General features: G+C 39.0%; 2 protein-coding genes and 1 pseudogene across 7 annotated transcripts; all 3 read right to left on the bottom strand.

Moving 5' to 3' along the window:
- Positions 1-100,887: 100,887 nt before the first annotated feature.
- CSNK1G3 (casein kinase 1 gamma 3) lies at positions 100,888-227,134 on the bottom strand. 6 transcript variants are annotated; one of them, XM_056124319.1, is made up of 14 exons: positions 226,643-227,134; positions 192,069-192,493; positions 181,672-181,712; positions 177,315-177,384; positions 156,657-156,805; positions 155,283-155,517; positions 139,240-139,325; positions 139,051-139,135; positions 132,314-132,462; positions 129,473-129,568; positions 125,676-125,771; positions 114,425-114,531; positions 113,848-113,871; positions 100,888-103,308 (listed from the first exon to the last, which is right to left on the bottom strand). In XM_056124319.1, the coding sequence occupies exons 2-14, from the start codon at positions 192,244-192,246 to the stop codon at positions 103,254-103,256; spliced, it is 1,371 nt and encodes a 456-aa protein (XP_055980294.1). In that variant the 5' UTR covers positions 192,247-192,493; positions 226,643-227,134; the 3' UTR covers positions 100,888-103,253. The 6 variants fall into 6 exon arrangements, with proteins under 6 accessions (XP_055980294.1, XP_055980296.1, XP_055980295.1 ...); XM_056124321.1 differs by having other exon boundaries at positions 125,682-125,771; XM_056124320.1 differs by having other exon boundaries at positions 132,314-132,459.
- On the bottom strand, positions 135,524-136,499 carry LOC130032998 (putative olfactory receptor 14L1). The gene is given in 2 exon segments (XM_056124699.1): positions 135,524-135,967; positions 135,969-136,499. Coding segments are annotated over 2 exon segments (975 nt in total).
- Positions 211,569-211,679, bottom strand: LOC130033200 (uncharacterized; annotated as a pseudogene).
- Positions 227,135-288,358: the final 61,224 nt, after the last annotated feature.

Here is a 288,358-nt window from a genome sequence, read left to right as displayed (position 1 = left end):
GAGCAGAGAGAGGACAAGTGATGGAGAAAAATTACTTCTCAGCTACTGGAGCTTGCCAGGCTTTGCCGTGCGGGCGAGATACTCTTGGTAGCTTGGCAGGCTCTCCGAGAGGGGCAAAGGAATCGAACTCGGGTCGGCCATGTTGGCTGCGTGCAAGGCAAACGCCCTACCGCTGTGCTATCGCTCCTTACCTTAAGTGAGCTAATCTCTGCCTAAGTTTCATATATGCAGTAATATAACCACCTTCAGAGTTAAATGGTTCAATGCCTTTGGAGGTTCAGGGCTGGGGGAATTGGGTCACACCCATCTGTGCTCAGGGGCTACCCCCATCTGTGCTCAAGTGTCACTCCCTGTGGTACTGGGTGGGGGGGGGGGGGGGCATGCAGTACCTGTGTTTGAACCAGGATCCACTGTATGAAAGGCAAGCACCTTACTCCTGTACTCTCTCTCCAGACCCGTCAACAGTCTAATGCTTACAGAAATCGTTGCTGAGCACATAATACTCAGAAACGGTTAATTTTGTGTCTTGACAGTTTTCTTCCCCTTTAGTGTGAAAGAACTTTCTTGCCTATAGTTATCCGGGCTAAACTGGGCTTTAAAATTTTGAGCAGCTGTTTAATTCAGTTCAATAATTTTACAGACTTGTGACTAATGAGTTCAATGAGAGTAACTGTCCTTGAACCATCTTTTCATAGCTCCTAAGTGGTTCTCTGATTTGTTAGCTGTCTTGGTAGTGTTTCAAAACCAGGATATTATTCAATATGCCTAATTTTTATGAAAATAAGACTTTTGTCTTCTTGACAATAAAGTCTTTTCTAAGCGAAGAGATAGTACATTGCATGGTTCAAATCCCCAGCAACACATATACCCCTGTGCTGTCAGGACAGGCCTCTGAGCACAAAGCTGGGAATAAATCCTGAGAGGAATAAGCCCCAGATGACTACCAAACAGGACCCTCCAAAACTCCCCCAAATAAAAAACTTACAAAATTGAAACCAATCACACATAAAAATTAGAAATCATGGGGCTGGAGCGATAGCGCAGAGGTTATGGCGTTTGCCTTGCACGCAGCCAACCTGGGTTAAATTCCCAGCATCCCATATGGTTCCCCAAGCACTGCCAAGAGTAGTTCCTGAGTGCATGAGCCAGGAATAACCCCTGTGCATCGCTGGCTGTGATCCAAAAAGGAAAAAAATATCATGACTATATTGGGTTCATCACAGAAACATAGAATTGGTTTAATAAAACTATGCAGCTCCCTGCATTAACAAATTAACTAAAACATTATGTGAAAGGGGTGACAAAATGTATTTAGGATCAAAGTTCTCAGAACATTAGTAGACAGGTTTATCTTGAGCTTCAAAAAGAACATCTATTGAAAACCTAGAGATCATATAACACGTAGTGAAACACTAAACTCTTTCCTCCTACAATGAGAGGTGTCTTCATTTTATGAGAGGTATCAACAAGTGTACTAAAAAAAAAAAGATTCAATATGTGTGGATAAGAAAGGAGTAAGATCTTTTCTGGAAAATAGCATGACTGTATGCTAAAAATTCCTAAGTATTTTATATCCAATAGCATCTATGAAAACCATAGATAATATAATTGGATAATACTTGGGCTGATTAGTAAGTACCTGGAAGATATCAGAATGAAGCTGAAGAGATTTAACAGGATGCAAACAAGGAAAGGAAAAGGCAGTGCTTGCCTAATGCAGATAAACAAGAAAGGCCTCTCTGAGAGGGTGAATTCAGAAGACAGAGAGAAAGGATGAGAAGAGGCTTTTCAATCTGGGACCTGAGGAAGATATGGGGGACAAAAGGAACTGTAGGATGATGGAGACTTGGTGCAGTACTAGTGACTGAGGAGAAACTACTCAAACATGTGTTGACTACATTTCCAGTGATCACTTCTGCAGCCTTAGTTTTCTAGGAAATCATCTGTGTGTGTGGCTGGCATCTTCTGAGGTGCCAATCAGGTGCCCCAGGCAAGAGTAGAGGTTTAGGATTTTCACTCAAAGCAAGCAACCAGCACTCCAATTTTCCTCAGGAACTGCTTTAACCAGAGTGAGGAACTGCTTTAACCAGAGTGTCCTAATCCAAGGGCACATTGGGTCCAGGGCGATGACATCAGGTGACTTAGGACACAAGGACTTGGTACTCAGACCTTCCTTCAAAAGTCAGACATTCTAGGGCATCATCACATCTTCAGAACTGTCCATAGGGGTACCTGTAGTTTCCATAGAAACAGCCTTGTTGCAATTCCTTTTTCTATTCCAAATTCCACTTCCTGCCTTTTCTCCGGAGGGATTCCAAGAAGTTACCTTCATCAGCCACATCAATTCTCATCCATGAGTGACCTTCTCAAAGAAGCAAGCACATAATGCTGAAATCTAAATGGGCATAACAACCTCCCTTGTAATAACTATTGGTACTGGATACAATTTGTGAATAATAGTTATAATAATAATAATTTATGATTATTTCATATTATCCAATCATATTATAATTGGGCTGGAGCAATAGCACAGTGGGTAGGGCATTTGCCTTGCAAGCGGCCAACATGGCTGACCCGAGTTCGATTCCTCCACCCCTCTTGGAGAGATCAGCAAGCTATCAAGACTATCTTGCCCGCATGGCAAAGCCTGACAAGCTACCCCTGATGTATTCAATATGCCAAACACAGTAACAACTGTCACAATGGAGACGTTACTGGTGCCCACTCGAGCAAATCGATGAACAACGGGAGGACAGTGACATTTATGATAAGTACAAAATCTAATCTTGTTTATAGTTTTCTTATTTTATCAAGAAACTTTTAGTCTTCTTTTTCCTTTTTTAAAAATTTTTATTAGTGAAACACCATGAGGTACAGTTGTAGACTTAAAAATTTTTGTGCTTGAGTTTCAATTATACAATGTTCGAGTACACATCCCTCCAACATTGCCCATTTTCCACCACGACTGATCCCAGTATCCCTCGCACCCCCATTCCCCCATCCCATCATGCCTCTGTGGCAGGGCATTCCCTTTTATTCTCTCTCTCCTTTTGGGTGCTGAGCTTTGCAAAAGAGGCATTGAGTGGAAATCATATTCGGTCTATAGTCTTCTTTCAGCTTGCATCTCCCATCCTTGGAGGATACTCCCAACACCCTTTACTTAGTGTTCCCTTCTCTATCTGAGCTGCCTTTTCCCTTAGCATGTGCAACTGGCCTCCAAGCCATAGAGTGAACCTCCTGGAACTTATCTCAGCTATTCTTGGGCGTTAGTCTCCTATATTGTTTCTTTATGTTCCCCAGATGAATGCAATCTTTCTATGTCTATCCCTCTCTTTCTGACTTATTTCACTTAGCATGATACTTTCCATGTAGTACCATTTGTATATAAATTTCATGACTTCATTTTTTCTAACAGCTACGTAGTACTCCATTGTGTAGATGTACCAAAGTTTCTTTAACCAGTCACCTATTCTCGAGCACTCAGGTTTTTTCCAGATTTTGGCTATCGTAAAGAGTGCTGCAATGAACAAACAAGTGAAGATGTCATTTTGACTGTACTTTTTGCCTGTGGGATATAATACTAGGAGTGGTATTGCTGGGTCAAATGGGAGTTCAATTTCGAATTTTTTGAGAATCATCCATACTGTTTTCCAAAAGAGCTGAACCAGTCAGCATTCCCACCAGCAGTGAAGGAGGGTCCCTTTCTCACCACATCTGACCAACACCAGTTGCTTTTAGTCTTTTGGATGCGGACCAGTCTCTGTGGTGTGAGATGATATCTCATTGTTGTTTCGATATGCATCTACCTGATGATTAGTGATGTAGAGCATTTTCTCATGTCCCTTTTTGCCATTTGGACTTCTTTGAGAAAGTTTCTGTTCATTTCATCACCCCATTTTTTGATGGGGTTGGATGTTTTCTTCTTATGGAGTTCAACCAGTACTTTGTATATCGTTGATATCAACCCCTTGTTTGATGGGTATTGGGTGAATATCCTTTCCCATTCTGTAGACGGTCTTTGTATTTTGGTCACTGTTTCTTTTGAGATGCAGAAGCTTCTTAGTTTAAGATAATTCCATTTCTATATCTCAGTTTTCACTTGCTGAGCCAATGGCATGACATCTTTGAAGATACCATTAGCTTCAATGTCATGGAGGGTTTTGCCAACTTTGTCTTCAATGTACCTTATGGTTTCTGGTCTGATGTTGAGGTCTTTAATCCATTTTGATCTTACTTTTGTACATGGTGTCAGGCAGAGTTCTGAGCCCATTTTTTTGCATGTGGCCGTCCAGTGATGCCAGCACAATTTGTTAAAGAGGCTTTCCTTACTCCACTTCACATTTCTTGCACCTTTATCAAAGATTAGATTATCATGTTTGGGGGGAGATGTCATTATATTCAACCCTGTTCCATTGGTCTGCAGCTCTGCATTTGTTCCAGTACCATGCTGTTTTAATTATTACTGCTTTGTAGTAGAGTTTGAGGTTGGGGAGGTTGATGCCTCCTATTTTCTTTTTCCCAAGAATTTCTTTAGATATTCGTGGGGGCTTATTGTTCCATATGAATTTCTGGAGAGTTTGCTCTATTTCTTTGAAGAATGTTATGTGTATCATAGGGATTGCATGAAATCTGTACAGTGCTTTGGGAAGTATTGCCATTTTGACAATGTTAATTCTCCTGATCCATGAGCAAGGGATATGGTTCCATTTCCTCATGTCCTCTTTTATTTCCTAAAATAGTGTTTTGTAGTTTTCTTTGTATAGGTCTTTTACTTCCTTAGTTAAGCTTATTCCTAGGTACTTGATTTTTTGGGGGCACAATTGTGAACAGGATTGTTTTTTTCATGTCACTTTCTTCTCATTACTTGCGTATAGTGAAGCTATGGACTTTTGGATATTGATTTAATAGCCTGCAACTTTACTATACAAATCTGTTGTTTCTAAGAGTTTCTTGGTAGAGATTTTAGGGTTCTCTAAGTATAGTATCATATCATCTGCGAATAGTGAGAGCTTGATTTCTTCCTTTTCTACCTGAATGCCCTTAAGATCTTTTTCTTGCCTAACCGCTATTGCAAGTACTGCCATTAGTATATTGAACAGCAGTGGAGAGAGTGGTCATCCTTATCCCTTCCCTTATCTTAGAGGAAAGGATCTCAGTTTTTCCCCATAGAGAATGATATTTGCTATAGGCTTGTAGTAGATGGCTTTAACTATATTGAGGAAAGTCCCTTCTATACCCATTGGGCAAGGGTTTTCATCATAAACCTGTGCTGGATCTTATAAAATGCTTTCTCTGCACCTATTGATATGATCATATCAGTAGGGATTGTTTTTTAAATGTCTATTTCTTCTCTTTCATTATTTGTATATAAGAAAGCCATGGACTTTTGGGTGTTGATTTTGCAGCCTGCCGCTTTACTAAACTGACCTATTGTTTCTAAGAGCTTTTCTGTAGAATCTTTAGGATTTTCTAAGTATAGTATCATATCATCTACAAATAGTGATAGCTTGATCTCTTCCTTTCCTATCTGTATTCCCTTAATATCTTTCTCTTGCCTAACTGCAATGGCCAGGACTTCCAGTACTATATTGAGTAGGAGTGGCGAAAGTGGGCAACATTTTCTTGTGCCCAATTTTTTTTGGGGGGGGCTGGAGCGATAGCACAGCGGGTAAGGTGTTTGCCTTGCATGCAGCCAACATGGCCGGCCTGAGTTCGATTCCTCCACCCCTCTCAGAGAGCCCAGCAAGCTACTGAGAGTATCTCACTTGCACAGCAAAGCCTGGCAAGCTACCTGTGATGTATCCCATATGCCAAACACAGTAACAACAAAGTCTCAAAAAATGGAGACTGAGCCGGCTCGAGAAAATCAGTGAACAACGGGAGGACAGTGACAGTGAATTTTTTTTAATTTTTATTAGTGAAACACCATGAGGTACAGTTGTAGACTTACAAATTTTTGTGCTTTTATACAATGATCAAGAACCAGCTCTTGGTTTCATTGATCTTTTGGATTGGTTTTTTTTTTTTTTGGTTTCCATCTCATTAATCTCTGCTCTGAGTTTTATTATTTCCCTCCTCCTGTTAGGGTTGGGCTCCTTTTGTTGGTCATTCTCCAAGCTCTTGAGTTGTGAAGTTAGGTTGCTTATGTGCACTCACTCCTCCTACCTGAGGAATACTTGTAGAGCTATAAAATTTCCTCTTAACATAGCTTTTGCTGTGTCCCATAAGTTTTGGTAACTCGTGTCCTCATTTTCATTCATTTCCAGGAATCTTTTGATTTCCTCTTTGATTTCCTATCTCAGCCACTCGTTGTCCAATAGTGAGTGGTTTAATTTCCAGGTGTTTGATTAAGTTTTCTGTTTGTGTGTGTGATTTACTTCTAATTTCAGTACATTATGGTCTGAGAAGATTGTTGATACAATCTCTATCCTCTTAATTTTATGGAGATATTTTTTGTGGCTCAGCACGTGGTCTATCTTGAAGAGTGTTCCATGCACACTTGAGAAGAATGTATATTCAACTTTTTGAGGATGAAGTGTCCTGTATATATCTACTAAGTCCCTTTATTCCATTTTTTCCCTCAGATGAAGATATCCTTGCTAAGCTTGAGTCTGGTTGATCTATCAAGAGGTGATAAAGTGGTGTTGAAGTCTCCCAGTATTATTGTGTTGCTATCAATGTTTTTCTCCAAGTCTATGAGTATTAAGTACTTTGTTGGTCCCTCATTAGGTGCATATACATTTAGTATTATAAGTTCTTCCTGTTGTAGAGATCCTTTGATCAATAAGAAATGGCCTTCACTGTCTCTAGTGACATTCTTTAGTCTGAAATCAATGTGGTCTGATACTAGGATGGCTAACCCAGCTTTTTATGGGAGTGTTTTGCCTGTGGGATTATTTTCCAGCCTTTGACTCTGAGCCTGTGTTTGCTTTGACTATTGTGATGTGTCTCTTGCAGGCAGCAGAATGTTGGATTCAATTTTCTAATCCATCCTGCCACTCTGTGTCTTTTAATTGGTACATTTAGCCCTTTGATGTCGAGAGATTATTGGTATAGGGTTTTGTCCCATTTTTCTGTTGAAATTTGGTATCTTTGAGAGGCCTGTCTTGTCTTAAAGTAGCCCATTTAATTGTTCTTGTAACCATGTTTTTGAGACTATGAAGTTCCTGAGCTGTTGTTTGTCTGTGAAACTGTGTTACAAATGAGAGTCTTGCTGGGTAAAATATTTTTGGTGAGGCATTTATTTAATTGAGTTTTTTCACTATATCCCACCACTGTTTTTGGCCATGAGGGTTTCATCAGACAAATCAGCTGTGAATCTTAAGGATGCTCCTTTATAGGAAATTTCATCCTTTGATATTGCCGCTTTCAGAATTTTGTCTCTATCTAAGGTTTTGGTCATTTTGATCAGGATGTGTCTTGGGGTATTTTTATTCGGATTTCTTCTAGCTAGGATTTTCTTCTAGGCCCTTTGGGCCTCCTGAATGTGGTCACATGTTTTCTTCAGCTCTGGAAACGTCGTAGCAATGATGTCTTTGACAGTTTCTTCTTCATCAGGGTTTTCTTCCTGTCCCTGTGGGACTCCAATAATTCTTTTGTTACTCCTCTTGCCTTGATCATGGTCTTCTCTTGCCATCTGTTCCCGAATTGTGAGTCTCTTTTCCATTTTCTGCTCTTTTCTGGAGAGTCTCTGGACTTCATCTTCGAGCTCACTGATTCTGTCCTCAGCAGCTGTTACTCTGCTGCTGAGGCCTTCCACTCAGTTTTTCAATTTTCCTACCAGGTTTTTCAGGTCTGACATTTCCATTTCTAATTTTGTTTGCATTTTCCTATTCCTACCTTCAAATATTATTGTCTTTTATTGGCATTGCTTTCCATTGTTTCTTTTAGCTCCTTAAGAATCCTCAGTAGCTCCCTTCTAAATTCCTTGTCAGAGAGGTTGTCTAGCACTTCATTACTGTTGGTGTCTTCTGGGCTAGCCTCTTCAATAAGTAAGCTTGGTGGGCTTCTGCATTGCTTTACCATTTTGACGCATTCTGCATTGCGTGGTTTAGACCTTCACACTCACTGTTACTATTCTGCCTGAGATGCAGACTGAATTGAGATGGGCTTAATGAATTGTTGGCTAATGTGTTTCTGATGGTTAAGCTAACCTAGTGAAAGTTCCATCTAAGAGGGTAACTTATGGTTCCTATGGGATATGTAGGGAAAGAATAACTCGCAGCCACATTAGCAACCACAGCACTGGGAAGGGGCCCTGCAGCTGGTTGGATACTTGGATGAATGAGGAGAGGGTGCCTGGAATGGTTGAGCTTTGCTTTCTTGCAGTGTGCCTCAGTTCCCGTCCCCTGCAGATGGGAACAAGCCGTTCTCAGGGGATCTAGTTAGCCGTGCAGCCCCAGGAAGGGGTCCTGCTGCCGGGCGGGTACCTGGATGAATGAGGAGAGGGTGCCCGGAATGGTTCAGCTGAAAATTTTAGTCTTAATGTTTTTAAAGATTATGTTTCTTGACTGGGTCGGGGAGGGCTCTCACCCAATCAATCAATCCGGGTGAGAGCCCTCCGCACCCCAAGGGACCCAGCCCTGGCTACTCAACCACCACCACTTTTGGACTGCTCAGCCACGAAGCCAGTCATTCTTAAGACACATCTTAAGACACTTCCTACCCATTTTACATGATTACTACACCATGTTTGATGGAGTTTAGATAGTAGGCAACAAATCATAGAGAGAAATATATCCAGCAAGCTACCAAGAGTATCCCATCCGCACAGTCAGATCCTGGCATGCCTGAAACTCAATGATGAAAATCACAGTAACTTATCCTTTTTAATTTCTTGCAAGGCATACGTCTTCACAGTTGACTTCAGTTCAACTTTGAAATTGTCTTATTTCAGTAAGGCCAAGGTGAATAAAATATTCTGTACATGAATTTAAACTCCTGAATTCAGAATAATCAGGTAAGTCAGAATCATACATAAGATCTCTTGACCCTTAACTGGATTTGGAGATCACGTGCACTTAAAATTTCACCTTTCTCAGAATTGCATATGGAATTTGAATGTATTTTCTAAACCACAGATTGCAAAGTTATTTGTCTCAGAGTGTGGGAAGGAGGAAGAGTATATTAAATAAAATCAAGTGGAAGTTTTTTTAATCTAGCATATGAAAGTTATGCATTTTAAAAGCTCATTTTAAGTTCCAACCACAACAAATCATCTTTATTTAATATCCCTATTGAAAATGAGTATGATGCCACTGCAAACATATTTAGATTAACAGAGCTACCTAGGAGACAAAAATAGCCACAAGTTTCTGTTATACTCTGAAATGTAAAGGTAAAGGTAAAGGCCCTCCCGTTGATCGTCGATTTGCTTGAGCGGGCCCAGTAACGTCTCCATTGGAGACTTTGTTGTTACTGTGTTTGGCATATCGAATACTCTCGGTAGCTTGCCAGGCTCTCCGAGAGGGGCGGAGGAATCGAACTCGGGTCGGCCATGTTGGCCGCTTGTAAGGCAAACACCCTACCGCTGTACTCTGAAATGTAGATTGTTCAAATTCTTTTTGGGGGCAGGGGGCTGGCTTCCAATCAGTGTTTATGGGATCCAGGGGCCATTTCTGGCATACTTAGCCAACCAGGTCAAGTGAATCAATGCTTAGGTCCAAAGATGGAGAGATTCTTAAACTCAGGGGTGCTAGGGACTGCTAGGGCCTTCATGATGATGCTCAGAGGACAATGTGATGTTGGGATCAAACCAGAGTTCCACACGTGCTTTTCATGTGCTATATTCTTGGCCCCTACTTTTTCTTTTCTCTTCTTCTATAATTATTGAATCGCTGTGAGATACAGTTACTAAGCTGTTCATGATTGGGTTTTAAACATACATTATTCCAACACCAGTCCCTTCACCAAGGACCATTTCCTACCACCAATGTCCCCAGTTTCCCTATTACCACTCCCCGACTCTGCCTCTATGGAGGTACTTTCTCTCTCTCTCTTTCCCTCTCTCTCTCTCTCTCTCTCTCTCTCTCTCTCCATTATGGTTTTCAATATAGGTGCTGAAAGGTTACCATATATATCCCTTTACCTACTTGCAACACTCAGTTCTTGTCCAAAGTGATCATTTCCAACTATCATTGTCATAGTGGTCCCTTTTCTATTTTAACTGCCCTCCACCTCCCACCCCCGCTTCCCCCACCACAAATACTCACACACTGTGGCAAGCTTTCAACTGCAGACCATTCTGTTTTCACTGTCCCTGAACATTGTCTCATTTTATGCTTTTATATATTTTTTCCTTTTAAGGAGAAAACACTTGCTTGGTACATACCATTTATTCATTATCCATCTATCATCAATCTAATTTTTGTTCCTCAAATAACCAAAATTCTTTGTGTGCTTTAATTTTCTTAATGGACATTGCCAGGATAGTTGATAAGCCATGACAATCATAAAAGCATGAATAGAAGATCATAGAACATTAGTTGCAGCCTAGTTTTGCTTGAGACTACTTACACCCAACATCAGCTCAGAGAAATGCTATTCACTGCAGAAGATTCAGTGCCTAATCAAGCTCAAAAGATCCAAGAATCACTCCAGAAATAATCTGCAGGTTATCTCACCAACTGGAGACATTCATAACCCTATCATCAAATAAAAAATTGGAAAAGTCATGTGTTGGATAAATTCTGTTTTGTAAAATAATATTCAAATGATGTAATCTGGGATAGGATTCTGGTTTAAGACTGAAAGTTGTTTCAAATAATTTATTCCTTGGGAGTTTCTAAATAACAACAGGGGTATTAAAGCTGACACCCACTTAGAATATAATAAATTCAACAAACAGATGCATGAATAATAGAGCCCAGGAAATATTTCTAAAAATTTCTTCCTCTCTATGGTACCATCAACTTACAACTTGAGCAGGAATAACTTCCAGCATATGATCTGAAACTGATCTGAAATGCAAATGACTGCACTTCTTGAAAAGAAATTTTACCTCTCATCTTACATCTTAAGGAACTTGTTTTGGAAGCATTATAGAGAGTCAAAATACTGACCCCGTCAATAGATTGGAAAAAATAACAAATAGCACTAATCAATTCATAAATACTACAGCCCAGAAAACATTTCTTTTGCATCTCATTCACAGTGAACAATCACCTTATTTCTCAAAGACATTTGAAAAAAGTGACCAGAGTATTCAAAATGAAAGTGCAGCCAGGTAAATAAAAAGAGCTGATTTCTCTAGAAGGTGGGGGTTGGGGGTGGGAGGTGGGGGGGGGGGGGGGGTACTGTCAGCACTTACCAAAGTATTCTTCCCAAGAAGGCACTTAAAAACAAAGTTTTTGAGAAGCTCTCAGCTTTATAAATACTGGCATAAGAGGGAGAAAGCTTGTGTTGGACACTCGCATGCCTTCATGAAAAATAGTTTTGCGTGGGAAAGACAAATGGGTACCAAGAGAGCCCATGAGGCTGGAGCGATAGCACAGTGGGGAGGGTGTTTGCCTTGCAAGCAGCTAACATGACCGACCCGAGTTCGATTCCTCCGCCCCTCTCGGAGACCCCGGCAAACTACCGAGAATATCTCGCCTGCTCGGCAAAGCCTGGCAAGCTGCCCGTGACATATTCAATATGCCAAACACAGTAACAACAAGTCTCACGATGGAGACGTTAGTGGGCCTGCTCGAGCAAATATCGATGAACAACGGGAGGACCCAAACTCAGCCTGCCACAGAGTGTTGCTTCACCACGCTGCAAATCCTGCACTTCCCTTCTAGGAAATGACATGGATGGCCTTCCCTGACCTCGCACAAATCCAGTAAGGACAGGCTCTGTAGGCTGCTGTACTTGGTAATTGTTGGGAAATAAATCTCTCTGCTAGCTGCATAATTTCTCACAGGGATGCTCTATCATCTGAGGGCTTCATGTTCTAGTCACCTGGAAAATGTCATCTGTGGTGGTTTGGGGTGGAGGGGAGCAGGGAGAGCTGCCGCCCACATGACCGCGATGCCCCAGCAGACAGACTTACCTGCAGGGAAGCGCAGCACACTGATTTAAGGGCTGCTATCAGCGCTCACTTTATGTTGGGCCCCAAGGACTAATACACTCTTGTAGGAAAGCCAAGTTGGGTCTTACAGATACACAGAGTCCCTAGAACTGATTATTCAGTCAAGTCCCCAGGAACTCTTAACACATTTCCTATTTTTCAATTTGAAAGAATCGTACTACTTATCTAGAAACCTCCTTTCTCCCAGAAATACAATCCATCAAAAAAAGATCACATCAGCAAAAGGGGGGGGGGAGGAGAATTTAATGCCTCTCTATTTACTGTTTCCTTTTCCTTCCTATTTACTGCTCTATACATTGATGAATGTCCGATATTCTGCTGCCCATCTTTAAAAAATCATTACTCAGAGGTCCTATTCCTGTCTGTCACAGAGAATGACTCAGTAAAATGTTGCTGAGTCTGGATCTCCAGCTTCACAGCACAGTTCATCCCTAGATGGTTTATATTTAGAGAATTGATCTATGAGCAATGCACTACGAGAAAAAGACATAAAAATTCAAGTTGTTAACATGGGCCTTAGCTCTGGTTACAAGTTCTGGTATATTGGAAGGTTTACAATTTTTACCTTGCCATTTGAAATGATCACTGGGAAATGTGACCAATTGCTCTGATCTTCTTGGGCCAAAAACTCAGCCCAATATAGAGCTAGAAGGAATCTTAAATAAACTGGCACTCCTCAGAATTAACCTGTACACCTACTCTTCCAATTTCTACAAATATGTAGGAGATTGCTGCACAAAAAAACAAATGAAAGTTAAATGCACATAGAAAAACTGAAGTGAAAGGAAGTTCTGTGATTAATCATAGAACATGCATCTGGTCACAAGAAAGATGGTGTGGCCCAGTGAAAGAGTCAGTAGACTGAAGCAAATGCATAGCTCATTTATCTGCACCTTTTAAGGACCAGACATTAACCTTGGCCCATGGATTTTTAAAAAAATGGAAATAACACTAGCTTCTTAGTCTCAAAAATCTCTCCATTTTCTAACAGAGAGAATAAGCCTATTAATAAAGCAACACCTAAGATGTTAGGAAAGAACGAGGAAAGAAACTTGAATCTTTTTTCATAAGATCCTAGAAGGGTATGAAGATTTAAACATGTCACGAGCACAGAGAATTCACAATTTCATTAATTCAAACCAGGCAGAAAGAAAGAGATCATAATCTTAGAGCAGAAATCAACAACATGGAAACCTAAGAAACAATCCAAAAGATCAATGAAACCAAGAACTGGTTCTTGAAGAAAATAAACAAGATAGATAAGTCACTAGCAAGACTCACAAAAAGAGAGAGAGAGAGAGAGAGAGAGAGAGAGAGAGAGAGAGAAAGAGAGCCCTAATAAACCAAATCAGAAATGAGAAGGGGGATATCACAACAGAAACCAATGAAATTCAAAAGATCATCAGAGACTACTTTGAAAGTCTGTATGCCACGAAACAAAAGAACCTAGAAGTAATGGATAAATTCCTTGATTCCTACAATTTCCCAAGGCTGAATCAAGAAGTTCTAGAATACCTGAATAGTCCTATTAATGTCAAGGAAATTGAAACCGTAATCAATAGTCTTCCCAAAAACAAAAGCCCAGGTCTGTAATCAATAGTCTTCAATAGTAATCAACTTTAATCAATAGTCTTCCCAAAAACAAAAGCCCAAACTGTAATCGTCTTCCCAAAAACAAAAGCCCAAGTCCAGATGGATTCACTAGCGAATTTTTCCAAACATTTAAAGAGGATCTATTGACAGTCCTTCTCAAGCTTTTCCAAGAAATTGATGAAACAGAAACCCTCTCAAACAGTTTCTATGAAACTCATATCTCTCTAATACCAAAAGAAAAAAAGACACCACAAGAAAAGAAAACTACAGGCCAATATCCCTGATGAACACAGATGCAAAAATTCTCAACAAAATACTAGCAAATAGAATTCAACAACTTGTCAAAAAGATCATATGCCATGACAAGTGGGATTAATCCCAGGGATGCAAGGATGGTTTAACATTCAGAAATAAATCAACATAATATATCATGTCAACAGAAGAAGAGATAAAAACCATATAATCTTTAAATAGATTAGGAGAAAGATATGATAAGATCCAGTACCCGTTTATGATGAAAACCCTTGCCAAAATGGACACAGAAGGGACTTTCCTCAATATAGTTAAAGCCATCTACCACAAGCCTATGGCAAGCATCATCCTTAATGGGGGAAAAAAAGAAGAGCCTTCCCTCTAAGACTGGGAAGGGACAAGGATGCCCAATGCTGTTCTCTCCACTGCTGTTCAATATACTACTGGAAGTAGTTGGAATAGCAGTTAGGCAAGAAAAAGATCTTAAGGGCATATAGGTAGAAAAGGTAGAAATCAAACTCTCACTATTTGCAGATGATATGATACTATACTTAGAGAACCCCAAAACCTCTACCAAGAAACTCCTACAAACAATAGATTTGTTTAGTAAAGTTGCAGGCTATTAAATCAATACCCAAAAGTCCATGGCTTCCTATATGCAAATAATGAGAGAGAAGAAAGTGACATACGAAAAATACTGTTCACAATTGTGCCCCGGAAAATCAAGTGCCTGGGAATCAGCTTAACTAAGGAAGTAAAAGACCTGTACAAAGAAAACTACAAAATGCTACGTCAGGAAATAAAAGAGGACATGAGGAAATGGAAACATAACCCTTGCTCATGGATCAGGAGAATTAACATTGTCAAAGTGGCAATACTCCCCAAAGCATTGTACAAATTCCATGTTATCCCTATAATGATACCCATGACATTCTTCAAAGAAATAGAGCAAACTCCAGAAATTCATATGGAACAATAAGCCCCCACGAATAGCTAAAGCAATTCTTGGGAAAAAGAAAATGGGAGGCATCACCCTCCCCAACCTCAAACTCTACTATAAAGCGATAATAATTAAAACAGCATAGTACTGGAACAAAGGCAGAGGGGCAGACCAATGGAACAGGGTTGAATATAATGACATCTCCCCCCAAACATGATCATCTAATCTTTGATAAGGGAGCAAGAAATGTGAAGTGGAGCAAGGAAAGCCTCTTTAACAAATTGTGCTAGCAAAACTGGAGAGTTACATGCAAAAATATTGGCTCAGATCTCTACCTAACACCATGTACAAAAGTAAGATCAAAATGGATAAAAGACATCAACATCAGACCAGAATCCATAACGCACATTGAAGACAAGGTTGGCAAAACCCTCCATGACATTGATGCTAATGGTATCTTCAAAGATGACATGCCACTGGCCAAGCAAGTGAAAATAGAGATAGACAAATGGAACTATCTTAAACTAAGAAGTTTCTGCATCTCAAAAGAAACAGTGACCAAAATACAAAGACCGTCTACAGAATGGGAAAGGATATTCTCCCAATACCCATCCAACAAGGGATTGATATCAAGGATACACAAGGTACTGGTTGAACTCCACAAGAAGAAAACATCCAACCCCATCAAAAAATGGGGTGATGAAATGAGCAGAAACTTTCTCAAAGAATAAATCTGAATGGCAAAAAGGGTCATGAGAAAATGCTCTACATCACTAATCATCAGGAAGATGCAGATAAAAACAACAACGAGATATCATCTCACACCACAGAGACTGGCCCACATCCAAAAGAACAAAAGCAACCAGTGTTGGCGCAGATGTGGGGAGAAAGGGACCCTCCTTCACTGCTGGTGGTGACTGGTTCAGCCCTTTTGGAAAACATTATGGACGATTCTCAAAAAATTAGAAATTGAGCTCCCATTTGACTCAGCAATACCACTCCTGGGAATCCCGGAGTGGCTAAAAAGCATATTTGAAATGACATGTGTACTTCTATGTTCATTGCTGCACTGTTCACAATAGCCAAAATTTGGGAAAAAAAAACCCAAGTGCCCCAGAACAGATGACTGATTAAAAAAACTTTGGTACATGTACACAATGGAATACTATGCAGCTGTTAGAAAAGATGAAGTCATGAAATTTACATACAAGTGGTTCTACATGGAAAGTATCATGTTAAGTGAAATGAGCCAGAAAGAGAGGGACAGACATAAAAAGACTGCACTGATCTGGGGAATATAAAGTAACTGAATGGGAGTCAAACACTCAAGAATAGTTGAAATAAGTACCAGGAGGTCTGCTCCATGGTTTGGAAGCTGGCAGCACATGCTGGGGGAAAAGACAGTTCAGATAGAGAAGGGAACACCAAGTAAAGGATATTTGGAGGACTCGCTCGGAATGTGAGATGTGTGCTGAAAGTAGATTATAGACCGAACATGATGGCCACTCAATACCTCTATTGCAAGCTACAAGACCCTGAAGGAAAGAGTGAGCAAAAGGGAATGCCCTGCCATAGAGCTGGGGTGGGGTGAAGGAGGGGGGATGCGGTGGGAGGTCTACTAGGATCTTTGGTGTTAGAGAATGGGCACTGGTGGTCAGATGGGTACTCGATTATTGTATAACTGAAATCCAAATACGAAAGTTTGTAAGTCTACAACTGTACCTCGTGGTGTTTCACTAATAATAAATAAATAAATAAAAAGGTAAAGGTAAAGGCCCTCCCGTTGATCGTCGATTTGCTCGCGCGGGCCCAGTAACGTCTCCATTGGAGACTTTGTTGTTACTGTTTTTGGCATATCGAATACTCTCGGTAGCTTGCCGGGCTCTCCGAGAGGGGCGGAGGAATCGAACTCGGGTCGGCCATGTTGGCCGCTTGTAAGGCAAACGCCCTACCCGCTGTGCTATCGCTCCAGCCAATAAATAAATAAATAAATAAATAAATAAATAATGAAAGCGGAAAAAAACCACAATCGCCTTTATAACCCAATATATGTATTTCAAATAAAAAACAAATTTAAGGATTCCATACTTAGCTACTACAACTAAACTGTTGAGAGACAAAGACAAAAAGAAAAATTTTAAAGGATTTAAAAAAAAACCTTTATGATACGCAAAGTTAGTTAAGAACTTTTTTTTCTCAGAAACAAGGGATATCTCAAGACAGAGATATTACTGAGAGTATCCCGCCCACATGGCAGTGCCTGGCAAGCGTGGCGTATTCGATATACCAAAAACAGTAATAATAACAGGTCTCATTCCCATGACCCTGAAAGAGCCTCCAATACGGCAGCATTGGAAAAGAAGAGTAAGAGAGGCTGCTAAAATCTCAGGATAGGACTAATGGAGACGTTATTGGAGCCCGCTCAAGTAAATTGATGAACAACGGGATGACAGTGATACTGTGATCTCAAGACAGTAGGTTGACATAACCAACATGCTGAAAGAACTGTCAACCAAGTATTCTATCCCCAGAAAAAAAAAAAGAACTTTTAAAAAATAAGGTAAATAACTGTACCTCATGATGTCTCACTAATAAAAATTTTAAAAATAAATAAATAGGGGCTGGAGAGATAGCACAGCAGATAGTGTGTTTGCGTTGCACGCCGCCGACCCAGGTTTGATTCCCAGCATTGCATATGGTCCCCTGGGCACCGCCAGGAGTAATTCCTGAGTGCAGAGCCAGGAGTAACCCCTGTGCATCGCCGGGTGTGACCCAAACAACAAAAATAAATAAATAAATAAATAAATAATAAAAATTACTTTTGCAATGATAAAAAAATAAGGTAAATAGATACTTTCTCAAATAAAAAGCTGACAAATTCCTTGGTAGCAGGCATGCCCTGTAAGAAACACTAATGGAATTTCTTCAATTTAAAGAAATTAATATGGGAAAATGACTTGAATCCCAATGAAAAAGTAGATCACATTGGTAATATGATTTCATAAACAAATTGCGTAGTCATAGTAAGTCAAAACATAGTGACTGAAATAATGAAGACAGAGGTTGGCCTAATGGGTTTAAAATAAAAACATGGGACACAAAAAATTGTTCAAAAGGACGTATACACACCATTATTCATTTCAACACTTAGTACAACAGCTAAGATACAGAATCAACTTAAGTGTCCAATAACCAATAATGAGTGGCTTATGAAGGATGGTATGCATACACAATGGAATACTTTGCGGCTGCAGGAAGTGATGAAATCGTACAATTCACTGAAACTTGAATTGAACTGTAAGATATCATGCTAAGTGAAATAAGCCAGAAGACAAACACAAGATAATCTTGAATATCTGTGGTATACAGAATGACTGGTCAAGGGAATGCAAGGTTACTAAAGGGGGATGCCTAAACCACCCTTGACCCCACAGTATATGCAGGAGAATAGAGAAGAAAAGAAATCAATGGGGTAAGAAGAGGTGATGGGAAATAATGGGGCAGGGGCTGAGACCTTGGGTACATTGGTGATGTAGAGGAGTGGTACAGCTATATATATCTAAACCACAGCATCAATAACAACAAAAGCAGAATGTCCAAACCACAGCAACCATACTTAAAAATGTGTCTGCCCAAAGCTGGGATGTGGAGGTTAGGGTGGGAGGGAAACTGGGGACACTGGTGGAGGCAAGTGACACTGGTGATGGTAGGATTGAGGCTAGAATATAGTTTGCCTAAAACTCAATTATAAATAGCCTTGTAAACCTGTGACCCAATTATGTGAAACACACATTAGATTTAAAGACACTAAAGGTTGAAAGTAAAAGATAAGAAGTGATACATAAATAGGAATCTAAACAGCGGTTATATTAAAGTAAAGTAAAGGCCCTCCCGTTGATCATCGATTTGCTTGAGCAGGCCCAGTAACGTCTCCATTGGAGACTTTGTTGTTACTGTGTCTGGCATATTGAATACTCTCAGTAGCTTGCCGGGCTCTCCGAGAGGGGCGGAGGAATCGAACTCGGGTCAGCCATGTTGGCTGTGTGCAAGGCAGACGCCCTACCCGCTGTGCTATCGCTCCAGCCCTGCGGTTATATTAATATGGGTCTAAATATAATTTAAGACCAAATGTCAACAGACATGTAGATTTAATGGCAAAATTATCAAACGTGCATTAATGGTCTACTATTAGTATAACATAACAGTAAAAATAATACATAAATCTTTTAACAGAAACACAAATAGATAAAGCAAAGCTGACAGAATTGAGTGGATAGATAGTTGAAGTATAGTCACTGGAGAGCCTATACCTCTCTCCAATAATAGATGCAACAATTGGGAAAATCAACAGGAGGTCTTGCTATTTCTAATGGGCATTTCTCAAATATTCCACTCAGGAATAGCAGAATGCACATTGTTCTCAAGTGCATGTGAAAAATTTCCTAGGACAGAACATATTCTAGTTTACAAAGTAAGCTTAAATAAACTTGAAGGACTTGAAATCATACATTAACATATTATCTGATAAAAAATTAATTTAAATAGAAATCAATAATGGAGGGAAATTTGAGGGATTTTCCAATATATTAAAACATCATACTCAAATAACCAACCAGGTGAAAACATTGACACGTACCAATACTACTGGCTCACACTTGTGTATGGCTTAATTAACGCAAATTGCAGCACCTATGTTAAAGATAAAATCACAGAGAAAATTAGAAAATATTTTTAAATGCATAGCGGGTAGGGCGTTTGCTTTGCACGCAATCAACATGGCCAACCTGGGTTCGATTCCTCCACCCCTCTCGGAGAGCCTGGAAAGCTACCGAGAGTATCTCACCCTGCACAGCAAAGCCTGTCAAGCTACCCATGACGTATTCAATATGCCAAACACAGTAACAAGTCTCACAATGTTACTGGGCCCACTTGAGCAAATCGGTGAACAATGGGAGGACAGTGGCAGTGACAAAATAAAACCAAAGATACAACCTACTAAAATGAATAGGAGATAGCTGAAACAATTCAAAAATAAACTTACTACCACAAATTCTTATATGGCAAAAAAAACTACATTAATACTTATAAAATCTTGATTTGTTTTTTTCCTAATTTATACCTTCTCTTTGGTTACCTATCAACCATTCTTCAAGGTAATTAGAACACTCTTGGTTTCCTATTTCATCTTTATTAAATCATTTAATTCTCATGATAACCAAAAGTTCTGAGGATCATGATTTCTACTTTATCAGTATGGGAGTTAAAATACAAACAATAGACATCCTAGGTAAGTTTTCCAAGATCACAGAGTTTCAAACTGAAGATAAGGAATACATTTAGAAAGCTTGAAATCTAGAGAACAAATTCAGACAAAGGATTCAAGTTTTAAGCTCAAAATTTTTTATACGACTCAAGTCTACAATGGCTCTTTTTTCCCCCATTTTTTTGTTTTTGGACAACATCCAGCGGTGCTCAGGGGATACTTCTGGGTCAGAGTGTAGGGGTTGTTCCTGTAAGTGCACAAAGGAACAAATCCAGACATCCTTTACACACAGCATGTACTCCAGCCCATTAAGCTATATCTCAGACCCTGGCTCTTTCATTTCTTAATGGTTCAAAAATACAAAGAGAAATATTTCACAACACATGAAACTGTTAGAAAACCATTGCCAGTTCCTTGCATTTTCTCAGAATAGAAGCTAAATATCCTTATGTGTCATATTATACAGAGGCCACAAGGCTGAGTAGAGATGAAGACTTATTGCTACGTTTTGAACTCAAAGCCAAGACTGAAAGTTTCTGAATGAGAAGGATTACCTCAACTATGATTGTCCAACTCTAAGTGGCTTTCACATTTAATTTTGTTGAATAGAATGTTTTTAGACTTTCTTTGGGATTTCTAGCTTTGGCTCTGACAACATGTATTGTACCAACTATCGAATGAAATGCAAGTTGGATGTCATATTGGAAAACTCGAGGCTTTTCAGAGCAATTACTGTGAGCAGTATGTTGGGAACCTTGTGTTTTTAGAAGGTAAATACAAGAAATAAACTTTGAAATCTCTTTGGCTTTTTTCCTGAGGCCATTCTCCAACTTATAGGGCAATGGAATGAAGGAGCCCACTCAACAGCACTGGTCTCACAGGTCCAAATACAAACAGCCACAGAGGTTGAAATGCCAGAGTGAAGTCTCATAGAACAGGTGAACCCAGAGAAAAAAGCCCATTTTCAAATCAATGAACAGCTAGACATCTAGCTAGGATTCTAATACCAAAACAAAAACAAAACTGGTGGGTGGGAGAGAGCAGCTAGAATACAGAAAGCAAAGCACAGGTGAACAGGTTGCTAGTAGTTAGGAAAGAAGTATCAGAGTTCATACCTCTTGCCCACGAAGAAAGACTAGAATTTCTGTGAACTCAGAGAAACACAACCAAGACTATATCCTAGAATTAAAGGGACAGTGGGATTAAATTCTCACAAGTAGCCATGTATGGTATCTAAATGATCTGCTATACCCGTCTCTCTGCCCCTTACAAAATTAACTTTCTTCCTTTTCCTTGTTCTTGAGCTACACTCAGCAGTACTCAAGACTTACTTTTGGCTCCATGCTCAGGGATCATGCCTGGTAGGCTGAAGAGACAATATGGGGTGCCAGGGATTAAACCTAGGTTGACCACATGTAAGACAAGCGCTCTACCCTACCCACTGTACTATCTCTCCAGTCCTTTTTTCATTTCCTTTTTAACCCACTATTTTTACATAGTTTATTACTAGTTTGAGCAGGTATATGTCTACTTGGTTCTCCAAGGGAGGAAATACCATGCTTAACAGCACTTGGTTATTTCCATTGTGTACATATTTCTACTATGATTATTTTCAAGCTCCCACTACAAGATCCCTGAACACAGAGTTAGGGAGAGATGTACACATGCAAATATCACTAGCCTGTTTGAGCTAGCTCCAATGTATTCCTGGAACCAGGCAATTGAAACCCTCTACTGCGCATCTTCAATTCCAACATAAGGAAAAGAATGTCTATATAAACCCAGATACATGTCTTAATTTAGCACTTTTTTAGTATTTGGAAATACTGAATTACTTGAACATTCATCTCATTTTAAAAGAGATAACAGCATTCCCCTTTCTATAAGGTATGATTTATAATACTATATGTAAACATTTATTTATTTGGGGCTACAGAATGAGTCTCATTCAAAGACAAATAAAAGAAGTGACTTGGACACCAATGAATAATTTTTCCATTGATTTGCCTTAAACAGATGTTGATTAAACATAGTTCAATTCAACAAATATTTATGAAGTGTGTATTTTATTTAAGGCACTCAGAAATGTAATGAAGCATTCCCCATGTCTTCAATTATTCTTATCAAAACAAATACTCAACAGCCTGAATGAAACCCAACTTGTTGGAGGGAAATATTTATTTCTCAAGGTTGCAGGAAGGAGGAGGGGAAGTACCCAAAGCAAAGAATAGAGAATAGCATACATACAATTATTTCAATTTCAAATAATTTAAAATGCATATATTTTAATTATGAGCCCTCTTGGTTGTTTTTAATAGTGTATGCATTTGATTTGAAATAACACACACAATGATCTAGGGTGCAAAGTGAACATGTTTCCATTCTCACTTCATGAATCTACAGTCTTGATTTCTTCTTTTTGGTATTCCTCCTCTGTCAAAAAAGAGCCAGCCCAGTTCTTTGGGGATACTTGTATAAGTCTAAATCAATCGTAAGTTTTATTTCTAGGAATCTTCTGAAAATGAGAAACACATCCTTTGTGTGGTTGAAACCCTAGTTTTGTCATGAATTTACTCTACAACAACCTATTTTCTTTTCTAGAGGTGATGGCTTGACATCCCTTTACATCTTGATGATATATGTGTGTGTATGTGTGTGTATTCTCATGTCAAATGATCAACCTATCAGTATTCTATCTAGAATGCAGTATAATGGTTTTCTTTTCTGTTTTGGAAGGGGAGGCCCAAGTAGTACTCAGGAGGTACCTACCAGAAATTCTCAGCCAACTTGGTGGAAGTTCAGTACAAGGGACCTGTGGTGCTGAGGATTACTCAAGCCACTGCAGCAGTGCTGGGGGACTCCAGATCTACATCCAGTGATGCTTACAGGGACCTGTTTTCTGGAAATATAACGTGGATCAATGTATTATTTCCTGCCCCTTCCTTGACTTTTTAGATCCCACTGCACTAACTTTTGCTTGGCTTTCTTACCCTTAGTTCACCTGACACAGAAATGTAGAAAGGTGTATTAATTTCTTACTGCTGCTATAACAAGCTACCACAAATTGGAGTCACTTAAAACAAGTCATTTGTTACACTAATTACTTAAACCTTCAGTATTTGGGTCCCTTGTCTTCCAAACTAATTAATAACAAGTTATCAAACCTTTCTCTGCTCATATCACCAGTGAGTCTTCTGCCTCTCTGCTTCTTACAAGACAATTATGTCAGGCCAACCAAGATGATATAAGATACTCTCCCCACCAGAAAGTCAGTTTACTGGAAACTTGAATCCCATCAGCAACCATAAGCCTGGTTCTCACTAAGAGAGAGACCTAAGATCAACAAAGTCACACCTACAGAAGGAAAGACACCCCACCTGGGGATGAAGTCATGTGGTTAAGAGCATCTCTCTGAAGATACAAAAATCTCCTTAGGGAAATGGAAGTGCTCTACATTAAGCACCCCAAGCTTTCTACTCAGCATAGCAGGATGGCCATGAATGCTGGTCTGAGCAGGAAAAACCTGGGGGAAGTATTCAAAGAACCCCCCACCCCCAATCAAGAAATATTTCCTCACAAAGGGCCCTCACACAAACTCACTCATGAAGGAAAAGAGCACTTTTTTTGAAAATCAGCCCTATCTTCAGTGAAGGATACCCAGCAATCATGCTTGGAGCATCATCAACCTGAGAGGTTAGAAGCTTTGGGGACAGTTAACAGGGTAAAACAGTATCCCTTACCATCTTGGCAATTCCATGCACCCGTGCTCATGCAAGTACTCATGGGCTCTCTAAGAATCTTCCCGCAGTATACTAAAGCCTAAGGGCAAGTCTATGGAGAACCCCACCCACCCCCAGGAAGTAACTACCCTTTGCTGTCCTGCACCCACAATATGGTTGGTTGCTATCAGTGTCCATGAGCCATTCAAGTGTAGCGAGAATCGGCCAGTGCTCCATCCACCAGCCGCTGGAACAGCAGCAGACAGTGGTTGGAACAGGGCTGTGTATAGTTTGTAAACTCACACTGAACACTATATAGAGACCTCGGCTCTCATAAGTAAAGAAAAAGATCTAATATAAAGATGCAAAACATAACATTAAAATATTAAACATTAATCAGGGCATAAGATAAATACAGTTTGGGAGAGTGTTCAAAGTTAATGTGTTATCAACCCAAAACAAAATTTTATTCATGTAGTATATTCTAAATGCAATAAGCCATAGAAAAATAAGTACTCATTTATATATGGAATCCCACATACTGGTCCAATGAAGTTGCAAGAACATAGAATGAATTGTTGTCAAAGGTAAAGTAGATAAAAAATGGATGAAGATCATAGAAATGTCCAATTATAAGCTCAAGGAATGTAATGTGATACGTATTGACTATAATTAACAATACTATACATATTTTGAAAGTTGTTAAGTCAGGAGATTTTCTATTACAAGGGGGAAATTCATAACTGTGAGGTGGTAGACATTAACTAAACTTATTGTGGTCATCATTTCCTAATATATAAATATCAAACAATTATGTTGTATATCTTAAATACAATATTACATATTAATTATAAATAACAAAAAGAGTAAATTTTTTGTTTAATTTTTATTAAACACCATGATGTACAGTTGTGCGCTTACAAGTTTTTGTTTTTGGGTTTCTGTTATACAATGATCAAGTACCCATTCTTCCACCATCAATGATCCCAGTATCCCTCCCACCCCCCCCCCCCAATCTCCCCCATCCCATCCTGCCTCTGTGGAAGGGAATTCCCTTTTATACTCTCTCTCCTTTTGGTTGCTGATGTTTGCAAAGAAGGCATTGAGTGGCAATCATGTTCGGTCTATAGTCTACTTTCAGCATGCATCTCCCATCCTGGGAGGATCCTCCCAACACCCTTTATTTGGTGTTCCCTTCTCTATTCTAGCTGCCTTTTCCCCCAGCATGTGTGGCTGGTCTTCAAGCCATGGAGTGAACCTCCTGGTACTTATCTCGGCTATTCTTGGGTGTAAGTCTCCTATTTTGTTACTTTATATTCCCCAGATGAATGCAGTCTTTTTATGTCTGTCCCTCTCTTTCTGACTCATTTCACTTAGCATGATACTTTCCATGTAGTACCACTTGTATGTAAATTTCATGATTTCATCTTTTCTAACATCTGCACAGTATTCCATTGCATAGATGTACCAAACTTTCTTTAACCAGTCACCTGTTCTCGGGCACTCAGGTTTTTTTCAGATTCTGGATATTGTGAACAGTGCAGCAATGAACAGAGAAGTGCAGGTGTCATTTCGACTGTACTTTTTTGCCTCTTCAGGATAAATTCCCAGAAGTGGTATTGCTGGATCAAATGGGAGCTCAATTTCTAATTATTTGAGAATCATCCATACTGTTTTCCAAAACGGCGGAACCAATCAGCATTTTCACCAGCAGTGAAGGAGGGTCACTTTCTCCTCACACCTGCACCAACACTGTTTGCTTTTGTTCTTTTGGATGTGGGCCAATCTCTGTGGTGGGAGATGATATCTCATTGTTGTTTTGATCTGCATCTCCCTGACGATTAGTGATGTAGAGCATTTTCTCATAGCCCTTTTTGCCATTCGGATTTCTTCTTTGAGAAAGTTTCTGTTCATTTCATCACTCCATTTTTTGATGGGGTTGGATGTTTTCTTCTTGTGGAGTTCAATCAGTGCTTTGTATATACTGGAGATCAATCCCTTATTGGATGGGTATTGGGTGAATATCATTCTCATTCTGTAGCCTGTCTTTGTATTTTGGTCACTATTTATTTTGAGGTGCAGAAGCTTCTTAATTTAAGATTGTCCCATTTGTTTGTTTCTGTTTCCACTTGGATGGTCAGTGGAGTGTCATCTTTGAAGATACCATTAGCCTAATATCGTGGAGGGTTTTGCAGACCTTGGCTGGAGCAATAGCACAGCATGTAGGGCATTTGCCTTGCACGCGGCCAACTTGGCTAACCAGAGTTCAATTCCTCTGCCCCTCTCGGAGAGCCTAGCAATCTACCAAGAGTATCTCACCCGCATGGCAACAAGCTACTCGTGATGTATTCGATATGCCAAACACAGTAACAAGTCTCAAAACGTTACTGTCTTGCTCAAGCAAATCGATGAACAATGGGAGGACAGTGACAGTGTCTTCAATGCACCTTATGGATTTTTCCCTGATGTTGAGATCTAATGCAGTTTGATCTGACTTTTGTGCATGGTGTTAGGTTGAGGTCTAAGCCCATTTTTTTTCATATGATTGTCCAGTTATGACAGCACCATTTGTTGAAGATGCTTTCCTTGCTCCACTTCACATTTCTGGCTCCCTTATTAGATGTTTATACATTTGATGGATGAATAGATTAGATGTTCATATATTTGGGGTTGTGTGTACAGATATTCCACCCTCTTCCATTGGTCTGTGGCCCTGCCTTTGTTCCAGTACCATGCTGTTTTATTATATTATGGCTTTATAGTAGAGTTTGAGGTTGGGGAGGTTAATGCCTCCCCATGTCTTTTTCCCAAAATTGTGTTAGCTATCATGGGCATTTGTTGTTCTATATGAATTTCAGGAGTGCTTGATCTATTTCTTTGAAGAATTTCATAGGTATCCTTATAGGGATCGCATTGAATCTGTATAATGCTTTGGGAAGTATTGCCATTTTGACAATGTTAATTCTTCATGGTCTTGTAGTTGGCAAAGGACAGGCGGGCGTTACAAATACTTTTCCCGGCTTCTGCCAGCACTTCTACTCTTCTCTCTTTGAGGTCTTCCTTGATCGCATTTCTGCACTGCTTTGCGAGCTTGGACATTAGCTTGGGGTTGCCTGAGGCATGCGCCAAACCACATTGGCTAATAATCTCAAGAGTTTTCAAAGACAGGCGTTTTTTTGTGGCTATCTCTCTCTTGGCATTCCTCGCACAATCATGGAGGTGCTGAACCAATCAATCATATTCCTCGTCAATGTTGTCAACAATGACATCTTCCCATGTTGCCGCAATAGTGCCAAAGAGCTCCCAGTTGGTGGTCGTTCTGGGAGTTCTCTTTTTAAACTTTGCAGCCCTTTCTCCCCATTCTGTGAAGTAGAATTTTGCACGAAGAGATGGTGGTCTGACCCCGTTTAGAATTTTGGGACAACAGCAACATTGGTCAGGCAAAACTGTCGATTGAATATGATGTGGTCGATTGAATATGATGTGGTCTATTTCGTTGTGGAATCGTCCACCGGGAGACTCCCATGTCCAACGTTTAGATTCTGCCTTCTGAAACTGAGTTACCATGAATGGTCTTGGTCGACATGATGAACTCAGACAGTCACTCACCCTGTTCGTTCCATTCTAGGCCATGGGTCCCAATGTGAAGTTCTTCAGCTGATCTTCTCGGTCCTATGTTGGCATTAAAATCACCCACAATGATCTTGTAGAAGGTGTGGTCTTCTTTATAGAACTTCTCCAGCTCCATGTAGAACTTCTAGATTTCTCTTTCATCACAATGAGATGTTGGTGCATAGACAACGAAGATAGAAACTGCCAGCAGTGAGCCGGCACCCAAGCTGTGCAGGAGGAAGAAAGCAGCTTGGAACGCCTTCAAGAACGTCGAAGAAATAGCTAAGAGGACGAAGAACCTCCGGCTCCAGACACATCTCTTTGATTCCACTGTTCTTCTTGCATTAACATATGCCTCAGAGACCTGGGCCCTACGTAAACAGGATGAGAATGCTATTCGGGTCTCCCAAAGAGGAATTGAAAGAGCTATGCTTGGAATATCACGTTTCACTCAAATGAGAGAAAGAATCCGGAGTTCTGACATCCGTCGACGATCAAGAATCAGGGATGCTGTCTCGTTTGCCAAGGTGTCAAAAATCAGATGGGCTGGTCACGTAATGAGATTTAAAGACGACCGCTGGACTAGAGCTGTTACCAACTGGATTCCACGGGATGTCAAAAGACCGCATGGCAGCCCACCTACCATATGATCAGACTTCTTCATCAAGATCATGAATGATCGGTTTGAGGCTCTTCATGTTCCCAGAGCGAACAGATGCCATTGGGCTACACTAGCACGCAACAGGAACAAATGGAGACGTTACTGGCGCCCACTCGAGCAGATAGACGACTAACGGGAAGTTAAGTGATTAAGAATTCTTCATATCCATGAACAGGGGATATGTTTCCATTTCCTTGTGCCTTCTTTTATTTCATGGAGTAGTGTTTTGTTGTTTTCACTGTAGAAGTTCTTTACCTCTTTAGTTAGGCTGATTCCATGGTATTTGATTTTCTGGGGCACAATTTTAACGGGATTGTTTTTTTCATGTCATTTTCCTGTGTCTCATTATTTGCATAAAGGAAGGCCACGGATTTTTGGGCATTAATTTTATAGCCTGCGACTTTACTGCACAAGTCTATTGTTTCGAGGAGTTCCTTGGTATAGTATCATATCATCTGCAAATAGTGAGAGCTTGATTTCTTCCTTTCCTATCTGGATGGCTTTAATGTCTTTTTCTTGCCTAATTGCTACTGCAAGTACTTCCAGTACTATATTGAACAGAAGTGGTGATAGTGGCATTCCTTGTCTTGTCCCTGATCTTGGGCTGGAGCGATAGCACAGCGGTAGGGCATTTGCCTTGCAAGCAGCCAATATGGCCAACCGGAGTTCGATTCCTCTGCCCCTCTCAAAGAGCCCGGCAAGCTACTGAGAGTATCTCGCCCGCATGGCAGAGCCTGGCAAGCTACCCGTGACGTGTTTGATATGCCAAACACAGTAACAAGTCTCATGATGGAGACGTTACTGGGCCCACTCGAGCAAATCGATGAACAACAGGAGGACTGTGATCCATGATCCATGATCCGTCCCTGATCTTAGAGGGAAGGCCCTTAGTTTTTCCCCATTGAGGATAATGCTTGCCATGGGCTTGTCGTAGATGGTTTTGACTATCTTTAGGAAAGTTCCTTCAAAACGCATTTTGGTGAGAGTTTTCATCATAAACAGGTGCTGGATCTTGTCAAAATCTTTCTCTGCGTCTATTGATATGACCATATGGTTTTTATCTTTACTTTTGTTGATATGATGGATTATGTTGATTGATTTTCGAATGTTAAACCATCCTTGCATCTCTGGGATGAATCCCACTTGGTTGTGGTGTATGATCTTTTTGATGAGTTGTTGGATTCTATTTGCTAATATTTTATTGAGGATCTTTGCATCCGTGTTCATCAGGTTTATTGGCCTATAGTTTTCTTTGTTGGTGGTGTCTTTCTTTGCTTTTGGTATTAGGGAGTATGTGCCTCCTAGAAGCTGTTTGGGAGAGTTCCTATTTTTTTTATTTCCTGGAAAAGCTTGAGGAGAACTGGCAATAGGTCTTCTTTAAATGTTTGGAAGAATTCACTAGTGAATTCTTCTTTAAATTCACAAGTGATTCCGTATGGGATTGGTCTTTTGTTTATGGGAAGACTTTTGATTACAGTTTCAATGTCCTTTATATGAATAGGTCTATTCAGGTATTCCAAGTCTTCTTGGTTCAATCTTGGGAGATTACAGGAATCCAGGAATTTATCCATTTCTTCTAGGGTCTCTTGTTTCGTGGCATACAGACTCACAAAGTAGTCCCTGATGATCTTTTGAATTTCACTGGTTTCTTTTGTGATGTCCCGTTTTTCATTTCTGATTCGGTTTATTAGGGTTCTCTCTCTCTTTCTGAGTCTTGCGAGTGGTTTATCAATCTTGTTAATTTTCTCAAAGAACCAGCTCTTGGTTTCATTGACGTTTCAGATTGGTTTTTGGGTTTCCATGTCATTAATTTCTGCTCTAAGTTTTATTATTTCTTTCCTTCGGCCAATTTTGGGTTCCTTTTGTTGGTCTTTTTCTGAGATCTTGAGCAGTGTGGTTAGGTTAACTATATAAGTTAACCTTTCTTCCTTCCTTAGGAATGCTTGCAACACTATAAATTTTCCTCTTAACACAGCGTTATTTGTGGCCCATAGGTTCTGGTAGCTCATGTCTTCATTCTCATTTGTTTCCAGTTATCTTTTGGTTTTGTACTTGACTTCCTTCCTGACCCACTTGTTGTTCAAGATTGAGTTGTTTAATTTCCAGGTGTTTGATTTGTTTCTTGGTGTCTTTCTGTGATTCACTTAGATCTTCAGCGCAATGTGGTCTGAAAAGATTGTTGGTACTACTTCTATCTTTCTGATTCTATTGAGGTATGTTTTGTGGCCTAGCATGTGGCCTATTTTGGAAAATGTTCCATGTGCACTAGAGAAGAATGTGTATTCTTTCTTTTGGGAATGTAAAGCCCTGTATAGGTCTAGTAGCCCTCTTTCTTCTACTTCTTCCTTCAAAGCCAATGTTTCCTTGCTGAGTTTTGTTCTTGTTGATCTAACCAGAAGTGATAAGGCGATGTTGAAGTCTACAACTACTATTGAGTTGCTAGCAATGTCCTCCTTAAAATCTGTTAGCAGTTGTTTTAAGGATTTAGTTCTTTAGGTGCGTATCCATTTAAGAGTGTGATTTCTTCCTGCTGTATGTATTGTTTGATAAATAGAAATGGGCCTTGCTGTCCCTTCTAATATTTTTTTGTTTTTTAATTTATTTATTTATTTATTTATTGAATCACTGTGGGAAAAGTTACAAAGCTTTCAGGTTCAGGTCTCATTCATGCAAATATCAAACACATTTCCCTTTACCAATACTTATTTTTCACCACGAAGAACCCCAATAAACCCCCACCCCCCCAATCCTCCCAATGCCTGTGAGGCAGATGAATTCTAGTGAACACTCTATCTACTTCGACTAGATTCATTGTTTCAATAAAAGATGCACCATTATTATTTACAGTTTACACCCCCCAATCAGACATGCTGAAAAGGCATTGTGAAATGATTTGCTTTCTACAGCTGGGTTCAAGAATTAAATGATGTTGCGCGGCCGCAATAGCAGCCACGCAGTTTTGGATTTCTGCTATTTTACTTATTAACCCTGGAAGTATTTCTGCTGAGAGTCAGATAATTAAGAGATTGGTTTCTGTGCTCTGGAGCCACTCGTGGGGAGCAACTGGTGACCTTGGTAGGGCATGAAGGATGAGCCGGGAACACCCCCCTTCCCATGAGGTTTTAGTCACCCCACCACCACCAGCTCATACCTGGCTTTCCACAAAGCTCCCAAGCGGCTGCCATCTTTCTTTCCAGAGGGAAGAAGGTGGAAGGGACCAACACCCTTTCTCCTCTGGGCAAACATGGTTTTCGGATACTGGTATGGCCACCCCAGCTTTTTTGATGTCCCTGGAAATTAGACATTAAAAACAGCTGCTCCAAGTATGAGGAAAAAATAATATGTGATAGAATTATTCAATACTTTGAAAGAGGTTCAAGTATGTATTTTTCAAGGAGGTATGTGCCCATTTAATTGCATCTAAATTTTAACGAAAAGAATAAAATCCCCAAACAAAGTATGAACTCTGGTTAATAATGAAAGTTGAAGTTTTATTAAGAAAGTTTTCTGATACTGCTCTACAATTGTAGATATTGGTCTATAATTTATCTTGAAATGTGTCAGTACCAAGGCATGGATTAACAGAGGGATTGACAGATGTGTGTGAAAGCAAGTAGAGTAGAATCTTAGAGGTAGGAATGAGTTCATGGATGCTCACTCTCAAGGTTTTGTGGTTTTTTCAAACTTGTCTGTAAATTTTTAAAAATTCAAATTTCCCATTCTTAAAAACATATATTTCAGACCTAAGGTAAATAATTATTTTGAAATTTCTCTTGATAAGGAAACAGAACAGTTTTTAAGATGTGGTAGAAGGAAATAGCTGAAGAGCATATGTGCAGCAATCAGCATTCATCACATAATGAAATTTGCAATGTTAATTTCTCTTTGAACTTGACAAAATTAGTACTAACTTGCCCTAAAAGAATGAAAAAGTGGTAATAGTTAAATTTTAAAAATTAATATTATGAGGAGCTATTTATTTGGTTGCATCTAGGACAATATTCTTTCTAGTGTGTAATATATTCTTTCTAAAATTCTTTAAAATACTAAATTAAACTTTTTTTTGGTTTGAAGTCCACCCTTGGAGGTTCTCAGAGCTTACTCATTTTTCCATCCTCAGGAATCATCCCTGGTAGTGCTCAGGGAACCTTATACAATGCTGGATCAATCAAACCCCAGTTGTATATGAGATACATGTCCTAATTGCTCAACTATCTCTCCAGATTGTGGATTAAACTTCTTGTAATGTCTATTTAGGATGCAAGAGAAAAGGACTCTCTTAAGGACTAGTTGAAAGCCCCATTCAAACTTTTTCCCATCTGGCACAGTGGAACACAAGTGATCATAATAAAGCATGAGATGGCCAGAGAAATATTAGAGTCACTTGCCTTGAATGCAGCTGGCCCTGGTTTGATTCCTGGAATTTCATATGGTAACCTTACAGGAAAGATTCCTGAGCAAAGAATCAGAAATAATCCTTAATACAGCTGGGATTTAAAAATAAATAGATAAATAAATAAAGCACAAAAAAGCAGCAGTAAACAAAGAAGGAGAACATGGTCACCAAAAAGAGACATTCTAAAGATGAATTATTTCACTTTGATAAGCATTATCAGAATGTTTGAAGAACAAGGACAGTTTTATGAGCAAGTACACAGGTAATCCTACCAATATTTCACCTTCCAATTTAGTTGGAAAAGGCAATGGTTGGTCAGGGTGCCCTGTGTTTAAGTTCTCCACAGAAACAGAACCAACAGACTACACCCAGACATACAGAGACAGACCTGAAGAGATTTGTTCTGAGAAATTGGCTCACCAGGCACAGGAATTGCAAATTCCCATATTTTCAGGCTATGGCAGTCATACTAATCCAAACATTAAAACCTAAGTCTGAAACTAAAGCCTAAGAAATAGGATCACGGCTGCATTAGGACAAGACAAAAGGGATGTGCCAGCTCAAGCCACAAAAATCAAGTTACCCTTCCTTGGCCTCCTGAGGACTGCATGATGCCCACCCATGCTGGGAAGGACCATCTTCTTCATTAAGTCTAGCCATGAAAATATTAATTCCTTCTGGAAACACTCTCACCTGACATCCCCAGTAATAATGTTCAGCAACTCTCCTGATATCCCTTAGCACAGAGAAGTGGACACATACAAGTGATCATCAGTGACCACTCTATATGATTATGTATATGTTACGTATGTGCAAAGTGCTAGCACTTTATTCATCTTTTAAGCCACATCAAGAAAAGTAAACTTAAAATAATAGTGGCTAAGGGGTGAAGAGATAGTACAGTGGGTAGGGCACTTGCCTTGTATGCTGTCTACCCGGCTTCAATCTCCAGCACCTCAAGAATAAGCCCTGAGCACTGCTGGATGTGGCCCCAAAACAAACAACAAAAATGAGTGTGGGGGAGATTGTGAGCACATGTGCATGTCTTCACATCCCACAGTGGATGGTCTTGAAGACCTTCTGCCACGTTCACCCTCCTCACTTATTTTGGAACCCGCGATCTCAATGTGTCTGTGCCATAGAAAGTAAGAAGTGAAGATAAAGTCCCAGCTGTCATCTGCCTCCTGGCTGAGTGAGGCCTAGATTTCAATTCATTTCTCTCCTTTTAACCCTGAGCATAAATAGCTTCCACTTCCCTTTCTGAGAGCACATTTAGTCATAGACAGTGGTGAGAGAGCATGCAGGCAGCCGTGAACTCAGCAGGAACGGATCAATGTGGAAAGCAGAAGAGATACCCAGAAGTCACAGAAGCCTGAAGAGGATATAGACTTCTTTTAAGGACACAGAAAGAAATTCAGGAGAATTTGCAGTACGTACTTAATCAAACTGGAAGATTCTCCTGTTCTTGCTCCCTTGATATTTGTTTAGTAAACTTTTAACCATAAATGCACTTGCTTTTCCAAGCAGGTAAGGAAATATGTTAGACTTCCTTCCATCACCCCCAATTTGGGTTCTGGGTGGCAGGCTGGCTGGAGCAGTCTCCCTCCCTCCCTGGGCACCGACACTGTCTCAGAATACCCTGGCCAGAGGCAGTAGATGCAAGATCCAGGAAGAACTTTGTTCCTTGAAAACTTCTGAGTATTATGTTTATTTCACGTCAGCTAAATTAAGACTTGTTTTCATTCTAGAATTTTTCCATAATTCTAATTCTACTGAATTAATAAACTTGAAAAAAAATTTGAATGGTTTAAAATCAACCCTCTTTCTTCTGTTTCTTTAGTTTTTATCCATGCATGTTATTATTCTCTTAAAAGTGTAGATGTTTTTGTTTTAAGTACATGTCAAATTAAACTGTAATCAGGGACTAGAAGATAGTTACAATGGTTATGGTCCATGCTTAGCATACCCCTGACGCAGGTTTGATGGTCAGCACCACATAGTCCCCAACACCACCAGGTGTGGCCCTGGAGACTCCCAACAGTACTTCATCTGCAGGCCCATGTACTGAACTGCCAGCTGAGTTGGCAAAGAATTGCCAGTTGCACTCTGGAGCTCCACTTGGGAGTCACTGTCCCAAAATATAAAAGGTTAAAGTATAACTTAATATTACCTTACAGAAATTTAAATTTAAATCTTAGCTAATCAAATGAAGAAAGGAAGAGGGGTGCTTTTTTTGTTTTTTCTTTTTGATATTTGTGACTATATAGGACTTTTTTTAAATTGAATCACTGAGTAGACCCTTACAAAGCTGTTCATGATTAGGTTTCAGTCATACAATATTCCAACACCCATCCCTCCACCAGTGCATATTTCCTAGCATGTGTTCCCGGGTTCCTTTCCATCACCCCACACACTCTCCGCACACCCTATAGAAGATTTCTAACCTGCCTTTCAGGGGCTTTGTTCAATCTTATCCCATTGGCACAGGCAGATGGAAATGAGCCTGAGCACCATTTTAAAACTTCTTCCCTCTGAATCTAGTCCAGGGATCAAATATGGTCCATGCTGCAGTTTCTAATCTTTTCCTGAAAAAAGCATGGCACAAGAAGTCAAGTTTTGCAGACAATGGAGACTGCCACTCTCTGTTGCAACCAATGACTTTATTCTTAATTTATTTGTTGCACTTGGCTGATAAACTTTCCAAAATGGATTTCATGTTCTTCCTCTAAAGTTCTCAAATATAACTGGACATATTCTTGATGGACTCAACATTAGGATAATGAATAGCAGTATCTGGACTTACCCTGAATTTCCTCTCTGATCTCCTTCCAGCCTTCCCTATAAGGGCTGGAGGATCTAACACATCAAAATTGTTTTTCAGAAGCCCCTTGAAACCAATGTGCCTGATGGCAGGAGCTCTTCAATAAAACAGGAATCTGTACCTCCCAGTTAATCAACAAGTTAGAAAACAAAAACCACTATGTCACAAGTGGTAAGTCTTTCAGGAGAATCTGAAAGCTTGCTCCCATGGAAAGTGCAGGTTCTGCTATTTTATTTATCAAATTCTTCATAATAATGCCTTTTAGGTGAATAAAAATGCATGAAAGCTATAGAGGTAAAATGTCACTTAAGAACTAAGCCTCAGAGTTTCTGTATGATAACTCCAGGTTTATTTTATTTGAATGGAGAAAATAAGATTCTAAGCCAAAACGATCAAAACTTTCTTACCCAGCCCATAAAGGTACTAAAAACTGCATTCATGCATGCTGAGTATATGTTTCAACTTGGAGATGAATAGGGATTCTGAATTCTGATTTTGTATTACTCAGTCCACTATTCTAACCCACAATCTCTATCACTTCATTTCATTCTATGCCTTGGAATTTCATTCCATTTAGTGTTCCTTAGACATGAATATAATGCCAGGAAGGCAAAATGAGTACAGGCCAACCCCTAAAATGTAGATTTAAGAAAAAGAGATAAAAAGCAATGCACATGAACCAGCCAGATTTAATCATGCTTTCTTGAAACCAGGTCTTTATTTGAAAAGGTTAAGGCAATTTTACTGCTATCTGAATTACTAAGCTCATACTTCTACTTCTTCACTTATTTTTACTTTGCCAGATTTGCTCTTAAATTGCTTAGTATTGGTATCAAACACTCTAAAGAGACCTAACATGAAATTCAAGCATCAGAAAAAGCAGTACTCCAAATTAAAAACAAAAAAGGAGAAGGAAAAAAAACCCCAAAAATTATCCACTCCCTGGATTTCTAAAACACGTCCTCAGTAAGTAACTATGAAACCAGGGACTTTCTTCTCTATGGTGGATGAGGTCCTCTGGGTAATCTGTACACATCAAAACAACCCATATGGCAAATCAGCAAGCTCAAACCAGGGTGCAAAATTCTACAAAAGACAAGAGAAGGGCTAGAGATGTACCTCAGGTAGAGAGTATATGCCTGAGGTCCTACGTTTCACCCCAAAACTCCCACCAACAAAAATTAAAAGAGAAAAAGAATATTACCATCAACAATATCATTAAGAAATACAATGATAAAACCATCAAAAGAGATATAGCTGAGGTGTTTAGGTGCTTGACTTGCATGCTGTGGACCCCAATTTGATCCCTAGCACCTCATATGGTCCCCTGGGTACAGCCAGGAATAATCCCCAAGAACAGAGCCAAGAATAACATCTGAGGATATCTGGGTATGGGCTAAAAATAGATAGGGTGGCATTAGATATGGGATAGAGGGACTGACCCTTGAAGTTATATATCACCTGGGATGCAGGTATATGGTTCAATAGAAGAACACTGCCTCACAGGCATGAGCTTGGGAATTCGATCCCTAGCATGACACCCAGCGTGATCCCAGCTGCACCGCCTTTTGGATACCCAGTATGACAACAAAACATGTGATCTCTGGCATACCGTAATCAAGTGTGAAAATTCAAATCACCACAGGAAAAATGCATGTTATATCTCTAAACATTGTGTTTCTATGTTTTTTGAATCAGGATACCTGAAAATCTTTTGTTGTGTGTAGCCTTTGCTTCCCTCCATGAACAGAACTGTCAGTCTTCTCTCCTTTCCATGTTGAAAATGATGAGCAAACTCAGGGAAACAAAACCACCCAGAGCTGACAAGAGTGAGATCACATGGGTGCACACAACACGCTGGCTGCATTCAGGAGATGGGAGATAACAGTATTAGACTATGCCTTCTACTCTCCAAGAGGCCAAGGTAGTCAAGCTATTTTGTTCCACAAGTCAAATAACATCTTTCTTCTTCGAAGAGAGGTGCTTTGGGTCAGTATCCCACAGGGTGAGGGTGTTGAGAAAAGAAAGGGATACTTTTCTTCAGTGCTAGAAAAAAGATGATTCAGATTCCAAAGAACCAATCACAAGAACTGAAATGACACTTTCCTGGCAGAGGAGAGCTATAGCTCCCACAATAAAAATTCCAATTTCATGAAGTCGGTGTTAGAGAACAAAACATTTTCTTTTGCCCTTTGTGTTGAGGGCCATGGTAGGAATGATTTCAAGAGTTTTCACAACAGGATTTGTATACAGAACAGCAAGGAAAACTGAGCCACAATGCCCTGCTCTGGAGCCTAGCAGAGCCTTCCTTAATCATTCGATGTACTCGCCTCACTCAGAGGATCAGTTTTTCCTTGAAATTTGAGGAAGTAAATCACCCTTCTCCCACAAATTTCTAATCGGGATACAGAATCTGATGATTCAATATGAATAATGGAAGAAATGTATATCTCTCTCATTTCCCACCCATAATGCCTTCCACGAAAAAAATCTTCCATCAATGTTTAGGAGGTGGAAGTTGCCTTTATTGACAGCTATGTGAGATGACTAGAAGCTAGACATTCACTGGGTTCCAGGCAACATTAACCACTTGAGACTCTGAAGGAGATTGTTTCACTGTGGCTGTTCCCCAAAGAAATAACTTTCTTGGAAGGTCATAAAAGTGTCACCTTCTAGGAGGGAAAGGATTGAAAGAATGGGTGGCAAAAGGAATCAAAACTTATGTCCACCACCTCCTGAACAAATCCCATATACACTGAACTGAAACACTCCTTCCAGGGTAGAATTCAGTGGGCTCTTCTCTCACAATTTAACCCCACATTCTCAAAGTGTTTAGTTATCAAGGACTTGTGGTCAGAAAGCTACAGGTTTCCCAGGCCACAATATAGTCTGGGTGCCATCTATCATGTGCATTGCAGCAAGCAACTAACTGTGTTGGGGAAGGAGGTGGGAGGCCAAGGGTGAGCTTAGATTGTTTCTATTGCTCACAGACTCAGGCACTTATATTTCACTTTTCAAAGTTGAGGTAATAAAGATCTATAAAAGCCTAGACTCAGAGCAAGCACCTTCCTTCTCAGGGCCCAGATCTCACCTCGGGTGGGATAGTCCCCAAATAAACATCACCCAGACATTTCCCCTAGTACAGAGAGCAGCCCCTTCAGAGGAAAGTCCTTGGTACTGTAAGCCCATCAGTGTGGGTAAGCCTCTAACTATGTTCTGTTCAAGTTTGCGACACAAACACTTCCCCTCCATACGCCTTTCCCAGCTACTCTTTCTTCAACTTTCCACATTCTGTCTATTTATGGATGGAAGAGGGATGTTTTCTCTCAGAAATTCCAAGCTTCATATGTAAAAATCTATGTCTGATCAACCTTAGTATCAAGTTTATGCAGTGAATCATTAAATAGAAAGGATGGAATGTGAGGTAGAGAAATTCCTACTACACAGAACACAATCAGCTCCTCCGTAGGCTGGAGAAGGAGGAATAAGCAGAAGGAAAGAATCCAGAAGCAAGGTCCCTAACTCACTATCACATGGAAAAAACAAACCAAACAAAATCTGTGCAAGGAAGGAGAAAGATATGTACAGTTCAGGCCTAAATTTGGTGACTACTAGGACAGACGCTTTGCCTGTCCTAACCTGGGCTGACAGCTGTTATAAATTCCCCATGGGGCTGGAGTGATAGCATAGCAGGTAGGGCATTTGCCTTGCATGCGGCTGATCTGGGTTCAATTCCCAGCATCCCATATGGTCCCCCGAGCATGCCAGGAGTAATTCCTGAGTGCCTGAACCAGGAGTAACCCCTGTGCATCACTGGGTGTGACCCAAAAAGAAAAAAAAATGCCTCACACATTCAATATGACTGAGGGAAGGGACCACTAGATGATGGTATCTCTCTTTTCCAGAGTGATATAGAAAGAGCCATCAAGAACTCCTGCTCCCATCTCATGAGAGGGAAAGGATGAATAAGGGAATTGAGCAGCTGGAGAGAGCAAGAAGATGTCTAGTCAAGAGGTCAAAGGAGGGCCACAGAGATAGTACAGGGAATGAGGTGCTGGCTTTACATGTGACTAACCCTGGTTGTATCATCAGTACCATATGTGATCTCCTGTGTATATATGAGCCCCTCCAGTGGGCTTCATTAAAGAATTCATTATTCTTCATTAAAGAATAGACAACTAAAATATAAAATATCACAGAAGTCAATATAAATAAATTTTGACTGCCTACAGTAACTTGTTATGAACTGTGGCCTGATTTAATGCAATAAACATAATTTAATTTAATTTGAAATTCCTGATATAATTTAATTATCTCCATCTTACAAGAAAGCTTAATCTCACAAATATTCTTCATAAATATATATGTCAGAAATATAGAGATTAAGAAAATCCTACTGGAAGGAGTAGGCGGGGGTCACACCCACCAACTGGCCCCCTGGCGCCGTGTAATCCCATCAGTGGCCAAGACTCTGAGACTATAAAAACCAGCTCCCGGAACCACGCGGACACATTCGCGGCCGCGCGACATCTTATTATGACATCTCATTCCTACTTTGACAAACTGGCAGGCTACCGAATGTAGCCTGCCCACATGGCACAGTCTGGCAAACTCCCCATGGCGTACCCAATATGCCAAATACCAGTAACAATGATGGATCTCATTCTCCTAAAGAGCCTTGAATATAACCTCAGGGCCAGGATGAAGGAGACGTTACTGGGGCCTGCTCCAGGCAATCGATGAATAACAGGATGATCTGTGATCTGTGATCTGTGAAGAAAATCCTATTAATGGCCACATAGTTTTCACAAATTATCCCAATGAATAATAAGCTATTTCAAATTTTTACTTTCTTCCTTTTTGAAGACAGTTAGCTATTAATATTTGCTATTTGCTCTATGAGGAGAAAAGTATAATTGAATTTATCTCACCAAAGTTAGATTTCCCTCCCATAATTACCAAGATTTGCTTTGTTTTTATTTAATAATATTTTTTACTTTGTGGAAACAAATACTAAATAGGGAAAAAATCCTGGGTTCTAGACTTCAACTAGATGGTAATTGTTATAAATTACACGTCCCAAGTCTCCTTCCTAGTTAATTCTCCATGTGGCGAATGCACACAAAACTGATAGACTGTCAGATACTATTCCTCTCTTAGTCCTAAAATATAAATTACAAAATCAATGAGCACAGTATTCCTAAAGTTATAATGCAGCATAACTTTGGTGTGCCATAAAATTTAAAAGAACTTAACTGTGGCATTTCTAGTTCCTGCTCTCTCTGGAAATGAATCTGAAAGCACTGGGTTTTTCTGTGTCCATCATTATATCCCACCCATTTATAGTTCCTCACAGCTTTGAAAAACTTTTCTCCTTAATTTTTACCACACAATCCTAGAGAAAACACCCAAGCTGAACAAGCCCAGCCCAATCATTCAGAAAATCTGATCCTCTGGTTGTTCTTTGTTCCAGAGGCTGGTAATGCAGAGCTGAGGGAGAACTACCAGCTCTGAATCAGAGACCTTAAATTGGCCTAGCTGGGAGCCTGAGAACTAAGCTCCTCCATCTTAGCAGACCTAGATTCTGGCCTGGTTGTTTCCAATGAACAGTCAACTTCACTGAACATGTTCAGGATGATTTTATCCACACCTTGAGCAGCTATGCTATTGTCACACTGCTAAACCAGGAATTATTCCCAGAGGACCAATGGCATATTTCTTTCCATTTCTGTGCTTTTTTTCCTGTCACTGTCACTGTCACTGTCCTCCCGTTGTTCATCGATTTGCTCAAGCGGGCCCAGTAACATTGTGAGACTTGTTACTGTGTTTGGCATATCGAATACGTCAGGGGTAGCTTGCCAGGCTTTGCCATGCGGGCAAGATACTCTCGGTAGCTTGCCGGGCTCTCTGAGAGGGGTGGAGGAATCAAACTCAGGTTGGCTGCGTCGGCCATGTGCAAGGCAAACAAAATTTTTCTTCACTATATTTAGGATGGAGTCTGAGTTTTAACATGTTTGAAAATCTCCATGGTGGTTCTGTTGGTTCGGGCCATGTTTTGAGTAACAATGTTAAAGTTAATGATAACTGATTAGGCTTAACACCATTAAAATCTTAGTAAGCTTCTTTGGACAAGGATAGTTATCCAAAATTAATAAAATAACATGTCTTAGCACACAATTATCAAGCCTCCAAGCCCCCATAAAATCAGATTTTACAAGGAAGAGAATAAACTTGATATGTTCAATAGACAAACTTTCCTACTAACTCAAGAGGAGAGTTTACATTTTTCAAAATCATGTTTCTGGGTCTAAAACAACCTTTAGAACTTACTATCAAGCGATTTAGTGTGGTAAGCTTTGAGTCCTGATTTAAACTCGCCAAATCAAATTTTTCAGGATAAAGTGTCTTAGACCCAGGTGTAATTCTTCAACCATCACAAACATTAACACAAACTATTAAGCAATGGAAAAAAATAGTGAAAATCTGATCATTATCTAAGAAGAGCTTAAAATTTTAAATATTTATTGTTGATAAGAGAAAGGAAGAAACAAAAATATTAAAATGAAACTGATACTGAGTAAAATTATGGAGGAAGTGAATTTTGACTTTCCAGAACCCAATTTTGGCACAGAATAGAAATGCCATGGCACTCACATCAATAATTGAAACCTACGATCATGGAAGAAGATAGACATTTGATGTAAAGTGACTTTAGAAGTCATACTTATACACACTAGCTACTACCAAAAAAAAATAATTACAGGAAAATCTCTAGTTAAACTCTATTTCTCAACCAATATTTTAAATAATTGTCATGACTGACTTGAAGCGGTATGCATGACAGAATCTTATTAGGATTTAGTAAATAAACAACTTAAAATGCAGAGACTTGGGGCTGGAGTGATAGCACAGCAGGTAGGGCGTTTGCCTTGCACGCGGCCGACCTGGGTTCGATTCCCAGCATCCCATATGGTCCCCCGAGCACTGCCAGTAGTAATTCCTGAGTGAAGAGTCAGAAGTAACCCCTGTGCATCGCCAGGTGTGACCCAAAAAACAAACAAAAAAAATTTGTTTCAGGTATATTTCACACTCAGAAAAAATATGTATAATAGGGGTAAGATGGTTTTCTTGTGTGTGGCAACCCTGGTATTGATCACAGGCACCACATATAGTCCCCTGAGCATTAAAACTTATTAAAAAATAAAATGAAAAATAAATAAAATGCAGAGACTTAAGTAGGACACATGTTAAGTTCATGGTATGGCTTTCCATTCAGGGCCCTGCTCTATTTTTATCTTTTTTCACCGCCAGAAGTGAAATTGGCTGGGCCATATAGAAGCTCAATTTCTAGTTTTTTGAGGCATGTCCAAATTCAGGACATAGACTTTTAGATGACATTTTATCTCCAATAAGAGAGGGGTTTTTGCCATTTTGATTGAAGTTTCAATGTCAGGTAAGCAGAAAATAATTCCCACGATAAGTGAAGCTGAGAAGTCTGGTCCAATCTTTTGGAAAAACCATATTGACACTTCTCAAAAAAAACTATGAATTGAATTTCCCTATGATCCAGCAATTCCACTTCTTAGAATCTAGCCCCAGGGCCCCCAAGCTCTAATCAGAAAAGACATTTATACCCCATGTTCATTGCCTCTTGATTCACTGTTGCCCAAATCTGGAAAAGTCATGCTTGTTCTAGACCAACTCAGAACTCTGGTGAGCTGTATGCACTACAACTCTGCAAGGGGGCAAGAGTGCAAGAGAGAACATTTCTCAAAGATGGTCCACTAAGGAGCCCTTTTACAAAGATGAATATATGGCAGAACAAATGTTCCATGACATCTGCTTTGAGAAATGATATTTTTATTACAATTCACTTTTTCCTTTTGTGTGAGGAGTTTCACTCCCCACCCATCCCTCCAGGTTGTCTTCTCTCTCCTTCACTCACTCTCACTCTCTCTTTTGCATTCCTTATCTTCAGTCTTCGCTCCCAATCTACTACTCCATCTGCAGAAAGTTATTCTAACGTGTATGGTAATTTTCTTGGATACACAGGTATATGTGCAATATGGTACTGTTTTCTTATGTGTTCATTTTCAATTTGCCTATATAAATTATATTATTGGTTATTTTTTCTCTCAGCACTTCTTGAAATATTTCAAAACATAACTTTATGTCCAATTTGTTACTTTTGTGAATAGCTACAATATGTTATCCTTTGGTCCCCCAGAGACAGATTTCCACATTGTCTACAACACTAATAAAAGCTTCTTATCCCTGCTTCTCAAGGGATCACAACTTTAGTTCCAGGAGTGGCATGGATGGATTATAGAACAGATGAACACTTAACTGTACACACATATCCAGATTGTTCTACATGTTACCTCTTTGAGTCTATAGTTTCTCCGTTAGTCATTTTTCTACTGGTTTTCTACTTTTTAATAAGGGCTTATATTTAATAAAATTTTCTTGAATACTCCAGAATTTTAACTCAACATACACAAAAGTTCATTCAAAATGAGTTAAAGACATCACTGTTAGACCCATATCAAAAAGCAGAAAATTCCATGACATTGACTTCAGAACAGTGTCTTCAGTGATTTTCAAGGGAAAGAAAACAAAAGCAAAAACAAACAAGACATCAAAACTTTTTTCTACTATTAAAGAAATCACAACTAAAATAAAAACACACCATGTCAATGGGAGAAAATGTTACCACAACATAAAACTGGTATAGATTAGCTAGATGGATAGATAGATAGACAGATAGACGTATATATATATATATATATATATATATATATATATATATAAAGTACTCACAAAATGCAACAACAACAACAACCAAACAATTTACGCACTCAAAAATTGGGAGAAGAGTTTACCAAATACATCTTCAAAGAAGACAAAGGTCAGAGAGAGTACAATTGTTAATACAAACTAACCTAGTTTCGATCCCTGGCACCCCAGATGGTCCCCCAAGCCCTTACAGGAGAGGCTCAATAAATAAATCAGTGAACAAACATGCAGAAGCAATAAGCACACAAATAAATATTTCCTCATCAATGTTGCACAGTGGAAGAAAGCTTGATCCAAAAAATTGCTCTGTTCAAGATACACCTAAGAATCTGAACTCATTTAATCAAGGACTACAGTCAGATAATTAAAAGTTTTGTTTTTCCTTACCAGGTGAGATTAGAAAAAGAGAAAACTTCCCAGTAATGATAAACTTAGAGAACAAGGCCTCTGCAAGGCTAAACAATACTTAGGGGAAGATGCCAACCAAGCAACTTCAATGAGGACACATGCATTTGAGGACACACAAAGTTACTGCACTCTATAAAATTAGGAAAGGCTTTGTTTCACTCAAACTACTTCTATAAATGAAATGTCCCATTTGTTTCATGAATATTGGTATTAATGTTCCTCATATTAAATCAAGTATAAATGTACTTGCAAGTTATCTTTGCAATCGCACAGGTGGAGGTGCAGGAAAGAAGGCTAACAGAAAACAAGCATCAATGGCTGTTTCAGTAGAGTAATTAATTACTAACCAGAATTTCTTTTCCATAATACTTTGAGTCCAGGTATGAAAGTAAAAAAACCTGATGCAATTTAATTTAAAGCCAGAGTCTAATCATCAATGACCTTTAAACTCTGCCACCAATACCCCTACCCTACAAGGTAAATGCGAAGATAAAATTTGATTTCTTATATGCTGTCAACAACAAAACCATTTTAATTAACACTGACATATATTTGTACAAATTTCTGCATAAATTAAAAATCACTGTCACTGTATCACTATCATCCCATTGTTCATTGATTTACTCAAGCAGGCACCAGTAACATCTCTATTCCTCCCAGTCTTGAGATTTTAGCAGCCTCTCCTTACTCATCTTTCCCAACGATTGGAAGCTCTTTCAGGGTCAGGGGAATGAGACCTGTTATAGTTACTGGTTTTGGCATATCGAATATGCCACAGGGAGCTTGCCAGTCTCTGCAATAAATTAAAAATAAATTAAAAATAAATGCAAATTTCAACTCTATGGGTTAATTTTAATGGAACAGATGAAACTTCACAAGGACTGAACATTTGCAGACAGAAAAACAATAAATTAAACAAAAACCAAATTTGAGACAGCATTCCATTCATCTAAATTCATAAATGGCCTTTTGATCCCTCAACTTACCAAAGACATTGAGCAAACTTGCCATATCTTGGGGTGCTCCCAAATATAGGGAGATTCCTAAATGATATGGCAAGAAGGAGCCTCCTAAGTCCCTGAGCTCTCTCTCCACTAGGATGACATCACCCATTCTGCTTCCTTCTTTTGGCTGAAACTCTTCTGTTCTACTTGGAATGAGACAAAAGCTAAATATCATGAAGTCCTCACCAGGGTCAGATTGGGAGATGGGTTACACATCAAAAACAGAACCCGTTCCACGGAGTAGACTTTGAATAAATTATGCAAATCAGAAAATCAGCACATACATAACATGCACTGGAATGTGTTTTCATGTGAACATGCAGAGCTACACACATCACATGTGCATGCATGTGCACATATGCCCATAGGTCACTGGTGAGAGGACTGCTGTCTTCTGGTTAGTATTTTTGGGCAGTGAGTTCCAAACACCCTTTGTCACCAGCAAGAGATGAAAAGGTGCTGGCAACACTGCTTCAGAGAACCAGGCAACTGGAAACGACACTCCTGACAAAAACCAGCCCCTCCTAAGCAGGTCCACACAGGGCTTCCTTCTTAAACTGAGGGCTGGAATTTAACAGCATTTTACATATGGCAAACATTGCAGATCAGGAATGTTGTCAGTGCTATTATTTCCTTTTTCTTTTCTACACTGATCTTATCTAATACTTAACATATAACCAATTGTGCCTGTCAAATCTAGACCTAAACTTCCTTTATAATTTTGGAAGTATCCCCTATTGACATTAAACCATATGGAGTCAAGGCCTCATGAAGAATTCCCATATGTACACAATCAGACCTGATGGTTGACAGCAAAGGTATCATTTATAGGTTCCTATTTCAGGGGTACAATCCAGGTAAGATTTCTCATAATAAGAAATATGAAAAGAGGATTACGTGCTTATGTTAAAGAGAAAGAAATATAACTAAACTGTATAGCAAAAGAAATTATGTTTTATTAGGTTGTGAAAATCCATGCAAAACTAATTATAACCAAATTGTTAAATTTTTGTATTTACAACATTTAACATGCATAATATACATGTATATAGAAGATCATAATACTGAAATAGCAGCATGATAAGATATATAGTTATTATGTAATTGATATTTTATGATTATTATGTGATTATATTTTTAATAATTTAAATACTGAAAGTCTATGTTACCATTTTTGTATGGGCCCTTACCCAGCATATCTTAGAGGTTTAGGGGCCACCAGTGGTATTGATGAAAGGGTAGGGACAGTGCAGTGTTGGGAATCAAACCCAGGGGTCTAACACATGCAAGCCATGTGTTCTACCAATTGAAACAAATTCCTGTCCTAAATTATCCTAAATTAATGTAGTTTGATAATGTAAAATAATGTTTAATAATATAAACTAATCAAGAACTTTGAAGTGATAAGTACAAAATAAGTGTATAACATTTTGTTGGGCTCAGGGACACATTATAAATCAAATCTGTATGATCAACATCATGATCATCAAAAGTCAAGTGTATATCACACCAACTATATAATTGAGGTTTTAGCCTGATTTTAACTCACTTCCTCTTCCCTCCCCTTATTAAAACTATCTGTCCCTGTTTGGGAGGTGGGGGTGTAGAGACACATCCAGTAGTGCTCAGGGGCTAGTTCTGACTGTGCACTCAGGAAGAACCATGTGGCATCAGGGATCAAACAACGGTTTACCCTAATCAAGGCAAGTGTCTTAACCCCCATGTCCTATCTCTCTGGTCCCGACTACAGTCTTGTTCTTATAAGAGTTTGCTTTCATTTTATCTGTTTTGTTTACTTATCTTAAAATACAAACAGAATCAAGATAGAACCTCACTACATTTCCTCATTTCCTCTGTTAGTGATCTGTTAGATTGACCATTATCTAGCAGATATCAATCTAACATATTTGTTAGGATGAACATCCCAGAAGACTGAAACGAGTGATAGCAAGGATATGAAGATAAAGGAACCACCGACAGTGCTTGATGGAAGGCACATTGGTGCCACCTCCATAAAAATCAGTATGGAGTTTCCTCAAAGTATTAATAATAAAAATTCCGTAAAACCCAGCTAGCCCACTTCTATTTATATCAAGACTAAAAGAACACTAATGCAAAGGGATGTGTACATATCCATGTTTATTACTCACATTACTCATATGAGTCAAGAATTAGAAATGCACCAATGGGGAGCTGGAGCGATAGTACAGTAGCAACTTGCCTTACATGCAGCTGACCCAGGTTTGATTCCCCACATTCCATATAGTTCCCAAGTCTACTAGGAATGATTCCTGAGTGCAGAGCCAGGAGCACTGCCAGATATGGTCCCCAAAACAATCAACCTCCCCTCAAAAAAGAATGCATTAATGGATGAAATTTCCATCAAAAGAGGACTAAATATAGAAGATGGAGCAAAAACACACAGTGAGGGGACAAGTACAGTGGGTAGGGAACTTGCCTAGCACACATTCAACCTGGGTTAGATCTCTGGCACCCCATCTGGTCCCCTGAGCCCACCAAGAGTGATACCTGAGTGGAGCTATGTGTAGCCCCCCCCAAAAAAAAACCAAAATTAAAAGATCAAATATATAGTCATTACTATTCAACTATTTTCAGAAAATGAAACATGATAGTTGCAACATGGATGCAAGGATATTATGCTCTATGAAGTAAGTCAGACTGAGAAAGACATAGTATTACAGGCTTTTTTTCTCCACTATTCACTTACATAAATTTTCTATGGCTTCTACAGTAATCTAACATTACTTTTGCTATAAGATTAAAAAATAAAATTTAACTAGCCTGAGATGTGCAATAGTAAGCATGGTTATGGAAATAAGTCTACTTACAAAAAATCAGCATCAGAATACCCAAGTATATATAAACAGAAGAAAATGTAGAACTGTATGTAAGTAAACGTACACAGAGCTCAGGGAAATTGAGTTCGGGCAATAAAAAGGGCTGGAATACTCCCCCCACAAACGATACTTATGTATACCCACAAAGATATTTATACAAACTCCCTGTCCCAGACTTCCCATGCCACTTTTTTTTTACCATGTACTCAGCCCTGATGCTTCAGCAGCACCTCTTTTCCCACCCTATATGGAGAGTCTTTTCTGAACTCTGTGATAAAAATTCAAAACATAGTGAATTATGAAATGAAATGTTACTGGAATCAAAAACAAAAAGTTGCTAAACTTTTCTAAATTCAGGGAGGGTTGAAAAACAAAAAGAGGCTACTGGAGTGATAGCACAGCGGGTAGGGCGTATGCCTTGGACAAGGCTGGCCGGGGTTCGATTCCCAGCATCCCATATGGTCCCCTGAGCACCCCGGGAGTAATGTACAGTAACCCCTGTGCATCACGGGTATGACCCAAAAAGCAAAAAAAAAAGAGAGAGAGAGAAAAATAGTGATAGGGGTGCTAGAAAAATAGTGAGCTACTGTTCCAGTGGAAATGAGGGAGACAAGCACAATCTAGATGGATATTGTATAGCCTCTCTGATTGGTCATTGTAGAGAAGATCTAATTAGTCATTTTGTGCAACCAATCAGATTTTTTTGGTTTGTAATCACTCATTTACATTGAGAATAACCAATCAAAGGACAGAAATATCTAAGAGGCGGAGATACACAAAGTATATAAACACAGGTCATGAGTTGCTGGCAGACAGTAACTCCTGGAAACTACTATGGGATGCTTCTGCTGGACAAGAGCTGCTAGAAGAGATGCTGGGGTTTGACAACCTGGACACGGACAGAGGTTGCTGTTAAACTCTCACAAACTTTAACACAAAAGACACCCACCAGTAAGAATGCTACTCTTCTTATTTTCCCCAAGAACTCAGAAGCCAGAAGTTCTTTAATTTTTTTTCTAGCTATTTCCTCTGTAACAACAGTATAAGGGTTAAGGTGTTCACCTTACATGCAGTGGACCCTACCCAGTTCAATTCTAGGTAGGTCTCCCAAGTCACACCAGGAATTATCCCTGAGCACAGAGTCAGAAGAAGCCATGAGCACAGCCAGGTGTGACTCGCCTTCCCCCGCCCCGCAAATAATCCCCAATCCTACCTTTCCCCCTTTTCAAGTCAAAAACATTACATTGCTATAGCCTTAGACATCAATTTGTGTTCCATGTTATTTTCAAAAGGAAGTGAACCCTCCCTAGAAAAAGCTTCCCAGGATGTTTATAGAATCACTCCTGGTAGGGTTTTCTGCAGGGAAAAAAGTCACAGCTGCAGCTCCATTCTTTAGAGGGTGCAAAATTATATTTCTGAAGGCAGTAAGCCTTTCCGTGTTAAAAAAAGAAAAAGAAAAAAATCTTTAGTTCCGACCATAATTATATTCTACCAAAGAAATTGAGAGATGGGATTTTCTTTTTTGGTAGATCAATGGCTTTATCTAAGCAACAGCTCATGAATAAATCTCTTTTTAAAGATCTAAAATGTGACACAAGCTCATTATTAGAAAATATTCAAATAGCTAAGCATATAGCTTTAAGGGGGGAAAACGTGGTAAAGTATTCTGAACTGGAGCTGCATTCCCTGTGATCTATCTTTCTTTTTAATTATTGGAAAAGTACACTTTGGGTTAGATTAAACTATTCTGTGAGATCACTTTTCCTACATATTTCAACTGTAGCAAAATAATGCAACACTAATCTGTAAGACTTTTTTTCAGTAATAGATGTTTTTCCTCAGTAAATCAATGCAAAGGCTAATTGGGGTGGAAGGTGACTATCTCTCGTGGTTATAAATACATTTGCATTGCTATCAATCTTTTCCACTACTAATGTTAAACGAGGCTGAACAATCCAGAGAAGTGGGGGACAGGACTAGAAATCAAGTTCAATGTTAGCTTATAGTAAATGCTGCCATCAAGTGGGCAAATAGAGAGTTGTCACCAACAAAAAATAAAATTGTAAACTAAACTGCTAACACAATGTTTAAAACTTAACATCTATCTTACAGTTTGAAGTGCATTTCATCATAAACATATCCCTTCAAATTACAACATGTTTACCAAAGGTATTCCATAACCTGTTTTTTTGTTTAACCCTCAGGCTAAAAGTATGTTCTCAAACTTAAAACAAAATTATAATTATTCTACAAGTGAATATGCTTTAATTCTAGATAGCTTATTACTAAGTCCAATGCCCTTACCCCAAAACCTGTCCATGACAGTCTTAGATGATGGTGACATAAAACTTGAACAAATTCAAGTTAGATGTCACTTAACTCTCTTTGGATCTTATAGAATACTTTATTTAATCATCTCAGCAGTTACTATGGCCAGAATTTGTTTTTATAATTTTAACTGTTGATTACTATGATCCAGATCCCAGATCCCGGACGAGAGCAGTGCAGTCTCTGCCCCCGCGCCTCGGTGTTCCTTCCCGGAGTCCCTTGGAGGGGAGCGGGTTGAGCTTTCCTCCCCGCCCCAACCAGGGCTACGGCAGCCGGAGACCTCCAGGACCAGCCACCACCATGCTGAGACCACTCTCCGCACACCTGAAGGTACTGGCAGAGGGACAAAGCCACGCGGGTTCCGGGGCCGAGACCTCCAAGCCTACTCGAATTGGAGTCGAGCATCTTCCACCCAGATCCTCCAAATTCCAGTAGGCGGGGGTCACACCCACCACCTGGCCCCCTGGCGCCGTGTAATCCCATCAGCGGCCAAGACTCAGAGACTATAAAATCCAGATCCCGGACGAGAGCAGTGCAGTCTCTGCCCCCGCGCCTCGGTGTTCCTTCCCGGAGTCCCTTGGAGGGGAGTGGGTTGAGCTTTCCTCCCCGCCCCGGCCAGGGCTACGGCAGCCGGAGACCTCCAGGACCAGCCACCACCATGCTGAGACCACTCTCCGCACACCTGAAGGTACTGGTAGAGGGACAAAGCCACGCGGGTTCCGGGGCCGAGACCTCCAAGCCTACTCGAATTGGAGTCGAGCATCTTCCACCCAGATCCTCCAAATTCCAGTAGGCGGGGGTCACACCCACCACCTGGCCCCCTGGCGCCGTGTAATCCCATCAGCGGCCAAGACTCAGAGACTATAAAATCCAGATCCCGGACGAGAGCAGTGCAGTCTCTGCCCCCGCGCCTCGGTGTTCCTTCCCGGAGTCCCTTGGAGGGGAGCGGGTTGAGCTTTCCTCCCCGCCCCGACCAGGGCTACGGCAGCCGGAGACCTCCAGGACCAGCCACCACCATGCTGAGACCACTCTCCGCACACCTGAAGGTACTGGCAGAGGGACAAAGCCACGCGGGTTCCGGGGCCGAGACCTCCAAGCCTACTCGAATTGGAGTTGAGCATCTTCCACCCAGATCCTCCAAATTCCAGTAGGCGGGGGTCACACCCACCACCTGGCCCCCTGGCGCCGTGTAATCCCATCAGCGGCCAAGACTCAGAGACTATAAAATCCAGATCCCGGACGAGAGCAGTGCAGTCTCTGCCCCCGCGCCTCGGTGTTCCTTCCCGGAGTCCCTTGGAGGGGAGCGGGTTGAGCTTTCCTCCCCGCCCCGGCCAGGGCTACGGCAGCCGGAGACCTCCAGGACCAGCCACCACCATGCTGAGACCACTCTCCGCACACCTGAAGGTACTGGCAGAGGGACAAAGCCACGCGGGTTCCGGGGCCGAGACCTCCAAGCCTACTCGAATTGGAGTCGAGCATCTTCCACCCAGATCCTCCAAATTCCAGTAGGCGGGGGTCACACCCACCACCTGGCCCCCTGGCGCCGTGTAATCCCATCAGCGGCCAAGACTCAGAGACTATAAAATCCAGATCCCGGAACCGCGCGGCTGCATTCGCGGCCGCGACATCTTAGGACATCTTTTTTATGACATCTTATTATCTCATTCCTACTTTGGACAAACTTGCAGGCTGTCGAATGTAGCCTGCCCACAGGGCAGAGTCTGGCAAACTCCCCGTGGCCTACCAAATATGCCAAATACCAGTAACAATGATGGGTCTCATTCTCCTAAAGAGCCCTGAATATAATCTCAGGGCTAGGATGAAAGAGACGTTACTGGGGCCTGCTCGAGGCAATCGACGATTAACAGGATGATGAAATGAAATGAAAAAATGATTACTATGAATCAGTTTTGAAGAGGATGGAAAAATATATGGTTGTTGAAAACTAGGTTGTCCTAGAGCATACACTGATATTTTTACATGTTAAGCAGAGAGAAGTACCATCTTTTAACTTAATTAAAACTTACCCTAGACTAAGTAATTGTAGTAAAATAATTGAAGTGCTTGCCTAGAATGTGGATACAACTACAACTCTGGTTCAAAATCAGGCACCCTGTATGGTCTCCAAGCACCAGTGGGTGTGCCTTCCAAAATATTGACCTATGATTAGTTACAACTTATTTCCATTTTGCATGGTAAGAGAAAAAATATAACATTTAGGTGAAAATTGTTTTCTTTTAAGTCGCATGCATCTTTAAAGCAACAGTTTTTTTATATCCAATATTCCAACACCAATTCCACCACCATTACACCTTTCCACCACCATTATTTTAAAAATTTTCCCACCACCACCACCCAAGCCTGCCTCAAAAGCAGAACCTAAATAGCTTATTTTGAATTGTTTATTTATAGTCTGATGAAAATGATCTAAAAACATTTTCTCAGAGGAAAATGTGTCTATCTCACCATGAAGCCATTAAACCCTTATATAAAAGATTACTAACATGTTGTTGCACATTGAGCCTTGTGTGCCAATATATATATATATATATTTTTTTTGATCGAGATCGGTTGCCTTCTACTTTCCACCAAATCAAATATGGTGTGTTACTCTTCGTACATCAGTGACATAGAGTATGAGACTATTTTGACTGTGTGCTCCAGGAATTCTAAAATTTTAAATAGGGTGATACAGCTGGGATTAAAGATTTAACTGGATGTTAACTTTATAGTCCAGAGGCATCTCTGCAGCTTTTTTGCTCTCTTCTGAAATTTATTTGTGAATCTCTGGATCATGGCCATTAATGAGCTTATGTGGTACTGGAGGCAGTTCATGGGTGTGACTGTCAGGCTCCCAGAAAAACAGGGGGGTGAGGGGAGGTCGCCCTAGAACTCCTTGAGAGCCCAGAAATTTCAGTTACAAAACCCACATACCTGAGTTTTTTCAACATATTCATTCTCATGTGTGATGCTCATCCCAAGCCTATGGAGATCGTCCATGAGCATGATTGCTATTGGGTTCTGGAGGTTTTCAGCTGCCAGGGCTCTGTTAGGATGAGTGTTAGGCTCACCTGCCCCCCTCCGGGGTACCCAAGATGAGACTCAGTCTGGCATGGGGTCTGGAGGCATCTCTGCCAATCAACAGTTTTTAATGATGTTCATAAGAATCTAAGTTTTCTTTCATATAGCAGATGTAAAACCACTGAAGCCCAGTTCAGAAATTCATTCTCAGAGACAGTCTAAGTGATGCGGGTAATTATACAGTTTATCACTGCTTAATGACCAAACACATTTTAATATAAATTTTATCATTAGTGGAATTTTGGAAGTAGGAGCCGGTTCTTAGGTTTTCAAAGTTCTATAAAACCTATGGTTTAGTTTTTCTCAAAGTGGGGACAATAGATGACTGCAATAGAACCATAAGGCAAGATTATTTGAAACATCAAATTTAAAAATCTGGAAAACAAGAACTGAGGGGGCTACTTTAAGATAAGGCAAATCTCACAAACACACCAAACTTCTACAAAAAGATGGACAAAACTCCATGGTAATAATCTCACCCAATTTCAACCTCCTAAATGCACCAATTACAAGACACAGAGTAGTGGGACAGATTAGATAATTAAATTCAACCTTCTGCTGCCTACAAGAAACATATTTGGACAGAAAGAAATGGCAAACAGACTCAAAGTTAAAGGTATTAAGACAATATTTCAAGAAAACAACTCCCACAAAATGGCTGGGGTGGCTATACTTGTATCAGACAACCTAGGTTTTTAGGTTAAAAAAAAGTCATAAGAGACAGAGAGGGTCATTTTTTTAATGATTCGGGAATATGTACATCAGGAAAAACTCCACTCCTAAACATATCTGAACCTAATGAGGGACCAGCAAAATACTTCAACAACTGCTAAGACACTCGAAGAAAGGCACTGATAGCAACTGAGTTGTATTTGGAAACTTCAACACCACTCTGTCACCTCCAGATAGATCAACTAGACTAAAACTCATCAAGGAAATACTGACTTTGAAGAAAGAAATGAAAGAGAGGGGTTTAGTAGATACACATAGGGATTTTCATCCCGCAAAGCCAAATATAAATTCTTCTCCAATTCACATGGGACATTCTCCAAGACAGACCACATACTGGGCCACAAAACATATTTCCACAAAGCCAAGAGGTTAGAATCATATCAACTGTCTTCTTAGTCCATGATGCACTGAAAAAACAGAAGTTAATCACAAACAAAAACAGATAAATAACTCAAACACCTGGGAATTAAACAGCTCACTACTGAACAACATTGGATGACAGAGGTCAGAGAGGAAATCAAAAGATTCACAGAAACAAATGAGAATGAGAACACAAGCTTCCAGAACTCATGGGACACACCAAAGGACGTATTAAGAGGAAAGTTCATAGTTATGCAAGCAATCTTCAGGAAGGAAGAAAGGACCCACATAAATAACTTAACTGGACCACTTTTAAAAAATGAAAAATAACCAATAAAAGGAGCCCAACGCAGGAAGGAGAAAAGAAAAAATAAAACTTGGAGCAGAAATTAATGAGTTGGAATTTAAAAACCCCAAAAATTAATAAAACCAAGAACAAGTTCTTTGTAAAAGTAAACAAGATTGATCCATTATCAAGACTTGCAAAGAAAGAGAAAGAACCCTAATTAGCTGAATCAGAAATGAAATGGGGGACATCACAAAAGATACCACAAAAATTCAAAGGATAATTAAGATTACTTTAAAAATCTTTATGCCATGAAATGAAAGAACCTGGAAAAAATGGATAAGTTATTGGACTCCTATAACCTTCCAAGTTTGAACCAAGAAGATATGGAAAACCTGACAGACCTGTCACTATGGAGTAAATTGAAATGGTAATCAAAAATTTCTCCATAAACAAAAGTCTAGATACAAATGGATTCACTAGTAAGTACTTTCAACCCTTTAAAGAAGATATACTGTCAATTCTTTTCAGTCTCTTTCAGAAAACTGTAAAAACAGAAATACTCCTACTACTCCTATAAAGCAAACACTTCCCTGATACCAAAAGCAGAGACAACACCCCCCCACCAAAAAGGAGAATTGCAGGTCTACATCTCTGGTGAATATAAATTGAAAAATCCTCAACAAAAAAGTAACAAATCGAATCAAACAACTTATCAAAAAGATCATACACTCTGCAGAAAGAGAGGGATAGACATAGAAAGATTGCATTCATCTGGGGGATATAAAGTAACAAAATATGAGATTAATACCCAAGAATAGCTGAGATCAGCACCAGGAGGATTACTCCATAGCTTAGTGGCCAGTTGGGCATTCTAGAGGAAAGGGCAGCTCAGATAGAGAAGGGAACACCAAATAAAGGGTGTTTGGAAGACCCTCCCAGGAGGGAGGGGAGATGCATGTCGAAAGTGGACTATGGACTGAACATGTTTGCCACTCAATGCCTCTTTTGCAGACCACAACACCCAAAAGGAGAGAGAGAACACAGGGGATTGCCCTGCCACAGAGGCAGGGGGGAATGGGGGGATGGGGGTGGGGGGGATATTAGCCATGGTGGTGGAAAATGGGCACTGGTGGAGGGATGGGTATCTGATCATTGTATAATCAAACCCAAGCACAAAAAATTGTAAATCTACAACTGTACCTCATGGTGTTTCACTAATAAAAAAAAAAAAGATCATACACTCTGAACAAATAGATTCATTAGGGATCTGCAAAATAAAACAATGAAATATCACCTCATACCAGGCACTCATCAAAAAGAATAACAACAACCAGTGTTGGAGAGAATGTAGAAAAGGGGACCTTCATTCACTGCTGGTGAGATTGCTGATTTTTAGAAAGTCTGTTTGGTCCAGACTTTTAGGAAGACAATATAAAATTTAAAAAAAAAATGAAAAGAAATGAGCTTCCATATAACATTGCAATTCCACTGCTGGGAATTTATCTCAAGAGCCCCAAAACACAATGCAGAAAAGGCATCTGCACTCCTATTTTCTTTGCAGCACTATTCACAAAAGAAAAACCTGGAAACAACCCAAGTACCCAAGAACAGCTGACTGGATAAAGAAGCTAAGCTATGATAATATATATAATGGAATACTACTTGGCCATAATAAAAGATGTAGTAATTTAATTTGCTGATATGTGAATGGATCTCAAGACTATCACGATGAGTAAAATGAGTCAGAGGGAGGGGGACAGGCAGAGAATGCCCAAAGACAATAGAAATGAAAACCAGAAAAAGTGGTCCTTGGTAGGAATATTGCAAGTGTGCGGAAAGAAAATTAGTTTAGGAAAGTGAGCACTATGACAATGATAGAGGGAAGTGGCCACTCTGGATGCCCTATTAATAACAATATTGTACTGCCTAAAAGGAAAAAAGGAAAAGTGACTACCATAGAGGCAGGCTGGGGTACAGGAGGGAGTTCTCAAACAATTAAGACAAGAAATACCACATGATCAACTAGTCCACTTCTAAGTAGTTACCAAATAACATAAAAATACTGATATAAAGAATTAGCAAGCACACAAACAAGGGAATATTACTCGGTTATTTTTTTAAAAAAGTGAAACCTTGCCATCTATAACAACATCAATGAACCTCAGAGTTAGTATGCTTTGTGAGATGTCTCATGACAGAAAATAAATATAAGAATGATTTCCCTCACATGCAGACTATAAAGAAACAAAGTGAAAGAACAAATAAGATGAACTAAGATACAGAAAACAGATTGATAGTGCCTGAAAGGGGAAGGAGGCTAGGATGTGTGACTTAGGTAAAGGGGGCTCACTGTAAGGTGATGGATGAAGGACAGACTTTTGGTGATGGTTGTGATGTAATGTGTATTGTAGAATCACAAATCGGTACAACTCACACTTACATACTGCTACAAAGCAATGTAAACTCCATAAAAAAATTTTCCTAGGTTAGGTATCATACTTGAGTGAGGATTTACTTTGACCTTGGAATAAAGTCCTTTCTACTTTGACAATGAATCCATAAAGTGTTGAATGACTAGAGTTGACACAAGGAAAAATCACTAAGAAAAGTTGCTTTCTTCTATTTCTCTGATGAAATAATTACCTTGGATATTTTCATTAATTCCAGATATTGACCAATCCTTTATCAGTGAATTTTTTAATGTATATCTTGTGTATTATCAAGCATGAGGTTACCTGGGAATATTATTGCCCTTATCTCTGGAACAACTAGTATAAGTGGTATATTTAAAATGGGGTAGTGACAATAGAAAGAATAAAGGTAGATATGTAAAGAAGATTAGAAAGTTGACCACTGAACAAACACTTTACTTTTCCTTTATAGATTTCTGGGACTAACAATTCTCTTCTAAGTAATTGACTTTTGCAGAATCACCTTCTTTATAAATTATCTATGCCTTGTTTTGCTATCACACAAGAAGAAGGCCAGATATTCTGAGATTTCCTTTACATTTGTTTCAAGATTTTGGTATATCAAAATGAGGTTGAAGAAACTTCATTTTTTAAGCTCTATAAAGTGCCAAACGGTTATCATGAAACATGCAGTATCTACAATGCCAAGTTTTCCTATATAGTATCTCATGTGGCTCAGGAAACAGAGAGCTCAGAAACCACAAGTGGAAACAGAGGGGCCATGTAAATAGAACAAATAGCAGAGCACATTTCCAGCATGGGCAATGCCCCTTCAACACCACTTAGCCCCTAAACAATCATCCCTTTATTCTGTGGCCCCCAAATCACCATGGGTGAGGCACTGGTTATCCTCCCCTCCCCCCATCTAGCAGGACCAGCCTACACTGGATTGTACTCTGCTGGGAATAGTCCCAATATTTAAAGGAGAGAAGAATTAGAGCTTTGTTTCAAGGGGATATTCAGGAGATTGGCTACAGCTTGACTAGAAAATTGTAGGTTGGGTAGAGTGTCACTGGTTACAAAATATAAGAAGCTAGGATCTTCCTACAACAGGTGGGAGATGTGTGATAAAATTGAGAGAGAGAAAGAGAGAGACAGAGAGAGAGAGAGAGAGAGAGAGAGAAGAAAAGCACCTGCCATAGAGGCAGGCAGGAGATGGGGGATGATGGGAGGGAAACTGGAGACACTGGTACTGGGAAATGTACACTGGTGGAGGGATGAGTGTTGGAATACTGTATAATTGAAATCCAATCATGAGCAGTTTTTTCAAGGGTCTATCTCACAGTAATTCAATTAAAAAGTTTTAAAAAATTAATTTTTTTTAAATTTTAAAAAACAAATAAATGGCTGAGACATAAACAAAACTGTAACAACTATGGATGTTTCACAAAATGTTTCACCAGCTTACATGACCAGAGAAGAACCAGATACTGTGAAAAACAGGCCATTGTACTTTTAAAAATTTCAAATGGTCTTAAACCATAAGTAAAATGTGATAAACCATACTTTACAAAAGACTAGATTTTTTTCTTTTTTTTTGTCTTTCTTTTTTTTTCCCCCTTTATTGTATTTTATTTTTTTTTAAAGTTGTTGATTTACAATTTTTTGTGCTTTGGTTTCAATTATACAATGATCAGATACCCATCCCTCCACCAGTGCCCATTTTCCACCACCATGGATAATATCCCTCCCATCCCCATCCCCCCATCCCCCCTGTCTCTGTGGCAGGGCAATCCCCTGTGTTCTCTCTCTCCTTTTGGGTGTTGTGGTCTGCAAAAGAGGCATTGAGTGGCAAACATGTTCAGTCCATAGTCTACTTTCGACATGCATCTCCCCTCCTGGGAGGATCCTCCAAACATCCTTTATTTGGTGCTCCCTTCTCTATCTGAACTGCCCTTTCCTCTAGAATGCCCAACTGGCCACTAAGCTATGGAGTAATCCTCCTGGTGCTGATCTCAGCTATTCTTGGGTATTAATCTCATACTTTGTTACTTTATATCCCCCAGATGAATGACTAGATTTTTAACCCCAGAATGATGACCCCATCAAACTTCAAAGCACTTGTTCAGTTTTTGGTAATAGTAACCTTTCAGTCATATGATGCCAACCTTTATGAGCTGGGACTAAGATTTAATGTGATTTAGAAAAATTAAGTAATGTGACATCTTATTATCTTGTTCCTAATGTAATTTCAATAAGACATGATTTATTAGCTTGCATTTGAATGTTATTGAACAAATAGATATCTCTCTCTCTTTCTCTCTCTCCTCTGACTTTCTCAATCATATGCAGTCAGCACAAGCTTTTCCTCAGCAAAATGCATTGTGTTCAAATAATAGCAGTGCATGAAATTCAACTGTCACCCAGGGGTTGTAGCACACATCATTCTATGCATCCATTGCTCACAGTCTATCAGTGGAACAAATTTAAATGAAGCTGAGAATTATTGTTATCGAAGAGTCGTTAACAGATGAAATCTATGTGAGGATGGAACAGAAATGGAAATTCAAGACTAATCACTAATACTTGCCTTTGGATGGCTATACTCGAATATCAACGTGTTGGATTATAATAACTCAGTGTTATTCCCTTTCAGAGCCAGCCCTATTAGTGCACAATGACCCATTCATGTACTGGGAAAAGGTAAAACATGTCAGGGGCGGGGATGTAACTCAAGTGACAAAGCACAGGTCTTACAAGGATGAGGCTCTGCATTTGATCCCTGACATTGCAAGGCCCTCCCCTGACATTTATTAAATAAATAACTTACCAGAAATAAGCACTCTCATCTGCAAGTACAGATGCTCTCCTCTAATATCTGGTGGGAAACTGTATAATGGACCACAAAGATGTCAACTTCCTAATCCTGAGAACCCAGAATCCAGTATAATTCACTGAACCTTGCAGCCGTGACTAAGGTAAAGATCTTGCAATGAGATTATCATGCAGGTGGGTTTAATGTAATCCTAACTGCTCTAATAAAAGGGAATTAGAAACAACAATGGGGGAAAAGGTTAATTTGACAATGGAAACAGAGACTGAAGCTCCAGCAGCCATGAGCCAAGGGATGCAGACCGGCCCTAGAAACTGGAAAAGCTAAGGGATGGATTCTCTCCACAAGCCAACAACCTGATTTTAGTTCAATGAAACTAAGAGTTAACTTCCAATTTCAGAAGTGCAGGCAATGTCCAGAGAGATAGGGCAGGGAGGACTGGGGATGTGGCTCAGTAGTAGGAAACATGCCTGGCCTACGAAAGACCTGGGTTCAATCCACAGCACTACACACAAAAGTAAAACAAAAACCAATGAGATAGGAGGGCTGAAGTATTTGCCTGGCATGTATGGGTGACTTCAGTTCAATCCTGGCACCACATCTGGTCCCCATCAAGAGTGTTTCCTGAGCACCTTCAGGTGTTACCCTCTCCCCACCACCCCTGGAGGGGGTGGGAAGCAAAAATGTAAGAGAACAAATTTGGGTCACTGTAGCCACTCAGAATAAGTAATTTGTTACAGCAGAAGTATGAAATAAATCACTTGTATCACTTGTATCACTCGTCATCCCATTATTCATCAATTTGCTTGAATGGGCACCAGTCACATCTCTATTCGTCCCAGCCCTGAGATTTTAGCAGCCTCTCCTTACTTTTCCTTCCCAACTCTGTCATATTGGAGGTTCTTTCAGGGTCAGGGGAAGGAGGCCCATTATTGTTAGTGTTTTTGGCATATCAAATAAGCCACAGGTAGCTTGCCAGGCTCTGCTGTGCGGGTGGGATACCCTCAGTAGCTTGCCGGGCTCTCCAAAGGGGAGAAATACTGTGCTCCAGGAGATTCTGAATCGCTCTCTTTCGAGAGCTTTATTTTACAATCTCTGGATCTTGGCCGTTGATGAGATCACATGGCGCTGGGGTCGGATTGTGGGTGTGGTTGCCAAGCTACTGGAAACCGGGACCTGGGTGGAGGAGGCCCAATCCTGATCTGAACAGGCTTGGAGATCTCAGTCATGGGTCCAGCATACCTGGTTTTCTCTGTTGACTCCCTCATGGGTGAGGTTAGTCCGAGCGTGTGGAGAATGGCTTTGAGCATGACTATGGCTGAGTTCTGGAGGTTTTTGGCTGCTAGAACTCTTCTTGGGCCAAGGAGGGAAATTCAACTTGCCCCCCTCCGAGGTGCCTTGGTGAAGACAGCCTGGCGTGGGGGCAGGAGATTCTGCATGAAACAAATAGCCATCCCTTCTCTAAATTCTTACAGAATAATAAACTATAAGTGTATGGTGTGAGATTATTTACATTATATTTTGCATTGCTGGCCTAGGAAGTTAAAACTGAACTAGTTCTTTAACTTTCCTTCTCAGATTTGGAAATTAATGCATGTTGTGATGATAAAGAAACAGTGGCAATCCCCACATCCGAAAGAACAAAAGCAACCAGTGTTGGCATGGATGTGGCAAGAAAGCGACTTTCCTTTACTGATGGTGGTAATGCCAACTGGTTCAGCCCTTTTGGAAAATTGTATGGACGATTCTCCAAAAATTAGAAATTGAGCTCCCATTGGACCCAGCAGTTCCACTCCTGGGAATATATCCTGGAAAGGCAAAAAAGTATAGTCGAAATGATATCTGCATTTCTATGTTCATTGCTGCACTGTTCACAATAGCCAAAATCTGGGAAAAAAACTGAGTGACCGAGAACAGATGACTGGTTAAAGAAACTTTGGTACATCTACACAACAGTGCCAATCCATCCACAGTGCTCATTATGAAAACAAGGTATAGCCACACTTACTCTCCAATGTCATCCTCCGGTCACCCCTGAAAAATCTAGTTTACAGAGGAGGAACAAATCAGGAAATGATATCATTTTTGCCCGCCCCTCCAACAACACTCTCCCGGAAGCTTTTCCTGAGCACCTGTTCCTCCTCTCCAAACTAGGAAAACTGGCTGCTGCCAGCTGGTTCTCCTACAGCCTGTGTTTTCTTACTGCCATGCCTGCTTGCTTACCATGCCAATCCCCCAAAAACAGTTGCAAGGAAGTGACTTCATGTCACTGATCAGTCCAGCACAAGCTCAGTCAATGGCTGAGATTGAAAAAAGATTTGATCATGGTGGGTCAAGTGTAATAGTAGAACAGGTAGGGTGCTTCTCTCACACACGGCCAACATGGGTTCAATCCATGACATCCCATATGGTCTCCTGGAGCCCACCAGGAGTGATTACTAAGAGAAGAGCCAGAAGTAAGTCCTGAGCACAACAAGAATCGGCCCCAAAACAGAAGCAAAATATAACTCCCAAAGAAAGGATCTGATCAATGTAAGGGTTTGGTAGAAAAATCTTCAAGTTGACCCTGGTCTGGGACTGGTGTTAGATCATTGGATACATGAAATGCTATTATGAACAACTCTGTCAACCAAGGTGCCTTAATTAAAAAAAAATCAAAATAATTTTTTAAAAAAAAGAGGGGCTGGAGAGATAGCACAGCAGGTAGAGCATTTTCCTTGCACACAGCTAACCAGGTTCAATTCCCAGCATTTCATATGGTCCCTTGAGCACCGCCAGTAGTAATTCCTGAGTGCAGAGACAGGAGTAACTGCTGTGCATTGCTGGGTAAGATTCCCCCAGAAAAAAAGAAGTTTCCCAGAAGAAAGGGGCTTCTATAGTGGCTTCTCCCCAGAGCTGCTATGACATGAGGGTTCCACAGGTCCTCTTCTGAGTTCTTAGAGCCCCTGGCAGCAACAAACTGACATAATAGACTTCAATTTCAGGTCTCAGGCAGGAGATTTTTTTTTAAAAATAATTAAATATCTTCAATTCTTATCTTATCACCAATGCTTTTAGTGAAAATTGTGGCTAAGATCACAATTATATAAATTTGTCCTCCTAAATGATCCCACAACACCCTCAGTGTTTATCTAAGAGAAAATACACCATTTCTAGATAAAGTGCCCAGACTATTTTTTTGACAACCTACCTTGTTGATAATGCTGCTAGTCATTAATTTCCGATTCAGGAAGAGGGCATTCAGCCATTTTTCATAGTCCTGCTGAAGCCACACACATTTCTGCTGAATCAAGCACAAGATAATTCTGTGAGATGCACTCAGCTGAAACACATCACCCCAGCTAGCATACGTTCCTAACTATTAAAACAAAATGGGAATTGGTTTTTCAACCCAATAGTTTACCTAAAAGTCTCTCTTAGGCAGGTTTGACCTTTACATTATGAATTTCATTTTGCTGTAAGCTCTTACATTTATATTACTCCTTAGCATGCACTCTTCGCTGAGATCTGTCCTAACCATTTCTAACTGGATTTATTCATGCTAAGCATTCTGCTTAACTACTTGCCTAAAATGCAGTACAGTAACCAGAGAAATACTATTGCCTGCTATTTCAGAACTGTGAAGGTCAGATCAGTTTCTTGCAAAGGAAAATGGAATGTTTTGTGTCTTTCAGCTGTAGAGTATGATATCAATGCTTTCCTTACTGTTTATGTTCCACTTTGGACTGTTGCTCCTTTCACTGTTCTCACAATTGTTCACCCTCGCCCTCCCCATTCATGTCTTTTTAACCAAGCAAGGTTCTTTTAAATGTTTGACCACCTATACGAATTATGGAACAGGCATGGTATTGGAAAAAAAGGTTAAAAGCAGCTTTTGTTGGCAGAAAGCAAGAATTATATTCATGAAATCATGCTGCAAAGATCTTTCATCAGCTAATTAATTCCCTGGAATAAAGTAATTTTTTCATCTTCAATACATTGAGGGGTCTGATGATTATTTAGAGATTGGCTGAATAAACTTGCACACAGCGGCAACATAAGCCCAACCATGAGAGAAGCAACTTCTTTACAATGGGGGCTACACCAGGAGTCAGTCAAAGGTGATTCTTGAATCTGTACTCAGGAATGACCCTTGGAGGTGCTAATGTGTGGTACCAGGGATCGAACAAAATCCATTTAGATTTCTATTTTGGACTTAAGTTTTCACTGTGGATTAGTAAACATGTATTTCTGAACTCCAGGTAAGAATAATCTAGATATTGGAGGTCAGCCGCACATTCTAGGGGTAAAGGCAGCTCAGATATAGAAGGGAACACGAAATAAAGGGTGTTGGGAAGATCCGCCCAGGATGGGAGATGCATGCTGAAAGTAGACTATAGACTGAACATGATCGCCACTTAATGCCTCTTTTGCAAACCACAGCACCCAAAAGGAGAGAGAACAAGGGAATGCCCTGCCACAGAGGCAGGGTGGGGTGGGGGGATGAAGGGTGGGAGGAATACTGGGATTAGTGGTGGTGGAGAATGGACACTGGTGGAGGGATGGGTGCTCGATCATTGTATAACTGAAACCCAAGCACAAAATTTTTTTTCTTTTTTTTTTTTTATTAGTGAAACACCATGAGGTACAGTTGTAGATTTACAATTTTTGTGCTTGGGTTTCGATTATACAATGATCAGATACCCATCCCTCCACCAGTGCCCATTTTCCACCACCATGGATAATATCCCCCCCACCCCCATCCCCCCATCCCCCCCTGCCTCTGTGGCAGGGCAATCCCCTGTGTTCTCTCTCTCCTTTTGGGTGTTGTGGTCTGCAAAAGAGGCATTGAGAAGCACAAAAATTTTTAAATCTACAGCTGTACCTCATGGTGATTCACTAATAAAAATTTAAAAAAAAAGAGTAATCTAGATAAGCTGAGCTTCACTTCCAGCTACACTTCCAGTCCTGAGCTTTCACAGCTGGGATCCTAGTAACAGGGTTTTGGCACAAGGTATCATCGGTTTTGCAGGCTCAAGTTCAAAGATACTTGACTAATTTAAAATATCAACCCTAGGGCTAAAGAAATAGTATAGGAGGTAAGGTACTTTCCCCAAAAGCAGCAGATCTGTGTTTGGTACCAGACACTGCATATGATCCTCTAATCAGCACCAGGAATGATCTCTCAACACAAAGTCAGACATTGAAGCCTGAGCCTCTCTGGATGTGGCCACCAAAATAAATGGACCCAAAAGAAGCATTAAATCAACAAATCAGTAGTGTAAGTTCTTACACTACTGCTAGTTCTCTTAATTCCAAAAACTAAATCTTAGAGTCCCTGGCCTGGTGTATTATCTTACTGCCAGCCTGTGAAGACCCAATTTAAAATGAAAATTTTATTTTCCTGATCAATTTGTAATCTGACCTTATGGAAAATAATCTTAATTACAAGGAAGAGCTTTGTCATATTTTTGGTGATAACTCAAATTTCAGTATTGCCTAAGTGTGCCTGAAACCATTATCTTATGAAAACAGAAGGAAATTCGGTCTACAGCTCTCATAAGGATGGCATGCCCAGCCACTAAGGCCTCTTTTTTCTGGAACCATCTGATAGCAGAGAGATGCTTTTTTTTTTTAAGGCAAGTGATAAAGATATATTGAGCTTTGTAAGTCAAATAAAGAAGAGTTCAGGATACTGGTGCCACTTAGATGTAGTTTATCCATCATGAAATTTCTTGAAAACCTCTCACAAGTTACAGACCTATCATTTCCTAACAGGATCGCCAGACTCATTTACTCTTACAAGGTAGGAGAGTCATCAACTTTATAGACAAGTGTTTCTCAGGATTAGATACTAGACAAACAAAACAAAACAAAACAAAACAAGCACTGTTCTCCATTGTTCATCAATTTGCTAGAGCGGGCCCAGTAAGGTCTCCATTGTGAAACTTCTTGTTACTGTGTTTGGTATATTGAATACTTGTGGTAGCTTGCCAGGCTCTCTGAGAGGGGCAGAGGTACTAGTATGTCAAGAAAATTTTTGAGTACTATTAAATAGTACTAGTTCTTGTTACTGTGTTTGGTATATTGAATACTCGTGGTAGCTTGCCAGGCTCTCTGAGAGGGGCAGAGGTACTAGTATGTCAAGAAAATTTTTGAGTACTATTAAATAGTACTAGTTCCACCATTTGGGCTGAAGCGATAGCACAGTGGGTAGGGCACTTGCCTTGCATGCAGCCGACCCTGGCCAACCCCAGTTTGATTCCTCCACCCCTCTCAGAGAGCCCAGCAAGCTACCAAGAGTATAGCACCTGCACAACAAAGCCTGGCAAGCTAACCGTGATGTATTCGATATGCCAAAAAACAATAACGAGTCTCACAGTGGAGATGTTACTGGTGTCCCCTCAAGCAAATCGATGAACAATGGGAGGACAGTGCAGGACAGTGCAGTTCCACCATTTGTTACTCAACTGTGTCTGCAATATATATCTGTCCAGTGACCCACAGAGAAATGCAGTACATTTAAGAGGAACTGATTAGTGTGACATATTAGTGTAACAGCTATCTGATTTTGTTAGACCATCCAAACTTTTTTAATATAAAGATCGTATTTCCTATGTAAAGGACTTTATCAGCACTCTTCTTATTCCCTGCTTTTCCTGACACAATCCCATGTTTTCTGCCTCCCACACAGACTCAAAAACCTTCCTTTTCACTGGGTTCTAACAAAAAACCAAGTGAAAATTTCTTAGTAAATATTTGCAAACCCCTATGCTGGACTCTAACCATTGAAATTCTATGATATTCTACCTCCTTATGGTGCACTCTCAAAACCTCCAACAGAAGGACACAAATGGAACATGTCTCAGACTTGTTCTCAGGTTCTTACTGAATGCATTTGGGCACCCAGCAAGTTCTAGTTCACAAGAAATGCAAAAGTCTTCATTAAGGAGCATGATCATTTACATTTCCTTCCATGAAATATGATCCCATACAAATCTTTCTCTACTGAACAACAGAATGTACAACACCTACCATGTTAACATAGCTGTGGGTGATTCTCTCACCAGCTATTTACAATTCTCAAACAGAACAAAGAAGCATGCCTCCCAACTACAAACTGAAATTTCAAATTCTGCAAAATATGAAGGCTATTATGATGCTGATGAAGATGGTGCTTAACTCTATTGCAATTCTGTCCAAAACACTAAGCAATTTTGGAAAGTCTCACTCATTATTCTTTCAAAAACCTAATTAAATTCTAAGATATATCTATAAATTTTGCTTTGTCCCACAGACACTGGAGGCTTTACTTTTTAAAAATAACCCTCTCCTTTGTCCTATAGTTTATGTTCTTTTCCATTATTTATTAATTTTGTCTGTACTTTCAATTCACATACGCTGTCATCAGATGCATCCATCGAGGACCTGAGGGTACAAGCATGAAAGATCAAGTACAACATCATTGGTCTGACCGAGATGAGAAGACATCAATCATATCACACAGTTTTCGACACTGGAAAAGAACTGTTGCTCAGAACATGCGACAAAAGAGGCATCGGTGGTGTCTGTCCTTGTCAACACAAACTTGGCCATGAGCATTGATTAATTTGAATGCCTAACAACCTGAATCGAACGATTACACTTGAATAGATGTGACTCACTGGTGGCAGTTTCTATCTTCGTTATCTACACACCAACATCCAATTATGATGAAGGAGAAATTGAGAAGTTCTACATTGAGCTGGAGAAATTCTATAAAGAAGACCACACTTTCTACAAGATCATTGTGATTTTAATGCTAAGATAGGACCGAGAAGATAGCCGAAGAACTCCATATCAGTACCCATGGCCTAGAATGGAACAAAAAGGGTGAGAGACTATCTGAGTTCATCATGTCAACCAAGACCATTCATGGTAACTCACAGTTCCAGAAGGCCGAATCATGTTGGACATGGGAGTCTCCCATTGGATGGTTCCACAATGAAACTGACCACATCATATTCCATCAACAGTTCTGCCTGACCTATGTCACTGCTGTCCCAAAATTCCAAACGAGATCAGACCACTGTGTCCTTCATGCAAAATTCTACTTCATGGAGTGGGGAGAAAGGGCTGCAAAGTTTAAGAAGAGATCTCCCAGAACAACCACCAACTGGGAGCTCTTTGGCACTATTGCCGCAATGTGGGAAGATGCCATCATTGACAACATTGACGAGAAATATGATAACTGGTTCAGCACCTCCATGATTGTGCAAGGAACGCCGAAAGAAAGATAGCCACAAAAAGACACCTGTCTTCGAAAACTCTTGAGCTCATTCACCAACGTGGCTTGGCGCAAGCCTCAGGCAACTGCAAGCGAATGTCTGAGCTCATTCAGTGCAGAGAAGTGATAAAGGAATACCTCAAAGAGAGAAGAGCAACAGTGCTGGCAGATGTGGCAGAAGCTGGAAAAAGCATTCGCAACACCTGCCTGTCCTTCGCCAACTACAAGACCAAAATGACTGCTCTCCAATGTCCTGATGGATCTATCACATATTCCAGAAAGGCAATGGAGATGATTAACCATGACTTCTACTAGGATCTCTTCGATAGCCATATCCACCTGCCCACATACCAAATTCCGAGGATGGATATGTCGTTCCCAACGTTCTCCCTTCCAAAATCGAACACACCATTTCATTGGTAAAGAAGTGAACAGCACCTGACCCAGAAAAGGTCAGACCCAAGCACCTGAAGAACCTGCCATCAGTACTCATCAATACACTGGCTCTGCTCTTCACATACTACCTGTCTAAATGCAAGGTTCCATCCCAATGGAACCAATGCCAATCAGGGCATTCAAACTTAGTACATCAGGATCCTCCATGAGATGTATTATGGATTCCCTACCAGGATCTCGCCATTCTACAAGGAAGTGATCATCCATGTCAAGAGAGAGGTTCGGCAGGGTGATACCATTTCACCGAAACTCTTCAGTGCCATCCTCGAGAACATCATGCAACAACTGGAATGGGAAGGAATGGGAATGAAGATAGATGGTCGGCAACTACACCACCTCCGCTTTGCTGATAACATCGTTCTAATAACACCAAACATCAGCCAAGCGGCACAAATGCTGGCCAACTTTGACCATGAGTGTGGAAAGATTGAACTACAGCTGAATCTCATGAAGACAATGTTAACAAGAAACAGTCTCATTCATGACAGTTCATTCGCTCTCAGTGGAACGAACATCTTGGAATGCAACAGTTATGTGTACGTAGGTCGAGAAGTCAACATGACGAATGACCTGGCACCTGAGTTGCACAGAAGGAAGAGAACCACTTGGAACACCTTCAAGAGCGTCAAAGAAATAGCTAAAAGGACAAAGAACTTCCGGATACTGCCATATCTCTTCAATTCCACTGTTCTTCCTGCATTAATATACACCTCAGACACTTGGGCCTACAAAAACAGGATGAGAACAATATTTGGGTCTCCCCAAGAGGAATCGAAAGAGCTATGCTTGGAGTATCACGCTTCACTCAAGTGAAAGAATCCAGAGTTCTGACCTCCGTCTATGATCAAGAATCAGGGATGCTGTCTTGTTTGCCAAGATGTCAAAAATCAGATGGGCGGGGGTATGGTGCCGCCAGCAGGTCAATCTGTACCTGTGAGGCGAGTGCATCAGCAGCCTCATGGCGCCTTCAGACTTCCAGATACTCCGAAATTGCTGCTGTGCCTTTGGCCTGACCCCAAAAACTTGGGGCAAAGTTTACCAAGAAAGTAAACGGCCAAAAGTTAGGTATGTGGGAAACACACCCACAAACCACCTCTGGCTCAGCTATATAATTGGAGGCAAGGCCTCTTTGGTTCCTGATTGAACTGCTTAATGGACATGATCCCAGAGACTCAGAAACAAATCTCAAAACCCAGCAGCTTTAGGTAGAAATGCATCCGGTCTCTGCAGTAGGCTACCGGTGCTGGGCCAACAGCAGTGGGAATAGGTTTCGTGCCTTGGTCTGTTCCCCCTGGTGGCCCAGTAGCCGCCATCCTTCTGAGGCCACTGGATAGTCACATTTGGGCCCCCAGTGACGAGACACACAGGGCCTCACGGGATGGTGGGGGGGGGGGGAGCCAGACCTGTCCTCCTCACCCCGAGACCCCAAGTTATCACCCACGAATGGTCTCTCTGACTCCTGATAAAGCTGCTTAATGGCCATGATCCCAGAGACTCAGAAACAAATCTCAAAACCCAGTGGCTTTTGGCAGAAATGCATCTGGACCCCACAGTACGTTACTGTTGCCGGGCCACTCCAGGGAGCAAAGGGTGTTGTCCCTCCGCCTGCTTCCTCTTGGCGGCTTGGTGGCCACCATCCTCCAGAGGCCACTGACAGTCAGGCTTGGGCCCACAGTGACGAAACTTGTTGGGCCTCACGGGATGGGGCTGCGGGGGAGCCGGGCCTGTCCTCCTCACCCCAATGAGACCCCAAGCCATCGCCCATGAACGGCCTCTCTGGTTCCTCATCAAACTGCTCAACGGCCTTGATTCCAGAGACTCAAAAACAAATCTCGAAACCCAGCAGCTTTTGGCAGAAATGTGTCCGGACCCCGCAGTAGGTTACTGTCGCCAGGTCACCCCAGGGGGGAAAGGGTGCTGTCCCTCTGCCTGTTTCCTTCTGGTAGCTCGGTGGCCATCATCCTCCAGAGGCCACTGGACAGTCAGGCTTGGGCCCGCAGTGACGAAACTTGTTGGGCCTCACGGGATGGGGTGGGGGAGCCGGGCCTGTCCTCCCCACCCCAACGAGACCCCAAGTCATCGCCCATGCATGGCCTCTCTGGCTCCTCATCAAGCTGCTCAACAGCCTTGATCTCAGAGACTCAGAAACAAATCTCGAAACCCAGCAGCTTTTGGCAGAAATGTGTCCGGACCCCGCAGTAGGTTAATGCTGCCGGGCCACCCCAGGGGGGAAAGGGTGCTGTCCCTCTGCCTGTTTCCTTCTGATGGCTTGGTGGCCGTCATCCTCCAGAGGCCACTGCACAGTCAGGCTTGGGCCCGCAGTGACAAAACTTGTTGGACCTCACGGGATGGGGTGGAGCCGGGCCTGTCCTCCCCACCCCAACGAGACCCCAAGTCATCGCCCACGAACGACCTCTTTGGCTCCTCATTAAGCTGCTCAATGGCCATGATCCCAGAGACTCAGGAGCAAATCTCAAAACCCAGTGGCTTTTGGCAGAAATCCCTTCAGATTTAAGTGTTAACATTTCGGAATTTCAAAACCACATGGCCCTACTGCAGCCACGCGACATCATATGTTATTCATAACCAGCAATAGAACACAAATTGTCTATTGTTGCCTTTTCAACAGATCTGAGTGTTGGGGTAAAATCTCAAATAATGGTGGGTTTGGTGTCGAAATATTGAATGTGATCAAAGTAGAGAGTAATGTGGAAATCATCTGCCCCACAGGCAGGGGGAGGGTGTGGAATGGGGGTATACTGGGGTTTTTGGTGGTGGAGAATGGGCACTGGTGAAGGTACGGGTGTTTCATTATATGACCGAGACTTAGACCCAAAAGCTTTGTAACTGCTCTCACAGTGATTCAATAAATAAAATTATAAAAAATGAAAAAAAAAGTAAGGTGGAGTTCATGCACAATTCAATCAGCTAATCAGTGGCTAAATAAATAGCAGTACTCCTACAAAAAAAAATCAGATGGGCTGGACACGTAATGAGATTTGGATACGACCTCTGGACTGGAGCCATCACCGACTTGATTTCACGGGATGTCAAAAGATCACATGGCCGTCCACCTACAAGATGGTCAGACTTCTTTGTCAGGATCCTGAATGATCAGTTTGAGGCTCTTCGTGTTCCTAGAATGAGCAGATGCCATTGGGCTACACTAGCATGTGACGGGGATGAATGGAGACATTACTGGCGCCCGCTTGAGCAAATCGATGAGTAACGGGATATCAAGTGATTCATTTTGGTATGCGGCCACACCTGGCTACACTGAGGGCTTACTCTTAGCTCTGTGCTCAGAGATCACTCCTAGCAGTGCTGTGGAAATTATATGGAGTGTCAGGGATCAAATTAAGGTTCACATAGTGTCTTAACCCTTATTCTATCTCTCTGGCCCCATTTTTAGGGGGGCTTATTTGTTTAGTTTTTGGGCCACATCCAGTAGTGCCCAGGGGTCACTCCTGGTGTTGCTTATAGGACCATATGTGGGCCTGGGATCAAACCGGGTCCACTGCATGTAAGCCAAGTTCCTTAACCTCTATACTACCTCTCTGGTCTTTAGACTGATTTAATTTCTAATGCACTATCACCAAGTTATTTGACACACCTGTCATCTCTCAACTATTATACCTATCTGATAAATTTTGTCTTACAGATTATGTATTATTCACATCTAGAATTTCCATTTGGTTATTCTGTATAAATTCCATTACATTGAGATTTTCTGCCTTTTTATTCATTGTAATAATATTTTCTTACATTCTTGAGTACAGTTATAATTGTCACACTACAATCTTGTCTACCACATTCAAACTTGGGTCACCATAGTTTAGTTTCCAGTGGTTGGATCTTCTTTTGATAATAAATTACATTTTTCCTGATTCTATGCCAAGTAATTTTGCTACATGCCTAATATTACTTTCATTTACCAATTAATATGATGTTTTTCATCTTTATCTACTCAACATTCACAATGTTATATAGTAAGATGAAACTGGAGTTCTCTGCAAGTGAAAACCATTGATTTTTTCTTTGGCTTGTTTTAATAGTCCATAAAGGTAGATTGTATTCAAACTGCAATTTTTTCTGTGTGTTGTGGGGCTCAGCTTCCAATTTCCTTACTGTATCCTTAGCTGAGACTGGTCTTTCACCTATGTGGTTTGGTGGTCATCTGTAGATTTTGTTACAGAATTTGAGTTTCAACTTTCTAGTTGTTTCTTCTCTGGAATTTTTATCTCGTTCTACAATGCATCCCTGAACTCTTATCATAAAAAATCCAGGGAGAAATGGCAGAGGTTTCACTTACCACTTTAGTTCTTCCTGCACTCCAACTGCAGCCTTGCCTCTGGCTTCACTCCATAAAAATGGTAAATCAACCTGCTAGTCCCTTTTTCCCAAGGTCCACCTATCCTCCAGAGTCTTCTTGCCTTCCCTCACATTTCACTGCCAGAATTTATGGCTGTGATGCAAGAGCAGGGCAGATCTAGCAGGAACTAAGTCAGTCAGAGCCAAAGCAGAAAGACACTAAATGGAAAGGTTTAAATGAAATGTCAAAGTGTTAAAGTGACAACTCCCGCTAATAATTTTACAAAACAGATTTCATACTCATGCTATGCTGCAAAAACCAAGGTGAAAAACAGCATCACTTGCCATCAGATAACAGACAGGGTAGACTGGGGGGGGGGGGGAAGAAGGGCAGTAGTCAAATTGCCACAGAGGTGCAGAACATCTCTAAGAAGCCTGGCTGTTAATAGACAAAGAAATCGGGCTGTAGCCAGCAAGGGACATTGGACTAACCACTACGATTCATTTAATTCATCTCTCTGTGAACGTACTGAGCAGAGAATTTTTCTGGATGCAGGTTTGGATGGTAAAAGAGGAAGGGAGACAAAAGTCCAAGGCTTTCCTATACGCAAACAGTGAGAGAGAAGAAAGCTACATGAAAAAAATGATCCCGTTCACAATTGTTCCCCAGAAAATCAAGTACCTAGGAATCAGCTTAACTAAGGAAGTAAAGGACCTGTACAAAGAAAACTACAAAACGCTGCTTCAGGAAATAAAAGAGGACATGAGGAAATGGAAAGACATCCCCTGCTCATGGGTCAGGAGACTTAACATTGTCAAAATGGCAACACTACCGAAAGCATTGTATAAATTCAATGCAATCCCTATAAGGATACCCATGACATTCTTCAAAGAAATGGAGCAAACACTCCTGAAATTTATATGGAACAATAAGCCCCCACGAATAGCTAAAGCAATTCTTGGGAAAAAGAAAATGGGAGGAATCAACCTCCCTAACTTCAAACTCTACTACAAAGCAGTAATAATTAAAACAGCATGGTACTGGAACAAAGGCAGAGCTGTAGACCAATGGAACAGGGTTGAATACACTGACATCTCCCCTCAATCATATGATCATCTAATCTTTGATAAAGGTGCAAGTAATGTGAAGTGGAGTAAGGAAAGTCTCTTTAACAAATTGTGCAGGTATCACTGGACAGCTACATGCAAAAAAGTGGGCTCAGAACTCTGCCTAACACCATGTACAAAAGTAAGATCAAAATGGATTAAAGACCTCAACATCAGACCAGAAACCACAAGGTACATTGAAGACAAAGTTGGCAAAACCCTCCATGACATTGAAGCTAATGGTGTCTTCAAAGATGCCACGCCACTGGCCGAGCAAGTGAAAACAGAGATAGATAAATGGGACTATCTTAAACTACGAAGCTTCTGCACCTCAAAAGAAACAGTGACCAAAATACAAAGACAGTCTACAGAATGGGAAAGGATATTCGCCGAACATGCATCTGACAAGGGGTTGATATCAAGGATATACAAAATACTAGTTGAACTCCACAAGAAGAAAACATCCAATCCCATCAAAAAATGGGGCAATGAAATGAACAGAAACTTTCTCAAAGAAGAAATCCAAATGGCACAAAAGCACATGAGAAAATGCTCTACATCATTAATCATCAGGGAGATGCAGATCAAAACCACAATGAGATACCATCTCACACCTCAGAGACTGGCCCACATCCAAAAAGAACAAAAGTAACCGATGCTGGTGCGGATGTGGTGAGAAAGGGACACTCCTTCACTGTTGGTGGGAATGTCCACTGGTTCAGCCTTTCTGGAAAACAGTATGGACGATTCTCAAAAAATTAGAAATTGAGCTCCCATTTGACCCAGCAATACCACTCCTGGGAATATATCCCAGAGAGGCAAAAATGTACAGTCGAAGTGATATCTGCACTTGTTTGTTCATTGCAGCACTCTTTACAATAGCCAGAACCTGGAAGAAACCTGAATGCCCAAGAACAGATGAGTGGTTAAAGAAACTTTGGTACATCTACACAATGGAGTACTATGTAGCTGTTAGAAAAGATGAAGTCATAAAATTTATATACAAGTGGTACAACATGGAAAGTATCATGCTAAGCGAAATGAGTCAGAAAGGGAGGGATAGACATAGAAAGACTGCATTCATCTGGGGAATATAAAGAAACAAAATATGAGATTAATACCCAAAAATAGCTGAGATCAACACCAGGAGGATTACTCCATAGCTTAGAAGCCAGCCAGGGATTCTAGGGGAAAGGGCAGCTCAGATAGAGAAGGGAGCACCAAATAAAGGGTGTTTGGAGGATCCTCCCAGGAGGGGAGATGCATGTTGAAAGTAGACTATGGATTGAACATGTTTGCCACTCAAAGCCTCTTTTGCAGACCACAACACCCAAAAGGAGTGAGAGAACACAAGGGACTGCCCTGCCACAGAGGCAGGGTGGGATGGGAGGGATGGGGGTGGGAGGGATATTATCCATGGTGGTGGAGAATGGGCACTGGTGAAGGGATGGGCATTTGATCATTGTATAATTGAAACCCAAGCACAAAAAATTGTAAATCTACAACTGTACCTCATGGTGTTTCACTAAAAATAATAAAAAAAATTTAAAAAAAAGAGGAAGGGAGAGTGTGAGTTCAGAATAAGGCCGCTCTCATTCTATTCTGGCATCTGGAAAATATTGGTGCTGCTTACATTGCACAATGAAGAACAGCTCTGTTCCCATACAGGGCAAAGTGGTCAGAGAAGGGCATTGCATATTTGCAGGAGATGTACAATGAGAGCAACTCTTTTCAACTTTAGGTAATTTGGAGGTTTCAAATATTTGTTTTTTCTCTCAATAATTCTATTCCAGAAATCTAGTAGCAAAGTAGATTTCCAGAAATCTTAGTAGGAGCAAATCATTATGGGCAAACATGTTCAGGACACTATTCACTGAAGAAGCAAAAAGGAATGTAAGCAACTTTTATATGCAGCAATGAAGAATAAGAGAAACTTGAGTATATGAAAGCAATGAGATTACACTGAAATTTACCGTGTGCATAAAGAAAAATAAAGAATATTTTATATATTTATTTGGGGCAAGACAGTACAGCAGGTAGGGCTTTGTCTTGCACACAGCTGACCCGTTTGATCCCTGGTAACACATACGGTTCCCTGAGCACTGCCAGAAGTGACACCTGAGTACAGAGCCAGAAATAAGCCCTGAGCACACTGGGTGTGGCTCAAATGCCCTCTTCCTCCACACACACAAAAGGTAGATCTATTACATATATTATGTTGGGGATTTCATAATATAAAGATTGAAAAATGGTGAAAAAATGGCTAGAAGAAAATATGTCCAATTATATCAAGTAACTACATTTGGAGAGTCTAACTGAAGATTATGATTAATTTCTCATAAGAAAGCTTATGCCTTCTAGAATCCAGGATTTCATCTCCAGATCTGAAGATCCCTTGGCTCCTCTTTTTTTTTAAATTTTTTATTAGTGAATCACCATCACAGATTTACAGACTTTTGGGCTAGCATTTCAGTCATACATTGATTGAGTACCCATCCCTCCACCAGTGCCCATTTTCTACCACCAATGGTCCCAGCATCCCTCTCATCATCCCCACCCCCATTTCCTCCACTCTATACCACCTCTGTGGCAAGGCTTTCTCTTTTGCTCTTTTTGGGTGCTGCGGTTTGCAATAGAGGTCTTAAGTGGCCATCATGTTTGGTCTATAGTCTACTTTCAGCCTGCATCTCCCATCCTGAGGAGGCCCTCCTAGCACCCTTTACTTGGTGGTCCCTTCTCTATCTGAGCTGCCTTTTCCCCCAGCATGTGAGGACTCGGCACCTCTTTAAATTGCCCCAAGCAACCCACAGGAAGTGACTCCCCTCACTCTACAGCATTGTTGGGCATGGCCCCGAAACAAAAATACCCAAGTGAAACCCCAAACCCTCCCACATCAAAAAAAAAAATCTTCAATAATCATTGCTGGGCTGGAATGATAGCACAGCGGTAGGGCATTTGCCTTGCACGCAGCCAACATGGCCGACCCGAGTTCAATTCCTCTGCCCTTCTTGGAGAGCCCGGCAAGCTACCAAGAGTATCTCGCCCGCACGGCAGAGCCTGGCAAGCTACCCGTGATGTATTCGATATGCCAAACACAGTAACAACAAAGTCTCCAATGGAGACGTTACTGGGCCCGCTCGAGCAAATCGATGAACAACGGGAGGACAGTGACAATCATTGCTGGGGGTGTGACTCAGTGGCAATTCATCTGTCCTTCATATGTGAGGCCCTGGATTTGATCCCCAGAATCATCCAAATTTTTAATAGCACTGTAGCACTGTCATCTGGTTGTTCATTGATTTGCTCAAGCGGACACCAGTAATGTCTCCATTCATCCCTGTCGCATGCTAGTGTAGCCCAATGGCATCTGATCACTCCAGGAACACAAAGTGAGACTTTTTCTTACTGTTTTTGATATATCGAATACGTCACAGGTAGCTTGCTATGCTCTGACGCGTGGGCAGGATACACTCTGTAGCTTGTCAGGCTCTCAGAGAGGGATGGAGGAATGAACCCGGGTCAGCCGCATGCAAAGCAAACACCCTACATGCTGTGCTATCGCCCCAGCCCTTAATTTTAAAGAAACCTCTCACATTCAATTTGGGGGCCCTTCAACATTATTATTTTTGGTTTTGGTTTGGAGGTCATACTCAAAGGTATTCTGGATTTACCCCTGACTCTGTGTTCAGGAGTTACTCCTGGGTTACAGAGAATTGAACCAGGGTCAGTCAGTGCAAAGTAAGTGTCTTATCCTCTATAATATCTCTCAACAATATATCTAAGTATTTTTGAGTATTGGGAGAGGTGGTAAAAAAAATAAAAACAGCATTAGAAAGTTGTTCTGAGATTTCACTCAAATGGCAGAGAAAGAACTAAAGCTACCAGGAACAGGTAGAACTAGGAAAGAGGAAGAATAGATTAGAGGAAGAATAGATATAACAGAATGAGTCAACAGAATGATTCTTAACAGAATGGTTCTTAGCCATAAGCTATCAGATAGATATATGCAAAAAATATCAGGACTATTATATCCTGCAGAATTCTTAAGAGGTTTGGGTCGTGGAGACACCAGAAAAGGAGAGCTTATGGATGATAGATGAATTGTAAATGGAAGCAGGCTCATGGGCAATGAAAAGCAAAGATCACTTATGAAAGAGCTAAATACTCTCCAATGAGATAAATGATAGTTTCACACTGAATATTTAAAAATCTTTTCTTGATAAAAGAACCCCCACATGCCTATATAAAATAATTTTCTAGAAAAATGAAGCCCAGAGATGGTTACATTGCACAAAATAAAAAGGTTTCAACAACTAGATAACCACATGCAAAATAATAGTAACATTTATACCCCAGCTTCATACAATGCACAAAAATCAGTTCAAAATAAGTCAAAAGCTTAAATGTAAATAGTAGTACTATAAAACGTTAAAAAAGAAACATAGATGGAAAATCTTCTTGACCTTGGGTTATGCATGAGTTGAACAAAAGCACAACCAAGAAAAGAAAAGTAAATTGGATAGTACTCAAATCTCTGGGCATCAAAAGGAACTATAAAAGTACAAGACCCCATAGAATGAGAGAAAATATTTACAAACATATAGCTGAGAAGGGTCTAGTATCCAGAATACATAATAACTCCAATAACTTTGTTTTTATTTATTTATTTATTTATTAATAGTGAGGCACCATGAGGTACAGTTGTAGACTTACACATTTTTGTGCTTGGGTTTCGATTATACAATGATCAAACACCCATCCCTCCACCAGTGCGCATTTCCCACCACCTCGGATCCCAGCATCCCCTCCCCCCCCCAGCCCCATCCCACCCTGCCTCTGTGGCAGGGCATTTCCCTCTCTCTCCTTTTGAGTGCCATGGTCAGCAAAAGAGGCATTGAGTGGCAATCATGCTTGGTCGACAGTCTACCCTCAGCATGCTCTCCCATCATGGGCGGATCCTCCCAACACCCTTTATTTGGTGTTTCCTTCTCTTTCTGAGCTCCCCCTTCCCCTAACATGTGTGGTTGTCCTCCGGGTCATTGAGTAAAATTCCTGGTACTAATCTCTGCCATACTTGGGTGTTAGTTTCCTATTTTGTTACTTTATGTTCCCCAGATGAATGCAATCTTTCTATGTCTAACCGCTGGCCAAGCAAGTGAAAACAGAGATAGATAAATGGGACTATCTTAAACTAAGAAGCTTCTGCACCTCAAAAGAAACAGTGACCAAAATACAAAGACAGTCAACTGAATGGGAAAGGATATTCGCCAACTACACATCTGATAAGGGGTTAATTTCAAGGATATACAAAATACTGGTTCAACTCCACAAAAAGAAAACATTCAACCCCATCAAAAAATGGGGAGATGAAATGAATAGAAACTTTGACAAAGAAGAAATCCGAATGGCTAAAAGACACATGAGAAAATGTTCCACATCATTAATCATCAGGGAGATGCAGATCAAAACCACAATGAGGTATCACCTCACACCACAGAGACTGGCCCATATCCACAAGAACAAAAGCAACCGGTGTTGGCGCGGCTGTGGTGAGAAAGGGACACTCCTTCACTGTTGGTGGGAATGCCGACTGGTTCAGCCCTTCTGGAAAGCAGTATGGATGATTCTCAAAAAACTAGAAATTGAGCTCCCATTTGACCCAGCAATACCACTCCTGGGAATATATCCCAGAGAGGCAAAAAAGTATAGCCGAAGTGACATCTGCAATTGTCTGTTTATTGCAGCACTCTTTACAATAGCCAGAATCTGGAAAAAACCTGAGTGCCCGAGAACAGATGACTGGTTGAAGAAACTCTGGCACATTTACACAATGGAGTACTATGTAGCTGTTAGGAAAGACGAAGTCATGAAGTTTACATCCAATAACTTTGAACAGAAAGATGAATGAGCCAGTTGAGAAAAAAAATAGGTCAGGTCATAATAGACACTCTTGAACTAGATATAAATAGCCACTACAGACATAAAATGATAACACTATTCATCATTAGAGAAACCCAAACCCAAACTAGAATGAGCTACCATGTCACACCCACTAGGATGACTGTCACTGTCACTGTCCTCCCGTTGTTCATCGATTTGCTCAAGCGGGCCCAGTAACATTGTGAGACTTGTTACTGTGTTTGGCATATTGAATACGTCACGGGTAGCTTGCCAGGCTTTGCCTGTGCGGGTGAGATACTCTCTGTAGCTTGCCGGGCTCTCCAAGAGGGGCAGAGGAATCGAACTCGGGCCAGTCGGGTGTGCCACATGCAAGGAAAACGCCCTACCCGCTGTGCTATCACTCTAGCCACTAGGATGACTATGATTTTTAGATGATTTTCTAGTAGAAAATAACAAGTATTGGAAAGGACACAAAATAGTTGGAATCTTCATATGTTGCTGCTGGTGGGACTGTGAAATAGTGGTCACTGTGGGAAATTTTGGCAGTTCATAAAATGCTAAACAGTATTAGTATGTTACTGTCCTTTTGTTGTTCATCAATTTGCTCAAGCAGGCACAGTAACGACTCCATTGTGAGACTTGTTGTTACTGTGTTTGGCATATTGAATATGAGTATTAGTATATAGACCCATAATTTTACTCTTAAAAAAATTGAGTACATTAGTCCCCATGAGAACGTGCATTCAGAGGTCAATAGCAGCACTAGTCATAATAGCTGAAAGGTAGAAAGAATCCAAGTGTTAGTTGATAAATGAATAAGAAAATACAGTCTATTTATACAATGAAATATTATTCATTAATAGAAAGGAATGAGACACTGACCCATTTTTTCTTCATCAATGAACCTTAAAATCCTCAAGCTAAATATAAAAAGCCAGTTTTTTTTGTTTGTTTGTTTTAATATCTGTAACTGAAGACAGTCATTCTATGTTTGCCTCTCTCCCAGAGGTGTTAATAGCCAAAATACATAAGGCACTGATAGAACTTTACAAGAAAAAAATACAATCCTATCAGAAAATGAGGAGACAGATGAACAGAAACGTCCTCAAAAAAGAAATACAGGTGACCAAAAGTCACATGAAAAGTGCTCTACAACATGATCAGGGACATGCAAATCAAAACAAAGAGATATAATCTTATACCGCAGAGACTGGCACTCATCAAAAAGAACAACCAGTGCTGGAGTTTCCATATGACCCAGCAATACCACTCCTGGAAATATACCCCAGGGACCCAAAAACACAGAGCAGAAATGAAAAAGCCAGTTTTAAAAGGCCACATATTATATGTTTCCATTCATATGAAATACCGAGAATCGGCAAAGCCATAAAGATTGAAAGCAGATTAGAGATTTTCTCAGGTAGGGGTAAAGGCATAGAGAGCAACTGCTTAATGGTTATTAGATTTCCTTGGGGGAATGATGAAAATGTTCTGAGATTAGTGATGTCATTTGCAAAATATTGTAAATGTACTTAATGTCACTGGAGTTTAAGCTTAAAATAATTAAAATGGTAAGTTTTTGTTACATGAATTTGATCTCAATAAGTTTGAGAAGATAGGTTAGATAAAATTATACATCTGTGTTTACACAGAGATAACCTGTCAGACTGCCTAAAAGACTTTTTTTTAATTTGAAGAGTAAAATTTTTCTAATGATAAAATGCCTAGTAGAAAGTACACGTCAAGTTAGCAACCTGAACTGCATTCGTATTCTTTTGGCCCCTAAAGCACTATCTTTATTTAGCACCACACACAACTTGTGGTAAGAATATTGTAAAAGCACAAAACATGAAAAGATATAAGTAAATCTAATCTTTCCCCCAGAGAGGAAAATTTCCTTTGTGTATTTACATATACATCTATGTGCAAACAGAAACTCACTTATCCATGTCTAACCTCCAGAAAGATTTAAATTTTAGCTGTTCAGAACACTGTTTGTTTTGTTCTGAAATAAAATGAAATTTTTTATTTTACCCACTAAGTTTACAAAAATGAATTTGAAGTCATTTGCCTGTTATACTTAATTAATTTTTTTTTCCATTAACAAAGTTAGAAGCAACAGAAACTAATGCCCTTCCCTTTGTTTTCATTCTGATTAACATTGATTTGGGAAAACTTTATGATTTGTGTATGATACTCATAATATAAGCATATGAAAAAGACAAATTATTGTCTATGCCTAACTGAAAGCAAGATTGACTTGTAATAGCACCGAATTATCATATTTCAACTAACAATTTCCGTATCTATATCCATAAAAAGGATGATTAATATGAAGTCAAAGAGTGTCAGCTAGATTTAATGCCACCTGAATTAGCTAGGCATCTTTTAAGAGAGCAATTTGTTTGTGAACATTTCCTACATAAAAAGGTCTTTTTAAAAAGTGGCTGACACTGGCCAAGCAAGTGAAAACAGAGATAGACAAATGGGACTATCTTAAACTACGAAGCTTCTGCACCTCAAAAGAAACAGTGACCAAAATACAAAGACAGTCTACAGAATGGGAAAGGATATTCTTCCAATACCCATCCGACAAGGGGTTGATACCAAAGATGTACAAAGTACTGGTTGAACTCCACAAGAAGAAAACATCCAACCCCATCAAAAAATGGGGCAACAAAATGAACAGAAACTTTCTTCAAGAAGAAATCTGAAGGGCAAAAAGGCACATGAGAAAATGCTCTGCATCATTAATTATCAGGGAGATGCAGATCAAAACAACAATAAGATATCATCTCACACCACAGAGACTGGTCCAACAGAACAAAAGCAACCGGTATTGGTGCAGATGTGGCAAGAAAGGGACCCTCCTTCATTGCTACTGGGAATGCTGACTGGTTCAGCCCTTTTGGAAAACAGTATGGACGATTCTCAAAAAATCAGAATTTGAGCTCCCATTTGATCCAGCAATACCACTCCTGGGAATGTATCCTGGAGGGGTAAAAAAGTATAGTTGAAATGATATCTGCATTTCTATGTTCATTGCTGCACTGTTCACAATAGCCAAAATCTGGAGAAAAAAAAAAACCGAGTGCCCGAGAATGGATGACTGGTTAAAGAAACTTTAGTACATTACACCATGGAGAACTATGTAGATGTTAGAAAAGATGAAGTCATGAAAAAGTACCACTTTTACATACAAGTGGTATTACATGGAAAGTATCATGCTAAGCGAAATGAGTCAGAGAGGGACAGACATAGAAAGACTGCATTCATCTGGGGAACATAAAGTAACAAAATAGGAGACTAACACCCAAGAATAGTTGAGATAAGTAACAGGAGGTTCACTCCATGGCTTGGAGGCCAGCTGCACATGCTAGGGGAAAAGACAGCTCAGATAGAGAAGGGAGCACCAAATAAAGGGTGTTGGGAGGATCCTCCTAGGATGGGAGATGCATGCTGAAAGCAGACTATAGACCAAACAAGATCGCCTCTCAATGCCACTTTTGCAAACCACAGCACCCAAAAGAAGACAAAGAACAAAGGTGAATTCCCTGCCATAAAGACAGGGTGGGATGGGGAGGGGTACTGGGATCAGTGGCAGTGGAAAATGGAGGAATGGGTACTCTATCATTTTATAATTGAAACCCAAGCACAAAATTTTGTAAGTCTACAAGTGTACCTCAAGGTGTTTCACTAATAAAATAAATTAATTTTTAAAAAGTGGCTGATCATCCAAGCAGCAGGGAAATATTTTATTTCATATTTCAGTGCGATTTTATAATTCAATGATTTTTTTAGGTTAGCAAACCTGTCTTTGGATTTCTTTCCTCCAGCTCTGTCTCCATAACTCAATTCTCTTATCACTTCAACTATGTGATGACTCTTTCCCCAGGAAACACATTCAAGCTCCTCTGATCCTAAACCCAGGCAAAACACTCTCCTACCTGGATTCTTCTTTTTCTGTCCTTCCCTTTCAGCCAAGCTTCCTAAAGAATCTGTATCTAAAATTATGTTTTTTCTATCTTCACTCATTTCATAGCTTTTAATTTTTCATTTGCAAGATGAGAATAATATATAATAAAATAAATTGTAACATTCACTAATCTCACCACTTTTTAAGAAAATTTGCACGAATTAACCAAGAAAGTCTCCTCTCATCACCCAAGTAAATTTTTTGTCAGAAGACTCTTAGAAAACTCTGCCAATACATCTTGGCCTCTGTCTCAATGGTCAGTGTTCATTCTCTGTCATAAGGCACTTGCCTTAGTTACATATTTCAAAATCAAGGAGAAAACACAGTAATATACTCAATTCCAACTGTTTCATGTATATATCAGAGCATAAGAACTGTGTGATTCTTGAATATTTTAGTAAGGAACATTGTCCTAAATAAAAAGCTGGATGTGACTATCACTATCATTACATCATCTTTGAAGCAAAAAGAAGGGATCAACGAGCAGATTGCATGGTGGACAGTATTCTTCAGGTAAAATAACTCTAGGAAATAAGTCACAGAATCAAGCAGGGGATCAAGAAAAGAGAAGGAATAATATCTAATGTGTCATATTTAGTGAAAACAAAAGGGTCTGTGAGGATTCCTTATGACTGAATCTCACCTTTGTGTTAAGAACCTCTACTTGGGGCCAGAACAATAAATAGTACAGAAAGTAAGGTGTTTGCCTTGCATGTGACCCACCCACATTGCATCCTGGTCTGCTACAACCTTCCCCAAGTCTGGCGCAGGAGTAATCCCTGAGTACAGTAATCCCTGAGCAGTGTTGGGTTTGGTCCCCAAACAAAACAGAAAACAACAACAACAAAACACTCTCTTATTCTCATTAAAAACAAACAAAAAAAACAATTAAAATCCAGGAGAGAAGTCTGAGTCAAGAGTCCTACCAAACATCATACCACCTGACATCTATTTTTCATTTTTCTTTGCACACATATGTCTACTCCATGATTTTTCAGGAAATGCAATACAAGGAATAGTTCGCATCTGAAATGAGGTAAGCACTGTTGCTTTACTTTTACAGTCCCCGTTCTCCTAGCAGAACCAAGAGAGGCTGGGCCTGAGAGGGTCAGGCCTGGTGATGACAAGTCCTGATTGATTCAGGCCCTGGACACTACTATTGGTAGCTTTTTCAAGAAGCTTGATTGGAAGGGAAGAAAAGTAAGTGGATGAAGTTGTATCAGTGGGAGGTATTTTATTTGTGTCTTTAGGATAAGGGAGGATAGCATGACTTAGTTGACTGAAGAAACCTCTTAAAATTATCAGCTTGATATAATCTGTTTATTTCAGGACACTGAGCAGAAGTTCATCCAATTCTGAGGAGAAAGGAGCTAACCGGTGAAGACTAAATTAAGCAAAGGCAGAAAAGCAATGGTCTGCGGCCAGAAATCATGGTTTGTCCCAAACAAAAGTGAAAAGAAGTATAATGTTATCACATGGCTGGAAGAAGCAAGAGCTATAAACACTCAAATAGCACTGAGTTCTCCCCAAGGGGAGAGTCTTAAAGGGACATCCCAATAGACAAGTCTCAGAAGTTCATCTAACTTTAAGTCATCACTTTCCATAGGCAGCGATAATAATAATGACTTTTTTTTTCTTTTTTTCTTTTGGATCACACCAGGGTTACTCCTGGCTCAGGCACTCAGGGATTACTCCTGGCAGTGCTCAAGGGAACATATGGGATGCTGGGAATCAAACCCGGGTAAGCCACATGGAAGACAAATGCTTACCTGCTGTGCTAACGCTTCAGCCCCTACATTCATTTTAATTTTTTAAATTTTTTTCTTCATTTATTTTTTTTTAGAATTACAGACTTAAGCGTTTCATGATTACATTTCAATCATACAAAGATTGAATACCCATCCCTCCACCAGTGCAGTGCCCATTCTCCACTACTAATGTTCTCAGTATCCCTCCTACCACCCCCACCCGATCCCCCACACCTCTGTGGCAGGTACATTCCCTTTTACTCTCTCTCTCTCTCTCTCTCCTTTTGGGAGTTATGGTTTGTAATTCAGGTAATATGTGGCCATCATGCTCAGTCTATAGTCTACTTTCAGCACACATCTCCCATCCAGAGCAAGGCCTCCAAGAATCCTTTGCTTGGTGATCCCTCCTTTATCTCAGCTATCTTTTCCCCCAGCACGTGAGAACAGCTTCCAAGCCATGGAGGAATCCTCCTGGCCCTTATCCCTATTATCCTTGGGTGTCAGTCTCCCATTATGGTACTTCGTATTCCACAAATGAGTGCAATCCTTCTATGTCTGTCCCTCTGTTTCTGACTCATTTCACTCAACGTGATACTCTCCATGTTGATCCACTTATATGCAAATTTCGTGACTTAATCTTTTCTAACATCTGCATAGTATTCCATTATTTAGATGTACCAGAGTTCTTTAACCAGTCATCTGTTCTTGGGCACTCAGGTTTTTTCCATATTCTGGCTATTGTAAATAGTGCTGCAATAAACATTCAAGTGCAGACCTACATTCATTTTTAAAAGTCACACTGGATTAAAAAGATAGTACAGGAGTTAAAGCACATGCCTTGTACACTGACAACCCAGGATTAACCCCTAGCACTGCATTCGGTGTCTGGGGTTCTGCTAGGAGTGATCCCTGAGCATAGGGCCAGGAGTAAGCTCTGAGTACTGCCAGGTGTGTTTCAAAATAACAACCAAAAAGTCATATGAATAAATGGCTGTGACACCTTCCTGGATGTGGAAACCTGGCTTTAGCAGTCACCAAGTCTTCAAATTTTTCATTAAATCCTAAAAACTGTAAAGATGTCAAAGGCTTAAAGAATCCTCTTCATGGAATCAAAGAAATCTTCTTCGCTGATTCTTGTACAGTCAGCTCAGGTTGCAATAGTAAAATACCATAGACTGAGTAGCTCTTTAAAAGATCTTTCTTTTTCACATTTCTGTAAGCTGCTGAGTCCAAATCAAGGACCCAGCAGATTCAGCTCTTGGGAAGAGCTCCTTGACTGACCTAAGACAACTCACTGCCCCAGAAAAAGAATTCTGTGGCCTCTCTTCCGCTTCTTAAAGGACATGATCTCATCATGGGGCGCCTTGGGACTACATCCAAATTAGCACCCTCACAAGGGCCCATATCCAAACACTGTTATGCTCAGGGGAAGGGCTTCCCAATCCAAGTGGGGCAAAATATTGAGAAGGGACCAAAAGAATTTTCAGTCTGTCAAATTCCACAGAATTCAGGCACTCCTCACATGCAAAATACAGTTCTTGGTTGTTCCTAGAACTGTTCTCTCTCCCTGAAATGCAGTTAAGGGGTTTCCTAACACTGTGTACCCCAATTTCATACCATTAACTCCCAAAGTATTAACTCGTTCCAGCATACTCTAAAATCAAGCTTCATCTAAATACCATCTAAGCAGTACCACATATGGTACCCTGTGCACTGCCAGGATTTACTCTTAAGCACAAAGCCAGGAATAGCCCCCAAGCACCACTAGTGTGAGCCCCAAATCAAATAAGCAAATAAATAATCTAAATCATATATAGATGATACTTGAGATATGATTCATCTTGAAAAAAAATCCCTCTGCAGCTATGAGCCTCTGAAATTTAATTTAGCTGAAAATAATACTTCCAGCATATAGTAGTGTGTGTGTGTGTGTGTGTGTGTGTGTGTGTGCACGCGCACACATGTGTGTGTATGTGTGGGGCGGTGGGGGAAAGTGAGAGCTCAATGGGCTGTGTCCATGCTTTTGGTCCTGGAGGTCTGAGTTGGATCCCCAGCACCACATAGTACTCTCAGTACCACCAAAGCAATCCACAAACATCTAGCTGAGAGAAGGCCCCAAGAACCTGCAGATGTGGCCCCACAAACCCCAAAACACAGTGATGAGACAGGCCTAGAACAGATATTTCCGTTACAAATGTCATTACAAAATTTACACCCCAAAAAAATTCCATTACAAATTGGAAGAAAGAAAAGAGGACTGGTCCCAATCAAATCCTAACCCTTACAAGAAAAATATATTAATTAAATAATAACAATGATTCTCTTTGCTTCGATGCTGCCTTCAGGAACCTCCGGGGCTCTCACCACTTCACCCCCACATGCACACTTGGCTAAGGTCTCCACTAGGTTAATCAAGGATCAGTACTTTACCAAACTCTGGACAGCCAGTATCTGCCTGTTGAATCCAAAGTGACAGCCTTAGATTCCACTAAGCAGCCAGTGATCTCTGAATCACCTTTTGGATCCTTCTCCTCCAGAACTGAAGACTGGCACAAACGCCCAGTCCAGTAGTGCATGGTCGGTCTGATTCTCTAAAGCTAAGGAGTCAGCCTTCTTTCCTTTTGTCCCATATCTGTCCCTATGAGTTCAGAGGGAGTGCTTATGCAAGCTGGTTCCCCAGTTATAGTTAACTCCTTATCAAATGACTGAGAAGAACAAGCTTTTTACATTTTTGCAATCCAGATATGTATCTTTTGTTTTGCTCTGTATCTGTATACAGATATCTGTACCTTTTGTTTTGCTTTGGGGCCATGCCCAGAGGTACTGGTGGTAAAGATTCCCACAAGTGCTCAGAGAACCACCTGTTGCCTGGGATCAAACCCAGGCCTCCTGCATGCAAAGCCTGCACTCCAGCACTCTGAGCCAATTCTCTGACCCCTTGTTTCAAGGTATTTTAGTTCTGGTTCCTTTTATCTTAGCAGCTTCTTCCCTGTTTCATCCCTTTCCATCCATTTGACTATAAATAGGAAAAAGAAAGCTCTTCAACACCTTTCTTAGGAAGTTAAGGCCAACACTCAATTTCATCACAGTGTTGGGGATAAAACTGGGGTTGGATGAAACCAGGGTTGATTTGCACTGGATAGGCCACATGCAAGGCAAGAACCTTAACTCCTGTTCTATCTCTCCAGACCCCTATCATGGCCTGGCGAGACATTCTAAACCACTTCTACATTTTCAGGAATTTGTTATAGTATTGTTATTCTTTTACTTACTTCTTGTACCAAAACCTGCATTCGCCTGCTCAAACTGACAAGACAGTCCCCTAGAGACTGCTTGGTTTAAAATATAGCAAGAGGGTTGGGTGAGGGCATCCTGGATCCATGTGCTGGCCAGAGTTCTCTTTCTGGCTTGACAACGGACTGTCACACTTTCACTGTCCTAAGAGGGGTGTGCGTGTGTGTGTGTGTGTGTGTGTGGCGGGGGGCGGGAGGAGGGATAGAGCTAGAGCTAGGAGAGAAGAGGGGAAGAGTTGAAGAACATGAGGTAGCCCAGAGTGGGAACAAAAAAAGCAAGAGCACGAAAACAAGAACAAGAGAGGGAGGGGAGAGAGAGAAAGACAGAGAAACACACCACTAGCTCTGATTTCATCTCTTTTAAGGACACCAAGCTTGTAATGGAGGCTCAAGTTTCTTGACCTCACCTAGACTTAATGACTCCTCCCCCCCCAAAGTTCCCCACATCCTAATAGCATCATGTTGGGGATTCTGGCATTAATATATAACTTTGGAGTATGGGAAACTAATATTATTTGGAGGGAGGGGTATGACATAAACATTTAGTCCTTAACAGTCCCTGACAGAGAGAGGCTTGGAAAAACTGAGGAATTCCAGTAATCTTTTATTGATCCTGATAGAACACATTGCAATTTCCTGGTCCAGTTATCTTTCTTTGATGTAGCTATGTGACTGACGGGGAAGAGGGAAAAAAAGGGTATTCATTATGGGATCACAACAGAATCACTCATATTAGTTTATTTCCCCAATAAATTCATTTCCTCCTAGACTTCTTGTTGGCCATCTCTACTTGCTCTTATCTGAGAGATGACACCAGGGGTCTGTTTCACGTTAAATATACAGTCAGGCACCCTTTTACCCTCAGCAGCTGTTTCTCTGTCCTGCTTAAATAAGCAACTGTTTCTACTGATTTTTTAGCTCTAAACAAAAACTTCCTTCTGTAGATGTATCTTTCCACATCTTCCTCAGTGAAACACCACATAATCAATGCGGTTGCTATTTCTTTTAAAACAAGGGTCTCCCCAGGAGTGTTTATGCATATGGGACCCAACTCCACAATACTTCACCTGGTAGGATGGTCTAGTATTCAGTTTCTGTGACCAACAATGCAGGTGTGGAGGGGTGGTTCTGGGTGGTGTCTGGGATCCAACTCTGGGCCTCCAGCATGCAAGGCATACATTTTAGCCTTTTGAGTTATCTTCCGTGTCCCATAAAATGAATTTTATTAATATCCTGCTTGAAAGAGGAAACTGAAGTTGAAAGGTTAATTAAGTAACTTACCTGAAGTGATCCAGTCCACAACTGTCAGAGCTGTGATTCAAACACAGGTTTATGTGGCAGATGCTGATGCCCGAGGCTCTCCTGCCTGTCTTCACCTTCTTATGCATCCATCCCTGATGACCCCATACCTCCCAGAAGCTGGGACACTGTCTGCCCTGCACCACAACAAACAGCTCAGCTTTCTGTGAAAGCCCTGATACTCCGGGAGGCTTCTCTTCTCAAACGCAAACCAAGGACACTTCATCTACTTTGAAAAAAACAGGATCCCCCTATAAAGTAACAAAATACGAGATTAATACCCAAGAATAGCTGAGATCAGCACCAGGAGGATTACTCCATAGCTCAGAGGCCAGCCGGGCATTATAACGGAAAGGGCAGCTCAGATAGAGAAGGGAGCACCAAATAAAGTGTGTTTGGAGGATCCTCCCAGGAGGGGAGATGCATGTTGAAAGTAAACTATGGACTGAACATGTTTGCCACTCAATGCCTCTTTTGCAGACCACAGCACCCAGGGGAAGAGAGAGAACAGAAGTGAATGCCCTGCCACAGAGGCAGGGTGGGATGGGGGAGGGAGGGATATTATCCATGGTGGTGGAAAATGGGCACTGATGGAGGGATGGGTATTTGATCATTGTATAATCGAAACCCAAGCACAAAAAATTGTAAATCTACAACTGTACCTCATGGTGTTTCACTAAAAGAAAAAAAAACGATTAACCAACATTGTAATCAGCATTGTTAAACCACCATGCTTAAAGTAAAAATTTTTTTAAATAAAAAAAAATTTAAAAAAAAAACAGGATCCCCTAAGGAAAAGGACTCAGTCCAAGACTCTGGCTATGAAATCTTTGCTAATTCTGTCAACTGCTTAATGTGTTCAGATAGAAACCTTTCTAAAACTCTTTGATACAGACACAAAATTGTGTTTCATCTATGCTCTGTAATAAGCGCTAAGGAATGAAAGTCTTATTTCACAACTATTATGGCAGTGACACATTCCAAACAGTTTCAAAAAGCACAATGAAAAGGACTAACAAAACAAGTGTTTCCCTAGAACCTCAATCTAGATCAGTCAACTTCAGAGAAGGAAAGGTATGGTCCAAACAGGATATGAGTGAAGGGCATAAAGGCACTAGTCACATACAGGAGGCATCAGGGCTTAGGAGAGCATGAAGGACTCACAGACCATGGGTGGTCACTGAGCAAGGTGCCTGAGGGTTGCCAGACCTGTGAGGCTGCCGGAGGCTGCTCCCTTTCCACAGAGGTGTGTGTTCAGTCTCCTGAAGAGCCTGCAACTGGATCTTAAGTTCTCTTAAAGGGAAAGTGGGTGCTTCTTTACAATTTAGGGCTGAGGCTAAAAAAAAAAGATCTTTTCCAGGACAGAGAGATAATACGAGGCTCATTTTTGAGCACAGAGCCCTGCACACAGCTGGCTGTGACACAACACTTCACCCCTGACCAACCCTCAGAAAAGTAATCTCTTTCCTTTCTTGAATATGAAAATGAAGTATTTTTAATTCTTTGTCTCTTTTGCTCTCCCCTCAGCTCAATCCGATGCTTACTGTCACAGAAGTGGTTTATATTCAATTACTGGGTGGAGGGGCGGAAATAGCTGTCAATGTTTTTGGTTTAGGGGCCACACACTCAATGAACCACTTAGAACCCTGAAGCATTACATACGCTTAGGTCTTTGATCCTGACCGTCAACCTTCTATCATTAACTACACATAAATCTATATGCCATAAGAATTGGTGTATCATGTACTCTACACTTTGAACAAACCTGAACTCTGACAAAGTCAAAATGGGAAGTAGGACACAATATAAAAACAGCGAGTGATGGTCCCTAAGAAAAGACAAAGTCATGAAATTTGCTGCTAAGTGATGGATCTGAAGAGTATCATGTTAAGTGAAGTTAGTCAGAGGGAGAGGGCCAGACACAGAATGATCTCTCATATTAGGGATATAAAGAAATTTAGTAGAGGAAAAACAAATGCCCAAAAACAGTGAAATGAAGAGCAGGGGAACTGGTCTTTAATAAGAAACCTCTGGTGGGGCAGGATTGGGGGCTAAAGTTTGGGAATGGTTCACAAGGACAATAGTGGAGGGGGAAAGTACCTGCCATATAGGTAGGCTGGGGGGTGGGTGAGAAACTGGGGAAACTGGGGACATTAGTGGAGGGAAGTGAGTACTGGTGAAGGACTGGTGTTGGAACATCGTACGCCTGGATTTAATATTAACTTTGAAATTCATGGTGATTCAATTTTTTAAGTGATTTTACAACCAGCAAGTTTTACAACAAGGTTTTGATTTCCAAGACACAATTTAATATGCCTGCTATTATCTAATATACTCCTTCATAAAATCATGGGAAGAGCATATCTAACTTGTTAGAGAAGGACAAGTGAGTCACACATGAAAACAGGGCTAAAGGGACAGTACAACAAGTAGGCACCTGCCATGCATGAGCCCAACCCAGGTTTAATCCTCGACACTAGATATGGTCCTCTGACCCCCACCAAGAATGATCCCTGAGCTGCGTATTGCCAAGTGAGGCCTCAACACAATAAAATAATAATAATAATAATAACAATAATAAAGTATGGAAGTAGCACCTAATAGTCTTCTCCCTAATACACAAATGCTATACATAAGAAGCTGGGATAAGAACACAGAAGAGTAAATATAACACAGGAGTCCCTAGGGCTCAAAATATATGTTTGAAATACACACAAATGAGAAGAGAGATATAAATACACACCTAGACTGTAACTCAAAGTACTGGAGGGAAGGACTTGGGTAAAAGGGAAAATATGGTGTGCAATTGTGCACAACATATGACAGAATGCCAGAAAAATAAAATCAACTTTAAGCACAATAAGCCCTTTGCCCTTTATGCCCTTTGCATAAAGTGGTCAAGATACAGTTGCTGAATAAATTTTATAAGAGCATAAAGTCAGAAAACATATACTGTGATATTAAGAACTTCAAACAACACATTTCTTATCTACTACAACCTAAACATCTGGTAATCTTTGACCAAAAGAAACTAAACTTCCATAAATAGCAAAAATCAAAGCTACAACACTTTATCACAATAAAAACGAGAAAAAAAATTTTTAAAGGCACCTTAAGAGAGGTATCTCATCTAAGAGCTAAAGATGAGAACATAAGACAGCAATTACAAATCATTCCATTGGGGCTGGGAACATAGCTAACACCTAGTGTCACAAGCTTGGCTTTTGCCATATCCAAGTACAAACCCCAGTGCCACAGGGTCCCCAGAAAGACCAAGTGTGGCCCTCAAGGCCCCAGAGCACTACCAGGTATGTGGGTGATGGGGATGTTGACATGGTGGAACTGGGCCCCACAGAACCCAAGCAGCTCTGGAACCTTGGGTCCTCACTTTGAACTTGCAGCCTTAGTGGCCCAGTAGCAACAGGAAAGGACCCTGGGTCCTCTGAGCATTGCCATGGAGCAATCCCTCTTTCAAAATTATTCTGGTAAGGAGAAAAAATTGCAAAAAGACAACTAAGCTTTGAACTGTATCTTTTTTTTTTTCTGACAGGCTCAGCTTTTAAAATGACAAGGCAGGGGCTGAAGAGTTTGTAATACAAATATGAGACAGTAAAATCTTTAGCTCTTCCTAGTCACAATTAGTTGAGGATTTCTTAAACAAAAAATGCTGAAGCAAGCCCACCACACACATACACACACACACACACACACACACACACACACAAAGGTTTTATAAGCCATATTTAGAATCAGATATTAAGAGTTGATGGATGATAATGAGAACGCAGGGCTTAGTATTCTTTTACTGTCTTTTTGAAAATCAAGAATAATAGCCTGGCAACTTATTGGGCAGGGGGCGGGAACTGTCAAAAAGGAAATTAAATCCATGATACAGACAGGCAAAGATATGCAATGACAGGCTTGTGATATTAACACATATAAGATATTCTGTGACAGGTGTAATGGCTTGACAGGACACAAGACCAATCAAGTCTCCAACAGACCTGGCTAAGTTTCATAGTGGGAAACCTTACAGATGATAAGGTATAGAATTAGTGCTTTTGGGTTAGTTAGTACCATTAAGTGAAGCAAGAGACCTAAACCAAACCACTATTATTCAGCATTAGTGCAATGTGACAAAATTTGGGAGTGGAAATATTTTATCTTGTTTGGAGGTCGTTGAGGTTACACGTTTACAAGTGTTTATGGTCACACTTACAGTGTACAAAATGACTGCCTCTCTACCACATGCATACCCAAACCTCTACCACTGTACCAGAATCACTTTTAGTCCCCTTCTTTCCCTGGTCCCCACCAGCTTGGTAACCTCTCAGTTTTGTATTCACAGTCTAAGGGATTGTCATTAGATACTATTACTTTGCGGTTTTCCTTTATATTTCACTTGAAAGGTATATCTGGTACTTTTGATACTTTTCTCCCTCTCATTTCACTTAATATGATGGCTTCAATATAAAACAAAGCTTATAAACACTTGGCATTATTTCCTTCCCAGAGACAGAATTATAGTCCCTGCATGAAAAATCACGATACTTTCAGTTTTAAATTGTACATTCTAATGAGGGCAACTGTCAATGGTACTTGGCATTGAGAGCTGTTATGAAATCCATGCTGCCAAGAGGCCCTGACCTCCACACTGAGCTGAGGAAATGGGTACTAAGAATTTGCCACACTCTCCACAAGTTAAGTGAAGAAGTTGGCAATCAAACTACATTTGTCAGATCGCAAAATTTACACTCTTGACATTACACACTGCTTCAATATGTAAGTTCATTAGGGAACAACTCTTAACCTCTTTTGTTTCATTTCTAATAAGTCTACTATGTACTGTGGTACATTTTGGTTAACATTGTCATCATTCTTAATACAATTTTGAAATTAATTTTTCTTATACAAAAGGAAGAAAGGTTATCATCTTTTACTAATTACAGCATAAGTTTTTTTAAAAGTGGGGGAGGGGGTGCCAGGGAGATGAATCAATAGACTGGAACATATTCTTTGCATACAGGAGGCCCGGTTTCACTCCTGATACCTCATGGTCCTAAAAGCATTGCTGCCTTAAGCAACCCTTTAGCATTAGACTGGAATATTAGTCCCTGAGTATTACCTAGTATAAAATATGTATTTTTTATCTCAACCATTTCCACTGTAATTTAGAACAGAGATTGGCAAACAATGATCTATAAATCAAATTTAGCCCTTCATTTTTTATAATTTCCACAAACCCAGAGTGCTATTTACACTTTAAATAGTTCGGTAGGGGGGGTATCAAATGAGTACTTCACAACACATATAGTTATAAAATTCAAGCCACTGAGTTCACACAGAATACTGGACTGGAACATAGCCGGTCATTCACTTACATATTGTCTATAGCTGCTTATGTGAGACAGAGGTGGCACGAGGGTGGCGACAGAGACTACATACTCCTGCATCTTCACACTGCCACTCAACACACCAAAAAGCTCAAGGGATGTGGTTATGAGCGGGCAGCATTTCAAGTGGCACACATTTTTTGTCATACATTTTACAACTTTTTATTACTAATGTATACTAATTGTGGGGAAAAGGGGTGAACTGAGTGTGTCATGCTTTTGAGGCACAGTAGAATGTGGATTATTTTACTATACAATTATGTCACAATGCATCGCTTTTTGTGAAATGACACTTTTGTTGTGCTAAAAGTATTTAATTTATGTTCACGCTACCAAACTATGCACTCGTTTCAATCTCCCCAACTCAAAGGAAAGCAATAGTCAGGACAATTAGAAAAATGAGAGAGAGAAATGAACAGCAGATAACATCACAGTAGAATGCATTCTCACACCAAAATGAGAACAAGGGTACAACCAAAATGGCTCATTTGTTAACCTTAGCAAAGAAAGTTATTTACTAATGACAGATTAAAGGTAATTAAATGGTGTACAATTGCAGAAGTCGGAAAGCGTGTCCAAAAAAAGTGGTTTTAGATTACTGACAGAGACAAATTCTAAAGACTGAAGAACATATGAAAAGTCAACTAAGACAGCAAACAACTAAAACGACTTTGATGGATTTACAGATGTCACCCACACTGCCCAGTTGCTGTTTATTGGAGAAGTCAATGCTGAGGATCAAAGCAATAATTGAGCAAGTAGTTTGCCTCATATGCAGTTGACCCAGGCTCAATCCTGTCCTGAGATATGGTCCCCTGAGCACAGAGCCAGGAATAAGCTTTGAAAACAGCTGGATGTCATCCCTAAACAAACAAAAAGTCAGTCAATGATGAACTTGAATTGACTCAAGAATTAGTCTCTGACCAGAATGGCACACTAAGACAATGGAAAAGGGAAAAAAGTGTCTGGTCTAGAGGCAGCTGGTGGGTGAAAGGAAAACTGGGGACACTGGGTGAGGAAAATGGACACTGGTAAAGGGACTGGTTTTGGAACACTGTATTCCTGAAACTTAATAATGAATAGCTATAATTCACAGAGTAAAAAATAAGTTTTAAAAAGTCCTTATTAAAAAATATTAATCTCTGATGTTGTCCATTAAAACAACCACAAGGAGTAATTTTTCCAAAGAGCTTGAGAGCTGGGGAGAGAGTTCAAAGGCAGAGAGAACACATACTTTGCCTGAGAGGAACTGAGTTTTGCTCCCAACATCAAAGAGTCCCCAGAGAACAGCCAAAGAGCAACTCCTGAACACCAAACCAGGAGTTTCTCCTCAAGCACTGTGGCATGAGGAAGAAAACCAAATAAAAACCAAAACAAAAGGGAATCTGACAAAACACTAATTCAGTAAAAAGTCAAGTGGAAGTGCCTAGATGTGTTGCAACAAGTATACAAGTAGATGTGTGGGGCATAGAAAAGCACATAAACTTAAAAAGCTTATGAAAATGTGCTTTTGCTTAAACTCAATGGTTAGACATATCAATATATGAGCAGATATTCTGTGGAAAATATTTCCATCTGTACTGCTGGGTTTCACTCATTCAATTTTAATCAACACTTTCATTTTGTCAGAAAGAGAGACTAAATTCTTAACTTGCCTGACAGCAGTTTTCGATGGCAGTGATGAAATTTTATTATAATCATTTAGCTCAGGACCAGGAAAATTTGTTTTCTAAATAAGAATCAAATTCACCCACTACTTACAATCACTAAATGGTAATGAGTTTGTTATTGCTGCAGATTTGACAAAATTCGTAATAAATGTTCATTTAAAGTTGTGAGACAAAATACTACATAAGGCATAGATGGTATTAATATAAAGTAAAAAACATACATTATGTCAAATAACATTTAAAGACAAGAACTGTCAAGCTGGTTTACACACAACCCAAGCAGTTGAAAATTTTAAAAAGCAGCAAGATCTCTATTTTCATACAAGTTTGCAGTGAATATAATTTCAAAAATCATTTACCATTCCAATACACTTGGGTACCTCAATGCACGTGCAAAGGAAACTTCATGTTTCAAAATCCACTGAAGTGTACAATTGAGGAACCACCACCTAAACTTAATAGAAACTGACTAACCTGCAATGTAAAATATGCCAAAAAAACAAATATCAAAGGCAGAATTTAATGAAATTCTATAGATACCTACCAAACAATACGTAAAACTAAAACTATACAATTGAGAACTGATACATTGAAGAGTACTTGAAGACATTTCAAAGATGAAACACATAAAACTGCACTATGAACCAGCATACCACATGAATATTTGCAATGTACTTCAAACCTCAATTAAGTAAAATATTAACCCTCCAAAATAACTCAACAACTGGTACTCATATTTAAAAAAAAATGTTGTACGTGAATGTTATACATTTTGAACTTTAGCAATAAGAAACCTGTGAAAATGTATTCCCTTTTTCATTATACAAGAAAATAAACACAAATTTTGCCTTTTACCCACAAGTTCAAAAAAGGTTTGCTAGCTCCTACTCTAAAGGAGTATAGGGGGAGTGGGAGTGGGGGCGGGTGTCTATGAAGTAAAAATCACAATATGCTAAAAGTTGCTAGTAAATAATTATTCCTTTTGGGAGGGAGAACAATATTACAGAGGCTGAGCACGTGCCTTTCACAGCTGACCCAGGTTTAATCCCTGACACTCCATACGGTCCCCCGAGCTCTGCCAGGAGTGATCCCTGAATACATAGCCAGGAGTAAGTCCTGAGCACCACTGGGTGTGGCCCAAAAACAAACAAAAAAAATTAATTATACTTTCTTAAAAAAATATTTTTTTCATACTGTGATATTATTACTGATAATATGTAATCCTTTCTTTGGGTACGTCTATCTACAGGGCTTGTAATAGAACAACAAAATATAGGTCTGTGGAGTTAAAAAGACAAGAAACTAGTTATCCTGAACAACAGCAAAGTTTTATATTCCATTTACTAGTAAACTGTAGGAGAAAAACTTATATTTAACCCTACTAACCTAAGAACAGGCTGGAGCGATAGCACAGCAAGTAGGGCATTTGCCTTGCACACGGCCGACCCAGGTTCGATTCCTCCTCCTCCATCTCTCGGAGAGCCTGGCAAGCTACTGAGAGTATCCTGCCAGCATGGCAGAGCCTGGAAAACTCCTTGTGGCCTATTCGATATGCCAAAAACAGTAACAAGTCTCACAATGGAGAAGTTACTGGTGCCTGCTCGAGGAAACTGATGAACAAGGGGAGGACAGTGCCAAAGTGCTAAGAACACCACTAAAAACCTAAAAAATGTTTTTAGAATAACATCAACGTATTTTTACCTGAGTTTAAACACTTTTCAAGTGTATCCATTCAAGCAAATAAGTGATAAGTGATTTCTAATAATAAATTATAAGTAGTAAATTATAAATTCCATAAATTTATAAAGTCTCTAAAGAAACGGTAACTGTTTTCTAATTTAGAATTTTACTTATTGAAAGAGAAATAGCTCCATGGGCTGGAATACACACTGTGGATACAGGAGCCCTGGGTTTGATTCATAGCACCATATAGTCCCCTGCACAGGCTGGGAATGAATCTCCAGTACCAAGTTCATGGTTGTCCCAAGCACCACTGGGTGTGATCCCTCAAAACTGGATTTATCTTTGCACTCACTCTAGTCTAGTTTTTTCACATCATGATAGATATCATTAGATATCCATAAACCTTTGCCTGCACGGTATCTAGTGATGCCCCTTCTGATAACAATATACTTTGATTCCTTTTGGATAACATCCTTTCCTGCCTCATTTCTCAGTCTACCATATTCGTGGAAAATGGGCCCATGATTCAAGCATAGTTGTTGGGAGAGCAGTTTTGCACTGGACATAGTAAATGGCTCAAGTGAAGACATGTGAACCAATGGAAGAATAAAATGTCAGTCTAAGGTTTTTGCAGGAACTGCTGAAGTGACTCATTTTTGTTAAGGTTCCTAAGAGAGAAATCCGAAGCTGCTGGGTGCCAGTTTCCCTGCTAATGAAAACAAGTTAGAAGGCAAAAGGCACACAGAAAAAGTTAAAAAAAAAAAAAAGACTATACAATCATTTAGAATGGATTTAAAATTTTTCTAGATAGGGTATTTGAACTATATTTTATCTCCAAATGTTTCTATTATTTATGAATGCTGGTATTTAACACACTATTCATGGGCTTGGTGTCTTCTGCTCTGCCTTGTCTTGAATCTTTTAGTAAGCAGAGCACCATTAATATCATTTCAGAGAATCCCTTAAAGCACAATCATAAACAGATTCTATCACAGATCAATCAATGCTCTCCACTGATATAATTTTAAGTTTATTCACTTAAAATTTCATTAATGCTTCATTTTTATGGAAATAATAGCAATGCTTCATTTAAAAACTATGAAATGATATATCTCCCATGGTATATTAAAGACATTCATGAAATTGTTTAGAATTATGTAAAAAAAATTAACTTCCATTTTAAAAAGCTTAGATACCTTCCTTGTCTGTTCTCTTCACAATGGGGTTCTAAGAAAGCAAAATAATAACAAAAAAGAAATCCTCTTTACTTCCATTTCTCACATATATGAAACTAAATGAACTAAATTTTTAACAATCCTATCTGAAATTAGTGAGTGGCATCATTTACCCATGATTAGAGGAAAGGGGAAAGAGCACGTTTAAAAAAACTACCTTTATTTTTATTTCTTTTTCAGTTACATACTTTTAAACAGGGATGTGTTTCATTATTCAGACATTCAGGCAATGTTGACTTCATTAGTGTTGACAGAAAAGAAGCATAAAAATGCAAAACATTGTTGGCTTAACCTGAACATACCTGCATTACCTATTATTGACCAGTTTGTGTTGCCAATAGACTTATTCCTTGGCATTAAAATGGAGCACTTAAAAATATTGCTAAAAAGCAAATGTCTACACACTGGTCTTTGCAGCAAATAAGGGTATTTATACTTTTAAAATATTTTAAGTCCATAATTGAATTAATATACACACCTTCTTATGTATAAGGAGTTCAGATCATATAAACACTGTACAGTCCAAAAACCCTACTGAGAATAAAACTAAATCGGCTTATGATAAGAAATACAGATATCGCATGTATTTACAAATATCATAGACACACAAATTTGGTCAAATACTGTAAAGAAAGAAGTGGTTTCACATTATAATGGCCAAAACATCCATCTACCTTGCTCAAAGCAAACAAAAATAAAAACTCAGTATGTGACTCCTGTAGTTTAAGACATTATGACAGTATACAAACAGAATGGAAATTGTTGACCAAATTATACAGCAAATGTTTTCTAGGCTGAGTGTAGGTCATTAAAATCAAGAACTTAAAAAGGTAATTCATAGGATTCAGAGCAACAATGAAAAACAATGTTCTGATTAACAATATTTGAATGGGTGCCTAATTCATCAGAAACAATGAAACTTTTGGCTAACATGAAAAATAAGTTACAAAGTACAATTAAATCCCTGTAGATGAAATAATGAAGTCAAAAAAATGTAGATTTAATTATACATTTTGAATGTTACCTTGAGACAATAAAAATAAATAAGCATGCCTGGGGGCAGGCACTTAAAGACAAAGAGGCTGTGTGGAAGGAGTTAAGTAACAAGTTTATAAATGAAAGGTGACTATGAGACCATCTTTCTAGCCAGTCATTTTGTTTTAACTCTTCTGGAAGATTCTGGCTAGTCTAATGTGGCAAAAGCACACCTGTGTCTGTATGGCTTAAAACAAAGCATACTTGAAAAGTGGAATGGGTTTCTTTTTTTTTTCTTTTTTTTTCTTTTTTTACAAAACCGTTACTTGTTCATATACAGGCACTTCAAAAGACTATGGAGGCAAAGCACCTGACCCATTCTCTCCAAGATAATTTTCAATCATCAAAATTATGCTAAAAAGTAGAAAAATTCCAGAGAACCAGCAAAGTTGAATACAAGAGACTATTGTGCAGAGGGCAATAGAGTGACCCAGTTTTTATTGCTGGGGTGGGGGTGGAGGGAGTCTATTTTTTTTTATCAAAGAGCAAATCATTAATAAACAGACACCATTGCATGGCACATCCAAAGTTTTCTGCTGAGAAAAGTATGTAATCATTCTGCAGTAGGTTTCTGGGGGATCTCCTTAGACTTAACTTATACATTGCAATGAGATTCACATTTATTTCTTCTCCTTAGTGTATTGTTTTTAAAAACTCCAACATATCTCAATTTCTCAAAGTATTCATTTCTTGCTGCCTAACATACATTATTATCTGGAAGCATAAAGTTACATTATACAAATATTTTGCGTTTTTAAAAATAAGCGCTTTTGCCACTTCGGCAACACTGTACTTCACATAGTGGTGCAACAAAAGCAGAGCTCACTAGCTACCACACTACATGTGATTGGTTTTACCACCTACCATCTGCCAAACCCATAGAACTTTGTCCTAAGTACCTCTGGGCAGTGACTGTACCATGATTTCACAGAGATAATGTTAATATGACTCATGAATAGCAGTACCATCAGTAATACTGAAATCAATGCAGATGTCACACTCAAATAGAAGCTTCTCAATAAATAACCTCTTAAATGTTTGGGCAACTCTGTTTTCTCTGATGTGTTACCCACTGAGAGAAAACTGCTCTTGGATTATGCTCTTGCTGAAGTTATAGAAGAACCAGATTAGGTATAGAACTGGTTGACACAATGCTACCGTACTGCTTTCTACAACAGGAGAGCTTCTGAAAATGTTTTTTAAACTGTATTCATCAATACCACCTCATTGGTCCGTTCCATTTACTGATGGGCAAAGCACTCATGTTTTGACAAAACTTTAAAGCTTCCATGAAAGTTAAATTAAGGGGTGGGGGAATGAATGTAAGACAACCACAAAATGAAGTATGAAAGTATGATATTTTTGTTTCTGAGTGAGTCCTTGAAAATATATGTGGTCACTACAGAGATGATATTAATCACAAGACAGCAGATGAACACGTAAGAAACTCCCCATGATCTGTCTGTGTCCAGAGTCATTTGTGGCGCTGTATGGTTTTCCTTTTCCTTCGTTTGAAGAAACAGCAGCACCTGCAGATGGAGAAAAGTATTATTTTTACATAAAAGTAGAAAACTGTCACAAGTAAGGTTGAATCTATCATAGTTATTTAAATGATCATAAAAAGCAACAATCTAGAATGCAAGAAAAAGCAAACATGCCAAGGAAGCGTATATATTAGTCAAACTATAGCAGAGTGCTAACTACTGTTTTATAATGTGCCTTTTGGGAATAGAAAGGCATTCTATGCAACATTAAAGGAAAACAAAGCTACTGAACTGAAAAGGTTTCTTTAACCAAGACTCAGAAGCTACAGAGCTCTGAACCCGAATCTACCACATTTATTATGGTACAGTTAAACTCGGGCAATGACATACTTTCAAAAAACTTGATCTTATTTTAGGTGGGCAAATGGCATGGGGGTTTACACTTGGTAGTGCTCAAAGTTCACTCCTTGGGTGACTATGTGGTGCTAACCCCAGTACTATCTCTCCAGCCCTTAATTTTATTTTTCCACTGGGGCCACCTAATTGTACTCAGAGACCCAGGGGCCACCACCCAAGAAGCTCGGCCTACTGGTGCAGGGAGAGTTCAGAGCTGGCGTCAGGCTGCTGTTTGGGCCCTATGGCGCCAGCCCATCCTGGCGGTGCCTGGGGACCATGGGGACCACACAGTGACAGCAATCACATTCAACTTTGAGTTACCTCAAAGCACTAGCATATTTTTTAAAAGTTCATCTTAGTTGTTCTGTCTCTTTCTTCCTGATACTTATATGATTGTTGAAACCACTGTCAGAAAAACAGTAAGGAAAAGGTAAAGGTAAAGGCCCTCCCGTTAATCGTCGATTTGCTCGAGCGGGCCCAGTAACGTCTCCATAAACAGTAATGATTCTAAATAGAGGGGGATTTTTTTTTCATTAAGAACTAGATAAGATCCCCAAGGCAGATAAATCTAGAATTACTACTTCAATAAATGTTCCCACCTTATTTACAAACTGGAAGAGGAAAAATACCTGAACCACAACAAGAATGTCACGGTCAGCACTTTTTCATTCTTTAAGGGTTCAAGAGGTTATGCTTATCATTATTTATCTTAATTTAGGTAAAAATTATGCTTGGCATTTAAAACTGCATAATCAAATTGATCAGTTTTAGGGGGCTGGAGTGATAGCACAGCAGGTACAGCGTTTGTCTTGCACACAGCCACCCTTGGTTTGATTCCCAGCATCCCATATGGTCCCCTGAGCACATGAGCCAGGAGTAACACCTGTGCATCACCAGGTATGACCCAAAAGCCAAAAAAAAAAAAAAAAAAAGAAAGAAAGAAAGAAAGAAAGAAAAAAACAATACAAAACAAGACAAAGTGATCCAGTTTTGTAATTACAATCAGATGCAGGAAATGGCTCAAAGGGCCAGCGAAGCACATGTTGACGGGGAGCACATGTTCACATGAAGCACATGTTCAACTCCTGGCACCAAGTGTCCCTGGGAAGCCTGAGGAATGGCCCATAAGCACTATGCAGGGAGTAGCCCTGCACGGTCCTGCAAGCTATAGCCCCCAAATACACAAAATCAACAAAATTCAGATTCAGGTTAACAGTCAATAAAAAATATACACACTGTAAGCACTGTCCTATCATTGTTAATCGATTTGCTCGAGAGGGCACCAGTAACATCTCCATTGTGAGACTTGTTACTGTTTTTGGCATATCGAATATGTCATGGGCAGCTTGCCAGGGTTTGCCCTATGGGCAGGATACGCTCGGTAGCTTGCTGGGCTCTCCAAGAGGGGCGGAGGAATCGAACCTGGGTCAGGCACGTGCAAGGCAAACAATCTACCCGCTGTGCAAGCTTCAAAAAATATATACTGAGTTTTATTCCTAGGTAAAAAAAAAAAAAAAAAAAAACCACTTAGGTCCCTAAGAGACCTTGTATTTCTCAAGTATATTCTCACGAGAAAATGCCACACAGACAATATAAATAGAGCCTATATCAGTAAGAAGTAAGGCTGGTGCAAAATGTAAGTAACATAAGAATCACTGATGAATGAGATAACTCAAGATTTGGCATCCCTTCCAATGAAGGTCTGATTTTCTTCTTTCATACCAAAAGAAAGACAAGCTATTTGCATATAATGATCTCAAACACATCTAGAGAAACCTTTATTTTTGCCATTGAATTCTGATGTATGATGTACTCTGATGTCAATGTGCAAATCACCTTTTCTAATAAAAGCAATGCTTAGTACTTGATAATTCTATCAACGAGAATCTGCATACTCAGTGCTTACAATTAATATGATCTTATAAACATATTACTGAAAGTAGAGCCCATCTTCATAAAAGGATATTAATTTAATACTTTCAGCTAAGCATGAAAGAGACCATGCAGTTTCATACAGATAAGAAAAGATGTTAAAAAAAATTCTAGGTATGTTTTGTAACTTTTTGTGAAATGTACATAGGAACCCATATAAATTACACAATCTCTCCACCTATGTTATCTTTAGTCAAAGATTATTTCAGACCATCCATTGTAATTTATGCCACGACTAAAAAATTACTAAGGGGCATTCAAAACTAAATTATACATCTGCATTTTAAAGTACAATCAGCACATAATGATTAGACCATGCAATGTGAATTCAGAACTGGATCTGCTGATAAAATTCAACTAAAAATATATGCAATTATCAGTCTTTATGAATCCTATTTCACTGAGGTGACTATAAGAACAGAAATAAATAATGGGTCCTTGACACAATCAAGGACCTTGAAAAAAAGTTATACCATAGATTTCAGTTGTAACAGATTTTTCCCGGAGGTTAAAAAACAAAGCAAAACTATTCTTAACTGCTAGCTACCTAATACTTTTTAAAATCCATAAAAAACAAACAAACAAAAAAACCTCAAGCCATTACTAAGAAAAACATTATTTTAGGAATAACCTATTTAAGGTGTCTACCTCGTATGCAGCCAACCTGAATTTGATCACTAGCATCCCCTGTGGTTCCCCGAGACCCATTAGGAGTGATCCCTGAGCACAGAAAGAGGAGTATGCCCTGAGCACTGCCACATGTGACAAAAAAAAAAAAAAGGAATTGGGTTTTTCTGGCAATCAAGTAGTAAGGTTAGCCTTCTAGAGTCCATGTACTAAAAATAAAATTATAATCTAAAAAAAAAAAAAAAAAGAATAACCTATTGGTTAAAGAACTGAAAAACATGGTCCTGGGTAGAAGGATACTGACAACTTTGTTGGTGGAGCAGTATCTCTAAAACATACGACTAGTCATACAAATCAAAGTTTACCTCATAAAGATTTAAAAATTTGGGGGTCAGTGTGGTAGTATAGATTGCAGGGCTGCTATACTGACCTATAGAAAATATATATATTTTCCCTGCATGTGGCTACTTCTAAATAGAAATTTATTACCTGCTCAATATAAAGTTTTATTAATAATGTATATTAATTAATAAGTTTAATTAATATTAATTAATAAGTTTTATTAATAATGTATAGTTTTTAAAGGCAGAAGTGATAGCACAGAAGGTAGGGCGTTTGCCTTGCACGTGGCCAACCCGGGTTCAATTTCTTCTCCTCTCTCGGAGAGCCTGGCAAGTTACCGAGTATCTCACCCTCACAGCAAGGCCTGGCACACTACCCATAATAAATTCAATATGCCAAACACAGTAACAACAAGTTTCACAATGGAGACATTACTGGGCCCGCTCGAGCAAATCCAGGAACAAAAGGAGGACAGTGCGACAGTGTGACTGTTTTTAAAAACTGTCATTTATCTTTAAACTCAAAAAACATTTTTTTAAAAATTTTCTACTTTGTTTTATAATAAGCATTTTGGAACGGAAAATGTTCTCATGAAAAAGTTCAAGTCTTAGATATTTTCCCTTGTATTAGCAATTCACCTTGCCCAACTCTGGTACACCATTAGCTGCTTTCAATTCTGAAAACTGTTATCTTAATTTTTTATCTTAATTTTTCCTACAATTATGTTCTTTGACACAGAAACAGTGAAAGCATCTGATACCAAAAAAAAAGACTTTTAAATGGATTATAATCATAGAAGCCTCTTAAACTCAAAGCAATTGACAAAAGACATCTATTTTCCAAAAATAAACTCCACAAAATAAAACGTACATATGCCCTTTAGAATTGCGAAAATACAGCTGGCATACTACTAAATTATCACCAGAGGGCAGCATTGCTTTAGCCATTATGATTCATCCAGCAACATGATGCTCTCAAATACGTAAAATACTGACAAATAAAAAATATTAGTATTTAACCCTGTAGATTATTTCTGAAGAAAAAATTCATTACAAAAAAAGGTTATTTATAGCTTTAGTGGTTACTAAACTAGGTCTCACCCAAATAAATGTTTGTCCCTGAGCACTCAATCTAAAACACTACAGCTGCTATATAGCCATGCTGTCATTTTATTTTCCTGACTAGTTACTATTAAATATAAATGCATTATATTTTGTTTACTTAATCATATTACCCCACAGAGAATTAAAATTTCATAAGAATTTGGTGACAGATACAATGCCACAAAGCCTTATTACTCATTCAATATTTTCTGAATAAATGAACAGCAAACCAATCAACACTCATAGTAAAGTACTAGTAAATATTCTAAAGCATATTCTAAACCTCAAAGAATGAAGATTTTAGTGCCTATAGAGGCATTTCTGGGGAAGAATGCAGTGTGCCCATTTCTTTAAAATCTAAATCCCAAGAAGCACTACATGGTCACTGCTCCTATCGCCCTGTTATTTCTACGTATCTGAAAAGGCCTAGTCCTGTATTCTATGTGCCGAACTCTGGAGACACTGAGATGGACTCCATGCCACTAATGTATGTAAGTACAATCAAATGCATAAAAGGAAAGAATTTTGCCTATTGGTACAGTTAAACAAGAAAAATCAAGATCCCAGGAATTATTACAAGTTCTCAAACATTAGAAAGCTATTTCTATTTTTTTTAATTATATGGTCTTAGAAAATTATCTACATCCTTAAAATTTGAAATACATCTCTCCTTGCTGCTCAAGGATACATCTTTTTACATGTTAGTTCATACCTCATTTGGGTTCTCTTCAAATCTAGACTAGTGACAACTAACTCAGGGAAAATGATTAGCTTACCACACATTTACATCAAGTTCTTGTCAATGTTTCTCTATTTCTTGGCCCAGTCTTGACTCCTTATGTGGTTCCACTGAACCAATATGCTTTCACAAATCATGATCATTCAGTAGCTTCTGCTTTGAAACTCTATCTCTACTCTTCAATGCTAAATCTAGCTCCTTATTAAATCAAAGGTTTCACTTTAAATACAAGTGAGATAGGAAACAGGAACCCAAAATGAATCAAAGTCTTAAGCTGCTGAAGCATATGGTGATGGTCATTTTACACTAATGTTATGTACCATTTCCCCATCATTGTCTTTTCCTTTCTGTTTAAAATTTAGCTTGTTTTCCTGGATGAATGTCAAGTATTTCCTTATCATAAACTGTCCTCAGAAACTGAAATGTTTCTATCTGAACCTGAGATCTCTATCCTTTCTTTAACCTGTCCTTTGATTGTTAGACTTTGGTACCTACCCAATCCTATCCACAAGGACTCCAGAAACTAATCTCTTTTAACTGGGGTTGATAAGTACAAGGAAAAATTATCTCGTGATGTCTAACTTTGACAATATATGTTCCCCTTAAAATTTATACCTAAAGTGTAATTTCATATCTACATTTCTTGTGGACATAAGTAAGACATTTGCCTTACCCATGCCAACCTGGTTCTAATCCTCAGTTCTGCATATGGTTCCCCAAGGTCTACTCGGGTCATCCTGAGCACAGAGCCATAAAAAGCCCCATAACACTGCTGAGGGACAAAACCCAAATAAATAAAATCTGTAGGTAAGCAAAGAGTTTGTATCAGAGGAGAACACCCATATATTCCAATCATGAACCTGCAGACCCACCCTCATCTCCGATCTACTCATTCACTTGTAACTAGTCTTTCAAAACTAAAATGACTTTTAAATTGTCCTCCAGCATACTCAAGAACTTTTCAACTTGCCTCTATTATTGCTAGGAGTTTTTTAACTGACATACAAGTCTCGGTTTATTCTCTCTCCAATCTGCCATCCAAAACATAAACTTTGTTACTTTCTAAAACAAACAAAAAATAACAGAAAACCAAATGCCCCTTCATATAAATACTGTCTTTTATCCTTGTAAGTCTTAGTAATGGTTTTCCATTATCTAAGGTTTAAAAACCAAGCAATACTTATTTGCTTGGGCTTTAATATAATGTTTCAATCTATTTCCACTTTCCTCTTGTCCATCTTTAGAGTTCCTCTGTATCTATGCCACAGAATGAGAACAAAAATCCACATTCTACTCCAACCTCATGCAACAAGGTCTTTCAAGGTAACCAATCTTTGCCCATGTTCTTCCTAGAGCCAAAAATCTGTTTTCCCTCTCAGAAGATGGTTAAGTGGTCTTTATTACACTGACTATAATTTTTTTTTGTTTCCTCACTGAATTGTGATCTTGAAGAAACATGATGTGCTAACTGAATATGTTGTAGAAACTAAAAAGATAGCCCAATATTATCATCTTAAAATATTTTTTTAACAAGAGTTTAATAACTAGAATGTGACCCAAAATATAGTGGTATAATTTTAACCACCACCCCCTCCCCCCAGTGACTGTGATATGAGGCAGGGTTAAGAATCACTTTATACTGGGTCGAAGATATAGGACGGGGATAAGGCCTGCATGCAGCTGATCTGGGTTCAATCCCTGGCAACCCTGTATGTTCTGCCCCACTTAACCAGTGAAGAGTTAGTGAAATTTTGAGAATTACTTGACTATCGGCTAGTTTTCATTCATCCAAAGTAAATGCTGTATCAGAGGGAGAGCTCAGAGTCGGAGCACATACTTGGCACTTGGAAGGCATGGGATACAATCCCCATCATGGAATGGACCCCAAACACCAACAGGAGCAACCCCCAAGTAGTGTGCCAAGAATAGTTGCTGAACACTGTTAAATGAGGCCCTGAAAACAAAAATATTTTTTAAATAAAAGCAATCATGTATCATGAAATATAAGCTTTTGACAAGGTATCCAATTCACTAAATTTAGCATGTACAGGAGTTCTGTGGTCATCGTCACTAACTTCAAACTATCTTCATCACAAAAAAGACACATTACCTCCTACCCGTCACTCCCATCTTGTCCTTTCCTGTTCCATGCAAACACTATTTTACTTCTGCCTCCACAGATTTGCCTATTGTAGGCATCTCTTATATATGGAATCATTCAAGGTGGCCTTTTGTGTCTGGCTTCTTTCACTCAGAAGTAAAAAGTGTTTCAAATTCTTTTTTTAATGTTACCAATAATAATCTACTATATGAACAGAATTCATTATTTAGTCATTTAGTCATAAAAATTTGAGGAATATTCACAAACATCAGGAATCTAAAGATGAAAAAGCCTTGTTTTTAAGAAATTTAAGGCATTTCCCAAAAAAAAAAAAAAGTTAACTAGATTCTTAAAAAAAAAAAACACGCAATCTATCTTGCTGCATAGCTGGAATCCTGCCTCAGGAGCAAAGGGGAGAAGGCAGCTGGAATAGAGAAGGAATTGCTAAGAAAAAGATGGCTGGAGGAATTGGTCGGGATGGGAGATGTGTACAGAAAGTGGATAAAGGACCAAACATGATAACCTCTCAGTGTCTGTATTGCAAACCACAATGCTCAATGGCAGAGAGAGATTATGGGAAATCATGTCTGCCATGGAGTCAAGGGGGAGGGTGGGAAAGTGGGGTATACCAGGAATATTGGTGGTTGGGAATGTGCACTGGTGGCGGAATGGGTATTGATCATTGTGTGTCATTGTGTGATTGTAACCCAAACATGAAAGCTTGTAACTATCTCACGGTGATTCAATAGAGTTAAAAAATAAATAAATAAAAACACACAATCTATCGAAGGCAGACTAAAGGAATCAATGGCACACAGGGTGCAGAAAGGAAAATGAGGCTGGCAAAGACAGGCAGACTAGCTTTCCTAAGCTAGAAAGGGCTGTGGTGCTGGGCCAAAAAATCTGGACATGATGTTCCATGCCACAGAGAACCTTCCCTTCAGAAATAACATTCCGATCAATTCTTTTTATTTGAATTTCCAATGCCTACAGACAGAAACCCAATCCAATAAACGTACACACCCATACCCATTTTACTAAATAAGTTTACTGTCATTCTTCAGAACTACCTCTACAAAGCTTCCTCTGATCATGCTGCCAAGTAAATCTTTTACAGTACAAGCTCTAATGGGTTTTTAAAAATACCTTTTATATAGCATCTGCCATCTATTCATACAACTGCAATCTTCACTGCTGGTGTATATTCTACTTAAGGGCAAGAACATTTTAAGGTGTCTCTGAAATCCCAGCTGTTACAACTGTTCAATTCATAAATGGGAAATAGCATAGATCTAGCTGAAAGCAGATCCGTAGGAGGGCGGACATACAGAACAGACATTTTCAGTGATTAGCAAGGACAGAGTAGTAAAAATATTGGCCAATCCAGGAAGAAGCACAACCCTGGAAAGAACAAATGAAGAAGGCTGGTGGCAGATGAAGATGGAGAAATAAAAAGGGGTGATAACAGCTATGAACTACTGCCCATGTGCCAGAGAAAAGGCCAGTGCTCTCGCAAATCAGTTAGTTTTCTTAGGAAGCTCAAGAGATAGGTAATAGTTTCATTATTTAAAAAAAAAAAAAAAGCAGCTTGGAAGAAGTTATAAACAAGTGGCAGGATTAAGAGTTTACAAACTCTAACTGCAATCCATGCTTTCCAATCACCTATAGTACCATTTCAACTGCTTAGAATTGTACTTAAAATTCAAAGAAGGAATGATTGTTTTTATTTTTATATAAAAATGCACAAGTTATATACCTTACTACTAATTATTGACACCCTCTAAGCTAAGTTATACTGTACATAAGTACCTTTAGTCAAAGGTAACTAAAATGAGAGCTGGAGTGATAGTACAGTGGGTAGGTCACTTGCCTTCCACACAGCCAACCTGGGTTCCATCCCCCAAGTCCCACCAAGAATAACCCTGAGGACAGAGACAGTAATAATCTCTGAGAACAGCCGGTAAAGCTCCAGAACAAACAAACAAATTAACTAAAAAGATGCCAGAACAGTGCTCTTTAAAAAGAAATATCCAGGAACCAGAGTGATAGTACAGTGGGTTGAGCACTTGTCTTTCAAGTGGCTGACCGGTGGTAATTCCTGAGTGCAGAGCCCAGGAGCAAGTCCTGAGCATCACTGAGTGTGATCTCCAAGAAAGGGGGGGAAAAAAGAACTATCTAGTTAAGTACTAGTAGTATTGGCACTTGCCCAATTTGGGTTTATTCTTGGCATTATATGGTCTCCTGAATGTTAAAAGAAGCTGTCCCCAGGCACTGACAGGTTTGACCACGGATGCATCCAGCACTGTAACTGTGGCCCAGATCATTCCCAGCACCAGAGAAGCATCACATGCGAAGGTCCTTGCATTGAAGTGTTAGCTAGATGGCCAAGACTCCAGTGGGACCTTGAGACCTCCTGAGCACCTTTTGGGACGTCCCAACTAAAAGAATTCACACCCACAAATGTTTTCTCATATTGTAGCCAGATAATAAACTTGATTTTGAATATTAGGGAGATGTCTTTTAGAATGATCTAAACAAGGTTTTTCACTCATTCTAAGTCTGGCTCAAAATTTGTTCTGAAACTGGTAGAAGAATGTTATTTTAATTTGGGGAGTTCTTGGACCAACCCAGAAGTGCTTGGAAGCTCCCAACTCTGCTTGTGCAAGTTGGCCACATGCAAGGCAAATGTCCTAATGCCATACTATTTCTCCAGCCCCTGAGAGAAGCATTTTAAAGCATTCCAAAATAAAGGCAAATGCCAGAAAATAATTATAATTCAAACCATTTCTACTAAGCAGGTATATTCTTTTACATATCAGCAGGAACTAAATAGATGAGGATTTTTCATGACACACTCACTATAGTTTATCATGAAATTTATTCATGCATAGCATGTGCACAGTATAGTTAGTAAATGAAATATTTTAGTGATGCTATTGAGTAGGGGTGGAAAACTGCTAAGCGTATTTAACAATTATAAACAGGAAAAGAAAGATTAATTCAAAAATTTGTCTATTTTAAAATATCAAAGACTGTGTCACTAAATAAATTTATAAGCACAAGCAGGTCTGGTATCCCATCTATTCAGTTAAAAGTGCTCCCAAATCTATGTCACTTGAAGCAAAAAAAAAAGCTGCAGCAGGCAAAAGAGCTCCTCAATTAGTTCTTGCTTTTCAGAGATAAAACAAATGATATCAAATGCTTTAACAGCTTTTACCAATTTTAATTTCTATGTTTAAATGTTTTTGTTTTATTTTGGTTTGTTTTTAAACACAACGTTTTGCTAAACTTTTAAAATTATAGTAACCGGAGCTATTTCTGCCGGCCTGCACTTGAGAACTCACCACATGTTCAACACTTTCTGGCAGCTATACACACATACACGAAAAAAAAAATACAGGGGAGAAAGAGGGAGAGAGGGAGAGAGGGTAGTGGAAGAGGGAGAAGGGGGGGGGAAGAGAGATCATCAGATACAGCCCACATTGAAATTATCACATTGTTTTTCATGCTTAATTTTTTCCCAAGCCACATTATATATAATTTATGCTCAAAATATTAATTTTAAACTTATTAATGCATGCAACATAATGTAAAATTCATAATTTATTCTTATGCTTACAGGAAAAAACTGAGCATTTATAATACACTGATGATTTTCATGCATCAAGATTCCTGAAAAATGCTAAAATATTCTCATTTTAAATAAGAATATAATTCCTGATTTGCTCTTGCAATTACTAACTTACCAGAAAAGCTTTATTTGATTAAAATAAATACACTTCTCATTTTGCATGTACCTATTTTTGGATAACAATCTCCTAAAAATGACCATGACTACAAATGGCCTATCAACATTGACTATAAATCTCAAGCATGCCTAGTTTAAGTACAGAAAGTGAAGAAAGCAAAACTAACACGTACTTGGTTTCATCCATCACTTCTACTTCCGTAGGGGCCGTGATGGGAGCATTTGAACGTCCTGCAGTGGGGTCATCTGTGTTCAATTCTCCATTTGTAGAACTTACAACCTGTCCCCAAAAAATTATACATATACAAGTAACAGGTTATACAGTGATAAACATAATCAAGGTAAAAATATTTAAATTAGAAAAATGAGGAACACAAAATAATTAGTATTAAGTTCTTTATAATGAACTAAGTCTAGCATTATATTAAAGACCAATGTCATACAATATTTTCTTTTCAATTTTCTTCCATTCATCTAGAAATTTCCTGCTCCTGTCTCCCCTCTTTTTTTTTTATAATTTATTCATTGAATCACTGTGGGAAAAATTACAAAGCTTTTAGGTTTAGGTCTCGGTCATGCAAATATCAAACACATTTCCCTTTACCAATACTTATTTTTCACCACGAAGAACCCCAATAAAGCCCCACCCCCTCACCCCTCCCAGTGCCTGTGAGGCAGATGAATTCTAGTGAACACTCTATCTACTTTGACTAGATTCACTGTTTCGATAAAAGATGCATCATTATTATTTAGAGTTTACACCCCAAATCAGACCCACTGAAAAAGCATTGTGAAATGATTTGCTTTCTACAGCTGGGTTCAAGAATTAAATGATGCTGCACGGCCGCAATAGCGGCCGCGCGGTTTTGGATTTCTGCTATTTTACTTATTAAGCCTGGAAGTATTTCTGCTGAGAGTCAGATAATTAAGAGATTGGTTTCTGTGCTCTGGGGCCGTGGCTGTGCCAGAGAGCCGCTCGTGGGGGGCAATTGAAGGACACGCCGGAATGCCCCCCCTTCCCATGAGGTTTTAGTCACCCCATCACCACCGGCTCATACCTACCCTCTGATTTTTAAGGTTAATTCCTATACTTAATTTTCAATCACTTATTTCCTATGTTCTCATCTTTTTGACACATTGCTATATTATTTCCCCTACAAATATTAATATGCTTCTTCCAATGGTTTGCTCATTTCAATATGTAATATAATCAGGTCTCCCTCTGAAGTTATCCATACAAGTATCCAATTATTTAAGCCTCAAATTCAGCAATCCTAGTGATTCCTCTTTCACTTAAACATATCTGATCTATCACCTGGTCCTTAAATTTCTCCCTCCAAGTATATCTTAACTCTAACCTGTTTCTTTATAGGTCTACTATAATAGAATTTCAGTCCATGTCATTATCTCTTAGGAAAATAAAAACAAAAACCTAGTTAACTTTGTCCTTTTGATTTTACTTGTACATACCTATTCTTGTCAATGTATTGTCCAAACAACTACCAAGGTACTTTTTTTAATTAAGATCATTTAAAAGTTTCAAATCATCTCATTTAGAATTAAAAATTTAGAATTAAAATCCGTTATTATTTAGCATTAAAATCCATTTTCTTTAGACCAATTTACAAGGATCCACAAGCTATGACTCCTACATGCCTCTCAAATCTCGTACCACTTTCCCCTTCACTCACTAGCCACCATCCTGTGTGTTAAGCTTACTCCCATAGTAAAGTCAAGATGTTATCTGTTCTTATTGTCTGGAATTCTTTTCCTACTCACTGGCTATATTCTTTCAGAATCACAGAAAACCTCTTAAAACAGACCGTTTCTATCATATAATTGGAGATTTATATATATACATATATATCATGTCTACTCTATTTTTAGCTCTTTATTATAAGTTAACATATATCTATATGGTTTTCCTGCTGTTTCCCGACATCCACCTGCCTCCTGTCTCCATGACTGTGAGAACCTAATGTTGCTCCCTGCTCTGCTCTGTCTCCCAACTAGATCTAGAATAGAATAGGTACTCAATAAATACTTGTCGAAATAAAATGAATGCATGCATGCATGCATGCCTGCAAGAATAAAATCCTAAAACAATAATAAAGGTTCAGTAATTTTGTGTATCAAAACCAAAGCCACTATTGTAAACATGTCACCTAATCTACAAAAAGAAAAAAAAACAAGTATCATAAAACAAAATTAAAAAATCACCAAAATTCCCCAATTGTCCCAAATTATCTTGGTCTACAATGTCACCTTACCATCTTATTTCTTCTTTTTCCCTAAGCATTTTTAAAACAATAATCTTAACTTCAACTCCAAGTTCTCCCCAAATTGCCACATGTTTAACCAATCTAGAAACTCTCAACCCAGTTTTGGATTTTGAGGGAGGAGGGGTGTGTGTGTGTGTGTGTGTGTGTGTGTGTGTGTGTATGTGTGTGTTTAAATTTCCATGGTACCAGAAATAAAATCCAGGGCCTCACAACCACAAGGTTAGTGCTCTACTGCTGAATCTCATTCCTGACTCACTCTTCTACACAATCTGGGTTCTCACTAAAGTTTCATTACATAAGTAGACACTTTATTTTCCATTAATTTGTTACTTAATTCTTTGCAATATGTACTGAGTTCCTACATCAGAGTTCTCAAGTGCTACCAACAAATCCCAAAAGATGTATTCGACGGTCTTTTCTTAGTACTCATTTTCCTGCACATTTTTATATCTCTTGGCACCAACTGATGACTCTGGAGTAAGGTAAACCTATTTTAAAAGCCTCGTTCTACGATGTACCTCTATAAGTAGGTGACTCTTTGTGACTTTACTTTGCTAAAACCATGTTCTCAAGCACAAAATGGAAAACAGAATTATATTTAACTACGATGAAATGGAGATGAAATGAAATCAATCTCTAAAGTGGGCGTAAATAAGAGCTCAATATAGTGGGTGTGAATAAGAGCGCAATAAAAAGTGATCATTAGTATTATTCTGTTCAACCTACATAGATGCTACCTTTTGGAAAAGAGCTCTTTCCACTGACAAATGGCTCTGTCACAACTACAAAGAGGCTATCTCTATATAAATAGCTCTCAGAGTCAGAGTCAACTACACACCTATATTTTTAATCAGTTAAACCACTTTTGGTACCTAAAATTCACTATTTCCAAAACTAAACTTGTGCTCAATTTTAAATATATTTAATTTTCCCATACTTCCAATTACCTTTAAAGTCCTATCATATTTCTAGACACCAGGTCAAAGTGTAAGAATCAATCCTTCCCCTATCTAATCTTTCTATAAGGAAAAAAATAAAAGCTGAAATATCAAAGGCCCACTGCACCAGAGTTGACAGTTGCCTACTAGACTTAAGTACCATGAATAGGGGCTGGAGAGTCAGCACAGGGCTTAAAGCCTTGCACAAAGATGATCCCAGTTTGATCCCCAGCACTACATAAAGTCCTCCTGAGCACCGCCAGGAAGAACCCTTGAGCACAGAAGCAAAACCTGCGCACCAGCAGGTATGACCCAAAAGCCAACAACAAAAAAGTAAAATTAAATAAATGGTGCCATGTTTAGAGTCCCATTATTTCTAAAATTTAACAAGGTCAAAATGGTCTTAATGAGAGGTTACAATTTGTCGTGCATTGTTCCAGGAACTTGGAAGACTGGAGTAAATAGGACAGACCAACATCCCTACTCTTGAGAACCAAGTATTAATAAGCATAGAGAAATTCCCTGCCCCGCAATAAAGTAACTTAGAAATGAAGACTGCATTTGGGCCCACAGCTTTTAAAAACATTCCATCATCTATAGAGACTAACCAAGAAGACTACGCCACACAAAAAGATAAGTCTCTATGATTCTAAGATACCTATTTCCTCCTGTTAAGCTTTTGTTGGCTTTTCCTTTTATTTCTCCCACTTTCTAAACTGTTATAATTATTTGTTCTTATTACATAACTTAAGCCTTTAGTCTAAAATATTTATTTTAATGTGAGAACCTCTGATAAATCAGAATAGAAAGAAGAATCTTTTGCATTCTCCATTACTTTTAACTATCAGAGTACCTTGCCTACAGAAGAATATTGGAACAGTTCACCAATTTCCACTACGCTTCCCTTAACATATTACTCCACTGGGTTATTTTCCTTCTATTTTTTCAACAGCCCTAGGTTAGAACTATTCCAACTTGAATTACAGCATCCTCTAACATGTCTTTCTTTCCTGCAGGCACATCAAATGAAAATTTTAAATGTGGCTATTCTAAATTTCCTGCAACAGAAACTATATATGCATAATAATGTGATTTATGGGTCATACAAAGTCATAGTGACTCTAATAAACTTTATTTTGTAAAATAAAGTACCTGGTTGACAAAAAAAATCAGAAGGAAATGTCACCTCCCTTTAATTCTGAAATGCAATTTTACCTCTAGTTCCCAATTTTCTAACTCTCTAAGCAGAGGTCAATATCCTAAGGTCAGAACTGACTGAATTCAGGAACAAAATTCTCTTGCATATGTGGCCTACTAACCCCCAGCTGTATCATGACACTGAAACTAGTTTCACTTAGGAAAACTAGAGATCTGTTTTGCAAAGATATTTTATAAAAAATAAAGGTAGTAATATAAATTTCAAAAATCCTGAATCAATTGAGAATATTTATATTACTAGTGTCTAGCAGTGTGGTTTAATGAAAGTAGATTTTTAAAGTATACATTTTAAATGACTGAAGCTCTTGAGGTTAAATAATTCAGATGTTAAAAACATAATTTCACAGGAGTTTCTGCTCTTATCTTTGTATTCAGTGAATTTAAAAAGTCAATTAATATGCTTTCTGAAAACAGAATGGTTTCACAGAAATTAAGAAGATAGCAGGATAACTAATTTGTATTTTAGTCCTTGTACCAACTGCCAATTTACTAAGTAACCATACAGCTATCTATCCAATAAAAGAACTATTAGGACAACATATATTTATGCATTCAGCTTTTTCTGGAAAGCATCCATTAGAAAGTACATTAATAAATAAAATATCATTAAAAGAGCAACTTCCAAGAAGCTTATTAGGGTTCACATGTACTACATAAAATCAGTTTTCTTACTTTCTAAACACTATAACTAGAGTTATCATTGATATATCTGATATCCCAACTGATGGCCCAAAGGTATAGTGACATTCAATAACTTTCAATAAAGAAATTTAAAAAACTTTAAATCTGACAATATAAGTTACAGAAGTCTTATTGAAAGCACTATATTCTCTGGGTATTCCAGGAATTTCAGACATTTTAAATGTTACTAAAGACATTAAATTAATTTTAATGTGATATACTAAACAGATTAAAGATGTGCTTGAAATTATTTATATATATGATAACCCCTCAGTATCTGTACTGCAGACCATAATGCCCAAAAGCAGAGAGAATACGGGAGAAATTATCTGCCACGGAGGCAGGAGAAAGGTTGGAAAGTGGGGGTATACTGGGGACATTGGTGGTGGAGAATGTGCACTGGTGGAGTGATGGGTGTTTGATTACTGCATGATTGAAACTCAAACATGGAAGCTTGTAACTATCTCATAGTGATTCAATAACAAAAAATTAAAAATAAAAAAAGAATTATAATTAAGAAATGTACCCAACCACAACCTCTCTTTTGTCAATTTGCCCAGTAAACTATGAATAGTAAGATCAATCTGGACCCAAGAAAAAGTATAGTGGGTAAGACACTTGTTTTGCATGCTGCTGACCAACAATCAATCCCTGGCACCATAAAGTCCCCGAAGCCTGACAGATCACTTAGCTCAAGTGACTTAGCTCAAGTGATCCCTTAACGAAGAGCTAGGTGCAAGACCTAAGCACTACTAGGTGTGACCCAAAAAACAACAACAAAAAAAGTTAAATTTTTTTTGCTACCTCTATTTTCAAAAGACACGAGAGAGAACACTGACAAGTTATTCAAAATGTTTTAGGTCAATATTAATAATCAGTAAAATTAAGAACAAAGGGCATCTATTATTCCTCTGGCTTTTAATTTCTTTTATTTTTTTATGCTCTTTAATATAAGAACTTGCTCGAGCGGGCCCAGTAACGTCTCCATTGGAGACTTTGTTGTTACTGTGTTGTTACTGTGTCTGGACTGGAGCGATAGCACAGCGGGTAGGGCATTCGCCTTACACGCGGCCAACATGGCCGACCCGAGTTCGATTCCTCCGCCCCTCTCGGAGAGCCCGGCAAGCTACCGAGAGTATTCGATATGCCAGACACAGTAACAACAAAAGTCTCCAATGGAGACGTTACTGGGCCCGCTCGAGCAAATCGACGATCAACGGGAGGGCCTTTACCTTACCTTTACCTTTTAATTTCTATGTTTTTTCCTTATATTTATCTAATTTTATCATCACCCATACTTAATATATTTCTTAAGTTATAATGACTAAAAGGATAACTGCTTCCCACTTATTGTATGCAAAGATAAGACTCCTGCTATCTTTCATTTTAATCAAGCGCACAAGCCTGCATAACTTATTCTGCACCACTTGTGATGTGGTCCTTTATTCCTCCCCAGGCACTTAAGGCCACATTATTTCTCTGATGCAAAACAAAAGCTATATAAACAATTAGAGGAGATTTCAAAACAATTATGCCACACAAGGAGTTTTCAGCAGTGTCCTTAACTAGTCTTCCCTATTTGCAACTACCTATCAGCTTCAGACGATCCATTCTCAGCACTGAACACACTGCTATCATCTAAACTGTATTCTAATCCTTTTCCCTCAGCCTTTCTACCCAACCAGACTCTACCCGTATACAGCTTTTGAAATTCTTACATTTCTCAGCTTCACCAGCTATCATTTTCTACTAGACTCTAGATAGCTGTATCCTGGCCTTGGATTTATATCCCTTCAATGCAATCCCTAGCAAAAGCAACAATTAGAAAATACTGTTTAAGTCCATACCTTATTCAGTTCTCTCTACCCAATGGTCTCAATAAAATCCAAAGGTAAGACTTTATAAGTACTTCATGGTATGCTTCCTGTCTACCTCAGTCTTACACACACCACCAGAATGACTGAGTTATAATTTAATTCATAAACATGGCTCACTCTCTGTCCTCCACAATCTTACACGTTTCCTCTACTCCCCTTTGATCTTTTCTAAACTTCCTTAACTGCTAACATCAACTGATATTCACTGCGAAAACACCTGAAAACTCAAGACTCAAAATATTTGCGTTGTCTTTTGAACAGAAAAAGGTTGTCAAAAATATAGATGAATCAATCATTCATGGTAGTAAATTAACAAGATTTCATTAAAGAAATAAAATGAAATTGGGTGAATGAATCTACTTAACAATGCATTATTTAAGCTGTTATAAAATTTGAAAGTATCTTAATTTAAAACAACAGACGACTTGGCACTTCCTGAGCTTCAGTCTTGCTTCTGGAAGCTCTTTTCACCCAAAAAAAAAAAAAAAAACCCACCATCATGAGGTAGAAGTATTAAAGTTCTTCATTGTATTGATGAATAATGCAAGGCATCGAATCTAAACTGAAATCTGACTATGACGCTTATGCTCTTAATTATAATGAAATCAAGTTGATAACTGATGTCTCATCTGTTTATATATATGTTTCCAAAATAACAATTTGAATTTAGACCCCAATGTGCAATTTATATTAAAAACACAACTGAAATAATATTGGGTACTTCATCTGGAGTCAATATAGCATGAGGTTTCATCTTGCAGATCAACTGGTTTCAGCCTACACACTTTGAACTGCCACATTAAGAGCAATATGAGTTCCACAGGAAAGAGAGCAGTGATAAATAAAGGTCAGAGGCCTCAAACAGCTCATTTTTAGGAAAACTATGATTAACTTCTGAATATCCTACATTACATTCATTTCCAGGTAGCTATATGCTTATTGTGGAAATTTCTTTCCTGAGAGAACTATATTGCCTGAATACCTGAGAATAATTTACTAAACCATCATATTAAGTCTTTGCATGCCCTCCAAAGTCAAGTCTTAAAACTTTGTCCAATGGTGTTGGAGCAATAGTACAGTGGGTATGGCCAACTCCGGTTCAATCCCTGGCATCCCATATGGTCCTCCAAGCCTGCCAGGAGTGATTTCTTAATACAGAGCCAAGAGTAAGCCCTGAGCATTGCTGGGTGTGTCCCAAAAACAAAAAAAGAAAACTTTGTCCAAATCTCAGCTTAATGATCGTTTCACAAAGAATATCAAGGCCAGAACACAGGGGATTGCCCTGCCACAGAGACAGGGGGGATGGGGGGATGGGGGTGGGAGGGATATTATCCATGGTGGTGGAAAATGGGCACTGGTGGAGGGATGGGTATCTGATCATTGTATAACTGAAACCAAAGCACAAAAAATTGTAAATCTACAACTTTAAAAAAAATAAAATAAAATAAAGGGAAAAAAAAAAAAGAATATCAAGGCCAATTACTCTCCTGTTTTCTATTAATGAAAAGTATTTTCTCTCTCTTTTTTATTTTTTTTTTTTGGTTTTGGGGTTACATCCAGCTGTGCTTGGGGCTTACTCCTGCCTCACTCCCAGGCATCGCTCAGGCAAGAACATTACCCACTTACCCGTCCCTAAACTAGTTCCTTTCTTAAACTCTTGAGAATAATACAACATGTTGTTTCCCTTTCTTCCTTCCTTTGGATATAAATACAGTATTCAATTAAGTAACTAAAAAAATGTGTAAGATTAGCTTAGTTTTTGTTTGTTTGGGGTTTTTTTTTGTTTGTTTTTTTGGGTCACACCCAGTGATGCGCAGGGGTTACTCCTGACTCTGAACTCAGGAATTACTCTTGGCAGTGCTGGGGGACCACATGGGATGCTGGGAATCGAACCCAGGTTGTGTGCAAGACAAACGCCATACCTGCTGTGTTATTGCTCCAGCCCCAGATTAGCTTAGATTTTAAGTCCTTTTCTTTCCTATACTATACCTCAAACTATAATGTCATTATTCTAGTTATGTAGATATAGCTTAACTATAGACTTTCAAAGTTTGTAAGATATAAATTACAAATAAATTCTTTATTTTGGGATACGATTCAGGCAGGCTATAACTTTAGGCTTACTTTTAGCAAATTTTTCGTGATCATCAAACATGCTTAAAGTTTATTGTATGCAAGAAGTTACTGTGATGAAGTATGTTCAAAGAGTAATAAAAATAATGTATATCTTTATCTATGCAACACTGTAATTCTACTAATTAAAATTGATACTCATTGAGTTCAAAATTAAGACAGATGTAGGTAATTTTTTGAGACAGTCAAGTCTGAAAGATGGTAACAAATGAGGAAATTTGAAATATCCTTGAAAATCTGTGAAAATAACTGAACATAAGTACTGAATAAATGAGCCACTAAACAAACTCATCCACCCTTTGATAGAGCACAGAAATCCCATTAGTCTCCTTTGGAAATTCCACACAGTGAAAAGCAGCTAAGAAAACATATTTCTGATACTGGAACAGAAGTGATTGGAAACACTTCCAATAGTACCTTAATTATTGAAGATTTCCCTGAGCACTAAACAAAATACTTGTGAAAATATCATACAGGATTTATAAACATGTAATCATACACAGAGGTATATATAATTCAGTATTATAAAAATTAAATATAAACTGCTCAATAAACATTTCTATTAATATGAACTGGCATCATTAAAATAATTCTACAATTTAGGCACCCTTGCTTTTGAGTTTCTCATTCTAGATTTTTATAGAGGTAGTCAAACACCTGTGTTAAACATTACTAAAAACTACAAAGTTCTATAAAAATATTTGGTTATGTAATTTAAATTACAAATTTATTAGATCTGGAGCAATAGCGCAGTGGGTAGGGCGTTTGCCTTGCATGCAGCCGACCCGGCTGAGCCGGGTTCGATTCCTCTGCCCCTCTCGGAGAGCCTGGCAAGCTACCGAGAGTATCTCGTCCACACAGCAAAGCCTGGCAAGCTACCGGTGACGTATTCGATAAGCGAAACACAGTAACAAGTCTCACAATGGAGACGTTACTGGGCCTGCTCGAGCAAAATCAATGAACAACAGGAGGACAGTAATTTAAATTATCTATAAGATTAAATCGTGAGAAAAATGAGCAGTTACAAGCTCTGGTCACAAATTTATTTTTTAGAATTCAAACAAAAACAGAAAATATGGGAAAAATAGACTTAGTAGATTATGCATATACAGAGGTATTTAAGAAAAATACAAATTTGAAAAAAATAAACAGTTCAGGTAAAAATTTGAGGAAAAAAATATTATTTAAATCAAGGTTCGAGAGAAATCAAAAACAAATTAGTGCAAGTAAGGTGCTTTCCTTGCACACAGCCAATCACGTTCAATGCCCAGTACCACATACCAACCCCCAGCACTTCACTCCTGCACACACTTGGTTGTGTTCCCCTTCCCCAAAATCAAGGCTCTAAACTGAAATGGACTGAGATAACATCATCACCTCAGTTACTTTAAACAACCATCTAGATAACTTTAGGCATTATATAAAAAGTTCAAAGATTATAGAAGTTATCAGGCCTAATAACCTTGCTTGCTTCACACATAAGAGAATAAAAACCAAGGCATATGTGAGGGCAGACTATAGTAGCTATTTCTAAGTATATGCAGGGAAAGGGGAAAGGAACACATCAAATATATGAAATTGCTTTAAAATTTTACAAATATTCAGAAAACTAAAACACTTAAGAGTCTTTTTACTTAAAATTATTTTCTCCATCTGATATTTTCTATGAGTACAATCAAAATATACCATAACAAAATTTAGGGTCATGTTTACTGAACAAACTAAAGAGGGAGTACAGTCTGACTAGTAAGGGAAAAAGTTAGATATCTACTTAATTGACTTATGTTTGAAGGAGTCAAATATCAATAGGTAAAGGTAAGGTAAAGGCCCTCCCGTTAATCATCGATTTGCTCGAGCGGGCCCAGTAACGTCTCCATTGGAGACTTTGTTGTTAGTGATAGCACAGCGGTAGGGCGTTCGCCTTACAAGCGGCCAACATGGCCGACCCGAGAAATATCAATAGAAAAGATATAAAATTGTTTTATTATATCATTAAAAATTATATTGAAAAATTAAGATTAACACTTATTTCAGTTAAGTTTTTCCAATCCTCTATATGATTTTCTTAAATATTACTGCATATAAATGCAAAAATGATCAAAGGCAAACTCTAGTATCCTAGTTGGTCTTTCTAGACCATGTTAATTTTGCTTTTTAGTTAAATACAAAGGAATAGAATTATGGAGAGTTCAGCAACAAGTTTTTCATTAGGATATGAATCATGCCATGAGTTCCAAAAAAGGGTTAGTTGTATAAATTTGGGAAATAATCACTCATGCAAAAATCAGAAAATACCTGTACCGAGCCACCATGTCTGTCTGCTGCAAGGTGAGCTCTCAAATGGTGGGGATTTGCCTGCTGGGAGTCCCAAGCTGCCCTGTGGTCTGCCGACTGCCATTTATTTAATGCATGTGGCATGCATGGAAGAAGAAAGACCCAATATGTTAAACATCTCATCCTTATAATATAGAAAACAAATGTATAAAAGGAAATTTTAAATATCCTTACTATTCTGAGACTGCAGTGATCTTTGCACACTGAATATGGAGAGATTTTAGTTAAGTTGCTAAAATAGTCAAATGATAAAATATGAAAGTAGAACCATTGAATTTTTAAACTGAATGGACCTAGACTCCATCCTCTAACTTTATAAAGTTAACAACCTATCCTCTACCTTTATAAATAAAGTTAATAAAAAACTAGGGAGGCAAAAATAAAGTGCCTGAGAAAGCACTACAATAAATCATGAATGTATTAAAAAGCCATCCACTATAATTTATCACAGTAAAGGTCTCCACTGGTTTTATGAGGAGGTATTACTTTTTAGCAAGGTTGAAAATAAATAGGAGACAGTTCTTAAGTAGCTGTACTTAAGAGTCCTAGAAAACCTTTTTATTTTTGCCTATAAATATGAGGAAAAAAAGAAGTACTCTTTGAAACAAGAGAGAAATGTCACAGAATACAATGAGGACATGACAAAACAAACTTTTAAAAATGACATCCCTAAACATATTAATCCCTCCACTTAATTTATCATTTTACATCTACTACAAATTAAAGAACTCAATTCTACAACTCGATGCTTTGATGCTTTTTGATGCCTTAGCAAATCTGCAAGGCAATAACCACAAAATAATAATAAAAAAAAAAAAACCCTAGCAGAAGTAGTAGGTGCTTTAAAAGGGTCACTTTCTATTTCAGGAAAACATAGGTTAAACTAATAAAGAGACGGGAGAAGAATATATTAAGTTTCTATTCCATGTCTGGTTCAGCATTATCTGCTCTGTTTTATGACTGATAATAGAAGGTATCCATACTTTACTGATGAAGACAATAAAACATTCAGCATTTTCCTAGGCATGAAAGTAGCAGAGCTGATTCCAACTCTTAGCCTAACCTTCTTCCAACAATACTACCTTGCTCCTTACCACAATTATTTTCGTTTAAAAAATCTTTAGTATTTTTTTTTCTTTCTTTTTCAACCATTTTAAGAAAACTCTTGCCATGAAATCTGAAGTACTCTAGGTTATAAGGGGTTCTGAGAGTATCAATGGCTAGAGCAACAATTCAGGAGAAGAAATTTCAAATTCAGGCAGACACAAAGAATGAATGTTCCAGAACTAGGCTTCTCTGGTATAAAATATGTCATCAAAATTATTATCATACTTCTGTAATATTTTATCATCAAACCTTCCAAATTTATAACCAGCATTTAGTATATTTGTAACAAAATAAAACAAATCAAATCAAATATAAACATATGATAGAATGAAAGTGATACTAAAACTGGGACAAATATCTAGAGAAAAGGCAACATGTAGGAACTCATGGACCTCTAAGAATAAAGTTCTAAACCCTTGCCTCAGAAAGCATTTATATGCACTCAACACATTAATGAAATTTTAGGATCACTTTGAACCACAGATTCTGTTACAAACTGCATATCTGGAAACAAAGTTACCATCATTTGAAAAACTGGCCAGTCCCTTTAGGATTGTGAACTATGGGTTTTTCATACAATTTAAACTGTTCAATGTTTCACAGATATTTAAGATTTTTTTTTCTAGATATACAGCTGTTCCCTCATTGTGACAGTCTGAATATCCAGGTTTCATATTCAATAAATCAACTAACCAAAATGATATCATGGGGGGAAAAGGTTAACTACCCACAGTCATTGCAACAGGGTTCCTGCCACTGGTCAAACACAACTTAACTAGGTATGTCAGAAACATCCAGAAAGGCAAACTCAAAAATATTTTAAATATAATTTAATTCAACAAAAGAGTTTCTCTTATTAAATATCTAACATCTCTAACAGCTGTGTGCTTCAGCTCTGAAGATTCAGAACGTTGCATAAATTATTGACTATCTTTTCAAGTACATTTGAGAAATTAACTCTGAATTGTTTATAAAATACAAACTCCCAATCTTGACTTATGATCCAGATCTTCCTATATACAGCATCTTATATAGCACCTTAATTTATGATTCATGTCTTCCTCCATATACAGCATCTTATCAAAATACTAAAGCTATCAAGTAGTTGTAATTTATATTTAAAGTAATTTATACATAAGATACTTTTCTGTTCTAGTTTTTTTAAGGTAAAAATCTTAAACTATATTTTTTAAAAAACTGGCTGTATTTTAAAGCCTAGTTTGTTAAATATCCCCTGATACAGATTTTTCTACTGGCTCTTAATAAATGACATTCCTTCCTTTGAGTTTAACACTTAATTGAACTCTGATGGAGTAAACGATATAAAATTCTATGAGATGATAGATTATAATTATATAAGATGATATCCCTCAACAAACATGATTATATTAAAAATTCTGAATACACTAAATTCAAGGTGACTGCAAACATTTTTGTCAGAGGAAGTTCTAATAAAGATTTTCTTTTAACAAAGAAATGAAAGCATTGCTCAGAAATTTCAATCACTTTCCATTAATAACCTTATCCAGGAAATTCTCCCCACTCACTGATCTTGTATTCCTTATCTTGAATATACTGTTCCAATTGTTTCAAGCAAATTTAAATGCAAAATAATCCTACATTTTCAAATTCCTGCTTTGTACTGTTTACTGTTCAATGTCCCAACAAGTGCCCATATTCCTTCACCTGCCTTTAAAAATTCCATTCATTCTTCTGCTAATCCCCAAAGCTACCTTTCTTCATAAAATATTTATTAATCTCCACATATTCCAATGATCCTCCACAGATTGACTATATTGCATGCAACTGAGCTTATTCTGCTTTGTAATATACTTACGAATAATATCACTGCAGTAATCATAATAACAGTGTATCAGTGTTGATAACTCTATATGCTAGAGTTATAATACAAGTTATTTATAATTCACAGATGAAAAAACTTAGGCTTCAAATAGTTGACTAAACTGCCCAGAATCCAGTCACATCAAGGTATATATGATTCCAGAAACTGAGTAAGCTTTCTGTCTCTCATTACAAAATCATTTTCTACAGAACATACTACTTTCTTCTGCAGTTCAACAACATGCAGAACATGAATTTTCTTTTCTTTTTTCTGAGGTATTGGGAATTAAACACAGGGCCTCACACCTGCAAGGCAAGTGCTGTACCACTTACCTATATCCTTGGTCACAGAACAGCAGTTTTCAATTTGTAGAAACCAAGCAAGTAATACAATAAACTAAACTATAGTTAGAATGACAAACTGCCATCACAATTCATACCAACAGGGTATACAAATATTTCCATTCTAACAGCACTGCTCAAAGTTTATACTAAGCCATTAATTAAAAATTTATCATTAAATGCTTTAGTATTATTAAACTAATGAATATTTGGGGGACACAATTTTTAAAAAATATTAATTTTTAATCTTTGACAGGTGTATGCATATAGTTGTATATAGTAAATGAAAGTGTCTCTTTCAGTATCTTCAATGTGTGCATATGTCCACATGCACACCAGATCCACAGATATGCACACCTCTAAAAAGCTATTATCTGGGCATGATAAAACACCAAATAAATTAATAAGCCATCAGAAAGTAATACTGAACCATAGTAAGACTTTTCATATCTTAAAGGGCAGCAAACCTGGTTTTTGGATTGTTGCATCTTATCTCTGTGTTGGTGAGCTTCTCTGTTAGATGACAGAGCAGGATCTTGCTGAACTGCACCCACTGGAGTCGGCTACAAGACAACAACATTTAGCATCAATACATTGTGCTTCGGAAATTTAATCTAAAGTCATTTTACTTTTAAAAAGTATCAAGGCTGAGCCAGTACAATAGTAGTGTGGGTAGGGAGATTGCCTTGCATGCAGCTGACCCAGGTTCAATTCCCTGGCACCACATATGGCCCTTGAGCCCCACCAGGAGTGATTCCTGAGCAAAGAGTCAGGTGTAAGCCCTAAGCACCCTAAGTAGTGCGTTTGCCTTGCACGTGGCCAACACGGCAGACCTGAGTTTGATTCCTCTGCCCCTCTCAGAGAGTCCAGCAAGCTACCAAGAGTATCTCGCCCACACGCCAAAGCCTGGATCTCGCCCACAATGCAAAGCCTGGCAAGCTATCCGTGACGTATTCGATATGCCAAACACAGTAACAAGTCTCACAATGTTACTGGGCCTGCTCAAGCAAATAGATGAACAAAGGGAGGACAGCGACAGTGACAGATAATGTCTTATGAAAGACATCTCACAATACACTGAACTTAGAAAATGAGAATGTTTTAAACATATTTAAATATTTTATAGCACAGTGGTAGGGCATTTGCCTTGCGCGCAGCCAGCCCAGCCAAGCTGGGTTCGATTCTTCCGCCCCTCTCGGAGAGCCTGACAAGCTACCGAGAGTATTTCGTCTGCACGCCAAAGCCTGGCAAGCTACCAGTGACATATTAGATATGCCAAACACAGTAACAAGTCTCAAAATGGAGACGTAACTGGGCCCACTCGAGTAAATCGATGAACAATGGGAGTACAGTGTTTGTTTATTGCTTATAGCAACATAAAACATTTCAACATAGTAATTTATTATCAGTTTACTTTATCAAGTAACTATTACTAATGAATTTATCTCTCTTCTTCTCCAAGAATAACACATGAATAGGATAAAATGTTAAATAGAAAATTTAAATTCTAGCGCATATTTTGTCTAGCTATGATGCCTGAGCACACGTCTGCCGCCATGTCCCCTCTTGAGGTGGGTACTTTCATACTTTAAGACAGGCACGTGTACTGGGTTCTCTTTGCTTTGGAGAAGCCTGGGTTCTCTCTTGAGCACGCTACTCTTTCTCTCTCTCTCCCTCCCCTTCCTCAAAATTTCTAAATCAAACTTGCTTTTACTTTTAAAATCAGAAAAAAGAAAATTTAAATTATATTAAACATAACAAAAAAATAAGAGTAATTTTAAAATAAGCTTTTAAAAGTTCACTGCTAATACTTTACTCAAATGCTTATACATTTAAAAAAAATTTTAGTATATACCCAAAACCACTGAAAATATGAGATCTAAGCTACAACCACTAGAATTTTGTAACATGTCTGTCAAGCTGACAGGTGGGAATAGGGTGGGGGCTATAGGCGGGGATGAAGTATGGGAGCACTAGTGGAGGGAAGTTGACACTGATAGTGGTATTGGTGTTGAAACATTGTATGCCTAACACTCAACTATGTAACTTTGTAAATTACTGTTCTTTAATTCTTTTTAAAAGTAATTTAAAACTTAGTATAAATAATGAAATTGTACTCAGACTTAAATCACAAATACCACACAGTGTGACAGTGGAGTTAAAAAAAAATGCTAATTTTGATAACCTCTCAGTAACTGTATTGCAAACCATAATGCCCAAAGAGACAGAGAAAGAGAAAGAAGAAAAGTGCCTGCCATAGAGCTACGCTGAGGTGGGAGGAGGCTGGGAGGGAAACGGGGGACACTGGTGGCATAAAATGTACACTGGTAGAGGTATCAGTATTAGAACATTGTATGAATGAAACCCAACCATGAACAGTTTTGTAACTATGTATCTCACAGTGATTCAATTTAAAAAAATTAAATGCTTAACAGTCACAAATATCTGAATCTGAAAGCTTGGCAGTTTCCAAAAAAAAAAAAAATGAAATAAATCTCCTAATTGTGAAAACAAGGACAACTGGTAAAATATTCATTTGATATCATAATGTTTGAATGATTTTTAATGTTTTAAGTGATGAGCACCCAGTCCACAATTATAATCAAGATTTCTTTTTAGTTACAAAGACTTACATGCCATTTGAAAACCATAAGCATGGTCCAATTTATTTAAAAAAAAATAATAACCTAAAATGCTAGATTAAAGCATAATTTTTAAGGGCTGAAGAAATAGTACAGTGGGTAGAGTGCTTTCCTGGCACATGGTCAACCAAGGTTCAATCTCTAGCATACCATACAGTTCCCCAAGCATGCCAGGAGTAACCCCTGAGCACTGCCAGAAATGTGGTCAAAAAACCCCCCAGATAAACAAAAATAAGTAAATAAAACAATTTACTTTAAGTATTTTGAAATATAGTTGATGTAATAATAAAAGTAAAATTAACTCATAATCACTCACACATTGAACAGAACTATACATAACTAACTCAACTAACAATGAAAAGTTGAAAATAAATCATTCTAAAAAGCAAAATGTAAGCTGGGAATAGCTCAGATGCAGAGCATGTGCCTTTGCACGTGTGAAGCCATTAGATTCAATAACTGGCAACTCTAAAAAATTAAAATTGAATAAATAGGATAATATCTAAATGTAGGTGTTTTCCAAATTCGAAGAAAAGGCTTGGTATTCTTCTATCTGAAGTATTTTTTTTAAAGCATATAAAATTAACACTTAAAAAAGTACTGGCTTTCAGGCCAAATTTGTTTCTCAGCTTTAAAATCTTTTCCTTTATAGCATATAGTACTTACCAACTGTTTACCAATCCAGTCATACTCATAATCAAACATATATCCTTTCCGATCAAATAAGTCAGTAAAAAGCTTTCGTAAGTAGTCGTAGTCTGGTTTCTCAAAGAAATCTAGCCTTCTTACATAACGAAGATACGTTGCCATTTCTTCTAGAAAGGAAATAAAAATTATTCGGATCATAATTTCTCATACATTCAATACTAAATTTAATTACCTAAAATCCCGTAAGTGAAAATGAAGTAGCAATTCTATTGCAATTTAAAATTTTATAAATTACAATGAGATAAAAGAATCACAAAGAAAATTAGAAAAGGAAATAAGAACAAAAGGCAAATGATGTATAATTTAAATAAACACTGTTTTCATTTCATTTCATTCAGAAAGACTATAAGTTTTTATTTAACTTTTTGTTTCTGGGCTACCAAGCAGGGTGCAGGCATACTGGTAGGCATGCTGAGCAAGTCTCAGCCAACTGGGTCAGCAACTCTATAATAGATCTAGCCCGGAGAATCACACAGGACCACTAGGGTTTGGGTTTCCAGGGTTACACCTGGCAATCCTAAAAGGCCCACACGGTACCGGGGATCAAAGCCCTATATATCTCCAGAATCTTCACATTACTATCTTAAATAAAACTTGGAGTAGTATTAGTTTGAGTAGCACCGTAGTACTGTCCTCCCGTTGTTCATCGATTTGCTCCAGCAGGACCAGTAACGTCTTCATTTTGAGACTTGTTGTTACCATGTTTGGCATATTGACTACGTCACGGGTTGCTTGCCAGGCTTTGCTGTGCCAGCGAAATACTCTCGGTAGCTTGCCGGGCTCTCCGAGAGAGGCGGAGGAATCGAACCCAGCTCGGCCAAGCTGGCTGCACGCAAGGCAAATGCCCTACCGCTGTGCTATTGCTCCAACCCGAGTTTGAGTAAGAATTTAATAGATAATCAAACACATTCAGTTCATGAACTGTAAGAGTCATGTAAAATACTAACAGAAATTTATTTATATGAGTACGCTTGTGCTAGCTTGCTGGATTTTGTTTAAAATCAGTTACATTCCTTTCTTTTTTCTTCTCACATATGCCCAAATGGAAAGCAGGAGTAGAGGTTGTCACCCACAGCAATGCATCTGAAGAATGCCAAGGGGCCAAGGAGTCTCTGAGGTACAGTCCTACCAAGACCCAATAACAGCTTATAGAGCATTAAGCCCCAGCAGGGGACACAGGTTACAGGATTCAAGCTGAATACTTCAGACTATTAATGGTAAACTGGATGGAGAATGGCAAAGGGACAAGAATAAATCTACTTATGTGCTAACAGAAAGAGATGTTACGCCTAGTGGCTTTTCGATCAAATTCCTTTATCATAGTCAGTAAGAAGAGGATCACACAAAGTCAAAGGCAACAAAACCAGTACTGTGGACCTTATTTGTGTGTAACTCTCCTAAAATACCACATTTTATCATTGGAATCTCCACTTTTATCACAGAAATTCGGATAGGCTTCTTAAGAATATTATGTCTATCTGCCTACAAACTGCACGGGTTTAACTAAGTTTCACAGCTATGAATTCAAGTTCACAGATTCTTCTGTGTCATTTAATCTGCTGCTTAACACCTCTAGTGTATTTGTTAATTCGGTTGTTAATATTCTTCAGTCTTGGTGACTTCTATTTTACATGTTCTTGTATTTTCTCTGAAAACACAAGAGTTGAAATTCTCACTGAGCTTATCCATTCTCCTATCTTCAGTAAGCACTTTTATCACCATTATTCTGAACTCTACACCATGTAAATTACCCATCTCCATTCATTAATTTTCCCCGAGTTTTAATAATCTTGTTCTTTTGAGTCACATTCCTCCCTTTCTTTAAATGGATTTTGCTTGATTGTAATGGTTTCTCTGCATTAGATAAAACAACTTTGCAATCTTGATGTAGTAAGGTAAAAGGTAAAGGTAAAGGCCCTCCCGTTGATCGTCGATTTGCTCGAGCGGGCCCAGTAACGTCTCCATTGGAGACTTTGTTGTTACTGTGTCTGACATATCGAATACTCTCGGTAGCTTGCAGGGCTCTCCGAGAGGGGCGGAGGAATCGAACTCGGGTCGGCCATGTTGGCCGCTTGTAAGGCAAACGCCCTACCCGCTGTGCATGAGAAATTATCTTTGACAGTATTGAAAAATCATAGTCATCCTAATCAACAGAAACAATTTTTTTTAATTTAAGGGGACAGAGAGATGTACAATGGGTAGGGTATTTGTTGTGTATGCAGTCTGGGTTTGGCATTTCATATGATCTCCACAGCACTGCTAGAACTAATTCCTGAGTGTTCAGCCCGGAATAACCTCTGAGTACTGCCAGGTATGTCCCAAAACAAAAACAATAAAACAGAGGGATACAATGATATAATTCTATACAAATAGATAAGAAATACAGATAGACATTAAATTAAGTACATTAAAATTAATATGATAGTATTTTAACCAATAAATTAAAATCTTTCTAAATATTTTGAGTATATGAAATATTTGAGTTTACATAGTAAATATAATTTCCACCATTACTTTTCAGAATAAAAATCAGTACAATTATGAAAACCAAGCAGGGCATTAAATAAAATTAAAATCATTAGGTATTAATCAGCTTTATTTATTTTTGTCTAAGAGACATTAACTTAGCTTATATTTAATTGTATTTATAAGATGATATAACTGTATTTATAAGATGATATTATTTATAATTTAAACAACAAAATCTAGAATATGTTGATATGAATCATAGAGTCCCTAGAACGTGGATATATAATAGCACTTTGATGAATAGGCTGAGTGAAAAATTCAAATTAAAGAAATTTACCTACATAGTAAATCTGTGCTTTGTATTTTTATGTTTTTTTAAAAAGTTTGCTTCAAGGAAGTTCTAGTGTATATATATAAAGAATATAATAATATTCTATTGTATACAATAGAATGCATGTTAATATTCTATTATATATAAAAAAGAATATAACACACATATATTCTTTTTACATAGAATAGAATATATTCTATATATATTCTCTATATATGTTTGTGTGTACTTATGATGACTTAAATTTATTTTGAAATGATATGGAAAAATTATCTCCAAGTGTGAATAAAATCATAATTTTTTCTCTTATTTAATAGCAAGAAGCTTTTTGCTGATCTCTGAAGTTGTCTTCTATTAGTCTTAAAAGATCAAACTTTTGGTGCTATCTTTACTATTGTTATTTTGTTACTGAATATAAAAGCAGTTTTTCTCAACATTCTCCAAAAGGCAGACTTCATGTCTTTGTTCTTCAGGCTATAGATGATGGGATTCAGAGTTGGTGGAACTACAGTATAGAAGACAGATACCATCAAACTCCAAATAGAAGGGGACTTTGGCACTGGCTTTAGATAGGCAATGGACCCTGTATTGAGGAAAATAGTCACAACTAGAAGATGAGGAATGCATGTTGAGAAGGCTTTTGACCTGCCTTCGACTGATGGAATCCTCAGGACAGCGGAGAATATATGAATGTAAGAAACCAGGATGCAAATGAAACACATAATACCTAAGGATGTTGTGATAATGATGGCTGCAAACTCAGCAAGGAACTTCTCTGAGCAGGCGAGTTTGAGTAATGAGGGGATCTCATTAGAAGAACTGGTGGACAAAATTTGACCCACAGAACGATAATGAGAAGGTAGCGGTAGTATTCAGAAACCCAGAAACAATCCCACTAAGCCAGGAAGCAGCTACCATTTGCTCACAGGCCCCTTTCCTCATGATGAGCTGGTAATGGAGGGGCTGGCAAATAGCTGCATATCTGTCATAGGACATCACGGTGAGCAATGCCAACTCTGTGCAAGCAAACAAAACAACCAGGAAAACTTGTGCTATACATCCCAGGAATGATATGGAGCTATTTTGTGTCAAAGACTGAGTAATGGCCTTGGGAACTGTGACAGAAATGAAGCACACATCTAAAAATGATAGTGTCCTCAGAAAAAAACGCATAGGACTATGAAGATGCTGGTCTAAGGTGGTAAGAAGAACAATGAGAAGGTTGCCAACTAGAGCTATCAGGTAGATAAGTATGAACAATACAGCATGGAGAATTTGATGTTCCCAGATGTCTGAAAATCCCTGGAGGATGAATTCAGTTGCCAACATGGTGACATTGGTCATGATAACGCTTTCCTGAGGCTTGGCAGAAGGAAAACACTAAGGGATAAAATGTGTATCACTAATGGGTAGATCCAGATCTTGAAAATTTCGTTTATTTCTGTTATAAAACAAAATTACAGTTTATTTCTGAAGCAAAATTATTGGACAGACACAAGTTTACCAGGATCTCTCTTAGATTTCCTATTACAGTTATGTTGTCTTAAAATTGAGTAGAGAAATAATATTAATTTGAAAATAAATGGAATCTAAAAAATTTAGGAGAAACCAGGAATTAAATTTGAATTACAGACTAGAAAAATATGTCCTTCTCATTAAAGGTCTACACAACTATTTATAATTCTCTGACTAACAACGTTTATCAGCCATTTTAAAGGTAAAAAGGTAAAGGCCCTCCCGTTGATCGTCGATTTGCTCGAGCGGGCCCAGTAACGTCTCCATTGGAGACTTTGTTGTTATTGTGTCTGGCATATCGAATACTCTCGGTAGCTTGCCGGGCTCTCCGAGAGGGGCGGAGGAATCGAACTCGGGTCGGCCATGTTGGCCGCGTGTAAGGCGAACGCCCTACCCGCTGTGCTATCACTCCAGCCTGTTAGTATTCAAGTCTATTTGTGTTGGTTGTTTCTTAAATCTTTGTGATAGACCAAGAGTTCTGTTTAAATTTTAATAACTCTAGAGATTGAGGATATACAAAGACTATCAGTATTCCAAAGGAGGGGATCTCTGTGAGCACCTAGATTCGGGTTAATTGGAAACAAAACATTCAGAGAGTACCTTTTTTTCTTAATTATATTTTTTAAGAGATCCCCACCCCCACTTCATTGCGGCACCAAGGTATACAATTACTGTTAATGATACCTTCGGAGTATCTGGTTCTTGTCGTTCCACCAGGTCATATACATTTATAGATTTTAAAACCTGCAGCAGCTATATGAACGAAAGGCCTACAAGAGGCAGGTGATATGACAATATCCCTCTGTAGCACTGTAGCACTGTCCTGTAGCACTGTCCTCCGTTGTTCATGAATTTGCTCAAGCGGGCACTAGTAAAACCTCCATTGTGAGACTAGTTACTGTTTTTGGAATATCGAATACGCAACAGGGAACTTGCCAGGCTCTGCCATGTGGGTGGGATACTCTCGGTAGCTTGCCGGGCTCTTCAAGAGAGATGGAGGAATTGAACCCAGGTTGGCCGTGTGCAAAGCAAATGCCCTACCTGCTGTGCTATCGTTCCGCTCATCCCTCTGTAGCAGTCACAAAAACCCAAGTCCTGATGACTCTAACAGTTCCTTCCTGGGAGACACAGGTGACCTGCAACAAGTCTTAGAGTGCAAAGGTGGTGTGCACTCCTCTTCCCCCTTCTACCACCACCATTGTTCTCCATTCCCTGAGATCCCACTGTCAGCTTCCAGGAGTATGCCAAACCGGAAGGTCCTCCTTGGGCCAAAGCTCAACCATAAGCAAAGAGGCTTCTTTGACAAAGAGACCAGATATGGTTTCAGTGTACAGTCTATGCAGTGCCCTGGAGGTGGCAGACTGCCAAGAACTCTTTGGGATGGTTACAATCCAGAGGGACCCAGGATCACTATTTCCCCTGGCCTCCACATCCAGGTGATCAAGGGGTACACTGTGAACAACTGACAGGAAAATCAGGACAACAGATACAAAAACTAGGACATCAGATACTTTTTAAAGATTTCCTTCTGTCAGGGAGATGCTGGTGTTCTAGAGCAAAAAAGAGGAAGACAAGCAAAGAGCAGCTGCCAGAAGTCTCCCAGAAAGGTTTATAGTCAGCCCTTAGAAGTGTGCTTAATTAGAAGCCTGCCTGTTTGGCTATAGTATACCAACAGGCCTCTTCTACAGAAAGATGCAGTTTCAGGGTCTATGCCTCTTGCTATGACCTGAGGGATGTAATTATTTAAGAGCTCTTTCTCTTTTGGTTACAGTCCCCTGGGGTTGCAAGCATAAGACCTACACTCTAACAGAGCAAGCAACACAGAGGCTTCTCCATGGCATCAGGATACCAGACGAGGATATAAACGCCTTTATGGAAAATGATGATGAGCAGAGTGGAAAGCTGAAAGAATGGATCCTGCAGCCTCTATCCCCTGAAGCAACTCCATGCATACCTTGAAGTGTGCAAGGTCCTTGCCACAGCTCCTAGACAAGCAAAAATTCTTCTTCTCTGAAAGACTGCAAGTGTATTTCACAGACACAATCTATGCAGTGCCCCCAGCGTGGTAATCCATCAACGATAGTCTACAATTATAACAATTCCTGTGACCCAGGACTGCAAGTCCTTTCGCCTCCAGAGCAACATGATCAAGGGGACCATGCCTGCACATCTGCTGATATTATTATAATACCATAGGTTCTCAGAGTGAACCTGGGGTTTAGCACGTACAAGACAAAGCCCCCACTAACACCTGAGCCATCCCACAATCCCTTACAGCTATTAAATATTCTGAGCTCTTATATTTTTAAGCACGAAAAAATGCAAACTTAAAGAATGAAAATCTAAGTTCTGGTTTTCCATATAGAAGCCCATTCCTCACCTGGAAAGTTTTCACATAACACTTCTATTGGTGTGGCTCGTTTTGTATCTCCAATCTTCTGATATCTCTCTTTTAATGTGTCAGCCTAAAGAAAAAAAAAATCTTCAGAAGGTGGCAATTTTATAATACTTGAAAGATCCAAAAATCATAAAATATTAATATGACATTTAATATTAAAAAATAAATTACCTTTAAACCTTGCCAAGGAAGACTGCCTCTCAGAAAATACATGAACATATGACCTAAAGCTTCTAAGTCATCTCTTCTACTTTGTTCTGAAATATTAAAAAACATAAATTTAATTTTCCCTTTTCCAGTTAAGGAGGCAAGAATGGAGAACTGATTCTTTAATTATGTATAAACCATTCCCAGTATTTCAATACATAAACGTGAAATACAGGTCTATTTTATAAACAAATTTTTGTCAACTTCAATAATATATATTTTATGTTTAAACTTTTATGCATTTTAAACTATACTATGATTATTTTTTAAATGCTACTGAAGATTTATTTCTCTCCCTGGTTTCTATTTATCACAACACAAAGCAAGGGGAAAGGGATCCATGATTAAATAGAGAGTTATCGTGGACTTAAATTTGGAATATAACACATTAAAGGATCTGAAACACCCTAGAGTTAAAAATGTTTACCGTTACTTCATTCTGCATTTCCTAAACTTATATGAGCATAGTCTTCATCACACAACTTCTCTTAAGATAAAATGCTTAAAACTTTTTCATCACCACTAAAATTATGTTAGTAGAAAAACTTTCAAAAGTTCTACTTTTAGTAACAAATTGTTTTTCTTTGTGCCAAGGATGAAAACCAGGGTCTCACAAGCACAAAAGTGGATAGCATATAACCACAACCTCACAAAAAGTTTTGACTTTTTTTGTTTGGTTCTTGGGCTGCCCTCACAGTGCTCAGAGCTTATTCCTGGCTATGTGCTCAGGGATCACTCCTGGCAGGGAACCATATGCAATGCTAAAATCAAATCCAGGTTAGTCACATGCAAAGCAAGCACGCTACCCGATGTACTATCTCTCTAGGCTCCCCCATCCCCGTCCATACACATACATAAAAAAGCTGTTTTACAGCACTGTGAGGCAATTACAGATTGAGATGCTTATAAATATTTGCTATTTTTTTCTATTTTTTATACTTAAGCTGACTATTCTATTTTTTAAAGTAATACAACATGCTCACAAGTCCCTGGAATCCCACTGGGTATGGCCTAGTGGCCTACAGTCACACAGGACCCAAGAAGTACCTAAGAAGGACCAAGAAGCTGGACCTAACAATTGAACCATTTGGCCCAGTTGGCCAAGTACAGTCGAAACTGGCTCCCAGGCCCCAGAGCTCTGCTCGGAATGCAAAAATAAGTAAAAATGCTTACAGAGGAGAAACACTATTTTAATAAGAGAAGGTTCATATGCTAGATATTTTATTCAATTGACTAATTATCATACTATCTCAGCAGTACTAAATGCTTCTGGAAAAGCAAACTTTTCAAAGATGACCTGACCTGAAAGAAAGGGTTGGCAGTTTCAATATTTACCACATGATATCATGGTATTCCGTAAGTATCTGTAACATACTACAATTTGGAAAAATATCATTTGTCTTACTATTTGGCCAATATTTATTCTTCCACAAGAAAGCAAGTCTCAGAAGGACAGGTGTTCATTTGGCTAATTACTATCCCTAGAATATTATACAAAGGCTGTCAGAAAACAGGCATCCAATATAATCCACTAGCTGACATAAATGGTTCTACATATACATATAATATGCATTAATAATTTATTACTAATAAATTATTAATAAGTTCTAGCCTTCCTATAAGGCTAGAAAAATATCAAGGAGAAAGGACATCAAAGTAGAGGAGTATGAGATTGAATAACTAGACAGGACATTTCAACTCCTCATTTCATAGACTTAAAACAGTGTGATATAATGGGAATGTTTCTTCTTCCCATGTATTTTGTATTATAACAATCTAAGTAAGTGCTATTAAAAATAGTAAACCTTTAAAACAGATTCAGAGGGCATTTTTCCTGTAGTATTTCATTTTGTTGTTTACTGAAGTACATTGTTTAATAATATGGCATAAGTTTTCCTGATCCACCACTGTAAATCAGCATGTGTATATTCTAATAAAGCTCACCAGGACTTTCAGTGGTGAGCTTATAATTTCTTTTTAAAACCATAAATGAAATTTGAATCGTAAATAACAAAAAAAATAATGCCTTTACAACTAAATTTTACTTTATTACTTCCTGAGAGTCATGCAAAGAAAAAACATGTTCCTGCAGTCCTGCTGGGAATGAAAATCACTTAGGAAATTTAAAATATCAAATGAGTAGCACATATAGCACAGCAGATTGATTCCTTGGGCATGATGTGGGGTAAAAGAATATATACTGTCAACATTCAACAGATGATTCTGAAGTGCTGCTAGAGCTGTTAACTAATATAAAAGAAACTACTGGAAGCCAAAGATGTAGCTCAGTCATGGCATATTCGCCTTGCATTTGTGAGGCATTGGTTCAATTCCCATCCCAGGGCTGGCCCCTCCCCCAAATTATTACACAAAGAAAGAAAAACTATTTTATTTTATATGGGACTCAGCAGTGCTTAGGATTTGCTTCTCTAAACTCAGGGATCACTCTTGGCAGGCTTGGTGCCTAAGATCAAGCTACATGCAATGCAAGCACCTCACTTGCTGTATTATCTCTGTGGCCTCCAAAGAGAAACTTTTTTTAAAAATAATTTTACATATAATCAAACAATGTAAAGGTAACCAATTAATAAATTTAGAAAACACACCATAGTACTGTCACAATTAAGAAGTATTTTCAACACTCCGAAAAATTTCCTTAGACCTATTGCCTGATATTTACTTCTTTGGGTTTCAAACACCCATCCATGCCTTTTGGTTTGGGTTTGATGGCCATAGCTAGTGGTGCGCAAGGCTTACTCCTGGCTTGATGCTCTGGTATTACTCCCAGTCAGGGAACCATATGGGATGCCAGGGATCCAACCCAAGTTGGTCATGTGCAAGGGAATGTCCCTACCCACTGTTATCTTTACAGCCCCCAAACCCCCTTTTTATGTAGCTCAGTACTAAATCTGATCTCTTATAGATTCATGTAACTCATTTGTGTCGATTATTTTGTTCGGTATATTTTCAAAACTCCTTCATATTGTAGTGTGCATTAGTCACTTGTCACTTTTTACTGCCCTGAGCACCACCAGATGAGCCGTGCCCGACCAAAATAAAAAAAAGGGGAGTAGGGGAATGGAGGGAGGTAAAAACTCTCATCAGGAGCCAAGGAAACTGCACAGGAGACAGGGTGCTTGCCTTGCACGCAGCCCACTTGAGCTCCATGCCCATCACCACATACAGTCCACTGAGCACCACCAGGAGTGATTCCCTGAGCACAGAGCCAGGAGTAAGCCCTGAGCACCACCAGGTGGGACCCTAAAACCAACTAAAAAAAGCAACACTTCATCAAAGAATGACTTCACTCTGATGAAAGACAAAGGAAAACCCTACTGTTAATATAATTTTTATGTAGTGAAAGATGCCCATAATAATATCAGGAACAAAACAAAGATGTACACTGTCACATTTTCTATTGAAAATGCTCACTGCAAAATAGGAAATAACACAATTCTCAAGGTAGAAAAGGAATAAAACTACTTTTTGAAATAGCAATCTAACTGTAAAAAATCCCATATACAGGGGTCTGGAGCAATATACACTGTACGGTTTTTGTCTTGCAGACAGCCAACCCAGGTTCAATCCCCGCCATCCCATATGGTTCCCCGAGCACCGTCAGAGTTAATTCCTGAGTGCAGAGCCAGGAGTAAATACTGAGCATCATGTGACCCAAAGAGGAAGAAAGGAAAGAAGGATAGAAGAAAGGAAGAAAGGGAAGGAGGGAGGAAGGGAGGGCGGGAGGGAAGGAGGGTGGGAGGGAAGGAGGAGAAAGGAAGGAGAAAGAGCCTATGTACACAAAATATAAAAGCTATCAGAACTAGTGAGTTTTAAAACTACAATATCAAATGAAAATAACTAATTTATTTCTAAACTACCAATGAACAAATTGAATTCCAGTTAAAAATTTTAAACACCATTTAGAGCATTAAAACACAAGAAATGTATGGAATAAATTTAAGAATACACGCCAAGACCTTTATTATTAGCAGTACAATTTAAAAGACAAAATTATATACATGCTGATCCCTACAATAGAGTTTTTCGTTAAAAGAGAGACTGTCAGGAGAGAAGGCAATTTCCCTCTGAATTCAATTCAAGAGGATTCTAGTTTCTACACCACCAGCCAAGCTCTGGTAATAATCTGATCCCACCTAAATGATTTTCTGGAAATAGTATTACTCTCAAACCTACACGGAACTAAAAATTCAAGTAACTAGTAAAATTACCCTACTACTGAAACTAGGCTGAAATGTACCGTGAACTCTTAATTCCCTTTCTTGTATTCTTTTGCCAACTGACAAGTCTAGAAGTAAATTGGACAACGTAGTTAAGAACAGAAGTCATGGGAAAGGTTTTCTCTTTGAAGCACAGTAACTAAAGATTACCTCCAGACCTCCTGAATAGTTCTGGAAGGGGGGAGGGGGGAATTGCCCAAGGTAATTCAGCCCATGTTAAAGCCTGTTCACATATTTTTAAGTACTTAACTACAAAGGCCTGTTTGAAAATGACTGTTTTCCTCTAAGTCAAACATCCTTATTACAGGAACCTTTGCTTTGAGCAACTAAAAAAATTAGAAACTGAAAATGTGCTTTGTAACAGGTATTATTAAAAATCCTTTTAAGGGGGTTAGAGAGACAGTACACAGGTCCAGTGTTTGCCTCTCACACTGCTGATCTGAGTTCAATCCCCAGCACCCCAAATGGTCCCCTGAGTCCTATCAGGAGTGATCCCTGAAATCAGAGTCAAGTGTTAAGCCCTGGGCACTGCCAGGTGTGGCCTCTCAAAAAATATGTATGTATTTAAATAGATTACCACATTTTGAGATTTTTGTAAATTAAAATTTTGCTCTATAATAGAACATGTGTAATGAAACACAACTAATACATATTAAGAACATTACTGGTCTGTATTCCAAATATTACCAACTGAACTTTGATAAGGGAGCAAAATAATTCAATGGAGCAAAAATAAGCCTGTCAACAAGTGGTACTGTAACAAGTGAACATCTGCATGCTAATAAATCTAGACACAAACCCTAGATCCAAAATAGAACTTCAAGTGGATTGTAAATACCTAAGTTTCAAATATGAACTACAAAATTCCTAGGAGAAAATACAGATAAACTTGGGCTTGGTGATAACTTTTTAGATAGACAGTATCTTTGGCAATACCTTGGCAGGGGGGAAAACCCACTGCTAAGATGGTTATCATGAAGTTAAAAACTTCTGCTCTGTGAAATAAATCATCAAGAGGGAAAAAGACAAAACACACTGGGAAAAAGTATTTGCAAAAGACATATCTCATAGGGGCAGGAAGAAAACTCACAGAGGAAGAGGACATGCCTTGCACATACTAGGCCCCAAGCTATACCTCAGGCACACATGCCCTGGAGTTCCACATAAGTGTGGAACACAAGGAGCAACAATGAACTCTCAGGTCCCTCTGGCCAGACAAAATATCTGGATATTTTCCTGAGGCCATCTGAGTAATATTTGGGAGAGCCGCCTCAAAAAAAAATACATCTCATAGAGGATTATTTTCTGAAGTACATAAATAGCTCTTAAAAGCAACTGTCACTGTCCTCCCGTTGTTCATTGATTTGCTCGAGCGGGCCAGTAACGTCTCCATTGTGAGACTTCTTACTGTGTTTGGCATATTGAATACGTTACGGGTAGCTTGCCAGGTTTTGCCGTGCAGGCGCAATACTCTAGTAGCTTGATGGGCTCTCCAAGAGGGGCGGAGGAATCGAACCCCGCTCGGCTGGGCCAGCAGTGTGCAAGCCAAAATGATTTTAAAAAGGAACATAGTTCTCAATAGACACCATACCAAAGCCACACAAATGACAAGCAGATGAAAAGAGGTGGCAATTTATCAGAAAACATACATTAAAACAAGACAGCACTAGATTCCTATTAGAGTGGCCAAAGTCTGTGCCACTAACAACTCAAGATGCTGGAGAAGATATGAAGCAACCAGAACTCACATAACTTGTTGATGGTAACGTAAAACCAATTTTCACACAGACAATTTGGAAAATAGTTTGGTGCTTTCATACAAAACTGGAGATACTCTTAAATATAAGCCACCGAGTCATGCTCCTTGGTATTAACCCAAAGGAGTTAAAAACAACTCCATACAAAAACCTCCACACATATTCTGGCAGCTTTATTCATACTTTTTAAAACTTGGAGTAACCAGGTTGTCCTTCAGTAGGCAGATGGTTAAACTAGTACATTCTGAAAACTGAACATATTTAGCAACAACCAAAAAACATTTGATTTTTTAAAAGACTCTGAGGAACCTTAAACGCATATTATTAAGTTAAAGAAATTAAACTAAAAGATTATATATTGTCTGATTCTAAAATTACATTTGTAAGAGGCAAATCTGTCTATGGAGACATTAAAAAGACCTGAGGCAGCCAGGAAAGGAAGAAAAGAAAAATAAGCAATACTGTAACACTGAGGGAAGTGAAACTACTCTGTATGATATAATTAGTTATTATATGCCATTAGTGGGTAGGGCGTTTGCCTTGCACGCAGCCAACATGGCCGACCCGAGTTCGATTCCTCCACCCCTCTCGGAGAGCCCGGCAAGCTGCCGAAAGTATCTCGCCCGTGCGGCAGAGCCTGGCAAGCTCCCTATGAAGTATTCGATATGCCAAACACAGTAACAACAATGTCTCCAATGGAGACGTTACTGGGCCCGCTCGAGCAAATCAACGAACAACGGGAGGGCCTTTATTAATTTGTTCAATGCACAGAATTTATACTACTAAAAGTGAACTTAAAATGAACTATGGCCTCTAGCTGATAATGATGCATCAACAAACAGATACTATAATTCTGATAAATGTACCCTCTTGATGGGTATGTCAATAATGGGATAGACTATGCGTGTATTAGAAGGGATTAGACAGGAGAATCTACATCTTGTACTGAATTTTCTTATGGATTTATACCTATTCTAAACAATAACATCTGCTAGTATACAAATTAAACTATTTTTTAAACTATTTAGATAAAAGTAAGTATCTTTACAGTCTCCAACTTACTCTGATAGTCTATAACACCAAGAAAATACTTATGTTCATTATACTATTAAAGAAAGCAAAAAAATATTCATTTTTGAATTAAAAATTGTAATTACAAACTATAAACACATATTTTGTTTTTTGTTTTAGTTTTTGGGCCACACCTGGCTGTGCTCAGGAATTACTCCTAGCTCTATACTGAGAAATCATTCCTGGTGGCCTTGGAAGACCATAAGGGGAGCCCAGGATTGAACTCAGGTTGCCACAGCCCGTCACCTGTAAGACAAATGCCCTATTCACTACACTGTCACTTGGGTCCCTATAAACATTTTAAACAGTTAAAAAGTTATTTAAAGAGCAAATCTCAAGAGGTTGGACAATTAACCTAGAAATTTATGAATCATGTGATATCAGAGAATGACTGAAATTATTTTTGCAAAAATAAAATTCTGTAATTATTTTCTACTCAGAAATCTTACCACTTAGAGGCTTGAAATAAGCAACTGTGAGCTTATTTCCTAGTTGCTTTACTCATAATATTCAATAATTTTTAATTTTATTTTATTCTTTTTTTTTTTGCTTTTTGGGTCACACCCAGCGATGCAGAGGGGTTATTCGTGGTTCATGCACTCAGGAATTACTCCTGGCTATGCTTGGGGGACCATATGGGATGCTGGAAATAGAACCCGGGTCAGTCCGCGTGCAAGGCAAATGCCCTACCCCCTGTGCTATCATTCCAGCCCCTCAGTAATTTTTTAAAAGACAACATTTTAAGGCAACATGTCAAAAACTATAGTTGTTACTTATTTTCAAATAACCTCAACAAAAGAATGCATAAGACGAGCACTGGGATGGCGACATAGGACAGGGGTTAAGCTTCTTCACACGTGGTCAGCCCTGGTTCTACATAGTCCCACTTCAGTGATCCCTGAAGCCCTGAGCAAAGCCTGGTGTGACCAAAAATCAAAAAATAAATAAATAACAGCTACATAGTACTCCATTGTGTAGATGTACCAAAGTTTCTTTAACCAGTCATCTGTTCTTGGGCACTCAGGTTTTTTCCAGATTCTAGCTATTATAAACAGTGCTACAATGAACACACAAGTGCAGATGTCACTTCGACTATACTTTTTTGCCTCTCTGGGATATATTCCCAGGAGTGGTATTGCTGAAGTCATGAAATTTATATAAAAGTGGTACTACATGGAAAGTACCATGCTAAGCAAAATGAGTCAGAAGAGAGGGATAGACATAGAAAGATTGCATTCATCTGGGAAACATAAAGTAGCAAAATAGGAGATTAATACCCAAGAATAGCCAAGATAAGTACCAGGAGGTTTACTCCATGGCTTGGAGGCCAGACACACACGCTAAGGGAAAAGGCAGCTCAGATAGAGAAGGGAGCACCAAATAAAGGGTGTTGGGAGGATGGGAGATGCGTGCTGAAAGTAGACTATAGACCAAACATGACTGCCACTCAATGCCTCTTTTGTAAACCTCAGCACCCAAAAGGAGAGAGAGAACAAAAGGGAATGCCCAGTCACAGAGGCAGGGTGGGATGATGGGGGGGTTGGGGGGGAAACTGGGATCAGTGGTGGTGGAGAATGGGCACTGGTGGAGGGATGGGTGTTCGATCATTGTATAACTAAACCCAAGCACAAAAAGTTGTATGTCTACAACTGTACCTCATGGTGTTTCACTAATAAAATAAATAAATAGGGGGTATGGTGCTGCCAGCAGGTCAATCTGTACCTGTGAGGTGAGTGCATCAGTAGCCTCATGGCGCCTTCAGACTTCCAGATACCCCAAAATTGCTGCTGTGCCTTTGGCCTGACCCCAAAAACTTGGGGCAAAGTTTACCAAGAAAGTAAACAGCCAAAAGTTAGGTATGTGGGAAACACACCCACAAACCACCTCCGGCTCAGCTATATAATTGAAGGCAAGGCCTCTCTGGTTCCTGATTGAACTGCTTAATGGCCATGATCCCACAGACTCAGAAACGAATCTTGGAAACCAGCAGCTTTAGGTAGAAATGCATCCGGTCCCTGCAGTTACCGGCGCTGGGCCAGCCCGAGTAGGAATAGGTTTCGTGCCTTGGCTGGTTCCCCCTACCAGCCCAGTGGCCGCCATCCTTCAGAGGCCACTGGATAGTCAGGTTTGGGCCCCCAGTGACGAGACACACAGGGCCTCACGGGATGGGGGTTGGAGCCGGGCTTGTCCTCCCCACCCCAACGAGACCCCAAGTCATCGCCCACGAATGGCCTCTCTGGCTCCTGATCCAGCTGCTTAATGGCCATGATCCCAGAGACTCAGAAACAAATCTCAAAACCCAGTGGCTTTTGGCAGAAATGCGTCCGGACCCCACAATATGTTACTGTCGCCGGGCCACCCCAGGGAGAAAAGGGTGTCGTCACTCCACCTGCTCCATCTTAGCGGCTCGGTGGCTGTCATCCTTCAGAGGCCATTGGACAGTCAGGCTTGGGCCCGCGGTGACGAAACTTGCTGGGCTTCACGGGATGGGAGGGGAGCCGGGCCTGTCCTCCCCTCCCCAATGAGACCCCAAGTCATCGCCCACGAATGGCCTCTCTGGCTCCTGATTAAGCTGCTTAATGGCCTGGATACCAGAGACTCAGAAACAAATCTCAAAACCCAGTGGCTTTTGGCAGTAATCCCTCCATATTTAAGTGTTAAAATTTCGAAATTTCAAAATCACATGACTCTACTGCAGCCACGCAACATCATATGTTATTCATAACCAGCAATAGAACACAAATTGTCTATTGTTGCCTTTTCAGCAGATCTGAGTGTTGGGGTAAAATCTCAAATAATAATGGCGGGTCTGGTGTCAAAATATCGAATGTGATCAAAGTAGAGAGAGAGTAATGTGGAAATCATCTGCCCCACAGGTGGGGGGGAGGGTGTGGGATGGGGGTATACTAGGGTTTTTGGTGGTGGAGAATGGGCACTGGTTAAGGTACGGGTGTTTCATTGTATAACCGAGACTTAGACCCAAAAGCTTTGTAACTGCTCTCACAGTGATTCAATAAATAAAATTATAAAAAATGAAAAAAAAAGTAAGGTGGAGTTCATGCACAATTCAATCAGCTAGTCAGTGGCTGAATAAATAGCAGTACTCCTACAAAAAATAAATAAATAACTAGGAAGAGGTGACGTAAAGAAAAATTTTTAAATGAGGCTGACAAGGGTTTTTAAAAATAATAAAAAGATACTTGACCAGGCACAATTAATAATAATAATTCAACATGACGGTACTGAAGAAAGCTTCCACTAAAGCTGGCCAAAGAAATCTACTCATCATATAGACTTAAAATTTTATCTCGATAATATAAAGTAACAGAATGGGAGTCAAACACCCGAGAATAGTTGAGGTAAGTACCAGGAGGTCTGCTCCACGGCTTGGAAGCCGGCAGCACATGCTGGGGGAAAAGGCAGCTCAGAGAAAGAAGGGAATACCAAGTAAAAAATGTTTGGAGGACTCACTCGGGATGCGAGATGCATGCTGAAAGTAGACTATAGACCGAACTATAGCTACTCAATGCCCTGCCACAGAGGTGTGTGTGTGTGTTTTTTGGGGGGGTGGGGGGGGAGCGCGGCGGCTACCTGGGATCATTGGTGGTGGAGAGCGGGCACTGGTGGAGGGATGGGTACTAGATTATTGTATAATTGAAACCCAAGCACGAAAGTTTGTAAGTCTACAACCTCATGATGTTTCACTAATTAAAAAAAAATTATCTCGATGACTTCCACAGGTATGAGAAAGGCATATAAGTGAATTATCACATCTGTCTCCTACAAATGAATCTCCTACATAAATCCACAATACTTTAATCCACTTACTTTAATGCACGGAAATAAAGATACTAAATTCTACAGTTAGATCTTACACTATTTCTCCATACTGTTATATTAGGAATTTTCTTTTAAATTCTAACACTGCATCCATCTGCACAACGAAAACATTCTTAAAAACCTGTAGTATCCCTCAGACCAAATTCTCTATTTTGAAAAGTTCATGCAAATCTGAAGTCCTTGATTGCAGAAAAATGAACTGATAAATGACAAGGATTTAAATGTCATTAGCAAGGTCCAGGAAGAGGGAGGTTGAAATTATATAAACATAAACTAAAATCACTAAAAGGTTAAGTAGTCACTGCTTTTCTCCTTTATCTGTCTGCTCACAAACTTTTGTAATTAAAAATACTACTTAAATAGTCTATGTTAACAGTCATCTAAAACTTAAGAGTTCAACACTTTTACTCTTCAACAGTAAAACTCTCATACTTTTTTGTTCAAACAGGAATTCACTTGGCCTAGAAAAACTAATTTTCTCTCAATTAATATTACCCATCTATTCCAAAGGTTTATTTCAAAATAGAAGCAAGGCTTTCATAAAAAGTAAGAAAGTAAGAATGCTCTTGTTCTTGCAGTACTTATCATGTAATTTTTTGTTTCTATCCATGAAATCACCTGTAAAGGTGATTAGAGCCTGCCCCAAAAGCCTCCATCTCTCTCGGAGAGCCCAGCAAGCTACCAAGAGTATCCCACCCGCATGGCAGAGACTGGCAAGCTACCCGTGGCGTACTCGATAATGCCAAAAACAGTAACAATGATGGTCCTCATTCCCCTGACCCTGAAAAAGCCCCCAATATGACATCAGGCTACACTAGCACGTGAGAGGGATGAATGGAGACGATACTGGCACCCGCTCAAGTAAATTGATGAACAAGGGAGTGATAGTGATAGTGATACCATGAAAAATGTGAGCAAGATACTTCAATGGTCAAACATTATTTCACAAGCTCTGCAGGCTTTTCTTAACACAGACAAACATGAGACTCACTTTGCCATTTCTACAAATAGAATGCTATTATACTTACCATTGTTTCAATAAAAAGCATTAGGCCATAAGGAAGTAGTAACTTCAGTTCCATAATAAATTGGTATGAGCCTTTGTTAGTTATTTAAAATATTTCCTAACAATTATCCTTACATGAAATTTCTCAGATACTGGTCATAAAATTACAAAATTTATTATTAATGGAAGACATAATCCCGAAAGTTGTATTTCTACCCAATCATTTTATTTTTCATTGGTTTGGTTTTGATGTGACACTGAAGGGTGCTCAGGGCTTACTGGTGGCTCCACACTCAGGAATCACTCTTGCAGGTGTGCGGGGACCATATGGGATGCCAGAAATTGAACCCTGGTGGCCATGTATAAGGCAAACACCCTACTTGCTGTACTACTGCTCCAGCCCCAACTCAATCTCAAGGAAGTTTGTTCTTGAAATCTACTCCCTCCAAATATCTACATACAACTATCTTTTACAATTATACATTTTTGAAATTTAACTTTCTTAAAGAAAGCCAAATATGCTTCTTGTACTTAAGACATCAAAAAAAAAAAAACCCACCTGCCTAATAACAGGTTTGTCAAGGAAGATGCCAAGTATTTTTAGTTCTTATTGAGAAACAAAAGATACAGGAAGTTCACAGCAGTAAGTCTGGGGAGAACAGTTGGGGGGGAAAAAAGCTTAAGACCAGTAACTGGAGTAGGATTAGGACAAACTTTGAATTATATGTTGTAAGATACATTTAATCAGTGATAATAACTACTGGTTTATATTCTTATCTATTCTCCCTTGGAATTAGATGTCAGGATATTATCTAAAAGCAGGAAACAAAGTTCAATTTCCTCTGATATGAAACAGATTGTGCCTTAAGAATGAACTATTATAAACAACTTAGAACTAGACACACAAATTTTAACAGGAAAGAATACTGTATCACATAAAGAACCCAAATCCCTGTATTACAGATTTAAGAAATGAAAAAGATGAATCCAACATGGTAGAAGAAACCATAACAAAAATGTCTTCATCACATGAAGATAAAGATTAGAATACGAGTTGTGGTTGTTAAAATATGCTGTTACATTTTTAGGTTGTTTTTTTCCTTTTTTTTGTTTTTGCAGGGGGAGTGATTTTTTTTTTTTTGGTTTTTGTTTTGCTTTGTTTTGTTTTTTTTGGTTCACACCTGGTAGGAGTTACTCCTGACTCTGCACTCAGGAATTATTCCAGGTGGTGCTCAAGACAGGTCATAGACCAAAAAAAAAAAAAAAAAAATGATAATAATAATAATAATTCAGAGTATACATTTAACAAGAATTTATATCCAGAATATACAAAGATTGTCCATAAATGAGCAATATAATGATGCTTACTTCATAAGATGATATAATTATCTATAAGAACACAAAACAGTGATAAAATCATTACCTGGGGAAATAAAATACTACCACATATTCTCTAGAATTCCAGAATAAGGACTTACAACACAAAATATTGTCAAGAATGTGACAAAAACACAATTCTGATATGGAAATAACATGATATCAGTGCTTTAAGGAACTGACTTTCCCAAGACATTAAACAATATCTGCCAATCACACAATAATTCCAATCTAGATATTCCCCTCAAAGAACTGAAGTATATGTCCACTAAAAAAATATGTCAGAAAGCCATGATTTTCTTCCTAATAGAAAAGAATTGCTAATAATCAAAATGTTCAACACTAGAATGCCTTAAAAATTAACAAAGTACTACATTCTGGATACACATGGACAAATCCTGCAACTAGCATACTAACAATAGCAGATAAATAATATAGTGGATAGGTCATTTGCATTGCACACAACCAACCGAGGTTCGATCCTTGACATCCCATATAGTTCTCCAAGCACCACCAGGAATAATTATTGAGCAAAGAGAGTCGAGAGTCAGGAGTAAATCCTGAGCACTGAAGGGTTGACCCCCCCCACCCCAAAGAAAATAAGTCAGATAATTTGTTTATATTGACCAGAAATAGAATCAGCAAATTAATCAAATCTACAAGTATAAAAATCAGATCCTTTTGGAAAAGGCAGGAATTTCAGAAAGAGCAAGAAGGAAGTCACTAGATGATGACAGAGTTTGAAATCTTGATGAGACTGTGCCTTAACGTAACTAAATACACTGGTCAACACATTATAAACTCAAATATGTACTTTTCTTAGTATTTTGCCTCAATTTAAAAATAACCAGTAAAATAGAGTAAAATTCTAGTAAGTTTGGTTCTTACAAAATATTATAAGTTGGCAATTCTGAAACAACATTCTGAATATCCTAGGTTCGAATAGTGGGAGACAGATTTCTCACTTTTGGCAAAGTGACATATAAATACAAAAAACAGAAGGAAATTACAAATATATGATGAGGAATACTTCTTGGTGCTACACTGAATGAGAAATATTAGCATAAACTCATGGTTTTGAATGGATACAAATATATAATATATGCCAATATATGTATAGGTATATTTCCATGTGTTTATATACTCAATAGGTTTACAGATATTCTTCCTCTTTTCTCTTCCTTCACTTCCTAATTCTGTTGCAGAATGGAATAATAAAATGCTAGTAGCATATCTGCTGTCCAAAGGTTTCTACATGCCAGTAATCAATAAAAGGACCTAAACTTTCCTAGACAAGTGTTGGTTTCTAGACCAAAACAAAGAAAACATAAAGATGAGCCTGGGAAAACTTACTATACCAGTCAAATAAAGCCTCTTTAAAAATTAGGAGAGCGTCCTTGGTGGTGGAAAATGGGCACTGGTGGAGGGATGGGTATTTGATCATGGTATGACCGAAATCCAAGCACAAAAATTTGTAAGTCGACAACTGTACCTCATGGTGTTTCACTAATAAAAATTAAAAAAAAAAAAAAATTAGGAGAGCGTGTCAAAAGGAAAGAGTCAACTTGCTGACGTAATTGTCACTGTCACTGTCCTCCTGTTGTTCATCGATTTGCTCCAGCGGGCCAAGTAACGTCTCCATTGTGACACTTGTTACTGTGTTTAGCATATCGAATACATCACGGGTAGCTTGCCAGGCTTTGCCATGCGGGTGATATACTTTCGGTACCTTGCCAGGCTCTCCGAGAGGGGCGGAGGAATCGAACTCGAGTCGGCCATGCTGGCTGAGTGCAAGACAAACGCCCTGCCCGCTGTGCTATCGCTCCAGCCCGCAGACATAATTAGTGGTCAAATCTTGGACTATTTCAATACCAAAATAAAGATAATAATAATACACATAATACACCCAACAAGGTAAGAATTCCTAAGTTCACAATGACATAAAAGTCAGTAAAATGAAGGAAAGGAAAGCTTATTAATAGATAAAATATGGACTGAGCTAGAAAATCATCAACAAATGCTAAATATGGTGAATATAAGAAGAAGAGCACAATTACATGATCTCCAAGATCTATAGTTACAAAGTACTTTTTTAATTACAATGTGAGCATAAGAAAAAAATTTGAGTGGGGCCACATCTGGTGATATTCATGTGTTACGCCTGGCTCTGCACACAGGAACTACTCCTGGCGGTGCTCAGGCAAACATGTGGGATGACAGGGAATAAATGTGGGTCAGCCTCATGCAAGGCAAATACCCTACCCGCTAGTTCAAAGTAAAGAGAGCCACTTTAAATATAGCAGAGAGGTTATTTTCTTGGGTAGTCATATCACAGAGCAATTCTCAAATCTAATGTTCAAACACAATAAATTCAATTCAAAGTATTACTTCATGTTTTCTTACTCAAATGCATCACTCTAACTGTTGGTTTCTAGACCAAAACAAAGAAAACATACAGATGAGCCTTGGAAAACTTACTATACCAGTCAAATAAAGCCTCTTTAAAAATTAGGAGTGTGTGTGTACAAATACAGTGAATAAAAATATCTGTCATTCTTTTACTTAAGAACAACTTTCAAAATTACTAAGTAAAAGTAATTTCTATGTAAATATGACCCCCCAAAAAACCCCACAAACAAGTAAAGGTAACTTGAAAAGAACTAAAAATGAGGACTGTTACTGAATTCAAACTTTCATATCTGCAAAGGATAGACTTACCTTTTCCTAAATGTGTGTTTATGCTCATGTATCTTGCTGTTCCTGTAAGGCTCTTGTGTTCTCTGTATGGTATGTGTTTCTTTGTCTCTGGATCAATATATTCCTTTGCCAAACCAAAATCTATAATATGAATAACTTGCTGGGTTTTATTTCCTGGTCGTCCTATTAAAAAGTTCTCAGGTTTTACATCTCTGTATATCAAATTCTTTGAATGGACATATTCCATGCGAGAAATCTTAATTCAAAAGAAAAAAGATAAATTTTCTTTCAAGCTTCCACTTGTATAAAAAAGTCAGAAATTTCATAATTTAAAGAAAAGATGAAAAAAAGACTCAAATTGTTTCAATCCTTCAATATATGAAAAATAAAATGGACATAACATAATAGGCCTAAATCTTTTCAAAAGTTTATCCGGTTATGACTGAGCAATAACTATTAGCTTTAACTATAACTAAATGAAACAGAATAAATTCTTTACGAATCAGTAGTCTGATTCAATAAACACTATCAGATGCTTCTACCCAACAAAACTAAAAACTTTACTAGTTTAAATATTAAAACCTAAAGTATAAACAAATTCCTAATTTTCTATCTTATTAGTTATATTCTAATACTCTGTATTATATTCTAACATAATTATATCATTAGAATATTATAACTTTTAACTAATGTTAAGAACATTTTTCATATCACAGAGCAGTCCCAAAATTCAGTTTTAAAATGGATACATATTATTTAATAGCTAATAGTTGGTGCAACTAGCCCTGCATTTCCACACACTTGAACTGTTTAACACATTATAAAATATCTCCGCACAAGAAGTTTCAAGTGCATTGGTGTATTTCGATAAGAAAGGTTTTCAGAAGCATAATGACTTCACAAATCAATGGATAGAAACAATCTTGAGACTTCTGCAGCACACTGCTATTGGTACACTTTGACCCTTCCTTAAAGCCATTCTCTTGGTTTCCCCATTAGTTCTCTGACATTTAAGTAATTTATGACTTTCATTGTTTTCTTTTCTAAGTTATTAGAATTTATTACTAAGACTAAAAACCTACTTCTGATCATTTTCACTTTCTCTATATTCATTTTGTACATGAAAAACAGTGCTGGAAACAATTCTCAAACTGGACATTGTTAGTGCGGTGAGATGTTAAATATTCCTTGCAAATAAAATACAGTAATTTTGAAGTGATATGCATATTAAGTTATATGCAACTTATAAAGACAACAACATGAAAACAAGCTATATCACTACTAGGCTGAACGCTCTTGAAGACTTCTCACCAAACTGTAAACATTTAATATAAATTTGATATGAACAAACCATTCAACTATTCAAACAACTTCAAAAAATCTTGTTTTACTTACCAATTGAATAGCTATCATGAGAACAGTTTTAAGAGAAAATGTTCTGTCACATAAGTCAAACAAGTCTTCCAAACTAGGTCCCAGCAGTTCCAGCACCATAGCATTGTATTTACCACAAGGGCCAAAATAGTAAACTTGAGGTATACCATCTGTGGGGAAAGAAAAGGGTTTTTTTATTTGTTTGCTTTTCTGGGGGCGGGGTGGGGGGGTCAGGTAATAAGATATCTAACTTTTCTTCATAGAAAAATCAGTAAACTTTTTAAATGATAGTATTACTTAATGGCCTGGAGCAACAGCATAGCGGGTAGGGTATTTGCCTTGCACGCAGTCGACCTGGGTTCGATTCCTCCAACCCTCCTGGAGAGCCGGGCAAGCTACCGAGAGTATTCCACCTGAATGGCAAAGCCTGGCAAGCTACCCATGACATATTCGATATGCCCAAAACCATAACAACAAGTCTCACAATAAAGATGTTACTGGTCTCACAATAAAGATGTTACTGGTGCCCGCTTGAGCAAATCGATGAACAACGGGAGGACAGTGCTACAGTGCAGTGCTACAGTATTACTTAATACAGTGCTATATGATATTGGTAGACAAATTTACTATATCTTACCACCATCAAAATTTACACGGTTCTCTACCACTACATCTCTTTATTATTTCTAGTCCAGTTTTCATCTCCCCACCCTATTCCCTCACTCGACCCCTCACTGCTTAGTAACTGGTTCTGTAATCCAAGGCCAGTGGTTTGTCATTGTTCAGTGTTGTCTATTCACTTGTGGAAGTCATTATCTTCCACAAGTGAGTGAGATCATCTGGTTTTTGTCCCTCACCTCTAACTTATTTCACCTAATTCAATACCCTCCAGTTCCATCCACATTGCAGCAAAGTGCATGATTTCATCTTTCTTACAGCTGCACAGTATTCCACTGTGTAAATAGATCACAATTTCTTACCAGTTCAATTGTTAGGTATTTGGGTTGTCTCCATATCCGAGGGCTATTATACTAAGCATTGCATCAAACAGGGGTGCGCAATCTTTTCAAATTAGTAGAGGGGTTGTTTGTTTGGGGGTTAAATCTCAAGAATAGCACCCATATTTTTACTTTTTCCATGGAAGAGTAACATTAAAGATCAGAACAATAGTGCAGCTGGTAGGTGCACGCAGGCAGCCCTAGTTCAATCCCCAGAACCACATCTGATCACTTAAGCACTTCCAGGAGTGAACCCTGAGTGCAGAGGTAGGAGTAAGCCCTGAGGACAGCAGGGGATACCTCCATCACCCCAAAAAGTTAGACAGTAAAATTCTCATGACCTAGAGCCCTTCCTCACTGTACCTTCTCTTAGATATTCAATGTACCCTAGTTATCCTACTTAGACAAATACTGAAACTACCATTCTAAACAGTGGCTCTTGTTGAGCTCTACTCCCTCCATCACAGACAGGACTAGACATTGTAGTCTTTTTCTCATGGCCTAGAGAAAAGCTTGGCATAGGGAAAAATAATTATCAAGCAAAGGACTCACTGCTACCCTCAATAATCCTACAGGTGGTATACCTCAAACCACTCTAGTGTAGATTAAAGAGTCCCATCCTCCAGTATATACACTCCCTACTATCCCTAAGTGTGCGTAAAATTCTCAGATATCAATCTTGTAATAAAGCTGTTAGAGGCTGAAAGTGATATTCATGTGGTCCTAATGGTAGTAGAAATTAACCAAACCATACCCTGGGAAGAGTGCTAGAAGTAACACAGCCAGCCTTGCAGGCAGCAGGCTGCAGGATACAACTTCCCACACCATCCACCTATTACAGTGGCATCTACATAATCCCAAGGGTCAGAGCAAAGTGCCACCACAGTAAGCATCACAATCCTGGTCCACAAATTACAACAATATTTTTATTTCAGTCTGGCAAGACCCTCAACAGAGGACCCAGCTAAGCCATGTTCAGATTCTGACTCATGGAAATTGGAATAAGTTTCTTATTCTATTAATTCTAAATTGTTTCTTTTGGTTGGAATGTTTTTAGTTTTCCTTTTTAAAAATTTTAATTTTTAAAAGTTCTTTCCAAAACATTAAAACTTTCCCATTATTTTGAAGATTGTCTGGGTAATAGAATTTTGTATTTACCTTACTATTTTGAATATTACTACAGGAACAAAATACAGAAAACACTGAACTAGAAGTCAAGAAAACTAGTTTTTTTTGTTGTTGTATTTTGTTTTTGGGGCATACCCAGTGGTGCTCAAGAAACTATGTATGCCAGGGATCAAAGCCAGGGATCCTTCAGGCAAAACATGGACACCAAAGCTTCTAATCATTTCCCTGCTCCAAATCAGCTTTCTTAATTAACTACTCAACACTGCATCAAATAGGCTTCAGTTTGCATATCTACCATATTAGCAGTCAAGTTAAGATCAGTTTCCTTAAATGTGAATCTAAGACACATTCTACACACCTCCTTCTACACACCTCCCGCCCTACACTCACAACATCCCCTTGTCACTGAAAATCACACTCTTAAGTGAGCCACACTACCAGAGCAACTCTATAAATGTGTCATATTTACTTCTCTCCCTGAGCAAAAGCAGGGGGAAAAGGTTCGAAACAGTGTCAAAAAGCAAGCCTGCTAAAATTTATTTCAACTCTGAAATACTACTAGTGAAGAGAGTACAAATTAAAAGCATGGATCAGCACAATGTCTTTAAAATTACTAATAACATGCATATCCCCCATCTCTAAACCACTGAAAGTTGTTCATACTTATGGTCTCAATTTAGCAATCTCTAACTCCTTATACTGTAGGTCACAAGGAAACCAGATCATCAAGTTTGTAAGACTATATATAGAATGTAAAAATAAACAAGTTCTGCAGTCTTCAATAATAGAACTGTCAAAAGGCCTTTCTACTTCCTTCTTAGCCATCATCTTTACTACAAATAGGTGAAGTCGTGAAATAATTTGTGATAAGGTAGAAATAAACTCTAGTTTATTGAACAGCTGATTTTTTTCCAAATGTTTTCAAAGATTTCCAAAACTGGAAAATCATTTAAGGAATGTCCTAATTATTTTGATAAGTGCTTATTGAAAGTCCATGGTCTCCTTATGGAACTGAGTTAGAAATGGATCTTGGTGTGAACAAAACATGAACAAGATGATTTATTCCAGAAATGCAAGTTTGGGTTAACATTATAAAACACGCACAGACACAACACACACACAAACACACACACACACACACACACACACACACATTCAAGTAAAACTGGAACTTTCAAAATTTATATATGCTAAGAGCTTCCTAATATTTAACCAAAAACATTTTTTTTGGTGAAATTGTGGTACTGTATTTTAGTGTTAACATATGAAATATCTGTATAACAGTAAATTAATATTTCCCAAGTTACTAATTCATATATGTATAATTTCATAACAGGTAACTAATCTTTACAAAGTGCAATGTTTTAATGAGAAAATCATGAAAGTTTCATGTGGCTAACTACTTTGTATGGGAACCTATAAAATTTAGTTATGGGGGTCACTCCAGTGAGCTACGCAATGACAGGAATCAAAACCAAGACCTCAAAAATGGAAGGCTTTATGCTGTACTGCATTAGCCACATTTCCAACCCTCAAAAGATACTGTCATTTTTGGTTTTTGTTTTTTTTTGGTTTGGGGAGAGTTTTGTTTTTTGAGCCACACCCAGAGGTGATCGGGGGTTATTCCTGGCTGTACAGTCAAGAATTATTCCTAATGGTGCTTGGGAGACAATACTGGATGCCCTTCACGCTTTACTATCTATCTGGCCCCCAAAATACTGTCTTTTTAACCTTCTTTTGTATGTCTTTTCTTTTTTACCTAATTTTAACTAAGGATATTCATTCTTATTTTAAAAATTAACTACTCAAGGTTGACTTCGATTTAATTGTGGATTAAAACTTGATTGGTGAGAGCAAGAACTGGTGCATTTTTGAGGGAAATTTATTCTATCCTTTTCAAAGTAAAAGTATTCATGCAATGATGTTGCAATCTTTGTAATAATAAAAAATGTGTTAAGAATAAAAAACTGGGAAGTAAAAACAAATTCTATATTAAGATAGACATTTGATAGGTATCTAACTAACTATCACACCTAATTAGCCAAATGAAGTCATAATGGTCAGATGCAGTAAGATATAACCTTTAGCCACTTTTGTGGATGAACTGTGATGATTATTTACATCAATTTCTTATATCTCTTATAATTCTGATACAGCTGACATGATTTATAACTATGATGCATAACTCTTAAAAATGCTTTCAACGAGTTATTAAAAAACAAAAACAGAACACTAGAGGAAAAACAAGAATGCTAACAGAGGGGCTGAAGCAATAGTGCATTGGGTAGGGCAATGCCTTGCATGCAGCAGACTCAGGTTAGATTCCCAGCATCCCATATGGTCCCCTGAGCACCACCAGGAGTAATTCCTGAGTGCAAAGCCAGGAGTAACCCCCCTGCATTGCCAGGTGTGACCCAAAAAGAAAAGGAAAAAAAATGCTAACAGAGATTGCTAGGACTAGTGATTGCCACTTACACTTTTTAATCTTTTAGTAGGGGATGCTCAGAAGGTACTAGGCCCCTTTGTGGATTCTCAGCCAACTGGTCATTGGTTCTGTGCAAAATCCCTAAGGAGGTGAGAGGTGATGCTGCTGGAGCCTGGGATAGCTCAGCCACCCAATGCACCCAGAGACACTACACAGGAATTTCAGGGCACCTCTAGTTTTGCACATGCCAGGTATGTGCCCTAACCAATGTGGTGTATCTCCTGGTACCCTTATTTTTTTATCTATTAAACTTATCCAAAGTATCATGAAGAACACAATTTTTGTAATCAGGAATAAAATACACTTTTCAAAAAGTCTTCTTGAACTCAAAGAAAAAGATTGGAAAATATCTAGACCACATTTATTTAATCCATGTATTAACTGTTAATCGAACGAGTATTTCTCCAACAGTCTCTAAAATGATCTGAAGTCATAAGCCTTACTTCAAATGGCATTAGCTATTACCAAAATGGAGATCCAAGAAATAAGGAATACTCTCTAGACTTTGTTTGCCCTACTTATATTTGATTTCTTTTCCCACCACAGCTCTATTTTAAGGAACAAATACATAATAAAAAACCCTATTTATTCTACTTTATTGTGAGCTTTTCTAATGGTTATCATTCAAAAATGTCTACCCATGTCCTGCCATCCAATGCCAACCTTTGTTTTGAACCAATCTTCAAGTCTTTTCAAACTATCCTTATTAATAAGCAAGACCCACAATGTATTATTATTTGCACATAGTGCAGAAAAGATACACAAAAGTAAATCTGCTCTGTATTTCTTACAAATCAACTAATCATAGGAGGGGAATTAAGGTGTTCCTAACATATATAGTAAATCAATCTTGATATAGTTAAAAAAAATCAGTAAAGAAACAGAAGAGACCCAATTTTTCCAAGTTTTTCTTAATGACTGCTAAATGTCTCAAATTGATGCATTCCTACATCATACAAGATGGTTAAATTCCATAAACAGCACTATGCTGCACTGAATAAATTATAGACATTTGCTTTTCAATATGAATGAAAATACTTCAACTTTATAATTCAACATAATTTTCTCCTACGATATGACTCAGCATAATCTTTGTGGGAAAAAACGGTAATTCTAAATTCTTTGAGATAGTGTTTTATGCAGCAATCAAATGCAGAAACTTCATGGATTACTATTAATGTATTTCAACACAAATTTTGTCAATAACGTACAGAATCAGGAATTACTTATTTTTATATTGCTTTGTTTTTTGGGTTACATTCAGCTGTGATCAGGGTTTACTCTTTGTTCTGTGCCCAGGAATCACCCCTAGCAGTGCTTAGGGGACCATATATGGTACCAAGGATTGAACCAGGGCCAGCCACATGCAAAGCAAGTGCCTTACCTCCTATACTATCTCCCCAAGCCTAAGACATAACCATTTTTTAAAACTGAAGAATGTAAATACAGTAAAGGTAAAACTAAAATTTCATTTTCCAGGACAAGCCTGAACAGTTTTATAACAATGAGCAAACAAATTAAATATTATTTGAGTTAGAAAAAATTACAACTGACAGAAGCTGTGGCCATACCTAAGTAAACAAACAAAAAACAAACACTGTCCTCCCGTTGTTCATCAATTTGCTCGAGCGGGCCCAGTAGCATCTCCATCGTGAGACTTGTTGTTACTGTTTTTGGCATATTGAATATATATCGAATATCGTCAAGGGTAGTTTGCCAGGCGTTGCCGTGCGGGCGAGATACTCTCAGTAGCTAGCCGGGCTCTCTGAGAGGGGCAGAGGAATCGAACCCGGATTGGCCAGGCTGGCTGCGCGCAAGGAAAACGCCCTACCCTCTGTGCTATCGCTCCGCCCTACCTAAGTAAAACTGAAACAAAATAATGACATAGATAGATTCTGGAAATGGGAAACATAGAGGAAAAAGAATAACGAAAGTATTAAGTACTAGGGTGTGTGTGTGTGTGTGTGTGTGTGTGTGTGTGTGTGTGTGTGTGTGTGTTCGTTCTCACTCAACAGCCACTTTATTGAAAGGGGGACAAGCCGACGCCCTCCTTCCTTACCTCCATGGGCCTGGCAGCATGGTCTCAGGCTAGGGCACTCATTGCATCCTACAGTTCCCAACCTTTCTCTCCCTCTTCTCTTTCCTCTCCTCTCCTTTCCTCTCTCCCTCCCTTCCCCCACCTTGGGTCACTCCCAGCTATGCTCAGGGGTTACTCCAGGCTCTGCTCTCTGGAATTACTCCTGACAGAGCACAGGAGACCACATGGGATGCCAGGGATTGAACCTGGGTCGGCCGTGTGCAAGGCTCTATCCGCTGTACTATTGCTCCAGCCCCTCTCACTGTGTCTCTTGATCAAATCATCTGGTTAATAAATTATAAGAGTGCAAATCTAACTTAGAAGCAAAAAGCAAGCTTTCAGATTTATTCTCACACACAGTGAATATTCAACTATAAACCAATGCTCCACCCAACTCCAACTGTTCTAAAATTATTTTTAAGACTACTATAAAAAGGGCTGGAGCGATAGCACAGCGAGTAAGGCATTTGTCGGCCCAGGTTCGATTCCTCCACCCCTCTCGGAAAGCCCGGCAAGCTACAGAGAGTATCTCGCCCCCACGGCAAAGCCTGGCAAGCTGCCCATGACATATTCGATATGCCAAACCCAGTAAGAAGTGTCACAATGGAGATGTTACTGGGCCCACTCAAGCAAATCGATGGACAACAGGAGGACAGGGCTACGGTGCTATAAAAAGTCATCTATTGTGATTTTGTAAAAGCTAGTTCTGATAATTTCCAACATCATTAATTTTCAGGGATGTATGCCCCCCTAGTTTTCAAGAGAATTTTTTTTCCCTCAACCAAAGGTCCAGAATGAATGGAGTAGGAGTTAGAAGAAAGAGCATGCCAGTTGAAAATATGACCTCGTTTCTTACTTTCCCAAAATTAATTTTACTAAACACTTTGTATCATATTTCAGCCTTACCTTTAAGTGATAAAACAATTTATAAAACCATTTAAGTCACAGAACAACAACTGAAGATCTAACATTCAAAGACTGCTCAGTACTATAAAGGAGTGAAGTGCTTCAATTATTTTATAGATGGAAAACATAAGTAACATACATATGTTACAATAATAACTTAAAGGTGGACAATATAAGTAAAGTATATGATTTAAAATGTATCAAGTTTCACTTGACTGTTCATATAATAAACAGAAATGATTATACACATTAACATACTTATTAGAAAACTTAAGTCTCTTAAAACTTTAAGACCAGCTAAAATCTGGGGGCCAGAGAGACAGTACACTGCCTTGCACATGGTTGACCCAGGTTCAATTTCGCCCACCAAATGTACCACAAGTGATCCCTGAGTATAGAGCTAGGAGTAAGTAAGGAGTAAATGCTGTATTCCTAGCTCAGCAGTTCTCACTGTGTGTTCTAAAGGTATGTGGAGGAAGAACTGAGTGGCCTATGTTAGAGATGTGAAAAATGTTTACAAAAATATTAATATGTCATTTACTTTTTTTACTCTCATTCTCTCACAATATTTGAACTTTTCAGAGGCTAATTAATATGTGATACCCTAATGGGCTGAATTCAGAAATATGAGAATCTAGCTGTATTCTACCAAGTCACATATTAAAGAGATCAGCAAATAATGTAAAACAAGCCACTTTATTTACAGTTTTCTTAATTTGGAATAGTTACTTTAAAATATAATATTCGATTTTTAAACCCTTACAAAATATCTTTATATTTTCAGGAGCAATAGCACAGTGGGTAGGGAGTTCGCCTTGCACAAGGCCAACTAGAGTTCGACTCCTCCACCCCTCTCAGAGAGCCCAGCAAGCTACCGAGTATCCCGCCCGCACAGTGAAGCCTAGCAAGCTCCTGGTGACATATTCGATATGCCAAAAACAGTAATAACAAGTCTCACAATGGAGCCATTACTGGTGCCTGCTCGAGCAAACGATGAACAACGGGAGGATAGTGCTACAGTGCTCGTATGGCAGCTGTCAAGAGCCAACTACAAAACCTATTATTAGACATCCTAAAGAAATTGAGAATCTTTGATATGAATAAACAGGTGTAATAGTTTTGGACTTGGTAACAGTCCTTTCATTAAAATACTACAGTACAAATCATCAATATAGTTCTAAAGGTACAATATATGCTTAACATGTACAAGGCCGGGACATCTTATTATCTCATTCCTACTTTGGAAAAATGGCAGACTACCGAATGTAACCTGCCCACACGGCAGAGTCTGGCGAACTCCCCGTGGCGTACCCAATATGCCAAATACCAGTAACAATGATGGGTCTCATTCTCCTAACTCTGAAAGAGCCTTGAATATGGCACTTTTTTTAAAAATCTCAGGGCTAGGACGAAGGAGACGTTACTGGGGCCTGCTCGAGGCAATTGACGAATAACAGGATGGTCGTGATCGTGATGTACAAGGCCCTAGGTTCTATGCCAGCACCAAAAAGGGTCCCTCAAACACTGCTGAATTTTAAAAAATTAGTGTCAGAGAGACAGCACAGGTGCTAAAGCACCCGATGATCATGTTGCTGACCCCAGTCATGTGGCACCATTTACAGTTTCCAGAGCACCATAAAGTATGAGGAGCAAGCTCTGAGCACAGCCAGCATGGCCCAAAAACCAAAAATATTAATTTTTAAATTATAATGAAAAAATATCACAACACCTACATTTAGTAGTAAGTTTCTACCAATTAACTCCAGAAAACAGAAGCAAATCCATCACACATAAAAAAAAGCAATGTTTTTCCAAGATACTTCTGTTTATACACTAAAAGTTTAAGGAAATTTCAAAGAATATTAAAAAATATTAACTACAAACAAAAAGTTATTCTTGATTTTCTCATACTGAATAGTATACAAATATCATATGATGTTTAATAAGAATATGTTACATATTCCAATATTCAGGATGTTACCCTCTTTGGGCTGTAATAAATAAAAGTGAATTCTCTTCTGTATTATTTCTACCCCAGATTGAAAGCTTACAAATTTTTTTACAATATTCTACCTTTTATCCTTTAAAAAATAAGTTCTTATCCTTTTTTTTAACCAATGGCATGCTTTCCCATTACTTAATTATATTTATATTAAAAGTAGGAAAACTGTTATATCATCACATTAATTTTTATGACCTGAAACTTACTTTGTACCAAAATGAGATACCATATTTTAGAACACTTAACCCCTCATCACCTTAGTTATCCCCTCCTCAAAGGTATGCTTTGTTTTGTTAAAACTTTCTTTGGGAAACAGTGACCAAAATACAAAGACAGTCTACAGAATGGGAAAGGATATTCACTGAATACACATCTGACAAGGGGTTGATATCCAGGATATACAAAATACTGGTTAAACTCCACAAGAAGAAAACATCCAACCCCATCCAAAAATGGGGCAATGAAATGAACAGAAACTTTCTCAAAGAAGAAATCCGAATGGCAAAAAAGCACATGAGAAAATGCTCTACATCATTAATCATCAGGGAGATGCAGATCAAAACCACAATGAGATACCATCTCACACCTCAGAGACTGGCCCACATTCAAAAGAACAAAAGCAACGGATGCTGGCGTGGATGTGGCGAGAAAGGGACACTCCTTCACTGTTGGTGGGAATGTCCACTGGTTCAGCCCTTCTGGAAAACAGTATGGACGATTCTCAAAAAATTAGAAATTGAGCTCCCATTTGACCCAGCAATACCACTCCTGGGAATATATCCCAGAGAGGCAAAAATGTATAGTCGAAGTGACATCTGCACTTGTTTGTTCATTGCAGCACTCTTTACAATAGCCAGAAACTGGAAGAAACCTGAATGCCCAAGAACAGATGACTGGTTAAAGAAACTTTGGTACATCTACACAATGGAGTACTATGTAGCTCTTAGAAAAGATGAAGTCATGAAATTTACATACAAGTGGTACAATATGGAAAGTATCATGCTAAGCGAAATGAGTCAGAAAGAGAGGGATAGACATAGAAAGATTGCATTCATCTGGGGGATATAAAGTAACAAAGTATGAGATTAATACCCAAGAATAGCTGAGATCAGCACCAGGAGGATTACTCCATAACTTAGAGGCCAGCCGGGTATCCTAGAGGAAAGGGCTGTCCAGATAGAGAAGGGAGCACCAAATAAAGGATGTTTGGAGGATCCTCCCAGGAGGGGAGATGCATGTCGAAAGTAGACTATGGACTGAACATGTTTGCCACTCAATGCCTCTTTTGCAGACCACAACACCCAAAAGGAGAGAGAGAACACAGGGGATTGCCCTGCCACAGAGACAGGGGGGATGGGGGGATGGGGGTGGGAGGGATATTATCCATGGTGGTGGAAAATGGGCACTGGTGGAGGGATGGGTATCTGATCATTGTATAATTGAAACCAAAGCACAAAAAATTGTAAATCTACAACTTTAAAAAAAATAAAATAAAATAAAGGGGAAAAAAAATGAAAAAAAAAAAAAACTTTCTTTGGATCGTGTGTTTCAATCTTTTCGTGGCCCTTTTCTGGTCTTGTTTCCTTCTTGTGGTACCCCTGTCCTACAGTTCAACCACCGAGGTTCATGTTACTTCTCCCATTGATATGACTTTCAACCATGGCCCCCTTGGAAAATACTGGGTGTCAATATGATGCCAGTGAGAAAAGCTATACTGGGTAATATTCTAAATAGTTTATTTCATTTTCATGATTTCCACAATACTCTCTTTCAGCTCACTCAAACAGACACATACCAAAAAAGTAGAATTTCTCAGAAGTCTTAAAACATGGCTTGAGAAACTATTTCTAGCAACAGTGAATAAATTATATATTCTATTTAATGCATATATCCACATTCACAGTTTGTACTATATTACCCATGTGGAAAGTAACATAGATTTTCCATACATTAAGAAATGATTAACACTAGCATCAGAGCTAACGAACCTTGAAAAAAATTGTGAAAATGTCAGACATAAGTAATTGTCCTTTCTGCACATTGCTATTTGGGAACAAGTATATTTTAAATTTTATATTAGCTATTATAATGATCTTTTCTCATCTTGTTCTAATCATGCTTTTATATTAAGGTTATTGAACATAATTAAATGACCTGAGTACTAGTGTCTCTTTTTTTCTACTCTGACTACTTTGTGTGAGATAGTGATAGCAATTTCCTTGGACGTTTGGTAAACTGAAAATATATATGCTTGTATTTTTTAAGTTAATAATCTATTTTAAATTACAGATTAATTCTGTTTTCTTTTATGTCAGTGTTCAAAAGACATCTTAACAAAAATATTTCCCAATTCGTTCCAAATTTCAAAATTATTGGAATAAAATTGCTTATAATGTCTTCTTTGTCTGCATCATCCATAACTCTGTCTGATATCATCTGTTTTTATTTATTTTTTCATTTTCTTTTGGTTCAAATAAAAGTCTTTCAGCAAAGTCTTACCTATTTTATTAACCTTTCCAGTGAACAAAATTTTGGCTCTACAGAGGCAGGGTGGGATGGGGGATGGGGTGGAAGGGATACTGGGATCCATGGTGACAGAAAATGGGCACTGGTGGAGGGATGAGTATTTGATAATTGTATAATAGAAACCCAAGCACAAAAATTTGTAAGTCTACAACTGTACCTCATGGTGTTTCACTAATAAAAATTTTAAAAAAACAAAAAAAAAATTGTGAAAATGTAGGCATCTACAAAAACAAGAGCAAAACATGTAGGAAAATAAAATGCAGACTTCCTGATACTACTATTATCTATTACTATCAAATTATTCTTCAGAGAAAATAAAAAATTCACTCCTTTGAGAAATAAGACATAATACAATCATCTCAAATATTATATTTAATACCATTTCTGTAGAGTATTAAAAGGTAAAGGTAAAGGCCCTCCCGTTGATCGTCGATTTGCTCGAGCGGGCCCAGTAACGTCTCCATTGGAGACTTTGTTGTTACTGTGTCTGGCATATCGAATACTCTCGGTAGCTTGCCGGGCTCTCCGAGAGGGGCGGAGGAATCGAACTCGGGTCGGCCATGTTGGCCGCGTGTAAGGCGAACGCCCTACCCGCTGTGCTATCACTCCAGCCCTTTTATTACAAAGAATTTCCATTGATAAGTGATTTGTAATAGGTGAAAACAGCTATTTTAGTTTCTGTGATAAAGGTATCATTTGATAAGAAATTTCAAGAAATAAATTATTGAAATTTTTCTTAAAACAGGTTAAGTTATTTGATACCAATGAATAAATCTAATCTTTATAAAGAAGCACTATTCAAAAATCACAAAATCTTCAAAGAAAATTTCCCCATAAAGTTCATAATGTTCTAAACATTTTTAAGAACATCACAACTACACGTTTTTCAAAGTAATTATAAAGCATATTTAAAATGAAAAGCTATGTTTCTCTAAAAAGTGATCATTTTTACATTACTGAATTATAGAGTTCAATTAAGGTAAAGGTAAAAAGGTAAAGGACCTCCCGTTGATCATCGATTTGCTCGAGCAGGCCCAGTAACGTCTCCATTGGAGACTTTGTTGTTACTGTGTCTGGCATATCCGGTAGCTTGCTGGGCTCTCCGAGAGGGGCTGAGGAATCGGACTCGGGTCGGCCATGTTGGCCGCTTGTAAGGCGAACGCCCTATCCACTGTGCTATCGCTATTTGAAAATTACCCATCTTTGTTGGTTTATTAACTTAAGTACTTAAAAAATACTCAACACTGATCATATTTCTGTAGCACTGTAATCCCGTTGTTCATCAATTTGCTCGAGCGGGCACCAGTAATGAGACTTGTTACTGGTTTCTTTTTGTTTTTGTTTTTAATTTTATTGAATCACTGTGAGAAAGTTACAAGCTTTCATGTTTGGGTTACAATTATTAGCATATTGAATACACCACGGGAAGCTTGCCAGGCTCTGCTGTGTGGGCAGGATACTCTCAGTAGCTTGCTGGGCTCTCTGAGAGGGGTGGAGGAATCAAACCCAGGTTGGCCACGTGCAAGGCAAATGCCCTACCCATTGTGCTATCTAAATATCTAAAATGAGAAATTAAATCTACCTAACTATAAGAGAGTGAATGTGAAATTCACATTTCAATAATGCAACTATTTAAACATTAAAATGTCAAATTCTAAATATAGAATCATACAGGTTAAAAAGCTATAGGGAAGTTGGGGAATTATCCATCACTTTCCATCGAAAAGTCATTGTCACATCCAAAAAAAAAAAAAAAAAAGAAAGCAGGGGTCCCTGTCTAACCCCCAAACCAGGCTTCCCCTGGCACCCAATATGTTCCAAGAACTTCCAGGAGTGATACTGAAGCAGAGTCAGGAGGAAGCCCTGAGCACAGCCTGGTGTACAAATTTAAAAAAAAGGAGGGCAGACTACTGCTCTCATTTTGGAATTCTTACTTCAATCATTTGTCTATAATCATTCATCACCTTGCTTAACTTCAGTAATAAAAAGATGAATATATCATTTCACTATTCTCAAAAAAATTCATAATTTCTAATTGAATGGAGGGGGATAGACATAAATAATATGCTAAAAAGAACAATAATATTATTCAAAATAATTTTAAGTCGTAGAAACAGTGAAACAAAAAGATGTCAGGAAAATACACTGCCAAAGAAATGACATTTAGCTGGGAACTGAAGAGACAGATTCATTATTAAAAAAGATATTACAGACATGAAAATAAGATCTATTCAAAGTATAGTGAGTTTAGTAATCCTAAAATATAGATCAGTAGAAAATAGAAAGAAATTTAGGTTTTTTTGTCAAATGATGAGCCTCTAGGGACTGGAGTGATAGCATAGCGGGTATGGTGTTTGCCTTGCACGCGGCCGACCCAGGTTCGATTCCCAGCATCCCATATGGTCCCCCGGGCACCACCAGGAGTCATTTTTGAGTGAAGAGCGAGGAGTAACCCCTGAGCATCGCCAGGTGTTACCCAAAAAAAACCAAAAACAAAAAAAGATGAGCCTCTATAAGGAGTGAAGAAATGGAGATAAGATGAATAAAGGGAAGCTTAATTCAAGGAAAATGAGTTTGAAGAAATGAGACAATGGAGACTGAAAGAGAATGAATCAGGAGATAGAAACAAAACAGATAAAACTATTATTATCATAATAAGTTGAAATTAAAGATGATTAATTTTTTATTTCCAACAGATACACCACTAGTGGAATAAAGGAATCTGGAAGAACTAAAAAGTCTTTTTGAGAAGAAAAATATTGGGAAAGGCAGGAAGCTCAATTCTAGGCATACAGAGTTGGATGCCTAATGTATGAATACCTAAATAGGAATATGTACATTTTTAAGAATACAGGAGACAACAAAATTTATACATAATCTTTTCCTGAGTGACACCTGCTTAGCCAAGCCAAAGACTCAGCCTCTCCCAGCCTTTTGTCATTTGCATGCAGGCAAGCCGTTACTTCCACAGCATTTCCATTTAGCAATAGGGCTAAGCCACCTGTGCGAACGTTCAACTCCAGAGGGCAAGTGCAAACTGTGAGAACATTCTACTCCAGAAGTACCAGCTACCTATTAAGCACAGCTCACCTTAGAGGTTATCTAACCACACACAAACCTGTGCAAACACAGAACAGATGGGAAACTGCCAGGCTCTGGTGATACAGCATCCCCTACTGCCACCAAGGCCCTCCCTCCCAATGTAAATGCTCAGGCACCATAGGGCATTCTTCATCTGTGATCTGAAGCAGAATCCTCCACAGTGCATCTGACCATGATCTCTGGATATGACTCAGGTCAGTCAAGCATTGACTTCATATTCACTAGCAAAAAAAAAAATAGCAACTCTGGTCTGGTCAGCACTCAGGGACCAGACCTTGTGTGAGACCTTAGCATTATACTAACATATGTAACCACACTCTGCAGCAGGTATTCAGCCATCATCATTGACTCACTTTTGTGGGCAGTAAGCCCTGGTCACCACCCACAGTATTTTGTACTTGAGGGCTTACCCTAGACACAAAAATGAAGAAATTCATATTTATCATCGGATGGGGAGAAAAGCTAAAAAATTCTTCAAACAAATCAGAGCTTCCTAAAATCCCGGAGGAAGACTTGCCCCAAAAACGCTACTGATGCTGCAACGTGAAAAGAAGAAACAGTAGAAGAACATTAATGAGTTCATTATGAAGGAAATGAGTAAGTCAAAGAATACAACTGCCAACACTCAGCACCAGAAAGGGCAAAGCAAAATCTTGTATCAGTGACCTCAAGGAAAAATAGATGATATCATGAAAATAGAAGAGAAAAAGATTTATAGATCAGCATTAATCTACACACAGAGCCTGCCCCTGGCCACTGTTGCCCTTTTGGGGAAAAATTTGTCATGTTAAGTAAAATGCTACAATCCAGAAGCCCAGGAGCGCCCTCTGAGGCCCGTGACTACTGACTATTTCTTCCTGTCCCTGCCCAGGCCAGAGGGGAAGGCATGTGGGAGTGGGGTCGGGCAGCGGTGTGGATTTCCCATCCTTGCAATCTGGGGGACTCCAGATCTATACCATTTGTTCTAGAGACTTTTAAAATTTAAAAATTATATATTTTTAAATATAAAATGGACTATAAAATCCAGCTCCCAGAAGCATGTGGCTGCATTTGCAGCCGTGCGACATCTTATTATCTCATTCTTACTTTGGACAACCTGGCAGGCTACTGAATGTAACCTGCCCACAGAGTTTTTCATTTTTTTCATTTCATCATCCTGTTATTCGTCGATTGCCTCGAGCAGGCCCCAGTAACGTCTCTTTCATCCTAGCCCTGAGATTATATTCAAGGCTCTTTAGGAGAATGAGACCCATCATTGTTACTGGTATTTGGCATATTTGGTACGCCACGGGGAGTTTGCCAGACTCTGCCCTGTGGGCAGGCTACATTTGATAGCCTGCAAGTTTGTCCAAAGTAGGAATGAGATAATAAGATGTCATGAAAAAGATGTCCTGATAAGATGTCGCGCGGCCCACACAGTAGAGTCTGGCAAACTCCCAGTGGTGTACCTGATATGCCAAATACCAGTAACAATGATGGGTCTCATTCTCCTAACCCTAAAGAGCCTTGAATATGGCACTTTTTAAAATCTCATGGGTAGGACGAAGGAGACGTTACTGGGGCCTGCTCGAGGCAATCAACGAACAACAGGATGATCGTGATCATGATCGAATAAGAAAAACATCCACATCATAGAGACTCCTGAAGGAGAAGAGGGAAAACTGCTGATAGAAGAAATTGTCAGGGCTGACAAGATGGTACAGGAACAAGGTGCTTGCCTTGCATGCTGCTGACCATTGTTTCAAATCCCTAGTACTGTATATGGTCCCTTGAACACCAAGGGTCACTCCTGAGCACAGAGCCAGGCATTGCAACTGAGCACTGTTGGGTATGGTCCAGAACAAAAATTTAAAAATAGACAAAAATTTGAGAATGAACACATATTCTGACTCAGGAAACCTAAAGAGTTACAAAACCAGTAAGCCTAAGGAGAACAAAGGGAGAGAGGGGAGAGAGGAGAGAGGTGTGGGTTCAACCCCAAAGACGCTACATGGTCACCCAAGCCCTATCAGGAGTGATCTCTGAGCAAAAAACAAGAAGCCCTTACACTGCCTGGTACGACCCCCACCCCCCAAAATTAAAAAAACTTATCAAGCATCCAATTTGTGTCACTTACATTAAATACTTAAAAATATCCACACTTTGGTCAGAGAATCAAAGTCACTACATCACTACTTTTCAGAAAATACTATTCCTGCTCTATCTATGTAGATACTGTGACATGGAGCAAAAGGTAACACCTTTCATTATACAGTCTACCCTACGAAGAGCAATCCCTGGAGTTGTAGAAAGCTGTAACCCTGACACTCCAAGAGTACAGGATGCATGATTTGTATTTATTATGATCTCTGGCATAATTTTTTTTTTTTTTTTGCTTTTTTGGATCACACCCGGCAATGCTCAGGGGTTACTCCTGGATCTGCACTCAGGAATTACTCCTGGCGGTGCTCAGGGGACCATATGGGATGCTTGGAATCGAACCCGGGTTGGTTGCATGCAAGGCAAACACTCTACCCACTGTGCTATCATTCCAGATCCTCTGGCATAATTTTCAAGCTTAAAAATAAGGCCTGAATCTGGAATACAGCTCAGTGGTAGAATACATACCTGTATCTATTGGCCCTGGTTTTAAACCCCTACAGAACATGAAACACTGAAACATAAAAATACAAAACAAAAAATTTAAGTTTCTACTGGCCAAACCACTGAATGGTCAGGCCTGTACTGCCAGAGAGGTTATCTCAGGAGTTGCGCCAGGCATCACCAGAGAAAGTCGTACCCCTCCAAAAATAATAAGAATAAAGTTTAATAAGGCTCAAATTAAAATAACAAAAGTCTATCTGTGGTATTAAACTCAATTATACCCCAAACTACAAAGTGACTTATTCATTCTTCTATAACTATTCAACTCCATTTTCCAAATGATATTCTACATAAACAGACTGATCTGTTCCCTTCAACAGTCCTTTCTCTGTTAGCATTTCAATTGCCCTTTAGGCAAACACCTCTCCCCATTCTCCATCCCTACTCTTTAGGCAGCTCCAGGAAGCAGTACAAGATCTAAGCCTGGGCAATCAAATATATGATGATTTAATCAAGAAAAGTGATAGAACCCAAAATAAGTGAGTAAAATTCAGTTCTAGAACTTTTGCTATAATTTTTAAAAAGTTGTTTTTAAACACGTAAGTTCAGGTATTAATAGTTTTCCCTATCCACTATAGGAAGAGCAAAAAGGGCCAACTAAAAAACAAAGCTTACATGCATACACACAAAAAGAGCAAACCAGCAGAGAACTCAATAATCATCTCCAGGGGCTGGAGCAATAGCACAGCGGGTAGGGCATTTGCCTTGCACGCAGCCAACCTGGGTTTGATTTCCAGCATCCCATATGGTTCCCTGAGTACTGCCAGGGGTAATTCCTGAGTGCACAGCCAGGAATAACTCCTGTGCATCACCGGGTGTGACCCAAAAAGAAATGAAAAAAAAATCATCTCCAGTAATGTTTAAAGACCTTAACATACAGGAAGGTCTTATCTAGTTCCTTCTTAAATGTCCAATATGTGAATCAATAAATATTTTTCCTCCTTGATTTTTTGTTTTTGGGTCACATCCAGTAGTGCTCAGGACTGGCTCTGCACTCAGGAATCACTCCTGGAAGGCTCAAGGGATGCCAAAGATTGAACCAGGGTCAGCCTTGTGCAAGGCAAGCACCCTACCCACTGTACTATCTCTCTACCCTCACTCCTTAACTTCTAAGGTTTTGTTAGTTGCTAGTCTTAATTACTATGAATAGTTCCACAAAAAACTAACTTTATCCCATTGTAATAAAACGTTAAAAAGCATTAATTCTGTTTACTCATGGAGGATTGTCTCATCAAACTTGATATTAAATACAAAATTTCCAACGTATATTCACTATGATTACCTAGTCAAATGTGCTTAGGAAAAATGCAAAAATTGATAACCTATTAAGAATGTACATTTCTATCAATCAAATGTAAGTATGCCATAATAAAGAAGGCATGACAAATTAAATTTTATTAAATATGAGAAAACTAAGTCTCCCCACCTAAGGAATAAGACATAAAAATTATCTGCGTTAGTATATAACCCTGTCCTCCCATTGTTCATCAATTTGCTCAAGTGGGCCCAGTAATGTCTCCTTTGTGAGACTTGTTGTTACTGTGTTTGGCATACTGAATACGTTATGGGTAGCTTGCCAGGCTTTGCCATGCGGGCGAGATACTCTCGGTAGCTTGCCGGGCTCTCCAAGAGGGGCGGAGGAATCGAACCTGGCTCAACCAGGCCGGCTGCGTGCAAGGCAAACACCCTACCACTGTGCTATCGCTCCAGCCCGTGTTAGTATATAGGAATAAAAAGAAAAAGAGGTCTAAGAAGAGAATAAAAGATAAGGAAAATGCAACATACAATAGAAAAATTTCTCATTCATTTTTTACCATAAGCACAAAAATATACACTTAGATTTAGCATTTATAGAAAAATGTATTTGTATTCATTTTATAGGTTATTTTACTGCACACTGTAATTTAAAAACAAAAGTTTCTAGCTTTAGAGACTAGAAATATAAATCAGTTATTAATAGGTTAAATTTAGGCTGATTTTATATTTAGGCTGATTCAGGTGCTGCTTTCATCTAGAAAAATTAAACAAGAGTTCTAGAGGCCTCTTCCAGGTTCTGTGGTTTACAGCATGCCCTGGTTTATGGCCATCACTTCAATTTCTGCTCTATGCCCACTCTGTCTTCTTTTCTGTATGTGAAATGTTCTCGGTCTTTCTTTACAAAACATTTCTAGTTACATTTAGAGTCCACCCAGATAATCTAGAAAAACCTACCCATCCAAAGATTCATAATCAAACCAAAACTCAAAATCTTTGTCATAAGGTAATATTTACAGGTTTTAGGGATCACAAAGTAAGTATTTATATGGGACCATTTTCTAGACCACCACAATGTCCTAAGTCATTTCAATATCTGTAATATAGCCAAAAGAGCCAAGAATAAGGAAGTCGTACATATTTTATAATCTCATAATACATTTTTCACAATGCTTTCTACTCATATTTCCATCAACACAAAAGCCTTCTACAAATACATTTAAAATGAAAACTGACTCTAGTAAGAAAACGTCCAATAAGCATAGCCTGGAGAAATGATTCTTTTTATTTGTTTGTTTGCAGAGCCACACTTAACTGTGCTAAGAGTTTATTCCTGGCTCTGAACTCAAAGGTCACTCCTGGCGTTGCTCAGGGTACCATACAGGGTTCAGGGGATCAAACTCAGGTAAACTGTATACCAAACACGTGCTTTGCCTGTTTGTTGTACTATCTCTCCAACCAAGAAGTGATTTAAAATACTCAAAATACTCTTCTTTAAAGAGGCATTATTGAGATGAGTCATTTTATTCCAATTTTTTTAATTAAAGTGAGACTTTACCTCCAGATCCTAACTGCTTGTAGAATCTGTATTCCAAATGTAGTTGTGGTGCTCTGGATTTCATGGGCTCCTAATTAAAAAAAAGAAAAACAGTAACAAAAATTATTACAAGACCAGTAGTTCCCATTAAGGTTATAAATTTTGCTGTCAATTTTTGCATATGTATCTAGTCTAATTTCTGTGCCAATTTAAAAAAAAATGTCCATTCAATGTAAAATGAGTTGATGCCATAAATGTAAAGGTGAAGTTGCTACTAGTCCATGTATTTGTACTTGACTTTTTGACCCTGAAAAATATTTTCTGAATTTTCCTGATTAGGGAAATGATGCCCTTAGTCTATTTCTCCAGTTCCCAGGAATTCATCTTTGAACTGTAAATTTCTAATATAAAAACTAAAATGTAAAGAGAAGTCACAGAAAAGTAAGCATTGCACTGTAGCACTGTCCTCCCGTTGCTCATCAATTTGCTCAATCGGGCACCAGTAACATCTCCATTGTGCGACTTGTTGTTACTGTTTTTGGCATATCAAATACTCCACAGGGAGCTTGCCAGGCTCTGCCATGCGGGTGGGATACTCTCAGTATCTTGCCGGGCTCTCCAAGAGGGATGGAGGAATCGAACCCATGTAAGCCACATGCAAGGCAAATGCCCTGCCCACTGTGCTATTGCTCCAGCCCAGAAACGTAAGAAGACACAAAAATTCAGATAGTCTCAATGTAATTTTAAAAGCTTTCAGTTGAATAAAAGCACAGTTCCCAAATGTTGGCCCATACACTTTTGTTTATATAGCTCTGCAAATCCTTCAGAAGATACGTCTTCTTTGAAGGTGAAGGAGAGAGAACATACCCAGTGGTCCTGAGGGACTATTCCCAACTCTGTGCTGAGGGGACCATATGGTAGCAGGGATCAAACCCTAAATCTCCTATTTGCAACACATACACTCAATCCATTAAACACTCTTCACAGTTGCTGAAATCACTATTTTATTTCTGTCTTTTGTGTACTAGTTTTGTCACTGAATTTCATATCAATGACATTCTACAGTACAGCTCTTTTTACTCAAGATGTCAAGATTTATAAGCACACATATATAAAGACAACATAAAGTAAGAGAAAAAGTAGAGGCAATAACAAGAAATAATTGCTAAGATTTTTCAGGAAATGGTATGAGAAAAACAAATCATATATTCAACAGGAATGTGGATCCCAAACAATAACTATAAATATGTTTACATCAAAACATGTCATAATAAAACTAAAACCAAAGACAAAAAACTTCAGATAAGGTATTAAACTCTCTCAAGAGACAGTATAGTATAGTAGTTAAAAGCAAATGCGAAAACTAAATTGTATTGAGTTTAATCCTGACTCCAATTCTTATTATCTACATAATTTTGACAAGGACTTAATTTTCCTGTATCTTTCAATTCCCCCATCTATAAAGTAAAAATACAATTTACCTATGCTATTACTAAAAAGTGTCTTCCACAAAACAAGCTGCCTTATTTCCTATAATTCTTCACCTACCTATATGAAAGTGCATAAAAAAAGATGCAGAAAAAGATGTCCATTTATGCATCACAAGTAAAACTGAATACATAACTTATTCAATCACTAATTTCTCTAGGTAAAAATAGTAATCTAGTTCTAACTCCATTCAATCTGATACTAGTACTTTAATGCAGTAAAGTTTTATTGTACCACCATATAAGAAAGGCCACCTCACACTGGATGGCATTTTCATGACTCAAGAACACAGTTATATAAGCAAAAACAGTAAGGGTGGTTGACATCAAATTAAGAAATTATTTTAAAACAAACTGCAAAGTGAATTAGGGTAACATTAAACAAATATAAAAAAAATTAAAACCACATTATGATAGCAGAGCTAAAATAAGTACATGAAAGCTGCTCCCTGAAAACTATTATCAAATAATGACTTTATTTGTATCAAAACATAAAAATCAGATAGCAATGAAGACTTATAAACATATTTTCAAATGATTAGTTTTATTGCAAATTTCAAACAAAATCATGCTACTTATTATAGGCAGATACAGCAGATACAAATGAAAATAAAGATATTTTACAAATATATTTAGTAAATTAATTCCAACAGTTTATATGAAATGTTCTGTATTCTTCCAATATATCTTTTGGATGAATTTAAAGCAAACATGACTACATACCATACTTCAACCTCAAAACTACTGCAAACATGGATAGAAAAATATTTCCAGTTCCCCAAAGGAAAACTGAATAGTATTTTTGTATGGGGTGCTATTCACTGCGCACAATAAAAATAGACAAATTAGAGCAGAAGACTGTCAAAATAGGAAAGGAAGAGAAAGGGGACAGTGATATGACAAAGAAAAGCTACAATATATGTTTGTATACACAAGGCATCTAAAAGATACCTTTACTTAGGTATCAATGATATGGACAGAGTAGAAACCAACTAATGACTGAAACATATAAGATCCATCTAAAGCTATCAGCTAAATATCATTCACATGCTCCTATAAGTTCCTACAACTAGAGGTTGCTGTATTGATAACAAAAATAGAGTGTTCACACTTCTATTCTTGTGTCCTACCCTACTTTCAACAGCATACAAGTCCAGAGCGTGGGTAAAAAGAAAATTCCCAAGAAATGAACAGGAACAGGGTTCATTCAAGTATTATGTTGTCCCTGCATCCTGGGTCTCCCTGTTCTGACTGATACTAGCAAATCCCCCTTTATCCTGATATCATGCTCATGTATCTCTGAACTTGGGTTACAGAGAAAACTGGAACTCTATTATAAATTAGAAATCAACTTTACTAAATATTTACATCTTTAACAGTTTGACTATAGTATGAATAGACTGATTTCTGCAAATACACCTGATTAATATTGATAATCTCATTGAGATGAACAAGATCTTCTGTCACGAAGCTTAAGGATAAGGACCAAACTTTAAAAGCAAGAATGAACACATTTAAGTATAAAACCACTCCAACTCCATGTCAATCACTTCTGGTGACACAATCCTGCTGCACACATTTGTTACATTTGAAACTTGGTCTCTACTCAAAAAGATAGTTAGAATTATACAGTACAGTTTCCCATCACATCTTAAACTTTTTCTGTTGCTTGCCAGTTAGGGCTTCCTCTCACTGTTCCTCCTTATACACAGCCTCACTACACTAACAAAATATTACATTGGGAAGAGACAAGACTGAGAAAAGCAGGCAGACAGGGAAAACCAAACTGTGCTGAACTCAAGAGAAACCTGATCAAAACAAACTAGCAAACTAGATCAAAACATTACAGAAGAAAGCAATGTCTTATTAAATTCTCAAATTTCTACTTTTTCAAAAGATCTGCCTTAAAACAACTGGTTTCAACCTCATCTAGGACTTCAGAACAGTCTCACTTTCCCTGCAGTCCTCTACTCAATCAAGTATTTCGCTTTGAGGCCAGAGAAATGGTAAACTGGATAGGAAACTTGCCCTGCACAAGGCCAACAAAATTAGATCCCAGGTACCCCATATGGCCCCCTGACAATCACCAAGAGCGATCCCTGAGTGCAGAGCCAGGAGTAAGCACTGAGACTTGCTGAGTGTGGCACAAAAACAAAGGATTTTCCCCCTTTCCTGCAATCCTCTAACCACATCAAATATTTCTAATCCCTTAGATCAAGCAATCAACAACTTATCACATATGAAATATCAACCAAAAAAAACAATGAGAGGGTTCAGAGGGGAAATGGAAGACAGTACAGCAGTGAGATGTACCCAACCAGAGTTCAATTCCCTGCACCACCTGGTACATATATGGCCCGATAGGTGGCCCAACTATTCCTGGCACTGCAGAGACTGAGCAGCATCACATAAATGGGTAAGAATAGTATTTTGATCTGGCCTCTTTCACTAAACCAATGGCCCAGTTGACCAAAATTGCCAATGGGGCCTTGACTTCCTGTGCACAACTTGAGAAGCCTGTGTCCCCTGCTCCCTCCCCCCGCCCCCAAAAAAGGAGATTTTTGAAGCTGTCATTTAAATAATAATCCAGATAACATGAACACTTTTGTACTAATCACTGAATCAGAAAGATAAAGCTTGCTTTATACCTTTTATTGAATTTTAAAATGCCAATATGCCAGCTTCTTAAATTTAAAAACAGTACAAAAACTCAAATCTTATAATATTTCCAAGAAAAAGGGGTTCTATGCTAAAAAAAAAAGACATAGACATCTCTATAGATTACCTTATTCTTGAGGAATAGGATCATCCTGGGAATGTAATATAAAATAACAGCTAAAATGCAATTTAATTATTAACAAAAAATTGTAAGAAAAGAAATATAAACTTACCAGTTTAATTGCCACATATTCATTTGTGTATAAATTTTTCCCTTAGAAAAGAAAGAAAAAAAGTCAGAATCTTTACTTTTTTTTTCTTATTTATTTATTTTTGATTAGTTATGTAGTGAACAAGTCATTATTCAGTAAACTCAGAATCTTTACTTTTAATGATAGATTATACAAAAGTGTACTCTCTAAAAGCCATTTTTAAATGATGCATAGGTTTTGGCTTCCAACTAGAGGCAAAAATATATTAATGACAACATTATATTTAAACTTATGATCAGCTCAAAAGTATTTAGTATTACAGCTGGGCTCAGTTGAAAATAATACCAGTAATACTAGACTACTGAAAAAGACAAAGATTTTTATTTTGTTTGAATATTGCATATAAAAATAGAATTTTAATTTTGTTGGAATACTGCATAATACTTAGAATGAAACCAATCATCAAACACAAGTTTATTTAAACAAAATCCACAATTCCAGTACAGAAGGAAGGGAGATACTTCAGGGGTTATAGTGCAATCCCCAGCACCACTAACCTCCAGGGTGTGGCCCCCTGCACTGCACAGCCTGAACAGCTACACATCCTTAGCACAGTTGACCTAGTATCACTAGTAGCTCCCAACCCCGAGTACTACTTGGCAGAAAGTAGTGGGGGGTGGGGGGGAGGGTGGAGAAAGAGGAGAGGGAGGGGGAGAGAGGGGGAGAGAGAAAGAGAGAGAGAGAAAGAGAGAGAGAGAGCGCACATAAAATACCACTCCCAACCACTATTTTATTATTTTTTAATTTATTATTGAGGGGGTCAGAGAGATAGTATAGCAGGTAGGGTGTTTGTCTTGTATGCAACCAACCCGGGTTCAATCCTCAGCATCCCATATGGTCCCTCAAGCACTGCAAGGAGTAATTCCTGAGTGCAGAGTCAGGGGTAGCCTCTGAGCATTACTGGATATGACCCAAAAAGAAAAAAAAATACATATATATATTATTGATATTACTTTTGTGGGTTTTGGCCATCCCCAATCGTGCTCAGGGCATACTACTGGCAGTGCATAGACCATATGCAGTTCCAGAGATCAAACCGGGGTTGGCCACATACAAGACAAATGTACATTACTTCCTATACTAGCTCTACAGTCAAACAACTTGATTTTAAAGCCTTCATTATTAAGGGACATAATCTTATTAGGGCTAATATTTAAAATAGTAAATATATCAATTTGTATAAAACCTAGACTATATTAAAAGTATTATTCCAGGGCCAGAGATAGTACAAGGGTAAGTATGTCTTCATTGGTAAAGGTCTGTCCAGCTCTCCCACTTTTTTGATGGAATTGTTGAGTTGAGTTTTTTTCTTGTATGTTAGCCTTTTGTCAGATTCATGGTATTCCAATATTTTTTCCCATTCAGAAAAAAACTGTACTTTATTTTTTTTTCCCTTTATTTTATTTTATTTTTTTTAAAGTTGTAGATTTACAATTTTTTGTGCTTTGGTTTCAATTATACAATGATCAGATACCCATCCCTCCACCAGTGCCCATTTTCCACCACCATGGATAATATCCCTCCCACCCCCATCCCCCCATCCCCCCTGTCTCTGTGGCAGGGCAATCCCCTGTGTTCTCTCTCTCCTTTTGGGTGTTGTGGTCTGCAAAAGAGGCATTGAGTGGCAAACATGTTCAGTCCATAGTCTACTTTCTACATGCATCTCCCCTCCTGGGAGGATCCTCCAAACATCCTTTATTTGGTGCTCCCTTCTCTATCTGAACAGCCCTTTCCTCTAGGATACCTGGCTGGCCTCTAAGTTATGGAGTAATCCTCCTGGTGCTGATCTCAGCTATTCTTGGGTATTAATCTCATACTTTGTTACTTTATATCCCCCAGATGAATGCAATCTTTCTATGTCTATCCCTCTCTTTCTGACTCATTTCGCTTAGCATGATACTTTCCATATTGTACCACTTGTATGTAAATTTCATGACTTCATCTTTTCTAAGAGCTGCATAGTACTCCATTGTGTAGATGTACCAAAGTTTCTTTAACCAGTCATCTGTTCTTGGGCATTCAGGTTTCTTCCAGTTTCTGGCTATTGTAAAGAGTGCTGCAATGAACAAACAAGTGCAGATGTCACTTCGACTATACATTTTTGCCTCTCTGGGATATATTCCCAGGAGTGGTATTATTGCTGGGTCAAATGGGAGCTCAATTTCTAATTTTTTGAGAATCGTCCATACTGTTTTCCAGAAGGGCTGAACCAGCGGACATTCCCACCAACAGTGAAGGAGTGTCCCTTTCTCGCCACATCCACGCCAGCATCCGTTGCTTTTGTTCTTTTGAATGTGGGCCAGTCTCTGAGGTGTGAGATGGTATCTCATTGTGGTTTTGATCTGCATCTCCCTGATGATTAATGATGTAGAGCATTTTCTCATGTGCTTTTTTGCCATTCGGATTTCTTCTTTGAGAAAGTTTCTGTTCATTTCCTCACCCCATTTTTGGATGGGGTTGGATGTTTTCTTCTTGTGGAGTTTAACCAGTATTTTGTATATCCTGGATATCAACCCCTTGTCAGATGTGTATTCGGTGAATATCCTTTCCCATTCTGTAGACTGTCTTTGTATTTTGGTCACTGTTTCTTTGGAGGTGCAGAAGCTTCTTAGTTTAAGATAGTCCCATTTATCTATCTCTGTTTTCACTTGCTCGGCCAGTGGCGTGGCATCTTTGAAGATACCATTAGCTTCAATGTCATGGAGGGTTTTGCCAACTTTATCTTCAATGTACCTTATGGTTTCTGGTCTGATGTTGAGGTCTTTAATCCATTTTGATCTTACTTTTGTACATGGTGTTAGGCAGAGTTCTGAGCCTATTTTTTTGCATGTAGCCGTCCAGTGATGCCAACACAATTTATTAAAGAGGCTTTCCTTACTCCACTTCACATTACTTGCACCTTTATCAAAGATTAGATGAGCATATGATTGAGGAGAGATGTCAGTGTATTCAACCCTGTTCCATTGGTCTGCAGTTCTGCCTTTGTTCCAGTACCATGCTGTTTTAATTATTACTGCTTTGTAGTACAGTTTGAAGTTCGGGAGGTTGATTCCTCCCATTTTCTTTTTCCCAAGAATTGCTTTAGCTATTCGTGGGGGCTTATTTTTCCATATAAATTTCAAGAGTGTTTGCTCCATTTCTTTGAAGAATGTCATGGGTATCCTTATAGGGATTGCATTGAATTTATACAATGCTTTCGGTAGTATTGCCATTTTGACAATGTTAAGTCTCCCGACCCATGAGCAGGGGATATCTTTCCAAAAACTGTACTTTATTTTAAAGATAGTTACTTTCATTTTAAAATGACAAAGTTTTATATGACTACAAGTTTGAGACTACAATTCCAATCTCCCTTTCAGCTTGGTATGGCCACTTAATCAAGTTCTGAAAATGAGTAAAGGTGAATCTCTCCCTTCAAAAACCAAAGCATATTCTCCAGGCCCTTCTTCTTGATGGCCAATAGATTTAAAAAACTGAAGTAATCAACTTAGTACTGAGACTAAATTTAGCCACAAGAGAATTCAGATGTACCCATGCTCAGGTCCATTTTGTGAAAGAAAAATTAACATAACTTTATTCTGAGATCACGAAGACAATGTTTATGAGAAACGGTCTTGTTCCTGACGTTCCATTCTCTCTCAACAGAACAACCATCTGCAAATGCAAGTTATATGTACCTAGGTCGAGAAGTCAACATGACAAATGACCTGGGACCTGAGTTGCGCAGGAGGAAGAGAGCAGCTTGGAACACCTTCAAAAGCGTCAAAGAAATAGCAAAGAGGACGAAGAACCTCTGGCTCAGCTTGGAACACCTTCAAAAGCGTCAAAGAAATAGCAAAGAGGACGAAGAACCTCTGGCTCCGGGCACATTCTTCGATTCCACTGTTCTTCCTTCACTAACATACACCTCAGAGACCTGAGCCCTACAAAAACAGGATGAGAATGCTATTCGGGTCTCCCAAAGAGGAACTGAAAGAGCTATGCTTGGAGTATCACTTTTCACTCAAATGAGAGAAAGAATCCGGAGTTTCGACCTCCATCGACGATCAAGAATCAGGGATGCTGTCTCATTTGCCAAGGCATCGAAAATCAGATGGGCTAGACACATAATGAGATTTCGAGATGACCACTGGACTAGAGCCGTTACCGACTGGATTCCACGGGACGTCAAAAGACCGCATGCGGCTGCCCACCTACAAGATGGTCAGACTTCTTCATCAAGACCCTTAATGATAGGTTTGAGGCTCTTCCTGTTCCTAGAACAAACAGACGCCATTGGGCTACACTAGCATGCAACAGGGATGAATGGAGATGTTACTGGCGCCAGCTCAAGCAAATCGATGAGTAACGGGAAGTCAAGTGATCAAGTGATTCTGAGATCACTTTGTTATAGAACGATAGTCTATTCCTACATCATTATGAATTTCAGTCAAGTTTTAAACTATGCGTCAGTTAGAATTGGTAGAAAATAACTGTACACAGCACTACATTATAGCATTGTCCTCCCATTGTTCATCGATTTGCTCGAGTAAGCCCAGTAACATCTCCACTGAGAAACTTACTGTACTTGTTCTTTAAACCCGTCTTCTCCCTTGAACATGTACCTAACTTGCTTGTCTCTAAGTCTCTTTGCCTTTTTCACTCTGGAAAAGCCCAGGTTCTTTACTGAACATGTACTCCCGGTCTTTCTCTTCCCACATATCTTTCTAAGGAAGTTTCATTCCATAAAACTATCTTGCTTCACAAAAATAAGTAAAAGATAAGCCTAATCAAGTTAGCATATCCGTGTCTGTATAATGTGTATCTATATATACACATAATACACACATTAATATACACACACAAACTAAGGGTTGTAGAATTTTCAAAGGAATTCTTCAATAGAATAATAAAATCAGGACAGTAGTGAGCTAATAAGAAAAATAAGAAAAATTGTGAAAACTTCTGTGGTATACTTGTCTGAATAGTTTGATACATCATTTCAGATATGGTAACTCATAAAGCAATATGACATACATCTGTGTACTTTATGTTAACAATCAATCAGCTATAGCCACAAAAGTGAACACGAAACAGAGTAAGAAAAACAAAGTTTAGTATATTACTTGTACTATAAAGTACAAGTAAAAACCATGGATAAAAATCACGTTTTGCAGTATGGACGATTCTCAAAAAATTAGAAATTGAGCTCCCATTTGACCCAGCAATACCACTCCTGGGAATATATCCCAGAGAGGCAAAAATGTATAGTCGAAGTGACATCTGCACTTGTTTGTTCATTGCAGTACTCTTTACAATAGCCAGAAACTGGAAGAAACCTGAATGCCCAAGAACAGATGACTGGTTAAAGAAACTTTGGTACATCTACACAATGGAGTACTATGTAGCTGTTAGAAAAGATGGTCATGAAATTTACATACAAGTGGTACAACATGGAAAGTATCATGCTAAGCGAAATGAGTCAGAGAGGGATAGACATAGAAAGATTGCATTCATCTGGGGGATATAAAGTAACAAAATATGAGATTAATACCCAAGAATAGCTGAGATCAGCACCAGGAGGATTACTCCATAGCTTAAGAGGCCAGCCGGGCATTCTAGGGGAAAGGGCAGCTCAGATAGAGAAGGGAGCACCAAATAAAGGATGTTTGGAGGATCCTCCCAGGAGGGGAGATGCATGTTGAAAGTAGACTATGGACTGAACATGTTTGCCACCCAATGCCTCTTTTGCAGACCACAACACCCAAAAGGAGAGAGAGAACAAAAGGGAATGCCCTGCCACAGAGGCAGGGTGAGATGGGGGGATGGGGGTGGGAGGGATATTATCCATGGTGGTGGAAAATGGGCACTGGTGGAGGGATGGGTATTTGATCATTGTATAATCGAAACCCAAGCACAAAAATTGTAAATCTACAACTGTACCTCATGGTGTTTCACTAATAAAATTTTTTTTTAAAAAAATCATGTTTTGGTCAGGTAATAGAAGACAAAAGCAAAAGACATGCTTAAGGTAAAGGACTTTAGAGGGAGTTTCCACAAGAAAGGCAAGGTAGGGTAAAACAAACAATTTAGGATTAACTAGCTTGAGTAATTCTGAAGGTGAGTAACTCTGGTGACCTTTGTCTAGGTGCTGAAGCCCTTGCATGATTAAGGAAGAAGAATATTGTTCCCTAGAGTATATAGACTAACCAAACAGATCTGACCAAATGCATGCTCCTGAGTACTTTGCAAAAATAGCTGACTAGCCCCAAGAGAACTCTTTCCCCAGTCCTCCCGTCTTCTCCCTTGAACATGTACCTAACTTGCTTGGCTAATTTTGTTTTGGGGTCACACCCAGCAGTGCTGCATGGGGACTAGTCTGGCTATTCTCATGGCTGAAGGAACATGCAGAAGCAGAGATTAAGCCCAGGTCTCCTGAGTGCAAAGCATGCGCTCAGTCTGCTGCCATCTCTCAATCCCAGAAAGGTTAGATTCAAAACACAATAAAAGTACAATAATATAGACAATATGCTATATTCTATATTCTACTCTTCTGGCCTTGTTTCTTGGTGTTTTGGTTGATTTGTTTAAGCTAAAAATATAGCTACTAATAACTAATACATAGAATGCAAACCCATTGTCAATATGGAGGATAAAATAAAGTCAAACTATAATTCATCTTCTTACAATAAAAGTAGCACTGTACCACTGTCCTCCCTTTGTTCATTGATTTGCTCAAGCAGGCCCAGTAACATCTCCATTATGATACTTGTTGTTACTGTGTTTGGCATACTGAATATGTCACGAGTAGCTTGCCAGGCTTTGCCGTGCAGGCAAGATACTCTCGGTAGCTTGCTGGGTTCTCTGAGAGGAGTGGAGGAATCAAACCCAGGTTGGCCAGGTCTGCCAAGTGCAAGGCAAATGCCCTACCGCTGTGATAGCACAGCAAATACATTTTAATTCTAGGCTATTATTTGAAACTATTTTTACATCTCAGGGCCAAATTTTCATAACTTTTTCTTTTTAATATTTAGGGTTATAGCTCAATGGGCTAAGCACATGCTTGGCATGCAGGTGGCCCAGGCACATGGTCCCCCAGCATCTCTTGGAGGAACTCCTGAGCGCAAGGAAAGGAGTGGCATCTAGCACTGCTCAAAACAAAACAAATAAAATTACCTGCACAAGCTTTCAAAAGTAGGTAAAACTCTCCTGGAACAGCTGGATGTGGGTGAAAGGGTGATTGTGTGGGAAAGTGTTAACTCCTATCCAGAGGCAAACAGGTCCAAATTCTAAACATCATCATTACACAGGAAAGCAGTCTACAAAAAGCAAAATCTGTAGTCTAAAATGTCAACAGCATCTTTGTTTAAAACCAAATATCCAGGGCCAGAGAGATACTACAGAGGGTAGGGTATTCACCTTACCCTCAGCCAACCCAGGTTCAATCCCGGGCACCCCATATGGCACCCTGAGCCCTGCCAGGGGTGATCCCTAAGCACAGGACTAAGAATAAGCCCTGAACATCACTAAATGTGGCCCAACACAAAAACAAGTGAATAAATCACATACCTATAGCATGAATAACTACATTCTTTCCTACCCTAACAGCAACCACAAAAATTTTAGTAACCATAATCAAACATTCAAGGTACGTGTATACTAATGAATTTTTAAACAAAATAAGAAATCCCTCTGAGCACTACCAGATGGGATGCCCCCTACCAAACCCCCCACCAAAAACAACAAAAACAATATTTAATTAAATAGAAATCTTAAGCATGCTTTCTATATAATTCAGGTACAAAAACATATATGCATATAATAACTTTTTCTAGTTGGTGAAATCTCTTAGGATCTTACAGCAAAATACTCATGAAATGTCTACTGATAAGGTACTTAATTAGCTACATAAATACATATTGTACATAATGAATACAAAAGCACAGATACATTCTAATGTAATACATCTAAACAAAAGTATACAAACAATATAGTTTAGATAAGACAGATGATAGATGGCAAAACAGATTGATATTCCTATTCATGTTTACTTTCAGACTGCAAAAGAAAGAGTACTGCATGGATTTTTCAACATAATGTATACCCAGTTTCAATATATATACATACATTTTCTCATATTTCCCTAACTAAAATATTCTACTCTAGTCATACTGGGCACAAACATGCAGACACATATACACATACAGAAATAGATTTATTTTTAAATATACTGCAAAGACCCTATTTTGAAAAAAGTTGGCTGTAGTATATGCAAAAAAGAGGTTCAGCAAGAGATACAGTACACATGCATGATATAGCATATAGTAAAAGATTAATATGAATTAAAATACACAAAGAAGCCATAATTTTAAATTTTTGTTTTTAGTTCATTCTCGGAGGAACTCAGGAACTTACTCCTAGTTCTGTGTTCAGGAATTACTTGTCAGTGCTCAGGGAACCATATATGATACCAGGGATTGAACACAGATGGGCAAAGTATCAAACCCAGCAAGGCAAGTGTCTTACCAACTGTACTGTATCTCCAACCCCTGTCTTTTCAAAATGTAAAGCACAATATTGTTCCTTTTATATTATTAACAATGTTTAATCCTCACAATAAACTGACACAAACTGGCAGGCTACCGAATGTAACCTGCCCACATGGCAGAGTCTGGCAAACTCCCTGTGGTGTACCCAATATGCCAAATACCAGTAACAATGATGGGTCTCATTCTCCTAACCCTCAAAGAGCCTTGAATATGGCACTTTTTAAAAAAAATCTCAAGGGCTAGGACAAAGGAGACGTTACTGGGGCCTGCTCGAGGCAATCGACGAACAACAGGATGATCATGATCGTGAATAAACTGAGAAATGGAAACGATTCCATTTTAAAGTTAAGAAATTTAAGGTCCCAAATGGTTAATGACTTATATATCCCATAATGGCTGGAGAATTTTCAGAGTTTTCCATTATAGTACTAGTGTCTAATCATGTCTCACACCTGAAAATATGCAATATATATTATATATATTTAATGGATAGTGAAAAGATTAATGGTGCTCAATGTTAGACAAGTAATCTGGTTTTTCTAACTCAAAAATCAGAAACAACTTAAGAATATCAAAATTATCTATTCAAGAATCTTTTGAAAGGAAAACATTCATCCTTTCAAATATTTGAGAACCTACTAAATACAGAGTCTGCCAGTAACATCATAATACAGCTATGCACAAAGTATGTTATTATCTTTTATAGGCTTGCTTTATTCAAAGATTTAATGTATATTAACTACACAAAACATTAATAAAATGAAGGGGTAACTATAAATTAGGCTGTTTTATAAGAGGAAAGAAAGAAGTTGAGAAGATATAAACATACAAATGGATTTGCTTCTAACAACGAGGTTAGATGTAAAGAAAAGTGTAGAATCAGCCTGTTATTTTTATTTCTCAAGTTTCCAATTTGGGAAATAGTACCTACTGACCTGACCCTTCAAATTACCTCCACACTGATCCCCAAATAACCAAGGAAAATACTCCTTGTTTCTCTTCAATGAATGAAGTCACATTTCCTTCTATTCTAGACATACAAAAGATGTACTTCAGTTCTGACTACATTATTGTGTGAGATGCAGCAGGTAACCTTCTCTCACCAAGTTTCAACTGCCTCGTATATAGAGTTAGGAGATTTAAATTAGACCAATGTATCCTAAACTTACCTGAGTATAAGAACAAAATAAAGCATCCCATGTTAAGAGTAGATTTCCAAGCTCTGCTATGAGGTACTTGGGAAGAAGGGTTGGATGGGGTGTTAACAAATTAAAATTTTCTTTAACCCACTTCACTCTTTATTACCTTGAGTTTAAGCTACACATAGCCTTGTAAGTAATCATTTACCACGTTTTGAAATCTGAAGATGTTAAATTTTATTCTTAGAAAATACACACATAAAACATCCTGACATTTATTTCCATCTTCTTTTTTTTCTTCAGTGTGGCAGCTCTTTATTTACTGGTTGAAAGAGTTCAACAGCAACCTCCATCTTTATCTTATCTTCTAGATGGTTAATTTAGACATTCAAAGGTAGAGAGATTGCCCAAAGAACAAGTGCCAGAGGTTCAACTCTCCCCAAACCCCACAGTACTTCAAGTAGTGCTACTAGGGTGTGACCCCAAAATAAAAACAAAATCTAAATGTTCCTATGTATATGGGTGTTCTTTGCAAATGTAAATTCAAATAGATAAGAATTTCCTAATGTCCATATCCTTTAAATTACCACAATTCAACAAACAAACTTTTTTTCATTAAAGTAGCTTTCATTTTAAAATAATGCTCTCAACATAATAATCAAAAATAATGTAGCAATCAAAATAGTCTTACCTAATCGTAATTCTCCAAAATTGCCACATCCAATTTTTTTTCCAACTCTAAAATTAGGTCCTACCATTAAAACTCCAGAGGATGAAGACCCAGTTCCACGAGTACTATGTCCAGACCGACCACTAGGCCGGGCCATTCTTTCATCTGATTTGTCCTTGTCTTTCTTTTTATTATCCATATCAAGTTTGCGGTACTCCACTTTGAATTCTTTGATCAAGACAAGCACAATGAAATAGGATATTGTGAGAATAGGTACATCACTAGGTAACTGTACCAGGTGGGTAATGTTAACATTCAAATTGCAGAAGGTAGTCAATTAACTGGCGCTTGTTCATCCCATTCGTAAAGTTTTCCTCAGTTGTCTTTTCAGCAGAACATGTCTTCAATACAATCCTCCAATGATGTAGGCTGATACTGATAGAGAGCTAGAATATTAAGAAAAGAAAATGAGTTATCTGTTTGGGAAATGAAGATAACAAAATTTAGGCAATGAATTACTGCTAGTTATAGCTACCCACTGAAAGCAAATCACAGAATACTGTATTCGTTAATGGTATTTATATAACTATTACCCATATTCATATAATAAAGGTCACAAAAATGAAAGCAAAGCAAAAACAATAAGAATCTGACTTTATTTTTAAAAAGTAATAAAAATACACTGAGTTTTTTAAGCCAATATATTTACTAATGTAAATCTTTCCATGTAAAAATATTTTAATTTTTAAAAAGAAAAACAGGGCCAAGAGAAAGTATAGCACGTAGGGAGCTTGTACTGCAATGTTGACCCAGGTTTGATCCTAGCAACACGTGGTTTTCAAGTCCCACCAGGATTAAATCCTTGAGCCCAGAGCCAGGAGTAAGGCCTGAGCATCACTGGTTGTGGCCTCCCACAAAAAAAAAAAAAAAAAAAAAAAAAAAAAAAATCTAAAATTAAATTAAATTTTAAAACTCCATTACAGACTAGAAATGTAACTCAGTAATAAAGATACTGCCTCCACACACACACATACACACACACACACACACAAAAGATGTTACTAAAAACATCTTCCACAAATTTATATCCTTAATAATCTTTAGTCTTTTAAAATCTACATTGCCACCTGATCTTCATCTCTTCTCCACTAACTACTATATGGAATATAAGGCTCAGAACTAATAATACAAAGAACATTCTTGCTACAGTTCCTTAATTCTTACAGAACTGGGCTCTGAAATTCAAATATGATTCCACAAGGATAAAAAATGTTGGCATTCATCAGCCTCATGAAGTAGGAAATGTAACCTTTAAGTTTTGCAATATACTGATAAATCTTTTTTTTTTTCTTTTTGGGTCACACCCGGCGATGCACAGAGGTTACTCCTGGCTCTGAACTCAGGAATTACCCCTGGCGCTGCTCAGGGACCATATGGGATGCTGGGAATTGAACCCAGGTTGGCCACATGCAAGGCAAACGCCCTACCCACTATGCTATTGCTCCAGCCCCCTCTACTGGTAAATATCTTAAGCTCAAAAAATTTTTTAATTTAAAATTTAAAAATGTTTCTGGAGGACTCTACCCTTTCAGCTTGTCTAGAATTTCACCCATCAAATACATCTCAAATCTGTAAAAAATCCTCAAGTTTAAATAATGCTTTGATCTAAACAGTGATGTCCTACTGGTTTTAATATAAAAGATCTATTCCTATTTCTGAAATTGTTAACAAGCAATCATAACAGCACTTTCTGATTAAATTTCAGCAAACCCCACAGCAATTAATTCTATCACAGAAAGTATTTTTTTAAAGTTTCCTATTGTCATAGTCTTAATTTTCAGATGAAACATCAAGCATGTGTTCGGTACATGTAGAACTAAGTAAGACTTGTTTTCAGCATACAATACCAGTTAACTGATACTGAACTTCCCCTTCTGCTATAAATATAAAACTGAACAAAACATATGAAGCACCTGTTTTCAGGCATTAGACAAAAGGCAGTGCAGACTGTGATCTTTGAGAAAAGGGAAGGCAAGTTCCACCTTCACCCAAGCTCTGTAGCTAGGTCAATTTTCTAAATATAGTTCAAGCACTGCACAGTGATTACAGATCAGAGTTGGGACTGCTGAAATGAGTAGAATGTGGGAGACTATACTAAAGATGACACAATAGTAGCTTTGGGTGGAAGGGAAGGATAGGTTGCATGTTTGGGGAGGAATGTTCTGAAATATCCAGGAGATAATGGATACTATAGGATTAAATAAAGTTACTAACTGATGATACTAGATTCTGGGTACTGCTGAGGGTGATGGTGAAGAAACTCTATTAATCACAAAACTCAGATCTATTCTGTATTCCCAGAAAACTCAGGTGACATAAAGATCTGGAACAAAGAGTACAGACCTACCTCAGAGTAAAGACTAGTCCAAACCGGCCTAACTACAGTCTGAATATCTCCAATTAAATTCATTACTGTTCAAAATGAACCTCACCATACTTATAAAGACCAAAACCCAGGCTAACAATGTTAAATAATGTTCAATGAAGTGTTAAAATTTACCAGACAATGCAAATTAGTAGAAAATATGACCCGGAGCTGGGTTTTCAAAAAACCAGACTCCAAGATGAATCTGAGGAATTAGAAAATGAGACTTTGAACTAGTAAGTGGCTACTAACATATTAGACTTTAAAAAAAAAAAGTACAAAAATTTTTAATAAATGAAAATTTTCTAACTTTGGTGAAAAACACCAACCTGCAAATAGATAAAAATATAAAAATTCAACAATTCCATTGAATACAATAAAAATAAATCTCATTCTATCATAGTCTAAGTGCTAGAAACTGAAATCAAGAGCACTTTCAACTTTTTATAAGAAATAATGCAGACACTCTGCAATTACCACCATACTCCCGACCGGACCCCACTGCTCAGACAAGCCTCACTCAGAAATTAATTTGTTCAAACACTCAGGTATGCATGTTTTGTGACTGAAATCTCCAGCTTTCCAGGGGTCAGGAATAGGCTACCTTCCTCCATCTCCCTGTATTTTGGAAGCTTGGCAGTAACTCATACACCCGAAAGTTGCCAGTCAGTTAAGAATTTAACTTCAGCTGTATCACCCCCTTAGAAATTCTGACACCCTGGAGTGCATGGCAGGGATTTTGGCCACACAACATCTCAAAACCTGTAACACTAATAAACCAGAAGTAGCACATCAGATTGGATGGGATGTAATGTAGAAGGCAACCAATATCGTCGATTGCCTCGAGCAGGCCCCAGTAACGTCTCCTTCATCCTAGCCCTGAGATTTTTTAAAAAAGGCTCTTTCAGGGTTAGGAGAATGAGACCCATCATTGTTACTGGTATTTGGCATACTGGGTACGCCACGGGGAGTTTGCCAGACTCTGCCGTGTGGGCAGGTTACATTCGGTAGCTTGCCAGTTTGTCCAAAGTAGAAATGAGGTAACAAGATGTCGCGCGGCCAATCTCAACCAATCTCAATTAACAGAATATAAACAGAGAAGGCTTAATCTGTAACAACATTTTAGTAATCTCTTATACAAGAGGTTAAGGGCTCCATGGTGAGACACAACAATCTTCACTACTTCCAAGGAAACATTTTTTGATCATCCTTTTAGCAAATTAGTTATAACAAGCAATGTAAAATAAATTATTGAAGGTCTGCTATGGGGGCAAGTTCAATAGCGGTTGGGAAAATTGGAAATAATGGTGGTGGGAAGGTGCGTGGTGATGAAATACTGAAAAACTAAACTGACTTAATAAAGTTATTTTTTAAAAAAAAGAAATAATTCAGGTTATTTTCCCAAAAGTGGGAGGACATTTTCAAAGCAATGAAAAAAAATGAGGGAAGGGGCGGGAAATCTTGCAATTAAATTTCTATATCCTGTAGTGTTTTCTTGAATGATTCTTTAAAACCTCAATAAATCATTACATCAGATAGAAGCATAAAACTTCAAAAATAAATGAAGTGTTGAAAATCAGAAATACACAAGTAATTTGCTATTTCAAGAACAGATTATCTCTTAGTGTCATAGCATGTGAAAGTAAAATATATGACAAAATAGTAGGGGAAGGTGACAGTAAAGGAAATATTAAGAATCTTAAATTTGTTAAGAATCATGTGGTTCAATATTAACTCTAACCAATGAGAAGAATGCATTTTGTAGCACCTAGACCAAACAACAAAAACTGAGATAGAATAGAAAAGCTATAAAGAAATAAATTGAAATGATAAACATTTGATCAAAATGAGGGGGGGGGAGACATAAAGCAAAAAAAAAAAAAGACACTAAGCACTTAAATGAAAATAGACATATTCTCCCTGTAGAAGACAAATATTTTCAGATTACATAAAAAATGTAAAACCTAACTATTTTCTAGGAAACAACTTTACAAAGACACAAATCAAGTGCAATTAAATACTATGCAAGCAGTAAAAACATAATTTAAAATGTTGAGTCTATAAAATAAAATAGCAAGAGCATTTCCAAAATCTAGTCATTTCAAAATGACAATTTTGACATTTCAAAATGACAATTTCCATAATTAATAATATACAAGACAAAAATACTACTATGTAAGCTAATATAATGTGTCTAATACTACTATTTACCCTCACAAGAAGACCAACTAGATCTACCCACAGACAAAACAAGAAAAAAATTTCCAAAACCAGAGCTGCTGATAATGCAGGACCCTGGACCACAGAGACCAAGATGAACCAAATAAAAAGGCCAAGAGGACTGGTTACTCTTTAAGCACTTCATCCCTCCCCTTAGCTGACAAAGCACCACACCTAGAAGACTGCTCTCAATATACTATTTTCCCAGTGGATAAGAATGCCTCAGGTGGGGGGCTGGAGCAAATAGCAAGCGGGTAGGGTGTTTGCCTTGCACGTGGCCGATTCGGGTTTAATTCCCACCATCCCATATGGTCCCCCAAGCACCGCCAGGAGTGATTCCTGAATGCAGAGTCAGGAGTAACCCCTGAGCATCGGCTGGGTGTGACCCAAAACACAATTAACAAAAAAAGAATGCCTCAAGTGGACATCCAACTCTGTGGTACTAAAGGGTATTTCCTGGGAGGTTCACTCACATCTCATCTCACAGGGAACAGTGGGAAGATTCAGAAGATTATAAATCTCAACAAGTAACAAGAAATTTAATCCGCAATCATGAAAATTCCGGATTTCTGGTGAAGAAACACCAGAATTCTCTTATAAGTTACTGGTGTGAGTGCATAATAGTATGATTTGGAAAAAAGAGCCTGAGAGTTTTATTATAAAGTAAAATATTCAACTATTCTATGACCTATCAATACCACTCTTAGGTAGCACTGTCCTCCCATTGTTCATTGATTTGCTCAAGCAGGCCCAGTAACGTCTCCATCATGAGACTTGTTGTTAACTGCGTTTGGCACATCAAGTATGTAACCGGTAGCTTACCAGGCTTTGCCTTGCGGGCAAGATACTCTTGGTAGCTTGCTGGGCTCTCGAGAGGGGTGGAGGAACTGAACCCGGCTCGGCCGGCCAGCTGCGCGCAAGGCAAATGTCCTACCGCTATGCTATTGCTCCAGCCCACCACTCTTAGGTATTTACACTTAATTTTACAGAGATTTATATGTGTTTATAGCAGCATTATTCACAATAGCCAAAACTTAGAAACAATCCAATGTCTAGTAGTAGAAAAGGTAAGCAAGCTAGTATATTCATTTACGGTGGAATACTATTAGGTAATTAGAAAATTTTTTGCTAATGCATACAACAGTATGGATCTCTCAGGTATCAGCCTAAATAAAATAAGTCAGACACAAACACATATTATATTACTATAGCTATATGAAGTTGTAGAATGAGAATGAGTTATTTGCTTGCAGTATTTTCTAAAGTGGGTAATGGGGAGGGTGTGCTGAATGCTAGAATAATCCTGAAGCCTCTGGGGCAACTGCAAGGGAAAGGAAAGCTTTCTGCTTTTTCACTTAAAAGTAGATTTCCAGAGGTACATTGTGTGATTTTTTTCCTGAAAAGCAGATGACAGAACAAGGAAGTTTTAAAACCTCTGAGCTACTGTTTAAGGTGGTAAGATGTCTGACTGCAAGGAGACAGGAGGAACTTTCTGGAGTAATGAAATATTTACATTGATTGAAAGAGAATAGCACAGCGGGTAGGGTGTTTGCCTTGCACGCAGCCAGGTCAGTGGACCCAAGTTCGATTCCTCCACCCCTCTTGGAGAGCCCAGCAAGCTATCAAAAGTATCTCACTCACATGGCAAAGCCTGGCAAGCTACCTGTGACGTATTTAATATGCCAAACACAGTAATAAGTGTCACAATGAAAACGTTACTGGGTCCGCTAGAGCAAATTGATGAACAACGGGAGGACAGTGACAGTGACAGTGATTGGAAGAGAATTAGTTGTACATATCTATGTAAATTCATCAAGTTACACTAAAAAAAAGTTTTGTTTGTGAACTACACCTCAAAAATGTCTTTCAAAGTAATTTATTTCCCCCAAATGAAAACTTATCAAAGCTTATTTATAACATCATAAAGCTTATTTAAAATGCTACTTTAAAAAAAGGTTATGAAAAATAAGAACAAAAAACGGTTACTATACAAATCACTATTTTTAAAAGTCCTTCTTTCTTATTTAAAAAATTGTCATTTTCCTTATGCAATTTCCTATATCACTTTCAACATAAAATTTTTTTGTGTAAAGTTAAATATCCACAATACAATCTGCATGTAAAAAATTCAAACACTGTAATATAAAAATACTTTGGGGGATCTTAGTTCTAGTTGAGGTACTTATTTCTTTCGATCTGATGTGTATGTTTCAGAATTATTCTGTAACATCTATACTCAAGGACAGCAGTATCAGTTACTCAAAAGAGGTACACATTAAGTCTATGAAAAGCAAAGCTGCCCCAAAGTATGTACATTTGAAAATGTGCCATGTAGGGTGCCTTTCTTTCCACCAACTACAGAGGAGCAAGCGTGATGGGAGGAAGTCAAGAAACTGCCTGCTAAATCCTTCCCAATAGAAGGTCAGGGGCAAACCCCCAAACTGGGAGGTAAAAAAACAGAGGCAAGAAGTGATGGAAGAACTTAATACAGAACTTAATACTGAACCACACACACAAGTAAAAAAGTATTTTTAATAACTCAAAATGAGACCAATGATCAAAATGAACTTAGGCTGAAAAAAATATGTGACAAGAAATAAAGGGGTTCTGACTAGACCACATCTAAGTGGAGAAGGAAGAACAATCAACACATGTATCCAGCAGTGGATAAAGAGAAATTATGCTGTTTCCAAAGTTATTCCATCCAGATCCGCCCTTTCAATAAACTACTGATAAACAAATACAATTTTTTTCAGTTTTCATAAACATTTCTAACATCAGATTTATCATCAAACTATTATTAAGGTAACGTTACTATTTTCCTACAACAGCATCTTACAAACAGTATTACAATTAACCACAAGTCTGTCTGTGTCAGTAGTCAATATTAACTTCAGCCTACAGACTAAATACAACCTCCTACCTATTTTAACACAGGCTACAAACTAAGAAAAGGCTTTCGTAACACATGGAAATAAAATTTTAGCGTTAGGAAAACTTCCAATTTTATTTTGTTTTGTTTACAGTGCTGTATATCAAACTCACAGTTGGGAGACATGTGCTCTACTAAGTGCTGAGTCCCCCAAAATTCAGATTTTAACGTTCGTAAGTTTTATAAGAATGAATCCAAGCTAATTCATATTCTGTGGTTTTTGACTGCTTCACACTTCAGAAGCAAAATTTCATTGTAAAAGATCATATGTAGCACAATCATTTCTTACTTTTGCTGCCCAAAAAACCACAAATTGCATGAAAGTTATAATTCAGTGTTTAGAGGGCCATACCTACCAAGATACAAGTACCTTTTTATTTACATTTTCATTACCACTGCAAACCCATCATGTCAAAACCAGAAAAGTGGGTGCTCATATCATAATTTTCATAACCTTCAGGTCTTAAAAAATATGTGGATCGTTAACAAATTAAATGGCAAAACATTATTATGTAATGATACTATGCTAACTAAAGAGATAAGTATTATATTTTCATTACTACTGCTGCATAACAAATTATCAAAACCTCTTATATCAATAAACATTTATTATTTCAATTTCCACAGACTAGATGTCTGGGCATGTTTCAGCTGAGTCATTAAGCTCAGGGTTTCACAGATTCATTTAAGTTATCAGCTTGAGCATATTCTTATCTGGAGGCTAAGTGGGCAGGGTAAAAAATCCTCTTGTAAACTTGCTTCAGATTATGAGCAAAACTTAGATCCTTGCAGTTTGTAAGTGAAAGTCCCAGTTTTCACTTGGCTTTTAGAATGAGGCTGCCCTCACAACCTAGAAAGGGTCAATATGTAGTTCCTAGAATTTGTCCAGTTTCCTGTAACATGGCTTCTCTAACACCACTTACTTCAAGTCTTCCAGAAAGAATCTGTAAATCCAATCTTCTAAGAACAATTTTACAAAAAAAAAATAATTACTACTTCACACTGAAGTCCAGCATTTATACATTGCTCAAATACAGGTTTTGGGACCCTAGCTGCTTCAGGACCTCTTTGATGTTACTATTTGTGTATTCAAGAAAGTATAAAATTAGATGAAAGTAATTTTGGAATCCCAGTTTAGTTATTAGCTAGTTGTACACTTTGGACAAGGTTTATTAATGTCTAAAATTAGTATTTCAAAAATAGGAAGATCAGACTAGGAGACTTCTCAGGTAGCAGGACATTATGTGCATTTGATGACAAACTTATAGGTAACCGTGTGATCTCTAAACCTACCACATTTCCAGGAACCTAGGACTGACAAAAGATACTCTTTCATTGTATGATTCCTTCCTAGATCCCCTTAATTATATACTCGCAATTCCTTAACATTAGGCTTTTACTTATTTGAGACATCAAACCTCACATATGTAAAGCAGTATGCCCCAAGTGTTCCCAGACAAGCACTTTCTAATGAATATGGCACATAAATTACCTTATGCAAGTGAGATTACCTTATGTAAACTAGTTTTCTAATGTCTGTGTTTCTATGGATCCATTTTAATAAAAACAATTATATAGGTTGGGGGTTGGAGGGGTGGAACCTGGAAACTTATACATCCAGAGTCACAAATTCAAATACCAAAATAGCAAAGCAGGTAACATGAGTTAATCAAACTAGTGTAGTTACTACAAGAGAGCTTATTGCTTTCTATAATCCACTAGAAAGCAAAAACCCCATTAAAAGGCATCTAAGATCTGTACTCCCGTATTTACAGCAGCATTATTCACAACAGTGAAGATATTTAAAGCACCCAAATATTGGGGCTGGAGAGATAGAACAGTGGGTAGAGCACTTGCCTAGCATGTACCCAACCCGGGTTTGATCCCTAGTACTCCCCATATGGGCCCCCTAAGCCCCACCAGGAGTGATGCTTGAGTGCAGACAGGAGTAAGCCCTTAGTATCACTAGGTATGGCCCAAACAAAATAAAACAAAAAGAATCACTTCTGCTTTCTAGTAGTCAAGCAAAAATCAGAAATGAGTAGATAAAAGATCCAAATTGTCCACTAAAATACAAGTTGCAAAAAGAGGACCCAAAAATCATTCTAGAATTATATATTAAAGCTAGAGAGGCAGTAAACAATAATCACTAAAATTTTTAGGACTTTTAATATTTAAGAATTACAAGGAGAACAATGAAAATAAACAACTTAAAAACTCAGAAATTAAGCATCCATAGAAATAAAAAAATCAAGGGAAAAAAGCTTGATAGAAATATGCCCAGGCTTTAGAAATGATCACTTTGGACAAAAACTAATACTGAAAGTAGGTAACGGGATATACATGACAACCTTTCAGTACCTGTATTGCAAACCATAATGCCAAAAGGGAGGGGGGGAGGGGGGGACGGAGAGAGGGGGAGGGGGAGGGACGGAGGGAGGGAGGAGAGGGAGGAAGAGAGAGAAAGTGCCAGTCGTGGGGGGGGGGATTTAAAAACTTGGTGGTAGGAAATATATACTGAAGGGGATGGGTGTTGGAACATATTATATAACTGAAACTGAAACCCAACCACGAACAGCCTTGTAATTGTATATCTCACCGTGATTCAATAAAAAAAATTTTAATCTAATAATATAGTTTTTTTAAAAAAAGAAATATGCCCAGCTTACAGTTTCTTTTAACACAAATAATCATTTATGTAGCTGGAGGGTATTTTAATGTTTTAAATGTAGTATACATATAAATGAAACCTAAAACCTCCTACAACTGAAATGAATGGACATGCATTCAGTTAATGCGCAGAGCTATTTCAGCTTGCGTATATGGTAATAAAATATTTAGTAATTATGTTTAGTTCTATCATCAGTCTCAGCAAACTTATTAAATATTTATATTAAAAGGATAGAATTCATCTAAAGAATGCTTTATAAAAACTATCCTTGAGAACAGCTAATAGAATTGCTTTCATCAACAGTGACAATTTTGATGTAGCAACATTCACTAAAAAAGACCAAAATGAGTTGCTAAGTACAGGAAACATTAGACATAATCTGATTACATGAATATAAATGCAGGCCGCTGGCATATTTGTAATTTGACAACCACTGACAAATCTTTAAGTATAAAATAGAAAATCAGATTCTCTAATCTGCACAGCCAAATAATTTAGGACATTACAAAAACAACTGACATCCTAAAGGCTGCAACTAGGTAAAATAAGTGTATTCTCTTACTGTTCTTCTCATAAAAACTATGCAGTTAGCTCAAGCTTTCAAGTAAACATTAAAAGTTACTATGTTCTAAAATGATTGTTAGAATTTCTATAAGTACCTCTACTAATGATTATTAGAAGTTTTTACAGGTATAATCTCACATTTAACATCATATTTAATGTTCCTTGCATATACAAAATTAGAAGGAATGTAAATATTTAAATTAAAACTTTCATGTTACTTGCTACAATACTGATTTCTCACTGCCTGTTAGCTTAAATAAAAAGTTCATATTTGGCATCTAAAATGACTCATTCAAGTGTTTTAAATGCCTTTATTCAGTTTCTATAAAAACTACATGTCTCCAGGCTTCTTCAAAATTTAAATGAGTAAGGATATTTGTGATGTGATGGCTAGCCGTTACATCACATGCTTCTATTAGCAGCAAGTGTCCCAGTTACTGGTTTCTGGCAAAAGCTCAACTGTGGTTGTCTAAGAAAAGACTAAACACTTATTTTTAAAAGCTAAATCATTAACTGTAATGTCAAAAATGGAGATCAATTTCTCTAATTACACACTACAGACATTTGTTTTGTCTCAGTAATATTTAGTAACTACCATCTACACTTTACGTTTTGAGAACCCAATTTCAGCAACATCACTTGTACATTCCTGTTAAGAATCAGGAAATTCTAGTATTTAAAAGTTACCACCAGTTCTATTAGACTAATGTCCTCCCAATTATGCATAACGACTATTAGTTAAATCACCTACTGGATCTCAAACAAAATTTTTTCTAAAGAATAATAAAAAAAAAACTTAGTGAGTATATATGTAGTAAGAATAGTTCTATTGTGAGCTGGAAAAATAGTACAGGGTGTTAGGATGCTTGCCGTGCACCAAGTTGGTTGACACGGGTTCAATCACCTGCACCCCAAATAGTCTTCTAGGCCCACCAGGAGTGATTCAGAACAGAGCCAAGATGGGGTATGGTGCCACCAGCAGGTCAATCTGTATCTGTGAGGCAAGTGCATCAGCAGCCTGATGGCACCATGAGACTTTCAGATACCCCATAATTGCTGCTGTGCCTTTGGCCAGACCTCAAAAACTTGGGGCAAATTTACCAAGAAAGTAAACAGCCAAAAATAAGGTATGTTGGAGACATACCTACAAACCACCTCCAGCTCAGCTATATAATTGGAGAAATGGCCTCTTTGGTTCCTGATCGAACTGCTTAACAGCCATGATCCCAGAGACTCAGAAACGAATCTCGGAACCCAAAGGCTTTTGGCAGAAATGCGTCCTGTTCCTGCAGTAGGTTACTGGCGCTGGGCCGCTCCAGATGGGAATAGATTTAGTGCCTTGGCCTGTTCCCCCTGGCGACCTAGTGACCGCCATCCTCCAGAGGCCACTGAAGAATCACAGTCAGGTTTGGGCCTGCAGTGACAAGACATGTGGGGCCTAACCAGATGGGGGTGGAACCGCCCTTTCCTCCCCACCCCAACAAGACCCTGAGTCGCCACCTAAAAACAACCTCTCTGACGCCTGATCAAACTTATTAATGGTCATGATCCCAGAGACTCAGAAACAAATCTCAAAGCCCAGAGGTTTTTGGCAGAAATCCATGTGGACCACATACAAAGTGGCCGCCATCTCAGAGCTTATTGGAAAGCCAGGTATGAGCCAGTGGTGACGGGGCAACTGCAGTCTCATGGGAAGGGGGATGGTACCAGCTCATCCTTCACGCCCTACCAAGGTCACGAATTGCCCCCACAAGCAGCTCCCCGGCACGGCCATGGTTCCAGAGGCAAAAGGACTTAGTCCAGAGCCCAGCAGCTAGCTGCAGAAAAGTGAATGGACCATGCCTTAAACTACGGTGCCATGCCTCCCGGGAGGGAAAAGGTATTGCTCCCTTTTGCCTCCTCCCCACCTCCCCGACCCCCCCCCCCCCATGCCACCCAGGCAGCAAGGTGGTTGCCATCTCAGAGCTTATAGGAAAGCCAGGTATGAGCCGACAGTGACGGTGTCGGGGCAACTGCAGTCTCATGGGAAGAGGGGCAGTACCAGCTCGTCCTTCACGCCCTACCGAGGTCACGAGTTGCCCCCCATAAGCGGCTCTCCGGCATAGCCATAACACCAGACGCACAGAAACCAATCTCGTAATTATCTGGCTTTTGCAGAAATCCAAAATCATTATATGATTCTCATAACCAGCTATAGAAAACAAAGTACTTCACAATGCCTTTTCAGCAATTCTGATTGTTGGGGGGAAAATTCTAAACAATAATGGTGCATCTTTTGTCGAGATAATGAATGTGATCAATGTAGAGAAGAGTTAAGTAGAAATCATCTGCCTCACAGGCATTGGAGGGTTGGGTGGGGGGTAAATTGGGGTTCTTGGTGGTGAAAAATGAGTGCTGTTGAAGGGAAATGTGTTTGATCATTGTATGACCAAGACTTAAACCGGAAAGCTTTGTAACTTTTCCCAGCGATTCAATAAATAAATAAATATAAGAAGAAAAAAAATAAACTACAAAAAAAAAAAGTAAGGTGGAGTTCATGCCCAATTCAATCAGCTAATCAGTGACTGAATAAATAGCAGCACTCCTACACAAAAATAAATAAATAAATAAACAAATAAATAACAGAGCCAGGAGTAAACCCTGAGCATTGTCAGGTGTAGTCCCAAAAACGAGAAGAAAAAAAGAATTCTATTTAAGATCAGAGAATACAGCAGACAAGAGACTTGCCCTTCATATAGCCAAGATTTCCATTCCTGGCACCCTGTATGTATAGTCTCAGATCACTGCATGTGATCTCTGGGCATAGAGGCAGGAGTATGCCATAGTGGTGTGTGGCCTCAAAAAAGGCAAATAAAAAATAAAATTGTTTCATTTATTGAAACTTTTGTTTTGGTTCTTGAAATGTATACCACTGACATGGTGGGTAACACTGATATGTAAAACATTTCTGTAGGTTGTAGTAACCTTTTCTATTTGGGGGGCAGGGTCACACCTGGCAATGCACAGGGGTTCCTCCTGGCTCTGCACTCAGGAATTACTTCTGGCAGTGCTCAGGGGACCATATGGGATGCTGGGGATCGAACATGGGTCAGTCAAAAGCTCTACCCACTGTACTATCGTTCCAGCCCAACCTTTTCTATAAGTTATGGTCAAAAATATTTATAAGTTTAAAGTATTAATGTGAACGGAACATTTAAAATAATAGCAAGTTATATAACATACACAAGCACAGGTATCAAAATGATTTAATATTACAATGTAGTAATTCAGTCCTCTAGTGGGGGTGACCTCCCAAGGAATGCTCAGGAGACCCTAAGTTGATTTTTTTTTCTCTTTTGCTTTTTTTTTGGGTCACACCTGGCAATGCACAGGGGTTCCTCCTGGCTCTGAACTCAGGAATTACTCCTGGCCGTGCTTAAGGGACCATATGGGATGCTGGGAATTGAACCCGGGTCAGCCGTGTGCAAGGCAAACTCCCTACCCGCTGTACTATCACTTCAGCCCCCTAAGCTGACTCTTCACCAATCAAGCCAGTGGTTCTATTCGAGCACCTGATAACGTAACTAGCAACCAGATAAGGTAACTATTTTAAAGGTGTTCAAAGTGTCTTCTGTGCTTCCTCTTTTCAATTTCACATGTGAATGCATATTCCCATTGGTAGTAATCATTTTATCATTAACTAATGGTTATCGACAGTCAAAGAGAAGACAATGTTAAATTTGGAAATGTCCAGTCCTGTTAGCATTTAGTGTATGCACACCCAGAAAAAAATGCAATCTTTATCTCCTGCCACTTTAAGCATGATAATCAAAAAAGGAATCAAGTAGAAGGTATATTAAATTTGTATTTCTGATATACCATAAATTCAGTGACAGACTTGATAGCGCAAACTTGATGGCAAACCCCATCACAAGAATGATACTAAATTTAAAATTCAACAAGTTTAGAGGTACTTTTATTCAACAAATATTGATTGGGGACCAGAGTGATAGTACTGAGGGTAGGGTGCTTGCCTTACACACGGTCATTGCAGGTTCAAATCCCAACACCACATATGGTCTCCTGGACCCACCAGAAGTGATCTCTCAGTGCAGAGCCAGGAGCAAAGCCTGAGCAGTGCTGGGTGTGGCCCAAAAACAATGTGTGTAAAAATAATAAACATATATTAATATATAATAAATGTAACATATAATAAAAATTTATATACATCCACATACATATTATTCACACCCTGTACTAGGCACAGTTCAAGACTGTGGTGCTACAGCAATGAATGTGCTCCCAGATAGGGTTTCACTAAACCTCATAATGCCTAACTTCTTCCATGACCTTCAACTTCCTGTACTGTATTTTTACATCATTTAAAAAGCTCAGTCTTCTGTATCTCATCAAAAACCAAGACGTTTATTCATAATAATTCATGTCGACAAAGATGCTATAAAGAGTGAACTAAGAAAAATAAAGGGCTGAGGCTCCTACAGGCTTCTGACCACATGTTTACCAACCCATCAATACATAACCTTGTTTAAAGTATATTTCTGTATGTGTGTGTATACATAAAACAATGAACTCATGCCAATGGCACTACAATTCATGCTTCACCTAAGCTCATCTGACACGTTATTTTCTCCATCACTGTCACTGTCACTATCCTCCCGTTGCCCATCGATTTGCTCTAGCGGGCACCAGTAACATCTAACAACAAATTGTGAGACTTGTTGTTACTGTTTTTTTGCATATCAAATACGTCACAGGTAGCTTGCCAGGCTTTGCTGTGTTGGCAAGATACTCTCGGTAGCTTGCTGGGCTCTCGGAGAGAGGCTGAGGAATTGAACTCAGGTCGGCCAAGGGGAAGGCAAATGCCCTACCTGCTGTGCTATCGCTCCAGCCAATTTTCTCCATAAGACATATAAAAGTATTTCGAACATTCATATAGCACTTCAACACTGCACTTGGGGGTTATTTTAAACAGCAAAGGTACTCAGAGATGAATAAATAGATCCAAAAAAGCAAAGCAAAAAGGCAGACCACTGCCTTATTTGATTTCAGCTGAGACCTGGCATATCAGGTTAAAAAAAAAATGTTGACTATTCAACAAAGGCCATAATGACTTTAAAAAAAAAGGATGATAAAGTCTTGGGAGTTACAAATAGATTTTAACAAATTTTCAAAAAGAAAATCTGTGAATACTGAAGATCAACTCTGATGAAGGACAGTTTCTCTTTAAATGTATTTAAATGAATAGAAATGACAGAATTTAAATATTACCACTGTGCAACCTTAATGAATTAATAGAAGGAGGCAAGGATTTCAAAGACTGCTAACATCACAGAAAAACAAACTTTGATCTTCCTGATGAAAGGGAAAAAAACTTAAACTGAATTTGTTCAAACCTCTACATATTACTAAGAATTTATAGGAAAAAACAAGGGCAATGTTTGCACTCTTTAAGAAAAACCATTTTTTAACTGGATATCCTCAAGGCGAGGATATTTTATTCAATTCATATTTTATTTATTCAATCTCCCCATTATCTTCTATAATACACAGCACACAGATGAGAAGGTCTGTTAAATAAATGAGCAAATTAAAATACCTCTTAAAAGTTTAGGAACCCTTGTTATAATTATCCTCTCTTTTCCAAATAAAGAAAAAGGTACCAGAAGACATTTTAGGAGACACTAAAAGAAATGAACTATAATGCCTCACTAATCAAATACTGTAATTTCAATTCCAAAACACAGCTACCAACAAGAGAAAAAAATTCACCAAGAGGTCACAAAATGTATATTCTGTTCAGAAAACTTTAAGAGCCCATAAACCCCACATTAAATTATGTAAAATTGAAATTATTTATAAAAAATAATTCACACTAGAAACAGAACTAAAATGTGAGGTCACTAGTAAAAATATGACAGAGAACAAGAAAGATAAACAGTCTTATATACCACATTCAACTCAAACATTTCCATACTCTTATAACTACACATTTGTAATTGTAGATCTAAATAAGAGCTGAGTTAGCCCCAGTTTTGACTTTTTGTTTTTGGATTTTTTTGGAGGATAGTGGGAGGTGGTGGGGCCACACTAGGCTATACTCAGGGCTTTCTGCTGGCTGGCTCTATGACCAGGTACACGTTGAGAAAACAATACTTACAAATTTAACCTTGTAAAATTCAAGACTTTAAAAAAGCCAAGAAAATCAAAAAAATAAAATAAAAATTTTAAAAATTAAAAAAACGAAAATATTTTAGTTACACTGAATAACCTAATTTAGGAATCACCTAATTTACCTAACACTTCGTTCCCTGATAATGCCAGGTAAGAGAGAATATATACTCAGAAAAGTCAGTAGCTGTTTCACAAGTGGCTGTTATAACAAAGTTTTATTCTTTCTTCTTAACCACAGTGCAACTTTGCTAATTTATTAAAATACACACTTGGAAAAGTCTGGCATTAGCAAAGGTCACAAATTTATGGGATGAGAGCAATAGTACAGCAGACAGGATGCTTGCCTTGCACACAGCCAACTCAGGTTCAATCCCCAGGAGCCCATGATTCCACAAGCACTACCAGGGATAATTTCTGAGCACAGAGCAACAAGTGACCCATGAGCATCACAGGGTGTCGCCCAACAGCCAAAACAAACAAACAAAAAAAAATTCATAAAGGTTCATTCAGGGGTACTAACATTTGAGAATTTTATTATAAAGCCAGTATTTAAATTTCAGAATTTTTTTTTCATTACAACTCTTCTATATTGTTGGTGAGAATGTAAAATGCTAGAGTTGCTTTGGAAAACAGGTAAGCAGTTTATTATAAAGTTAAATGTACACTGCCCTATAAACTCACAATTCCAATCCTAGAACTTGTCCAAAATGAATGAAAACTTAAATTCACTTAAGTAAACAAATATTTGTGATAGCCTTATTCAAATCATACACACATCAAAAACAGGAAAGGTAAAAGGTAAAGGTAAAGGCCCTCCCGTTGATCGTCGATTTGCTCAAGCGGGCCCAGTAACGTCTCCATTGGAGACTTTGTTGTTACTGTGTCTGGCATATCGAATACTCTCGGTAGCTTGCCGGGCTCTCCGAGAGGGGCGGAGGAATCGAACTCGGGTCGGCCATGTTGGCTGCGTGCAAGGCGAACGCCCTACCGCTGTGCTGCAAAAAACAGGAAAAAAAACTAGAAATCGCTTTAAATGATGAATGAATAAACACACTGAGGTATACCATAGTATATCCATATAATGGAAGATTGCGTGGCAACAAAAGAGAAACTCTGGACACATTACCGTATGGATGAATTTGCATTCTACAAAGTGAAAGAAGCTACATATATTTTTAAATCACATACCACACAATTCATGATATTCTGGAAAAAAACAAAATTACAGAAACTAGAACAATTAGTGATTTGCCAGTTGGAAGTGGAAAGGGGTTTTACTACAAGGAAACGAAGGAGGTATAGTGATGGGTTTATTTTTAATCTTGATTGTGATTATGATAGTGGAGAGAATGAGTTTCAGTGACAATTTTTAAAAATAAAATCTATGGGACCAGAGTAGTAATACAGTGAGTTGGGTGTTTGCCTTGCACATGGCAAACCTGGGTTTGATTTCCGGCACCCATATGGTCCCCCAAACTCTGCCAGAAGTGACTGATCCTGGGGCACAGAGCCAGAAACAGCCCTAAGCACCACAGGGAGTAAACCAAGAATCAAAAATTAAAGATAAAATGTAACTAAGGTAATAAAAATATTACAATAAAATCATAAATAACTGAAAAGCTAAAATAAAGGAATTATTTCCTTTAAATTTCCCAGCTAGCTCATAAGAGCATTCAATTCATCTAACATTCAAAAAAATTCCTATATTTCCCCTACTTTAAAGTCTGGGTAATAAGTCAGTTGTGTCTTATTATTTTATTTGAACTATTTTATTTGAATTAAGGTCAACAACTCTACAACTTATGTCATGCAACTGTGATCATGTAAATTAAATTGATTTGGGTGAGCCTGGAGCCTCAGGAGGCATTTAATCAAGTTTCTTCCATATGAAAATTCTGCCTAATAAAAAAGATGAAATGATTAACCCATTCAACCAAGAAAATTACCAGATATGTATTCTGAAACAGGAAGTATAAATAGAACCCAATGAAAATCCCTAATACTGCTTAAACAAGTAATTCAACTTATGATCTGTAGTACAATTAAACTAATGCTCTCAGTCACCAACTACATGATACAACGACCCATGCAATTTCTAAGTCTCCCATTAGAAACCATTATCTTAAAGTACCTGATCTTTCAGTAAGCTGGGAAATACCTTAAGTATATGCAACACAACCATGCCATTTATTTCAATATTTAAGGATGGAAAGAAAAGACCACATACACAGCATATTATCCCTATACAAGCAGTATAATAATTACTCCTCCACTGCAAAGCCTTCTCTGGGGAAACACCAGAATAGGAGATTTATTTCTGTAACCTTTACAGCAAGCAGAACATTTTTCCAACACAATACCATAATTACGAGCTCCTTTTGCTGAGAAATATTCTTTTAAAGGGTATGGGGTACATAAGAAAGCAATAAAGAAAGCAAAAGGAGAAAAAGAAAACTGAGGGGAGGAAGTCCGAATAGGTATAAAAGATTTTTTTGGAGTGAAGTCTTAAAATCAAATTAAGGAAGTTTCTTCTTTTTTTCTTGTATTCCCCCATTCAATCTGGGCTGCCACAATCAAACAGGCAGAAAGCACAAGGACACTTTTTTCTTGCATCTGTAGAAACTTTAAAGAAACTAAAAGACATTACAATCACACCCCATTTAGGTTCTGAAAAAGGAAGTCAAAATATGTAAAAAAAAAAAAAAAGAGAGAGTTGCCTGCAGGTGCTCTGGCATGAGGCACAGAGGTAAAATTACATAACCCCAAAGACTAAAAGAGTGTGTGAGGACTACTCAGCTACATCAGAGTTACCCAAAGCATTTTCCATCTCTAGCATCCTTATTACACAATGCTTCTGGGACCACAATGTGGCACACAGGACGAGGGTTAATAACTTAGTGCCAAAAATCCAGAAAATCTTTCAACAACCATTAAAGAGAAACAGACTAAAAGCACATCCCCGTATGTGTGTATAAATGTATAATATACATTAGTATAATATACACATGTATCAATATATAAATATTTTTATTATGCATAATATATTTATATAATATATGTAAAAAGAAATACTTAGCATCTTACTAAAACCCTAATTCAAGTAAGATGCTAAGCAGTTTCCAATAAAGAAGAGGTAGAAACAAATTAATGCAGATCCACAGCTCCCTTTCCAAAGATCCTGCAGTCAAACGTGTTTTGCAACTCAGAATTTTAAGGATTCTTTGATGAATGATACAATGACATAACACCACATATATTAAAACACCTCCAGGAGCACAGGGAATCCCATAACCAAATATTTACTATTTTTGTGGTGAAACTTACAAATTTATGAATAGAGTTCATATAGGCCTTAAGAAAAATTAAGTCATGCTACACAGACATGGGGGGGGAACCTACTTTAAGAGTATGTATAATTGTTGAAGTTATGGTCCACTGGAATAGTAGCTATTACTCCATTACTAATTTTACCAGCAAAATGCTACTGGTAACCTCTTAATCACGTGCTCAACTTTTCACCATATTTTTTGGTGAGTTCAAAATAATTATAAAATTCCACAATGTTAAACAAAATTTTTTAATTGATAGTTTTAAAAGTTTTCCATAGGTGTACACAGTACCATATCCTCTACATTTTATCCATCTAAAATTTTTCTATACAAATCCTATTACCAAAGGAATTCATGATAAAGAAACCTTATCCTTGAACTGTAAAATTCAATTCTGCCACTATGCAGAAAAAGTTTGCTGAGTAGTATTTAATTACTGAGTTCATAAAATGACTTCATTTTGCAGAAGGGAAACACTATATAAAAATGGAATATCAGGTCTTGACCCAGAAAGTGAGTCAACTAAGTCACAAAAAGAACCCCAATCTGTCATGAATAAATAATAATAATCATGAACCTATTATCATAGCACACCTATGTATATGCATCTATTGACTATTGTGTAAAAATATAGTATATCTGGATAAAGAAACTATGGTACATCTATACAATAGACTACTACACAGCTGTTAGGAAAAACAAAGCCATGAAATTTGCTTACAAATAGATGGACGCGGAAAGTACAATGCTGAGTGAAATGAGTCAGAAGGAGAGGGACAGATATAGAATGACTGCACTCATTTATGGGATATTAAAAAGAAAAAAAAGTATGAGACTATATCCAAGGCTTGGAAAAACAAGGGCCAGGAGAACTGGTGAATGTTTGGAAGCTTGCCCCAAATGTGTGGGATGGGTGTTGGAACATTACATAACTGAAACCCAAACATGAACAACCTTGTAACTGTGTATCTCCCTGATTCAATAAAAAAAATTTAAAAATATATAGTGTACTATAACAGCATACTGTAACAATAAATACTGTAAATACTGTAACAAACAGCATCTCATTAATAGTGGTATCAAGTTGAGAAGTACAATTATACTACATAACTATTAAGGTGCCTTTTCCTTCCTGGTTCATAAAAAATATAATTCAGTATTTTAAACATGACAAATAAAACCTAAAATAAACTTTTGATGAGCAACAATTTTTCCCTCCTTGTTATAAAGTTAGAGCAACTAAAGATGTAACTGTCTTTATCCTTCACATTTCTTAAGATTCTAGGAACATCTTTTCTTTTTCTTGGTTTTTTTTTTTATTTTATTTTTGGGCAGACAAGCTGCTTTAATCATTTACCAGAAGGGTCACAGGGCTGCCTCTGCAAAATATCCCAGAAAGTCCAACTTCACCTCTGCTCCCATCCACTCCATACTGCCCCAATTCCCCCACCCCAGGCAAGCTACTTGCAACTGAGGTTGAGGATGTTACAGTGCTCAAGCAGTGGGTCCAGGTGTCCAGATGCCAGTTCAAGTCTTTCACCCCTCTGCCTACAAGCCATGGACGCTTCCTTCAGGACTCTCTCCACTTGCTGCTTCTGCATCTTCTGCATCTCCTAGACTGCCTAGGCCTGGACACACTTGTCCAAGCAGCACGGGTCCTCACTCTCCCCCTATTAGCCCATCCCCATGCCTTCCAGGAGCTTTATCTACTCTTTCTCCCCCTCCTGCTTTATCTCGCCCAGATTCAAAAAGCCTTTCAGTTTCTGCAGCTCCTTCAGCTGCCATGGCACCTGTTGGTTTTCTGTAGCAGGCTCTCTAAGGATACCCTGAATTGATACCTTAATCTATTCTTGAAAATTTTTCCTTTAAAATATTTTCCAAGCTTCAGGGCCGGAGCGACAGCACAGCGGGTAGGGCATTTATGTCCCTTTCACGCGACCAACCGGGGTTCAATCCCCGGCATCCCATATGGTCCCCCAAGCACCACCAGGAGTAATTCCTGAGTGCAGAGCCAAGAGTGACCCCTGAACCTCGCTGGATGTGACCCAAAGGGGGAAAAAAAAATTTCAAGCTTGAAAAGTTCCAATTTTGTTGCTATACATATCAAAAGCTGCCAGTGGTCAATTACTAAAGTGGTATCACTAAGGACTGAGTACAAAACAAGTGAGAAGTCAGTTCCTAGCCCGGTTTCTCCAGCAAATATTTTTCTATACATTGCTGTCTCATCTTAACATTCCCATCCCCAATCAAAAAAAAAAAAAAAATGGGGGGGGGGGGGGACTTGTAAGAGGTCATTTAAAAAAAAAGCTTGTATTTACAAATATATATATATCATATATATATATATGGAAATTACTCATTTACAACCCTGGCGCACTTCTGAATCACCTCTAAGATCCTAAAATACAGCAATCCCCAGGGCTGGAGAGACAGCACAGCAGGTAGGACATTTGCCTTGCAGGCGGTCGACCCAGGCTCGATTCCCAGCATCCTATATCGTTCCCTGAGCACCGCCAGGAGTAATTCCTGAGCGCAGAGCCAGGAGTAACCCCTGTGAATCGCCGGGCGTGACCCAAAAAGCAAAATAAATAAATAAATAAATAATGATACAGCAATCCCCTAGCTTCACCTCAAATTCAAAAATAAACTAGTGTTGGAGGAAAACCAGTATGTCTTTTATTTGGGGGGGGGGGGGGAGGAGAGCAGGAGAGGGATGGATAGAGGGTGGTCCACACCTAGGTGTGCTCACAGATCACTCTTGGCAGTACTGGGGCATCGTATGCAATGCAGGGGTCAAAATCATGTAAGACAAGCATCTTAATCGTATACAATCTCTCCAGCCCCCCATCTGTCATTTTTAAGGGCCCCAGAAAATGTTAGTGTGGAGCTGGGTTTGAGAAACATTGGTAAAAAGCCTTTTATATCTTTTTCCAAAAACCTTTTATAGCCATCAGTATGGTAACACTCAGCCCTTCAGCAAAGATTGCAAGGGATCTTAAAATTTTTCCATTTTTCTTTACTCACTTAGTCTATCGCAGAAAAAAATTTACTGGGATCAGAGATAGTACAGTGGGTAGGGTACTTGCCTTGCACACAGCCAACCCAGGTTCGATCCCAGCACCCTATATGGTCCCCGAAGCCTTAGCAAGAGTGATCCCTGAGTGAAAAACCGGGAGTATGCCCTGAGCACCACCAGGTACAGCCCAAACAGCAAAGAAAAGAAAAAAAAAACTGCTAATTTTTCACTTGGAAGATTTTAAACAAGTGCATAGAGCAAAATTAATATTAGTAAGGGCTGGAGAGAGAGTACGGTAGGTACGGTGCTTGCCTTGCACATGGCTAATCCGGATTCAATCCTTGGCACCCCTTATGCCCCCAGAACCCTGCCAGGAGTGATCCTTGAGTACAGGGCTAGGAATAAGCCCTGAGAACAGTTGGTGTGGCCCAACCTTCCCCCCAAAAAATTTATATTAGCTATATTAGCTTGTTTCATACTCTCATTCTTGATGCGCATAAATCTTACTATTTACTAAGTCGTGAAAAGACAACTGCATTTGTAGACTAGTTAAATGAATAGCAGAGCACATAATAAGCACAATGTACAACACAATTACCAACTTTCAACAGATTATCAAAAAAAACTTAAAATTTTTATTTTAAGAGAGTTAAGGTACTTGTCCTGCATGCACTGGGCCCTGGATCAAACCCCCAGCACCACATATGGGCCCCAGCATATGGCCAGGTGTCATTACTGAGCACACAACCAGGAATAAGCCCTAAGTATCATCCGGTGAAACCAAGTCCAACCCACCCTCCAAAAAAGCATTTTGGAAGAGCTGATTATGTTGATAGTGTATCAACTACATTTACAGAACCTCAATTATATTTTTTAAATAATCTATAAATGTTAATTTTATAAAAATGCTACCAATTACTGAACCTACTAGTCTTACCTAATTAAGACTTAATTAAAATGCCCATAGTCAGTGCTGGAACATTGTATGTCTAAAATTCAACTATTTAATAACTTTGTAAATCATGGTGCTTTAATAAAACAAAATTTTAAAAAAAAATAAATGGTGCTGAATGAAAAAAATGCCTACAGTCATTTATCTATATACAGCATAAGACTGTGGAACAGAACTGACTTCCTTTCTTCCCTCCTTATTGAATTACCTATTATAATTACTTGCCATTTTAAAGTATTCACTGCTAGAATACAAAATAACTCATACAAATAGAAAATAAATGACATACTACATGTAAATAAAAAACATTTTAATTCCCAATTTATTAAAGCAAACTAAACTGTGTCTAATGTATCCTATTCTAACTACTGACAAGTGTAAAACCAATGTCAAGAGTTTTTTAAAAAATATTAATAGTTACAAATTATTCAGAAATCTACTACTTCTATAAACATGTACTTCTACCAAAAGTTATCAGATGGTCAATTTGAACTTGAAACTTTTAAAGTAATGCAACCAAAACCAATTTTAAAAATAAAGACAATCACAAAGTATCAATGCATTCAGGGCATACTTTATTCAAAGAACCATACAATGAAACAAAACATACTGAAGGCAATGTCATCTTTAACATAGCCATTTTCTTTAACATGTCTCCACTGTGAGACTTGTTACTGTGTTTTGGCATACTGAATGTCAGGGTAGCTTGCCAGGTTTTGCTGTGCAGGCGAGATACTCTCGGTAGCTTGCTGGGCTCTCCAAGAGGGGCGGACGAATCGAACCTGGGCCGACCAGGTTGGCCGCATGCAAGGCAAACACCCTACCCGCTGTGCTATCACTCTATAAACTAATTTATTTCACACAAATATTCTCTTGTGCAATTTTAGACAGACTGGTTACATACTGTGCATGCTGTTAACTGATTAAAAAATGAAGAGTTGTCTATCTACTTATTTTATTTTAAAAAATAAATAAACCTCTGGCTAAAATTTTCCAAGGCCTCAGAACATAGATACCTGTACTGACTAATCTACAGATAAGCCCACAAGCAAAACTGCAAAGTAGACAAAATGTTTTCATGGCCTCTGACCTCTTACTCAGAAAGAAAACCACACTACCAATTAGGATACGAAAGTACTAATAACCAGTTGTGTGACTTAAGCACTTACCACTTACCCCCAAACTTCCTATAACGCTTCAATTCTGAAATTCTGATTCTTTTCCCCATATTACCAACTCTTTGTTGTTCTTAAGATACATATATTTTTTTACATTATGCCTTCCCTGTATTTCACAGGAATTTCATTATTCAAACTCCCTCAGACTAACTCCTATTTCTTGTATGTATTTACCATCCTCCTCTAGTTATAATAAAGAAGCTGGGTGAAATCACAGGTGTCAGCAAATTTTAGTAAGAAGAAAAGGCAGCAACTCAAAACTTTTTTTGGAAGTATAAGTTTTATTTGGAGGTTTTGAGAAAGGGGGAGACAAAGAGGGAGAGAGAGAGAGAGAGAGAGAGAGAGAGTAATACACTCATGAGAGAATATGGGCTTCTCCAGAGTGGAGAAGGAGTCCCAGTACACACTCCAAGAGGGGAGATAAAGGTAACACATGTGCTTGGGTACCACCTGCATGCAACATCAAAACATGGGCACAGGCAGCACATGAGCTCTGGCAACAACACACGCCAACTCAAAAACTAGTTTATAGCTACAAATATGTAAAACTGAAATAATTATGAGATTAGGGAAAAACATAACTTTACATATTTTACTGTAAAGTTGATTTTACTGACTCAAAATTAGTAAGAAAAACTGTGTTTTTAGCTCCTAAAATATTTATACCTGAATGTATTTAAGATAGAAACATGGAAGCAAGTAGCTTTCTAATCTTCCATCCATTATATCTGTACAACACTTTAAAGTTCAAAGTGCATTTATATGCATTATTTATTTTCATTCTCAAAACAACTAAATGCAGTGGTCATTATTGATTGCCTAACATCCATTTCCATATATTCTTCCTTCTCACAGTTTTTTTTTTAAATATCTTACTTCTATCATAAAATTGAGGGAAAAAAATAACCCTACTGTCAACTGCAATATATTCTGGATATATTCTAATTATTAGAAACTAATCATTAGAACCTTATTCCTCTTTGTCATAAGTAGTTAAAAAGTATAGATGACCTAATTCTGCTCAATAAAATATGAAAAGTATGCTAGTAGGGTTGTACAAATTAGTTCTTGGACAATAAATATATAGATGTGATCTTGCAACCAGCCTGAGGATGAATTCAACTCACAGAGGTTAACAGAGCCAGGAAAGTCTCAGAAAGGATGACGAAAAGTTGTTGGAAAATTAACCTTTCCTCCATATTTCTGTTTCATTTCAATACCTATGTTTTGCATTTCACACACTGTTATATAGCAATATCAAGAGAAACAGTACACCCCAACTTAGACCTAGCCTTCCGACACCCTTCCACTTCAGCAGAGCTAGCAAGACAAGAGGGTACTGTTAACGTTAGACCACTGTGTTTTGCACCAAGCTCAACTTCTCCTTGATATACATCATGACTGTGGCATTTCCTCTTCCAAGGGTCAATTTCCTCTACCAATTCACCTCTACAATCCCTACTGAGTGTAAGGAGATACTGTAATTATTATCTCTAACACAGATGCTGTATAAAAGTTGAAAGGTAGTGCATATGAAATCCAATAAAAAAAAACTCTATCCAGATATAAATGAGAACCATATACTGATCACTTTGACTAAATTATCAAACCATTCATTCTAAAGTGCAAACAACTAAAGATTCAAGAATACCAGGATTAATTTTTTTCAAAGGAGATGCTTCTTGTGGAACAGAGAGAGAATACAGAGGGTAGGGTGCTTGCTTTGCACGCTACCAATAAGGTTCTATCCCCAGCACCACTTTTATAATTCCACCAGGAATGATCCCTGACTACAGAGCAGGAGGAGCAAAGTGATGATCACCATGAGGTAAGGCAAAACGAAAAAAAGATGAGGTGGTGTTGTTTTTCCAAATCTCTGTAACAAAATATAATATGGTGGTATTTTAGAAACCAGTTACCCTGTTTTAATATATTAGTCACCAACAATTCATTAGTTATGAGGTGATTTAAAATGTACACACTTCAATGTTTTATTTCAACTAAAATATAAAAATGCATAAGACAATCCTTTATCTCAAAGAGCAGATGTTTTCTTCAAATATGAGTTTACTGCAGTGATTTTATCTTGAAAATCAAAACTCGCAATACATCAACTATGATTCCAGTTTGTTTCTTAAACATGAAATGACAGCTCACACACCCTTGAAAGCAGAATCTTTTTAGGGCTTTTCCTAGCAGCTGAAGTTACTTTATTCTCACCTGTGTCAACTTTAGTTGATTTTCGATACCTGTTTTAAAAGCAGTCACTGGTTCTCATATAAACACCTTTCTACCTTCACAGTTCACTGAATAATGTTACACTAAACTATGAAATTATAACATCAAGTGCAACTGCCATTAACAGTTTGTTGAGTACAAATACAAATGACTCTTGGTAAGCATGCAATAACTGATAGGAATAAAACTCCAAAAACAAACTACAAAGTTTGTCATTCAATATAGTACGGACATTAAGTGGTAAATGAATGAGAAGAATTACTAATCTTCTGAGTGAGCTAAGCAGAGGTGCTTCAATATTTGCCTGTAATAAGCTGCTCCCAATCGCCTTTGCTGATTCTACCCACCGATTAGTCCTCACATATATCACTACTCACATATACCAGCAATTTCTCATTGGAAAACATTTACATAACACCTACTATGTGGCAGCATTTACATCTTAGCACAAAGTATTTTGTTCTATATTTCTTCCCTCTCCTACCACTACAGAGAGCAGTTCAACACTAAATGAGATAAATATATTAATTTTAAATACAGCTAAAATATGACATTATCTCACTAAAGAGAATGAGCATCATCAAAAAATTTTAACTGCATACTCTCATATGTGCAATCTAAAAATACTACACAAAATTGCTGCTATACTGAATAAATCAATACTTAAAGCACAGCGTAATGAATATAGTTAACAATACTCGACTGAATACTCGAAATATAGTTAGTTAACAATACTCTACTGAATACTGGAGATGTTGGGAGAGTGAATTTCAGGTGCTCTCATCTCACATTTACAAAAATAGTAACTGAGATATGTCAACTAGTTTGACTATGTATTTGTGCATCCAGTAACACTTTACTTTTCAGGAAAGAGAGATGGCTCTACAGGATGAGCACATGCTCTGAATGCATCCGTGAACCACATGATCTCCCAAGTACCACCAGGAGTGGCTTGAGTGTCAAACCCACCGGCTGTGGTACCAAACCCAAAATACTTTTATTTAAAAAGAAAAAAAGTGTTTAGGAAAAAAAGATTGTCAAGCTAGAGAGATGGTAGAGGGTAGGATGCTTGCCTTGTATGCAGCCAATCCAGGTTGGATTTCTGGTTGCACATATGGTCCCCGGAGCCCTGCCAGGAGTAGTTCCTGATCCCAGAGCCCGGAGAAGTAAGCCTTAAGTACCACAAGTGTGACTCAAGATTATCTAAGGGCTGGAAAGATAGTAGAGCAAGTAGGGCACTTGTGTGCATGCAGCCAACCCTTGCTCTCTTCCGTCCCCACACCCCATATAATTCCTCCAGTCATACCAGGAGAGATGGTGAGGGCAGAGTCAGGAGTAAGCCCTGAACACCACCAGGTATGGCCCAACATAACAAAAAATTTTAAAGGTTTTTAAAAGGAGGAGGAAAAAGAGGAAAGGAAAAAAAAATTTAATTATCTAACATGAGATTTTTATCCAACTCTAGTAAGAGTATTTTAAGATGCAGCCATTATTTAGCCATAGGTGGACACATTTGGCTATAAAACTGGTTATATCTATATAATACATCGTTAGTAAACGAAAATGACCAGAACAGTCTCCTCATCTTTTCAAAGCTAAGTTAATGGAGAACTGAGAGGAGAGAATATAACCAACTCTTTTAAGTGCAAATCACTCTGTACCTTCCCTATGTTCTTGAAAGGAAGAAACCCAAATAGTTCTAGTTTGTAAACCTCAACATCAAGAAAGTAGCACTGTAGCACTGTCCTCCCATTGTTCATTGATTTGATCGAGCGGGCACCAATAACATCTCACAACAAATTGTGAGACTTGTTGTTACTGGTTTTGGCATATCGAATGCGTCACAGGAAGCTTGCCAGGCTTTGCTGTGCAGGCGAGATACTCTCGGTAGTTTGCCAGGCTTTCCAAGAGGGGCGGAGAAATCAAACCTGGATCGACCGCGTGCAAGACAAAAACCCTACCCGCTGTGCTATCGCTTCAGCCCATCAAGAAAGTAATTGCGGAAAAAAAATTATGACTAGTAAAGGGGAAGATAGCTCAACAGGCCATGCTTTGCATGCTGGAGTCTCAGGTCTGATCTCCAGCACTGTATGTAGTCTACTGTGGCCCCAGAGTGAACCCTGAGCACTATGCCAGGAGCCCCCAAGCATTACCAGGTGTTGCATCACCAAAAAAAGCAAATAAAAATAATCGCTAACAACCTCTATTGTGTTTCTAAAATTTATCCCCACAATTTCCTCATTCCTTATTTTTTAAATAGTTCAGAAGCTAGCCAATGTAAATTCACATGAATGAATAATAAACACTCTTATTTCTATACATTAAAATCCTAAGTATGGTTTGTCCTATAGATCAAAATAGCGAGGTCCTGAGGTGGTTTAAGCTACCATAACTATACCAGGGACTCCTAACAGAATGCCTACAATTAAGAGAAATACAGATAGTCAGCCCAAAACTGCAATTTCCAAAGAAATTACATCTTGAACCAACACCCAGACTCATATTAACACCACCAATCAATACCTCTAAGTGCCAGCTGCTTGAGAAAAGACAAAAAAGGAAGATAATGGAAGACTGAAAAAGACGTCAGAGGTGATTTTAAGACTTCGAAGTCAGTAAAAAAATTTTTTAAAGTCACTCTGCTACTTCAAAACATCTTAAAAAAGCTTCTTTAATTCTTTAATTTATTCTGCTTCTTATCCTTAAAAGGGAAGATTATGAAGCTGGGGATATAGTTCACAGGGTTAGATTACATGCCTTGATGCACTAGGCCCTAAACTCAACCAACCCCTGGAACCACATGAACCTCCAAACAGCACGGTGGCCCTTGGTGGCACCAAGTATGGCTGGGTCAGAACAGTGAACTAGCAGGCCTATAGGGTCAGGCCCAGTAGTATCACAGGAGTAGTACCCCCTGAAAACTGCTTGGGAAACTCCCCCATAAAAATGAAGGTAACACTATTTCACAGAGTTCTCAGAAGAGTATATTTATGACTCCCTAACAAATAAGCACTTAATAAAATGCATCAGATATTGTAGGAGATTCAAGGTAACAACTTTAATTATAATAAAGTTTGGGGATTGAGGGGTCACACCCCCAGCAATTCTCTGGCTTTAGTCCTAGCTCTGTGTTCGAAGGTCACTCCTGGCAGTGCCAGAGGGACCATAAGTAGTGTCAGAAATCAAACCAGGGCTGACTGCAGGCAAGGTAAGAATACTACCTCTCCAGCCCCTACTTTTTTTTTTTTTGAACAGCAGAAGGGGAGCAGTTAGTAAAAACAATGAAACTTTCTGTAATGTGATTTTACAAAGACTTAAGCACTGATGTTGTGAAGGTGCTATTCTTTTAAAAACTCCTTTAATAATGATTAAGTTTCTGGTAAATTCTTTTAGTACCATCTGATGCATGACTAAAATTCTTGTATTTATCTAGGATCTGTTGAAGCTTCTCATTTTATCAACCCACAGTTTATTTTCTTTTTGTATTACAATTTCTTACATTTTATTTTATCCATAATTTATCCACTCTTCCCCCCACCACACACACACCCTGTGGGGGATGGGAGAATAAAACAAAATGAAAACCTTATCCTCTATTTAGTTTAATCTAGAAGTTCCTTGAATCTGAACAGCCCCATATTTCCCTCTGTAAGAAAAATCTTACAAACGAATAAACTACGTGATCTACATCAGAATAAAGGTCTATTCCCAGTGTTGTCTGTGTTTACAGGATGGATGACGGGTCACAGAGAAAGCAAATGGAGAGCTTCCCATTTCTTGCTGAGTTTTACAGCACTATAGCACTGTCCTCCTGTTGTCCATCTATTTGCTTGAGCCGGCACCAGTAACGTCTCTATTGTGAGACTTGTTACTGTCTTTGGCATATCGAATAAACCACGGGGAGCTTGCCAGGCTCTGCCGTGCAAGCGGGATACTCTCAGTAGCTTGCCGGGTTCTCCGAGAGGGACAGCGGAATCGAACCCGGATCGGCCTTGAGCAAGGTAAACGCCCTATCAGCTGTGCTATCACTCAAACCCCTGAGTTTTATAGTCTGGATTTATTTAACATAAAATCAATTACCAGATAACCTGACACACCCATTCAAAAGCAAATAAAGAAATACATCAAAGTCAATGTCTTTTTCTTTACCTTATTAGCATAAGTGATAACAAATTGACTCCTCTGTTATCATTTGTTTCTTCAAACTTAAAATCCACATATGCCTCCCTATCAGCATAGCATCTACACTTAGACCTTCACACAAGGAACTGACTCATTCAAACACAGGCATTCTGGACTCCAAGGACCTGACTCCTTCCAGTGTCCACAGCTTCCTCTCCCAGTCAGGCCTCCTCACAACAGCAGCCCCAAGTCAGGCCCCAAAGTCCCATAACACAACCACAACCTCTATACTTAGGCTTCTCCCCTGACCTAGCAAACTACCCTTCCCCTGCCCATTTTATCCATTAAAACATTTTAAATTGGGCCAGAGAGTACAGCAGGTAAGGAAGGTACACGCCTTGCTTGTCATGTATGGGGGCTGGATCCCTGGCAGCCCATAAGCTCCCAGCCCCCTTCAGCCCCACCAGGAGTGATCCCTGAGCACTGAATCAGGAGTAAGCCCTGAGTACTGCCAGGTGTGACACAAAAATATTTTTAAGTTCGAGGCAAAAGTGCTAACTAGGGGAACCAGCTCTAAGTCATTCATAATTTCCCCAGTCAAAAAAAGTTCCTTCTCTGTCCCTCTCCTCCCCACCCCCCCAACAAGCTTCCATGTACATCTAATAAAGTCCACAGGACTCCTGTGCTGCGCTGCAATTATTTCTGTATGTGTCTTCTCCTCCCTTGACAGTAGCCACTGGGTCTCAGATGTTCATCTTACTCTACCCACTCTTTCATCTCCACCACATACCAAAGGTCCATTTTGCACAGTAAAGGTCCCGAATGACTAAACCAGCATTTCTCAAACAAAGGAGGCACAGGTAAGGGCCGCAGCTAGAAAGACGTTTAGAAACACTGGTGGTCTAAACTATTCCTTGATTAAACGAACAACTTCATGTGTTGAAGACTGTGTCAATTCTTATAAATATAATGATGAAAATTTCAATTATTACCTGATGCATGAAGCTGGTCAGTGAACACAACTTACTAATACAAAAAACTATTTCCCAAAACCCCCAAAAGTCTCAGACACAGCAACACTAACCTTTCTATGCTACTAAGAACTACTTGTACCTGATGCACAATGCAAACTCCCCAAAGTGGAGTATCTATACAAAGCCATGAATTGTATCTGATAATGTCATCCAATGATTTTCATCTCTCCTGCAACTGTAATGAGTAACATATACAAAATATGAAGGTAACTTATTTTAGTTCACATAAGACCCAGAGCAAAGTTTGGGAGTAAGCATAAAATGCACTGAGTACACATTTCCTACCAGCAACAACCCCCCCCCCCCACCACCACCACCATCACCAATAAAAGATTTACTGAGAATGTGACCAAGTAGACCAGCTATATTTATACTAGAAATATGTGCTTAAACTGGTTTCAGAGCTTCTAATTCCAAAATGACTCTAATTTCTGTCAACTTTTCCTTCCACAACCCCCTCGCCTGTTTAATTTTGGGGGTGAAGTGGGGGAGGGGAGGGGAGGGAAGAGAAAATAAATTAAAAAATTACCAATCCTCCAAAACTTACATACCTGGTTGTAAAAGTTAAACAATGTCTTATTTGGAAAGGACTCCGCCTTAGATTTGCTTCAAACCCTCCGACAACCTGAGACGGAAACGTCATCCATCGGATGGCAAACAATTGCCAAAGTGAAAAAAATAATAACAATATTGACCGCTTTTCTAACCTTGTTTTTAAAAAAAAAAAACCCACACGCAACATTAAACCAAAGTTAAAATTAAAAGACGGCTTCTAATTGCCCAAGTCGATGTGTTATCACAAGGTTAAAAATAAAGTGTGTGTGTGTGGGGGGGGGGGGGGGGTCCCTTACAGACGAAGCTTCAAACTTAAGACAACACAGTTGAAACCCCTGCGCCCCGCGTCCCCCGTTTCGCCCCCCCCCCCCCCACCGCCCACGTTGTGCCTCTCCCAGCACCAACTTCTCTGCGGGGCCCCCGGGGGGAAGCCCGGCCTCCGTGCCCGCAGCCCCCCGCCGCACACTCGGCCTCATCAGCACCCCGCGGCCCAGGGCCGAGGGGCCCGCCGAGACGCGGCGCGTCCCCGCCAGGTGCGAGAAACAAACCCAGCCGCCCCGCAACCGTCACCAGGAGCGATGGGCCCCGGCCCCGCCGGATGCCGCGGTAAGTTTGGAGCCGCGGCTGAAAAGCGCTACCCGATAGGTAAATCCCGGCCCCCCCACCCCCACCCCGCCGCCCTCGAACAAACAACCCTCAAGGAAGTTCCCCCCGAGAGACCAACGCCGCCTCCCCCCGCACGGGCCCGCGTCCTCGGCCCGCAGCCCACCCAAAGCTCCCCGCGCCCCTGCAGCCCGGGAAGGGACCGAGAGCCCGGCCGGGGCGCGCGTCGCGCCGCAGCCCCGACCTCCGAGCCCCTCCAGGGCGCCTCCCCCCGCCCGCCCGGAGCCCCTCGGGCCGCCCCACTCGGGCAACTTCTGCCGCCGGGCCACCAGCGGCCCCCTCGCCGCCCCCCGAGCCCGCGGCGGCCCCCGCCCGCCCGCGCGGCGCCCGCCCCTCCCCCGCGGCCCCCCGGCGCGGCGCCGCCCCCCCACACACACACACACCGGACCCGACCCAGCCGGGACCCCCCCCAGCCCCCACCCCGCACGGCCCTCGCGGCCCCACCCGGGAAGGAGGGAGAGCGAGGCGGCCGCGGACGAGCCGGGGGGCCGGGCCGGGGCGCCCCGGGGCGGAGAAGGCTTTTACCTCAGAGGCGCGGCCGCGCGGGCAGCGGGGTCGGTCCCGGGGGCGGGCGGAGCCCCCGCAGCCCACCCCACCGCGCTCCGTCCAGTCAGCGGCGGCGGCGGGGGCAGCAGCGGCGGCGGCGGCACATCACACCCGCCGGCGGCCGGAGGAGGAAAGCGAGCCACGCAGGGAGGGAGCGAGCGAGGCGGGGGGGGGGGGGGGCGGGGGGGTGGAAAGGAACGAGCGAGAGTGAAGGGAAGGCGGCTCGGCTCCGACGCGCTCCCCGGCAGGGCTGCCGGTGCCTTCCTACCGCCGCCTCTGGCCCGGGAGTCGCCGCCCGACCCGCTGCTGTGGCCGCCGATGCCGCCGGGAATGAATGCACAGCGGCGCCTCGCTTATCCGGAGGTCAAACATCCTTCTGCCTCGGGCATCCGGAGCGGCGCCGGACCCGGAAGTGAACACATGGAAAAAAAAAATAAAAAAGGAAAGCGTCTCTCCCGCGGCGGAGGCCCCCGGCCGCCCGCATCGGCGGAAAGAGCCGAGGAGAGCCGAAGATGACACCGGCGGGCCGCGATTGGTCGGCTCGCCGACCGGAAGGGATGAGACGCGCTCATTGGCTGGGAAGTCCTAGAAAGGCCAAAGCCACGCCTACCTCCCCACCTCCGCGCCAGCGGTGCGTGAGGGAGACCGTGGAGTAATTGTGCAGACGGGTGTGTTTTCCCCGGGTGCGGCCCTGGGAGGAGACGCTTGGGGAGGTTTGTGGAGAGCACTGGAAGTAGACGCTCTCCTCCTTGAGGCGACCTGCTGCGAATCCCGCGGCTTAAAGTGAGCAAAGAGCCCGAAGGCGCCACGGTGCCAAGTCCGGGTACTAAGGCTTTCCTGAGCATGCTGAGCATAGCCCTCCAGGTGCCAAAGAATTTTAGGGCCAGGCCTAAGGGAGTGATATCACTGGATTGACATTTCCCCCCAGCCTCCCTCTTTTTTTTTCTTTTTGTAACCCCAGTGCTATATCAGGGAATCAGCTGCTTGGAAATTGTGGCTCACATTTTCCTCTCCTTTGCTGTCTATATAGAGAACTCCGCTTAAGAGCTCAGGTAACCCGCGTCACTCTTAACATGTTGGTAGCGAGTCTCTCCATGTTTCTCACGAATGTCTTGAATTTGAGAGACTACACATGGCTCAAGTCCTCCCTTGTAAAGTCTATCCAGATCCAGTGTTTTCTGCTCTTGCCTTCCAGTCCCCTCCGAAAAGAGAGAAGATTACATTCTACCTCTGGTAGCTGAGTTACTGAGATGAAGATACATAACTTTAGAAGACCCCCTATGAACATCATCAGGCCACCCCGAAGGATGTAGCTAGAGGCCTTTCAAACTAGACATTTTTCATTGTAATAATATTCGCTGTGACTAAAGTCCTTTTAGAAGTCAGACTTTAAGGTAGACACAAAGACATCCTCCTGTAGCTGTTTACTCTTCATTTAGCAAATATGTTTATACTTTTGATACACTGTATCAAGGCACTTGTGTCCTCTCATTTGTACACACAAAACAAGAAGCTCCAGTTAATCAAATGTACCTAAGTAAAATTAAGTAAAAGGAGAGGCTTTGACTCATTCTTCCACGCTACATAGACTGAAAATGCTGGATTTTTTGTTTGTTTGGAGCCACAGCTGGCTGTACGCAGGGCTTACTCCTGGCTCTGCACTCAGGAATCTATGCTATGGGCTAGAGCTCAGGGACCATGTAAAGTGTCAGGTGTCAAATCCCTATAGACTACATGCTAGGCAAGTGTGCCCCACCCGCTAGACTATATCACTTCAGCCCCCTGATGATGTTGTTGACATGTAACACTTAGAGGTATAGGTTCTTAGTATGAATAATACTGTTTTTGTTTTTGTAGTTCATTAACATATTTTTATGTGGTACATTAATGCCTTTTTTATTAAATCTCTTATCTCAGGCACTTTCCAAAAAGAAGTTAATAAGTGACAATAGGAACATTGCGTGGCAATCATTCTGTTAGAGGCTCAAAAGATTTGTGCATACTCACATTTGCCTAATCAAGTGACACATCCCAAAGTTTCCGATCTATTCCAGAATCAAACAAGAGATTAAAATTTTTATTTTAACTCCTGAGCATCACTGGGTGTGGCCCAAAAAACAACAACAACAAAAAATTGACTTCATTCTTACTCTACCGAGAATTTCTTAAGAGAAAAATATTATGAAAGCCAGTTTGAGGAGAGAAAAAGAAAGCAGTATTTCTGGGTTCCTGTAGTTTTATATCTGAGATAGCACACATGCTCCAAAGGATCCCTTTGAGTCTTTGTTTTTCTGGCTCTTCCACTCATTCCTCCGTATGCTCACCTCTTTTTCCAGCCCCACTAAGACACATACACACAGTAAAGAGAATATAGCCTTTAGTTTCAAGCAGAAAAACTCCCATTTCCTTCTTCCACGAGAACCTTTGTTGCTTACAGAAAAGGGAAACTGGCCAGCTTTATTTTTTCACAAAATAATGCTTCTTAACATAAGGACTTATAGGACATGAAAAGAAAGCATTCTTTCCAGTGTACTATTGAAAACCGTAGAGTGCTAGCATATAGATTTGTCCTGTAAAATAGCTCTCACACCACCCTTTGATCACATTATTAGAATAATATTTCCAAGCCAAATTTCTTTGGCACAAACTGACCAAAACATACCCCAAAATAAAAATAGGTCACAAAGATTATTCATCTCGTACTTTACTTGGTGCTGTATATCAACTGTGTGGTCAATCTCAGCTAAAACAGGCAGATATTTTCCAACACTGAAATAAAAGAATCATTTGTGTAAACTCTAGTTTTACTATATCATCTGATTCTGAAAACAGCTGTCTGAAATAAGATAGCATTATTGTATTTTTCCCTGTTTAAAAATATGGACAGATAGGGTTAGAGAGATAGTATAGTAGGGAGGGTACTTGCCTTGAACATAGTCAACCTGCATTCAATCCCCAGCACCCCATATTCCCGTGAACCCTGCCAGAATGATCCCTGAGTGCAGAGCCAAGAGTAAGGCCTGGGCACCAGTAGATGTGGCTCAAAAAAATAAAATTAAAAAAAAAAATTAAACAGGGACAGTTAATTCCAAAAAAGTTAAATGATTTGCCCAGGATGCTAGGAAATGACCACCTATGAACTATGTAAAGCAAAATTATGAAATTGAGATACAGAAACTGAGGAACATTTTCTTCCAAATGGTCTAATTGCAAGAATAAACCTAGCAGAGTTACTTAGTAGTTGATGTAGAGTGAGACCTCGGGCAATGCCAAGCTGCATGCTTACTTTTTCAGTGTTATTAAGGTAGACTTACCTAGAGAAAAGAAGTAATTTAGAAACAGTTAATAGTCAATAGAAATAAGGACAGAAAATGAGCAGTGGTCATAGGAACCAGGTAACCTGGGATCAGAGTTTATTTTACCAGTGAATTTTACTAAGACCTGGGAAATAACCTCTTCCCTAGTCAATACCTCAGTCAGGGGGAGGGAACGGAAGGATTCTGGGAGAAAGCCAGTCACACTCAGCAGCTAGGTCAGGTTTGGGGGAAGCTGTCACTTAGCAACCTTTCCTTCAGATTGTTACATGAGTACAGCTAGAAAGGGTCAACACAATGGTTTATGCATCCTTAAAAGGTTCCTTTTAGTTTTATGTAGATGGAAAAGTGAAAACACAGGAATCACAAAACTTTTTTGAGACTTTATTTAATCATCATCTGCAGTAATGTTTAACAAAATTACATCTTTAGGACTCCTGGTCTTAGTCAATTTGGGCAAAAATAATCAATGAAAGCAAAAATAGAAGGAAAAGAAAGAAAAGAAAAGAAAAAAATTACCACAGACTAGGTAGCTGAAAACATGAGAAATTTTGTTTTCTCACAGTTCTGGAGGTCGGGCCTCTGTGGTCAAGGCACAAGTTTGGTTCTGGTGAGAGTTTCCTTCTTAGTTTTCAGAAGACTGGCTGCCTTTTTTGTGGTTTGTAGATATGGCCTTTTGTTTGTGTCTGTGATCTCAATCTCTCAATCTCGATCTCCATCTCTCTTTTTCAAAAAGACACTAATCTCAGCCTGAGTGCCCCACTCCCAAGACTTCATCTAAATCTGATTTTCTCTAAAAGCCACATTTCAAAAGACCAACACATTAGGCATTCTGACATAAACATGAATTTAGGAGAGATACAATTCAATCCCTCCTCAAAGGAATACTTTGTGTGAAGAGTATACCAGCTATAATTAAAAGGAAAGGTGCAGGTTCTTCAGGATATTAATCAGGAAAGGCCACTTTGAAACAAATTGGACTATCCCAAAATGTGCCATTTGTGATCAACAGAAGAGATTAAAATTTGGGGGTAGGGAGGCTGGTTGTTGTTTTGGTTTTGTGAAGGATATTTTTTGGAGGGGAAGGAGTGGTAATGCTTTTATGAACAGTTTGAATCCTGGATAACACAGAGATTTAATGTTTCGGTACAGTCATAGTGATTTGCTCCTGCCTCATTTTCCTTCCCGTTGTCTTCATTTACTCCACAGAGTTGCGGTTCCTTGTATCTATTTCAGGCGCCCATCCACACTTATGAGCCAACTCTGACCAAGAGTCAAGCATCTCATCAACTCCCACTCATAACAATTGTGTTATACTCTGGCTGCAAATATGAAAAGCCGAGTAAGAGCTCTGGACTACGGTAGATTTTTTTTCCAACTGCCACTCCCTCATCTATTATCCTTTGTTAATGTTTTCCCCATTGGACATCTTTATTTTCCCTTCCTAATGGAAACTGTGGCCTTTCCCAAAGCTTCATCCAACATTGAGAAAGTATAAGCTTGATTAGGATTTGTGTGTGTATGTGTGTGCAAACATACACACAAACACACACACACGCACACGCACACACACACACGCACACACACACACACACACACATCTCAACCTGGTGGTGATCAGGGACCCAGGGCTACACCAAGCAGTACCAGGGTGGAGCAGGGGGGTGGAATGAAAGGCCAGGAATAGAACTCAGGATTATGCTTATGAGAATTATGTGCTCTACCACTTAAGCTACCTCCCCAGGCCTGATTTGGAGTTGTTTTTTTTCTTTCACCAGTTCCAATGCTAACTAGGTCCTAGGTCCCCCTTTAAGGTCCTGCTACAAGAAATGCTCACAAACTACTAATCTTTTTTTCAAGTATCACCCACTGACTAAGTTTCCTGTATTACTAGATCCTTTGCGATTGGATGACATTGGTGCCAAAGTTTGTCTAAGCATATCTGAACTCCGTATAACCATTGGACCAGGAGCAGAGAACTATCTTCTTGGTGTCTTTATCTCTGTGTTTCTGTATTTATGTTTATCTCCTTCTCTGCTGTTTTTTGGTCAGGTTGAAACTTCATCTCTCCCTCTTTATTAACCCATACTGATTTCCTGATATGTCTTCATCTTCCCACTGGTTCCTATTAAGAATACTGAGGCTTCTTCTGAACAAAGCTTTAAGTTCAACAGTAATATTAATGCAAGAGGATGGCTGTAGCTAGAGCCCTTCACTCCCGTTTGGTTCTCATTCTACTTCTATAGTAGAATTATCCTTATTTTCAGTTTCCTTTTATTTCCATTCCATACATATTTTAAGTAGCCTGAACCTTAGCTAGCTCATCTATAAAATGAGACAGTCATACCTAAATCATATCATTATCGGGAAGATTAAACATGATGATACATTGGGAATGCATGTACCAGAGTGTCTGGCATAGCAGAAGCACTAAATATATGCTTGTTGCTACCTATCTTGTGACCCCTAGGAACCTGCATTTTCTAATCCAATATGAATAGTCATCAGAAGTTAAAAACATCACACAGTTCCCTACGTTTAAAAGTCCAGGACTTCTAGAACTGAATGTGTAGTCCTGAGGCCAAACATTACTTAAAAATTTTTTCTAGGCCCTATATTTCTTTATTTTAATTGAACAAAACAAGTGGGGCAGGTGTAATGGGTAGTGGGTAGGGATAGCACATTACTTAAGCAGTATCAATTAGACTTGTTTTTATTTTATTTTGGGACCACACCTAATGGTATACAAAACTTACCCTGGGTTTTCTGTGCTCAGGGATCACTCCTGGGAGCATTCAGTGACCATATGCAGTGCTGGGAATCAAACGAGTCATGTGCAAGGCAAGCATCTTAACTGCTATACTACCTCTCCAATTCTAGATTTGAATCTTGAACAGAGAACACAGAAACAAAAAAATATTCTAAGCCCAGAGCCATGCCTCAACCATATAATTCCTATCCCAGGGGATCACAGCCATGGGAGCATTTTAAATTCTTCCCAGACCAGGTTCTCCAGCTTCCTTTCTCAATTCTGACACTCTTCCAGTTGCCTTTCAGAAACTGCATCTGTCTCCTATCACCAATTACCTTCCTACTGTTTGCAAGTGAATAATCCTATCACTGAGTCATAAATGGCTTTGGGTTCACTTCACCCCTGTCTTTCCTACCACTTTTTCTGTCACGTGAGCCCGGGCTCCGTTTCCAAAGGAGTATATATATATGGCAAGCTGGGATTCAGTTCGACTTCACCTCTTTACCCTCCTGTCATTTCTGATGTTACTGTGAGGCTGTCTGACTTCAGACAGTATCCGCCTAATTGACAGAGCTGACCACATCCTGCCAAAGCTGTGTTTCAGTCACCAGGCAGCTTTACCTCAGCCTTCTACAGAAACTCTGCCAATTGCAGACCTAACTCTTTGCACTGTGACTTAATGCTTTGTATTCGGCCAGTTTAGCTGATCTGATCTGGGAAGAAACGTCAACCAAATGCCAATAATTACTGCTTTCTAAAATGATCTCTTTGATATATATTAGTGTATATTTGTCAATTTATATTCATTGCAATAAGTCAATATAATTCTATATCCTATATCTTATTTCCTTTACACATATTACCTTTGTTCTTCTGATCTTGTTGACCCACAATGGCAAATAGAAAGCAATGTGGTCTCTTTACTATGGAGTAAATTGTGTATTTTAAAGTTACTAGAGTTATTTGAGCTCTTAGTGATGGGCTAGCTTGTGTGTGTGTGTGTGTGTTTTGGCTTTTGTGTCATAACCAGCATGATGCTCAGGGGTTATTCCTAGCTCTGCACTCAGGACTTACTCCTGGCAGTCATCAGGGAACCACGTGGGATGCTGGGTATTGAACCCAGGTCGACCATGTGCAAGGCAAGTGCCCTACCTGGTATACCACCATCCTGCCCTCTGTTCTTATTTTCGTAAATGCTATATCCAGACCTTGGGATAGTAAAGAAAATCCAACTCTCGACTGTTTGAGCTATTACACCACTTTTGTTTGTTGTCTTTGTTTTGGAGTCATACCTGGGTGTTCTCTGGGATCTGGCTCGATTATCAGGCATCACTTCTGATATTACTCAGGGCCCGTAAACAGTGGTGGGAATTCAACTGGGGGGTCAATGCAAGGAAAGTGCCTAAATCCCTGTTAGTACAGACTACTCTCTGGTACTTTCACTGGAATTCTATTGGTGGTTTGAACAGGTTGCTCCACAGAGTCAAAATAAAGGTTGCAAAAATAAAATAAAAGTTGAGTTTGTAATTTATCTTACTGATATTAAAAATCCAAATGTATACAATTATTACAAGGAATGCATGTTTTGATGATGATAATTAAATTTTATAGACTAAAACGTTGTCCAAAAACAATGAAAATTCTTATCTGGTAGCTATTGGGATGTTAGTGAGTAAACAGAGGGAAAAAACAATGATTTTTATCCTGCACAAATAATGTTTTTTGGTTTTGGTTTTGTTTTTTTGTAGGAAAGGCTACTCAAGTGCTGCTGGGAGGCCTGGGAATCCCTCCTGGTGATACACTGTGGTTTGATGTAAAGCCTCAGCATGCAGGACCAGGGATTGTCCTGCCACCCTAGTGCTACTCAGGATATTCAGGGGTGTACCCAGTGATCCTCAGGGGACCGTATTGTACCAGAGCCAAATGTCCATGACGTATGACTTTAATGTGACTATTCTCTCTCTCTCTCTCTCTCTCTCTCTCTCTCTCTCTCTCTCCAGTAAAATGGTTTTAAAAGATCGTAATTCTAAGTGACTTGGAAATATAGTCATTTGAGGGGGTTAGGGGAATAATACAGTGGGTAGGGTGCTGCCTTGCACGCAACTGGTCCAGATTTGATCCCTGGCACTCCTTATGTTCCCCTGAACACCACCAGGAGTAAGTCAGAAGTAAACCTTGAGCATTGCCACATGTGACCCAAACACAAAGAAAAAATGTAGTTATTTGTTTATATATACCTCATGGGAAATAATCTATAGCCAAAAAAATAATTGCAAGTTTCAAAATGCTTTTCAGAATAATACTATTAGTGATAGAATTGGTAATTTTTTCCCTAAGACTTACATATGTCCATGTGGGATAAAGCAAAATGAGTAATTATAATATAGTCCAATCCGGCTGTCCCTGATCTGAAACAAGATCAAAAAAGAAACCAACAGTTCAGTTTATAATCCAAATTTGAATGGGAAAAATTCTTTAAAATTTACAGGCATTTTGTATAGCTGTTTCTTAGTTCAGTCCACCAAAATGATCCAGAAACCAGCCCAAGTTGCAATGAGTAGCCCCATACTGTACAAATAGCAGAACCTTTAAAAAATTTAAAAAATAAAAGTAGAAAGCAGTGCTACATCAACATCCTATAGCTGATGTGGCAAATTCCCATAAATTTAGTGGCATCAGATAACATATTTACTGTCCTGTAGGTCTGAAGTTCAGAAGCTCAAATGGTCAGTGAGCTGAAAATCAAGGTTTTGGCACTGCTGTACTTTCTGGAGGTTTAGGGAGGATTCTTCTCCATGTGTTTTCCAGTTTCTACAGGCCTCCTGCACTCTCCATCACAAAGCCTTTCCATCCCCGAAGTCAGCATCATACCATTTCATATTATACCTCCATCACCCTATCTTCTCTGAATCACTCCCCTGCCTTTTATATCACTTCTATAAACTCTGATTATATTAGATCCACTGGGGATTATCCAGAATGATCTCCCTGTTTCATAATCCTTAATTTAATCTTAATTCAATACCCATTTTGCTCTATGAGGTAGAATACTAATGATTTCTGGGAATTAGAAAATGGACATATTTGGGGGAGTGATTATTCTGCGTACTAAAGGTACCAAATGAAAAGGAGGGTTTGAGTTGTTGAACATAGGCATTGTATGCTTGAGGTCTGGATCAAGTCACCAGCAATGTAAGATCCTCCAGCACCACGTGAAATCACCACTAAGCATAGAGTCAGGTGTGACTCTAACAACCAAACAACCGTGCCAGGTGTGACCCCAAAACAAGAAGAATAAAAGAATAGAGTCTTACCTCAATTGTTGATGTAGAGATCCCAATGCTTATAAATGTCATTCTTAGAATAATCTTATCAATTTCGCCTAAGTTCCTGCACAATAATAAATGAGGTGGAGTAAAACTAACAACTACTGAGAGTGTCAGATACTTTGTAGGATACATTTCATTTAATTCATATGTAGGTATCATTTTCTCCTTTCTATAGCTGTGAAAAGTAAAACTCAGTTTAGCCATAGATTTAGGTCATTTAGATAGAAGTTGCAGAATTAGAATTTGAACACAGCTAAATCTGACTCCAAAGTCCACATATTTACGCTTCTTTTCTTGATGTAGCAGGAAAGATGAAAAAGGAGGAGGCCCTTCCTGGTACATAAAATAAGACTGAGGGATTACCTGTTTCCCTACTCCCTGCTGAATCTGTTTAACAAAAGAAGTAAAAAAGACGAAAGGAAAAGGAAAGGAAGGATGCAAGAAGAAAGAAATAGAAGGTGGATGAATGACAAATTAAATGAATGATCGATATATGAAGCTAAATTAGAGCAACTGCCAGTATGTATATGGGAGAGGGTTGGGGCACAGGCTGAAACCCTAAGACTTTTTTGTAAGCACACCCTGGAGGATTATAGCACTCACAGGAAACCATAACAGTCAGATCACTGTGGTCTGTAATCAGACACCTCTTAATCAACTCTATTGCAAATGTCATGTCCCAAAGAATGAAAGATTTTTAAAACCAAAGTGCCAATATTTACTTGGGTACAATTAACTTCCTGACATATTTTTCCCCAGCTGCGCATGTACACCAAGAATTACTTTATATTATTTTCAGTCAACATTGTTTAACTCTTAACTGCTTACAGTTCTATATACTTGTTGCACTTTTTTAGCTAATTTATCCTGGAGCACTCAATAGGAAGTTATATGGTTTGAAATTATATAATGTCTGTTCTAACATGTCCTGATTAATTGTGGTTTTGATAAAAAAAAAAGTACCACTCTAATCAATGGCTCTGCCATTACTAAGAAAGAGAGGAGTTTGTTTGAAGCATACCTGTAACTGCCTGATAAATAATACCAAAAATACATTTAAAATATTAGAGAATTTTCTAAGCACACTTTTCTATCAATATTCTCAAATTTAATTCCTGGATTTAATATATGTATCCCACATTATTTTGTGTCTCTCCTCTGTACACTCCCCTCCCAAAAAAATCCACTCCTTTATGGACTTTACGCAACTGTTCCTTTCTGTTATAACATTGTCTATACTGAAAGGCATTTCAAGAGACAATCTTATGAAATTCTCTCTAGTCATTACTGTGGGAATATTTTAAAGATATTTATAGCATCCTTCCTATTACAGGAGGATCCAAAGAATGTATTTCTTTTAAGTGACAATAGCAGGAAGACCTATGCTTTTTTAAAACCGTGGGCTTGTTTTCATTCTATAGATGTTATAAATTATTTAACTATTATATTCACTTAGGTGCCAATTTCTAGGTAGCCTGGAGCTTATTTTGTAAATTCTCTCTAAATTGGCCATGTATCTGATGGCATGCAAGTTGGTGAACTAACTCTGGTATATTCTTGCTTTATATATTATTTCTTTTTTGATTTCATATAATCATACTATATTTGTAAACTGCCTTGAGTTCTTCGATAATAACACTGCATTGTCAAATACACAGAAAATTTGTCAACAAAATTCAGCTTCTGTTTGTTTGTTTAACACATTTAGTGAAAATTGATTTTTGTTTGTTTTCAGACTTGGAGAGTTTACTTGGATTAGTCTGATTTTAATGTGGTACTCCTGAGTTGCGCATCACTCAATAAGAAATGAACTCACATTCCATTTCAGAGTGTGAGTATCAAAACTAAGGTACAAGGGAAATCACATGACCACATGTCAAGAGACATGTGGTTATGTTAGATTAAGATGTTTTTCTTAGAGAAAGCAATAGCATTTTCAAATATAAGATCAAACTTGAAAGAAGCAAGCAATCATTTGATATGCTACTTACCTGAGCACTTCATTTCTATATTCCTTCAAAAGGTGTATTAAATGTGTAATAACAGAGACTTCTTTATTGGATAATGATTAATGATACTACCTAGTGATATTAACTGAATGTCACTGTCACTGTCCTGTCACTGTTCTCCCGTTGTTCATCGATTTGCTCGAGCGGGACCAGTAACGTCTCCATTGGAGACTTTGTTGTTACTGTGTTTTACATATCGAATACATCACTAGTAACTAAAAAAAGAAAAAACAAGCACAAAGTAACTGTCAATTCATCATATGATAAATAAGTATGATAGCACCAATGAATAACTATTGTTTACTATATACCAAGAACTTAATTACTTCACAATCTCAGCAAGTGAATACTTTTTCTAGGTCCATTTTGCAAAGGAGAAATGTAAAAGAAATATTACTAGAGGATATGAATATGATATAATTTGATTTATATCTGAAAAAGAACTTTTTAGCTAGTGGGAAGAGATTAGACAGTAAGAGTAGCCGGTTAGGAGTTTATTGTAATATTTGTAATAGTGTAGCACAATATGGCCACTAGGACCTGAGAGCTCATGGCAGAGGTGCTAAGAGGCATTCTATTTGAATATATTTTAATTAATGTTTATGCTCTGGAAGATGATTTTTTCCCTCTCAAATCTTCTCAGTAAGTTGAATACATGTTGTCATGTCAACATAATTAAAAATTGAAGTTCTCCAGTCCTTCCCATCTCCATTCTGTGGGTGAAGTATGGATTTTTAAAAAAAAAATTATTGAATACTCATGAGATAGACCATTACAAAGCTATTCATGATTGGGTTTCAGTCACACAATGATCCAACACCCATCCCTCCACAAGTGCACACCTCCCACCACCAATGTCTCCCGTCTCCCTCCCACCATCTCCTAACAGACCCACCCAGCCTACCTGTATAGCAGGCACCCCTCCCCCTCTCTATCTGTCTGTCTGTCTGTCTGTCTCTCTCTCTCTCTCTCTCTCTCTCTCTCTCTCTCACCTGTTTGCAATACAGGTACTAAGGGGTTATCACGTTTTTTCAAGGTGTTCAGTATTTTTATTGGGAAGTTTAATGTGATCGCCAAGTCTTCCGGAAGTACAGGGAGGTGGATGGAGGTAGCTCATCCTGACCCTGAGAAAGCAGGGTTTCAGATTTCAGATTTCAGTCACAAAGCCCCATACCCAAATTTTCAGCAGAGTATGTCTCTATGAGGTCCATCCCTAGACTGTGGAGTTTGGCTGGGGGCATAGCAGTGATTTTGGATTGTGGGGGAGCTAGCAGCTACTGGGGACTCTCTTGGGCAAGCACCAGGCTGATGTCCCCTCTAATTTATCCCTGTCTGTTCAGCCTTGTGCAGGTCCAAGATTAACTGTAGCATTTTAACTCTTTTGAGATTTATTTATTGGTCTCTGAAGCAAGACTGGTAAAAGAGTTTACATGGTGACCAAGAGGGGAACCAACTCTGCTGGTGACTGCTGGTGCTTACAGGAGTATAGGGAATAGCGGGGAGGTAGTCCATCCCAATTCCAAGAAAGCCTGAAGATTTCAGTCTCAACCACTGCATATCTGAACTTTCAGTAGGTTAATACCTTGGTGAGGTCTCTCTTGAGAAACTTGGTCCAGACAGGGGCATGGCAGCAATTATGGATTGTGGAAGCAAGTGACTGCCAGGGGTTCTGCTTGGTTAGACACCAAGTTCACCTCCCCCACCTCTAATTTACCCTGGTCTGTTCAGTCTTATGTGGGTTTGAGATTAACTGTGGCTTTTGATCTCTTTCGAGATTTATTTATGGGTCTCTGAAGCAAGGCCAATAAATGCATTTGTATAGCTGAGCTGGGGGTGATTTATGGGTGTGACCCCCACATACCTAACTTTTGGTCATTTAATTTCTTGGGAAACTTGGTTCTGAGTTGTTGTGGTTCAGCCAGAGTCAGAGCAGTAATTTGGAAGTATCAGGCAACCTGAAGGCACCATCAGGCCGCTGATGCACTTGCCCTGCGGGTACAGGTTGACCTGCTGGTGGCAACACCCCCCCCCCCAGAAGAATTGATCTTTTTTTGTGACAATGTGATTGCCTTCCAACTACTGGGTATGATTTTGTTGTGGGAAAGAGGGAACAAGCTGCTACCTTCCTTATTCTGTACCTTCTTGGCCAATGACATTTAAGTTCTCCTTTGAGCTAACTGTCATTCACATTGTGTAGAGCAAGGGAACCAAAACCTTGGCAGGAATTTAGATGCCAAGACTTCACAATTATTTCTTTGTGCCTCTTCTCTCCATAGTTATATGTCTTCTCCCATTTTCTGCAGTTTTCACATGGTTAGTACATTAAGCAGGAAAAAATTTTTAATAGACTAGAGAGCAGTATCACTTGATCACTTGATCCCCCGTTATTCATTGATTTACTCGAGCGGGTGCCAGTAACGTCTCCATTCATCCCTGTTGTGTGCTAGCGTAGCCCAATGGCATCTGTTCGTTCTAGGAACATGCAGATCCTCAAACCAATCATTCAGGGTCTTGATGAAGAAGTCTGACCATCTTGTAGGTGGGCGGCCACGTGATCTTTTGATGTTCCGTGGAATCCAGTCAGTAATGGCTCTAGTCCAGCGGTTGTCTGAAAACCTCATTACATGTCCATCTGATTTTTGATGCCTTGGCAAATGAGACAGCATCCCTGATTCTTGAGCATTGACGGAGATCAGAACTCCGGATTCTCTCATTTGAGTGAAATGTGATATTCCAAGCATAGTTCTTTCGATTCCTCTTTGAGAGACCCAAATAGCGTTCTCATCCTGTTTTCGTAGAGCCCAGGTCTCTGAAGCATATGTTAATGCAGGAAGAACAGTGGAATTGAAGAGATGTGCTCGTAGCTGGAGGTTCTTTGTCCTCTTAGTTATTTCTTCAACGCTCTTGAAGGCATTCCAAGCAGCTCTCTTCCTCCTGCGTAACTCAGGTGCCAGTTCATTCATCATGTCGATTTCTCGACCTAGGTATATATAACTGTTGCATTCGGAGATGGTGGTTCCGTTGAGAGTGAATGGAGCGTCAGGAACGAGGCTGTTTCTCATAAACATTGTCTTAGTGAGATTCAGCTGTAGTCCAACCTTTCCACACTCACTATGGAAGAGAGCAGTATACAAAGTAAAATCATGAAAAAGAGTTTAAATCTTTTTCAAACCTCAAGCTTCAGGAATGAATTTATCCTGGGTTACCAAATTTGTCTTTCTGCAAAACAAAATAACTTTCAAAATTATCTAGTATAATGGAGACATTCCAGTTCCACTGAAGGTCTCATTCTTACCATCTTCTTGCCTCAAAGCTATTTTCTCTCTTTATAATCTCTACATTGTGGTCTCCCTAATGGGAGTTTCCCATAAGCCTCCCTACTCTTTGCAAAAAGATTATATGTTTTATGATTCTGTAATGTGGCATGACACTATCACCATATTCTTGGACTAGCCTGAGTAAAATCAAATATGGGATGGTATAGTCACAAAGGATGTCACTTTAAGACTGCAATGATTTACATGTTAAAAGTATGTATAGTACCATATGCCTTCATATAATATATGTGTTTTATAAATCAGTTTTAAATATGGCTATGTTTATAATAGGTAATAGAAATTTAGTTACTAGTTTTGTTGTGGAGCATAGTCATTTTCTATGTAATTTATCACTCCATATTTTAATGACAGATTGCCTCAATGAGCAAACAAATCTATCCATATTCACCTCCCAAAACTGTCACATTTATAATGAAGTTTTACTGATTTTTTATGAAGTAAATCAATACATTTTTATGTTTAATTTTATCTCTTTTGCAAATTTAGACACCCCTTTCGTTCGAATGTTTTTTTTTCTTTTTGGGTCACACCTGGCGATGCACAGGGGTTACTCCTGGCTCTGCACTCAGGAATTGTTCCTGGTGATGCTCAGGGGACCATATGGGATGCTGGGAATCAAACCCGGGCCAGCCGCGTGCAAGGCAAATGACCTACCCTCTGTGCTATTGTTCCAGCCCCTTGAATGCTGTTTTAAGAATCTCATGTGCCTGGTGAATGAACAGGTGTTGGAACATTATATGACCGAAACCCGATCATGAACAACATTGTAACTGAATTTCACTGTGTTTTAATTAAAAAAATAAATTTAAAAAATAAAAATTTCATGGGCTATCAGATTGGATTGTGATGACTGAAAATGGTAACAGTTACAGAAGTAAAGCACTGGAAACAAAGGAAAAAGCTGCATTTAGGTAATAAGTCAGATCTAAGTGTCGTGAAACAATTTCTACTTTAACCATATGCCATACCGCTGTGCTCTCACTCCAGCCTGGTATAGCACTGTAGCAATGTCCTCCTGTTCATCGATTTGTTCGAGCAGGCATCAGTAACGTCTCACAACAAATTGTGAAACTTGTTACTGTTTTTGGCATATCGAATGCGTCATGGGTAGCTTGCCAGGCTTTACCCTGCGGGCAAGATATCTCAGTAGCTTGCCAGGCTCTCGGAGAGGGGCATATAGGAATCGAACCTCAGCTGGCCGTGTGCAAGGCAAACGTCCTACACGCTGTGCTATCGCTCCTTCCAGCCTGGTATAATCTGAACTAATAATTCCAAGTCATTCTTTGATCCACATCATGTTTGTCATGTATACTAAGTGCCTTTAGTATCTCTACATTAGAACAATGTATACAATCCCTTAGCAAGCTAAGAGTAAACAGCACCATAGCACTGTCCTCCCACTGTTCATCCAGCGGGAACCAATGACGTCTCCATTGTGAAACTGTTTTTGGTATATCAAATACACCATGGGGAGCTTGCCTGGCTCTGACATGCGGGCGGGTTACTCTCTGTAGCTTGCCGGGCTCTCTGAGAGGGGCTGGAGCGGTAGCACAGTGGTTAGGGTGTTCCCTGCCAACCCAGGTTCAATTCCTCCGCCCCTCTCGGAGAGCCCATTATGTCAAACACAGTAACAAGTATCACAATGGAGACATTACTGGGCCCGCTCAAGCAAATTGATGAACAATGGGAGGAAAGTGACAGTGACAGTGACATTAGAACAAAGTCCATAATCTTGTCTTGTCCCTGATTTCTCTAGTTAGGTCACTATTAAACCAACCCACAGCAATATACATACAAATCACCTACTTAACTAGAATTATGGGAACAACCTAGAACAAAGATAGTTCTTTAAATATCATCAAGGTTAGGAGTAGGAACACTTCTTACAACAACTGATTTCTAGATATCACCTTTTTTTTCATCTTATCCTCCAAATTTTGTAATACTTTCATTTAAAAAAAAAGATGTGTTCATTAACTATTTGGATACCTAAAGTATTTTTCATTTTCCTGACTCATTACCAGCTTCTAGATTTCTATGGCAATATCTGATACAGAAACAAACCTCTGGAGCCAAACTGACATGCAAAACTTTTGGCAGCTTTGCTTTTGGATGAACTCACAATACTTTTTTTGGGGGGTGGGGCGGGTTTTATAGTTCCTTCTAGGCAATTCACAAGATAATTAGCCAGCACCATCTTTCTTTCTTTCTTTTTTTTTTTTTCCTTTTGGCTTTCTGGCCGTGTTCAGGGGTTCCTCCTGGCTCTGCATTTAGGAATCAATTCTGGCAGGCTCAGGTGGGATACCCGGGATTGAACCCAGGTGGGCTACCTGTAAGGCCAGTGCCCTGCTGCTGTACTATTTTTCCAGTCCCCCATCTTTGTTTCTTGACTACTTGAAATAACTTCCCTGTATTTGAAACAGCAGTCCAGGTTCAATAAGGTAAAGGTAAAGGCCCTCCCGTTGATCGTCGATTTGCTCGAGCGGGCCCAGTAACGTCTCCATTGGAGACTTTGTTGTTACTGTGTCTGGCATATCGAATACTCTCGGTAGCTTGCCGGGCTCTCCGAGAGGGGCGGAGGAATCGAACTCTGGTCGGCCATGTTGGCCGCTTGTAAGGCAGACGCCCTACCTGCTGTGCTATCGCTCCAGGTTCAATATACTTCTCAATACCACATTTCCCAATCCCAACCAACTGAGGCTGTCTGTCCAGCTGAATCCATGTTTCCACCTAAAATGACAGAAAGAAAGGTATTCTGAAATTAAAGATAGTTCTAACTTCAGCTTATCAATCAACAGCACCACTGATGAGTAACTTGGATAAGACACAAAACCCATTTTATCTCCAGTTACCACACCTATAAAAGGAGATCATAACACCTGCTTTCTAGGATGTTGTAAAGATCAAATGATACCAATCATGATGAGAGCTTTGTATACAATACAAGACTACACAAAAACAATTTATTATACTTTGTTAAGTCAGAGCTCACAGCCAAACTTTAACAGTGACCTAATGATTGAGGGCAACCAGCTAAGTTATTTTTACCTAGGTAGGACCTTCCTCAGTTTCTTCTCTCAAAATAACAAATATAAGAGGTCACTACATCCTTATGAGTTAAACCTAGTGTGGTATTCTGGTAAATTTGTAACAACTTGCTCTCTGGGGAGTTGGAGGAAAAAATGATTTATAGAATTTGTACATTTTCATGGTATAAATATACATATCATGTCTATTTCAGGTTATCAATATAATATCAATCTTCTAACAAAATTCATCATTATTTAACATTTTGCTATTCAGCATAGTACTGCTGCAGTCTGCCTTATTACAAGATAAGATTTTTTTGTGTGTGTTAATCTAGGTTCTAAGGAGAAAATTCTGGATACTAATTTGGGCAAGATTAACTTTTTTCATCACACTAGTATCTGTTTTGATAGCAAAAATTCTGAAAATGAAGGCCTTGTTTTATTTTCCTTAAGAGTGAATTTGTTCTCTGATTCTGAGGATACTATTTATTTCTAATTTAATTAGCTCTCAAGAGTTTAATGACTGTGGGGTTTATTTTGAAAAGATGAACACATATCACAATGACTGTTAAAACTTAGAATAGAAAAGAAATTTACAATGCCTATAAAATTCTAACTTATAAAAGAGCTAATATTTACTCAAATATTAACTGAGCTCTCTGCATTTTGTGTATGGATGCATCCTTTTGTAGTTGCTTTGTCTTTCACAGGCTGACAATTCTCTTATGACTAATGTTATAACAAGATGATCACCATGGAGAGATAATATTGGCAACATGCCCACTGCTTCAGTGCATACATGCTTTTGAGAATTGATCTGGTTTCCACTAACTCTTGGAGGTAGGAGTACCAAGGGAATTCTGGCTGACTCAGACCATTTCCAAATTGAAGGGCTGTTAGGTAAGTGATTTCTGGTCTACTTATGGATTGGAATGAACTATACTGAATTTGTATACACTAAATTTATTATTGCTTTAGGACCCTAATTGTTACCCTCGGTCTAACCCCACATTAGATTTAAATCCTTAAGTAAGTTTGTGTAGACTACGAATGAACATAATCAGAATGTTAGAACTAAACTCAGTCCTAACAAATCATATTACTATATCATGGTAAAAAAGAAAACAAAACATACTGACATACCAAATCATTAGACATACTATCAGGTATAAATATATCTATTTGTAGTCTGAGCCATTCTATGCATATATCTCCTACAGAAAAAATATTAACACAAATAGGTATTTTAATCTTCAGAATTTTTACCCTTCAGTTATTTTCCAACATACAACAGAGACAAGATATCAGTATCATATAAAAAATACTTAAAATGTGCTGAAATAAGCATTGGATTGGTGACATCTTTTATACCTTGGAATGTATATATTCTTTATTCCTTACAATGACCTTAATTATTATTAAAAAGATAAAGCTGAAAGTTCAGAGAGCTTAATATTTCCATGGATTTCATCATGACTTGGTTCAGCATAAAACTGGAAAAAGCAATACAGTATATGACCATACTTTTTTCCCATAATTTAAACTTTTACTAAAATATATTTTCATGGAAAAACTAATTTGAGTGGGATGAGGGATCTCTCCTTTAAAATTAAAAATAATTGGAATATATTAAACTTATATGTGAATTTTCCTCAAAAACATTCAAATATTGCCAATCAGTGAAGTTAGATATTAGTCAATTTCTAAATATGTCAGAGAATATTTTTGGAAGGATGCAAATTACCTTAGAGCTTAGGTATAATAGTGAACCACTGACTCTCCTAATGCCTTATGGGTGAATTTCTTCTGGATATATCAGCTATATTCAAATCATTTCATCTATACATATTTTTCAGGTTCTGAAATTACACCAGCTAGATCTCTAATTTTAAACTAACATTTTTAATTGCCAAAGTTCATTAACCATAAGCTTGAAGGCATGAAATTGACTTAAAATTTTTTTGAAATAATTATAGATTCATATGCAATTGTAAGAAATAATATGTAATAGTCCCTTAGATGATATCCCTCATTACTCCAGTGATAGCATCTTGCTAAATCACCTGGGAGGGTGACTCTAATAAAATCTACCAATTTTATTCCAATTTTTCGAGTTATCTTTGTACTTGTATGCCTTTATGCGATGTTCTATAAATTTTTTCACCTCTGTGGTCTGTACATCAACTACGATTATTATCACAGTGGAAAATTCATGTATCGAAGGGAGGACATACCCCTGGGTGCTTGGGAGCAACTCACAGCTAAACACTGGGATAAAGTCACTCCTGGTGTTGGTTGGGGGATTATGTCATAGTGGAGACCAAACCCGAGTTCTCCAAATTCTGGCCTTTTTGGGGGGTTGGGGGGTCGTACCCAACAGTGCTCAGGGATTATTCCTGACTCTGTACTCAAGGATCATTTCTGATAGACTTGGAGACTTGGGGGACCATAAATGGGTGCTGGTGATCTAACCAGGGTCAATCGCATGCAAGGCAAACGCCCTACCTGCTATATTATCACTGCAGCCCTTTAGCATTTTTTTATGAATGTTCAAACATGATGAGCAATTATTACATGTAAATTTATACATAAGTTCAGAAAATTTACTTATTTTATATGTTATTATTTTTTTAAATTTTATTGAATCAGCGTGAGATAGTTATAAGCTTTCATGTTTGGGTTACAATCAAACAATGATCAAACACCCATCCCTCCACCAGTACACAATCCCCACCACCAATATCCCCAGTATACCCTCCTTACCTCCCTTTCCCATGCTCCCCCTGCCTCCATGGCAGACAATATTCCCCATACTCTCTCTCTACTTTTGGGAATTATGGTTTGCAATATAGACACTAAGAGGTTATCATTTTTGGTCCTTCATCTATTTTCAGCACATATCTCCCATCCCGACCGGTTTCTCAAGCCATCATTTTCTTAGTGATGCCTTCTCTATTCCATGAGGCAGGCTTCCAGCTATGGAGAAATCTTCCTGTCCTGTGTATCTACTATCCTTAGGAGTCATCCTCATGTTATGTTGTTTTATACTCCACAAATGAGTGCAGTACTTCTATGTCTGTCCCTCTCTGACTCATTTCACTTAGCATGATACTCTCCATGTCTATCCATTTATAAGCAAAGTTCATGACTTCATCTCGCCTAACAGCTGCATAGTTTTCCATTGTGTACACCACAGAGACTGGCACACATTCAAAGAACAAAAGCAACCAGTGCAGGTGTGGATGTGGAGGAAAAGGGATGCTCTTTCACTGTTGGTAAGAATGCCCGCTAGTCCAGCCTTTCTGGAGAACAATATGGACAATCCTTCAAAAACTATAAATTGAGCTTCCATATGATCCCGCAATACCACTTCTGGGAATATATCCCGAGGATGCAAAAAAGCACAGTAGAAATGACATCTGTACCTATATGTTCATTGCAGCACTGTTCACAATAGCCAAAATCTGGAAATAAGTGCCCTAGAACAGATGACTGATTAAAGAAAATTTACTTTTAACTAAATTGTCTTCCTATCTACAAATAGAACATATATTAGCTAGTTCTCTTTTTAATCAATGTTTTATAATCTTTAGCATACATACTCTATACAAACTCTTTTAAGTATCTAGGTATTAAAATTTCTTTAGACAAATCATAAATGGTATTGCATTTTTGTTTTAATGATGCCGTAATTGTGGTCTGTTTATTGTTCATGTATAAAAAAAGGATTGATTTGTGTGTGTGTGTGTGTTTATTATCCTGTGATCTTGCTGAATTCCTTTCCTTGTTATAGGAATTCGTGGAGTTTATGGAGTTTAAATTAATAGATTCCATGGTATTTTCTGAGAAAACAATCATGTTATATACCAATAGAGGAAATTTTATTTCTTCTTTTCCAAACTGTTCCTTTAATTTCCTTTTCTTGCCTTACCAGTAGAAACTTCCAGTGCTATATTGACTAAGATTGTAAGAACTATTTCCTTTCCTTCTTCCTAAAACCTTAGTCTTTCACCATTAATTACAATGTTTGCTATAGATTTTTTTCCTGGTAGATGTTCACTCTTGAGTTATATTAATTAGCCTTTATTTATCATTGATTTGTGTGTGTGTGTGTGTGTGTGTGTGTGTGTGTGTGTGTGTATGTGTGTGTTTTGGGACCAGACACAGAAATACTCAGAATCACTTCTGGCAGTCCTCAGGGACCATATGTGGTACCAGGCAACAAACCTGGGTCAGCCGCATGCAAAGTAAATGCCTTAACCCCTGTGCTATCTCTTCAGCCCTCCCTGAGAATGTTTATCACGAACAGGTATTAGATTTCAGCCAAAGCTTTTTACACATCAATTTACATGCTTTGGGATGTGTGTGTGTGTGTGTATGTGTGGTGTCAAGGATCAAACTTCATACATGCAAGGCATGCACTATACTACTGAACTACAGATTACACGCCTTGAATATTTAGCCAATTTTATATGCCTGTAATAAATTCTACTTAGCTGTGGTACAAAAAATTTTTCAAGATATTGTTAGAATTGATGTGCTAGTAATTTGTGGAGAATTTTTAAATCTTTGTTCATGAGAAATAGTGGTCTTTACATATGTTTAATTTTTATGCTGCCTTTTTCTGGTTTAGGTTTAAAAATAATAATGACTTATAAAATAAATTAGTAAGCATACCATCTTTTTTCTGGAACATGTATAAAATTAATATTACTTCATCTTTATTTAAGAAGTTATAGGGGATATGCCCACTGGTGCTGGGGTTGTTGGAAGAAGGACATGTAATAAAAACAATAAAATTCAGGGCCTCCTATGCACTGGGTTCATGCTCTACCATTTGAATTACCTCCCCTGTCCCTTACTTTGTCTTTAGAACGCTACTCCTTCCCATCCTCACCTCTACCTATTGTTCTGAGGTTTCTGGGTGAAGGAAGAACATGTTTGATTTACAAAAAGAAGAAGGTTCACAGGGAAGGCCTTTGAGTCTCTCCTGTTAGCTCTGCCTGCCCATGAGGACAGCTCTCAAGGGATATGGAAGTCTGAGGCCCCATTTAGAAGGTGGGGACTCACTTGTTTTCTGCTCACTTATCTCTGATAGCACCAAGTCCATTTCCATGACTGGTGGTATCCAGTTCTCCTGATAAGGGACTCCAGCTTAACCCAAGAGAGGAACAAAGCTATCCATGCTGCCTTCTGATGCTAGGTTGAAAGACAAGAAGTTTTTATCTGGGAGCCCAGAGAGATAGAACAGGAAGTCAGGCACTTGCCTTTCACATGGCCACCCCTGGTTCAATCCTGGTATCATGTACTTGAGTACTTCCAAGAGTGATCTATGAGCACAGAGTCAGGAGCAATCCCTGAGCACTGCTGGGTATGCTCAAAAAATAAAATAGGTAGAAATCCATGTGTGAATGTCCTTCCACTATTAGGTAGACAAAGGCACCCTGCCACTGGACTGCTCCTAGAGTCCAAGGTCCCAAAGCATTCTACATTCTTCTAACCACATCTCACTAGTAGTATCTTACATTTCATTTTCAGCATTTATACTTGTGTTTAGCAGGAAGAAACAGGGAAAAGCATCTACACCATTCTGTTCTAGTTAGAAGTGACCTTCACTTTTAGACACAAGAACTGACTCAGTTCCAAAACATCTTACATTGATTGAATTCTGCATAAACGAGAAAAGATTTAATCTGAAGATGAAGGAGAGGATCTAGACTCACATATCATTGGTACCAATCTCAAGATGATACAGCACAAATGGACAAAGAGTAAAAACAAGCTAGCTAGCAATATGAAGCAACGTATAAATGTGTGCCATTTTTGTTTATTTACTTTTTTTTTATAATAGCTGTTGGTTTGCTTGTCTTTTCTTGGTATTTGACTCTCTGACTCATGTGTTGTTGTTGTTCTGCTAATGTGGAGGGAGGGTTGGCCCACACCTGGTGGTGATTAGGGATCACTACTGGCATTACTCTCGGAATCTATGCAATGCTGGAAAAGGAACAGGAATGAGCCACATGCAAGGCAAGAAAGAGCCTTAACCTTGAACTGTCTCTGGCCCTCTCATGTGTTTTGTTAAAATAAAGGGGTCATCACCTAACCATGCCCTGGAGGCCATGCAGTCTTTTTTTGGACCACACCTGGCTGTTAGCAGAACTCACCAATGGCTCTGAGCTGAGGGATCACTCCTGGCAGGCTCAGAAAGCCATACGCAAGGCCAGGGAATTGAATCCAAGGCCAATTGTGTGCAAGGTAAGAACCCTACCAGCTGTACTATCTCTCTGGCATTCAGGGTCTAGGACGGAACTAAAATGTCTTGGCCACACTTGGCATGTGCTGTTCTATCGAAGTCACATCCTCAGGGCCTCTGCTTCATGGCTTTAAGGTAGATTTTATATCTAATATTTTATATCTAACATGTAGCTAGTGAAAAAATGTGAAACTTGTGGGCTGGAGAGATAGTACATGGGGAAGGCTCTTGTCTTGCAAGTTGCTGATTGCAAGTTGCAGCAAGGAGCTGCATATGGTCCAGGAGTAAACCTGAGCACCTCTGGGTGTGGCGCCCCCCAATCCCCCAAAAGACTGAAACTTGGAGCATAACTGCTGTTCATTGCAAACAGCAGATTCAAAGGTAAGTTTTGCTCAAACTGTTGGGCAAGCTCAAAACACTATCATTCATCAGCCAAAGATGGAATGATGGTGATTAGCAGGAACATGTTTTTGTTTTCTTTTTATCTTCCTTCTTTACTTTAATCATCCTTTGTAGAAGACAAACAACGTATTATTTCCTTAAGAAAGATTACGTGGTTATTTCTTCCCTGAAGAAAAGCTATTTTTGATTCTGCATATTCATTATTGATCAGCTCCTGTCTATGGAAGTGAAAACAGACACTATTTATTGAAATTCCTTATTGGAATTCATTTAAATAGGCCAGCATTTGAGATTCTTAAAGAGAGTAATACTTTGAGGTAACTAAGATGAACAGCCTTTAAATAATAGGGAAATGATTGTGACATAGTTTATGTCCTGTGCTTGTGAAACAAGCTCAGTTACTACATATGTGATAACGTTTAAACTCTTCAAACTACTTTTTTTGTTGTTGGTGGGGTGTGGGTCATACATAACAGAGTTCAAGACTTACTTCTGACTTTGCAGTGTTCAGGGGACAATACATTGTGCTGGGGGTTGAACCAGGGCCTGCTGCATGCAAAGCAAATACCTTGACCTCTATATGACCTCTACAGACCTTAACTTACTTTTTAGGGCAATCCATTCTCTTCAGCATATGCAGCTCCAAATGTAAATAATTAACATAGCAGAGGAAAATATGATCAATTCCTAAGTATCCTATGAAAATAATTGTTATATTAACTCATTTCAGTATGATAGTAGTATATATTTTAGACAGACTTATAGCAATTGCTGGGTAGTGTTTTCCACCCTATTAGTGAACAAGTATATATCACTATAGAAATTGCACTGTAATATTTACTAATGGAATATTACTACTTGGGAAAATTCTCATAACAGTAACTATATTTGGCTCTAAAAATAAAATTCTCCCACTCAGAAAGTACTAGCAGCAGCATAAATTCAGCTGGAAATCCTAGAGAAATAAAATGCTCTGTGTAGTGAAAAGTCTGCTTGTTCTCTGGAGATTCATTACATTTACTAATATAGTAGATGTTAGAAATTGTGTTGTATTCATGGTTGATCCTGTTTCTATCCCCAACACACCATATAGTCCCCTCTGCATTACCAGAAATGATCCCTGAGCCCAGAGCCAAGAGGGATCCCTGTGCACAACTGGGTGTGTCCTCAAAAACAAAATACAAACAACAATAAAAAAATTGTGCAGCACTTTCTAGGTTATTTTATGAATCACAGAAGAAAGTTTAAGCTTTTAGGCCTAGCGAGAGAGTGCAATGGATAGGGCTCTTGTCTTGTACACTGTTGACCTGGGTTTGATCCCTAGAATCCCATATGGTCCTCCAACCACTGCCAGAAATGAGTACAAAGCCAGAAGTTACCCCTGAGCATTACTGAGTGTAGCCCCTACCCCCCAAAAAGAGAAAGTTTAAGTTTTTAAGTTATGTCAAAAGATTAAATGATATACTAAATGATAACTGTTATGAAATTTGTGAAGTGATAAGACTGTTAAAACCTAACATTAATTAGTTCATTGCCACGTTTTAAAGAAATGTGTAGGTGCATATGCTGCCCAAGCCCGTGTCCTGCTTGCGCTCGCGTGGCCAGACACACGTGGTGCCTGAGCACGTGTGTCACCCGCATCTCCCCTCTTGAGATGTGTACTTTCATGATTTCTTATCTAATGCTGGAATGTGTATAGGGACTCTCTCCACCCTTGGGGAAACCCGCGTTCTCTCTTGAGTGCCTTACTCTGTCTCTCTTACTCTCCACTCTTTCTCACTTTTTTCTTTCTCCTTCCCTTCAAAAACCCTCCAAATAAAATCTGGAGAGTTTTTTACTTTTAAAAAAATGTGTATATTGCCTTATTTATTAATGTCAATATTATCATATTCAATATAAATTTTTGAGTTAGCTTGTTTAAGTACTAGAAGCTTAATTTTCTTCTCCAGATTAAAAAAAATTGTCTTTCTTGCTTATACCTTTTTAGTAATATTCCCCTTCCCAAATATTTCAAGGCTAGTATACACTGGGTTAGCAATTTATATAATTCCTTGAGAGAGGGATCCAATCTCATTTATTTTTAGAGCCCTAGAATTTGGTGCCATGTCTTATACATAATGGTACAGAAAATCTTCATTATGTATCAGTTAAATTAATTTATTAAGTTATTGTTGACTTGCTCGAGCGGGCCCAGTAACGTCTCCATTGGAGACTTTGTTGTTACTGTGTCTGGCATATCGAATACATCACGGGGAGCTTGCCAGGCTCTGCCATGCGGGCGAGATACTCTCGGTAGCTTACTGGGCTCTCCGAGAGGGGCGGAGGAATCGAACTCGGGTCGGCCATGTTAGCCGCTTGTAAGGCGAACGCCCTACCCGCTGTGCTATCGGGCTGGAGCAATAGCACAGCGGATAGGGCGTTTGCCTTACATGCGGCCAACATGGCCGACCCGAGTTCGATTCCTCCGCCCCTCTCGGAGAGCCCGGCAAGCTACCGAGAGTATTCGATATGCCAGACACAGTAACAACAAAGTCTCCAATGGAGACGTTACTGGGCCCGCTCGAGCAAATCGACGATCAACGGGAGGGCCTTTACCTTTACCTTTAAGTTATTGTTACACCCACCAACTGCTATGTAACCCCATCAATGGCCAAGATCCAGAGACTTGTATAAAACCAAGCTCCTGGAAATGCGCAACTGCATTTGCGCGACCTCTTATTGTCTAGTTCTCATTCTCAGAGAACACGGCAGACTACCTATAGTATCCTGCCCGCATAAATGCCTGACTGGGAGCACCTGTAAAGGTGATTAGAGGCTGTCCCAAAAGCTTCCATCCCTCTCGGAGAGCCAGGCAAGCTACAGAGAGTATCCCGCCCACACGGCAGAGCCTGGCAAGCTACCCTTGGCTACTCAATATGCCAAAAACAGTAACAATGATGGTCCTCATTCCCCTGGCCCTGAAAGAGCCCCCAATATGCCATCAGGCTACACTAGCACGTGACAGGGATGAATACAGACATACTGGTGCCCGCTCAAGCAAATTGATGAACAACCAGGTGAGAGTGATAGTGATTATAGAGGCCACACCTGGTAGTGGTCAGCGAATTATTGTAGTATTAGAGGTCGATTTTTTGGAAGGGTCTCCAAGCAGTGCTCAGGAGCTCCTGGCTGGGCAGGGATGAGGAGTCTGGTGGTTCAGTGAGAGGGTCCAAGGACATGTGTGTGCTCAACCAGTACTGCTAAGGATCACCAGGTTACCCTGACAACACTCAGGGGCCTCCAGGGCCACATCTGACAGTGCTAAGGGGGTTCCAGGGCTTCACCTGGTGTTGCTCAGGGAACCAGGAGGTGCCAGGATTAAAATGGAGTTAGCTTCATGTGAGGTGAGTGCCTTAACCCTTGTATTGCTCTGGTTTTACATTGGTTTTATTTTAAAAAATATTGGAGAAATAAGGTCACTGTCCTCCTGTTGTTCATCGATTTACTCGAGCAGGCCCAGTAATGTCTCCATCATGAGACTTGTTACTGTGTTTGGTATATCGAATATGTCACGGGTAGCTTGCCAGGCTTTGCTGTGCGGGAGAGATATTCTCGGTAGTTTGCCGGGCTCTCGGAGAGGGGCAGAGGAATCGAACTCGGGTCGGCCATGTTGGCTGCGTGCACGGCAAATGCCTTACCCTCTGTGCTACCCGCTCCAGCCCCATTTGAGAAAAATTATTTTTAAATTTATATTTATGTACCACTGTATGAGGTCATAACATTCACAAAAGTATAAAAGGTTTTACTTGGAAAACCATCTTTTGGTGGCAAATAGCATAAAACACAAATGAAAACCCAACTTAATTAATAAAGTACTACGTTATAAAATAAAATACTTACAAATAAGTATATTTGTATACTCAGGACTGGAGCGATAGCACAGTGGCAGGGCGTTTGCCTTGCAAGCTGCTGGCCGGCCGAGCCAGATTCGATTCCTCCACCCCTCTCGGAGAGCCCGGCAAGCTACCAAGAGTACTTTGCCCGCACGGCAAACCCTGGCAAGCTACTCATGAGGTATTGGATATGCCAAACACAGTAACAACAAGTCTCACAATGGAGACATTACTGGGCCTGCTCGAGCAAACCGATGAACAACGGGAGGACAGTGCAACAGTGCTACAGTGCTACAAATAAAATAATCAAGTAATAGGGTAAGAGAGACAGTATAGAGTTAAGGATCTTGTCTCACAGGCTGCTGACTCTGGTTCAAATCTAGGGCAATGCTTATGGTCCCCTGGGTACCACCAAGGATCACTTCTGAGCACAGAACAAGAAATAGCCTCTGAACACCATTGGGTGTGGCTGATAATCCCCAAAATAATAACCATTACAAAATAATTAAGTAATAAAAGGGATTTATTGATGTATGACAAAAAGGTGAGGCTTCAAATATAGTCACACCTTGAACTGCACATTGCTGCAGCCTCTCAGCTCTGCTTTTTTTGTTTGTTTTTAGACCACACCTGGCAATACTCAGGGCTTATTCCTGGCTCTGTACTCAGGGACCACTCCTGGCAGAGCTCAGGGGACCATATGGGGTGCTAGGGATATAACCCAGGTCTTCAGAATGCCAGGCAAGCGCCCTGACCCACTGTCTATCCAGTGCCAGCTCCATGACACACTCTTCTGCTGGGTTCAACTGGCTTCCTTCAACCTAGCCAAACAACTACAGTCACCCCCAGACTGATCCAGCATATCACCACACAGTGACAGAATCTCTGAGAGCAAATGTCTTTCAAGAGTGACCACAGAATCCCCTCTGAAATCTCTTCATAGAACCCTCTAGCTAAACAGGATGATGGGCTTGAGCCCATCAGAGTCACTTAAATGAACTGAATTCTGCCACTAGCTGCTTTTTGGCAGAGTTGGGAACTAAGCCTTGTCTTATGCATGCCACCACAGAGCCACATCCTGCTTCAAGACACAGAAAGACAAGAGAACTAGGCAGACTATAGACATATGTTCACAAGACATAGCGTTACCAATTAAGAATTGAAGAATTTAAGTAACTTGCCTGATAGGGAAGATGGTTTCAAACCAGATTTTGACTCAAAAATTTGTATTCTTTCCACTTTAAATGGCATCAATTGTTCGGAGAAATGACAGGAGAATATCAAATATCATTCTTGCCCTAACTTTAGAATGAAAATAATACAATCCTGGGAGAAAATGTGATTCAATGAAATGTCATCCCTTCCAGGCTTCCGCTACTTCTTCCATCCTCACTTCCACTTTTCAGAATAGGAAGGCACATCTCTCCCACCCCAGCCAACGGCTCATGCACTCTCAGGGCAGGTGTCCTTGATTCAATCATCTTCCCCTCCGTTTTGGTTTTTGGGCTGTTGTTGGTGGTACTAAGGGCTTTGGAACCCAGGACCACTGTCTGCAAGGCAAGTGCACTACCCACTGAACTATGGCTCCAGCCCTCATCTTTGTCTCTTAAACTTCCATTCCTTAAGAAGTTAGATAAACAAGTCCACATGCATCATTAATATAATGTATTCCCACTTCCAGAAATATTTGCCATTTGTATCATAACACTAGCTGGACACAGCCCCATACATTCCTGGCCTGCAATTGTTTCTCCAGGAGGGACTTTAAGAGGAAGAGATACCAAAAGGTGGGTGAGAATTTTGTCATAAACTTTCCCTGAGATCAACCTTGAGAAATAATGTTTCCCATGACCTCCATGAGTGAGTTACCTGGCATGCCAATTCATCTTTCCCTGGAGTATTGCCTGTTTACCAAAAGAATTTCCTTCGGCTAATCCTCTTGGTTCCACTTCCAAACATTTTCTTTTTTTATGTTCTTTGTTTTGGTTTGGGAGGCCACACCAGGTGGTGCTCAGGGCTTGTTACTCCTGCTTCTGTGCTCAGGATTACTTCTGGTAGGCTCAGGGGACAGAGGAGATTCCAGGGATTGAACTCAGGCTGGGCTTGTACAAGGCAAGCACTTTACCTGCTCTACTACCTCTCTAGCCCTCCATACATGTTGAATCCCCTTTTACACACTGAAAAGTCATAGTTGATTGATATTTCTTATGTGATGGCTGATTCATTTCCTGACTGCTCTTATTCTCTCCTGAAGATAAGAAGAACAATTATCCTCACTTAGAAATGATTTCCAGAATCCATATTGCTTTCAACTGTGGCCCTATCCTTCATACCCCTCTCCCCCCACCAACAACTAAAACAAAAATGTAGGTTTCACTTTCTTAAAGTCTTTTAAAAGCCTGACGACAATCCTTTTTAGAAAGTTGTCTTTTAAAAAATGACAATATATGCAATGCATTCATCCCAATTTTATTTAGCTCCTTCTTACTGATATAAAACCAACCCCACTTGAATTAAAAAACCAGGAAACTGGAATAGCTTGGGTGGCACAGTGTTGATTACACACAATGTAGCAACAGCATTATGGAAAGAGGAAAGTTAGATTTCAAAGTGCAAATGTGTGGCCAGTGCTGGTATAGACTATTGAGAACTGGATCAAGGGTTGGTTAGGGCCCTTAAGTGATTCCAAATGAGACCGTGGGCTCTAGGTTACTCACCTTGCTTTAATGCACTCAGCAGACACAAAGTCTATGTGTAATTGCTTTATGCTCATAAGCTTTACCAATGTTTTCCCTGCACTGCAATCACCAACATATTTGCCGCTTAGCTGCCTGCATGGAGGACATCCCTTCCCGCCCACTACCCACGCCTAGAAATGCTGCTCTTTCAATATCTGAGCTGTTCCACCACGGCAGAATCAACCCACACACAGTCACTGTTCAACTACTTATTATGTCCTCCTCAGAAGCTGATACATTGAATTCTGTTGTTGTTCCTAATAGAAACCAACATTTTACATATTTATAGACTTTTTCTTTTTTTTTTAACAGACTTTTTCTTAAACTGGATTTTTTATAAGACCCTGTAATGAGTTGTGTAAGACAATGTCACAATTATGAAGTATTTAAGTAATTTTTGTTGTGAGTAGAATGGGGACTTCTTTTTAAATTGAAGAAAAGAAGAAAAGAACGGGTACCATAAAAACCAGGGAATTTCAAATGTGGGTGGCAGCTCACTTGGCCATATCTATTTAAGCTGAAATTAACTTATGGGTGTGATTCTGTCTGCCAACATTTATAGAACATTCTCCCCACTCCTAATGTGATAGCATGCGAAGGAGGTGGAGAAGGGGGATGTGGGTGTGTGGGGGGAAGGGAGGTTCAGTGTTTCCATTAAAAGTTATTGCTCACTGTCTCAGGCTGAATATAAAATACTCTTGCTGCCCACTCAGGAACAGACAAGGCCTGTATAAAACACAGAATCAGATGTTGTTAGAAAAATAACTTGGTGGTATAAGCTAAAGGCTTTTCAGTTTATGTAATTAAAACGATTTGGCACAATATACTATGTGACCATACTATGTAAACTGAACGTGCAATTTTTATTATCAGTTTTGTTGTTTTGTTTGCTTTTGTTTGGAGACCACACCTGGATGTGCTCAGGGTTTACTCCTAACTCTGTACACAGCAATCACTCTTAGCAGCGCTCAGTGGACCAAATGGGTTATCAGGGATCAAACCTGGGTCATGCGTGGAGGACAAGTGACCTACCTCCTGCCCTACCTCTCTGGTCTCTACTGGTTCTTTTTAAAGCAACAATCTTAAAGGAAATTTCTTTGCACATGTAATGCTAAAGTGTGATTTTTACACCAATGTTATGACAAAAAAGAAGTCTAGACAAACTGAACCCTGCCTCTAGATTGTTCATTTTTTGAATGAACTGTATTCCTCAGTGCTGATTGTAGGAAGTTAACAAGATAAGAAAAACAAGAACTGTGCCTACATTTGAGAAGACCTGTTTTATGTGCTGGGAGACGCTGAAACACCTCATAAGCATTTAGAGTAGTAACCTTTATAATTGAGGGACATACGTTAGGAAAGACAGACCCTCAAAAATGACTAAATAGGATGAACTAAACACTGGTGTTTGAACAGGAGTATTTAAAGGGGATCATTGTTTAAGTAATCAGATTATGCATGATGACTTCCTGTTATAAGACCTTTTGTTCCTTGATATTTTGAGGTGTGGTTAATGTATCCTCAATAGTATGACTCTCTTTTTTTTTCTATTGAATCACCATAAGATATAGTTACAAAGCTTTCATGTTTGAGTTTCAGTCTTACAATGACCGAACAACCACCCCTCCACCAGTATACATTTTCTACCACCAATGTCCCTAGTATCCCTCCCCCAACCCTGTTTGACCCCTCCTACTGCCTCTATGGAAGACAGTTTCCCCCATACTTTCTCTCTACTTTTGGGCATTGTGGTTTGCAATGTAGATACTGATAGGCTATCACATTTGGTACTTTATCTAACTTTGAGCACACATCTCCCATTCCAAGCCATCCCTCCGACCATCATTGACTTAATGATCCCTTCTCTATTCCAACTGCCTTCTCCCCCAGCTCATGAGGCAGGATTCAACTATGGAGCAATATTCCTGACCCTTGTGTTCACTGTCCTTGGGTGTCAGTCTCATATCATGTTATTTTATATTCCACAAATGAGTGCAGACCTTCTGTGTCCTTCTCTTTCTGACTCATTTCACTTAGCACAATACTCTCCATGACCATCCACTTATAAGCAAATTTCATGACTTCATCTTTCCTAACAGCTGCATAGTATTCCATTGTGTAGATGTACCAAATATCCAGGATATACAAGAAACTACTAGAACTGTACCAAAAAAAGGCTTCTACCCCATCAAAAACTGGGAAGAAGAAATAAACAGAAGCTTCCTCAAAAAAAGAAATATAAATGGCCAAAAGACACATGAAAAAATGCTCTACATTGCTAATCATCAGGAAGATTCAAATCAAAACAACAATGAGATATCATATCACACCACAGAGACTGGCACAAATCAAAAAGAATAAGAACAGCCAGTGCTGGCTCGGATGTGGGGAGAAAGGGTCTTTCTTTCATTGTTGTTTGGAATGTCAACTGGTTTAGCCTTTTTGGAAAACAATATGGGCATTTCTTCAAAAACTAGAAATTGAGCTTCCATATGACCCCGTAATATAGTTTCTGGAAACATATCCCAAGGGTGCAAAAAAAGCACAGTAGAAATGACATCTGCACCTGTATGTTCATTGCAGCACTGTTCACAATAGCCAGATTCTGGAAACAACCTGAGTGCCTGAGAACATCCGGTATCTCTTTTCCCCATGGTCAGGACCCTTTTTTCCTGATTGAGTTCTGCTCAAAAGCAATCCTAGTTTGCAACTGAATAGAATAAAGGAATCTTTGATTTAACCCCCAGAGAGCTGCTGTGTTAGTGAATTTAAAGCAGGTTGGTTAGGGCCAGAAAGATGTGGATAAGGCCTCTTTTTCCATGTGACTGACCCCAGTTTTTTCCCCTTACTGAATGTGAGCCCCAAATCTGCCAGGAGTGATTCTGGAGAGCAGAGGCAGGGATAAGTTTTAAACACAGCTCAGAAGGCCCCAACTCATATAAAATAAAATAAAACAGGTTGGTTAGAGTCATGGGGAGCAGGCATAAGAAGAGAGGACAAAGCACAAGACATACCAGTAATACTCAGGTAAAGAAACTGGATTTCACTTGTGACTTTCTAATGATGTTGTTGTCCAACTTAAACCTTAGAGACTGAAACTGAGGTTCAGAGATGCGTAATAATCTAAGATTACATAGTATTAGATTTGAGCTTCTAACACAGTTCCTCAAACATAGGTAGGCTGGGCCTGGCCAGACAAAGGGTTACTTTCTTTAGTTAGTTAATTTTTTGGGAGGTGGGGGGCACATCCTGCTTTACTCAGGGATTACTCCTGATGATGGTAGGGGAACCACTTGGGGTATTTGGAATCAAACCATAATCAGAAGTGTGCAAGGTAAACGCCCTACCCTCTATATGATCTCTCTGGCCCCGGAGAGTTAACTTTAAGAAATAATGACACTGCAGCCTGTTGTTTACTGTTTCTTTTCTTGGCAGTGCCAGGGACCTCCTCATACAGGTGATACAAATGTGCTGCTTCTTTCTTCAACTGGGTGCTGGATACACTAAAGAGCATCCTGCAATCTGTCCTTCCTTCAACCTTTAAGAAGTTATCCTCAGCATTTTGTATCCTTTCAACATTTACTAAAAACAAATTTTAAAGCAGTCAAGTTAGAAGGGAACCCTGGACGAGCAGGATTGCAAAAAGAGTTGTTCCTGACTTGAACAAAGACAAAGAAGTTGGCAGGCGATCAGCTGGCAGCGGCAGAATCCCATCAGGAATATCCAGAGTGTTCTGATGGGAGCCACAGAGAACAGGGGAAATCCAGAGCAGTCAGGCAAAATCCAGGGGGAGTTAGGGAGTGGGGGAAAGAGCACCCGGCACCTCCTGGTAGCAAAGGAAAACAGGAGGAGTCAGGGGGTGGGAGGAGCAACTATCCAGAAGTAATGGCAAAGAACCAGTCCAGCTTAGATCCAGAAAGTATAACCTGCTCCCAGCTGCACCTTTGCACAGCACCATGGAGATCAAGGTTCAGAGATGCAAGATGAGAGGCTCAGAGCCAGGAGATTGCATCTCCGGAACAAAACAGTGTCCAAGCTAAAGCTAACCCATACAGCACAGCCCATGCCAACGACTGCAGAAGCACCATCCTTTCGTAACGGAAGTAGAACATTTCCACTGGCAGTGTTTCCCTTCCCGTCCTTGAAGGAAGTGGTGGTGGGGGCTGTTTCTGCGGGGACCCCACACACTCCCTTGCTGTGGTGTTCATAGGCAGAGGGGTGGGGCTTGCCGGAGATCGCACACTTTAGTTGTGCTAATACACAACTTAGTGGTTGTGCTCACCAGGGGCAGACTGCTGAGACTGGCCAGGGTGCTCTACCACTAAGCTGTCTCCAGCCCTGGCAGAGCTTGTAGATCTTTTCTAGGAGATGAGCCTGTAATGAACAGATGCGGGAAAGACTTGAGGAAAGTGTCAAGAATGCAGCAAGAGGAGTGACCTGGGACAATGTAGAAGACAGGTCCTAAAATGTTAGGAGAGTAAAATGCCGCCTACAAGATGAATTTGTACTCTTTACCCCCTGCGCCTTTTCTGATAATAGCTTATTTGATTCACTTTGAGATCCCCATCCCAGACCTCAGGAATAAAGGCACTGTAGGTCTGCTGGGACCCCCACTAGGCAAATTAAAATTATTCGCTCTGTCTGTCTGTCTCTCTCTCTCTGTCTCTCTGTCTCTCTCTCCCTCCCCTCTCTCTCCCCCCTCTCTCCCCATGCCCCCCTTCTTTCTCTCCCCCTCCCTCCCTCTCTCAGATTTTGGATTTCAGAGAAAGGAAGGGATGGAAAAATTTAGCTATATCTACATATATGGTGCATTATGCTTTCATATATTTAAATTAGCAAAGGTCATTTCTGTTGCCTGCAACGGAAGCATTCTAAGTGATTCAGTATAGAAGATGCCAGCAGGATTCCAGTTCTTTTCAGAATCAGCCTTCCCAAAGGTACAGTCAGAATCAATGTCCCTGAGTCTGCAGTTTGGAGAGCCCCGAAGAGCTGCCCTGGATCTGTAGAATCATATTTCTCCTGAAGCCTACCATGCCAGGCAGATTCCCCATCTTAACCTCCCCCACCCCATTTCCTGTCAGCTAAAAAGCCCGTTTTCGAAAGCCCTAAAATGCCTAAAGCATGACCTAGTTTAATATGACTTTTCTAAACTTGAAAACATTTCTAAGTTTTTAGGTTACCTAAATATTGTTTCAAAAGCTCAATTTTTAAAGGCAGCACAGATACTATACCAGAAAAAAATGTACCATGTTTTCAATATATAGCACCTGAGTGAAAATTACCTTGGACAGATAAAATGATTGGGCTAACATGACTTTTTATTGCAAATGCAACAAAGAAAATGACACTTGGAAGCCAGAGGTACAGCTCAGTACCTCTGGCCTTACAAAGGTACTGGTCTTGCAAATGTGAGGCCGTAGGTTTGATCCCCAGCACCAGAGGGAGAAAACATAAGGAAAAAAGAAATAAATAAAATGATACTATTCTTATTATAAGGCCAAAGAGCAAAAGAATCCTTTTTATGGTCCATGATGAAAGATAAATTTTAAATACATGCCTTTTAAGAGTTTATAAACTTACAAGAAATATGACATACTTTTCTTCTAGGTCTGTGATTTAATTGCAATATTGTCATTAAAAATCTCAGAAAACTATAAATGGGGAAGATAGAACAATGAGTCTTAAACAGAAAGAGATAACTGTGGTTATTCATAATCATTCTCACTGGCAATCAATATAGTATAGATTTTCTATTCTTGCTCCTCTTGCAGTAATGTCCTTGGCTTGAAATTCAACCTAAGCTAGGAAATATTAGCAAATAAAGCAATGCCAGCCTAAGGAACTGGAAAATAGAATCAGAGAGCAAAAGCATGGGTACTCTTCAGACATGAAAATAACTGTCTGCTGTCAGTACATCCTGCTGGTCAGGTGACGGTAGCAAATTGAGCTAGGTAGAGAGGGAGCCTGGTGGAAACTTCCAGATTCATTTGATTATATAGCACCCTTACACCGTTAGTATCCTGGGTGGTCAGAAGCATTCTAATCACAGGACATGGCCAGAGTATCTGGACTGGGATGGGTTCAAATCACCCGTGCCACAAAATCTACATCAACTGTGTACTTTGCTGACCATCAGTAGCATTACCTGTGTCCACAAGGAAAAGCAGAATCTCATTCAAATTTAAACGGAATTGATCAAATTGAGGGGGGCTGGTGGTGGAATTAACTACCATGCATTAAAACACAAGCCATTAAAGAATCCCTGAGGGAATTCATTCCAGAAGTTCAGCACAACAATTTCTTATCAAATCGAACATGTTGGGGCCCATGTTGAGTAATTCACAGATAAAGATCAAAGCTCAAATTTTCAAGAAGAACTGGATCTGAAATAAAGATGCATCCAGGCTCTTATTTGAGAAGGATAATATCAGTGGTTATTGAAAAATTCAATAAAAAGTACCGTTCAAGCATATATCTCTGCTTTTCTAGTATTACTGTATTGCTTCTCCTTATCCTTAATCAAAGCCAAGAACGTCTCTCCTGTCTCTCACTCTGTGTCTGTGTCTCTCTGTCTATGTCTGTCTGTCTGTCTCTCTCTCTCGTTTTGCATGCAGTTGACCTGGGTTCAATCCTGTCATCACATATAGTCTCCTGAACACCAGCAGGAGCTCTCCCTGAGCACCACTACATGTGTTCCTGGGCAGCACAGAGACAGGAGCAAGCCCTGAGCACCACTGGGTGTGGTCCAAAATAAAAATAAATTAAATTTTAAAAATACTAATAAATAAATAAATCACTGTCAGGAGAATTAAAAATTGTAGGATTGCATCTTCTGTAGTACAACATTTGGTAATCACATCCATTCTCACAAAGCACAACTTACTGCCACATAGAAAATACGTATGTTGCTCTATATAGTGAATGAAAGGTTTAAAATCCAAGTTTATATATACAGGTTGTAATGCTCATCAAAAAGTATACAAAGAGAGAGAAAGAAGCTGAACAGCCCCTCCAACAAACTGAAATCTGCACTTTCCACCTGGGTGGGTCCCTTTATCCCTGCATGCTCACCCCCATGTCAAGATTCTTTTGCACATAGTGACAAAGTGATTTCCTGAGATACACCTACACTGATTTCCTTCTGATAAAGCATAGTCTTGGATCAACAGTTCTTTCCCCTTCTGCTTACCTTTCTTGCAAGCAGAAAACCAAAACACAAAGACAAACTAGCCTCAACTGTGTAGCAACCACACCTTGACTATGAAAACTCTCCTTTTCTAACGTTGAGTGATACATACCCATTCAGATAATTTTCTGTACTGATGTTTTATAAATTCAGGACAATAGTTATTTTGTCGAGCAGAAATTGGACTGGTCCTGGGCCCCTTCTCCTAAAAAAATGATTGCTTTTTGCCCCATATTTCATTTTCTTGGCCTTGTTCTTTTTTTTTTCTTTACCACATAGAGTAACTTATTTACTCTGGGAAATGAAAGAAAACCATAGTTCTGATGGAAAAATTAACTCTGCAAAGTATACAAACGCCATGGATAAAGCTTTTATTTAAAACCCTAAGAAGAATTCGTGGAGCGCGGCCACAACATCTCATACTCCATCCACATCCCTGATGTACCAGGAGGGGCACACGACAGTGGATGGGGTGTTAAGTAAAAGACAACTGATCTTAATCAAAAAAATATATTGACACACAAGGCTCAACCTGTAACAATGTGCTAGTAATCTCTTATAGGGCTTAATGGTTCCAGGGTGATATACAACAACCTTCACACACTTTCTTCTAAGGAAACTTTTTTGATCATTTTTAGTGGATTATTCATAGCAAACAATACAAAATTAATTATTTTGGGCCTGCTTTTGGGGCAGGCTTGTGTGGTGGGTGGGAAACCTTGAAATAATGGTGGTGGGAAGGTGTACTGGTAGTGGTATTGGTGTTGGAATATTGAATGTAATAAAATATTGTGAACCACTTTACAAAAATAAAATAAAATTTAAAAACCCTAAGTAGTCTCCACTATCACATATGTTCTCCCAGGTGCTGCCATGGGACACTTCTGAACCCAGAATTAGGAACAGCCTCTTAATTGAGTGGGTGTGGCACCAAAACCAGTACATATATATTTAACTGGAAGAGTTATTGTACAGTCTTCCTGATGGATCTGATGTTAGCATCAGATGTGGCTGAGCTTCATGACTGTTTTTTTTTTCAACACTCTAGAATATGCCATCTCATGAAGCAGTTATCTGATGAGAAGACAGGTGCCCAACACTGTATTTCAAATATCTCATGGATACTAGGAGAATGTAGTATCCATGAGATATTTGAGATATTCTCTTCACCAAGAGAATGTAGGAAAACTTGTAGAAAGACACCATAATGAAAATTTAAAGAAGGATCAATTATTTTCTAAATTTGGATTTAAAGACAAGAAAATTGAGCTACTATGAAGACATGCTATTTTGGTGCCTATCCATTCATGTTTAATTAAATTAGTGCCAGAATGAGATAGCCAAGGGAATTAAGGCTTTAGGCAACCTCATGACAAATACTAGGAGACAATATAAAAAGCATGAATGGAATGTTTCTATGTCTGGTTTATCCTGGATATTTCATATCTGTTGTCCCAGTTTAATTTTAATTAGCCTTTTCTATCATACTCCAAAGAATCCTCATATGAATGATATACCCTATGGTCCATCTAGGATGAGGACATGAAGAAAGATTAGATAAACTAATTGCTTTATTTGGTTCCAGTAACCTTAAGTTTGTGCATCACAACAGATTTCTATAGCACTATTTAGCAAACAAACACAAACAATCAGCACCAGAGAACAGCTGAAAGGGTTGAGTTCTTTGCATGCAGGAGACCTGGTTCACTCCCCAGCCGACATGGTCCTCTGAGCACCACAAGGAATGATACCCAAGTGCAAAACTGTAGGTATGCCCTAAGAACCATTAGGTGTGTCCCAACATCACCCCCACTATAAATAAAAATAGTGAAGATAGTGTATTTAAAAATAAAAACACAGGCAAATAAGCATACAAAACCTTTTAGTTCTTGAAGTTGCTGGGCTAAAACAGTCAAAAATAAACAAAAACTGATCTAGTGGATTGTGGAGTAATGTTAATTGAGTACATGGTGTCTGCCTTTTTCTTGCATGAAAATTTAAAATATGCTGAATAACTCTAGGAATAGGGATGTTTAGAAGGATATAGCTGTGACTATCTTGGTTGAAGACCAACCCTATGATAATCTCACCTCAGAAAGTTATCAAACAGGGGAAACTGAGTTCATGTGACTGATCCTGGCTTTCTCCAGGCCTATAATTAGAGTCCCTAGAGACTTTCCCATGAAGGGCCTGTAGGATTTATGTAACAACACCACTTGTCTAAACTTGGAGAAGTCTGCCTTGAGCTACCACAAGAATTACCATTCTTGTCCTAATTCTTAGATCTGAGTCCATACATAGACATCCCCAGAGCATTAAGGGTACATTTAAGAAAAGAAGCTAAAATAATGTCATAAAAATGTTCCATGATTTTTTTCTCTACTCCAGGAAAACTGTACTTATTTATCAGAATAACTGGCTGGGAAAAAACAAATACCTCAGACCTTTTTAGAGTTGATTGGATATTTGTCTGAGCTAAGACAAATTTCAGGCAAATTTCATTGTTGTTCACCAATTAGAATTGAAACTAAAGGAGATTAGAAAATAAATATAAATATGAAGCAAATCTAGGTCATGGAGGCCAGGTGGATTTCTGACACTATCTAATAATCATTTTTCTGGTTCCTAAATTATCAGCATGAAGAATATAAGCAAATGATTAAATACTCACATAGTGTTCCTGACCCATGAAGTAGCAGTTGATATCTATTTTTTCCGAATAATTATTAGCAATATTTTTTCACTGCTAAAAAATACTGTTTCCTTAGTAAAGTATATGGTCACCATACCTATTATGGTAAAAAGAACCAAGAATACCCTTGGAATGTGCCCTCTCTGGCATCAGAAAGTAAATGAAAAAACATATCCTCTTCTTGGAAAGGAAGATGCTAGGATAGTTAAGAAAGGACATACAAAATGAAATGTTTATTTCAAAGACTTGATCACTTGATCACTTGGATCCCATTACTCATCGATTTGCTCGAGTGGGTGCCAGTAACATCTCCATTCATCTCTGTCGCGTGCTAGTGTAGCCCAATGGCATCTGCTCACTCCAGGAACACAAAGAGCCTCAAACGATCATTTAGGGTTTGACGAAGAAGTCTGACCATCTCGTAGGTGGGTGGACATGCTATCTTTTGACGTCCCGTGGAATCCAGTTGGTAATGGCTCTAGTGTAGAGGTCATATCCAAATCTCATTATGTGTCCAGCCCATCTGATTTTCGACGCCTTGGCAAATGAGACAGCTCCCTGATTTTTGATCGGCCATGGAGGTCAGAACTCTGGATTCTCTCTCTCACTTGAGTGAAGCGTGATACTCTAAGCATAGCTCTTTTGATTCCTCTTTTGGAGACCTGAATGGCGTTCTCATCCTGTTTTCATAGGGCCCAGGTCTCTGAGGTGTATGTTAATACAGGAAGAACAGTGGAATCAAAGAGATGTGCCCAGAGCCGGAAGTTCTTAATCCTCTTAGCTATTTCTTCGACGCTCTTGAAGGCATTCCAAAACACTCTCTTCCTCCTGCGCAACTCAGGTGCCAGGTCATTTGTCATGTTGAGTTCTTGACCTAGGTACACATAACTGTTCCATTCAGAGATGTTTGTTCTGTTGAGAGTGAATGGAATGTCAAGAACGAGTCCATTTCTCATAAATATTGTCTTTGTGAGATCCAGCTGTAGTCTGACCTTTCCACACTCTCAGTTGAAGTCGGTGAGCATTTGTGCCACTTGGCTAATGTTTGGTGTTATTCGAACGATTTCATCAGCGAAGTGGAAGTAGTGGTGTAGTTGCTGACCATCTATCTTCACTCCCATTCCTTCCCATTCCAGTCATCGCATGACGTTCTCGAGGGTGGCACTCAAGAGTTTCAATGAAATGGTATCACCCTGTCGAACCCCTCTCTTGACATCGATGATTGTTTCTTTGTAAAATGGTGAGAATTTTACAATTCACCTGGTAGTGATTCTGTAATACAGCTCACAGAGGATCCTGATGTATTGAGTTTGAATGTCCTGTTTGGCTAGGGCTTTGATGACCACTTCAGTCTCAACAGAATCAAAGGCTTTCTTTAAATCAATGAACATTAGACAGAGCTGCATCTTGAACTCCTGAGAAACCTCAATGAGCTTTGTTATTGTGTGGATATGGTTGATCGTGCTGAATCCTTTCTGGAACCGGTTTGCTTGCATGGTTGTCCTTCATCTAGTGTTCTGCCAATCCTATTCAGGATGACTCGAGTGAACAGCTTGTAGACAACAGACAACAGGCAGATCAGGTGATAGTTGCCAATGTCGTGGATGTCTCCCTTCTTGTACAATAGAACAGTCCTGTTAATTTTCCATTGTGATGGAACCTTGCATTCAGACAGGTAGCATGTGAAGAACTGAGCCAAAATGAAGAAGGACTAAAATAACTGTCTACTTTCAATGCACACACGCTGGCATTGGATGCATCCATCGAGGACATGATGGTATAAGCGCAAAAAATCAAGTATGACATCATTGGTGTGACCGAGATGAGAAGGCATCAACCACATCACACCATTTTCAACACTGGAGAAGAAGTATTCCTCAGAACATGTAACAAAAGAGGCATTGGTGGTGTCCTTGTCAACACAAACTTGGCCATGAGCATTGATTAATTCGAATGCCTAACAACCCGAATTGGATGATTACACTTGAATTGATCTGGCTCACTGCTTGCAGTTTCTATCTTCATTGTCTATGTACCAACATCCAATTACAATGGAGAAGAAATTGAGAAGTTCTACATGGAGCTGGAGAAGTTCTATAAAGAAGATCACACCTTCTACAAGATCATTGTTGGTGATTTTAATGCCAAGATAGGACCGAGAAGATCAGCCGAAGAACTCCACATCGGGACCCATGGCCTAGAATGGAATGAGCAGGGTGAGAGACTGTCTGAGTTCATCATGTCGACCAAGACCATCCATGGTAACTCACAATTCCAGAAGGCCAAATCTAAACTTGGACATGGGAGTCTCCCGGTGAATGGCTCCACAACGAAATTGACCACATCATATTCAATCAACGGTTTTGCCTATGTCGCTGTTGTTCCAAAATTCCAAACGGGATCGAACCATCATCTCCTTCATGCAAAATTCTACTTCACGGAGTGGGGAGAAAGGGCTGCAAAGTTTAAGAAGAGAATTCCTAAAACGTCCACCAACTGGGAGCTCCTTGGCACTATTGCAGCAACATGGGAAGATGCTGTTGTTAACAACACTGATGAAGAATACGATTGACTGGTTTAGCACCTCCGTGATTGTATGAGGAACACTGAGAGAGAGATAGCCATGAAAAGACACCTGTCTTTGAAAACTCTCAAGCTCATTCACCAACGTGGCTTGGCGCGAGCCTCAGGCAGGCGAACATCCGAGCTCTCAAAGCAGTGCTGAGAAGCAATAAAGGAAGACCTCAAAGAGAGAAGAGCAGCAGTGTTGGCCGATATGGCAGAAGCTGGGAAAAGCATTCGCAGCGCCTGCCTGTACTTCGCCAACTACAAGACCAAGATGACTGCCCTCCAATGTCCTGATGGATCTATCTCATATTCCAGAAGGGCAATGGAGAAGATTATCCATGACTTCTACTCGGATCTCTTTGATAGCCATGTCCATCTGCCCACATACCAAATTCTGCAGGATGGATATGTCATTCCCAACATTCTCCCTTCTGAAATCCGACACACCATTTCATCGGTAAAGAAGCGAACAGCACCCGGCCCAGACAAGGTCAGACCCAAACACCTGAAGAACCTGCCATCAGTACACATCAATACACTGGCTCGGCTCTTAATTTCAAAGACTTAAAAGGTAGAAAAGCACTGGTTTGCCTTATGCCAGTATCACTTTGAACTCAGATAACACTTTACATCAACTCTTATCCACTTGATGATCCTTGGTTTTTTTTTTTCCTTTCATATCATAGTGACCAAAGTAGATATAGTTTATTTTCCAGAGTATATGAAAACAGTTTTAGTTCACTATATTGATCTGGAAAAAAATGCTATTTCAACAAAGAGAGAATCCCCAATGTTTACATTTTGTGGCATGAAAAATATCCTTGTCTCAGAATGCCAAATCCTGAAATCTCTGCCCCACTTTGGTGTCCAAGGAATCATGTTAATCTAATATATCATCACCTCATGCAAATAAGACCCAGCAATAAAAATAGAAAGGAGCAGTGACTTTCAATGGATTTCTTATCTGCCCAAATTTTAGAGGGATATCTCTACAATATGAACACATGTTACTACAACTTCCATCGGATAGTATTAAGGAAGGAGGCTTATTAGGATTTGGAAAGCAGTATATATATATATATATATATAGATATAGATCTATATCTATATCTATATATATATAGATATCTGGGTATGTTTCTTTGATTCATTTACAGGGTGACTCAATTTATTGTAAATCTTGATTTGATTCCTAGGAAGTTCAAACTTCACTGCCCACAATACTGTCCCTTAGTGTTTAAGAGTGGAATGCTCTCTAAAGCATAAGGAAATGCCAATACACTAGTGAAAGCAGTTGGTTTTTTTAGTAAAACACATCCTCTTTGCCGGGAAATAGCTCTCCTTTTGAGAAACAATTTTTGGCTTGCTTTTGGGTCCAGATAGAGATAGCATATCTGTCTTTGGGACTTCATTCACTGATTTTCTATTAGAAATGAGTTATTTGCAATAAAATTGGAAGCAATTCCCGAAACAATTGTTTGCCCAATGTCCTCATAAATAAAGTGATCACATTGAGATAAGTAGTGCCTCTGCAGGAACTTAGCTCTAAGAAAAGTTCCTCTTCAAGTCTGACCTTGTTTCTACCTCTGCTGAAAGTCTAACCTGATATTTGCAGTAATTAGAAATTAGCCTCTAACATGGGGTTGTATTCAATTCAGACTAATAGCATTTGTTCATGAAGGAGCAAATTTTTTTTTTATTAGTGAAGCACCATGAGGTATAGTTGTAGATTTACAAATCTTTGTGCTTGAGTTTCGGTCATACAATGATCAAATACCCATCCCTCCACCAGTGCCCATTTCCCCCCACCCCCCCTCCCACCCTGCCTCTGTGGCAGGGCATTCCCCTTTGTTCTCTCTCAAAGGAGCAAATTTTTTGGTCTTAAATAAATTATGAATCTACGTGGAGTTGAATTTGCTTTTCTGACTGTAAGCAGCGATCGATACACAGTGGTAGGGCGTTTGCCTTGCTACCGGCCAACATGGCCGACCCGAGTTCGATTCCTACGCCCCTCTCAGAGAGCCCGGCAAGCTACCAAGAATATCTCACCTGCATGGCAAAGCCTAGCAAGCTACCTGTGGTGTATTCAATATGCCAATCACAGTAACAATGGTCACAATGGAGACGTTACTGGGCCCACTCAAGCAAATCGATGAACAACGGGAGGACAGTGACAGTAACAGTGGTTGTAAGCAGCATCCATGGATTTCGATGAATACCTTATCTATTAGGAACTTCGCTTTCAAAATAGCACCTTCAATCATTTTTAGTTAAATATGCAAATATGCTGAGACCCATGGGATCTTTGGTCTCTACACACCATCAGTTGAAGATAGTTTGACTTATCTAACAGAAAAATGATTATTGAGTTACACATTCAGTTACTTAGCTAAAGAAACAATATTTTGTCAACCTGGGTGTAGTACTATAGATGCAGTATGTGCTCTGAACAAGACATTAATATTTAGTGTTTTTATCCTACAGTAATAATATGTGAGTCTAAAATCCAATGGGTCAACTTGGTAGAAGCAGTTCTCCTTATGAAATCATATGACCTTTCTTTGGTAGGACTTCTTATTAGAACACCTAAGGAACAGATTTAAGTACTTGGATTTCCTCCACTGGCTAACCTATTATAATTCTATTGAATTGGATGGAGCCCCTTCCACTAAGCAATGTGGTACCTTCTACTGAGAACAAGCTAAAAAGGGGACTGCATTTGTATTTGCTGTGTGAAACATGTGATGTGTATCTTTAAGAACCTTGTATGAATATTGGGACCAGAGCAATAGTACATCGAGTAGAGAGTTTGCCTTGCATGAGGACCAACCAGGTTTGATCATCAGCATTCCATAAGGTCCCCAGAGAACTTCCAGGAATAAATCCTGAGAGCCAGTAATAAACCCTGATCATTGCCTGGGGTGACCTCAAAATAAACACACACACACACACACACACACACACACACACACACACACAAACCCCTTGTATGCATTTACCTTTTGTGTTATAGTAATAAAGCATCTTGTTCTAATAAAATCAGTAATATTATAACCATTTTGTGACAAATGTTAGTAAAGTTTCTTGAAGAAGGAACATTTTTTATCTAATTTACAAAAGATTGTCATAAACTAATGGAAATCATTAGTGACAGTGAAGGTTAGGGGAATTGACTCTATTAAAATTTAGCACACTGATTAAAATTGGGCTTAGATAGAGGCTATCATGCTGAGTGAAGTCAGTCAGATGGAAAGGGAAGGATACAGAATGATATGTCTCATATATAAAACTTAAAGATACACAATAAGGTAGTAACAAAATTCCAAAGGCAGTACAACGAGAGAACTGATCCACACAAATGAGTTAGTGGTGGTAGTGGAGCTTTGAAAGGGAAGAGCATTGAGTTCCTTGTGGGGAAAAAGGTACTAGGATGATGGGTGTGCCCTTGGAATTATGTGCAAGAGAAATCATTATTTGCAGTATTTTAAAGCACAGAATCAGAATCAATAAAACAATTTTTTAAATAAAATAAAATGGGGTCTAGATGCAATAGAAGGATGTGTAGCAAGCCTCCTGGTCATGGCAACGTGGGTTGAGTTGGACTTTTTCTTCTTAATGTGACTATATCATTTCCCAAAGGAAGTCTGTAGAAATGAATTTCAATAAAAATGGAATGTGTGGACAATTGCTTCCTTCTTTTGAGATCATCTTACAGCTAAATCTCCATGAATGATTTTCAGATGTTCCCACATCTCTCAAGAGAAATTTCTGTGGGAGCAAAGTCTTGATCACATGCCTGAATGAGAATCTCCTGGAGCATGAAGATGGAATATTTGATGACTGTGGCTTCTATAGCAGAGGATACTGATCTAGGGGGTATTCAGCCCAAATAATAAGGCATCTGAGAAGCTGAAAGCCTACCTTCTCACCCAACACAAAAATAGACATTAAAAGAAAAAACTGGGCTGGAGAGAGGAGAGCGATTCAGTCTTGTGTGCAGTTAACTCCAATTAGATTTATAGCACCACATGATCTTCCAAGCATTGTCAGATGCAGTCCTGGAGACCTGTAAATACCACTGAGGTGATATCCAGGTAATCTTGGGTACCACAGAAACTTGCACCTTCAAGCCCTCACATTGAACCACTGGACAAACAGTTTAAGAATAATGATAGGGATTCCAGGACCTTCCAAGCAGTGCTCAGAAAGCCCTAAACAAACAAATCCATGTAAACTTAAAAAAAATTCTAGAACTCAGCTATCTAAAACCTCCCAAGTTGCATGTGGTACATTCACAAAAACAATTAAGTCAGTTAATAAGTAAAATCAAAAGAAGTATCTTTCCTAAAACTCTGTTAAGTCTATGAAAGCAATTTATGTTGAAAACATCCTTGTTTCACTGCAATGTGATTCCATGATTGCACAAGAATTTTGACAAGTGCTTACAATTTGCTAAAATAAAATTTGAGTGGCGGGGATGGGGGTGTGGGTAGGGTGGGAAGTGGGGCAGGAAGTCATATACTACTGACAATTATGGTGACATGCCCATTGTCACATTTTCTCAGGTGGCTCATGATATGATTTTTTTCATGCAGTTGGTTTCTTGAAATCTCCTCTTTACCTATCTATATTCCATTCACAGGATGGGAATAGACTCCAAGGTATAGTCTGCAGAAGCCAGAGAACAGGTTGGGACTGGATGGAGCAAAGGAAAGGGCTTCCCCTGAGTAACCAAAAGCAGCATGATCAAGAAAGTGAGGATCAGTCATCACAGGGAGGGAAACCAATGACAAGAATGAAATGAAGGAGAAGGTGAGAAGCTGGAACACATCTGAAAGTAGCATGGTCAGGGACAAAGACTTGCTCCTAGAGGCATGCACACTGCTAATATACCAGTCGAGGTATGTGTGTGTGTGTGTTTGGGGGGGGGGGGGTAGGGAGTGGGAACATTCCAGAAAATGTTGGAGAAGGCATTTCTGGGCCCCAGAGAACAGGCATATTTAGTGGTAGCAGCTCAGAACACTCAAGACTTAATTTCTGACTAGGCATAAGCTACGAATTACCCATAGCATCAGGTGGCGTTGGCCTGTGCAATGTCCATAGAACTGTTGCTGCTGGCTCTAGGGAAGCCACCCATATCCCTTTCTGGGTCAGGAGCTCCCGTTTGCATGTGAAGTTGAAAGGCAATCCCCTCCGCCTCCTTAACTTACATGAGAACTTTCAGCACCTTTTCTACCATTATTTGGAAAAAGAACGGGTTTGTTTTCATGAAGAGTTGCCTCTCCCCTCCCCCCCAAGTAATTTATGTTGCTTTTCCGTATCTAGGACATTAGACACTGTTTGGTGACACATGTCAAACTACCTTTATATCACGGATGTGTCTTCAAAATTCTCAAAAAAAAAAAAGGGGGGGTCCATAATGCTTATTAAACTGCAAAGCTTTTTGTGTTTCAAAGCAAAATTCCAGCAAATCACCAGAAAAGACAAAGGAATCAAAATCCGTACTGACTAGAAACAGACAAATGACTGTTTAAAGCTTCAAAATGAAACAATATAAACAAAAGTCAGAAAGTACTTTACATAAATGCTATGGTATTTTAAAGTCAAAATTGCTTCTTTTCAACCAGAGAGAGGCTTTCGGGGTTAAGGTGCTTACCTTGTACATAGCTGGATTCATTTCAATCCCTGAACACCACCAGAAGTGATCCTGAGAATAGACAGCCAGAAATAAGCCCTGAGCACAGCTGAGTGTGGCCCTACAGTCCCGCTTCAACTGTTTTTTAATGAAGTAATTTCAGTTGAAAGAACCTTTAAATTCTAGTCATTTAATATTGGATAATCTTGAAAATACTTTGTTTGCTTCCATATTTCTATGTGCCGAATATTTTTCTTGTGCTAATATATTCTCATTAGGGGTCAAAGACATAGTAAAAAGTAGAGACGGCTACTTGCAAGTGACCAGCCCCTGTTCAATGACCATGCTTGAACTGCATGGAAACCTAGCACTGTCAGTCATAACAAAAATAAAAGAATTTTTTAGAAATTTCTTTAAATTTTTAAAATTTTATTTAATCACTATTGTTTACAAAGTTGTTAATAATATAGTTATCACAGACTTCAGGTGTCCCAACACCAATTCCACCACCTGAGTGACTTTCCCTCCACCATTGTCTTCATTTTCCCAGCCATCCCGAAGCATGGCCCCTTAGCAGGCATGCAGTATTTGTAATACGTGTTACACTCAAATGATTAAAGGAGATACAGTAAAAGAAAATTTGCAAAAATTGCTATATCTCACCATGGGATTAAGTCTTTGACGTAAACTGTTCGTCACTAGTTGAAACTTCTATGGTATTGTTTTTTTATTTGATGGGATTAGTTGGCTTCTACATTACTTTATCATCTAATTTGGTGTGCTCCTACTGGAATTTCAGTACTGGTGGATTTGGAGGTGTCACGGCCAGCTGCACAGTTCAGAAGCTTCAGGAACTGTAGAACTGGGATAAGTCTGCAGAGATTCTTAGTGCAGGTGTGGTGTTAGGCCATAGGTCATTGGTGTGGTGGCAACAATGGTATGCAGTTGTGGCTACCAGGGTAGAAATCTCACTACACACAAAATAGAAAACATTACCTTCTCATGAAAAAAATGCAAATTGAGAAGTTCAAAATTTTTTTTGTCTTTTTTGAGGTGAAAAGGATTAGGCTCAACTGGAGTTGGCCAAGGCTTACTCCTCACCTGTGTTTAGGAGACTATATGAGGTACCTGGGGATCGAACTGAGGTCAGTTGCATGCAAGGCAAGCACCTTGATTCCTGTACAAATATTTTCAGTTTCTTCCATAGATTTTTAGCATAACAATTATTGACATATTACTCAGTCCATAGCCAATTATCAGCAAAAGAGAAAATATTCTTACCCTCATGGACTCATATTATGCTTATTTCTAATAATATTATCCCTGTATTCTTGTTTATAATGTGATCAAATCTGATTTTTGCATGATTTATTAAATTAATTTTTTTCTAATATCCCACTCAATTACTTTAGACTTTATTACTGCTTTTAGTGCTTATTTATTTAAGTCCAGGTGATCTATGCATGCTTATTATTTTAAGATATGATTCTATGTTAAAAATTTTTGAAAGAGTAAAAAAAATTCTCCCTCTCAAACCTCTCTGTCTTTTCATTTTCTTCCCAGAGACAACTACTACCAGTTTCTGGTCCTGATTTTAGGGGTTTGTATCTGATTACACATTCTGTATAATCAGAATATATGCCTATACAAGAATTTTAAAATATATTTGTATTGGTCATGGTCATGGTCCTCCCGGTGTTCATCGATTCGCTCAAGCAGGCCCAGTAACGTCTCCATCATGAGACTTGTTGTTACTGTGTTTGGCATATCGAATACGTCACAGGTAGCTTGCCAGGCTCTGCCGTGCGGGCGAGATACTCTCAGTAGCTTGCCGGGCTCTCCCAGAGGGGCGGAGGAATCGAACTCGGGTCAGCCATGTTGGCCGCTTGTAAGGCAAACACCCTACCACTGTGCTATCACTCCAGCCCACATTTGTATTATTCTATATAAATATTTGATAAAAGGGGAACATGTTATGCACATCATTCTGTATCTTGCTTTTTCTTTGTAAAGATAACAATTTTTGAGCATCTTTCTATATAAATATACATTGGTCTCATTCTATTTTATCTTTTTTTTTTGGCTTTTTGGGTCACACCTGGCGATGCACAGGGGTTACTCCTGGCTCTGCACTCAGGAATTACCCCTGGCGGTGCTCAGGGGACCAAATGGGATGCTGGGAATTGAACCAGGGCCGGCTGCATGCAAGGCAAACACCCTACCCGGTGTGCTATTGCTCCAGCCCCTATTTTATCTTTTTAAAACTTGAATTTCTTAAAATTTTTTTGCTTTTTGGGTCATACCCAGCAATGACTAGGGGTTACTCCTGGCTCTGCACTCAGGAATTACTCCTGGTGGTATTTGGAGGACCATATGGGATGCTGGGGATTGAACCCAGGTTGGCTACATGCAAGGCAAGCGCCTTATGTACTGTTCTCTCTCCCTGTCCCCACTTATTCTCTTTTATTAGTTGCCTGATTGGTGAATGTTTAGCAACTCACAACTTGCTGAAATAATCCATATTGCATTAATCAGAATAGAGAAGTCCTGTTACAGAAACAAATCTTTGCAGAAATTTCAGTGACTTGTTTCTTGCTTACAAAATGTATGTTGAGTGCTAGGACAACTTTCATGGCAAAAACCCTCTATATGTCTATTCAGTAAACACTGGTTAGTGGTTCCACCTTCCTATAGCTGTACCATCTGTAACAAGTGATTGCCTTAGTTGATCTGGCAGAGAAATAGAGAGAACGGGTCCATAAATAAAACTACACTACTCCAACCTGAAAGAGACTCACATATCTTGTGAAGTTTATTCACAAGATCTAGAATCACGGTCCTTTTTTAACTGTAAGAGAGTAAGGAAGCAAAATTCTCCCACTTGCCTAAGAAAGGGAAGAGTAGGCCATGAAATTAACTAAAAACTATTAAAAAACATATTTGAAAGCCATGTTATTGATTAATCTGATTCCTCTTATGGAAGTACCTCTCCTATTCTTTTGCATGTTCAAACAATATCCGTTTGCTTGCCAGCATTAACAGTCTACTCATGCCCTTTAATAGCATAGCTGACCAATGAATGGCATCTTACAAGGAGTAAATACTCTTATAAGTATAAAACAGTTGACTCAAAAATTACCATCACATGGTAGTTTTTAATTAGCACTACTCTTTTTGAGGGGATAAAAATTTGAATTTTTAGAGGGGTAAATATTTGAAGAGTTACTTTATTGGTGGCCTTGTTCACTGATGAGTAAATTATCAAGTCTCTCAGAGATTAACAGCAATAAGAAAGATAAGTTTAGAATACCCAAGTTTATAGCTATCACAAAAGGACAGTTACTGTATGATTCTACTTATATAAAGTACCTGGAGTGGTCAGATTTATCACTTGATCACTTGACTTCCCATTAATCATAGATTTGCTCAAGCGGGTGCCAGTAACGTCTCCATTCATTCTTGTCGCATGCTACTGTAGCCCAGTGGCATCTGTTTGTTCTAGGAACATGAAAAGCCTGAAACCGATCATTCAGGGTCTTGAAGAAGTTTGACCATCTTGTAGGCCACGAGGTCTTTTGATGTCCCATGGAATCCAGTCGGTAACAGCTCTAGTCCAGCGGTAGTCTCCAACTCTCATTATGTGTCCAGCCCATCTGATTTTTGACGCCTTGGCAAATGAGGCAGCGTCCCTGATTCTTGACCATCAATGGAGGTCGGAACTTCGAATTCTTTCTCTCATTTGAGTGAAATGTGATACTCCAAGCATAGCTCTTTTGATTCCTCTTTGGGAGACCCAAATAGAATTTCCATCCTGTTAGATTTATAGAGACAGAAAATAGAGTAATGGTTGACAGGGCTGGAAGCCAGGCAAGTTGTAGGAAATGGGGACTTAGTATTTAATGGGTGCAGAGTTTCAATTTATGTTTATGTTTGTATGTTTATGTAAACAATTATGTTTAGGGGTTTGTATCTGATGACACATTATGTTCAGTTTATGTAAAGTGGGTTTTTGCACAGTTGTAAGAATATACCTAATATGTACTAACTATACACGGAAAATGGTTAAAATGATGTTTATGCTACATATGTTGCATTACTCTCTAGAGAAAATAGAAATTTAGAAATGAAATTTAGAAATTTCATTTCTAAAAATCAAAGCTACCCATGATTTATTCGATATGCCCAACACAGTAACAACAAAAGTCTCCAATGGAGACGTTACTGGGCCCGTCGAGCAAATCGATGAACAATGGGAGGACAGTGACAGTGAATTTCTAAAAATCAAAGATGAATGAGTAACAATCTCTAGAAAATGACCATAACGTAAGATTGTTCTTCTTCCTCAAAAACATGTCAACTTAAGAAGCAGTTGACATGACAGTAGGAAACAAACAAAAAAAAAAAAAACAGGAAAAGAAACAATTGTGGTCAGAAAACAAGAAGTCAGGTTTTATGATTTTGAAGGCCAAGTTTCAGGTGACAAGACATAAGCTAGGACAATGGGGACAGATAATCAAGGAAGAATAAGAAAATCCAATGGACTAAATGGCAGAGAAGCAAGAGGCCAGGATATTCGATGGGACATTAACATGGTTGTTTAAATTTCTCAGGAGGGTGGCTGGGTTTGGAATACAGAGAAAGACTGAAAACAAGGGGTTAAATTTTCCCAGAGTGAATTAGGAGATTTCACACTATTGGAACCTAGCCTGGCTTTAACTTCTAAAGAACCAATGCATCCCAGAGGAGTTTGTGGGAGATATTTTCTTTAAATGAAAACAACAGTTAGGGAGTTGAGACAAGAAATGTAGCTATCTTGTGGACTTTTTTCAAGTCTGCAAAGACAGCACATTCCTTCCCTGTAGGAAATTTGTGTGGGAGAGCATATTACATCCAAAAGCTCTTGAGTGAACATGGGATGAGAGAAAGGGTGGTGGTTTAGAGGGGCAAAGAGAAAATTGCAATTGCTTAAATGACAATGACACCATCCCAGAATAATCAGGTTTGTCAGCCTCTAAGTGAGTGTCACATGCCACAGGTCCCAGGCAGAGCAGAGTTAGAATACCTGCCTTCACTGGTGTGATTTTTGATGCCTCCTGTCTCCTAGTCACTTATGCTGATGACCCAACTTTTACTGACCCATTTTCCTTTATAAAAACAATGGCATTCATTAATCTGTAACCAATAATGAAATGATTAGGGAGGCAGTGTGCCTTGGTGAACTATGTTGCCATTTCCTCTCAACTGAATGTTTATGTTTCCACACATTTCACTGTTGTGATCCTAAGCCCTATTTTAAATTTAAAATTTTTTAAATTTTATTTAAAATGTTTAAATTTAATTTTATTTTTATAAATTTGTTCATAAAAATTCATTACATTTAAGATTCAAGCACCAATCACACCACCATTGCTCCTTCCCACCACCATAAGAGGAAAGTGTGTGAAGATTGTTGTATTTTATACTGAAATACAAGAGCCATTAAGCCCTTGTATAAGGGATTACAAACATGTTTGTGTGCTACTCTTGGCTCATTAGTGGTATATAGTATGAGAGGTCGAGCTTCAGGAATTCTAAACTTTAGAATATGATTATAGAGCAGATTCATTCATGGGTGAGGACTATGTTGCTCTCTTCCAGGAGCTTTATTTCTGAGTCTCTGGATCTTGGTCATTGATGAGATTATTTGGCACCAAGGGCAGTTTGTGGGTGTAACTGCCAACCTACTGGTAAAGTTGGGAGATGGAGGGACGAGGCCCATTTCTGCTCTGAGTGCTGGGCGATTTCACTCGTGGGTCCCCGCGTACCTGAATTTTTCTGCAGATTCACTTGTGGGTGACGATCATCCAAGCCTGTGGAGAGTGGCCATGAGCATGGCAGCAATTGGGTTCTAGAGGGTTTGGGCTGCTGTGGCTCTGTTGGGGAGGGGAGGGAAACTCAACCTGCCCCCCTCCGAGTTGCACTGGTGAAGACAGCCTGGGAGGTAACTCCTATTTTAATAATATTTGGAGATGGCCTTGGAGAGGTACTTGGGTCTATGTTAAGTCACGTGGATGGAACTTCCAAGATACAATGAAAACCCTCAGAAAAAGAAAGACCAGATCTCACATTCTCCCTTCGCAAGAAAAGCCCTTTTGAGGATGTATCAGAAATAGGTCCCTCATCTTGAACCCGGCTACACTGATAGACTGATTTTGAATTTTCAACTTTCAGAATTGTGAAGCATAAATGCTCACTGCATAAATCACACATTCTATATATTTGTTGCAACAGCCCTGGGTGAGGAGACAGCATTTTTCTGATTTTATTCACTGGTGTCATTTTTGGTAGATTCTAAGAGTTATGTGTTTGCCTTTTCTTAGAGACCAAAAGAACTATAATTTTGCTTTTACTGTTACTATCACTGTTTCTTTTTTTGTGTTATAGTTATTATTTTTCTAGTTTCTCAGTTTCTTTTCTTGTTTTTTTTTTTTGTTGTTGTTATTGTTGTTGTTGTATTGGGGCCATATCTGATAGGGCTGAGGGTTTACTCCCAGATCTGTGATCCAGGGATCAAACCAGATCTTCTGCAAGCAAAACATGAACTCTGACTCACTGAGCTATGTAACCTGTCGAGCTTTTCAAAGTTTCTGCTGTGTGAGGATGAAGGTAAAGTCAGAAATATGTGGCAGTATTCACCTACATGGCGTATAATTTTCTCTAGAGGACTTTCAGAAACTGAGAGAAGACATTAGGATTTTGGGAAGAGAGTACTGAAGACTTGTATCATAATATGGCCTTATTGTTGTCACAAAAGAGAGTAGCTAGTTAAAGTTTTGATTGTTAGGAGAAAGGAACAATGGACTAGAGATCTAATTATGCTCTAGAAAAATCATTGTGAGAATAGCATTCAAAGAGAAATAGGAAAAAAGGAAGCTTTAGGCAAAGCAGAGTATCTTTGAATTAGTCACTCTCAATTGGAACTGTTTCAGCTGATTTAAAATTCCAAAGGATGAACATGAGCATGTCTAAGATAGGATTATGTAAGCCAGTGCTTGTACCACAGATCCACAGATGGGTGGAGGTGTAGAAAGTTTAAAATCCCCTGGTCTACCACCTTGACTATAACTGCCAGTATGTCAATTGGTATGTGGGACAAGTGCCAGCGTACAGATGTAAAAAGGTTGAAGAATGCTGGTGTAAGTCATGGAAAATAACTGAGGGAGGTAACAAAAATTTCTGAGAACAGACGGAGGAAACGACCAAGTTGCTGGAAATATGGCCCTGGAAAGGAAACCCAGGAAAGGAAACCCAGGATGCTAAAACAGGAGGAAGTCACGGCCATTTTAGGAAAGGGAAACCTAACAGAGTACTGATAGAAAGGCAGGAGAACAGCAGTTGGATGATTAGATTGTTTCTAGACTAGTGCTTTGCATATATTAAAATGGGGTGGGAAGAACTTTATGGAGAAGTGGGCTGAAAGGAGATAAGGATAATATTTGGTCATTAATGAGTAATCAGTATTTATGGAAAGTCGTAAAGTGACAGCAAGACATCAAATACTGAATCTTATTCTTGCTTCAGATCTTAGGAGAAGTACAGTTATTAGGAATTCATTCAGAGATACTATTTTCCCCCTTTAATATTAAAATACCAGTCACTATTATAAATCTGCATTTAAAAATTTTTTCTGAAAAGATTCCTCTATATAAATTTATGGTGTATTCTGAACTAGTTACACCTACTCTTCCACTACACACTCACAGGCCACTTTTGTGCAGTTTAGATAATTCTCATGACAGTATTGCAATTCAATTGCTTTTCTGGTGGAAAACAAAATAAAAGATACGGTAGTAGACATTTTAAAAAGCGACAGCTTTATCAATATTTAGATATACCTTTTATTTTGCTGGATATATGTATTTGGCTCTATTGATACATACATATAAATACATATATATCACGGTCACGGTCCTCCCGTTGTTCATCAATTTGCTCAAGCGGGCCCAGTAACGTCTCCATTGTGACACTTGTTACTGTGTTTGGCATATCAAATATGTCACGGGGAGCTTGCCAGGCTTTGCCGTGTGGGCGAGATACTCTTGGCAGCTTGCCAGGCTCTCCGAGAGGGGTGGAGGAATCGAACTCAGGTCGGCCATGTTGGCTGCGTGCAAGGCAAATGGCCTACCAATGTGCTATCGCTCCAACCCCACATATATATCAATGCAGATATATAATTAAATACATATATGTTTTGGGTCACACCCAGCAGTGCTCAGGGATGACTCCTGACTCTGTACTCAGGGATCACTTCTGGATGGGTTTGAGGAACCATATAAGGAGCTAGGAATTGAGTCCAGGTCAGCGTGTGTGAGGCAAGCACCTGACCTGCTGTAACTATCTCTCTGGCCCTGTGTTAATATTTTTGCTGTGTGTGATGTGACCTCCTACATTTACTAGATCGGCATCTAAATATTTGTTAGATAGCACTGTAGCACTGTCCTCCCATTGTTAATCAATCTTCTCGAGTGGGCCCAGTAACATTTTGAGACTTGTTACTGTGTTTGGCATATTGAATACATCATGGGTAGCTTGCCAGGCTTTGCTGTGCAGGTGAGATACTCTCGATAGCTTGCCGGGCTCTCCGAGAGGGGTGGAGGAATCAAACTTGGGTTGGCATGGTCTGCCATGTGCAAGGCAAAACACCCTACCCACTCCCACTGTGCTATTGCTCCAGCCCATTTGTTAGATATATGTGATAAATATAAAAAGTATAAATTATACATTTTCAAACTAAATTATGCTGACATGTCAATCATTGAAAAATATTTTTGTTTAAAATATATGCCATATACCCATACAGTACACTTTTTACAAATTAAATATACCTGTATATATGTGTATGTATATATCATGTATGTGTGTGTGTGTGTGTTTGTGTGTGTGTGTAAAGAAAACACAGTCAAATATCCCTAGCCAATATATTTTGAATGCCCATTAATGATTCAAACACTGCAGAAGTTGCTATGGCTAGCACAACATCTAAGACAGAGAGCTCTCTTGCTTTCTGAAGATTTCAGTACTTAGGGGAAAACAAACATTAAGCTAATATCATAAACATGAAAACTCTCAAAGTGGGAAATATCTGCTGGTGTGAGTATGTAAAAGACAGAGGGTGTAGAAGACAAATAATCCAAAATGTTAACAGAAATTATTTCTGTAAATAAAAAAGGTACTGGTGATTACATTCCCTCCTCCTCCTTTATTTCCTTTTAAATTACAAGCCTCCGATTTAGTACAACACTTTTGTTACAAGAAGACATACGTTCATCAAGTGCAAAAAAGTCCCAGCATTTTGGCTTCACTTTATTTCTTGTGGGTCTAATTAACAACTTCAGTACAGGGATTGAGGAGCTCACCTTGTGTGAGGCTTACCCAGCTTGATTCCCAGCATCACATATGATCCCCCAGCATCAGTAAGCCAGAGGTATGTCCTGACGACTACCCAGTTGCCCCACAAAACCAGGGAACAAAAATAACAACCTCAGGAAATTTAACCCCAATTTAAAACATACTAAAATATGTCTTCTTTTTCTAATTCTGGTGACTCAAAGGAGGACCTCACAAATGGCAAGTATTCTACTGCTAAGTCACCTCCTGGACCCTAATACTAAGCTAGGATACTTGCACTTTGTTTTCCTGGAGTAGTCCATGAGAGTTCCTGATTTTTATCTAATTTTGGACATACAATAAAATTGGAACTGAAGAATAGATTTAGGTGAGGCATATAAAAATAAGCACTAATTTGAGGCCTAAGAGATAGTACAATGGGTAGAGTGCTTACCTTTCAGGCGGCTGGCACAGGAATGATTCTGAGCACCACATTTGGATGCCTGAGCCTGCCTGAGGAAACTCCTGAGCACAGAGCCAGGAGTGAGCCCTTAGCACAATTGTGGCTCTTCTAAAATGTTAATTAAAAAAACCCAAAGATTCAAGCTTTATGCTGTTTACATAGAATTTTTTTATATGTTGTACCTCAGTTCTGCCAAAGAAAGGAGAGTGTGATTGATCACTGGGTTATAGAAATAGGCTATAAATCCTGGATAAATATACCATAAGCAATGTACTATTTGCTGTCATGTATTTATTGCCACTCAAGAGCACGCATAAAGAGTAGTTGATGGAAAATTTAGTACCAGACTCTTTCAAGTAATAATTAGATACCTTTCATCAGTATGATAATTCAAAGCTTAGAGTATGTACTCACTAGAATACTTCTAAGAAGTTGTGCATTATATTTCAAAAGAGATTAACAATTAAATGTGCTCAACACTAAAAATTAACCAAAATGACATTAACCAAAATTTAATATTTGGGATATTTTTAGATTATTGAAATTCATTATTATGAGCATCATTTGCTGTAGACTTTTTGAAAGTGGCAAGCTTTTGTAACACATACCCTACAATTACTTGACAAGAATACAAATTAGATTGACTCCTTTTTTGTCAAATAAGAATTAATTATCAGTCTAGTAACTGGCATATTAAGTGAACTTTTAAAAAAAGACAATAAAGGGAATATTTAAAGATATTTACATGATGATAGTTACTGTATTTGAACTTCCTTTAAACTGAATGTTGAATTGAAACTCTACTATAAACTGAACATTGTAGTTATCATTGTATTTGTTGGTCTTTAGAAGACAGCAATGACAAATGAAGGTTGGGCAAAATAGTAAGTGTTTCAATGGAAGGAGCTTGACAGCAACTGTGGCAAGGTTATGACATTGGCAGTTAGCTAATGTCAATTATAGCACTTAAGAAATACTGTGCAAGAAGGCTAATAAATCACAGTCTGCCATATTTAGTAATTCATGGCAGAAGAGAAAATAGGAAGAAAAGAAAGTGAACAATTAAGAGGAAACATTCAGTAACAAGATGCACAATAAAGCATAAAGCATAACTGGAATTATTTTTATAACCAGAGGACCAAGGAAATGTTTTCTTTTTTTTAAAATAATTTATTTATTTATTTATTGAATCACTGTGGGAAAAGTTACAAAGCTTTCAGGTTTAGGTCTCAGTCATGCAAATATCAAACACCTTTCCCTTTACCAATACTTATTTTTTACCATGAAGAACCCCAATAAAACCCCACCCCCCACCCCTCCCAATGTCTGCGAGGCAGATGAATTCTAGTTAACACTCTATCTGCTTTGATTAGATTCATTGTTTCAATAGAAGATGCACCACTATTATTTAGAGTTTACCCCCCACCCCAAATCAGACATGCTGAAAAAGCATTGTGAAGTGATTTGCTTTCTACAGCTGGGTTCAAGAATTAAATGTTGGTTTTGAATTTCCGCTATTTTACTAATTAACCCTGGAAGTATTTCTACTGAGAGTCAGATAATTAAGAGATTGGTTTCTGTTCTCTGGAGTCGTGGCCGTGCTGGAGAGCCGCTCGTGGGGGGCAACTGGTGGCCTCAGTAGGGCGTGAAGGACGGACCGGAACGCCCCCCTAAGGAAATGTTTTCTATTAAAGAGTTCGGCAAATCACTGAGAGGTCAAAGAGATAGTACAGCAGATAGGACATTTGCCTTATATGCTGCCAACACAGGTTCAATCCCTCTACACTGCCAGGAGTGATCCCTGAGAATAAATAGAAAAAGCCCTGAGAATGTCTGGGTAAAGGTAAAAGGTAAAGGCCCTCCTGTTGATCGTCGATTTGCTCGAGCGGGCCCAGTAACATCTCCATTGGAGACTTTGTTGTTACTGTGTCTGGCATATCAAATACTCTCGGTAGCTTGCCGGGCTCTCCGAGAGGGGCGGAGGAATCGAACTCGGGTCGGCCATGTTGGCCGCTTGTAAGGCGAACGCCCTACCCGCTGTGCTATCGCTCCAGCCCAATGCAAATGTCTGGGTATGTCCCAAAAAACAAACAAAATTTTAAAAACAGTAATTGCACTTTGTACAATACCTAAGATCTGGGATCATCCTAGGTATCTAATGACAGAGGAATGGATTATGATGATGTGAAATATATATGTGTATATATATACATATGTATACACCAAAAATGAAATACTATGCAGCTGCAAGGAACAATGAAATATTATAATTTTCAATTTGCTGCTACCTAGGTGGAATTTGAGGATATCAAGTTGAGTGAAGTAAGCCACAAGAAGGACAAACACAGGATGACCTCACTTATCTGTGGTTTATAGAATAACCCTGTAGTATATAGAATAACTGGATGAGAGAAAATGCAATATAATAACAGAGTATAGAGAAGAGGACAGAGAGAAGCCAAGGAGAAGGAAGAAAATAAGAAAGAGAAGTTACAGGGGATCAGGATCAGGAGACTAGGGTATACAGGTGGCGCAGTGAAGTGGTATATCTATATATCTGAACCACAAAGTCAGCTACACTGAAAATATGAAATCAAAACTATGACCACTAAATTTTCAAAGTGCCTGTCAAGGTGGCAGACTGGAGTGGCATGGGGGAGGAGTAGATGGGGAGAAGGAACTTGGGAACACTGGTAGTGGGATTGGTGCTAGGACATTATATGCCTAAAATTGAACTATCAATGATTTT

The sequence above is a fragment of the Sorex fumeus genome, unplaced genomic scaffold, assembly GCF_029834395.1.
Source record: "Sorex fumeus unplaced genomic scaffold, SorFum_2.1 ptg000051l, whole genome shotgun sequence".
Classification (NCBI taxonomy): domain Eukaryota; kingdom Metazoa; phylum Chordata; class Mammalia; order Eulipotyphla; family Soricidae; genus Sorex; species Sorex fumeus.
Note: the sequence above shows the minus strand (reverse complement) of the source record. Positions and strands in the feature narration are given on the sequence as shown.

What these genes read in the sequence shown, in the direction of transcription:
- CSNK1G3 (XM_056124319.1), bottom strand. Translation starts at nt 192,246, where the DNA reads ATGGATAATAAAAAGAAAGACAAGGACAAATCAGATGAAAGAATGGCC. An exon ending in TTCCTTGGCAAGGTTTAAAG is followed by an intron (nt 139,136 to 139,239) that starts GTAATTTATTTT and finishes TTTTTTCTTTAG; the next exon opens with GCTGACACATTAAAAGAGAG. An exon ending in GAAGTGATGGATGAAACCAA is followed by an intron (nt 113,872 to 114,424) that starts GTACGTGTTAGT and finishes ATGTGTGTATAG; the next exon opens with CTGCCAGAAAGTGTTGAACA.